Source organism: Netta rufina (assembly GCF_964035555.1).
Source record: "Netta rufina genome assembly, chromosome: 2".
In the NCBI taxonomy this organism is placed as follows: Eukaryota; Metazoa; Chordata; class Aves; order Anseriformes; family Anatidae; genus Netta; species Netta rufina.
The window spans coordinates 37,248,522-37,520,709 of NC_140124.1; the positions used below are offsets into that span (position 1 = coordinate 37,248,522).

Consider the following 272,188-nt stretch of genomic DNA (forward strand, 5'->3'; position numbering starts at 1 on the left):
AAGAATCTGTGTCCATGAGCCTAAAGAGCTGTCACCACAAACATAAGCTGTGTTTCCCATTTGCCACATCACCACAGCTGTAGGCCTCAGATGCTGGGCCTGGCATCCTGCCACTGAACACTCCCCTCCTGTCAACTGAGGTACCAGGTCCAGCCAAGGAAATTTACGGCTGTTTATTTCTTTGTTTCTGACTCATTTTTCTGCCTCAGTCCTCCCTTGGCACTAAGCAATAATTGAGCAATAGTGCATGCATCTCATATTTCCACTATCACAGGTTCAACACAGAGCACAAGCCACAGAGGCAGATGTGCCATGGGTGCACACCCCTCCAGGCATGGGCTGCAATCCCTCAGTCTATGAATAGCTGTCTCTTGGGCTAGCAGGCAGCCCATGAATCAACAACTGCAAAATATCCAGTATTATTTATTGCCAACACTCAAGCTCATCTCCTGGTTTGAAGGCTGGCATCTTCGTCAGGTCAGACACTTTTTCCATGCCAAACATTTAATATTTGGAGACAAAGGCAAGATCCTCACATACCTCAGATCTCATCTCTCTGCATCACGCCAGAAGCATGGAGCAGCTGAGGTAGCCTGGAAATGTGCAGATTTGTTTTGGGTTCAGTGAAAACAGAGGGTGGTGTGGGACTAGCAAACAGATAGAAAAGCCTGTTAGGAGACAGTGGAGATGACAGTCCTGTGGTGGTGGTTGCTGTCTGCAGGAGAGGGGAACAAACTGTGCAGTCCTCTGATTGTTTGCAGGAATAAGACCATTTTGCCAGTAAGTTTTCCACTTATAAGAAAACTGGCTCTCAGAGCTACAGGTGCTTACACCACTCAGTTCCAGCTACATGCAGCTATTGGGGTACTCTTCCAGCTTTGTGAAATATCCTCATTACAGCTAGAAATATATCCGATACTACACTACTGTGTGTTGTGTGACATGATATTCTGATCTGAGCAGAGACCAGCTCCCCCTGAACTTAAGCATTTCCTCAATTTGCTGTCCATACTAACTGCAGGGTTTACATGGCTGCCATTAAAGTTAGGCTGACATTGCAGAAGTGCTGCAGGAATAGTTGATGTAACAGCTTCCACCTGGGGAAGGTGGGAATCTAAACAGACAGACACATAGGAACCAAGGTAAGCAATCTGCCAGCAATGGCAAAACCAGGAGGAATCCATACCTCCTCCTGTCCCACTTCATGCAGTTTCCAGGGCATCATCACCATTAGCTACACCTCTCCAAGGCAACTTTCCAGGTATTTGCTGACTCCCTCTACATCCCTCCATGCATAGACAGTACCACAAGACATATGCTCTGGTGTTGTTTACAGTACGACAATTAACAGCATAGTCTGTACAACTTCCAAAGGAATTCCTGGTTGCTTACTCTGTGGTTATCATAATACCCATATGGTTTCCTGGTTACTTCTTTGCAATGTTTATATGCCAAGAACAGATGATCATTTCATAGAAACCAAAGAGCCTAAGTGCAGAGACAAATTACAGTATAGAGACAAAAATTTGGCACGTTATACTTACAAAGTAGGTTAAATCAAAGCATTTTAAGCATTTAGGAAATATGTGCAAGCTGATATTTATTTTTAGGAATAAATTTTTTCCATGCTGGACAATGGCCACCCATATTTTTGTAAATTATACTCTAAAATGTAATTTGAAAGATAAGGCTGGAATCCACTCTTAACCACACAACTCTGTCATTAAGGTGGAACTGCACAGTATTTGCAGAAAGTCCTACACTGACCAGCTACTTTCATATGGGTAATACTTTTTCCACCAGGAACTCATTTGTGTCACATGAAATGAGACCAATACTTCTTTTAAAGAATCCCATCTGCAGACTATGAAGATAGCTAGCAATGAGACAACCTCACATCTATCTTGAATGGTTCTTGTTCTGCATATTGCATTTAAGCACATAATATAAATTTATTCCTTTCCTTTGCTAGTGTTACTTTAAAAAAGGTGTAACACAGATTAGTCACATCTGAGGAACTCCAGCACATTAGTCTGCCAGTCATTAGCAATCTGAATTGAGTTCTGTGTAAAGCCCCATGAAAAAAAAAAAAAAAAAAAGCAGGACAAAGATTTGCCAAAGCTTGTTCAGATAAAGAGGGGATCCTTGAACTCCTTAGCAGGAGCCAAGCAAAATGCATTAGCTTGCACTCCCACTATGTATGGCCAAGGGGAAAACAAACAGAAAGCTAGACTCACTTATTGGCCCTGTGCCCTTTCTACACCATAAAATGACTAAGGCAGCATGGAAGAAATGTTCTCTGTACCGTGCTGAACTGTACAGGCCAGCTTGCTTGTATCCTTGTGTCCCAAGGCCTCTGCTTTAATAGAACAGGAGTAAACACAATGCTGCTTTTTGGGTGCCTGCATGATGTCCAGTGATTTGCTTTCCATAACTTGAAGGTTTGACAGCTTCCATATTGTCGAGGAATGCACTGAAAGTGATGCTGCACAACAGCGAGGTGCAGCTTTGTACTTAACATGATCTACAGACTTCCACGCTGCGTGCAGTAGGAATAAAAATAGTCATTAGTGAGATGAAGTATAAATTTTACACCCCTGTAGTCAGTTGCTTAACTGATCTTTCCAGAAACTTGGCAAAAGAAGTGTACTGCAGCTATGCATATATTATACTTAATGATGGCCATTAAGCCTGCAGTCACAAGATTCAGTCTGCCTTTTGCTGCTAAATTTGTACCGCAGCCTCACAGATTTTGTAATAGTTACTGACAAGGTACAAAATAATAGTCCTGTGAAACTGTGACCCTGATTAGTAATGGGGTAGCTGCACCCCCCTCTTTAACTTCATGGGTCCCAGTGGGTTTATACCAACAATAAATTTGGTTCGCTCTTTGAAGATGAAAAGTGCTGTAACGTGCACTTTATTAAAGCTGCTATAAAGACTTGTTATTTTTGCTCATGTACCTGCTGAGTGATGGTTTCCAGAAGTCTAACAGCACCCCCTCCCCACCCCCCCACAAACACACTTTACTTTCTGGCTTGGAACACTCCTCTTTAAAATCGTAGGCCACTTTTCCAGCTCTTGACGCACAGCTTCTTGTATACCTCAGGGCTATAGATCAGCCTCCCTATAACCCAGACAGCTGTGCTGAACTGCATCTTTACCATAACTTAGAAGTGATGGAGCATTTTAATAGGTGGAAATGATCCAGGAGCCCAGGTTCAGAGTCAGATGCTGATCTTGACTCTGTCCAGACCATAGGCTGGTGAATTTGGGTTCGGATGCGGCAATGCCTAATTCTTACTATCTATCAAAGAAGTCTCCCAGGATAATTTCACCTATAATACCTACCCCTGCCATGATGACTTCCTTTAAAAAAAAAAAAAAAAAAAAAAGAAGAATTTCTGCAGTGTAAACTTCTTCCTTTGGTATAGAATCTCTCAGTCACTGGGTGAAGTACCAAAACTCACACAAGTTTATTCCTTTGAGGTTTCAAAGGACAGAAACATTAGCAAAGCACAGGTTTTTACTACCTGGTTGCAAGCATACCACAATACAAGTCTGTGATCACCAGGCTCCTCAAAAACATCAGGCAGTCCAGATAAGCGCCTTTAAAAAGGGTATTCCTCTTCTAAAATAGCCTGCTCAGCATTTTTAAGCTCCATTGTATAAATGCCAATTGCATTACTTCTGAGCAGTACTTAAGGACCTCAAAAAAAAGCCTTGTTCAGAAGATAAGTTTGCAGTTAATAATCTGAACTTTTTCTCCCCCCTATTTAACAGCTCTATCATTTGTTTCAGTTTCCGTGAGCATCTCAAACTATGGCTGCTAATCATCTTCACAAAGTGTCCTGTTTGTACCTAGAGTACCTTCCTCCTAAATAGAAAATACACCAAGACTTCACATGAAGAGGAAAAGAGTTGGTGAAAAGCATCAGGATTGTCTTGCACCACATGCAACTATTAAATAAGGGGAAAAGGCTTATACATCAGCCACAAGCACTGGAAGTGAACTGGAATAGTCAGCCACGTATCTCACTTTGAGCATGCCTTGAGCTGCACAACACAGAATCTGATGAGCATGACTTCTCCAAGCATTTGACTGTCAATGACAATTCAACCCGAGTGATATTTGCACATCTTAAAAGATGATTTCATGTCTGCTAACAAAGTGTCTTGCTTGCGATCAAAGCAATAAAAACTGTTCAGGTCTATTCTTTTTGTTTCTTGTCTGGCAGTCAAATGACCACAGCCTGGTCATGCCACTACACCTGCCCCTTTCCTAAACTGCTGAGAAGTCAGAATTGTCACCACAAGTTCTCTCTCTGGAACTTCTATTTCTTACAAAGATTTCCAAAACCCCCACTCCTGCCTAAGAATTTGTTAAAGATAGAAAAAAGTTCATAAAACCACAGAGAAAACTCCTCTGAAGTGTAGGCATGAAAGAGGTTTTTTGTTGGTGGCTTTTTTTTGGTAGCAAGTGTCTCTTGCCATTCCATGCATCACTTCCTTCAAAGGCTATACTTGGAAGAGGATGCTCTTTTCCCTCCACCCAGAAGGGTTCCTTTAGAAAGACAAACTTGCATAAGAAATGTGTTAATTTAACACATAGCCTAGCTGTCATGCTGCTTCCTTCTATCCTGTTATACTTTTTAATGGCTTGCCAATGTGAAGATACTTTCATTACACAGTAAACAAAGGAACAAAGGGATCTGATGTCCCTCAGCAGATTAAAAAAAAAAGTTATTAGATCTTATTTTAAGATAGGAAAAAATAGCTGATCCAAAACAAACCAGGACTCAGTGACTGACACAACATGGAAGTAGATTTGCTTCTGCCAAAGAATTTGCTTTGAATTGCTTCAGTCATTATCAAGCAACTTTCCAAAGCATCAGCATTAACCTCTTACCAAAAATAAATACATAAATGGGGAGTTTTACAAGTATTAAAATCATGTAGTAAATTCAGCTCTACAGAAGTCAATTCTAGGCTGGTAGAGTGATGAAGGTAGGAGATTTTTTAACCTCTTCTGGTTAAAACAAAACAAGCAAACACAAAAAGAAAGGAAGCATCTCCAGTAGTTGCTTTACCTTGTCTTTAGTTCCCTTGTTGAACTGAATAAAACAGGGCAGCAAAATAAGAGCAGGTTGATTCAGGGCTTTATCCAGTTGGTTCTCAAAGACCTCCAAGGACAGAGACAGCAAAACCCCCCGGGCAGCCCTTTCTCGTGCTGAAATGCCCTTATAGCAAAAAGGGTTTTCTTTTTTATATCTACAGATATAATTATTTTAAGTTTATATTATTAAATATACAGACTGGAGCTCTCTACGCATACACACATTTTCCTTCTTTCTCTTTAAATTCAATCCTGCTCCTAAACACAGGCCACACACAGCTCCCACAGATATCAGTGGCAGTGCATGTGCGTATCTTTGGGCTAAACCTAGCTTACCTAGAACATCTGAGGCATACAGCCCAGATTCACTTTTTAATAATACACCACATTTGAAGTCTATCCACTCGACATGAATACTGATGTAAAGAAAAGCACGGGGTTTGTTTTAGATTCTTAAACAAAGATTTCAAGGTCTACATCACTATACAATGCTTCAAGTCTTAGAGACTACCTATCCCATCATGAGCTGCACTTAAATGGAGAAGACAAATAAATAAATAGCACCCAGGCCTTTAATCCTGAAAGTTCACTTTCACATACACAGCTGAATTGCTTTATAACTTCAGTATTAATTCTTACAAGTATAATGTATTTTAAAACTCCATTTCTAAAAAGATAACAAAACAAATACAGGCAACAGGCTAGAAAAAAAAAATTCTCCATGTTCTGCTTTCTAAATATTTAAATAATACAAGTCCTGGCTAGAAGATATGGAGGGAAGTCACAGGCCCAACGTGCACACATCCAATATCAATATAACTTCCATTTTCTCTGTATTTTTCTCACTATTTTTTCCTCCTAATATTTATTAAAGTATGGAAAAATATCTTCTACTGTAGCCTTACCTCATACATCCAGCCTACATTTATTCCAGCTCTTCCCTTGCAGCAGCACTCCAAAAGCTGCCCTCTGTGCTCTCCATTTATGCTCACCTGCTGCCCAAGTGCAGTTCATTAAGCTGTACACCTGCAGTGACTTAACTTGGGCTTTGCTCAGCTTTTAACTCAGCCCAGAATCAGCAAAAGCATTTGCTCTGCACGCTGTCATTAAATATTGTCTTCTCCTCAGGGTTTTCACACCTATGATACTCTCTGCTAATTTCCCTGACTCATCAAACTCCTAATATTCAGTAGGTAGCTGAAAAACAGCTATTTACTCTACCAATACACACAAATAATAATAATAATAATAATAATAAAGGTATTTTCCAGCTTAGGTGTTGTGGATGACAATTGCACTAAAACAGGTGCAATCAGTTGTGTAACTGCAAGTCATTCGATACTTCAGTGTGTCAGAAGGAGGTGGAAGGACTATTTAAAGCTTTTTCTTTTTCACATAGTCTAAACACCATTTTAACTAAAAATACCTGTTATGGGGACAGCCTCTCCATATGAATATTGTGACTTTTAAATTCTGTCTGCATTTAGAGCTTGTGGGAAGCATACGCCGTGTATGATCTTCCATATATACAGAAAAAATATAGAGTAGGTCTGAAATTAGGGCTGTACACCAGGGAAAGAGCATGTAGTGAGGCAAAAGGCTTTTTTCTCTATTCCTGTAATATCTCCCAAATCTCCAGAGATGCTCTGCTCACGAGTGGCTTCGTGGCCTGTTCTGTAGAAACAAAGTACATTTCCTAACCACGGATGAGATGCTTGAGTTTCTCAGGGGGATCTTATGATGGAGATTGCCTTATTGTGACCCTGCACCTTTAGGGCTGGAGTTATCCCTGATGTAACTTGACTGACATTGCTAATGTTATGTGAGGGATCCAATTCCCTTACCTCATTTGTTTTACTTTTAAAACCAAGGATGCTGGGCCAGCCACTCCGAAAGAGTAAACTACCTTATTTCCATTTATACATGTACCTGTACAGATAAAACAATTTAGAGCCAGCTAAAAACGTGCCCCATAGCCACTAACATTGGGTAAGGTTTCACGGTCAACATGGGATGATTTTCAGCTGAAGGAATGTTGACACTAACACAGTCCCAACCAGTTTAGAGCTGGACTTAGGTTATCTTGGGTTAACTGTGGGTTGAAGGTATACAGAACCCTCTCCAGCTTAAGGATATAAACAGCAGTTGAGTACAACAGGCAGGAGGTTGTGATGGCATTGCCTGCAGTACTTGGGATGTATCATTTCTAGGTGGGCTAATGATGATCAGAAGTCTCAGCCCTCCAATGATGACCCCTCACAGATAGCTGGTAACTGTCTGAGGTTGTGTTAGAGGTGAGCTTTCACTCAGGGAGTACCTGCTATTGATCCATAAAGTTCTGTAAGCTATTCACAGTGGCTGTGGTGCAGTAAATCCAGAAGCTGTCACTCTGGTGATAGGTTCCCTTAACTTTCCATCAAGGGCTGCTGACCTTCATGTCCACACAACTGCTTTTGCAAGGCAGTGCAGAGGTCAATGGCTTCCATGCTCAGTTTTGCATCGGTCACATGATTTATGAGCAGAAATCCTGTAAAAATGAAATTTCAGCTGCATTTCCTTCACTGACAGGTTGGCAAACATCCTATAAATCACATCACTAGTGCCAAAATCCCTGCCAGTGATCAAAGAGATTTTATCAAGCTTTGGTAACCTCTAAAACCAAGTTCCATAATACCCTGTTCAAATTCATTATTAACTTGCTATTGGAAAATGTCATTGAACTAACAATATTTGTTACAATGCCAAGTACTCAAAGTACCTGCAATACCTGAGAATACGTTAAGATAATCTAAAAATATGTACTTATTATTGTATCCTGGAAAGAACAGGGAAAGTAATTTGATTATAAAACCCCCACAAATCCTGTGCACCAAGTAATCAGTCACATTTTATACACTGACTTTCTTCACATCTGTACAAATAAAGCTATTGTTAAAATGCATGAAGAGCTGTGGCACATAATACACGCAGACATGAAACCACGAGTGCTGTTACTTGTTGAGTCTTTAAATGGAAGGTGGCACATCTGCTTTTGGCATTGGAGCGTAAATCAATCCAAGATGTTTATTAAAGAGTAAATAACAACCTGTCCACATGCTCTTTCTTCCATCCAGCCTTGGTTTTGTTCTTTGTTATTTTCCTGGCAGTTAAACACAGGCTCTGCACATTGAAGGTACGCGTTGTTTCTTCACGTACGGATAACATAACATGTCCTGTAACATTTAACAAGTATGTGATGGGGAACAGTTTGGACAAAATTGCAAAACAGAAATGAGGTGGGGAGGAAAGGGTAAGTACAAAGAGCTACACCACAGTGACTGAAAGGCTTATTACTCTGGATACTCCTAATATGTTTGAAATGAATACCAAGACCTAGATTTGATTTCATGTCCTAGCTCTCATCAATTAGTGAGCAAAATTTGCAACAGTGAAGGATGGCGAATATTTTCTTACTTACCAGTCAGAGGCACAAGCAAGCATTAGAGAACAGAGGAGTCGATATGACTTGACCTAGTATTTAAGGTTTCTATACCTTCTGCAACAGGGTCTGCCTGAGCAGAACTGCTTAGAAGCCTTTCACCATCTGCATGGGTTGACCAGCAGGACGACCAACATGAGATTGGCACTGGTCGATATTGGCAGTGGTTGATATTGGCACTGGTCAATATTGGTGCTGGAGGCTGGCCCTTTCTTGAGCAGCTGCTGATCTATCTGGCACAGCTTGTAATGCGTTTCTCTCTGGCTGCCCCTAGGTCTGCTGCACCAACAGCTGTCCGAGGACAACAACATCTTTCGTGAGCAGTCCATTTTGTGGGCTACCTGTATGAAACAGCACTTAGAGAGTGAAGGTGAAGAATTTCATTACTGCTAGGCGGGGAGCTGATAAGCAAGTGATGTTGTTCTTCAAGTGCCATTCAGAAACAAGACAAACCCTCCCAAATACTAAAAACCTCATGCATTGGAAAGTCAATCTCCCTTCTGCATGCTGGCAGTGGGAAACCACGGGACTCTCCTGGCTCGTTTTTAAGAGTAAGACACTGCTTGACAGGTGATGGTTTAGGAAGGCTCGTCTTGCAGCATTAGGGCTGGCTGAGGGAAAGCTTCAATGGAGAAGTCCATGCTGGATGGGGAGTAAGGTCTGCTGGAACAGTGCCATGTGATATTTCATACTTTTATACATATATCTTACTGGACTAATCTCCAAACACCTAATTTCTGCAATTGTTTGTAGTTGTTCATTTCTTCTTCATTAAAATTGTAAGGATATATTCAAAGGTAAGATTCCATATGCATATATTTCAATGATAACATTACTGATCAGCTCTGTCCCAAAAGGAGCAAATATTTCCGTAAATTTGTTAATTGTGTTTCATCTATAGCTGAAACCTAGTTGCACAAGAGACCCAGGTGGATTTGTTCAGCAACACAGAACACGCCAGGACAGAATTTATACAGCAGTTACCACTGCAGGCTAGAATTACCTTGATCAGCGTTGCTAAAGCATCCTGTTTTACTATTTTAGTCAAGGCAAAAAAATAATAATAATAATTAAATTAAATCAAAATACTTGGGTAGATCAAAAAAGAAGAAAAAAATACCACTTTCTCCTATTTATTCCACACGCAATCTTCCTTAAGTTTCTCCTTTTCTTCCATTTGCCTGGTATTAGTACTCTGTGAAACCACACGTTTTGCAAGTCACTGGTGCCAGATTTTGCAGAATATCTCGGACAGGTCTCTTCATTTCCATTTCATTTTGTCTTTCTATGTCTGACATGTATTGTTATTTAAATGAATGCTTTTGAACTCAGATTTTTTTTAATGCAAATGTGTGCTGCTTCCCTAATGAATTGAAAACATCAACACTTTTTTTTTTTTTTTTCCTAAGGAAAGAAGGATAAAGAGCAATATTCTCAAGACAGAAGGTGGGTTGGGATGTTACTTTTCTGTGAATTTAAGCTAAAAAGGGAAGGTATGCACAATGGTGAAGTATCAAAATGTTGGCTAAATCTTCCATCTACCCAGGATATAGCAGTGTTATATCATTTTAAGAACAGCTGAGGTAGGCAAGGTGCCAAGGCACGGCAGACTGGTCTCACTTGTTCAAGGCATTCTGCATAAGACAGTCAGGGGAGTACACACAAGTGCCAGATGCTACGTGCCTGCAGCAACCGTGAGGTGCTCTCTCCAGTCCCTCCTTTTGAAACCAATTTAGTTGAAAAGTTGGTGTCCCTTCCTTTTTAGCTGTTTGAAAGCTGTTTACCAGGACCCATAGACTGAACTTATAGGAGTAAGCAAAGAGGCTATAGGGAGGTAATGGGCAAAAAGGAAAGAAAGAATGAATGCCTGGCTTCCTTTAAAGTGTACTGCATTCATGTCTTCAGGTTTTTCTTTTACCTACAACGTCTAGAAATCTACTTTTTAACAAAAGGTGAATATGGAAGTTCTCCAGTAGTCACATGCCTCCTAGAGTTGGAGGTCGGAGCTTTTTGATCATCAAATGCTACAGGATATAGGAGAAAGAAAAAAGAAAAAAAAAATCCCATGTCCCCAGCATCAAAAAGGTCGGTAACACCTGAGTGTCTTCTATAATTTGATCTCTGCCAGACCAAGAGGCATGTGATGCTGAAGCATGTGGACTGTCTCACCCTTTTCCCATTGGACAATCATCTGTCTTGCAGCAAAAAAATGCCACAGTCAGTGCCCACTAGCACCCTTGCCAGCAGCATTAGCAAACAGACCTCAGAGACTGAGCTCCCCTTTTACTCACAGAAGTTGTTTTCTCTCAGTGTCAGTAGTCGTTGTTCCAGCCCAGGCTTTCTGCATGTTATTCCTGGACTATTGAAAACTTGAAGTGCTGCTCCCCGTGCAACACCAAATTTATGGATGAGGAGACAACTTCAGTCTGCCAGGTGATAATTTGGCATCCTTATGTCAGTGTTAAAATCCCTACAGCTGTAAATATTTATTGCAGATGAAATATACTCATATACTCCAGCTAGCACATTACCATATGAATAAATCTAACACTAAATAAATCATGCGCACTCCATCTTTTATTCAGTTTATGAAATTCTTGCTTCTCACTCTGAGCATTCTTAGCTTAATAAGGTTACTCAGAAGTCGGGTGATTCGTGGTACGCCCTGACTTGTTTTATAACACGGCGTTTTGCTTCTTATATTTCTCCTCTGACAGCTTTTGCAAAGTTTTGATTTGATAGGACAAGAACAGTGAGGGCATTAGGACCAAGAGAAAGACGCACACATTGCTCTGTATTATGTCTGGCAAAGTGCTTCCTGACTGAGTGCTGTAGTTATGTGTGAAACAAAGTCAGGGACTGACTAGTTCTCTCATCTGTTGATCACAGCGAACTCGAAGCCTCAGAACGGGGGAAAGCTGTCAGATCTGCTTTCAGAGATAAGGCACATCAGACCAGGCAGCAACGGGAAACTTTGAAGAAGCAGGAAATACTCTGCAAGGAAGCTATTAGAAATGGATTTTCTTTTTACTTAGAATTTAGAAAGGAAAAAAATCAAAACTTTAGCTACTTTTTTCATCAGCTAAACATGCTCTTTCTTAACTAAGCCGAGACTGAATAATAACGGATCTACTTCATCCCACTGGATCCATGCTGCCTTTTACTACAGTAAGTGCAATATTAATAGGCATTTTTTCTGTTTTGTCTGTAAATAGAGAGGAGAGCATGAAACGACATCAGTGAAATGTGAGGGGAACAGAAAATCCTCTTGGCAGATAGTGAAAACCAGTGCTCTGCTGCAACCCGAGGACTGGAATCTGAGCGATATCCAAGTGGTGTTTAACATGACCATCTGTATCATTTTGTCACCAACAGCATGTTCTTGAGGAAGAAATGCAGATATGGATCACGTAAGCTGCAGTTTCTCTTGTTGCTGCTGATGCTGGGCTTTTTGCTGCTGATGGTCACAACGCTGAATCCACCGCCCAGCAACCAGAGCAAGGACGGGACCTTCCAGCCGGTGGAGTTCAACCCCCGGGAAGGCTATCAGATGGGCTTTGCGGAGCCCCAGGAGATGCTGGACACCCAGGAGGAGAGCCAGCAGTACTACCCCTTGGACGGGCTGTCGCCTTTCATCTCCCTGCGGGAGGACGAGCTGATCGCCGCCGTCGTGTCGCCCGCGGGACGAAGGAACCACAGCAAGGCCAGGAAGGGCTATCGCGTGGTGAAGCAGCAGAGCCGGCGGCCGGAGGCGAAGGAGGGGGACCCGGAGTCCCAGCTCGAACCCCTTCCCTTGGAGGACGGGCATGGGGCTGCCGTGGGGCAGCAGCCACTCGGCCTGGAGACCCACGGCTTCAACGAAGCGCTCAGCGAGCGGCTGTCTCTGCGCAGGGAGCTGCCTGAGGTACGACACCCGTTGTAAGTAAAGCAGCCTATTTGATCTCGGGGAGAACACCCGCACCTTCCCCTGGCGCTGCCCCAAAGCCCCGTGAACCCCTCTCTCCTCCTGTGAGCCCCATGTCTCCCTCACCAACCTGCCCCCTCGCTTTGGGTGCAGCGGGAGCCGGGAGAGAGAGGCTGACGGGGGGCAGAAATGGGGGCGCCGGGGGCAGGGGAGGTGTGTGTGGGGGGTTGCGGCTTGATGGGGACGCCAGCTCTGAAAGAGGAGCACGGGCTCCGGGCGATGTTTGCCGTTATAGGGTCCCGTTATCGGGTTCTCGTTATCGGGTTCTCGTTATCGGGTCCCCGTTATCGGGTCCCCGTTATCGGGTCCCGTCGCCCGGTCCCCGTCCCCTCAGGCGGGGCGGGCGGGCGGCAGCGCCGCCTGCTGGGGGCCGCGGGGGCTGCGGCCGCGGCAGGTGCTGAGGGGAGGGCGCGGGGCAGGGCTCGGGCCGGCCCGTGAGGAGAGGGCAAGGGCAGCGCCCTGAGGGGGGCACGGAGCCCAGCAGCCCCCTTCCCGCTTGGGGAAGCCGTCTGGGCACGGGCCTGGGCAAGCTGCTGTAGGTGACCCTGCTTGAGCAGGGGTTTGGGCCGGCCAAGCTGCAACCTCAACCATTTTGTCCTCCTGTGAGAAGAAAGACCATGGAGGGAGGCAGGGAGGTGCAGAGCAGGGCGTCTGACCGGGCTCGCCAAACAGCACCGTAACTAGCAGCAGCCAGGCTGCAAGGCCACATCAAAGAAGCTTGGTGTCTGAAGTCCTACGTGTTGCATTTGGAATGCCCTGTGTTGTGTTTGAAGCTCCACATCCTGCATTTGAAGCTCCGTGTGTTGCATTTGAAGCCTCACGCGTTGCATTTGAAGCCCCACGTGTTGCGTTTGAAGCCCCGCGTGTTGTGTTTGAAGCCCCACGTACTGTGTCTGGAGCCTGGAGGCTTGTGAGCCAGTTATTCCTGCAGCCCAGGAGGAGCAGTTCACCCTACTTTAAAAGGGGCTGAGGCGTATCAGTGCTCCCCTGCCCACGGGAGAAGCAATAAGATGCAGGTGGCTATCTTTCTTTCTTGCCTTCTGTAACAAAAGCTATTGCAGCCTTCCCCTAGGACACAATGGAAAGATGTGCCAGAAAACATTTTAAGGCACAGAATTTATATAGTCATTTTTCTAGCGGTCATTTTCCCATGTCTAAAACCTGATGGTGGTGCTAAATTAAGAGCACAATCTTAAGGAAAGAGAAATGAAAGGCAGGGACTGTTTTCTACATTCACTGACTAGATTCAGTGTTAATTTGGATAATTCCATTGAATAATGATATGCTAATATTATTTCGGTAATTTTTCACCATGCTTCACTGGCAGCTCTTTGAACTATGTAATGTTCAAAGGAGGAATGATGACCCTGTTTTACTGCCTGTGATGTAAGCCAAAAAACAGTTTTACTTTGGCAGCTGAAGGGCCATCCAACAAGAGGCGGTTTTAGCTAATATTAATCTCAACTCAGGTTTAAGCCATGGTCTCAGAGCTCTTGGATGAGTTTTCCTGTCTGACTAGTGACAGCCTAAGGACCTATCAACACCACAGCTTATAGAAGCCCAGATTGAAACCACAGATCTGAACATCTGAGGCTTTGCAGTTGTTCAGATCTAAATCCAGATCATAAACCTGCAGCAGAGGTCTACCTCTAAGCCAGTCCTGTCCTTCATGGCACAGCACGCAAACCACAGTGATATTTGTTGGACATAATTTACTCTGGGGGCCTCACTCACAGCTGTGCCAGTTCTGTTTCGTACTGATGTAAAAGGAGAGTGAAACAGTAAGGAATCAGAATGGCTATCAGCCTATTCTGCTTGAATCGTGTTGCTTGTAATAATGTCTATTATTAGTGATCAGAGAGACACTAACCAGTTGGAGAAATTTCAGCAAGTCAGCTGCACAGACTCAGTTTCTCTCATTTCACTTAAAAAGACAAATCCTTCAGGGCAGACACTGTGCCTACCAATTGTGAAGCACTTCTGGATACTGTAAAATAAGGCTGGCCAGGCTTCACACTTACATACTGCCTTTTTACTGTTAAACCAGAGTGCAAGATGTAACGTAAATGCCGTAAGATATACTTAGCTGCTGTTCCTCAGAAATTCACATAAAAAGGTCTGTTGTGCTTTGCATTGGAGCACTGAGCAGCACAACTACAGTTTCTTTTTATACGAAGAGTGCAGAGCTCTGATGGAAGTAAACCAGAGCCTGCTAGCTGTGCTTTGCCTTGACAGCCCTGGATCCAACCTCCCCAGCTGGAAAGCGATAGCTCAGACCTCTTTCACCAGACCGCAGCTTCTAACAAAGCCCACATCTCTTTGCATGCCTTTCCAGGTGAATGTTTTATGCTACCTTTCAGAAAGTAGATGCATAAAGCTGCATCTCTCCCAGCAGTCTTACTGATCCTGCAGTAAAACATACCTCGGTGGACAAACCAGGTGCCTGGTTTTGTCCTGTTTCCTTCAAGTAACTGTTCTGACACAGCCAGGGTCTCCAGGTGAAAAAGCCTTAGAACTTGTCTTGTTGTGCTACAGAGTTGTTCTCCCACACCAAAATTCATCCTCTAAGGTACTTTCATCCCTCACAGTGCTATCAGTTTGTCCAGCTGCCACTGACACCCTCCTGGGACTGTGGACCTGAAGTAAGCCTGTCAATGTATCTTCTTTGAATTCTGCCTGAAAAAAAAAAAAAAAAAAAAAGGTCCATTTTCCTCCCTTGGCCTTGAGCACCAAACCGTACATATGCAGGACAATGCAAACACACAGGTATCTGAAAAGATTTTAAGTTTTGTTACAAAAGCGCAGCTTCCACTGGAGTGCAGCTGGGAGCTGAATCTCAATGAGCTATTTCCCTGCAGGTGAGTGGGAGTCCTCGCTGGCAGAGCCTGTGCTCTGTCAGAATCGCTCTCCCGTTCCTTGCTGCATGTGACAATTCCTTATTTTTCACAAATTGGATTCAATCCCTACGTCTTATACCAGTCACAGCCCTGACTTTCTGAAATGTCAATTTCTGACAGACAGCCTGTGGACCTGCTCCAAATTACAGGGAAGGCATTTCTGTGCACCAGTACCCTTGCTCGTTTTTCCAAAGATTAGATACCCACATTGCAAGCCTTTGCCAATCTCCATGGCAACTAGGCACTCGCCACCTAGGCTACATATTCAAGTACAGTTATTTTCAATTATTTTCCAATTAAGATTCCACAACAGCCTGATTTTCTCGCTACAGCCACAATACCAGCAACACAGCGTTGCAGCATGATGGTGGAAAGCACAGGTGGTTATAGCTGTGTTGTGTATTCCTGTCTGGAAGCTGCCTGTTAGTGAAAGGACAGCATCAGACCTTCGCTTTTCTTAATTATCTCCAGATTATTCTGCCTGAAAAGACAGATACTGCCAAGTCATGAGAGCATCCTTCTCTCCATCCTGCTGAAAAATAGACAAAGTCTCCCATGTGCAATGATAAAACAACAGTGTTGTTGATTACAGAAGATTAGTAAAATGAGAAAAAAATACATTAGTTATAATGTAAAAATCATCAGGAAAAATGTTTCTCTCCATGAAGAGGATATTAGTGTAAAATATTAAAAGTATTGTGGCCGTTTAAAATTGATATGCCCAGAAGTGTATCTGTAGTATTCATTTATTTGTATTTGTTATTAGATCATTCAGCCCGTGGATGCTATTAAATGATATGCAGCTTTGTGCCTGGGTGGTGTCTACCATGATAGGGCCTCACTCCCTGAACTAAAGCACTAAGTAAAATGGCAATAAACACAGCAATTATTAACATGATATCCCTTACATGAGCTTCTGCTGCAGCTGAGTTAGCTGAGCAGCTAATTGTTTAATGAGCACTGTAAATCTAGACGATGATTTGCTTGGCGATACGAGAACGCTGAAACAACAACGGGCCAGATTCATGCGACGGCTTTTCATGAACTGACACCAGGGACAAAGCTGGATCAGCAAACAACCTTGGAACCAAAATCACGTACCACCAGCTCGTTCACTCTGTGCCACGTTGGTGTTTGTTGTTTTGATGTGATGGGTGCAATCCTGGCACCAGGAGAGGCTGGGGAGCTGTGGGCCCCCGCTGGGGCTCTGCAGCCTCTCCAGCAATGCCACACCGAGCCCCTTGCAGCCAGGTTTCTTGCTGTAGACTGTAGCAGTACCTGGCTTGTAAAGGAAAGAGCAGAAAAAGGCATAGGGATAATCCACCCACCTGGGAGCCTCTTTCACCAGCGACCCATTTTGGTCAGAAAGAGCAAGGTGTACAGGCTCCATAGTCTGCAAATAGGATTTACTTTCTGAAGTGTATCTGTATTTGTTTTCATTACCTACGTAAGGGTACACTTCTTTCGTGTACTGGGATGAGATGCTGGCTTCATTCACTATGCTCCTCGTCAGGCAGGCCACAGAGACACTTATCTGTTGTGCAGATGAGTTATTTTACTTCTTAGCCTCCAAGGTACTGCATTTCAACTTGCTCTTTTCTCTGTTATAGGAGAAATATGGAAGGGGTGTGGGGGGAGACTGACTGATCTGCTTTATCTCCCCTCCCTGCTTTGCTGTAGTTGTCTTCAGTTTCTCTTTCCTTGCCTCAGCCAGAACAGAAGAACCCCAGAATACAGCAAAACATGCCTATATTTGTATTTCAATTATTATAATGTCATTCTCATATTTTTATCTTGTGCTCCAGTCTTGGGACACTTTAGTATTTCCTTTTCTTCCTGAGCTGAGACCTTCAATTTCTTTCCATCCCCGAAGACCAAGGTATAGCTTGTAACTGGTCTGAGGAAGAAGCAGCCAGGTGTACCAGTGTTTCTAGTGTCTCCCTCATTTGATCCCATGCAGGTGCCTGCAGCAAGAATATGACTCCAGCCTGCCTACTGCTAGTGTCATCATCTGTTTCCATGACGAAGCCTGGTCGACCCTGCTGAGAACGGTGCACAGCATTATGGACACAGCCCCCAAGGCCTCCCTCAAGGATATCATCCTAGTAGATGACCTGAGCCAGCAAGGTAGCCCACACTTCTCTGCACGAGAGCTCTGCTTTCCAAAGCTGCAGGGAGGAAACTGTCCTCCTCCAAGAACTGCATGAAGAGAGGAGAAGGCAAATGAGACCCGCAAGAGAGCTAAGTGTAGCCATGAGCTGACTGCCAGGTTTTGCTCTTCCATCCCCTGAATCCAGCTTAGCCTTTCAACTTTGAAATAGTTTGGGTTTTTTTCCTTTTTCTTTTTTTTTTTCCCTATCACTTCCAATCACTCTCAGCTTTCTTACTTTAAAATAAGTTCACAGTATGCAAATCTTCCCACTGGACCAGATCTGCCGTAATAATTTCCAGACGTGGACTTTGGCTGAAGCATGGAGTGGAAAACTCCACATTGCTGAAGTAATCCCAAGTGCTTTGGGAAGCCAAACACCTGTAGTATCTCATTCTGATCTGTGCCTTTTATGAGATGATGAGAGTATCCACCTTTTGGTGCAAACAGGAGAGGAGGATATTAAGTTTCCCAGAGGAATAGCTTCACACCTAGTGAATCTCAATTTCCATTAGTCTTTACTTCTCTTTAACATTACGCTGCTGTGGGAGTATTTGGAACACGGCCTGCTTGGCCATATATAAAAAAAATGCCCCCAAAACATTTTACCAGCAAACATTTGACATCTCCTACTATCTGTTGTTTGCCTGTAAGAGCTTGAATCAAAGCTAAAATGACCTTTCTGTTAATGACAGGGCCCCTGAAGTCAGCCCTGAGTGAATACATCTCCAAGCTGGACGGCGTGAAACTGATCCGGAGCAACAAGAGGCTTGGAGTCATCCGAGGTCGGATGCTGGGAGCTGCACGGGCAACTGGGGACGTGCTCGTCTTCATGGATTCGCACTGCGAGTGTCAGAAGGGCTGGCTGGAGCCCCTCCTGGCCCGGCTGTCCAACAACCGGTAAATACAGAACCTCGGGATCCGTAGGAGCACGCAATGGTCCGGGTTGGAGGGGACCCTTACACATTGTCTTGTCCAACACCATTGTCCTCATGACTTCTCAGCTCTCTGCATTTTCTAATTTCTGCTGAAAGAGATGTACTTGGAAAGACTTAGATTTTTTTTTTTTTTCCATCCTTGCTTGGTTACCTTCTTCCTGCGGGTCACATTGCTTTTATTTTCTACTTTCACACCACGTACGTCACTGTGATATGTGGGAAGCAGGAGAGGTCACGCAGCTATGACCCTCATTTTACACCCAGAGTCACTAAACTGTCAGAGTTTGCACCTAGCCATTGTTAGAGCTATGAGGAGGCTTCCTGGTGGTCTGAATTAAAAGGGCTGCAGTCTCAAGACGTTTGCAAATTGAGAAATGTCCACCAGAGAAACTACTGCAGCACTCCACAGTTATCTTTGCTTTTTAGTTGTCTCAGCCATGAAGCCAAGGATAAAATGGGACAGTTTCCTTAAAGTACTCTGTCCTCCTGAGCCTGCTTGGTTACATACCAGTGTCACCTGCACCATCTCTGTTCCACAGAAAAATAAGACTTCAAGGGCAACCTAGACAGCTCTAGCTGATCTCATATATTTTCAGACACCAAACTCACAGGAAAAGGTACAGATTCATATTTTCTGAGTGTTTCAGGTTTAGGTAGGTACTTGGGCCTCCTCTCTAATGTACAGCTGAGCTCATCTGTGTAGTACCCAAGTCCATCAAAGAAATTAAATCACTGAAAATGGTTCTAGAATTACATGGAAGTAAATCCTTTATTAAAGGGACTTTTCTGAAAGAAACGTTTGTACATTAACTTGTCTATCATTACCCATAAGCCACTTGAGAAAAAATGAATAATTGCTTGAGGGGGTAAAAGAAAAATATATCTTTAAAAGTCTTACCAGACCACTAAATAGTAGTAATAAAGACCTTCAAAGGCTGTTCCCAGGCACTGGAACAAACTGCTTTTATGGCTGATTATGTTTGCTCATAAGAGAATTAATTTGAGCTTTTAGAAACGATTACGTCATTCATACAAAAACATGAAAAATACTACAAGCTAGTGGAATGCAGCCCTAGGATGTCATGACTCTTCTCTTCTAAAAGATTCTCATTGGAAAAGCAGATTCTTTTTTGTCTGCTGACTTAATGGATGGCTTATTAAAAATATGCAGATTCTTCTGCCTTGAGCTCTAGCCAACTGTTGATGTTTGTGCAAAACTCCTGTTTGTATCAGTTGGTCAGTCCTTATTTAAGGTTATATTGCTGAAGCCAAAAAGAGCTGCAAAAAGCCTTAAAGGAGAACTATAAAGTATTACTTCAGGAGAATTGCAATGGTGTGAGAGCAGCTGGGACCTAGAGGTCTCCAAGTGTAGGGATTCACTGTCAAAAATTCTCCCTGCCAAGGGGATGCCAAACCACCGAGCCTACCAGAGCTCTGAGATCTCTGTAACACCTTCACCAGGGGCTGAGGAAGAAGGATTCTTTTTCCCTGCAAGGCCCATACGCTCATTCATCCCTCTACAAGGATAGAATTTAACACTGAATTAGCTAATGGCTAATTGGACTAATGGAGAAAAGGTGGAAGGACTTTTGGATAATAGTATGGGCTAAATCATCCCTTTCTGCTTGCTGTACCAGGCACTGTGTCTGCTGCTGGAAGTTCTGCCACCCTGGTGTGGGGAACCTGTTCCATTCTCCAGTGCACATAGAGGAATGCTCAAAAGCATCTGGCAGTCAGTTTCCCTCATTGTCCCTGCTTCCCTAACTGAAAAATGGTGATAGTAACACTGACTTGATAAGGAAGTTAACTCATTATTTTTCCTAAAGTGCTTGCAATGCTTGCATGGAGATCACTACGGAGATGTAAAGCACTAGCATAGGCAACTTGGCTTCATTTAGCAGCTGAGGAGCTGTTAAATTGAATCATGTCCACTCCCTAAGACTGCCCAAATGAGGAAAGCCCAGTGAAAAAAACCTTATAGTGAGTAGTGAAATACCCCCATTCCTCTTCTTAACGTACCAATCAAGCTGCTACCTGCGCTCTTGTGCTGCAGGGACAGGATGGGAAAACACTTAATCATGTAGAGTGAGTGAATTGTTAGCTGGCAAGGAAAAATGCAACCTTTCCAAATCTCAGTCCTTTGCCAGAGTTTAAGGGAGCCGGGAGAGAGATTTTAGCTTTGAAAGCTGTGAACAAGCCCGATTTTGGGATGCCTTAGCAGGTCTACCACTATTAGTATGATCTTAGTGATGCACAGAGATCCTTGGGCAAACTGAGACCCCGCTGCAGGTTGAACATACTCACCAAAAGGGAGATATCATCAGTTTTGAGCAGCCTGTAGTAGTAACAGACATGAGAAACATGAGAAATATTATCCCAATTTTACAGGTACAGATATATCTGTCAGACATTTGACTGCTCTGGGTGACTGCATTTCATCTCCCTGCATGAGGGTTTTATTCATTAACCCAATCAAAATTGTTTTCCCAAGAAGTATTAAGTCTTTCTAAAATCATTACATGTGCATTTATGGACACCTTGCCTGGGACCTGTTCTCTGAACCAAGCCTAACAAATTGACTGGGATGCTGTGCATCAGCTTAGTGTATCACCTGAGAACGGTTCAGCGGTTTGTAAAGCATCCCCTGACATTTCGATTATCCAAGGATGAATACCACAGTCACCTGGGAGACATCAGAAAACTAGATGAGATGCCCCACAGATCATTTCATTTGACAACTGTTTATGTTCCAGCCTAATTCCAGGTGAGCAGCATGGTGCGGAGGAACGCAGCTGTGCAATTATTACAATCGTCTTTTGAGGCTTTTGCCTTTTCCAGGAGACTGCAGGAGACAACTGCAATTCAGTCCAGGGGCAGTGAAAGGCAGGGGGAGCGTTCAGTGAACTCTGCCTGAAGCCCTGAACAGGTTGTTGCTTTAACCTAAACATAGTGACCATCATGCTGAAGTGTATGGTTCCTTTCTTGCAGCAGGGTGATTTAAATAAATAAAAAAGGTTCAAATTGATATTCCTGAAATTCATATTCCTGAGAATACTGCATGGAAGCAATATAAGGCTTGATTATATTCTTGGAAAGGAATTCCAGCTCTAAAAGAGGCACGGGCACCGTAACAGTGCAGAGAGAGATGGCTTGCAAAGGGGTAGCTTGCCCTCAGGACCCTTCCCCTGCTCCTCATCACCAAGGCTATTGCCCTCTGGTGCACTCCCTATACCACAGCTCAAATATTACGTTAGCAAACTGGAGCCTTCAGTATTATTAAAAGAAGCCTCTTTGGTTTCTAAAATTCAAAGTGCCTCTACTTATCTCCATGATTCTAGGTCACTAGATGTTGTTAAACAGAATAAGAAATGAGCACAGCAATGGAAAGCTATCTCATCAGCTCAGGAGGCGAGCAGAGCCTCTGCAGATACAGGAATAGATACAGAGTTCTGTTCAAAACATTTGAGTGGTGCTGGTTTTATGGCAGTGCACAAGGGAGAAGGGAAATATTTTGCACTGAACACCTCCATCATCTTTTTTTGCCCTACTCTCCACTTATCTGTGGCCCACACTCCAGCTTTTCAAGCTATCACATCCATAAACCATCTGGTTTCTGCCTTCTTATGGGCTTAGGGAAGCATTATGTTCTCCATCCAGAGGACAAGCAACCCTGTCACGCATCTGAGCATGCATTTCCATGCTACTTTCCTTGTTTTGAAAACCTTCCATATACTTCACATACAGCAGCCTGCTTCCTGGGACCTCTCTTTATAGCCTGATCCATTTGTCGATAACACTAATTTCAAATTCAGTACGATAAAGTTCTGCACTTACATGGTATGTTATCTGAAGATATGTTATCTGTTGACAATCTTTCCCAGTTGATCAGTATCAGCAGGTGACCTATTTTAAAGAAGATGAGGTAAAGAAACTTGAAGAGAATCTAAAGCCAAAAGCAATCATTATTGGCAAAAGTAGGAGCAATGAAGATTTAAAGGTTTAGGCGTGATTCGCAGCACGGTGCCCAGACTGCTCAGTGTAAAAAGGTACTGGCAGCTCGTACAGATTTCAGAACCCCACATACAGATTTGAATATTTTAACATACAAAGCAGGTTTAAATATATATGTATATATTTTATAAAGCATTCTCTTAGGACTCTGCCTAGCCGAGATTTGAATTACATGCTTAGTGCTTAGCATGTAGGTAGTGCATCAGTTCAAGGATATTGTCCTTATGCTTTCGGTCAGCCAGAAGTTGGTCTGTGAGGCAATATGTAAGCAATCCTGGATCCCACAGCTTTACCATTCCTGATCACTACATTTTCTCTTTTTATTAATCCCACTAAATTTCAAGTGTTTAGAATTACTTTTTTTCCCTGAAGACTTCAGCAAGCAATGTGATTTCAGGGAAAATGAAGTGTGCCGTGGAACAAGCTTGTGTTCTCAATTACTTGCTGAAGCTTTGACTATGTGCAGAGCCAGACAGTTCAGGCTGCCTGGATTTCTGAGCTATCTTATTTTTGCAGGGAATGATCCACTCTGAAACTGGTTGAGGAAAACACAGCATTTTCATGTTTGCTTTTGTTGATCCCCCTTATTTAAAGGAGGGTTTAAACAGATTAAAATCTGTTCCCTTCCCAGAAAAAAAAAAAAAAAAGATAAATCAATAAAAAACACTTTCAAAATATCATATCTAAGACTTCAAAACAGATGTATTAATTAACTCTTCTTCTCATGTTACTTATTCTAAAAACAGAAAGGAACATAATGTCCATGGCGACTGCAAAGGGTCATGAGAAGGCATTTCATTTAAGTCGTATTTGGTTGAGAAATCCCAAACTAGGAAATTGTTCTTGTTTGGGTTGCTCTTTTTCATGGAATTGTGACCTTTTGTAGATCCTGTGTGTTCCAAGCATTTGAAATATTCACAAATTAGTATCACCACAGTCAAACAGTTCAAAGCCTCGCTGCCAGTTGTATTTGAGTTTCCTGTTTTTTTCTTTTCCTTGGATTCCACAGAGTAAAATTAGCAGTAGTTTGCCAGTGTGTTTCATTTCAAAGTGCCGAGAAGCTGCTGACTGTCTGCCAGTTACTCAGTTAAAAACAAAAAAGAATAGCTAAGAACATCTTCCAAATTTCAATTACCTTCTGCTGCAAATTTGCATTTAGAGCCACCGAAAGACGGAATCATCACTGAATGTGCAGAAAGTAGATCTTTTATTAAAAAAAAACCCTAATGCAAAATGATATAATTGAATCATAGAATGGCTCAGGTTGGAAGGGACCTTAAAGATCACCCAGTTTATCCACCCAGGTTAGAATATGACCTATCTGGTACTGTATTTTCCATGCCATAATTTGTAGACATTTTGGCTAATTGCTTGGTCTCCTAACCATCAGAATCCCTGACATCAGTGCAGGTATTCTTCCTGAATTACATTGAATAACCATGCCCCAAAACAAGCGAAGTAAAAGCATGCATTAAAAAGTAGGTGTTCTTTCAGCTGGAACTGTTCCTGTGGTGCCGACTTGTAAGCGATGGCACCGATGCTAGAAGCATCGTTGGGGTTTGGAGTTTTCAAGTGGCAACTAATTTAAGGTGGATACAAAAAGAAGGATGGGTTTGAAATGGCTGGATATGAAAATGCGGGATCATCTGAAATGCCTGGAATATCTGATCCAGTATATTTCTGAGCATAGCTCCGAGTGTCTGCGTTGTCTCTTCCTGAGCTATAGTGGCTACACACATGTGGCCCAGTCTTCATGGCCAAGGGTTTTGAATGGTTTAGTCTACATTGCCTGTGCTGGCTTCCACTCAAGCATGCCCTCCTGATCTTTCCCACTTGACTCTGAAACTGTAAAATAAACTACCCTGGAGTCATTAGTTCCCCAGTCCTGTCTGGACGGGAATGGACAGACAAGCAGCAATAATATGCATTTCAGCAAGGAGCAATAAAGTGAGGTGGGAAATATCCAGCTCCAAGTACACTCCTACCCAGACAGTTGTCAGTGATGTCTGCACTGGAGAATGCAGCAGGCTGTAGAAATTATAGTGATTTTTCATTTTTTGAAGTTTAGTCTTAGAAAATCCATTTAAATTGTTAGCACTGTTTTTCTCAGCATGTCAAAGAAAAAACCACCTGCTTGTGTGAGTCCAACAGAGCACTACCTTTTAGTAACTTTTAGAAGCAGTTAGATTCCTTTTCATGCTGTTAGTGAGTAAAGGTTAAATACAACTTTCACTAGAAAGACTCCTGTTGGCTTGAGATTTCAGGTTGTTCCTGTCCTGGATACAAAACTATATCACTGGGTTTTCATCAAGAGAGTCAGGGAAGGATATCAGCTTTATTATTTTTAAGATCATTTCTTTGCATTTCTTCTTGAGTCCTGCAGAAGAATGACAGCAAATCACTGCCTTGATGTATAAACCTACAGATGTTGCAGGTGACCATAAAATTGTACTATCTATTTATAAACTCAATGCATGTTCCTAAGAGCACTTATAATAACATATTGCAAGGCCTGGTTTTATACCTGAATGGAGAAATATAATCACTTCTCTATTTTAAATCTTTCTGCCTTTAACTCATCACAGGGCAGTCTGCTCACATTAGGAGACAAAGGAGTAACTGAATCATTTTAATGCTGTCCTCTGCACAGTTCATTTTCATACAATTCACTGAAGATCACTAATCTCTTTTTCTCCATGGGGTTTGAAAATTCTCTATGGGAAAGAGCAACTACGATAAACCAAAATGTTGAGCTCCCCTCACCCTGTTACTGGGGAAAAAAAAAAAAAAAAAAAAGAAAAGAAAAAAGAAAGAAAAAAAAAAGACTAAGGATACTGTAAAGGCAGAGAAGATATGACAGGATTACATGAACATCACAGAGGGCTGCCAGCTTCCTCAGTTGGTTCTGGTCTCTGCCATGGAAGAGAACCTATGGCCCACTGCATGAAAACATTCTGAGATGACCTTCCTCCATCGGCTAGAGTATGTTTCAAACATATTTCTCTCAAGAGTAATCTCTGACCAACATGAATGTCTTTAAACAGGGGAGATAAAACCTTTTACTTTTCGCCCCAAAACTGACCATTTAATTTCTTTCTGTTTCAACAGGAAGCTATTTTCTAAGGAAAGAGCTACTCTGGAATAACTTCCTATATAGATACTCAAGAATAAAAGTATTTTTTCAGTGTACTTTAATTCCTAGTGAATGTTTCTTATTTTTCTTCAGTGCATTTGCAAGAACACGTTAAGGTGTGGTAGAAGGCAATACAAACAGAAACTGTTTTCCAAATGCATTGATAAATGTTTTTGCAAAGCTACCAGCAGAACAAAGTAGGGGTAAGTCCATGCTTCATTGTCCTGAAGTGACAAACTCATGAAGTGTGGAACATCTAGAGGAAAATCAAAGGATGATAAAGTGTGTGAGCCCAGAATCATCTTTCAGTGTAAACTTTGCATCCATACAGATCCTATAACCTCAGAGGTTGAGGCCTCTGGGTGAAAGAGCTTTAGAAGAATTTTGATGGTAAATTCAGAATAAAATCCTGAATAGCTTTAAAATGATAATGTAATGTATAGGTTATCAATAAATTATTGATCTTTAGAATCGTTACTGCAGGCTCAGCATTCACGTGCACTGAGCATCTGAGCTCTGTCAGGAGGGAAAACGAGGGCACTCAATATCTAAAGGAGTGTTTGTGTTGACAATATCAAAAAAAGAACCACTGTTCAGTAACACAGTACTGAATTTATGCTTCAGCTTTGAGAAGAAATTATATTGTCTTTTGCAGAAACAGTGTGGTCTCCCCTGTCATAGATGTCATAGACTGGAAGACTTTTCAGTACTATCACTCTGTGGGCCTGCATCGAGGTGTTTTTGATTGGAAACTAGATTTTCACTGGGAACCAGTGCCAGAGCGTGAAGAGAAGGTACGACAGTCTCCCATCAGCCCTATCAGGTAACAGTTCATTAGCCAATATGCCTCCACTCAGCTCAACAGCAAAACTGTACAATTTGGGAAAGCTTCCAGCTAATGAAAGTGAGACATGGTTATTTGCATTTGCTTGGTTAATGTTTTTTGAAGGGACAGGTTTTTGGTTTACATTGAGTTTATCTGGCCTTTAGCATTCATTCTAAGTAGGCTGCAGTCATACTGCCAACATGACAAATGTTTTCCATGCAACTGGAAGCAACTAGTATACAACCTGACCAGACAAGATATTGAAATTTGTAGGGAAAGCAGAAGATGGATCATACAGAGTTAAAAGAGATGTCTTAATCATTATGTTTGTCTGTTGTTTTGGGTGTACATGGATGGTTTACATTTCTCACTGGTCTGAGCCTTATTCAATACCTAAGTGCTTGGCCCTCTTCCCCAGGCAAATCCTAGGATTCAGTTCCAGTTGTTCTTAATTTTGGTTGGTTAAACACTTAACTTGAGATTACAAGGGGTGGCATTCAATCATTTTTCAATGTTATCTCCATCACAGAAATGATGGGGTTTTCATCCTTCATATTATCTACCCAAAACAGTTGTTCACTTCCAAACTATTTTCTACCCAGGAGCCCTGTGGTAGCTGGTGCAGTAGTTGCCATGGATCGACATCACTTCCAAAACACTGGAGCTTATGATTCTGACATGACCATGTGGGGAGCAGAAAATCTAGAACTATCTATAAGGGTAAGAACCTTAATTAAAACACCAAGGACTGGTAACTAATGGGTTTTGAAAAGGACTTAAATGAAAAGGTAAGAAGTTATTTATAAAAGCAATTAAGTGCAGAACTTCTTGAAGTATGGAGAATTCACTTGCAGAGTTCTACCCCATGCTCCATGATCTGTCAGGACTATACAGGAATCTGCAGCTGCTGTGGGTTAGGAGCATTATGGCAGGACAAGAAGTTTCACTATTACTAGACTCCAAGGTCCTTTCCAACCCAAGCTGTTCTACAATTCTGTGATCCTATGATGAGTATCTGCCCGAGGACAAAGTCACTGGTTTAGGCGCCTTCTGAAATCCACCTCTTCTACTCTGACATGTAACATGCACCAAAGGAAGAGTAGCTTTCATGTCTTTGCCAATATGTACTTTAAATATCAAATCATTTATCTTAATTTGTGTGCATTCGTTTTTGCTCAATACAAAGAGTAACTGATGTTAAAAAAGCAATGGAAATTGCAGACACAAAGGGTACAGAGTCTTTTATGTCCAAGGCAAAAGAAGGTGTGCCCCCAGGTCTCTTCACTATACTGCACTGTTTGTGCACAGGAGAACATAAAAGCATATAAATGGTTCTACTCCAAGGTCTATCTTGCACAGTATCTGTGTGTCTCAGTGTCTGTGGGGAACAGTGTATGAAGAAGCACATAATGATGCTCTATCTGTTTCCAGCAATGCGCAGATTAGAATTTCCTGGAGTCTGTAGTAAAGCAGCTTCCCCTTTTTAGTTGCTTTTGAACTGATAATTAACATTCAGCCACTGCCCAGAGCAGGATTTAACTCAATGAGTGAATCTCATTTTGCTTTGCATTCTTAAAATTGCTGGTCTATTACTCAATGCTGCTAGTTGTGCTTTACCAGCTATGTAGAAGATAGTAAAAGATGATCTCTTTTTGCTCCTTCACCTGTGTTTCAGACCTGGCTCTGCGGTGGCTCTGTAGAAATCATTCCATGCTCCCGTGTTGGACATGTCTATCGAAATCACGTCCCCCGTGCGTTCTCCTATGATGAGGCCATTGTGAGGAACAAAATCCGAATAGCAGAGACCTGGCTGGGCTCTTTCAAAGACAACTTCTACAAGCACGACACAGTGGCTTTCCTAATCAGCAAGGTAAAGACATCAGCAGCAGTCTGTTTACGAGGGTAGGAGTTTGTGTTGAGGTAGGTGAAAGGGGTGGGATGGCAGCGTGGGTGTCTCTGTGCAGTCAAACATTCAATGGGCAAGGTGCCAGGGATAGTTTTTCTTTTTGTAAAACCTGCCAAGTACAAGAGCTCTTAGATCTGGAAAGAAAGAGAGAAACCTGTTTTTGCTGAAGCTGTCAAATCTCATAGAGTATGACTCCTTCACCAAATGACTCCTTCTTTAGATTGCCCAACAAGTAGTGGTTTGCTTTTCCACCACTGATAGTACAGGGGGATCATCTGAAATGGAACCCAGTTGCACTGTGTGCTTGAAGGGACCTTCCAGAGGATTCATTCATGGCTGACAGTCTTCCTCGTGTGATTCAAGTAACCTTCACTGGCACGTGGCAAGCTGTGTTGTCTCTCCTACTGCAGGAACATCAGAAAAGGCAATTTCTTCCTAAATTGACAGAAGTAACCATCTGTAACTGAGGAATTCACTTCTCACCATAGCTACTGTTTACAAGTTACTTTTTCATTAGAAAGGCCCCAAAGACAGCAATCCAACCTCCAGAGATTTGGATTGCCAGCAGCCTGCTCACGGAGACAGGCTTGCAGCCAGGTGTGTGACACAGCCCTGGCATACAGCCACACTTGAAATGTCTGCAGGCTACACACTGCCCAACAACTGCAGAACAGCCATACCTGTTTTTATGCCACTGTGTAATCCACTGTAAACCAGGGTCAGTCAAGGGACTGTCTATCCCACGTGTTACAAACTGCTGGGTGCTGTATTAAAAGCTTTGGCAGCAAAGTTGTTCATTTGCTGCAGTTCTCCAGAATTCTTCAGCTCCCATACCTTTCCTTGTAAAAATAACCTCTTCTACAAAGAAATGGAAAAAACTTGTGAGAAGTTTTGAATGAAAAAGTGTCATTCACCTTCCTATTCATTGACCAACTCCACGCTTTTCAGGAGAAAAGATTCCCTGAAAACAGCTAGGCATGGCATGTGTAGGGGGTGTGCAGTTTCCCATTCAGTTTTGCTCCTGCATTTCAGTCCTGTGTGCCTGCATTGCAGCTCTGGGCACCATCTAGGAAAGGAGATCCAGCAGGAGCTGCATTACCGTGGGGAGACAAAAAGGGCTGTGTGTCAGCGTGGCTTTTCTCCTGTCACCTGGTCTGACCTCCTTAGGCTCCATCAGATCTGCCTCTCCAGTCAGGCTGCTATGCTCATCCTAGAGCCTGAGACACATTCTCTTTCATTATTCTTTTTTAAAAAGCTTCTCCGTTCTTGTCTGTGCAGTATATTTTAACTCCACTGGCCAGGATTTCATCAGTTGACTCGCAAGGCTTACAGCAATGTAACAGGAGAATGAATGCTAGGCCAGGTCTTTTCAGATGGGCAGTTAGTTCCTTAAATCATTTAATTATTTCCTGAAGGCTTTTCTTTTCAACTCAGAAGCAATTTTCTGAACTAAAAACTACAGCCATCAATGATTCAGTTTACCAGCTATAAGTACGATGACCTTTTGCCTGAGAGTTTGTTCAAGCCAGGGTACTTCTAGTACTCCTAAGTATGATGCTCCTTCAAGTGACCTATTTTACAATCTCTCTGTTCAACACACCATAACATAAAAGGCCCTTTTCTCCGTTCCTTTCTTTCACAGCCAATATTTTCAGTATGTCAGTGCAGTGGGATGTTATTCAAAAGACACGAGCAAGCAATGACATTATTGCCGCTCAGCTGCCACAGCTGCAGATCAGCCCAGCGGGGATTTATTGCACTGCAAGGGCGAGCGGAGCCACCTATTGGCCACTACAAAAATCTCTGCGAGCCTACTACTGAAAATAAAAAATGACCCCCGTTTAGATTGCTTTATAAGTCTTCCCCTTTTACGGTCGAAATTACATCCTGCACACGATGCCTGTGGCGTGAGCATTAATATAGATGAATAAGGTTCTTTGCCGGGCTCCACAATTTCAGCCGCCACCTCTTTTTCTCCTTTTTTTTTTGTCTGTGTGTGGTTTGTTTATTTAACCTACAAGCACAGTTTCCTTTCAGCTTGGTTTACAGGGATAATGAGTTTCTTTACAATATTTACATTGTTTATTCAGCATCAAATGCACGCTGAAACTAGTATGACAACATGAGATTTACCACCATTGCCTTCTTCAGCCAAAGCAGAGCCTCTCAAGGAACGCCTCTTTTTAGGGGAAGCATTTTACTCCTCTGTTTTCCTGTTCCAAGGAAATCTCTCGGGGCCAGGCTTGTGTGGTGCTGAATTGCCGAAGTTCATTGTTACTCTTATTGAATCTAGGACTGATATTAGACTATAAGGTTCTCTTTAACATACTGCAACTGTTGATGTTTGCCTGTGAAGCTTACAGGGGCTGGCATGATTGATACCTATCTTTAGAAACTAATACCTCTCCCTTCATCTCCAAGGCTCTTTATTTGTCAGTGATTTTCAGCCATGTGGCAACGGCTTTTTTTTCTTTCTTATGGATGCTGAGAAATGACTGAGCTGAGCAAAGTTACTTACAGGCAATTCTTTGCTTATGTTACCAATTTTAATCTCTGACAGAGGAATCCACACCACTGTCCTGGAATCTAAATCTGCATTTTTTTAAATGTAGAAATGTGAAGGGGGAAATCTATTGCTGGCAAGAAAGAGGAGACTCTTAAAGGTGGTGTGTTTTTGTTGTTGTTGTCGTTGTTTTGTTTTGTTTTGCTTTAGTATTTGAGCAATAAGAGATTTAGAAAAGTGCTTTGCATGGTTTTGAAACCAAAGGATTAGGCACTTACCTGCTTAGGAGGTTTTCAGAATCCTGTTGGCCATCTTCAGGTGCTACATACCTCACATACTGAGACCCTCAGGCCTTTGCAGTGATGATGCCCATAGCTGCAACGAGGTTTGAAGTTACCTGTCTTTTTTCAGAACAAGAGTTGGTACTAAGGAGGGTGAAGAGTTATGATCATGTGTATGTAACTTAAGAAAAGACATAAATCAAAGGAAACGCATTCACCCACTACATTTAGCAACTGCCAGGTAATGATTTGATAGGCTTAGTGTTAGGCCAAATTCTCCTTTCATTTACATTTTCTCATCAGGGAAGACTGACAATGACTGGGTAATTTGGACTTTTAAAGGTCAGGAAATCAAATTTTAATCTTTTTTTTTTTTTGGGGGGGAAGGGGTCAAGCTCTGTACTTAATGACAATCTGATACAGTCCCACTGATTTCAGTACAACAAGTATCAAATCTGACCCAGACTTTTTTTAATTAAAAAGATCTGACTTATCTTGCAGGATAATAATAATTTTAAAGGAAATACTGATTTTCACAGTGTGTGCTATTTCTGAAACATTACCTTCTGTCACAACACCAGAGTAAATGCTGTTTTAACACATTTGGAGAAAGGGTACAGCTGGTCCTCCTCCTGGGCTTGATCTTGAGAGATATGTATCAGTATCTATAACAAGCAGGATAGGAGAGGCAGTGGAAATAATTCCTGTGCAGTCATTTTCATTTCTAGCATTTCTAACACAAATAAACTCTTAACCTTGTTTGCCCTGTGCTTTCTCCATGAAGGCAGAGAAGCCAGACTGCAGTGAGCGTCTTCAGCTACAGAAGAGATTGGGCTGTAGAAATTTCCAGTGGTTTCTGTCAAATGTGTATCCTGAACTCTCCCAGACTGAAGACACGCCAAGATTCTCTGGAAAAGTAAGAGAAAATACACTAAAAAAAAAGGATTATTATTTTTGTATTGATCAAAGATCCCTGTATTGCTTCCATGTCCTAGGTACTCAATGAGTGTACGGTAAGTGGCTGTTACCACTTTGAAAAGCTTATTATACAAACAGGCTACACAACAAGAATGGAACAAGAAGCAAAAGGACTGAGGAGACAAACAGCTGGTCCAAATTCTCACATGAGCCTTGAACTCCAGCCAGGAGATGAACCCAGATTTTCTGTCTCAGTTTGGTGTCATTGATCAGAGGATCCTAACCCTAGATTCTTTAGGTGCTATTAGCACAGAAAAAGAACTGTGTTGCCTCACACAGATGGCAACTGCAACAGCAGGTGAGATATCTCTATGATGATCCATGTGCAAGGAGATAAAGCAGCATTTCTCCAGTCCTGCACTTTCCCCAAGGGCAGAGGTGGTAGAAATAGCACTTACTTGGCAGACTGTGTACAGGAGGTGACATTCTCAATGATTTTTAAAACCATGTAAGAGGATAATTATCATCAATTAAAATACAAATTCATTCCAGGCAGCCTTACTGGAAGGGATTTCCCCCAACCAGGAAACAAGGCCTACTGATTAAGTCACATCCTGGTATCTGTAGCCAGATTTTACTGTGTCCTTTTACTATTTTGTCTGTTCCTATTACCAAAATTTGCTTGAGAAGAGCATAATAACTGATTGTGGATCAAAGGAAACGTTTTTTCCCTCTGGAACAACTTGATTTTTTTCTCATTACATGTACAATTTCATGATGAAGTGCAACTTGCCATTATCATAAAAGTAGCTTTGGCTGATTTCTTTTAACCATTGTAATAGTTAAAACCAGAAGTGGGTAACTCTAACTTAAACAAAACTCATTGGGTGTCACTGACCTTTGGTGAGACTCTCCCTTGTTTATCAGATCACTTTGCAAGATCAAAATGCAAGATCTAGTCTGAAAGAAAATAAATCCATTGTTTGAACTGCAAGCAAAAACACCTATTGTAAGGGGATGTAATCACACCAAAAAAAAAGTTAGCTGAATATTTTCTTTGTATCTGACTGTGCTTTATTTCAGTATAAACATTTATTTACAGCTTTACAATACTGGTGTTGGCTTCTGTGCAGATTACAGACCTGGAAGGGCCACTGCAGACGGCTCCATCAAACTCTCTCCTTGCAGTGACAGCCCCAGCCAGGTACCGTACACCTCAAGTATGTGGGTACTGCACAGTATTTAAGGAACTACTAAGAAAATAGTGATTCCAATGTGTAAATGGGTGGGTTGGCATTAGGGGAAATATTGACATACCATATGTGTGCTAAGCCAACATTGCCCGTCTTTGTACAGATGATTATCATTTGCAAAATGGCAATGTTCCACGTTCCACTGAGGCCTGGTCCCCGCACTTTGCTCCAGCAGACATCGTTAAGTGGTTATTTGCTAGTATATTTGGTAACAGGGGTGGTTTCTCCCATGTTCTAGTGTCTAAACTGCAGTCAAATACAGGAAGAAAATTCATGTAGGTACCCAAGCTGGCATTAGACTAGCAAGTGCTTGCACTGAGAGAAGTCAAGCCAGTACAGACTGACTGCAGATATTTACTCTAAGTCCCAAGCAAGTTCCACTGCTTACACTGGGCTCAGGGTAGCTGCAGGCACATTTTTAACTGCAATCTGTACAGACAACTTCAGAAACTCCCTTCTGTTCAAATATTTATTAAACTAGGACATTTTCTTGTAGGATGGGTTTACTTTATGCATAATTACAGCCCACAAAGCCTTTCCTCAAAAAAATAGTCTCAAGTATGTGGCTATGCCAAAACTAGCTGGGGGGATTGCCTTGCAGGATCAGGCCTGTTGGTTCTCCTTCATTCATATTTGGGTTGCACATTAAGAAAACACGAGTGGGAAATTTTGGAATGAACGTTTAAAAATGCATCGGGATGCCCTTCTGTCATTGTTCAAACAAACCCTCCTTCTTCCAGCACTTTGAATATAACAGCATGAAGGAAATCCGGCTTGGGTCTGCTCCGCTGCTTTGCTTTGATGTCAGCCACGGCAAGGTTGTACCTCACAACTGTACGAAGGAGACAGGCAACAGCCAGCAGCACTGGGACGTCCAGGAGGTCCGTACCGACACTGCCATGAGGGGAGGGCTGCTGAGGGCACCTGTGCCATCACTGGGTGCCTGACAGCATGCATGCGCAGGGAAGGGGTGACATATTTGAAGGGCAACTTTCATTTCTGAACCATTTTCACCCAGGAAATTTAGGATGCAGTTTACACATTTACGCTGCCTGTGCAAAACAATTTTTTTAAAAAAATACAAAGTACAGAAATCCTACCTAAATTCACATGCCCTCGTTTTATCTGTTTAATTTACTGGCCTTATCAGAATAGAATCAGAATTGTAAGAGGTTGTGTAAGTAAGAGCAGGACAAATCCTTGCCCACTTCTTTTGGATAGGGGAAGGCACTGTGAATCTGAACTCTCCCAAATAAGAGCTCTTCAGAAGCAGGGGAATCTTTAAAATTCCTCCTGTATTACTGAAGGACAAACCTCTTGTTAGAAGAGTTCAGTATTACTTAGTGGACTTCACCCAACAGAGTAGGAACTCCTCTGCAAGACTGAAAGATGTCATGCTCTTGGACGGCCTGGGAAAATAGCGGTTACTGTAGTCATAGGCAGGCTGCAATCCTCGGGTACAATGCCTACTGCAATATGCTTTGATTCCTAAGGGAAGCACTGGTCCTTTTGAAATTTGGTGCCCTCCAATACTGCAGTTGGTGCTGCTGACAGCAGTTACCTACAGGAAACAAATAGCGTTGGAAAAGAGAGAAAGTGAGCTCTGCACTTGTGCAGCCTGTCAGCTTCCAAAGGAATTGTGTTCTCGCAATGTCCTGGGCTCAGAGCTAAACTTAGTCATCATGTTCAATACCTTTTTGAACAACAAGTCATTATTGATGACCTATTGTACATTAAAAGTTTCAGAAACATGGCCTAGTTTTCACCTTATTTTTTTATTCGTTCTTTCTTCCCCTTCTCTCATCTTGTAGAATGGATTGATCGTCCATGTCCTTTCTGGCAAATGCATAGAGGCAGTGAAGAGTGAAGACGAAGAGGACTTGTTTTTGTGTGTATGTAACAAGAATGCAAACCAGCTGTGGCAATTTGAACGTTCCCATGGGCTACGTCAGAGATGACTGACAGGTCTGTGGGGAAATCAAGTCACCAACATTTAGCATTACTTCTCTTTTGGGATTCAAGATACATTTCCGACACAGAAAAGAAAGAAGTTTGTGTTTGCTGTAGCATACAGGGAAGTTAGGAAGGTCTCTCCTTCAAAGCCTGGCTCAACTAGTTGCCGACAGTTCCTGGTTTATTCAGCTTGAGCTAAAATTTCCATTTATTCTGTGAAGTAAGGAATAAAGATACTGTGAGCATCAATGGATTCTCAACTCTGCTATTGCAGAAGACAGTCGAGTTTGCCCTTTGAAGGAAACGTGGAATATTGGCTGCCAGAGAACTTGTCTTTAGCATACTCTGTGACTTCTGAGGATACAGGAAAATGAATGTTTGTGAAACTTTTCAAACTCTAAGAGGAAGTCAGCCAAATCAGGATGAGAATTTAACCGTGTTGTACAGTGCACTCAATCCATATAAAACAAAGTAGGTTTTGTATGCATAAAAGTAGTAGATGTTTTAATATGTAATAGCTAAAAAACGAATTTTCCATCCTGAGCCAAATTTCTACCCTCCATGAGATAGCACAGGGCATAAATTAGCACTTAATTAGGCACAAACTGCTCTCACTGATTTGGAATACCAACAGTCTTCAGCATTTGGCACACCCTTCCTTACGTCCTTCGTCCAGAGTCTAATTTGGATGGGAGAAGGAGACTGAATTATTAACAACATTTTTTTTAGTGTTCATGCAACATAAGAACAACTCTTCAGGAACCTTTTGTGGAATATGGAAGAAGACTGAATTAGATGTGAGAGAAAAGTAACAGCTCCCCTGCTTATTCGGAAATGGAAAGAATCGGTGGCATCCATTCGCTCTTGAAAAGCCGTGGGATGAGCTCATTATTATTCCAGTGACAAAAACGTGGCTGGGGAGAGCAAATGGAGGGAAACAACAGGTTTCAACAACGGCTACATAGGAAGAAAATACTGGTGTCTGCTTCCACTTGCTTGCTGCCTACTACACTGAGTAAGTCTTTTACACTGTCAGTTTTAGCCAACAAGATTTGTAGACTCTTGCTGTCATGGGTCTCCGCGCCAATCCTCAGAAGACAGTAACATGCATAATCTTCTAAACAAGCTGCTGTAGAGCCTGCATCCCCTCTGACCTCCTCTCTTTCGCAGAAGTCAACGGGAGCTCATGTTAGGTAATGAGAATGGCCTCAGTGTGCACTAGCAGAGCAAACTTCTATCAGTATTTTGTTCGGGCACTTTCAATTTTGGAGTTAAACAATGAGGACACTTTCCAAGAGCCTTGTAAGACAGAAGAACAAAGATCTGGGAGTTTTCCCAGGTCAGCTCCACACCTGATTTATAATATAAACCAATCACAAACACAAATATTTATTGAAGGGGGAGGGTATCATTAATGAAACCTAATTAGCTATTGATACTTCTTTCACAACAGAAAATAGCTTTTTTTGGACAATGTACAGCATAATGTGTGTGCTTCAGACAACGGAAAGAATACCAGAATGCTCTGCCCAGAGTATTCCAGTCACCGGCTCTTAGTAAATCATAATAAATTTGTTTCAAGCATATAGAATTAGTTTTAATAGAAGACATGAACAGCATTCCATGTTATGTTGTCCAAAAAATTTCTTGGTCAGGTCCCTGTTTGGTTTGAGTTCTGCAGTTTCCACGCCGTGTTCGGGCATCACTCCAATCACCCTAGTCACCACTCACTCCTTTGATAGCATCAGAACCTAACACCATTTACTGCTGTGCCATTCAAATTTTCCTGCGACGTTCTTGAAAACGCTTCAATTTTCAGCTGCAAGGATGGGAACAACTTCTTCCAGAACAACAGTGATCACTGATCATTGCCCAAATCTAGGGTGAGAAAAGAAAATTTCTAAAATTGCAGAAAAGCTGCGATTGAAATGTTTTAACGAAATGTGATTCCTTTCTATTTTTTAAATTATAAGTATGCCAGATTTTTAAGTTATGTATTATTTATTCTATTTTGGACTCTGCACTGGGAATATCATTCCTTCAGCATTTAGCTTCACGTTTAAAAATGTTTATACAAATACTAGAACTGATCACAAGTGGGATTTATCACCGAGAATGAAAATATTTTTGTTTAGAGAGGGAGAGTTTGGAATAAAACTTCAGAGATGTGGACATCCTCATCTTATACTGCTTTTTAGCATAATGATAAAAGCCTAGAAGATAAGGGTTGCTGTGGATATATGTACAATAGAATAATATGTTACACAATACCTTTTCCAACAATAAAATGAAAATATACAGCTCAGTACAATTTAAAGAATAATTGTTATTATACTTGTTGCATTTAGTAACTGTGTAAATGTGTTTTTGGTTTCCGAGGGAACTAAACTCTAAAGCATAGGACAGAAAGGAGCTACAGCATGGTCCAGGGGGCCTCCACATGGGGACAGCAAGGGGACAAGGACTGTGGGCCATACTGTGCAGAGCCCTTCCCTCTGATATAAACATTACCTGTTGTGGTGCACACATGCTAAAATAAAACACTTATCTCCTGTTTTTCCTAGTTTCCTTCCTGCATGCCCTGTATTTGGTTGATTGCTTTCCCACGGAGGTGATGCACACTTTGCCCCTGTTGTCACATCTATGAACGAGACCCTTTTTCTCGTGTAGGTTTCACAGAAAGCTCAATAAAGGGTCTCTACTAAGGGTGCTAGTTTGTTTTTTTTCTACACTCTTGCATATCTTTCACACAACACAAGCAGAAAGAAATGCTTCAAGCATCACAGAACATGGAATTACTTTTAGCTCTGTATTTAGACAGGCACAACATTTCTGGTTCCTCTAATTCCAATCGACAGGAGAGAAATGTAAGAACAAAATGTTTCAGGCAAGAATGGAATAGCCTTGTTAACTCTGAAGACCTCTCTAGTAGAGCCTCAGGCAAAAGCAAAGGAATTCCAGCATAACACGAATAAACACCTTCTATTCCAACTCCACCTGTTTCTTTGAATTTGGCAACCCAGGCATAACGTAGGCTTGGAGCCAAACCCACCCATGAAGACGAATTAAAAGGTCAGAGTAAAGACCAGGTCACCTCACGGTTAACAGCGCTTCCTAAAGAGCCTGGTCTATTCCTCCTCCAGCTAACTGGAAATGGAAGAACATGAAGGCCTCAAGTATTATTCAACTTACTTGTAAACCGAGGCCCAGTGATGAAGTTGGTAGTGGCAGCAGTCTGGGGCTGGTCCTGTTGGGTAAGGACATCATCACTGAGACAGAGAAAGAGAATGAAAGCATTTAATCTGTGCATTAACCCGAAGTTTGAACTTTGGGGATGGTTAGAGCAAGGTTTAAGCTAAATCCTGCAGTACAGAAATGTTCAGGGCATCTCCCAGTCCATGTGCAAGTGCCTGGAGGTGCTCCCTTAGAGACCCTGGCTGAGCTGTCACACTGGCTGCTTACTAAAATGGAATGGGGCTATGCTGAGGCAACCAAGGCAACAGCAGCAGCCTAGATTTCTTCTCATGACATCTGGATGGTGACACGTGAGTGAAAGCTTTCAGTCTCTGCCTTTGCACCTCGTATCTCATTTTATCTCCAGCAGTTTGATTCAGGTTCTAAACATACTGGAGAGCCTTACACAAGAGTCAAAAAGGAGCGTTTTGCAAATATCGGTAACTTCTTGGCTCACATTTTTAAGCTATGCAACCTGCACCACTTTAGCCCTCAATAAAGTATAGCAGTGCACAGTGAATGTTGTGGTTTTATTCTTTACTATGCTACGATATTGGCTAATGCCTCCAGCCCATGGCCGTTTCTCCATCAGGTGGCTTGGAAAGGCACACCACAAAAGCAATCTGGCTCCACCGCTTTGGATAGCAGGCACAGCATTTTTGCTGTCTTTCTGGCTGCAAATGGTGGACTTTGTAAAACAGCTGCCCAGCTGGGGTTACTGTGCATCAGACACAACAGAATTTTGATGACAGAGAACAGATACAGGTGTCAGGATGGTTAGCGAGGTTCTCTTTTTTCAGCTTGACCCCAATTTATGCACAGACCAACCTAAAGGCTGAACCCATCACTCGGTTTCTACATAGCTGCACTATGACCTTTGGTAAAGTCCATGACCTTTGATAATACCATCAGGTTTATTTACATTGAAGGTAGTTTGTGTTACAAATTCGTAAGATGATGAAAACCATCCATTTTTTTAAATATGCATTAGATATAAACACTGTAGCCTACTTTGTATAATTATTCAGAAGATTGATAACAAATCTCCATTCTTTGCCATTTATTTATCACTCTCAGTCTTACAGACAGATAAGAATTAATCTAATAATGTCCTTTATGTTGTTATATGCACAAATGATTTTCAAAGGATTACATCCTTTGGTTTTTCTGATTCTATGGTTTTATGTTTTTCGCAGCATTTTTTCTTAACTTCTTAAGTTAGGATCCTATGAAGTTAAAACCATTGGGTTTTTTTAGAGTCTCTTTTTCATCATTTTAATTTGACATTTGCATGAAAAATTTCAGAGCAGATATGAAAGAAAATCAAATGCTATTTTGATGTATCAGGAGCTCATCTCTAAAGATTCTGAGCATCAGATATTTATATCTGCGTTCAATCCATTGGGAAGCTGCTTCAAACACAATGGATCTTGTCAATCACTCTATATACATATGGTTTGGGATTACTAAACAAACCAAAAGTGGTCAAAAAGCCCTAGGCAAACCGAAATGTTTAATGCAGTACATTGCATTAACATCTCTCTCTGTGTCCTTTTCATTAGCACACGCTGCTTGCTTTGCCCGCTTCGAAACCAAAAGCCAAGCAGCGAACAAAGAGACGGTTTCATAACCAGAATATTTTGAGTGGGCAGATGCATAAAACTCATCAAGTCAATTAAAAACAAGCCTCACATAGAAATTTTCACTGGCCAAGCTGTCTAGCTGAAACACGGGCTTTTTGTCTCCTTACCTAATCTGCATACACGTCACACCCATGGAAAACTTGTCATCGGCGGTGCCAGGAGATGTTTTAACTTACAGATCAGTCAACAAATCCTGCTGACTGCTTATCCGACTGCAGCAGCGATGCTGATGGAGCCCCTGCAGGTCAGTCGATCCCACGCTGCCCCAGCAAGCCCACAGGCCGTGCCTTGATGCCCGTGCCTTGATTCCTTTCCCTGCAGAAGCAAAGGAAACGTTACTTTCCTAGAGGAGCAAGCCGCAGCCAGCCCGCGGTGTCCCTGTAGACAGGCACGCAAACAACCTCAAGAACTGAGAGCGGTGCTGATGCTAAGGAAATAACTTTTAGTTCCAGGCAAACAGTGAGCTGTTTCGGCTCCAGTTCCCGCTGTCAGAACAGCCTCACGCATGCGGCCCTGGTGCCAGGAACAACTCTTAAATCGGCGGTGAGAGGGGAGGCTGAAACAAAATAGGCCTTGACACTGAAAAACAACTCGATAAGCAAAACAAGTACAAGGAGACCATCACTTGCCAATTACTAGAAAATGACAGCCCTTTTTGAAAAATACAGTGTTTTGTACGTTTGCATTCAGCATTAGAAGTTGTAACATGATGCGGAGGCTTGGTGGAGGACGGGAATTCCTTTTTGCAGAACTTCCGAGGTTCCTGGGTTCAGCTTGGTCTCCGTGTGGAACAAGAAGCGATGCTCCCTTTACTCTGAAGCAGGGCTGGGGCTCTCCCCAGAGGCACGGTGAGGGAGGTGGCAGGGCTGGGCTGCCCATGGCAAGGGGCCAGGCTCTGCCTCCTTGTCGTCCTGGCACAAGAAAGAGCATCAGCCTCCGAGATGTCTTGCTTTCAACAAGCTGGCAAATTCTGATAAAAATTGGTTTGCTGGCGCTTTCATAGCCAGCTCTACTGAGAGTGTTTACAGCAACTAAACGCTAGCAAGGACTGCAGACTCAGCAGAAGGAGGAAAATCAATATTCATTTCTTAGGAGGGAGAAAGAAGAGAGAGAAGTTGAAAATGAGAAAAGCTGCATTCAATTCCGGTTTCCAAGTACCTCCATCCATTTCTTTTTACAGCACCGCAGCGCAGCAGAGCAATCCAGCATGGCCACGACAACAGCAGCAGCCCGGAGTTTATGTTGCAAATCCTGGCCCCTACTGCAACGCCTGGCAGGGAAAAGCTTTTCTCTACGTTTTCATGTGTTCGGGCCATTTGCTCTCTCTGTTGCTCTCCCTGGCACCTGGAGTGATTTTTGTCTCTCTGGTTGCAAAAGCAAGCTCTGGAGGGGAGAGGACAAACTAGGAGGCTGGGGATTAAGGACCCAGAACCAAGTCCTCGAAGCTGTTTCAGCTGGTGGCAGCTGCCCAGCTGTTTAACACCTCAGCAGTGGATTCCCTGCTGCGTTTCCTTGCCATTTCCCTCAGCAGCTCGATTTGAGCAGCCTCGGGGCCTGCCTCCGCAGCTCAGCCCTCCCTGCTGCCGTCACGCACACGGCGCCACGGGACGCACATGGGTGGCGTGACAGATTGGCAGAGCACGGCTGCAGCGTAGGAAGAGCCTGCCTCCCGCTCCTCCAGGATGTGGCAGGAACCACGAAATCGCTCTGGGCTGCAGGCTGAGCTCATCCCCCTGCCCCACGGTCAGACGCCCACAGCTCCTCCAGCCTGCCTGCAGCACTCGCCCACGCCAGCAGCCGACACGGGCACGGACCCAGCTCTCAGGCCCACCTTGTGAGAATGCTCCAGTGCCACCTGCACACAGGTTGTGCCTCTATTCCTTATTGGTTTTAGGACCTCTAGTGGCAGAAAAAAAAAAAAATATAAAAGTGTTTGCAGAGAAAATCATCTTGGAAAGCTCTTCACGAGAGGACGAGACATCAAATACCTATGAACTCCAGCCAGTCAGGAAGGGATGTCCAAACGCCATTTCCTTAATTAACACTCTGGGTCTTCTCCAGGAAAAGTTATTTTATCTTCTCCTTTCTCATACAGGATGCTGCAAAAGAATAAAGTCTGCCAGGAAAATACTGCAGGCATAAAATGCACTTACAGCTATCAGTGATCAGCACTGCCTGTCAGTAACCTTTTTAGCGAACAGCTATCCTCAATTATTGATATTTCAGTATGGGTTTTCAAGGTGAGTCTGTGGATGACAGCTTTAAGTTTTCTGTTTCTCAGCAGGACCACTCTTGGCATGGTTAACACTGAAAATGTGGTGCAGACAACGAAATCCTTTCCCTCCAGGTAACCCTCATTTTGACCCGTGACAGCACAAAGTGTCTCGTCTCATCCCTCCAATTGCCAGGCCACTGATTTCCCTCTCAAACCCAAGAAAATATCAAGCTGCACAAGGGGAAAGAGCTATTTACACCTGCTCCTGTACTAGGTCTCATCAGTGCAATTATGTTATTAAAAATGTTTTAAACACACCTGAAAAATAAACAGTGAAAGGAGTAAAACCCTAGCCGAGGACAAAGTCTACCTCCAGCAGGAACCCAGGAGAGCCACATCCTTCTTTTTTTGGCAGCAGAGAGACAAACCTAATGGAGAACACAGGAGAGCAGCAGCAGAAGTGGCAGGATGGAGGAGGTTATTGCTGAGGCTGTGACAATGTGCAGGCGGCCGTTTGTTCCACCGAGACCACGAGCTGTCTGTACCCCAGGAAATGCCTGACTGGACGTTTCAGAAATATGCAAAAATCCACAATCGAGGTTTCCTCCCGGCCCTACGGGAGAGGCTCATCCCTCTCAGCTCTCTGGTTGCTTTCTGCTGAACTCCCTACAAAGAAAAAGTGGAGGAATTTCCACCAGCAAGGTAACTGTGAACTAGAGACACTCCTGGCATTGTCATCTCTTGGCAGTCACAGGCAGTGAATTACAACGTGCTGCACCTGGGGGAAAACACCAGAAAGAGTCTGCGTGGTGAAGACAGGTATCTTATGCCCTGACAGGACTGCAGTAGCTGCTGAATGACACAGAGTAGCACAGAGTTCGGCAGTGATGTACAAAAAAAAGAAGCCAGCCTCATCTCTCATTAACCAAAGTCCCCCAAAAAATGAAGCTTTGGAGGAACCCAAACTCCTCACAGATTGCTGTCCAGTGCCAGCCTGCAGGGTGGGACCGCATGGGGTGAGAGCTACTGGAATATTTTAAATTGACTTCAGAATTATTATTCGCTTCTGAAATGCTGAAACATCTCAGCTGACACTTTTGCACCAACTTAATTTTTGTGACTTTAATGCTCCTTCCCCTCTCTCTTCCCTATTTCTCAGTTCAGCAAGAGATAAATAAAACAGACGCCACGTCTGGTCATGCACAGCCTCAGAAAGTGCCCTGGGGTACTTCAAACAGGGCCCTGGGCAGGACAGAGTCTCCCTCTCTTAGAAATCAGTTTGCTGTGCTTCTGCCTCCCCCCAAGCCCTCAAACACAAGTGACGCCGAAATGCACCTGCCCAGCCTGAGCTGTTGGCTGACCCAGCGAAGCAGAAATGAGCTGCAGCCTGAAATATTTATGAAAGGCAGCCGTGGAGGGCAGAAAACCCAGAAATTTATTATTTACCGTGCATGCCCTTTATTCTCCGTTCAGGGGTAATTCATTCGAATTCTGCTCTGCTGTAGAGTGGAGCAGAGCTGGGGTAACCTCACCAAAGCAGCCTGGGTTACTCCAGCTTTACGCGGCTGTGCTGAGGGGTAGGATCTGCCCCAGAGCATCCTTCAGAAAGCATTTTATATGAGCTGTCTGTGTGCCTACAGCTCAAGCTACCCCCAGCCACTTTCATCTCCACAAGCTGCCCTTGCGAGGCAACCTGCGACTGCGTTCACAGACCTAGCAGGATAATTTCTTACTCCTCGGGGTTGATTAACCTGTCGGAGAGGGATCCGTGCCTTCAGAACTCTATTTTTGCAGGTGTTCCTGGGACAAACGCCTCAGCTGCACAAAAGCGAACTAGACAAAATGTGCAGACGCTTTATTTGGCATGGAAAGAAACCAAGGACACGGCCCCTGCTAGAGTTGCAAAAATAAGAAGAGTGCGGGGAACTTGGCCTGCCTCAGTGGAAACTCGGCGTTTGGGTGGCCTCGCTGCAGCCTGTGTGGGACCAGCAGCTGAATGGAGAGGCCGGCCGGGCCTGGAACGCCAGCAAACCCTCCCAGATCCGTCACTTGGCAGAGGTACTGACAGAAACTCTCTGGCCGAGAAAGCACAATCAAATCCTGCGACGTGTAGTACCTCGAGAAGGGGTCCGTCAGTCTGAAACGCCGTGCAAGCTGACATCCTCTCCGGTTGCTGATTTATCTGACCTCTCCTTCAGTTAGGAAAATCCTAGACTCATAAAAAACCATAGGGAGGGGAAAAATTTGCAAGGATCAGACTGTTTGATAGGGATTAGATTAAATTCTCCCGCTGCACATCTTCCATACATCACCCCCGTTTGTTGCTCTGCTGCTTCCCATGCCCTTTTCACCACCCCGTAAGGAGGACCTGTGTTTGCCTCTAAGTGCCCCCCTGTGCCCTATACACCAGGGTTTGGGAATTTTGCTGGTTGTCTCAACAGCACAGGGACTGAGCTCCCCCTTCCGCAGCTTCTGCTTGCCCAAGGACAGCCTGCAGGCTCTGACCCCAGGCTGTTTGCACAGCCTGTCAAAAACTATCTGTGTACAGAGATTGTAGCAGCACAGTGAGTATCACAGTTCAGGCTAAAAGGCAATCCTGTGCCAAGCTCATTCTAGGTCACCAACTTCCTAAGGGTATTCTTCCAAGAAAGAGCTTTATCTTGAGTAGTTCTGCCAGAGCAGACAGGCTGAGTTACGATTAACCCCTTCTTCAAAAGGAAGAGCAAGAATTATTCACTCCATGGCATCCGTCGTCTGTTATTTATTCATGGTAAGATTGTTTTTTTCCAGGCCAGCATTAAAAAATAAAGTCACGAGGTCAGAGTGCTTTTGAATGGAAAAATTATTCACCCTTTCAAAAAGGACACTACTTTAAATGTGCATCTTGGGCTGCATCCACATTCCTTTGATTAAAGTAAATGCAGTGTGTTCAACTTTAAAAGATATCTCACCCTGAAACACACCATCACTCCAGTCAAGGGCTTTATTGCCTGGAAAGTTCAGATACCCATCAGGGAAGTCACTGCAGCAAAGACTGGGAAATACAAGAGGCACACAGATGTGGCTTTGAAGAAAGAAAGAAGCCATATAAGAAAGGCAATATGGCTAATTAAAAAGCACACGGAAAGGAAGCAAACAAATTACAAAATTAAACAAAGTCAGCTAAATGCTGGGAGGAGAGGAGCATTAACCAGCCTGAAAGTCCCACCAGAACGCGTGGAGCTTCCACCCCTTCATCAGCTGCTGCGAGGGGAGTGCAGCAGAAAGACACCCCAGCTGGAGCAGGAAGGCCACCTGAGCTGATGGAACCAGCAAGGTTCATTTGTGGGGTTCACCACAAACAGAGCGAGGCAGCTCTCCTAACAGAGTGTACTGACACCATGTAACTCCTTTTCACGGTTTATAATTTGTCACACAACTTCAACAAGTGATTAGCTAAGCTTACAGAAAGATATACTTATTTCTGAGACCGTGCCACTAGAGCATCAGGCTCAAGAAGCTCGTAACTTACCAACTGTGTGGTAGTGTTGTGGGGAAGCACCCCCAAATGCCGGCCCTGCTCCTTGTTAGACTCCTCCTTAGCTGAGGGCAGTGCTGCGGCTGGACAGCAGGCCAGGCAGCACCATGCCTTGACCTGGGACAGCCACTGCTGCTGGCACCACACGTCACCTCACCCCCTGGGACAGAAGTGTTGTCACTGGCTCTGAAACAGCACTCCGATGGGTGGTTTCTCTCTGCCTCCAGCCTGATTTTGCATTTAAATTCGAAGTCTGATCCTCTTTACCAGGCTCCGGGGTGTACACCAGAATCCACCAGTGCGTTAACGCCAGTGCAATGCACTGGGGGTTACAGAAGCCTCTGCATGATAAAAAAGCAAAGCCAAGGGTATTCCACCATTATGAGAGGGAAAAAAAAAAGGATAACGTAGGGTTCATATTTTATCTACTTTTTTTCTCCACTATATATAATTAAATCAAACTTTAATCTTAATATCTGCCACAAGCCACAGTATCAGTTCTAATCTGTATGGAGTGACACAAAATGATAATTTTTTTGCCGCAGTGTACGGAGATCTGTACAGCACTATCTGAGAGATACAATAAATGCCATAAGATGAATGCATCGGCTTTGCACAGGTGCAGAATTTCCCCAGACAGACCCAGCAACGGGTCAGAGATCTGCAGAAATGAGAACAGCTAGGCAGTAACTATGTCAATGTACTTAAAAAAAAAAAATCCTCCCTGATAAATGTATTTTATTTTCCTAGAAATAACAACTATTTCATGCTCTCTAAGATTATATCAGCAAACTTGTGTGTAAATACTGTTAAGACTACACACAAGTCCTACAAACGTAGGACTAAACACAGTAGGACTGCATCAAGCTCCGAAACGCTGCAGCTATTTAGACAGCTACTGGGCTGGAGTAACTTTTACTCGAAACACGGAACATGTCAATAGGTGGTTACTAACCTGTCCAGCATTTGTGAGGCCAAAGCAAAATCATTCGCCAAAGGAACAGAAAGAGCCTGAAGAGGGCACCACAGGAATGACTTAGAGGACAGCTCCTGTTGATTTTACCCTGAGACCAGCGATAGCTGGAGCCTTCCCCAGAGGAACAGCTGCTGCACTCAAGCAGCCAGGCAAGAACCTGAACTTTGACCTCAAATTAAAAAATCATCACCACACAACAACAACAAAAAGAGGAAATCACGGTAGCAAAATGAAAACACGACCCCTAAGTTTCAATAGTTGAGAATTACTTTAAAATACATTTTTAAAACTAAGATTTTAAGCCTCACTTAGAATTTACAGGGCCCTAACTCACAGATTTCAAAAGCTTGGTTTCAGCAATGACCTAACTGCAAGCACAACTGAAAACACAGAGAAGAGCAAAAAGAAAAGATGCTTAGTTAACAACATATGTAGGGCAAATACTCATGAATAAATTAGTGCTCTGTGAATCCACCTTAGATTACTTTTCCACTAGAAGGAAGAAAGCAGACAGGTTATCACACTCAGAAATCAGTCTAGCTGCCGTTCAGACATGTTTCACAACAATAACCCCTGACAAGTCTTTGAGACTTTGAGGGTCCCAACATTTTCCTTCTCAATCGCACCGCTGCCGACACCACTATCACGTACATTTTGAATCGTTCCCTCACATCACCTTACGCTAGCAGAGCTTCTTCCCTCTCTATAGCAAGGGAAGGAAAAGAAAGCCAAGAATGAGGGTGGAAAACAAGAAACAAGGAGTGTTCAGGGGGCTGGGCCTCCCTCGGTGTGCTGGTGGACAGCACAATCAAGCTTGTGGCTCAGGAAAAAACCCAGAGGTATAGCTCAGAAGAACTCCACTCTCTGCTTTACCTGGAGTAAGGGCTAGATTTGCATGGCACGGCACATACCCTCAAGCAGATGATACCACTTTGCTGTTCAGGGTTTTTCTTTGGATTTGGGGTTTTTCCAGAGCTATGGTCACTGCCTGCTGGCTGCATAAAGGCACCGGTGGATGGGGCAGCTGGCCTCTTGCCCCCAGAGCCACCCACTCTCTGCTGTGACTGCTCGGTGGCAGGGTTCGTGGCAGAGCAATGATTTTCCAGGACACGGTGAGAAGCCTGCACCAGGCGGGCGAGCTGCCAAGATTTGTGCAGAGTTTACCTGAGATGCAAACAGATTGAAACGGGGCTGTAAAGGGGCAGGAAGGAGTGATGACAGGTCTTAAGCATTTACCCTCCTGGTTAGCATTTACCCTCTTCCCTAGTCCCTTTTGCCCCATTTCCTCCCTGACAGCATGTGACACCGAAAAATGCTTCCCAGCTTGGCACAGCTTCTTTCAGCTGCTGCCACCGTCACTCAAACGGTCTGATCACTTGCAGCATCCTCAGGGTTACACAGGATCCCCCAGATCCTCCCTGTCTCCTCTATGCCATGGCCACCACAGAGAGACACAAAGAAATTAGTGTTTTAAATTACCATGAAGCAGAATCAAAGCTATATCCTAGCTAACTGTAAAGAGAAAGGAATCTACGAGAAACTCACGGCCAACGTTTGTCACTACTTCAAGTATTCTGATAAAAACACTTCACTAAGCTTTCAGCGTAACAAATACCTGTCCCTGCAGTCAAGGTTGATCTGAATGTTACACCCAAATGCAGGAGGGATGGAAATGGGATATGAGGAAACTACTTTTCCTAGTGACAATGCACAGCTGTCAGCTCACTTTAATTTACACCTTGAAGGTTTATCTGAAACTAACCAGAATCTGCTGCTTGGTGCACAGACCAGCTGGTCCACACAATCCCCTTTATTCACATGATGCTCTGCAAAGGAGATGAGTTTTTTTTTGGCGGTGCTGAGAATCAAAATTAAAAATTTTGATGGCAGGAAGGAATGACAAGGTATTTGCCTGACAGCCCTTCAGGTCACCACGACTTCCCTGCCACACAGGCACAGGGAGGGAGTGCAAGAGCTGTAATTGGTGACCCACAGACCTCAGCTCTTAGAGGTCCAGGGTCTTTGCCCCAGACTGCCAGAGCAGCTATTCAGAACTACTCGAGAACTAATCGTGTCTGCCTGGTACACAGGCACAGTGAGTTAGCAGTACATGACCCTCTCAGCTCGTTTCTTTGAAATGCAAACAAGATCCTGACTGTTGGAGGAGCAGAGCCTCTTCAGCTTAACAAAGAGCAAATTATTTCCCGTTTCTTCCTTTAACATTGTGGCAACAGGGTATTGCTTGTTTTCAATACGACATGGGAGCCTAGCGGTGTGTAACAGCGCTGATGGCATTAGCCATTTCAGAGCTTGGCCGTCTGAAACTGATCACAAGTTTTTCCACCCTCTGTAACCCCCAGTGAGCATGACTTACTCCAGCGGCGTCTGCAGTCTGCATTAACGTCCGCACAATGCTGTTCTTTATCAAACACATCAGACCCCTCTGTGCAGAGTCAAGGACCTCATCAATTACACAACCCATCTCCTTGTCCGAGACAAGCAAGCAGCCAAAGCTTTCTTTGTGCCCCACATAGCTGTCTTTGCAGCAGACAAGTGAGCCCTTGGTTTCCAAGAGCACGCAGCACACAAGGGATGGATAAGGGGCCTACACACTGGGCAGGAGCCCACGGCGGTATGAGGAAATCTCGTGACTGAATTCCAAGGCAGGAACATAGCTGATGGGTTACTCAGATTGCCCTGCCTGCAGCTTTGGAATTACACAGCACAGAGGAATTAAAAAAAAAAGTCATCTGCTATCGCTGGAGTCAAAAGCTTCTTACCGGTTAGGAAAACACAAAAATGGGCACGTTACCATCACTGAGCTTTTATTAAGGCTCCACTCCACTGCTACAGAACTCCACCCCTCTCTGCAGAACAGAAGGGAAAGCAATGAAATGGCTCAACACTTTTTAAACGTCTTTCTCAGACTCCCAAAAGGCAACAAAAGGGGGAGAGAGATCATCCATCCTTGTTGCTTTGTCTGTCTCCTCCCTCCTCCACCTAGGACAGCAACCGTTCCCTCAAGATCTCTAAGACACTGCAATGAAACCAAGTTGAAAGCAATTTCTGCAGGCAAATGTGGACACATCCTGTTCTAACTAAGTCAGACATGATATTGTGCTGTTGTTATCCTATGAAAAAGCTCTGGAAAAGGAAAAAGGGAGACAAAATAGTTGACTGAAGCACTGATATGTACTACCTAACATAACCATAACATCCATTAATGGCATTATTAAATAAACACAATCCAAATAAGATGCAGCTGATAAACACTTCCTTACAACCTTGTCGGAATTCGACCACGTGGAATATAAGCAATTCTCTACTTAAGTTTCAAAAAACATATCTTCATGGCAATGCCTTACCTTCATTAAAAAAAAGAACCCCCCCTTGAAATCTGGCCAAATTAATTCTGTAAAATGCATGCACGTTCAGATATCCTACGTGAATCACTTTGGGCGGAAAAAAACAAACAACTGATATTTATGCAGTCTGAATATGAGCTTAAATGGGGTTCCTGTAAATTTCCTTTGTAGCACCTACTGCTGGACTGACAACCTGACCACTTTTTTTTAGCTAACCTGAAGAGATTTCAGAACCACAAGCACTGCAGCAGCAACTCAACACCTTCAGAAACTATTCTGGCCGGTGCACAAACAGAATAACAGAATAAGCAACAGCTCATTATAACCACTGGTGCAATTTCAAGAATCTTTATTTAAATAAACAGTCGAAATAAATATTTGCTAAGAAATAGCTAACCAGTTACCACAGCATCTTCTGAAGCACAGGTATTTAAGTGACACGAGTGCCACCTGCTGGTTTCGGCATCAAAACACTTCGGGTTGTGCACGGTGCCTTCAAAACTTCTAGCTAGAGGGTGTAGGGTTTGTTTGTTTCTAAATAACTCGAATGTTCCTTTCCAACATTCACAGAACGTTGTAAGAACAAAAATAATTAAAAGAAGGACATCAGTAAGACTTGTTTATCTCTAGTGCCTGGAGTGAAGTAATTATATAAACGCTGCACAAATATTTCCCCCCAAATTTACCTTCACAGATGTCAAATCCTACAAAACATATGAATGATCATTCTTTTCAATAAATACTTATACACAGTGGCCTGTAATACAAGAAGTAGTCTTAGAATCAAGGTACTTTCAGAGTATGCTCTTCCAACTCTATCTTAAAATTCTTTTTTATTCATAAATCAAGCGAACTGTGGGCATCTTTTCTCTGGGAAGTGACAGAACAAAGTGAGACCGAAAAATTCAGGAAGTGCACTGCTAAAAATGGGACAGAGAACTGCAGCCTGCTTTATATTTGCTGTAACAGTCAAATCACTGAGACAATATGGGCATATTAAAATCCAGTTGTGAGTTCAAGTCCATTTGCACATTACTAGCTTCGAAGGGTAGAAGAGTTGGATTCCTTTTGTTTCATTTCACACACCAGAAGTGTATCATTATTTCAGATATCCCGCTAATACAGCTACCAAAGCTGTTTCTAAGCAACTGCAATTTATCAAACACATCTGCTTCAATCCACGTGCTGCGCCTTCTTTGCGCTTGCAGTAGTGAAAACAGTTTACCAGCAGCAGTGGTTCTGGGCCTCCCGTTCTTCCTAAACTCAGCACAGGCTGGAAGCATGAGGGTCCACTTCCTAGGTGACACCGAGACACACCAACACAGCAACTCTGTATGGCACCACGCCCCACAGGCCTTTACATCTTGTCTCCCAAAATTTCATCTCTCTGTGCCACTCTGCACTCACATATGCTCACTGCTCTCTACCATATCCAACTGTACTGTCACTCTGCACGCTTCTGAATACTGATTTGAAGTCAATCCGGATCATATTCCAAGTCTTCCAGAATATGTAACCCAGCTATTATTTTCTTAAAATGTGCAACATTTTAGAACAAAACCCGTCCATGTTCATGTCCAAGAAAATTCTTATTCGTGTCATTATGACAGCCACTTATTGCACTCATTTCTCACAGCAGCAAGAACTTCCAGGCGGAGTACCATGTCTCTTCCCGAAGTTGTCATTCCCACAATTTCTCATCCTAAAGCAGCAACAGTTCATGATGCGTTCGTCAGCACTTAACCAGTTCCTTGTTTGCCAAAGGTTCTGCAATGACTTCATCACGCATGAACTGTTCCTAGAGACAGCAAGCAGAGTTTTAGTTGGATTTCGTTATTTTTGCACCTCCTCTCCCTCAGAAGACATCAGATCACCATTTTGCTTTCTGGTGTGGATGTAAATGGCATCAAATTGTCTCCCAGAAGATGAGAGCCGTAGCATGCCTACTACTTGTAAAAATTAAATTAGATGACTGTGCTGCTGGAGTCACAGACATCTTAACATCTCTGAGGCTGTTTTGCCCACGTTTCACCCCATGCTCACCCAGAGCAGGCATGATATAAAGCTCAGACACAGCAGCTGGCGGACTCCAGAAAAGAAAACAACGCAGGAGAGGGAGCCACAACAGAAGGGATGCTTCAGCCAGCTCCCTGCCAGCCTCACCCCAGGCTTCCCAAGGCCTTTAAAAAATCCACAACAAACCCCAACCCCCTCTTGGCTGAGGCAGCACGAAGCGTGGAGGCGCAGATTGCCCTCCCGCACCCACCTGGTCGTAGATGACGCGCAGGATGAGCGAGCAGCTGGGGCAGGTGGCCACCTCCTCGCCGTTCTCCAGGTCCTCCTGAAACGGGGGCAGGAAACGCTCAGACAGCGGCCGCCCCTCACCCAGGGACCCCTCACCCAGGGACCCCTCACCCAGGGACCCCTCCCTCCCCCCCACCTCCCAGGGGCCCTCCCTCACCTCACAGCCCCCCCAATCACCTCACGGGTGAGCCCCCAGCCCCCCCGCCGTTACCCGCGTGATGAGGAAGCGGTCCCCGCAGGGGCAGGGGTAGCTGTAGGTGCCGCTCTCGGCGTCGTACTCGAAGTCCTCGATCTCCACCTCGTCGTGGAACACCGCCATCATGGCGCCCGGCCGGAACGGGCGGGGAGGGACGGGGCGGAAAGGGAGCGGCTGCGCATGCGCAGAACCCGCCTGCGCCCCTCTCCTTCCCGCCCCTCCCGTCACGTGACGCGGCGCCGGGTAGGGCACGGCGGGGCGGCCGTTGGGGAGGGGGGCGTGCGCGCGGCGGGCGGCCGTTGGGCCGCTTAACGGTCGGTAACGGTCGTTAAGGGGGCTGAGGGGAGGCTCCCCGCGGGGCTGCGGGTTCGTCCTCGCCCTCAGGCCGCTCGCCGGGCACCGCGGGGGTCACAGCCGGGGGACCCGGTCCGTGAGGGCACGGCCGGGGCTCGTTGTGAGGGGTTCCGGGGTTGGTCAGCCGCGGGGTGACCGCCGCCAGCGGGTTTAGTGGGGTTTGTAGGGCTGGGAAGGGATCGGCGGTGGGATCAGCCAAATCTGAGGGAGAGCTGCTGCTCAAGAGTCAAGGGTTTAGGGCACTCCCCCTCTTTTTTTTTTTTTTTAACTTATTTCTTAATATATACATTTTTTAACGCATAGAACTACACGTATTTGTATCCTAAATGAACAGCTGTCAAAACAGAGCTAGCTGTAATGGCCTGCCAACCCTAGCAGCACAACGATTAAGTCAAACCAAGGATGTAAATCAAGCAGCTGAGAATCTTCCTGTTGGATTTTAAATTTAGGCCGCGTGTTGGACCAGCAGGTGTCGCCGTGCTTGGCAGCAGTGAATCCCAGAAGAGGTTTTGAAGGGCGCGAGATGCTTTACAAAAGAAAAAAAAATGATTTAATCTTCGTTCTCAGTTCTGGGCCTCCAAAGCAAAATATTGGAGTTTTTTCTGTGATGATTTATTTAAAGTCCCAGCTATTGGAATAAACTGCTTACATAAAAACGTCCTCTTTCAAACTTCACTTTTAATTAGTGTGATAGAGTGAAAAGCTCAAAAAAAGGAATCAGAAAGCACGTGGAAGCCTGAAAAAGGAGATACAGATGAATGTAAGCAAGCTGCAGTACCTAAACAACTCTAGGTCATGAGCTGATCTCGTGGATTTGGGTAACTTAGTGCTTTCTGAGCAGGGTTTATAAACTGAACATACTGAAATCACTCAGTTGAGGGATTTGATTTCTTCATGAGATGTGTACTTTGTCCCGATAGACTACTTGAAGAATGGTAGTACATGTTACCAATACCTTTTCTACATTTGCATGTAGATGCTACAGAAATACTTTATTCAACAAAGTCCTCAGTATGTGCTGTGGCAAAAACTTTTTCCAGCAGTTTTGCCTGCTGGTGGTGGAAGAGTTTTTAATAATTCCGCTTTGAGAAGTCGCAAGCTGCTGTGTAATTAAATGCTAAGAAGCTATTACGAATTACGGACAGGAAGTATTTCTTACGCTTGAAGTGGGCATTTTAAGCAGTTACAGTAAATGTATTCTGTTTCTGAGCAGCCTCATTTACCAAAGCTCTGCCTCCCATTTGTACGCGATTACAAACAGGACAAATTGCCCAGTGACCAGCCATGCAGCTGCCTGTGAAAGCCTGGCGTATAGGCCTGATTAGTTAAACAAGCTGGATCATTGCCATTTAAAGGGATTCAAAAGGAGAAACAGACAGTTTGAAAATAAATTACATGCTTTAAAAGAATGCGGGAAAAGGGGATTTAAATGGAAGTAACGGATCAAGAATGTTTTAAAGAAACAAGGGACGGCTTCATAGAGCCAGTATGATAACTTGCTAGGTGAGGGTAACATGATGGAGAATTATGTTAATCCATTTTAGGAAAAACGAGGGCAGATTTACAAGCAATGGGAAATGTCTTTGGGCTCAGTGTGAACCTTTTCCTACACTTGATGAGTGAAGGATATTTCCGACTTGTTTTGGAAATCATACGTCAGCTCATATTTCTCTGTCAACGCTCCGTTTTGGTACGCAGCTCTGAAATGCACGCTGTGTCTCCACAGGAGTGCGCGCTAAGTCTCCTCGAGCCGCTTAACTGTTTAGAGGTGTAAGTATTTTGTAGGGTGTATGATTTGCTGCGTTGACGTGTATTTCTACATCAGCCCCTTAACCAGGAAATAGCAGGCATGTATGTGTTTTTAACCCATAAGCGGTTTTATTTAATGTTTATAAATGTCTGTTAGAAAATAAATTCTGGCTGGGAAAAGGTAATACGTTTCCAGTGTTTGTTCAACCTTTTTTTTTCAAACACAAATACTGTGCGAGCACTTAGAGTGACAGACACGCTGGCCGGGGGGACTGCTGGGTGTCACCTGGTCAGAGTCCTGCTGGGAGCAGGACGGGTGCCAGCGCGGGATTAGGCCAGCCCCAGGTGCAGACCTTCACGCTTCAGTTCACAAGGTTTCTGTCGCCCAGTTTCTCAGTGTCCCTGGGAAGGGACGCCGTCCCTGTAACTTGGTATCACCCCCAGGCTTGCTGGCGGTCCATTCTGTCACCATCAGCCAAGCTCTTGATGCAGGTAACAACATCAAGTGGCCACCGAGCCTCAGGTTCCTAACGGCTGTGGTGTGGGAGGTGGTGTCAGAAACCCCAGGGAAGTCGAAGCGCGTTGTGTCCACTGCCGTCCCCTGGCTGCCCCAGCACACATCATCACAAGGAGACAGCCTGCTTTGTCAAACTGGATTTGCCCTTGGTACATCCCTGTTCAATTGCCCTGATTTCTTTCCCGGCTTTCACACAGGTTCCCAAAGGGCGAGCTCTGAGCAGTTTTCGGGTGACACAGGCGGTACTGACTGGACACGGACGCTGCTGCTTGCCTCTTAAAGATGGCCACGCACCTGTCCTAGTCAGGTGAGGACTTTCCCTGTTAACTGTGGCCTTTCACAGATGACAGGCGGGGTCTCGCAAGCATGTCTTCTGTGTCTCACGGTGCCCTTGACTCTATCCTGCTGGGCTTTGCGCATTTGGATACATCCAGCTCCCCTAAACAGTCCCTAAATGTGCTGCCCCACTCTTACCTGTCCTCTGTCCCAAACACTCCTGGTACAAGCAGAGGTCTGGCTGCAGGCTCTGCCTGTGAGGACAGAGGTGAAAACAGGGGGGTCTTCATCATTTTATGCATCATTTGTGACTGGGTTGCCTTCCTGTTCTATTCACAGATGCAGTTTCACTTCTTTATTATACTTTCGTATTTCTAAAATTCCTTCTTGCTGCCTTGTACATCTGTTGCTAATTTTAGCTCCAGCTGAGCTTTGGCCTTCATGATTTCCTGGAAGTAAAGGGTGAGGGCAAGCAGTGTCAAACCGTGGGTATTTCACTTAACAAATATTTATATGGATTTTTCAGGAGCTGGAGATTCTGAAGACAGCTCGGCCATCATGGCTCATGCCACTGTTCACATGGGTGTGACTATTCCTCAGCTCCTGAGAGGTGCCAGCAGAATTTGTCCTGCGCATTCCACACTGACGGTGTTGAGGCACTCTGCTTTCTGTTACTGCACAGCGAATGGGTAGGTTATCCATCTATTTTATTTTATTTATTTTTTTTTTTTGAGGAGAACGTCACAATAACACTGCAAAATGAAGCCGACAAGTTATTACAGACCTGTAAATACTTAGCTAGCTCCTGATTATATTTTTCTATTTAATTCCTGCTTAGACTTACGTCTTCTGAAACGTAGGCTGGATTACACAGGCAAATCATTGTGTTAACAGAAATTCCTGTCAGTGAGGGACAGTAGCAGTTGTCAAAATGACAATTTGTTTGCTTTGTGTTGCAGCACACTAAAATCAAAAAGGAAAATGGATCATCTAGAGAGAACAGCAAGCAATTTTCGCCAGGAGGTTAGTGTTCTGTTCTTTGGATGTTAGAAACTTCTTTTGTCTTGTGTGAAGAAATTGGATAATTGGTTTTGATTCTTAGGATTCTCTTTCTCTTCTACTATATTTCACTTTTTTCCCCTCATTTTTCATATTTGATACTGTTGTAAAACAGGTGGATTCTGTGGTCAATGGATGAAATATAACAAGGAATAAAAAATTGTCAATACGCATAATGGTTTACCTCATGTTAGACAAGAAATTTAATTTAATTCTAATCAAATTCGGACTATGATAGGTAGTGAAAGCACACCCCTGTCCACCATTTATACATATGCTTCTTAGATTTTTATGGATTTCCACAAATGTGATCCAAATTCGAGATTAACAAAAAATGTGGAAGGTGTAATTTTATACCATGAGAAGAAGGATAGAGGTGTAGCTGTATTGGAGGGGGAGTTGATTGTTGTAAAAAGGACCTTGGTTTGTATGTGCCTAAATTCAAAGGTACAAGGAAGATTGAACATTGTTCTCCATCCTCCGCTAGGTTTTTCCCAAACTATAAGTATAGTTGTGAATAAGTCAGGCCAAGTGAATTTGAAAACCGTGTGTCTCAGAGCTGAGCTTTAGCTGCTCACATCTGATGTCAGCACTTCCTTGGGTACAGGTTAGCATCGCTTGTGGACGTACAGCTTCTCAAGTGCGTCCAATTTACGCTGAATTAATTCAGCACGTGGATGGAGTGGCTGCATAGAGACAGGTGCAGATGGATGCATGTTCTTGTTTACTTCAGACATGGCAAGAAGGATTGCAGTTTTACAACCATGTTTTCATCTTGTATGTTTCTGATTGCTTGCCTTGCTTTTTCTGCTGAAAACAGAAACTGGGTAACTGGAAAATAAGTGGAATAAGCGGATACTTAGGAGTTGGGAGCTCTGAGGTGGTGCAGAGAACTGTGTAAGGTCTGAGGGCAAGAAGGAAGCTGTATGGCTTAGGTGGAAGAGCAGAGCTCAGTTCTGCTAACACATTCTCAGCATGTTAGAGGATTATGTTGTTTCTTTTTTTAAAAATGCTTGATTTATATTTTGTTACTTTTCTTCTGACCACTTTAAAATCAGTTTATTTTAAATCCTTCACTTGGTTTGAAATTCCGTGTAATCAGCAGTTTGCTGCTCTCGGCCTGTATTGCCTTATTTGGCCAGCGCAATCCTTTAGAAAGATTAAAGAATTATAGGTCTGTGTTGTATTAACGTACATGCCACACTGTGTCACCTGCTGAAGTGTGGTAATGCGAAGGGCAAGGGCAAGAAAAAGTGCCTGACACTTTCTTGAAATACAATGGCAAAGTCCAGGGGCTTCCTCTCTTATTGCTGCCTTGCTCAGGGCTGATCGGATATGCTTGTGATGATCCGAAATACTGGCTGAACATCCTTGGTCACCCTGGAAAATTTCATTTTTGTAATAACTTTATCCTGATTCTGAGTTGTTTCCAGTGCCCTGTCAGATGCATTGACCAAAGAACAAATTAGGGAGTGCTCAAAAGAGTAAAGAAGGGAAGAAAGAAGATCCAAACTTAAAGACCATTTCCTGCACTTAGAGTTTCCCCGTTAAAACAGCCATTTAAGTCATGTATTTGACATTTTGTCTTGTTAATGTAGAATGATCACTTTTCCCATTTAATGCTATCTGTTAACATGGAAAGGAAACGTATGCTACTTTATTTTAAATTGGCAAATGTCCTGCTGTTTTGTGGGACAGCGGATGTGTTCAGATGTTGCTTTATGAAGAAATTAATTTCCTGCCGTGTGTTTCAAATTAACACAGTTTCTTTTCCTCCTTTTCTCTTTCCTCCTCTTCCCTTTCCTCTGCTATTTAGTCTTACACAAATAAGAAATGATAAAGTCGTGGTGGCATTACTGGTATTTACTTATTATTTTATTATTTTATTTGTCATTAGCTTTTTCTAATAAGGTTATGGTATTGGCCTGTTTGGACAATATGTGGGGTACTACTTCTGTTGTAGAGATAAAAAAATTGATAATTATAAGTCAGAAATACCCAAAGAAGAAGGGCAGGGAGGGGATGATAATCTATGTTGCGCTTACAGGCATCAAAGAGTTTAAAGTTATGTGGTGCAGTCCTCCCCAAGTGATTCTGTCGCTAGATCTGTTTTTCATTTAGAAATGCACTATTTTTCATTATTTGTATTTGGTCTTTTGTTGTTGCATTTGGTTGGTTGGTTTTTAACTCTTTAGAAGTGGTATCAGATAAACAACTATGACTTGTGCATCCCCTTCCATCTGGTTGCAAAATAAAAACTCTTACATTAGCCAGTAATGAACGCTTGTGTCTCAGTTTCCCTGTGTTCACAGGTGACACACATGGTCAAATGGGTACGTGTGTAAATGCAGTAATGTAAGGCATTCAATTACTTCAGTAAAACTAGATGCAGCTCCCAAAATCTGACAGTGACTTCAGTAGCAGCTGATATTTTGCAAGTTTCCTTTGTCAGTCTTCACATCAGAGATCTTTTATTTCATTGCTGGGAAGATACAGGAGTGTTTGCTTTGTGCAGGTGTCAAGAGAATCTGAAAAGTGGTGGTTGGCAGCTGCTTCTCTGTAGCTGAAGTAAAACAAGCTGCTACGCAATCTTAGATGAACCCTGACAAAAGTGACAGACGTGGTGGTCTATAAGTAGAAAACCATTTCTCTGTTCACTCTGTAGGCCAATGGCTTCTTGTTTCTCTATCACAGTGCAAAAATGTTGGTGCTTTAGGTAATTAACTATTGCAGGTAATGGGAAGTGATAGATATCTCCTATACAGATCCTGAACTACTTTCCCTGCAGATACTGTTGACATAACTTATTTACAGTGACTTATCTTCCTTTTGGTAGGTAATTTCACAAGCCAAAGTGTGTGGAATCACCAATGAATCGGAGACAGTCAAAAGACTCCGTTTGGCTATTGCAAATAAAGATTTTACTTTCAAAGCAGGACAGTGGTAAGATTTTTCGATATTTAAGGGGGAAATTACTAGCAGAAGCCCACTATAACAAATGGTAAATGGCCTCTGATAATTGTGCCTTGGAAAAATGCAGTAGTTTATATAAGAGGATGTTTTATTATCCAGGGCTGAGAAAGTGCTGGTATTTTTTTTAAAAAAACATTATTAAATATGTTAATTTTAAATGTTCAGTGTGGTTGTTTCATTATTTGTCTCTGGTTTATATGTGCTACAAGATTTCTTCAAGAGAACTTTAGAATCAAATTGTTTAGTTGGAAGGGACTTGCAAAGATCTTTGATTTCAACTGCCTTTGAAGTACCCTGCACTTTATTCTGCAAGTTGTCTTTACAGCTTTTATTTACTAGTCATTCTTACAGTGGAGCAGGGACTGCTGCTGCTTTGCAAGTTATTTATTTTTTGTTTTTAACTGTATAATTAAATCAGAATTGCCTGGTATCTTTTATTCTCCCTCCCCCCAAAGCTTCCTCTTTGAAAGGAAGAGCCTGTTAAGTCAGTTTCATACAGAACTACGTATCTGAAAACTTGAAATAATGTGGAATTATTAAGTCTTTAAAATTAGCTGCCTGTTTAAGCAACCTTGCAGTGCTTTTGTTGTTCTCCACCTCCCCCCCTCCCCTCCCAGAACATACTGGATTTTCATGTTTGTCTTCCATTCTTATTAAAAATGCTTTCGCTTCATCAATGTTTTTCTCTCTTAATTTAAAACTATGAGTAGTTGCTTTTGGCACCGGTCATTTAAATGGTTCTTAAACTTTTTATTGGCTTAGGCCATCTGAAAGTGGTTTTGCTGGAATCAAAGTATAGCTGTGAGGGTATTAACAGCATATGTTACTCTTGTAGTGTTAATATGCTGGCTTTTAAATTTAGAACCAGAACACAAGATGTTGATTGCAATAATTTGTATTTGTGGAGTAATTTGCTGCAGTTTTTGCACATGTGCAGTGACTCATATTAAATTCTTGCTTGCCAGTACTCAGAAAGTGCATTTACCCTCCAAAAATGCTGTAGCAATTATCCTGCTGAAAACTGAAAGCTTTAATTATAATTACTCTTTTTCATTTTCTTCTTCCTTTAAAGTGTTCTAATGCTATTGTAAGGGATACAACAAGTTTTCTATACTTGTAGCTATAAACCGTGGTAACATTTTTTGATGAGCCATACAAAATACCAGACCACAATTTCCTGAGTAGAAAAGGCTAACTTGTTAGAATTCGCTGTAGATGTTACAGCCAACGATTATCACTAAAAAATATAGGTATTTTTGAAAGTGTTTTAATCACCCAGTTTTTCAGAAGCAAAGCTTAATTTGTTTTTCAAGCATGCTGGTAGACGTTGGTCTCCATCTGACTTCAAGTAATAACGAAAAGACTTCTTGTTATCTGTTTTGATTTCCTAAAACATGTGGTGAGGTATGTGCGTGTTATAAATAACCTACAAGAAGTAGCTTTATGGTTTTGTTTCTAATCTCCAGCAACCATTAGCGACTGCTATTGGTTGTTCTTTTCTTAAACGTTTGGCTTAGTAAACGTTTAGCCTGTAAAATGAAGGAAATGAAAAACAGCCCTAAGGTCTTCTCTGAGTTGCATCTTTTTGAGCCTCTCCTTTTTGTGAGGCTGCAACGCTGTGGTTTTCTTCTCTTTTCTCTACAGTTCCTTTCACCGAAGCTGTCACAGATAGTATTTCTTCTGTCCTCTTACACTCCCTACGCACAGCTGAGACGTGTCATCAGAAATACAAGCTAGTCCACAAATTATAGTATCCTAGGCACTGAAATCTTTCATCATGATGTAATTGGGAAAGAAATACATAGAAGGAAAAGCACACGTGCATTAGTACTATAGAAGGGAAGAACTACCTTCAGTTTAGGCTTTACAGCAATGTTTGGTTTTGTATCTAAGTTTCTCCACCAGGCATGACGAATTTCTCCCTTTATAGGTCAAGGAGAACATTATAACTTGAATGTAAATTGTTACTTTACAGCATAAATGTCATTTCTTATTCATCCCGTTAATCTAAATAGTGAGATTATTTTCCACCAGAGGGTGGTAAAGAGCTTTGGTAGCTTACTGAGGTGTTCTTTGATATGATACGCGCTGCAACACGAGAATCGTCCTTCCTTGTCTCTAGATCCTTACTGCCAGGGATGCTGAGCCCCAGTCAGTGGGCCTGCAGAAGCTGAGGACAGCGAAATTAGTGAAGTGACTGATTTTGCAGATCAGCCAGCCTTCTCAAGTTTTGTTGTTTGTTTGCCTTTCATGTGCAGTCAGATACTTCTGTAAATCAACAAGTTTATTGGCATAAAGTAGGAAATTGTTTCACTATATTATTGTGCACTGTGCACTTTGTGCATACTGCAGGAGAAACAGAATATTTTTCTTTGAAGGCTGAAGCTTTGTAGGGAGCAACCAGGCAAGATTTTCTATTCAGTAGTAAATCATTCAAAGTGCTTCTCTCCCCCCTCAAGATTCTGAAGTCTCCATGAAGAATACAGCCTTTCTGTTTAAAGACAACATGCAGTGGAAACTGGTCTACATTTCATGTTGCATTCCCACTTCACTAATACTGAGCCAGCTCAATTGAGGCTTGAATTGCGTAATCACGATGAAGTACTTGGCACTGCTTACCAGCGTGGCTGTTCCCTAAGCGGAGCAGCACAATTGGCTTTGAACATTAGTTTTATTTTGAAATACAAGGATATTGTTATGTGCTGTAGAAAATTGAAGGATTTAAAGATTTGGCAACCCGGAGGAGTTTAAATGTTAGTTCACACACTGACGTAAAACTTTTTCAGATGCTATTTGAGCATGGAAGCCTTACGTTTATGAAAATGAATTACAGCTTAATGACTTGCCTTCCGTATTCTCTAATTGCTGGTGTTGCAAACGGTTGGCCATATGTTACCTGCTCGTGTGTAGAAACAACTGATGCATGGCTTACTTTTGCTTGAAAGAAATTGTTACTTCTTTCAGTCCTAATTTCTACCAACCAGAAAAAGATATCTGCCACCAGAGGGCACTGCAGCTCAATAGGTAAAGCAATGCTGTTTATTCTAGTAGCTGACTGTGTACATAAAGAATTATTTTTTTTTTAATTCAAATATTTCATCTTCCAAAGAAAATAAAAATGTTTATTCAAAACCCTCAAATTTCTCCCAAATGAGTTTCCCACCCTTCCTTTGTTTCAAAATCGAAGAGAGCAACAAAGGCACTGAAAAGAGCGGAATTTAAGCTATTCCGTCAGGCCATATTGTGTTTTGGCTTTGTTTTAATATGCAATTAATTTATTTAAACAGTTATCATTCTAGTCTGTTGTAAGACATTGCATCTAACGCTCAAGGCAGAACAGTTAAAGACCTGCTGGTATAATAATGATGATGACGTGTTTCTAGATGACAATAAATCTAAGAAAATGGTGTTACTCAAGATTAGGTCTACTTATTGGAAAAGTTATGTTGTGGAAGTGAAGATGTCTTTGTAAAGGTTGGGTAGTAGAAATAAAGCCAGCACTTCTGTTTTGCCTACCGTTTTCCATGTTTTGGTTTTGTTTATTTGTTTGCTTGTTTTAATTTTTGGTTCTCATCAATTTTTAGGGTTGATTTCTTTATTCCTGGAGTATCTGTAGTTGGGGGATTCTCAATGTGTTCAAGCCCCGGTCTGTTGGAACGAGAAGGAATATTAGAGCTGGCAGTTAAGTACACTGCTCATCCTCCTGCTCACTGGATTCACACTGAGGTAAATGAGATTAGCTGTTGATTGTGACATTTAGCATTAGTTTTTCATTTTCTTTTTCTCAGTTGGGGAGGGTGGGGGTGTTAGACTACTTCTTATATTTACTGCAAAACTCCTGTTGACTTGTTTGAGCATTTTTAATACAATATAAATGTTAAAACCTTTATTCGGTGAGAAACTGAGATAGGATACTGATGTGGTAATTTAGTTATTGTGATCATTTTAGGCAACTTGTGCGTGGTGGGCTTACTGATACTGCAATCTTCATCTCAGGGTTCTTGCTCCTTTGTAATTTATGCACTGAGATCCAGCATTTCTATAGCATTCTTTTAAATATGCAGTATTTTTGTAGTATTGACATAATCTAAAACTTGATTTGTTTCCTATATTAAACGTGAGGTCTGACACTGGCCTCCTGCAATGTTTTGTCCATCTGTTTACCCTGTTGAGTAAGAAGTGTACTATCACTACTGCTGGTCTTGTTTCATTGATGATCCGTCTTAGCAACTTCTGTGCTTTTCAGTGCTCTGTTCTATTTGCTATTTCCTGTCTGGTATTGAAATTGCTTAAATGCGGCCGCAGGATTTAAATTGACAGATTCTTTCAGGTTTACAAATACCACAGTACTGTTCCTCGTACAACAGATACAGTAAAGATTAATGCAACTTCACTAGAGTTGAAAACATCCAAAGTGATGCTCACCTAGTACTTAATCCAGTACTAGGCCATCCACAATATTTCAGCTGGTGCCGTATCAACTCATCTCCACCAGAACTTACCCAAAATAACCTTTCTGAGGTGTTCTGTAGAAAGTGTAGTGGGCATACCAGCAAGACCATGTAGTACTTAAAAGAGAATTGCCTGTTGTTTTGGTAATGCTCTTTAGAGAGAACGAGAGCCTAAATTCACAATATCCAGTCTCTGAAGACTGTCTTTTAGGATTTTTGATGTCATAATTCAGTTTGCTGCTGATGAATGTTCTGGTTGAATTTATAGGAAAAGCTTTAGTGAAAAGGTAAGCTAGTTCACCCGTGGTACTGAAGAAAAACCTGTAGGGCATGTATTGACTCTTCTACCTAAACAAAAGTGCATGCTTTTTCCTTAAGAAAGAAAAATAAAAAATCAACCTAGAGTTTGAAAAAGTTGCATATCGGGAGAAAAAAATCTGGTACTTAATTGTTTAAAAGTTACTTATAAAGGAAGTTAATATCTCAGGGTAAAAGATGTCATGGGACCAGTACGGGTTCAGAGGCATTTAATTTTTAATATTTCTGAATATAAAATCAATAATTTCAATACAGTGTACCCTATAGCTTTTGGAAAATATAGCCTTTTATTTTAGAAGAATGCGTGTGTAATGCATTGCTTTGCTTCTCTGAGGCAGTTTAGATCAGACAGGAATGAGATTGTTGCACTCTAAAAATGCTTATTTCCACAAAGAATATCATACCCAATTTCTTTGGAGGAAGTGCTTTTTTCTGTAAATGATTCACTTCTAATGTTTCAACTTTTCTTTTTCTCTCTTTTTTCCTGCCTCATTTTGTTTACTTCTCCTTTTTATTTTTAAAACCCTGTATATTGTCTGAAATGAGTGCTGTTTTCTGCTGCTGTTCGTTCTGTTAACTTACAGGGAGACGTGGGAGAACTCACCTGGCTCCTCTGTACTGCATTCTCACTCTTCATATAGAGAAGCAGTACCAGTTTACCACGAAGATACTTACCCACGTTTTATTTATTGTACTTTTGTTTTCTATGTTTGGCAAATTTCTGTAAGAAATTATTTTTTTCCATACAGAGATTTTCCCCCTTTTCTTCTGCAACACTGAAGCTGCAAATGCAGAAGTGGTCCTGCAGGAGATGGTGTGGCTACTGACATCACTTCTGGGTCGTTTCTTGTTTTTTGGGGTGGGATAGAAAAACCTTGAGTCTGTGCAGCTCATTCTGACTTGCTATGAGGCCTCACAGCAAGGCCTTTTTTGACATGAGACTGGGATTGCGTATAATTGTGATCCTTGCATGTTAACCTCGGGTTTTCACAGCCAAATACTGCTGTTGAAAAACTGTCAGGTGAATCATTCCTCTTACGTGGGTGGGAAGGGGGAGTCACCATCCTGCCTCAGCAGAAGACTGAAACTTCTGAAAGTAGAACTTGATCTCTAGAGACACTGTGTAACAGATTACTTCAGATAACTGGAAACTGCATTTATTTTAAAATACTTTAGTTTTCCCTCATTGGTCATTAAGAATAAAAAGCCGAAGTTCAGCAAGTCTTGTGATGGTGAGGTACAAGAAGAATAATTTCAGCTTTTGCTTTTGGTTTTGAAATTAAATATCTTCTTTTCCATCCTAGTGTACTGTTGACTCAGAAGTGGCTCTGCGAGTGGGAGGTGATTTCTTCTTTGATCCTCAGCCTGGTGACTCCCCTGTAAAACTAGTGCTGATAGCAGGGGGTGTTGGAATTAACCCATTGTTTTCTATACTGCTGCATGTAGCAGATCTTCATGGATACCAAGAGGGTAAAGGAAACGAATACAAAATGGGAACGGTGAAGCTGTACTACAGTGCAAAAAATACAAAGGAACTCTTATTTAAGGTAAATAACAACTAAAAAAAATAGAACTCAGCTATTCAGCTATTAGTGTGCGTATCATTCCGTTGCCAAATTACAGAGAACTCCTCTGTGCAGGACACCATACAAACAGAGGCCAAATCACTTCCTGCCTCAAATCCCACGTGCGTTTTAATTACTTACACCGGTGTACAAATTTTGGATGCTGTAACATATACCTGCTTTCATCGACTTCCCTGATCAATCGATTAGCCCTGCATGTCTACGGTGTGCTGTAATCTTGTAAGAGCATCACAGCATAGCAGAGATTCCACGTACGGTAACATATCTGTGTATAGCCACACTGATAGTATGCATACTGCTATATATCGTGATAGCACAACCACGTAATTGCAGAACAGTTTGTATTGAACGTAAAGACTAGCAAGAGCAATTATATCAAAAGGAAACACTTTCCAAACTCATAGGGAACCTTTGTTGATACGACATTAGTAGTTAGTGGGTGTATGAATGAAGGATTTTATAAGCAGGTCTCATAAAACTGCTTCTAGCGGTACTTCATCAGCATTTCCTTAGCAGTTTAAGATCAGTTATCACGCACTTGGCCATTAAGGGTTACTGACAGTGTTTTATGGTCATGTCAGCACAGCTTCTGTAATGAAGCATCCCTAATGATTTAGGTTTCTTTGAAGAACTGAAAGCTTTTGATTGCAAGATCAAGGTGAAAATTTATGATGACTCCTGAAATTGTATATAGGATCCATCATGAGTTTTTCCTCTGTACTCCTACCTTATTTCGAGACCCGAAGATGTTTGCTTTCTTGAAGAGGCATTTGTTTGTTGTTAGAAGCAGCATAACAAACTGGAACCTATCTATTCTTCCATCTGGCCCTTCTAATCTCCCATCCTGTTCTGAGCCTGCCCGCTATTTTTCAGCGCAGGAGCCAGCATTTCTTGGGTTCCGGTTCAGTAGTGTTATGACAGCAGAGCTGTATTAGAGCTTCTGGAACAGAAGAGAACACAATGATATGTTGCAATGCTTAAAATAGATCTTTCCCTTCATTTTTCACATCCCTCCAGAGCACTTATAAGAAAATTCTTTATGTCTGTGCGGAGGATTGAGGGAATAGGATCACTAGAGTCTTTATGTTGTTGTGAGATACATCTATATAAATCGCCACGAGGAATTCCTCGGGTTTTGCTGGTGCCTTGGAGGATCTGTTTCCTGCAGCAGTGTACATTCTGTGTGGTCCTTCATCCCTTTAGCCTAGTGTGACTGGTTTGTACTGGTTAGAACTGGTTTGGGATGTGCTTTGGTTTCACAGCTATACGCGCTGCTTTTGAAAATCTCATTCTTTAAAATGGTGGAAGCAGTCAATCTTAGGATAGAACTGCGAAGGACAGCATATTAACTTTGCTACTTCAGGATGCCATTCAGCTGGGGTTTCCTCATTTCATTAGGGCTGAATGTGATCCTTATTTCTTTATTGTGGCTGGGACGCTGGGATAGGTGTTTTCCCTTAGGTCTGTATGGCTCAGCTGTCTGCTTCACTGACTTACCAGGCTGCAAAGATCCTGCTGAGCTGTTCAAATCCTCCTTCACTCAGTTAAAGCGAGCCTGTCCTCGCCCCAGGATAGCACAGGAAAGTATTTTGGTGTTGTATGCCACACGTGTGTGATACCTGCCACTACCCATGTGTCTGAATTTACAGAGTGGTAGATTTACAAGTAGGTGCTGTGAATGACTGCAGGATTATTTCAGCAGGTTAAGTCCTGCCTTAAAACGGGTTTGGCATGCCGTCTGGGTAGGTCTTAGGACTCTGACTCCCCAGGACAGGATTTGTTCCAGAAGTGCTATGAAATTGTGCATGGTTCCATATGAAGGGGACAGAAGTTTAGAGTTGGACTCAGAACAGTGCAGGCAGGCCAGTATTAGAGGTACTTGTGCAGCAGTGTACAGCAGTGCCTTACGTGCTGCTCTGTATTCCATGTCTTTGTAGGGAATCAGAAACAGGTTTGCTGGGGAATAAAATGTCTGCCTTTTTTTTTTTTTTTTTTTTTTTTTTTTTGCTAAGCAGTCCACGGCAGTCTGTTCTTAGTAAGGAAACACGTAGCAAAATGAGCTAATTTACCTATTCACAGAAAATAAACTATTTCCAGTGTCAATTCCAGCAATGAAAATCCCAGTCGGTATAGAATCTAGACCGTAAACTAGTCTTAGTTTCAGAACTAAGTATAGCATCTGACTGACAGGGGTTTTTTGTTTGTACGTTTCTGTTGGTTTGGTTTGGTTATTGAACCAAAGCCGCTAGGTTTGTGGTGCTAACTACCACAGCTGTGAATTACTGAACTCAAAATCAGAGATTCTACTCTGGTAAAAATAGTGTTAGCATTACACTGTAGTTGGTTTTACGTGGGGGAGAAGAAATAGTAAAGGACCTAGTAATTTTACCAGATAAAGCATCTGAGACTTGAAAAAAAAAATCTAAGGGATGATAAACACTTGCTGCATGGTGGTTTTCTTTTGTTTGTTTTAAATGGAAAACCCACATGGGAAATGTAGTAAACCTGGAAAGCACATACCTGGTTGTTAGATTCAAATCTTAGAAATTACAACCTGTTGTAAAAAAGGAGAAAAGCTCTAATAACATAGCTGGCAGTATATCCAGATTCCAGGTACAGAAACTCTGTGTACTTGTGCAGATCAGTTCTTTGAAGTGGAGCCCACTGAGTCCTCAGTGCTGAAAAGCAAGAGTCTTGGTCCTGGCTAATAATCACTGGGACGGTATGCGTACATCTGCTTTGATTTAATGGCCTGTGGTATAAGCAAGTGTGTTTAACATTACAGAAAAATATTCTTGGTTTGATGAATGCATTTCCTGGAAAGATCATGTGTCGTTTCCACGTTACCCAGCAGAGCTCGCAGATCTGCGAAGAGCTTCAGCCGCACGTCACAGGTAAGCACCGCGGCACCGCACAGCGCCCCTTCCTCCGCACCTGAGTCTGATTGCCTCCTTGGAGATGAAGTTTAACATAACTAGTAGCAGCGTATGTTTACATACGTAATTTAGTATTTTTAAAGTTAAAGCTTTAAAATGAGATGCGAGCTAAACCCAAGTAATTTCAGTGTACATATTATGCTTCGGAGAAAAATTATACTTTTGCAGTTTTTGTTTGCTTTTCTACTGAACCACCTCTGTTGAATCTAAACTTCATACTGGTATTTCCCACTGAAAATTTATTCCAGAAACTAGTATTTATTTTGCTTAAGGCAGGACTGATGAAGGATAAGATGACTGTTTGCAAGAGGTACTTCATCATGTTTCCATTTCTGTTGTATTTGTCTTAGAGATACTTATCTGTTGTTTTTTTCATCTTAATATGGGGTTTTTAGTTGCATGTAAGCCATGTTTCTGTTCAGTGACTAATATCCCATGCATTCCAAGCTGGAAGTACTGATCTAGATTCCCAGAAGCACAAATGGGTTTGGAGGCCTCAAAACTTGATACCTATTACCCTTAACTGGGCCTGACATTTTTAAGAAATGAGCGGTTAAAATGCCCCCAACCATCATTCTTTTTGATATTACTACATAAGTAAATATCTCTGTTCTCATTTCCTACTTTTTTTTTTTTCATCAGAGGGAAGAATATCTGAAAAGGATCTAGAAAAACATGTATCTAAGGATACTTTATGGTACATCTGTGGTCCACCTCCAATGATAGAATCTATATCCAAACTACTGTCCAACATTGGTGTTCCTACAAACTGTGTTTTCTTTGAGAAATGGTGGTAGTGAAGAGAAAATAATTTGTTTTCAGTGTTTTTTGATGTAGTAAAATGTACAGAAAACGGACTTTGAATTACTTGGGAGATTTCACTTCATAAATGAAGCTGTCTTCAATCATGATGGTGTCCTTTTAATTTAACAATAATACAACTGTAATACAGTGCTGCTGCTTTTGGGAAAAAAAAGTGATTTTATATTAAAGACATTAACTGTTCTGGTTTGTGGATGATTTGTTTATTTCTTATGGTAGCAGCATATTTTGACTCTATACACTTGTTTTACTAGTGACATTTTAAAAGACTCTGTGTCCAATTCCGTAGTTGTAGAGAACTGATTGTGCAGCAGTGCCCAATCAGTTTATAATAAATAATAATTCAGGCCATGACTTCCGAAGCACTGCTGACCTGTTGTGCTGCTGAGTGAACACACTCCCTTCCACAGTTCCAGATATTAAAGTAATAGCTTTATAGAAGCAGAGGTACTGCACTGTGACTTCCTACACCTGGCCATTCTTGTTTAAAAATAAACAAACCCTTTCATGTGGTTTACTTAGGTCACTGTCAACTGTGTTGACAGTAGGAGACATTTTCTTCATAATTGTATTCAGACCTGCATTAAAAATACTGGTGTGTGAAAAATCTGTGAGCCCCGACAGATCTGTACAGAGCTCTTCCTGTGAACCTGCATCCCTTTGCTGGTGCTGAGGCCACCCAGCTGGTGCTTGCAGGCACCATATCCTCAAAAGCAGCAAAGATCAGCAACAGCTGAGGAAGGAAATCTGCTTAATCCTGCTTCAGTGTAGAGTTTTAGAAGGTCCCAGGACATTCCCAGTTTGGTTGGGGAAAAAAGTCTCTAGAAACCTTGCTCTTTTAAGGTGTGACTGTGCCACTAGGAGCTGAGAGCTATGCCCTTCTTGAACAAAGTTTCCCCCCTCCCCCAACTTGTAGAAAATCTCATCATAAAAATGTGGAAAATAATCATTTAAAAAGCTATAATGAGAGAGAATTAATTATCTGTGTAGACAGTTCAGGTCCTTAAGTGGTAGATTCCCAGTCTATACCGGAAGACCTCAAAATGGAACATATAAATTACTACAAATACTAAGTGATATTGGATTATTTTAAAATCTGAAACAGATGAGGCCTCCTCTTTGTTAGTGGTTCTTTTTCTTGAGCTAAATGTTTCAGGCAGTGGTCAATAGATAACGCAGCAAGTTTCCTGCCATCAACAGCCCTGTACTTTGCCTTAAAGGGAGGTTGCAAATATGCTGATCCCATCAGCTGCTTTTCAGCCTGTCACAGCACTGTTGGTGTCAAAGAACTTTTCAAGGATCCCCTCCCAGTGCTTGGGAAAAAAGGCCTGTCACCAGCCCAGCTGTAGTTTTCCTCCCAAAAAATTGTTTCAGCTGAGTCTCGGCACTGTTAACCTCTTTCATCAGTCTTGGATACGTTTTACAGGTTGTAGGATGCCTCCTGCCCCATCTGCATTCATCTCATCCTCAACAAATACACAGCTGAACGAGGAACCTCCTAGCCCTTGCTGCAGTTGCTTCTCCCCTCAGCAGTCCCTGCAGCCCAGGGGGAATGTCTCATCAGATTCCCTCCTGCTGAAATGAGGGGAAGGATTCTTCCCGAGTAGCCCTATTTCAAGGAACAGTTCCCTGTTCAGTCACTGCAGAATGTAAATAGGACAGTGTGCTTGTCACGAAGAATAAAACCAAGGGGTTTTGTGTTCATGAAGATCACAACTGACAGCTCAGAGCTTGATGCTTGAAGGAAGCAGGGTTTTTCCCTAGAAAAGTGCAATAAACGGGGCTCTTGGGAAGTGCGGTGCCCTAAAATAAAAACCTGACGAGGTTCCTCTGTGTTTTACCAGTGTAATGATAAAAAGACTCTGAGAAACCTTTAAATGTCATTTTCTTTATGACTTTGAAGTTATTAAGTGTATTATAAACTGCTTTACCCTTTATTTCCCTTAATGCACATGCTTTCTTCAGCCCAAATGACATCTCTCATAAACCACTCCTCACTCGCACCAAAATGGCCACTTTACAAAAGGCATTTCAAAACCCTTTGCTGCTGTAATCATCCTCCTTCCCTCTAACCTCTTTCTGTCATCCCCTGTTACACTCAGACAGAGAGCTGTGGGGCAAAGACACGGCTCCCTAATCATACGCTTGTGCAGGGGTATTAAAAACTCACCCACGCGCCCCTCTACAGCAAAAGGTGACACACACAGACACACCCCGCCGTACCAGTCACCTCCGTTACTGTGAACAAGAAGTCCTTTTCTTACCTTTAAGTTATCCTGCCAAAAGGCCCTGAACATCTTAACTCCATAGTGCATACATCGGTAATAAACGTCAGCACCCCCTGCCTCCATACATCTTTCCTGTTGGCACCCAAGAATATTTTGGAAGTCTCTTCTTTAATGGTCTTGCAGTGAAACATCAGTTTCACCTTAACAGCCTTTTATTGGATCCTACTCCATTGTAATTGATGCGGGAAGAAAAAAAAGAAAAAGGAAAATTAATTAACCTATATAAACATACGCTGTACAAATAATTAAATAAATGTGATGCTACTCTAGGCTGAAGGAAACAGAAAGCAACCCCTGCTGTTCCGCAGCTACTGAGTTGGAGAAACATTCTCTTCACACTGTCAAATCGCAATATATCATTTGAGAAAATGTTTATTCTGCTCATATTTGTGCTATCAGCTAAGGGAAGACTTCAGAAGAAAAAGTAGACTAACGATTACTTCTTTCCTGAGAAGAAGTGGTAGCATGAGCTACGTGTTCATCTCCACACTTGGATTTAAACTTCGTGAGCTGGTTTGTGAGTTACCTGGTGTTACAGCTTTATTGGGCTGAATCGTTTTCGTCCTCCTGTGACATTTACTTTAGCAGTGTGCTGTGTGCTCGTCTGCTACAACGAATATGAAGCATTCCGATTGGATTTGCATTAATTAACTGGAAAATAGTGACTATTCAGTTATTACATCATTTTAGTTAGTAGGGTGCTTTTAGAGGGAATAAAAGAAAGCACTTATATTGAAAGCCTTTTCTTCCAGCCCTTCAGTGTATAGGTAAGGTACTGATTAGAGTCAGCTGCCACATTGAGCACCACAGGCACCTTTCTGCTGATGAAGGCTTTTGCGAGGATAGCCTTTTAAATCCTGAAGCACGTTTCCACTGACAGCCTTGGATACAACTCTTAATTCATAGGTGCGTTGGCATTGTTAGCCAGCACTCTTCATGCCTTTGAGGAGCGTTTATCGGCAAGAAATTAGTATCTGCTCTTCTTATGCTTTTCAGTTACAGGATGATGAAAATCCTGCATGAAAATCGGGAAGGGCTTTAGTTCTGCCCTATAATTGGCTCCCTGAGGCAAACGCACCGAGTCACAGAAACTACAGTGAAAAAGCAGGGCATCCAAATGCTCACCTCAGAAACTGAGGGTGATCTAGGAGGCAAATTAAGAAAAAAATAAAACCAACAATGTACATTGTGTATTGTTTTCTGCTTCATTTCTAGCATTTTCCATGCGTATGTGAAAGCAACTGTGTACTATTATTTCAATGAAACTGTTTGCACGTACACAGACCAATTAGAGAAATTACGCAAGATGAAGCGCCAGATACAACTTCTGTGCATTTGGCCTGTCTTAAACTTCACCTAAAACTATTTTGACGCCTGAACATTTTGGACTTTCAACCCACCTTCAACCCCTCTCTCCTGACCCCCTGGTGCTGCTTTCAATATCCAACTGTATCAATTTCAATATCCGTGATTTCAAAATCAAGGGATAGTTTCAGCAATCCCTTTTCCATCCGTCGTTGAATTTAGCCAGTCCCCTGTTCCATCTTCATTCAGCCTTTACATTTCCTTAGGTGTCTGTTCCCTTTGAACTCACCCTCTCTGCCACTTGTCTCGCTCTGAGCTCCTCCTGCCAGCGTAACCCTCCTTCGAGAGGCAGCTCCTGCGACTGCTCCACACCTGTGGGTTCTGTGGGCTCAAGGAAGCGTTAAAACCCATGTTAAAACACCAGAGGGCCACCTGCCTGTGCTGCAGCGCCTCACGGGCACTCACCAGCCCACACGGCTGGGTGCTCGGAGGAGCTGGGGCTTTGCTGGGAGAGGCTGGTACAAGTCCTGCGCCTTCCCTGCAAGCTTGAGATCGAGGTGGTGGCTCCACAGCCAAATTTCCCTGTCAGCCTCTCCCACGCCCAGCCCCTCCACCGCTGGCCAGGTTTGCAGGTAGAGGAGTTAAGCTCTGGCCTGGCCATTCCCCTTCTCCGTTCAGGCCTTAAATAAGGTGCCGACTGCTTGCTTTCATTTCCTTGGCCCCTGTGGTGGTCTTGCTTCTTCAAGCCTGGAGTGGCAAAGAAGGCTGAGATACACAACACGGGTTAGCAGATCACTGCTCTACCCCCAGGTCGCCTCTGCAGTCCTCCTCATGTCGGTGTCGTGGCCACACGGTGAGCCAAGCTCCCACGTCTACTCAAGACAGGGGCACACACACAGCTCCAGACAGCCAAACTACCTCAGACTCCTTCAGAGTGACAAGTTTTTTAACTGAAAACCAGCAATTTTCTTGTCAAACCTGCCCAACCCTAACCCACTACGTCAGGTACAGGAACAGGGTTTGGTGTCAGCCAAGGAAACCTCCCCACAGCGCCTACGTGCCCTGTCAGGCCGGAGGCAGACAACCAAGAAAGCAAGAAGTCGTAGCACTGGGTGACTACAGCTAACCCAGAAGTTAGGAACTTCACCACCACGCCGAGACCCCGAGTTCCTCCTTCTGGGGACAAACAACTGGCAGTTGAGCAATTACCACAAATAGAAAACCTCCTCATGAACTTTATTTTTCTTTAGTTTTGTAAGCAGTTGGGATCCAAAAAGGCTCGAATTGCAATCCAATAAATGCTTTCGCTATTCAGAAGTATTTGCAAAGTTCATTCTGTAGCAACGCTTTTTACGAGTAAAATATTCATTAAATACAGGATTTTTTTAAACAAGGTTAATAATAATAAAGCTAGTCCTTAAAACAGAAACCATCAGGAGAAGTATCCTATGATAGTAAAATTTGCAGACAGCTACTTTAAACTGTCCAGAGCAGAGACCTTGGCTTTAATGGGAACAACTGAAATAACAAAGTTTTGACGTTACTGGAACTTCAGCCTAATATCAAGAAACGGAATGAAATAATTGAAAAATACCGCCAGAAACTGAATTTACTTACAGTCCTGTGGTTCAGCCACAGAATTCAAAATAAATACTCTTCAGTCAATCGATGAAAAAAAAATATTACAGTACTTTGTAGGTATGAAATGGAATGGCTTCAACTTGAGTGCCAACCTTCCAAATTAAACGAATATTCAAATGGCATGATTTTTCCCTTCTCTGCAGTGTTCTGCCAACTGTGCAGTTTTGAGGCATGGAAGAGGCTTTTGAACCATGCTAGGTGTGCATCTGATGCAGAACACGGTTCTTCTGTTGTACAGCATTTTGGTTAGAAGAGTAAGGAAAATTATCAGGCAGAAATCAGTCAAGGGAAAAAGAAACAAATCACTTCCAAAGCTTTTACTTCAAAAAAAAAATATGAACAGGGAAATTCAGAATATATTTCTCACCTTTTTTAGCAGATCGCGTGACCACTTCTAAATAGGGATCAAGGTGGTAAAGAAGAGAGAAACAACTATTTTCTACATTTTTAAGAACGCTGAAGTGCTTGGAGAATATTGGTACAGAAATTATGTTACACATGTACATTCACTTGTAAATATTTTAACATAGCTCCAAACATAAAAATGTTGGTAATGTTACAGAATTCTGTTAGGTCCCAAAATTTGGTTACTTGTATTAAAACAAAACAAAACAAAGCTCTATTAAGGTTTTTGTATTCTGCACGGTCATTTAGTGGCACGTGTAGGCCACTGACCCCTCCTATTTGTGTATCATTTTGGTTCTTTCCCACAACATACTTCATAGCAATGAGGAAGTTGGGGAAAATCACATGGAAGGGGCAGATGGTGACATCTAATTCCTATTTTAGTGGAGAGCCACTGCAAGTGCTCTTAACCAGCTTTGCCATTTCATCTGCTTTTCTGTCTTCCAAAACCCCCACAACTATTGCTGAACTTGATTGGCAAAGAGAACGTAAGCAACAGGAATGTGAAATGTCATTTTATACTGGAGTCATCTGCCTCACACAAGTGTGTCGTGAGGCTTGTTTACCCAGTGTGCCTAAAATAGGTATATGATTTGCTTATTGCTTGAAGATCTGCAAGAGTTAATAAAATTCAGAAGAGAGTATCATCGTAAATATGCTGTTTGAGATAAATACAGATATGGCCTTCGTATCTAAGCCTTCCGATTTCAGCCTGTTTAAGCCCAAATTCCGTTTTCATGACACTACAAGCTTAATGACAAAATAACATATGGCACAGTAACTTCTCCAGCAAAGATACGTGGACAAGAAAATATTACAGAGTAAAATCTGAGCAAGTGGGACTTTCGCCTTGAGCTAGATACAAACCTATTTTGCTACGGTCAGTCACAGAAAAACCCGGGTATGTTTCTGTCCCTACTTTTCAATTTCAAGTGTACCTTCAGAAGATGGAGTAGGGCCTTTCCCACTCCGTAATGTGGATGGAATTTTGGCATTAATTTCTGTGGGTTAAAAAGCCTCCTGGAGTTAAAACATTAAGATAGCAGTGTGCTAAGGAGCAAAATAAGTACAATGCCAAAGAAATGCTGAATTGAGCAATGGAGTTAGTGATGGCGATTAGCGAAATCTGTTCTTTTGCCTTGGCAAAGTATCAACAACTCACAGGATTCCTGAAAAGTCGGTCTTTTACTCACAGCAACAGTCCGCATCCAGTCCTGCCCCCTCGCTCCCGGGAGCGCAGTCCTGCCCCGACACTCCCTGCCCCTCGCAGACCCCGGCGCTGTCTTCATGGGTGTCACAGCCGGCGGGACACGTTTTCTCCGACGATGCCCCATCGTGATGGGTACCTCTGTCGTTGCTGCCACCTACCTCATCCCCCAAGTCTATCACATCACACGGCTGCTGCTCTGGCTCAGGCCTTGCTGCTGCTGAGATTTGTGCTTCCAAGTTTCTTGTGTTCTCCGTGACTTCGAATTCCTGCTTCTCCGACGTCTGCTTCTCCCCGCTGCTCAGCTTGGCCTTCACGGATTTCTTCGTTTGTTTGTTGTGCATGTCCTCTTTGGAGAACCTCCAGTGAAACTACAAGTAAGAGGTGCAAATGTTAAGGGCCACTTGAAACAATCTCAAGCTGACATTTGCTTTCCTGAGTAGAAATGTTTTTGTTATTTAGTTTTAATTCAGTTACTCTGCCCAAGAAGACCTAAGGTGAAAAAACTTCGTACTAAACCAGACGGCCTTAAGATCATTTGTGCCTACATGTATGCATCTATTGCGCAGAGAAGAGACTGTTACACGTTCTGCTTCTGTTGTTTTACCAGTAGGTTCCTTTCTAAAAGATATTTCATCACTGGGGCCCAGGGCATCCTGGCAGACAACGTGCACAGGCAACTGTGTGGAAAGCAGGACTGGAAAGCTGCACCAGTGCTGACAGAGGAAGCAATTGTGTGGTATTATTCCATCTTTTTCCACCAGGCTAACAGGGGAACTAGTACTGTACCCAAAACTATACCCAAACAGTAAAATACTCTGCTTTTTGAAGAGACAATACAATACCGGGTCTTGCAGCATTTGCCACAAGACTTGCCACAGCTGCCATTTCAGAACTGTTTTACCTACCGTTGAAAGCAAACAGCAGCAGTACCTTGAAACCTTGAAATACTGACTCGACTGGTCTAACATACGCAGAGTCTGACAAATATGTCATTAATATATATGCTTCATTCATCAAAAAATAAAAAAGACTTCTCAAGGAAAGGCAGACCAGGTTCCAAGCCACAGCTGAGCCATCCTACAGCATGCCAAGCCCATGTGAGCACACAGCCATTTCACCAGGGATGTCCATGCTGAGGCAGATTCGGGGATGGGTTAGGAGGAGGTGCTCAGTACTTTCCACACATCACAAATAAAAAAGCCATTTTTCCCCTGCGACCGTTGCTGTGTCAAAGTTGGTCAAGAGAACAATTTACATTCATAAATGTTTGATTCAGCTATTTATTCCTTAAGCACAAAGCAATTCAAAGCCCATTAAGTTTATTAGATTGCAAAGATGGAGCAGCGCTCCTTCCTGCTGCTTGTCAGAAGGTAGTATTAAATAAAATAAGAAGAAAAGGAAAGAAACTGGCTTGCACAAGATTCTTGGTTTAACTTAGAGGAAGCTTTCTTTCCTTTTTCTATAAATTGTAATGGTATTTAAGTGAAAGATAACTTCTCAGTTCTGGAGCTCAATTGTTTAAAATTCACAGACACCTGAGTGTCTTCCTCTTTGATTTGCAGAAGTGCTGGACACCCACAGCTCCTTTGTAACTCAAAGCTCTCTCTGACAGAAGACAAGATCAGAGCCCTGAACATGATAAAGATCAAACTGTAGGAGATTCTGCATATGTATGTGTAGTTATTCAGGTATATACACTGTATTTCACCAAAAAAAAAAATGTATACAGCTTGTTGCTGCTGAAATGAGTACCACTTTTTAATTAAGTAAATGAACACGATTACCTCATCATCGGTTGAACATTGCACTAGGAAGAGTACTTGTGTCTTACCAGAGAGAAAAAGAAGTTCTACCAATCCTTGCACGTTTTCTTTTCTGTTCACGTGGCTAAACTGAATGGCAGCGGGTTGGTAAGCACAGATAGGATGGATCCGTTTCCAACACTGCAACAGCCTTTTAATCTTATCAGTGCATTTCCCTCCACGAAGTGGTTATCTACAGACATTTTAGACATGCCCTACCTAAGCTGAAAAAAACCCTGAGAGCTTGTGATGTTACATGTGCAGAATATTCAGCAACTTAATCAAATGCTAAGCTTGGTGTCTTTGAAGTGACTCATAACAGCCATTTGCAGACGTTGGCCAAGTCTCAGAAATATCTATGTAATTATAACCAACGTGCCCTATTTTCCTTGACCTTTAGGCTGAAAACGCATGCTAGCAATTTTTGCCCTCAAGTATGTCTGTATATTTAATACTGCCAACAAGCGAATCCTTTGTTTTGTCAACCAAACATTGTTCAATAAGTTTTTACATCCCCGAATGAAAAAATGTAAGCAAATTATTGAGTCATCTGGACGGTATGCGTTTGTTAGTACAATACAAGAAAGTCGTATCATACTGTTTTCTCTGTTTGAAGGCTTACAATTGATTACAGCTTCCCGCCCCTTCAATTCAAACCACACAAAGTGGCAATAAAAGAACGACCGAGTATGGGCACCCCAACCCTTGTCCCAACATCCCTTTAATCACTTGAAAACGAAGAGAAGAAACAAGAAAGATGGGCTTCGTAGCAAGTTCACAGCGTTATTTGGTTCCAGCTTCACTAACAAGAGAGGGTAAATCCTAAATCACAGCCATACTCCCAGCAGTTCCCTCCCACTTCGGTCAGTTCAAATAGTTTCCTATTCTCCACTGTATCTAGAAGGTGACTTTCACAGAACCAGGCTCCCATTCATGGCTTTATAGATTAAAACTATCTGGAGTTACCTAAACCATTGGGTAAAATGCTCTCAGTGCTCAGCTCTGCTTAGCTTCCAAAAAGGGAAACGTGAATATGTATGTGTATCCACGTATGTGCATTGTTAGCTGTCAGCTGCCTTCTCTGATCATTTAGGTGGATTCGGGGGACTTTTTTTTGCTTACATTCTAGCAGAATTTGTTAACCTTCTAGTTTTTTAACCTTTTATCACGAGGTAGAAACATGAGCCACGATCAGGCCTGCACTGTGCTAGGCTCTATCAAAAGGTGTAGCAAGAAAGAGAACAAGTTAAATAGAAAAGCCAGGCAATGGGGGAGAGACAGTTGTACCAGTTCCACCTTGCAAGACAGTGAATATTGGCAGAGAATTGTTAAGTCACGTATGCAGGTTTATGACAGAGCTGTAAAGAGAAATCTACGTCTCTTCTGCTGCCGTGAGTTCAACAGAGAATGAAATACAAGAGCTTTCACATCATCTGAGCATCTTCTTTCATTTGAACAGTTCAAGTCCTAGTGTCTTGCTACTGTTTACCAGGCCTCTTTATCACAGAAATGTTGAATAGGCCATTTTTACTTCTATGGGAAATCAATTACAGTATTAAAATTCTGCCAACAAAACACAAAGAAACCAGGAACATAAGGTTATTTACCTTAGATTCTTTCTTCTTTGCTTTCTGGGGCAAAGAAGGTCTCTGAAGAAATACAATTTGCTTTGTAGATAAATTCCCTTCCCTGAAAAGAAACAAATGCACACTCCTGAGAATGAATTAAATCCACATGCAGCACCGTTCAAAGTGAAAATCCATCTCAGTCATTTATTTCTGCAGGTCAAAGAAGAACAAAATGAAGGATGACCTAAACAGCGCCTGTCCCCAGTGTCTTTGAGCAGCCTGGTATTTTGGGGGAAAAAAGATTGACTGGTTAGCCTGATAGTCTGTGACATAACTTTGCTGAATGTTTTAGCATTAGAGTGTAACCAGAATAAATCGTCGTGAAGAAAAAGCAAGAAACCTGAGTGCCAGGGTGCATGTGCTTAGCAGAGTCTCAGTGACACGGGAGGGCTCCCTCCCTCATGGGGCACACATCCTGGATGGGGTTTTCCACCCCATACAGGTGTGCAGCAAGGCAGGAGGCACAAGCAAATGCCACCTGCAGCTGGATTTGGGTGCCTTCTGTGCTGTCAACCTGACCTGTGTCACTCAAGTTATAAATGGGACACAAAAAGCAAGAAGAAAAAAATACATATGTTTTTATATACATACATATATATACATGCCTTTAAGGGAGGCTTAAAAATCGTAATTATGATTTTTCATTCATTCCTATATTTAAACACACATGAAAGACTTAAATCCTATTTTTCCACCAGCACAAATGGCCTCTACTTTTAAGGCTTTTATGTGTTGAAGCAGTCTTCATCTATATCTCATAAAGAACAGGGCGTATTTTTAATTTTTTAAGATAAAAAATAATGAGCGATCGTATTGGTTTATATATAAATATATTCCTGAGTAGTTTAGATCCAGAATGTTTCATCTTTGCGATTAGCAAGCAGGATGACTGTTTTTCACCACCATTATGAAGAGTATTCTTAAGTGACTTGCATTTACGTCTGAAAGCTCCAAATATTAGTAACAGCAAAGTAGACCCCCACAGTGATTATATATGCAAACAAAGCTCCTAGAGTAATGATGTACTCATCTCACATGGTTCTGCTCAGCTAGACTGTGTACATCAGCAGCATTAGACAGATACTGGTTAAGAATAAAATAAATTTCCTTCAAATTGGCAACATCTCACTACAAACCGAACCCCAGGTTTTGGTTCTGCTCTAAGTGGGGCTTTTAGGAGATCCAGTGCAGGGGTATTTTTTCTTTTTATACAGAAGCAAAGCCAATAAACAGAAAATAAATGCAGAAACCACAGGGCCATGCTGCATTATTTTGCCCACCAGACATGTACTTCCTGCCCTCTGTGGCTTGTGATGCTCAGGAAACCCAGCCAGCAGCTGCAGGAGGGTTTGCGAGGGTAGCTATTGTGTGCAGGCAAGGAAATCTCTGCAGAGAGAACTGCTTGTGGTGCACAGACAGTGCCTTCACGGCCAGAAAGCAGCGCTCGCCCCCTCCCTACCTGTTTGTCTTCACAATTGGGGTAGGAAGCACACACGTGAGCTGCCAGCCGTACATGGCAAGGGAATTCAGCAGCGGAACGTAGTCTGTCTGCACCTCGGCTCCCTAGGAGAGAAAAATCAAAACAGTTAACATCATGGCTAGGAGTGTGACAGTCACTGTGGCAAAAATAATAATAATAATAATAATAATAATAATAATAATAATAATAATAATAATAATAATAATAATAAAAATGCACATAGGTTTTCTGGGAGGGGCAGAGGGTTTTTGTGTTGAAGTGAATCATTCTGTGTGTTCAGCTATGCAGGAAGGAAAACGTGAGACACGGGACCAAGCACCAGGTCATCCTAAGTGTTAAATGGATTTCCTTAAAATGGTAAACATCTGTGAATTTATTTATTTTTTAATAGCGCCTAAATCATCCATAAAGCTTTCTGTGTTTCCGGATCTGAACAAGACAACCTCGTTGTATTTTATCAATTATCTCCTCCCAGGCAAAAAGATATTCAAGAAGATAAAGACAGTACCACTTTGCCCAGATTCTGCGCTTGTCTAGGCTAAAGAAAATCCTGCAGATCTGTCCTGGATCTGTTAGATGACGCCGTAATGGTGCACCAAGAGCACGGCCAGAATGGCCAACAACAACAACAGAAACAAAACCTAAGTGCAGGTCTATTCCTTTTATCACCCAGGAGCACGCATTGCCTCCTTGTTATTTCCAATCAGGAAATCCGTGGGCGAGACCCAAAACATTGCCTTTCTGTGTGGAAGTCTGGCTTTAGTCACAGAGCCCCACAACAGAGCCTTGCCAATGCTCCTCCTAACAAATGGCAAAGCCTGCAATTCACACATGGAGAACCACTGGTGATTTCAACAAAGATTGCTCCAGCGAGGTGTCTAATTGCCATGACGTCCACTAATTCAGCGAATAGATGCTGCAGCACATTTACTAGGTTTTAATAAACGCAAAGCAGACAAGTGGCTACCACTGGCCTCTGCAAATCCAGCTGTATTCCGTCAGGATAACAATTGGATTTGCCAGAAAGCTCAAGCCCTTGCACTGGTTTCACGTGCACGCAAGGAGTTTTAATTGCCAATTCTCAACACTGGGTAAAGCACAATACCGTCCTCAGTGTTAATCAGAGCTCTTCCAAAAAATCCATTTATTCTGCAGAAACAGTCATTTGGTCAGAATTAATCCAAATCCTGCTGTGGGATTTCAAAGTATTCAGGTGATTTCCAACCTCAGCTATTCCTTTTTTCTAATGCATGCCCTACAGGTCACTTGATGTCTTCATAACTGAGGAACTGCCTGACTATGCCTATTAAAAACCTGATCTTGATTGCAAATAGCTGAAGAAGCTCTACCACTCCTGCTTAAAAAGGAGAGCGTGCTCAACTAATGTCACCTCTAATTTCTGCACAGAGGCTTTCAGGGACTTTTACAGGTACTTTACCATATCAGCAGGTACAGACCAGCACGGCTAACTCCAGGTGAGGAGAGAGAGGTCCTGAGAAAGGGAGCAATACCACGTGGCCTCTGGCTCCTTTCCTCTGCAGTGATCAGGACGGATCACACAGCTGTGATTGTGGTGGGTCCAGAGCCTGCCCAGACTCCCATTCTCCTCCTTGCCCTCCCTCTCTCCACAACTGTTTTTTAAAATCGAGATTTCAAGGGTAGTGCAAAAAATGATGACACATCTGGATGCCTTTAATTAGCTAACGCCTCGAAAACAGATTAATCACACTCTGAGATTTATCAGGTTAGTCAACAACGCCTTCCAGAAACGCAGATGAAAACGGGAACGTTAAGAACAAGGTCAGAGCACCCACCACCGCCAGCCCCCCATGAGGCACCTGGAAGGCCACGTAATAGGATCTGACCTAGTCCTGTCAAACAGCGTTTGTAAATGAAAAACCAGCAGGAGCTCACTCATTTAGAGAGCGCAAGAACAGCAGGTCAGGAAAGACTGGCAGGGCAGACCTCGCTTGTGCCCCGAGCAAGTTCCTGTGTTGCAAAGAGGATTCGTATTTTGCATTCATTGCCTCAGGTCGGTGCTTACCAAGGAGACCCTTCTCCTTCCATCAGGATGCCCAACAAACATGTCAAAAACCAGACAAGGATTACGGCAACGAGGGAGGACGCGGGCACCACGCAGAGCTGGTTGGGCTGCTGCAGAAGCCGGCTTGTCTCGGGGATGTGCTGTCGCTCCTGCCACAGCCTGTGGCCCCTGCGGGCTCCGAGACAGGGACCTGTCTGCGCGGGGACCTGTCTGACCTGCCGGGATTAGGCACCAGCTGCAGCTGATGGGGTTGCACTGCACAGCCCCAGTGCTGCAGAAGGGAAAGGAGAAGGTAAATCACATCCAGAAGGGTGAAGTTAGTGGAAATTAAGTCGATTGAGCTAAAAGGAAATACAAAGAAAATACGGAAAAGGGAAAAAAAAAATCTGTTGAAAGAGTGCTGTGCGACTGCCACAAGAAGGTGGTGTATGGCTTTGTGCACAGGCTGCTGGCTGACAGCACGATTTGCACATGGACTGTTGGGAGGAAGGACGTGTGTACATTATGCAGAGGCACACACCGCCTCCCAGCTCCACAGGCCCTTTACCAAGCCCTCACCCACTCTGCTTTGGAGGACTCCGGCCCTGCAGCTCTTCCCAGGTCCCCGGGGGAACAAACTCCTCCTAATAATCGCCTTCGTTTGAAGGTGACAGACGAGAGGAGGAGCCTCTCCTGAATAAACAGGTGTAATTCATGCGGGCTCCTAGCTCCTTCCTTGCCAAAGCAGGTAATTGCAGCCTGAAAGCCGCAAGAAATGAATTCCCCATCCCTCCTGAATCAGCAGCCGTGACCCCATCCCACAGCCAGAATTCACCTACCAGCAGGAGTCACGGTTACACACACCTCCGGACAGCTAGACAGAGTAACACAGTATTAAAATGGTTTTATCTACTATTACTTCAGGTGGAGGAAATTTAATTTCAAGCACAGAGTTTCATCAGAGGAAATTTCCGTGCTTTTTCTGCCTAACAGATTCGGGTTAGAAAACCACCAGGAGCAGAAAGTAGGTGCCAGAGCTCTCCCTGCTGAAAAAGAAGTGTTCAAATAATGTGCCTCAAACCAGGAGACGTTTCATTCAGGGAGAGGGTGGAAAATTTTAATTAACTTGCTTCCCACTCTCCTGTAGATGATAAGTAATCTCTGATCACACCTTGAGTGTCAAGAAGCCAGAGCATATTGAGCTAGGCTTTTCCCTTGACTTCCATCACATGAAAAGAATTCATTTTATTTATAGTTGTATTGTTTGTTTGCAGGATTGTTTTTTTTTCCTTTCACAGAAGCTTTTGCTCATTAGAAAAGAATAAAAAATATGATTAAAAAATGATAAAGATAATATCTAGGGCAAGCCACACAAACAACGGCATTAACCATTTTTCTTTTCTTTTCTCCCCCCTACTGCGGCAATTTTAACCACAGCAAGCTAATAAACACGACAACTACTAAGCTCTTCTGAGACTGGAAAAAGTTCATTAGAAACCATTCGTTTCTGGGCTAAGTGAATGTGATTTAGTTACCAGGCAGCTATGGATTGTCACTATTTAATATTTTTTTGCCAACGTGGATTAAAGAGTGGAAGATTGAAAATCCCATTAAGTAAATCCTAATAAAAACCTTTATGAGGAAATCCCGACAGACTGCACGCTAAGGTCTATGGACAGATGGCAAAGAGGATGGGAAGTGAGAAACGCGGCTGCTTTGCGAGCTCAGCCTACTCTTTGTGGGGGCAAACACAGTTGCGTGGCATCCCAGCTCCTTACAAAACACGACAGAGATCCCACTGAGGGGGCAGCGGGCACTCCTGGCCGCTGGGCTGCAAGGCTCCAGAGCTGGGCCTTTTGCTATTTCACTGCAGGAAGGAAGAGGCATTGGTGAAGGTAAGGAAGGGGACAAGGAGACCAAGTCCAAGCTCCAAATTGGCAAATGATTTCTCCGTTCCTTTCTCAAACTTGTTCCATAAAAGAACTTCGCTTAATAATGTAGCACTATCGATCCATTAAACCCATTTATTGCAAACAAATGAAAAGTTTCACAAGTGTTTCAGCAATAAAAGTTGGACTACGCTCTTCTAATATCGTGCTCCTCCTAAATTTCAGCGTATAATGTATCACAGAACCTTGTTAGCAGACCTGCAGTGCTGTAGGAAAATGCCCCCACCCCAAGACCAAGCCAAAATAAACCAAAGACACAATGAAAAACCACAACAACAAACCAAACAAAACAAAACCCAGTAATAAATAAATCTACGGGCAGCCTTTTGCTCATTATCCTGGGTATATGTAGTTTAGGCTTCTTGTTAATGATTACTTGTTATATGTGAATTCATGCACAGTGAACTATTTTTGAGTATGATGAGGCTTCAACACTGCACTGGGCAGCATCCTGTTGAGACAGCTTTTCTGAGATTCAAACGTGCCCAATCCCAATCTTAGCACACACATGCACTGCTGAGCAGCATTTACATCTGTCTCCATGTCTAGAGCAAAATAAGAATAAGAGAAATAAAACAAAAAACCTCCTGTGCCAGCAAAGTCCACGTCTCGCAGTCACTTCTCTGGAGGCACACCCTACTTTCTAGCACATGTATAAACTGGTAAAAATAAATGTTTGAGTACTCCTGGTATTGCCTGCACCCGTAACACAGAAGCACGTCTGTGTATCAGCACTGCTTTGCATTTATCAAAGCAGAGGACAGGTAGCAAAAGCTCCTCGAGCTGAACACAGTGTGCTCTCCTTAAAGGAAGCGTGGAAACATCTTATGAAATGTGTTAAACTTAATATCGCACAGGAGCATCCACATGACAGGACAATTCCACATAATTGGCCACAGAGCACAAGAAATAAATATGACCTAGCAGTCCATTAATACGTTTTCTTAAATAGCTCTGGTATATCTAGTTTCCCAATTCCTGCAACATTTGTGTGCTATGTCTTTACATGAGTGCTAGGTTTTCCATTTATCCTTCAACTGGCTTTGGACTAAAAAACAAGCCAAAATAAGAAAAAACAAACAAACAAACAAACAGAAAAACTATCTGAGAAGCTGTGTAACCCAGCTTGCCTTACCACACAGAGCTTAATCTCCTCCAGACAGCTTCCCCGGTGTAATTTCCCTCGGTTATACCTTATTCTCAGACAGACTTTGGCTTCTGCAAAAAGGCCTCGTGCACCACTTCACCCTTATGAAACTAATAATCTGTTTCCAAGCAAGAAACGCAGCCAAAGAACAAACTCTCCCCAGCCCCAGGTCCAGTCAACGGGGGAGGAGACCTTGAAAAATGCCCTCTTCTAACTTGCAGGGTTGCGTGCATCCCAGCAGCTGCTTCCTGAGCTCCTCAAAATGCCGAGGCCCATCTTCTACCTGCCCAGCAGCAGCACGGGGTCAAGGAGGTGCATGAGCCAGTGCCCTACTGCCTGGGTGAAGATGACCTGCTGTGAAAAAGGAAAAGACTTGTGCCTTTTGTGAGACTTTATGAAGAATAAAATTCGAGGTCTGAAATGCTTCTTCACAGCTCCTTTCTTAAGTGGAAGGATCAGATCTGGTATGCTCACTTTTTCCTGAAAGATTTATGGCTCAGTGGAAACTAATTCTTACCTATGATCATGTCGCAAACCTAGGCAAAACATTACAAATAGAAGTGATTTTTTATTCAGACTGTCTTAAATCCTGTGCTTTTCTGCCCTTTTATCTCGCGTGCCTGTTACTCAGGTGGAAGAAGTGTTCACGTTGTCAGATTCCAGTACCTCGAGCACCACAAGGAAGTATTGGAAAGTTCCAAATTTATGTCGCTAAATTTATCAAAAAAAAAAAACAAGATTCACCTGTGCATTTTAATCCTATATAGAGCATATGTCTACAGAGTTCAGTAGGCAAATATGTAGACTTTTGTGCTACTTTTGGATCTTACCTAAAAGAAAGAAACCATTATAAAAACCTGTTAAAGATAACAGGCTCCTGAAAGTTTTGTTCAGCTTTACTTAAACAACAGCAAGGGACAAAATACTGAAATACTATGCCCAGACAACACAGACGTCCTTTGGATGGCAAAAAGGGTCACTCATTTCTGAGTGAACTGCATTTCATGCCCATTGCCATCAGCTCCTTTGCTGCCCTCGTCCATGGCTAAACCAGAACTGGCTTAATTGACGTATGACCTAAATCAAATCTGCAGTCAAATCAAATCTTCATTTCCAGAGAATTTTTCTAAAGGCTTACATTAAGGCAACTTGCAACCTAGGCTCAGCAGAGATCAGTCTTAAATCTTCTGATATGTCACACGGTAAAAGATTTACCATGTCTACAGAAGGCACTGACCCCAATCAGTTTTGAAAGGGAAGTGGCAACACCGTGATATATTTGAGACTGTATTCATGCTGGTGTACCAGAGATATGGTACAGCAGAAAATAAAAAAGTGATGAATTGCAAGCTGAAGATTTTCAGTGAGAAAATATCTGTAAATTAAGGAGAGTATTTTCAGAATGAACAGGCCTTCAGAAGAAGAACAATGAAGAAATCAAAAATAAATATTATAGCACAACTTTAAAGACAGTACTAGCTATTTTGTCATGGCTAACGGGGGAGAGAAGGTGACAGATTAGAGTTGGGGAGAGGGAAATCATGCAGGCTTTGATTAATCAGAGCTGTCTCCACACATTTGCCCACACAAGCAGAATTAAAACCATCATGCAAGTTTTAGGGCTAGATCTCAGAGACTGCAGTGGAAATAACATGCCCTGACATTTCTACAGTTAAAATGACAGGGATGCGAGCAGCATTTTGTCATTAGAAGTCCTCTGGTCAGTCACAGAGGATGTCACAGCTCTACTTAGCTTGAGAAGAAAGAGTTAAATTACTCAGAGCTATTACATCCTGTCTGCTGCTTGGCGGGACCACATACTGTGACAGCTGCAAGCTTTACATCCTCTGCAAACTGACATTTTACACACAGGCCCAGTGCATCACACTGTTCAGCTTGTTTTTTCTATTAGCCTTAGCAATTAAAAAGGCAGCACTTTCCCTGCTAAGAGGTGTGCCAGCCCCTCTCTTTTGCCTTTCTGATTAAACAGCAAAACTTTACCTTTTCAGTGAGAAAGGTTCTCTCCAGATATATATATATATGTATTATTACTGAGGGCATCGTGCTTGCTATATGTCTTCCTGTCTTAAACAGCTTTCTTTTGTTGTGGCTGGGTTTCTATTCATTTGTTTCTTCTTAATTGGGCTACAGCACAATGAATTCGCACAGTTCAGACCACATCTGAACAAGTTCACAGCTCATCCAGACAATCATATCTGATGCAAATTTAAAACTAGGATCCATTACACACATTCATGTCATGCTGTCCATCACTGCCTCTACTGCTGCCTTGGTATATACAAAAATAACAAACGGAAAGGTTAATCTAAATCACGGCTAAACTTATATCAAAAAATAAGAAATTCCACAATAATGAGGCATTTCACTGCTCCAATACTCTCTCTGATAATATTTTGAACCACCCATAATAGAAATAAAGCATTTACTGGCTACCAAACTCTGTCTCCTTCCTCCCATGTTACAGTCCCTCCCTCTGCCCCTTCATTATTCCATGCTTACAGCAAATAAGGGTGAATCCCAACAGGATTTAACAGAGGCAGCTGGGTCTTCTGGTCAGGACACTGGGCAAGTGCCTACAGATTCTTCTGGTGTCCAGTATTTCTTCACTCATTTGATAACTTTACTTATCTGTGCCTGCTATCTCAGAAAGCACGAGGAATGACATACCCAGGAAGTTACTTAAATCTCAGGGGAAGAAAACAGAGGTGGTCAGCTCTGCTCTGTCTCTGTCTGGGGGCAACCTTTCCAAGAGTTCCTCCACGCCTCGGCCTCCTTCAGCAGGCTTTTTCCCCTCCATTTTCAGATCGGTGTGTAATACACTCGTGATGTCCCCAAAAGAGGGGCACCGTATCTCAGAAGAGCAGAATTGCCAGGAAACTGCCAGCATCCAGATTTCAACTTACAGCAGAGAACGATCTGATCACACCAGCAAGTTGTGCACATGCTGCCAGCCAGCTTCTGAAACTGCACACGGACCTCCCAAATCTTGCGTCTGGAACACGAGATCCTCCACATCAACCCTCACACAGACACGGTGTGCAGCCCTACAGCATCTCTGGACACACCAGATGGGTTTCGTTGGCTGGTTCCTTAATCTGTTGACCAGCTGTGCCTCCAGCCCGGGACAGCTAACCAGGAGAAAGGCACTGCTGCTACAATTACAGCAAATGATGCTCTGCCTTCCAGGGCTGTAACACTTCAAGTGGCCCTGCCAGAAGATGCTCCTCAACCGTACCCTAGTTTCAGTCCCTGCCATCACAAGGTTCCCTTTATCAGATGCTGTCCTTGTCACGTAGCATGAGGGAAACTTTCTTATGTTCACCAAGAGCAAACTACGAGGTGTGTAGGGAGCATTGTGTGTAACTCCCTTGCAATATCCTTCTGAGTCTCACAGAGCCTCTTGGTGGTTGTCTGAGAAAAGCCAAACTGATTCAGACCAAGAACCCATTTAACTCCGAAAGCTGCCTCCAATGTGGCTCTACAGGACACCTACGGGAGAGTAATACCAGGGGAAGCACGTAGCATACCTGCCCCAAGTATTTAACATATTCCCTCAGCACATCACATGGTTTAGTTTCTACTGAAACCAGCTGGTGAGGTGAGATGCAGTAAGCAGGGAGGACCAGGGGGGTTCCCTTCCAAAATGCACACCTAATCTGAACTAAAATGCTTGTACATATGCATAGATAGCGATAGAGAAGACAGAAACTGTGGAAGAGATGACTTTCTCTATCCAAACCCATCTAAATTTTTGAAGCCACAGCATTCTCCAGAAATGTGATCCACAGATCTACCTTCTGCTGCATGAAGAATGACCTAAATTAATTTCTTTTTGCTTGTTTTCACCTGGCCCTTCACTAGTGCCATATGAGGGCTCTCATTTTTTTAGATGCACGTTAGCACAAGAAAAGCTGCTGTTAACACGTTACACTGTTCTTCAAAAAGTTTCTAGCCATTATTATACAGCCATTCCTTGCTACACTACAAAGTCATCATCTAATAACCAAACTCTTAACCCTAGACTCTTGGAATTTCACACATTTCGTCTAGCATCTGTCCCAATTTTCGTTACTTTTAGTAATCCATACTTTTGGCATGTATTTGCCTTGCTTAAGTCTCTTTTAGGATTTCACACCATTTATGATATATTCTAAGCTGGAAGATCAAGCATCGCCTTTATAGATACCTAAAATATATTTCTGGCAGACCAGAGTAATTTAACAATAAATCAAAAAAAAAATCTGAAAGCTAGCCGACAATTTCTTCTTTACCCGTGATCTTTTTGCTTCTTTTTGTGAAATATTTTAAGCCCAGTTTTTTAAATACCTACCTGCGTACCAAACTTGCTGTGGAAGATCTGTATTGACTGATCTGAACGGTGGTTTTACTGATCTGAGTGTGCATTTAGATCAATAAAAAGTCAACCTATGATACGCACAGTTCGTTTTCAGGCATCTACCCAGAACATACATTTTTTTCAGCATATGACGGAGGTCAGACAGAAGCAAATGTGATAATTTCTGCACTCCTACTCCATGTAAGTCTATGTAAAGGGACAGAGTCTTTTCAACTGTGATACTACACTGACCCGCATGGTCATATTGCCCTTGCAACCAATGGAGGTACTCTACAATTCATCTAACAAACACCTGTATTTTTGGGACAGACAGCCCTGAGTTTCATTGCTTGCCACCACCCGTGTTGCCCCCTCTTCCCACTCACCCAATAAAGTATGGAAAGGATCAAAATAGTATCAAATGTCAAAAAAAAAAAAATAGGACAAGAGGGAATGGCCTCAAGTTGTGCCAGGGGAGGTTCAGGTTGGAAATGAGGAGACATTTCTGCTCAGAAAGAGCAGCCAGGCACTGGGACAGGTTGCCCAGGGAGGTGATAGAGTCACCGTCCCCGGGGGTGTTTAGGGAAAGGTTGGACGTGGTGCTTGGGGACATGGGTTAGTGGGTGACAGTTGTGGTAGGACCAGATGATCTTGGAGGGCTTTTCCAACCTTAATGATTCTATGAAAATCAAAAGAGCACTGTTCAAAACCAGAGCGTGGTTAGCTGACATCACTAATGCTGATCCCTGTACCTCAGTCACCTGTATGCTACTGCTGAAGGACAGGTAAATATGTAAGTCCACCCCCATCCAGTGATTTGATTTACAAAAAATAAATAAATCAAAGAAAAACTGCACACGTACCTTCAGTACAGTCCACTGTTCTACAACAATAGCATCATAGCCCTGCATGGTTTTACCGTCTTCCACAGCAACATCTTCAAAGAGAAACACTCCATCCGTTGTTCCATGAAAGGAATCTGTGAAAACACAGGGTTACGAGTAAGCTCTACAGAAGACAACCCACGTGTAACAAGGCATTTGAATTCATTAACAGCATGTTGCTCCAGGCATGTTAATAAGAGAAGTGCGTAGACCTTCATCTGAAAGCCCAGCTATATTAAATGAATGAAACGGAGATCTCTAGCAGTTTTTAAGAGCAGCCACCACCGTCCACTCTGTTACTCCAGAGTCTGTAATCAAAAACCACAGCTCTTGCATTCTGAGCAGCCACAATGAGTCCAGCCCTCAGTTCTGCAGTACCGACACCTAAATGAAGTTATACAAACATCTGCAGGCTGAAGACCATGCATTACGTTGCATCAACTTCTCAAAGGCTTTTGTAGGTACTCTGATAATGTTAACATCATGCATGCAACCTCCCAAGTCCAAACCCTATGCATGGATCAAGCACTGCAGTTACAATGATCTGCACGGACAAAGGATGATCTGGCATATCTGAATGCTGTGAAAGAAAAGATACATTCATAACTATTTCATCAATTTGTAAAGGCATTTGGACCATCTGGCTTAGTGGCTCTCTACTCTCATTTGTATTCCCAGCATGTTCAGCCCTTTTTCAGACTCCACATACTATCCAAGTTACTTCAGCACCGCTTTCTCCTTGAACTTAGCTGTGTACTTGATTATCAGCAGCCATGCCCATAGGCAAGCCCTCATTTTTTATCAGCTTCGTGACACAATAGACTCCAACTAATTGAAAAAACTGGCTTACCTTTCCTTGCTAAAGTAAGATAAATGATGAAATAATAGCCTTTTCTAACAAACAGTACATAAACAGTATTGTGCTCTTTATCAACAGAGAGAACTCCTGTCACATTGTCACAAGCATGTTCCTCAGCCTGCCTTCCTGGTTTAAATAACACATTTACCCTCTACAACTGATTATAAAGACCTTGCTCATCCCCGGCCTGAGTGTTGTATTTTACACAATAGTTTCTTTGCATTTTTAGGAAAACAGTGTTCCTTGCAGCACACATGCCAAACTGACAGACCCTCAAACTGACTTGTAGGTAAGACAACACGTATCAAACTCACCATCAATTTTCACAAAGGAGGAGTGACAGGATTAAAAGGCTTCTTACCCTTGTCAACACGACTCCTAGCCAACACTTCATATAACCTATACTCAGTTTATTATCCAGAAATGCAAAGCCCATGAAAAACCAGACTCCTGTGCTTGAAGGCTCCTGTCTAGAAATATATGTGGCAAAGCTGTTGTTGCAGGTGTGAAGCATCTGCACGGCCCCTTGCTTCGACGTGCATGGTCCACTGCTCTTTTTTTTTGCTGAAGTTTCAATCCAGTCATTCAGTTAAAAATGAGCAGATGCAAATACTCATAGATAACACAAAACCAGATTAATTATTTATTTCTGTTGAGGAGGAGGAAAGTTGTAAACCATTTCATAATTCCCACTCTCTTTGGGATTATGTAGATTAGGTAGATTTCTCATCTCAGTGAGGTGAACATTCATTTTTGCTGTGAAATACCAGGTAAGGTCTCTAAAAAAGCTGGGTTACAGGTTGGAAAACATGGGGAGAACAAGCTTGTCACATCCAAACAGGCACAAGCCTCGATTACCATATTTTATACAGAAATGGCATTTTGTTAGGTCCTACATTTCAAAGCGGGAACCAACCCAACTTCTGTGCCACACGTCACATTCCAACACCCCAGCCCACGCCCAGATCTATTTTAGGATGCACAGCATACAAATAACCCTTTGCTTTTCTAAAGCGGGGTTCGCAGGACAGCACCCAGGGCTGGAAGCAGAATCCCATGCATCCACTGCACACAGACATCGGAGTCTTGAAAGGGAAGCTTGGTACACTAGCAGTGCTCTTGCCTCACCACAGCGAGTCCTGTTCATGAAATTCAATGTCACACTGTTGGCACAACTGCAGCCTGAGCTCTGCCCACACATTTGCTTAGCCAATTAGTAAGTGATCACAACACAATCAGCATGTGTGTGTTTAGGCTCTCATAAATCATCCGCCGTGCTCCGCTCCGCTGCGCGTCCCACTTGCACAGCTCACAGCTCCCACACACGTGAGCATTACGGCACATAGGCAATGCTTTAGAAACTCATAGCCGAGCTCGTGAGACCCTACAGGGAGCAGACAAAGTTGACTGCACTTCCTTGTGGGGTGTACAGGGATTACGGTCGCAGGCTACACCCCGTCAATCCTAAAATCCATTAATCTGCAAAGAGACAGAGGCACTGAGTCTCCCTGCAATACCTTTATCCCACAGATCCTACAAAGTCTGCAGCAACTTAGGTACAAACTATGTTCTATAGGTGAGATTCGCATCACCCGACATTACATATTTATGGCATAGATGCCTACAGTTGAATTAGCCACCCAAGGCTCTCTTTTACAACTGATGCAGAGAAATAACCATTACTTCATTCAGTACCCACCTTCATAGGTTCACAGAGTAACTGAGCTGGATGGGGACCTCAGGATGTCTCCAGTTCAATCTCCTGTTCAAAGCAGGAGCAAATCCCGTTGCTCAGGGCTTTACCCAGTTGTATCTTGAAAACCTTCAAGGATGGAGACTGTATAACCTCCCAGGCAGCCTCTTCCAAAGTCTGACTGTTCTTACGATGAAAAAGTTTTTCCTTACATCCAGCTAGGACATGGCTCGTTTCAATTTACACACATTCTTTCTCATCCTCCAACCATGCACCTCAGCCAAGGGTGCATCTATTTGGGTTATCTGTCTTCTTAATCTTCTCCTCATGCACTAGCAGGCACTGTTAGGACCCCCAAATTTGACCCTTTTCCAGAGTGAACAAAGCCATCTCCTTCAGCCTTCCCTTATAGGACACGTGCTCCAGCCACTCATGCTCAGCTTGCCACCTACTAACACCGCCCAGGGCCCTTTCACCACAGCTGCTGCCTCGCCAGGCAGTCTCCAGCCTGCGTGTGTGCAAGGAGCTCTCCCTGCCCAGAGGCAGGAGATTTGTCCTCATTGAATTTCCAGCAGCTCCTGCTGGGCTGTTCTTCCAGCCTGCCCAGGTCCCTCCGAAGAGCAGCCCAACCCTGACGCACATCAACCACACCCTGAGCACGGGATCGTCTGCAAACCTGGCAGAAGCACACACCCTCACCTCTTCTGCAGCTCTGCTAGCGCTGCTGGACACAGCAGATCCCCGGACAGATCTCTGTGGTACTCAAAGCACGACCTGTAATTATTACCCTCCGAGCCCCGCCGTGCAACCAGCTGTTTGTAACTGTCTAGTTGGCTTCCCATACAGGCTGCTGGGTCCTAACTCGGTACAAAAATATTGTGGGAGCCACTGTAAAGCTTCCTTCCGCACCCAAAATGACATCCACTGCTTTCCTTTCATCTACAAATCCAGTCGTTTTATCACAGAAGGCAATCGCTTTGGTGAGGTAGGATTTACCCTTGTTAAATCCATGCTGACAGTTCACAATGACTTTCCTCTCCTTCATGTGTCCAGAAATGTGTTTCAAGGCAACTCAGTGATTTTTCCAGTGAAGAGAAGTGAAGCTGGACTGTATTTTCGGGCACAACCCTTGCCTTTTCCAGGTGTTGGGGACCTACCCTGATCTCCAGGACCTTTCAGAGATGACTAGAGTGACCTCAAAACACCACCAGCTCTCCCAGCTGGTCTCATCCCAAATGGTCTCATCCCTTGGATGCAGACCATTTGGTCTCAGAACTCAAGCAACCCGTCTCGATCTTCATCCACTGCTGCTAGTCCTGCACTCCTTGAACCTTGCCCCTAAGCTCTGAGACCTAGCAAAGGAGGCACTACATATCTCAGCCTTTTCTAGGTCTTCTGTCACTACATCACGTACCTCAGAGTACCCAACCATCTCTTCTATATGTCTGATGTGGGACAAGGTGAATCACAACACAGACTGTGTTGGTCTAGGCCTATTTTACACCAATTAGAACGACAGTTTTGGGTGATAACTCATGCAGACACCTGCATGGCACGTTCCAACATTTATTTGGCTGAATCTTACCTAACCAACCTACAACGATCAGCCATCCGAAGCTTTAGATGGTGAGTTGGTCCTTCCAGTTTCCACTGTTTCTCACAAATAAGTATTCATTGATTCTGGTGTGGTTGTACACTCTTTTGGTAAAGCCTTGCTTAACAATATTATTTCCTGGAACTTAGCCTACATTAAAAAGGTCTTTAATGATACCAAATATTAATTCACTTGCAATAGGGCAATAAGTAATGCCAATAAGACAAGCTACTGACATTGCTGTTTATGCCATTATTTCCCAGTCTTTACTCTTGAACTGACATAACTTCACACTTCCTTAAAGAAAAGGCTCAGAACACAGAGGTTACAATCACTGTCCCTCCTCTGAAAATGTTCCATTCCCACTGCATTTTCATTAAGGTATCCCACTGTGCACAAAAAGCTATTTTCACTGGTTGTATAAATATTTGATGTAGCTCTGTTGACAAAAAGCTATTTTGATGTTCTGGCTTCTGATTTACAAGAGGTATATGGTAAAAAATTCTTTCTTTGCTATGACAGCTTTTCTAGCATGCAACAATTTTCACTGTGTTGTCTTTGAACTACAAATCTCCCTCATCTAGGAAACTAACCTTTAGGCTGCTGGTGCTCTCAGAGATGAAAACCAGTTATCTGGTTCTATGCTTCTATGTGCAATGTGATCTGAATGTTGGCCTTTGCTTCAAATTTATATTCCTCCCCTCCCTTGAACCTTTTCACCTTCACTATGAGCAGAAAAAATAATTCCATATGGATGATAAAAATTCCAGCCACTTCAGTGGATAAGGTGAAAATAATTGGCCAAATGCATCACTGGTTCATCTCTGTCAGCAGCAGTGCAAATATAACAGAGACAATCAACTTGCTCCTCTAAAAACCTGACTACTTTCCTCCTCCAACCGACTCATATCTTGTTTAAGTCCTGTCAATGTTTTATGGCCGGTTGGCTGGCTTTTTCTAAGCTTGAAAGCCAGGAAATTTACAGACAATGGTAAAACAAATACAAGAATGCCCAGTATTTAAAGAACTGTAGTTCAAAACAACTAAAAATGATCAAGCTAGTAATTACTCTGTTAATGCACGAAAACATAGCTTTGATTCTTCCTCTCTTCTCATCCTCACCTACTCTTACACTGCTGACTGAAAACTTACTGTTAAAGGAAAGAAACAGATCCTTCCTGTTACCTCGTTTCCATTTTCAGTGGTATTCATTTGTACCTGGCTGCTATGGTCTTTACTTCTCACTAGAAGAGGGAATGGGTGAAGTCCTACGATCACTTCGGATCACTTCAGATCACTGCGATCACTTCACATTTGCCAGCATCAGTTACACCTGGGATTACAGGCAGCATTAGCAATGACATGAGTTGGATGAAGTAACAGTAAGTAGTAACAACTCCAAATTTGAATAATTTATGCTGCTGTTTCTAACTTACTAGTGAAGTCTGAAAACATTTAATGTATGGTGTAACACTCCATGGTTTACATTTTGTAATTTGCAAGTGTGTTGTATCTCTGTTTATTATTATATGGCATGATAAGCAAAAATAAACAGTTGCTATCAGTGAACTTTAAAATTCTTTTAAATACAAATTATTAAACTGTTGGCAGAAGGAAGAAACAAATTATGTCTGCTGATAATCTGGAAATCTTTACTTCAGTGGGCATTCCAAGGACAAGGGGGAAGAAGATAATAACTCTGCTTTTAAGTCTAATAAGCAAAATAATGAATTCATACTTTAAGGCAAAGAGAAAACCAGTTCCCAGAACAAAGAAATGTATATAAGCAATTAGATAAAGTATGCTAATATTACCTTGATTTGCAAAGGGATTAATCAGTGAATACAGAGATCAGCTGTGAGGAGATGGATAGGCTGCCTTAAAAGACTAGAAAAAAGACAAGAAGCCCTCAGCCTCCTCTTCTGCCTTCCTACCCTGGTTGGTGTAAGCCTGAAAAATCTGTTCCACTGCTCTGCAGCATAGGAAAATGTTAGGATTTAAACCACAAACACTTAACTGCAACTGAGAGTGTCTTACAGATGTTCCTAGCAAATATCCTTCTAATAGCACGGGCATAGTCACAGCGTGTTAACGTAAGAGTTTTAACTGATACCCTTTTAAAAGCCTTAACTCTGAGCTTTCTGGCTACTAAAACTGTTCTTCCTGAAACTGGAAGACGCTAAAGGAAAAAATGTTTATTAATAGCTCATCTTCAGTCTCTAATCTAAATTAACCATGAATCTGTCCACTTTCATATAATTCATTGTCCTGTTTGCATAGAAACTTTCATGTCATCGTTCAAGCTTACTTTATCTATGTCTGTAGGCAGTTATCCAGCACTCCTCACTGGGGTGTCCGAGTACATGAACTTCCCTCAGAGCTGTTATATAAATGAACTTTAGAAGTTTAAATAACAGAAAAATGCTGTGTTTAAAGCATTTTAGAGTACATTGATAAGCAGATTTTATTAAAGAAAACACTGAGCCTGATACAGCCAATTAGTTTTGCCTCGATGAGTTGCAATTTATAGACATAAAATAAATGACCATGGCTTTAAATAAGTTAACTAACAATTAGGCTTTCCAGGAAGCTGTATGAAAGCATTCCATCGACTGAACTTTAGCCCTTCTTTTTTTTTTTTTTGCTACTTGCCACAAAACAAAACAAAACAAAAAAATAGGATTGCTTATTAATTTCCCAATTGACTTTTACCAGAACCAACTAATATCACTGTGTTTTATCATGGGACCTGGAATTCTGACTGGCAGCAAAATGGGAAGAAGATGCTCTCGAAGCAGTTCTCCTATAATTTTGTGGCACAAACCCATGGAACTTAGTAGCAGGGCCCAATCTACGGGTTACCACATCCCTTTTGAAGAATGTAAAACAAACCAAAATTAGGTGAAAGATTCATAGCATTCACAGGATTCAGCTATAAGCATTTTAACTGTGCAGTATACCAGTTACATAATTTTCCAGTAAAACTAATTTGGCTGCAAGTTCAACATTTCGATGTTCAAGTACTTCCCTTGGTTTGTCCCCATGGTCATGTCTCCAAGATCCCTATTATGCACCAAAACCTTTCTTTGTGCAACAGGCTTGTCTGCAGGGACACCCTGGTGGCCAGGAATGTACAGATTGGCTGCATACAGCATGAAGTTGAATTCACTGCTATATCTTCACAGCATGCAAAAATCTGGTTTTTAGTCTTTTCATCTTAATAATACCATCATTGACTCATCACACACATGAAACTCGTATCACTAGGACGAAACGAGAAGCACAGACATTTTTTATAAAAATATTGTGCCATAAATGTGAAAATATCCTCTGCAAGAACTGGGAGTAACAGGCCAGATACTGGCCAGATAAGACTAGAGGGTCCTTATAGGTCCTTTTACCGCCCTAGCATCAGACCCAGGCACAGCGTGTGGCCAGAGAGCTAAGAGGAAAGACACTCTTCCATTTATGTCATCTGCTTTACAATCTTAGTAATTTAATTCATTTTACTTGGTACTGTTGATTAAGTCTGTGTATTTCTGCAGTTACAGAATCTCTATTATGTTTATAAAATACATGATCTCAGCTTTCCTTATTCAGATGCCAAAATATTTCCTGTGCTTTCATTCCACTTCACTGAAATAGGATGATTTAAAACAAATATGCCCCAAGCCTATATTAAAAGCACCTCCCAAATGTCTTCTCTTCAAAGATAATGACCTCTATTAGAGGGGAAAGGAAAACAATCACAACATAATGCTTTCTGTAATTTCCATACCATTTACCATTCCCAGGCTGAAGATGGCGTTTACCAAGGAGCCTCCTTTCCTGAAGTGATCTGTCATGTGCTCCAGCCAATTTGCTTCTAAGCTGTTGACAGTCTGCCCGTTCCTGGAGATCCTCATAGGGATGGTCACCGTGTAATACTGGCTGCATTTTTGGGGGGTTTTAGGCTTGTTGAAGAGCGCGAAGATCTCTGTCTCTAACAGAAAGTAAAAAATGGAGTAAGACAACGACCACATCATGGTATGTCAGCTAAAACAATGCAGAACCCACTGTTTGCCCTCGTCTGACTATACGGTGCAACTGCAAATACTTTGGAACATGTTTTAATCCTTATCACATTTCTGCAGTGTCCAGCACAGGAGAAACCCCAAATCCAACACAGTACTTTGATTATTCTTACAATATTTGTTACTAACAATGGATTCACTGTTGATAATAAAACATTTTCAGGTAACCATACTTGTGTACTAATGGACAGTCCCCCCACTACAGTTACCAGTACAAACCAAGATACAAAACCTAAGAAGCTCCACAAACTGCATTAAGTACCATACAAGTCACAATGTCACTAAAACTTAAGGCGCATTTTTTGTCTTCTTTTTGCCTACTGAATGCACTCTTAAAAGAAGTTGGTTCAAATATGAAATCTTGCAGATTTAGGAGCAACTGCATTACACAGATCATGGCCATTAAAATGAAGCATTAAATAACTTGTTTTTGATAATGCTATGGCACGGAACCAGCAAGCAGTAGGCTCATCTAAAGAAAACACAATGAATCATAAATAGAGAGACAATGCTAGCTGGTTAGTTGATTTACTCTGGGTCTGAGCCAAGGCGAGACATTGACACAACAGCAAATGAATCTTGAAAGTAGAATTGTGAACGGGCTCAAAAATGAGAACATTTTCTAGACTCTGTTCCATATCTCCTCTTACAACTGAAAAAAGTCACCGTTGACAGAAAAGTTGAGCTTTCACAGCTCTGAGGTTGGAAGTAAATTTAAGTGCAAATTGACTATTGACTTGCAAGAGCCAAAAAATCCCTCTAAATAAATAAAAAGGGCAAAAACATCAAGTGAAATCCATTCATTCAACAAGCTCCTCTTTTTTTTCCAAGTTATTATATTCTAATCTCAAATATTAAAATAAAGAAAGAAGTGTCAAGAGAAATGCTAAGATTGCTCTCTAACAGAAACGTCTCTGAGCATGAAGTGTGTAAATGAAAATAATATCAGAAAGGAGATGCTGGCAGCACTTGGAAGCAGGAAGCTCACTATATAACCAAACACGAGAAGGAGACCTAAAGATCTCAGACATGAACCGTGATTAAAATAGAATTAAAAGGAATAATTAACACGGATCCTCTTGCTGTTTGCCAACTGCTTAGAAAGAATAAAACGATGAAAATCCTAGCTCAAAAGAGCATGCACACAGAAGTTCTGCAATCAGTTGGATTCTGACCCCTAAAACAAACTCATGTTGGAAATTGAGATCTTTTGGTGTATACGAAGACATTTTACTAACAACAGTAAATCATGGAACTGGAAACCCATAGGGAGATGATAATTTGGATTTGACACTGGGCTGTTGACAACAGGCGTTTAAAACGTGTGGGAGTCGTTCAGTGGTTGACTTGGTTTTGCAACCATTGCTACACCAGTCCTTCCCACTGGTCCGGTCACTACTGACAAAAGTTTCCCCCAGGCAGTCTGGCTGCTCAAGCATGGACAAATACACCTCCAGTTTGGTTGTAAATAACACGGCACTTTGGGACACAGCATTGGAATATTTGTGCCTTGTTCAAAAATAATTATCAGCGGTGTTTTCAGAGCCCTTTAACCAAAAGGAAATTAAATGAGCATTACAAAATATTCAGGAAAAAAAAATATGAAGCAGCATAAAAATAACTCTTAAAGAGTACAAAACTTAAATGAAAGGACAAAATTAAGATCCCACAAATTGTAAATATCACTCCCCCCCACAAAGTTTAATGTAGGGAAGAAGGAGTTCAAGAGTGATCACTTCCTATGGAATAAGTAGGGTAACCGGGAAAAAAAACACCTGGTACTTTCTACCTTCATGTTCCCAAGGAAGGATGGAGAACTGGTGCCAAAGACTGAAATACATTTTCCATGGGAGGAAGAGGGAGTGCTGTAATAACAAAAAGCCATACCGGAGCAATAAAGAAGTCAGCAATGTTGTATAGGCAATAGATTCGGGAAAATCCTACTGGAGGGGAGCTATTTCATTTTCTGTCATATAAAAGTGCCTTCTCAGACTTTTACTCTTGGAAAGTATTTGCATAACTCACCAGTAAAAATACATGAAAAATAAATAAGGCCAAAAAGCACTCAGAGAAAGAAAGATAAATAAGGAAACTAACCACATCTTTTTAAATAAAACCTCTTATCTGGCAAATCAGAAGCTGTAATAAACTCAGCTAGAGTGTCTCAGACAGAAGGTTGGGAAGATTTGAGGTGGTCAGCTTCCCACTATGCAGAAATATTAAGAACGTGGTTGCTTGCAGCAAACAATTTCCACAGTTCAGTGCGGAGAGTAGCATCAAAAAGATAATTGCTAGGTTAACTCTCTCAAGGACAGGATATATAAAAAGAGAAAGAAGAACTACAGAACTCAAAGGGGTTCTATAATGAGTAAGTTTCTAGCATAAAACAGCAGAAATTATTCAAATAATAGCAGTGCTTTAACCAAACCTGGCTGCTGCCTTGCCCCCAAAATTTGAGGATCGTATAGCGAGAGGTTACTGAAGAATGATCCAAATCTGGTGACAAAAACCTAATTACATGACAATGCAACGGAAACCAAGACAATAGTCCAAGTCCAAATAGTCCAAGAATGCATATTCATTCTCAGTCCTACATTATAAAATCCCCAAAGGGCCAGGATTGTTTGACTGAATCTATGTAAAACATGAAGAACAGCGATAAATTGAAGTCAAGGACAGTACCAGCTCAAAGGAATGTAGATGGAATTTCCTTATGTAGATTTATAACTTGTAAGGAAAGTAAGTAAAGAAGTAATAGAAATAAGTGCACACAATCTCTTCTAGGATGTAGACAAATATAGGAAAGAGATTTAAAGTGAAAAAGGGACAAGAATCTTTTTCTGATGATTTTTGATTTTCTAAATTACTCTGGTCTACATCCTATTTTAAACTACAACTTCTGCCACTGAATTAACCTCTGAGAAACAAACACCTTAAGGAGGGAACTTTGAGCTCTCAGCTGAGATTATTTTTTTTAGATGATATAAAATGACATCTAAAATTGGAAAGCATATCAGAAGAGATATCAAGAAATCAAAGCAGAGGAGAGAAAGAACAGGAGAAAGGGAGAGAGAAAGGGGGAAAGAGCGAGAAGAGGAAGGGATGGGACAAGATGAGAATAAAGAACAGAAAAAAAAAAAAAGAAATTTGAAAAAGAATAAAAAAGAAAAGAAAAAAAGAAAAGAAGTGAAAAAAGAAAAGTGGTCTGTGAAAAATAACCTTCAAAAATATGAAAATCATAAGGTAAATTATTAGGAACACCATTTCCACAAGGACCATTATTATGAATTAGCGAACATGAACCATTACCAGAAATAACTACTGATTTCCAGATACCAAATAACCAGAGTTCTCAGATTATCACAACAAATCCAGAAATCAACCAGTTCAGCTGAACAGCGGACTAAAATAAATCTTTCCACTGAGGCACAGGAACAGGACATAACACAGTTGCACCTGGCTATATCAGCTCTTCATTTGCCATCCGACTTACCCTCAGTGATTGCGAACCGCGTAACAATGCTGAAATGGGGTTAAGTGGTTCAGTTGGTGCACCCGTTCTTGGCTTTTACAGCGCTCAGTTCCCAGCCCCGAAGGAGCTGGGTACATAATTGAGGCAATTTTAAACTTGGCTTTTAAGTATTAGAGGTCACTGCCGTACTTACTGCCGGTAAGTGGTTTTGAGCCTCGTGCTGGCACTTCGTTCTCTGCAACTCCATTCTGCGTGTCTGCCGCTTCTCTGACGCTCGGGCTCTCAGGTTGTTCTTCGTTGCCCTTCACAGACTTGAAATTTGGCTCCTCAGTAGCCTGTCCTTCACCCCTCCAGCCTTCCCTGGATGTGGCACATTGGTCAGCACTCTCCTCACTTGGCGCTTGAGTACTGCATCCATTAATGCCATCTATTTTCTCGCCATCCAGCGAAGCCTGATCCTCAGGGCAATTTGAAACATTTTTATTATCTCTTGATTGCACAGAGTTGTTACTGGCGGGTGTCAGAGAGGAGCTGACAAGACAGTTCTTTTGGGAACGGTACTGAGGTATAATTCCAACAAATTTCAAGCCTTGACTTGCTGCATCTTGAATCTACAAGTCAAAGAAGATTAGATTTTAACTGTCAAGCTGTCTTAGCTAAATAGAAATACAGAAAATAACACCTTTCAAGGGAGCTAGCGTGTCATTTTGCTACATTTGTCCACTACCACAGGAAATTGTCGTTACATTTCCATAAAAAGCTAAATTCCACAGAAGTAGGATGAGAAATTCCCTACACTGCCTAAACTGCAATAATACAGAAGTGCACACACGCATGCACACACACAAAGGGAAGCAAATGCCTAAATACGTCTTCACAAAGCATAAAGGACTCTTCGAAAAGTTTATTCTGAATTTCCAGAGGTTGCATTACTCACACGAAGTATCAGCATCAACCTTATGAAGTCACAGGCTGACTGTTACACCTTCTGCTGTATGAGGCACGTGACTGAGGCTTCCACGCAAGAAAAAGGTTATTAACTCTCTCCGTTACATGCATCAGCAGAACAACAGTTGTTGTTTTTCCTATTTTGGATTCAGACACAAATGGCAAACTTGCACATAATGAGTACATAAAAGCAAAGTTATTTTAGTACATCACGTTTGGGAAGACAGAGAACTCCACACAATAGCTGGGAGATGAGCGAAGGAGAAGAATGAAAACTAAGGGGCTGTATTACTAATCCTTTACATTTTAGGTAAAGAAAGAACATGAAGGAATCGAATCACAAAAGGTCCTAAGAAAAGAGCACTGGGCTAGTAGTGACAATCAGATAAAGCAGGAATTAGCCAAGGAAGGTTTGAGATGTAGCAGAAATAGAAATCTATTGCAGAGACTCAGCACTACGGACACACCATCCAACAGAGACCTCAGCCTCACACCCCTGAAATCCAGCGAGCCAGACTCTTGTGAAAAGGCCTGAGTTCATTTATCAAAATCACCAACAGAAAAGGAAAGCTTTCCATGTAACACATACACTTTGTATAACATACAGTCTAAACACACATAAATATTTCAAAAAGAAATGGCTTAAGAATGGAGAAACAGTTTCATTTTCTGTGCGTACCATGCAATTCTGGAGAACTGAAGTGTCTTAATTATTCTCTGAGGTTCAATTTTGTATGAACTTGTGTGAAACAGTTCAGGCTTCTTTTCAGGAGCAAGTGAAATACAGTATTTTACATGAATCTTTGCGTTGTGAAACCACAAGGGATGGAACAGAATAGGGAAGAATTTTGTATAGATGTATATTTAAATATAAATACCCACATATTTTAAGAGGAAGCTTGTTTCTGCATTTTCCCTACCCAGAATTATTTTTTTCTAAATGAATCATCTACTTCCTGCTAACGTGGTCCTGTTCTGAACATACAAACCTACAGATGATACCTGATCTACAAGAACTTCCTCTTTCAAACCACCGCTTTATTTTTCCTGTTAAATTAACTCTTAAGGCTGTGATGGCAGGAACTTAAACAGAGCTCTCCAGGAAACAAACACAACAGTTTTTACAGGGGTTTAGCCTGACGAACGTGAGATGCTGACTTAACTAAAGCTCACTGCTAAACGGGGAGGATAACCTCCAGATAAAAATACTACCTGCAGTATCTTGATCAAATGGATGTGTGTCTGCAAGGAACATCAGCATGCCACTGGTTTGCTCAGAAAGGTTGATGTTGCACTCGTAACACACTCAAAGTTCCTGAATCCCTGTTGCAATTTTACAAATACATTTTTAAGAAGTCATCGAAAGAATTACAAATTCAGCTCATCTGTTATCACTAATCTATACACACATCACCACATTTGTTTAGCAGGTTGCAGGGCAGCTAATTATAGAAATTTAACTTGTATGCAACTCCTAAGGGTGTGAGGATAGTACATATGTAGTTTTGTTACTGGTCCTGGAAGCCTGCTTGTCAGCCCATAGCAGGCTCTCCCACACTGTGATTTGGATGAGAACAGCTTTCACAGCTATTGTAGCAATGTTTTACAGTCTTGGCACACTCAAAGAAAATATGTTCGTTCTGAGGAATACCTGAACCTGATGTTTTCCTTCTGAGGCTCTTGTTCTCAGAAGAGCAAGAGGAGGGAATAAAGGCTGGGATGATACTCTAAGCTCTATTAGCCTAATGGTTTAGCACAAATATTACAAAAAGAGAACACGTCTGCACTTTCCAAACAAGTTAATCAGCAGTATATAGAATACAACATTTTATTTAAACCTATGTTTCAAATTTTCCCACTTGCATAAGGGAGAACCAAGCACCTCATTATTTTCAATAAAGCCAATGTAACAGGAAACGTTACATCGACTGGGCAATGGAGGCTGCAGAAAAGCAAAGTGATGCATCAGCAGATGCAAACGGGCTCTTTCCAACTTCCCACAAAACGACGAGGAAGCTAGCTCACGTCATAAATAAAGTATGAAGCCCTAGCATTTTCGACCTATGAACGAAAGTAATTTGATTTCAAACAACAAACAAAAATAATTTGATTTTTTGGCACCCTATTTAGAGTCTAAGTAGTGCAGAATTATAGTTGCCTTTACAGCCAGAATGAATTATGCCATCCGGTATCCATCTCTAGTTCTTGTTTTCTGTATTTGAAATACTCAAATTCCAAAAAACACAAACCTGGGCTCAGGCAAGAAACCAAACCTCGGTACCCTGACAATCAGTAACAGGGCAAGAGAAACGTGCAGGAGAAAGCAGGGGTAGAGGTGAACTGAATGGAAAGAACATGCTGCTGCTTTGTCAGGCTCACCCACAGCATAGCCCAGATCAGATAAATCACAGAATCACAGAATCACAGAATTTCTAGGTTGGAAGAGACCTCAAGATCATCGAGTCCAACCTCTGACCTAACGCTAGCAGTCCCCACTAAACCATTTCCCTAAGCTCTACATCTAAACGTCTTTTGAAGACTTCCAGGGATGGTGACTCCACCACTTCCCTGGGCAGCCCGTTCCAATGCTACACTTCATTGATTTTATGTGCCAGCCTAGAGAACAAATGGGGAAAAGCCCGCGCCATGCTACAATAAGAGGAAAAAGCAGAGGAAATGTATCTCTACCGTGTGCCACATCAAGAAAAAAGATAATAGAAGTGCTTACACCAGTTGATCCACAGTAATTTCAGTGATTTCCCTGACCTTTTTTATATTTTAAACATGCCACATAGTTGCTCTTTACACATTGGGAAATTTTTGAAAGGGAAACTCCAACAAAGAAAAAAAAAAAAGTTATATATATATATATAAATATAAAACCACAATTCTTTGGTTCTTTCCCCAGATAGGAACAGAAACATTTTTAGTGCCTCAAATTGCAGCTTGGATGATATTAACCACAAATTCAAACACAGATCTCCATCACAAAAGATGCCGTTTAACAACAGAAGCAGAACTTAACTCATTTATTTTAATTTGGGTAAAAGAAAACAACAACAAGTGGGTCCATCTAAATCAGTTTATAACTGGTTTGTATTAACCTGGAGACATGCCAGTTTAAAAACAGAACCTGTTTAAAGAAGAGGTGAAATTTCATGTGTACAGAGGGCTAATGCCATTACAGAATTTAATGCCAACCCTATAATTTGCTTGATTAGAAACCTGGCATTTTCCCTAGAGGGGAAAAAAGGACCAAAGGACCATTTAGCCTTTGCTATCTGTGAAATAAATATCAAATCTCCCACTGACTGCAGCAGGGACAGGGACAAGCACTGTGTCAAACCCCAACATCACTACCTTAACCGAATTTCTGCTGGGGCACTTGTGTTAACACTGCTTAACATTTGTAAAGCATTATTGATTATTTTGTGACCACTGTTTGAATACTGCCTTTGGAAAAAAGGCACCATCAGTAGCACAAAGCAGTGGCACTGAACATTTATGTTGATGTAGCAAATTTATGTCCCACCTTCTGATCCTCTTAAAGGCTTCCTACCTAGTTAGGAAATTGCTGGTGGTCAAATGTAAAGGTCTGTAACAACATGCCTTGCGATGGTATAAATGAAAGATGAAATCCTCTTTTCTGAAAACTACTTATTTTTAAACTATAGGCATCACGACCATGAAGGAAACCCACAGACTCCAGGCTGGAAGCCCATTTTGAACGGTTACGTACAGGTTTTCTTTTTCATATGTTTAGAATAGAGACACCTTGAAATTCATTGCACATTTCACGTATTGTCTGTGAGTCTGTGTTTCTTGTTGCATTATCAGCTCCAAAATAATCTCCTATTCACGGAGAGCAAGATGGTATTACCTATAAATACAGGAGCTCACGGATACCGTTCCCCTGCTGAAGAGAACCGTGATTTGTCAGCTTCTGTAATTGCTCACAGTGAGATTCTGCACGCCTGTCCCACGGGATGGCACACAGCAAACCAGACACTGCCAGCAAGCTGAGGGGAGTATCCCACCTGCATCAATAAGCACGGGAAGTAACACCAAGCCACTTAATAATGAGAATCTCTCTCTTGGATAAGGATTTCCAAACGGTAGACTTAATAAGACAAGTGTTAGGGATTTCTCCTAGCTCTTGTATGCCAGAAGCTGGAAGCTCTCAGCATGCATGCAGAGCAGAAGTAGTTTTATTACTGTCATCAGGACACTCCAATTGGTAACAGTCCCAAAGGGGCTCAAGACTTACACTTCCTGACGATCTGGATGAAAGCAATCTTCGAAACTTGGACTCACTTGGACTGAACATTTCATGAACAGGTTTGCTATACGTTTCACGATATAACAAGGTAAAACGCCAGGTTAAAGGGGACTGCTGCTAATACAAAAACAAACAAGAGAAAAAACCTACAAAGAGCATGCATAGCAAAAGCACACTTGGAGAACAGACAACATTCTCCAGTGGCAATGGACTGATTTCCCAACAGCCAGATGCATGCAGTTGGCTCTGCAGTGAACGAAGAGGAAGACAGCCACTTAGTCCTGCTGATGGGAAAACATATGGCCTTTGAAACAGTAACTTTGAAACAATTTTGCTCAGAGCTATCTACATTTTTTTTAAACCAAACATAAGCTGTCTTAGCTAATAAAAGAAATGCTCATCTGTCTGTTTGCTTGTTGTTTTTAAAAGAATAATGTTCGAGGCATCAGATCTCCTAATGCACACCAGAAATAAGGTCGCTGTATTCTTCCACCTCATCTTAGGATTCAGACAAACCTCCTTTGCCAACAGAGATAGCACCAGGGATCTTTGGGCAAAGAACAGTATCTTGTGGTTTGAGGAGGGTACTACGTACTGCGTGCCAGGAGCTGGAATTGGAAAAGGATGTTCAAGACTACGGTTCTCCAACTGCGTCCTCCTTCATTAACATTTAGCAGTACGTTTCATCACAAATGCCAAATGTCCCCCTCCTAGCTTGTTCATTTCTGGAAGCAGATGTTTAAAATTAAGGCAGGCTTTTAGTTTGCCTCTGACATTTACTATAGATCTTGCTTGCTCCTTCCTGAGAAGGCAGCAACACTCACCAAGAGTTTACTGCTTATTTTAAAACCAACTAAGCTTAGCTAATGTTCTGAAGGAGGGTTTAGTTATTTCTAAACAACTCAAAACTTCCATGACTTCGGCACTTTGCATCGCTAAGCTTACAAATAGGGATAATTCTACTAATCAAATAGCAAAGCAGCAACTGCTAATCATTTCTCTGTCCTTTTACTCTGAAACTCTGTTTCAGTACTTGAAGGCTTCCAAACCATGCAACCTTTCTGATGGGATACACTGTCATTGAAGCATCTCCTTCCCATACTTTTCTATCCTTTTTCAGTTCACGTTCACCTATTAAATTATGAATTTGATATAGACAGTTTGTGCTCTCATAAATAGCAGTAAATATAAATGTAGCTTACAGAAAGTCAAATCCCTGTCTACATTCAGACTTTCCAATTACCAGTCATTTTCAATGCCAATTACATTATAATTGGTCATCATGGATAAAACACTGGAGGGATGCCTTGAAAAGAATACCTGTAATCCCAGACCACTGGGTCTTGCTTTAAACAGCATTGCTGGCAATGTTTATATTGATGCTTGCAATTAAAACCGTGACCATAATTTTACCACTTAGGACCTTTGGATAAGACTGTTGCAAGTAAGTTCGTAGATACAAGAGAAGACAGAGTCCAAAAACAAAATGCAAAGACAAAAAACATCTTCACAGTACACAGCTCCTTCAACAGAGCCATCGATGGGACACTTCGAGCTCTCACTGTATTTGTGGCAGAGCAAAATAAGGCAGCAAACAGCGAAAAGAAAGCAAGCTTCGCAGTTTTGCAACATGCTCATTGGTAGTAGACTCTGCAGATTGGAACTGAAAGCTACAAACAGAACAGGGAAAAACATAATTATGCAAGAATTTACTGCAACCTACTGTTCTGTTGAATAAAACAGAAGATATGCTCTTCAGACAGCACTGCCAAGAGAGATTAAGTTACAGCAAGCTATGTCTCCTGCTACCAGAGCCAAGAAAGGGTCTAGGGTAACAAGTCAAAATTCCCCTTCAGCTTCTGTCAGCGATGTATTCCTTCTCGAGAACAACTCAGCTGGGCTATGTACAGTGCAGGGCAGTGCAAGCAGACGCGTTCCTTTTGGTGGGTATCCCATCTCAGTAGATGGCAGCTCCTGAAACCACACTACCTCATCCTCTGTAGTGTTGTGTGCAGTGATTCTTCTCAAATTATTGTCTTATTTCAGCATCTGTTCCTTTCAGAAAGCTGGCAAAGGAAGAACATCACTGGACACAGACTACAAAGGTTCAGAGACTGGAGCACCCGCCCAAAAGCTGCTGTAACATACCAGAGTCCTTCCAGCTTTGCCCTAAGCTCTGAGAAGAAATCATGGATTCATCCACAGCATTTAAGATATATTCCCTGAAAACTGCTTTAGGCCTGGGATAAACTAATACAGAGCAGCCTTCTATGCTTATTCCACCCAAATACCTGATAACACTACCAAAAAAAAGTCTGTACAAAGTATGTCTCAAAAGCTTGATCCAGAGAACCAACATTTTTCAAATGCAAAGTGCAGGCCATGCCTTACATCTGAAACTTTTGAGAGACACTCATAAGCTAATGGGTAAACAAAGCAAGGGGAGAATAAAGATTTATAGAGACGGTTGGTTGAGCTTTTTATCTATCAATCATTTTAGCTGGACAAACACAGTTCAGTGTTTGTAGAACATGAGCAAACATATTCATTTAATTGTAATCAATTTGAAGCCGTGCTATTCAAAACAGATACGCTGGTTTAGTGCATCCCTTTCCTAAGCAATAAAAAAGGGTTCGTGATAACTTTAAATATGAAGAATTCGGTCTCAAACTTATGGACTTGACATTTAATTTGCAGGGAATGCTTTCTTTTATCTCTATGTAAACCAAAGAGTGTTTCTGTATAACCGCATTGTTACATCAAACCATCTGTTACTTGTAGCCAAAATTACAGTTTCAACAATTTGACCATATTTTATTTTAGCACAGAATAAAATATTATCATGTTTATTATTGAAAAAAAAGTATTTTTTTTTTCCCACCAGACAGAAGCGGGATCATTAAAAACATCAGCTACATACTTTACAACATCTATTTTTATCTTGGTCAAGAGGACGACTCTAAAAGCTGCTGGGGGCAAGGGATTAGAAAAGCACAACCAGGCTCCTGGGAGAGTCCTGAAAATAGTTGTGCAATGTTCATGGGAGATATATATCAACACCACTCTTACATGGCTTAGTCAAAAGAACACAAGTTGAAAGAAGCTTAACCAGGAACAGATGTTTCCCTTCACACCAGGCTGTTTAAAATACATTATATGCTATTTTGTACCATTTCTTGTTATATATACACTTATAAAATGTTAACAAAATGCACTTTAATAAATATTATCACAGCGGATCACAAACAGCTGAACCACTGATGTTGAGTTTTAACTTCTGCTTCATGACCGTATCCATTGCTAAGATCCAAATACTCAAAAACAAAACAGGGGCTCTGATTGCTCTGAAAAAAATGCAGAAAACAAAGCAGTCGGCTAAGTGCTCGGAGATGGTTTTCATTACAAAGTGCTAAAGAATTAACTGGTGAATTGTTCTTTTGCAAGTACTCTGGAGAGTGAAGGTTTCAGAGTAGGATTTATTCTGTTTGTTTGAAGGATGGAAATGATTTTAGAAGAGGTTGAGATCACATCTAGATACGTAATCCTAGGTAATAAACAGTACTGCAGAAGGGTAATTGTCTAGACACAGAAGTAAACTGGAACTGCTCAGTCATTTGAAGAACTAGCCTGTGAGCAGTATTAAAGATTTTTTTTTCCCCCCTCTCTGTCTTCTACTACCACCTGCTCTGACCATGTCTCCTGTAAGAAATTTCCGAACAGGTCAGCTAAAACATATTTAAAGTAAAGAATAATGTTCAGGATTACCATATCCATGGTAACAAGCCCTGGAATTAACAGAGCAATTGGAGACTTCACAGAAGAGATCCTTGTAAGACTGCAGCAACACATTCAAGAAATCCACCAGCAGCCTAGAGCTCTTCCGAACATAAAAGCTTTGCTCCTATCACAATGGAAAAACGAGAAGCATCAGAAATGAGAAACAGAAAGAGACAAGAACGTGAGAAATACTGAAATCAGTATTTTTCTTTGCGATTGTAAGTCCAAAAAATTGAAAGATTAGTAATATTTACATTAAATTTTCATAGGAAATTGTATACTCCTGTCTTCTCATTTGCTTATCACGTTATTACAAACATAAAAATACTTTTCTCTATATAAATAATACATAAATACAATATAAATATATGCCATTATGGACAAATTTGTTCCGGGACACTTCTCATTTTCCATGCCTTCATCTAGTTAAGATGCTGACGAGAGTTTCAAAACTTAGAAGTTGAGAGGTCAAAATCATTTACTATCCTCGCACACACTACATGGACATGTGAAAGTGCCCTGTTTGATCCATAAATGATGATTACTCATTCTGATGTGAGTAAACACACAGGAAATGAGCAGAGAGCCATATCTGGGCTGAATCACTCCCTTGATTGAGAACATCTATGGAAAAGATTTTAAAAGATAATTCACATTGACATTAGGGTTTTATTTTATGGGAGAAACAAAAGTCCTTCTAAATACCCCAACCGTGCTTCCACCTAGCAACTAAAAGAAGCTGGAGAACTAACCTCTCTTTGAGCAGCAACACAAAAATCCTTCGCCCATCAGAACCACAACACGGGTGACTCTCCAGAAAATCATGCACATGAACTAAGATAGCAGTCATCTTAATAACACCGTAACAGATACAAAAAAAGAGAGCAGGAAAAGTAGTGTGTTGGTAGTCTGATAAAAGCATCAGACCTGCAGTGAGATTGACCTCTGGTAAATGTTCAGCTTTCTGGAGAAACATCTCACCTTCAAAGAATACACTGACTGAGTTCAACTACAGTTTAAGCTTGTTAGTAATAAAGTACATTAATTTGCAGTGCATGAACTAACACTCAAAATATACCAATTCTTCATGCCAATTCTATTCCTGACAAAGCTTTTCTGCTTTTTTTTTAAGACATTTATAGAAGTTCTAGTAAATACTCGTTGATGCTATATTCCATACAACTGGTGACAGGACTTACATACAGGAGATCCCTTCAGCAATGTAGGATGCGAGTTCTTCCTACAGGCATTAGCATGCTGAAGACACTCTGCACAGCACTCTGGGTTGGTTAAGCAGTCTGGAAGAAGCCCAATGATTAGAAACAGGTAAATCTAGTTCTAAAACAGGGTAAACCTCTACCACAGCAGTGCAGGAGATAAAACTCCTTAAAAGCTGGCTTTGCAAAGTAGTCCAACTTCCTCCTCACCCCTTAATTAGAGGCAACTTGCTTTTGTACCAGGAGGACTGGTGATTACTGTATCACATGCCATCTCCTAAAAGAAGTAAACGGGTGACAGCATCCTTGCAGTGTGTTTTGGTGGCATATTCCTTCCTGGCATCCTACTCTGTTAAGTCTGAGAGGCACCATCGCTTCCTTGGCCCAGCAGTCCTATTACTAGAAAACAAATGTCAACAAACTTGTAGACAAAGTCACTACACCTGCAGGATTCACAACTATTTCTAGGGTAATCTGGACTATGTCACCAAAGTTCACTGAGACTGTGAACACGGAACAGCAATGAGCAGATTTGACAAACGTTGTCTCATACAACAGATTTAGTCAGATTACATGTTCCAACATGGCAATCATATCCCATGCTAGATTGGTCTGCTTCTAAAAACATAAAACCTATTAATCATCTGTACAGCCCTGGCTTTGTCAGAAGAAGCTGGCTTCGTTTCTGAATCGTGTCAAGTAAGGACAGGCCAGCAGGAAAAGGTCTTTCTCTAGGCAGAAACACAAAAGGAAGGTGCCTGCACTTGGATTTCAGTTGAGATGCAGCATTTTTAAATGATGCTTCTCCACGCTTATTGTACTTCCCTAGGGAAGTGCAATGGGTCCACAGGGACAATCGATTTGACCAATGAGATCAAATTGGAAAAAAAAATTAACAAATAAAAATTTCCTTCTGACGGAACACTGTTAACCAGGCAGCCAAAAATATAAAGATGTGCTTCCTAAATTTTAAAATGTCAGAACTGGGTAGAAGTGGTACAGAAACTTCTCCATTTCCTAACCTTTCACCAACACCACAAAGATGTGAACGTAGAAGTAAAAGCCTTCTGTCTGCTACAGTTCTTCTAGAGAATTTAACTCGGATTGATGTGAAAAGCAAAGGTCATGAGAAACATACTTGGCATTCATATATGACTGTGTATCTAAAATAATTCTTTGCTTGGGATGTCAGCCCAGCTTCTCTCCTTGCTGCAGCAGACTCAGGAGAACATCCTCAGATGAAAAATATGGTAACAGAATACACAGAACTAAAGAGCAACTAAGGAAGTAATTAAAGGCCACCCTATTTTACATGAGACAGAAGCCAAAGTACTACAAAATAGGGGAACTTAGCAGTAGCATTTCTGACTTGTAACAACTTCAGAATGATCTGAGCCACAGAGATCTGAAGTTTAGCTCTGCTCATTAAAGAGCAGATGAGCAAATCTTTAATCTCTCTTTTTCCTGAGAGCAAAAGACAGGAGCGCTGATAGCAGTGCAGCAGTAACGTACTTATACAGCAGTTCAGGTGCTTCTTCCATTGCCCAGGAATTACATGACCAATACACCATGGGACTGGTTGAGCTCTTCAGGACATGTCAAGCTGCATGTCATTTCCTAAACTAGATCCACATGGATACGAAGGAACAAACAGAACACGGTGTTGGAAGTCTGTTTTTAAGACACGGGAACAGTGTATCCCACGCAGCTTTATGTCCCCACTACCTAAGAGCCTCCTGTCTTCCAAGGCTCTTGTCATGGTCAGAAACCACAGGGCTGGCAAAAACATATAGAAAAAAATAGGAAATTCGTAGAGAGTGCTGAAGTGCAGAATATTCTCAGTACTGACACACAGATTTGACTGGAGAGTTCTCTGGCATTTCTGCAATGTTTTATGATCAGCCCCGTACCCAGGCACTCTGTTTCAAGGAGCTAGAAGCATTCACCAGGTGAAAGAACTTCTCTGTTCCTACTTCATTCCTCTTATACATTTATATGGCATTACAGAAAAAGGAAAAAGTTATTACCTATGCTGTATTCCATTGCAGAATGTGTTTTGTGTTTGCCAGGAGCAAGCAGTTACTAGTCAATACGACACACGGCATTTTCAGTGCAACAAAAGGTCAGCTGAGAAAAGAAGCTATTAAAATCGCACCCTTGTCCAAACTCCATGTAAATAATACTTGCTCAGCAGTGCATAATAAAATCAATAAAATTCGTTTTCCCAGGGTAATTTTTCCTAGCAAATTCCCAGTTGGAGAAAAAATTGACTTGTTACTTTATTTTGAAAATATGGGTATTCTACTTGATATCTTTTTTTAAAATATATAGTAATTTGCAATGCAATAAGATGGCAAACCTGTGCTAAAAGGCTTTCTGACAAAAAGCTCTGTGATCAAGGATTGACTACTCAATTACAACACACTATTAACTTGGATTGGATTCCACAGTTTGAGAATTACAGGGCTGTTCTTTTTTGAAAGCAAGCAATTGCCCTCCCTAACAGCTTTTTGTTCCACTTTCTTTGAAGAACTTCCTTTATTTTTCATTTATTTTGTTTATAAACATCTGTTTTATTTGACCTTAAAAGCAATGGACGTTTTTGTTGCTCAGACAAATTAGTTAATGTGACAATTAATTCCTAGTCCCAAACAAGTCCTGTTTCCTGAATTATATTTACAAAAATGCGTTGAGACTTTCATAATGTGTTTAATCAGATACAGACAGGGACACAGCACACACCTGACAGCAACAACTTCAAAGAACTTCAAATTCCTCCACATCAAATAACATCTGAGGATGAGCGACATACTCAGCCTACAGAGAAACTGTAAATATAGATTTCAGCTATTAAAATTTAAACGATTATATTTCAAAAAGGCATCTTCATAACCCCATAGTCAAATGACTTCTACCAACAGAAACATTTCCAAGTCTAGAAAAGCATTTTGAAGACTCTCAGAAATGAATATTTATGGTAATAAGATGACTCCTGGGTTGTCATTTTGTTTTCATGTCAGCCATGCTCTTTCTGAAGATTCAACTGCAAATACGTTTTCCATTGGAATGATGCAAAATTTTGCTGCCAGTTGTGACATATTTCTACTCTGATTTAAAGAACTGAAGAGCAAAATCAAACATGTTGAAACTAATAGACAAGAATTACACCACTTTTACCTAAGTGTGAATATGCTGAAATAATCCCAAATAGTGCAACAACACAATAAATAGTGCAATAACACAATAAACCCTGAAAAAAATTAGACTCGGATTCAAACTTCTGAAAAGTAGTACTTGTTCAGAAAACTTCAGCTTGTTATCAAAATCTGTTTGTCTGTTAAGTATGAGGATGATCAGATCTGCATTATTTTTAAACCAGTTTTTACTATTCATAGCAAAAAGCAAAGATTGAACATGAGTGTAGTCTGTCGAGCTCAGTCCCTATCAGGCTCACGCAGCCTGTGCTGAAGTCTATTCTGCAAAATTGTCTCCACGACCATCACTGCAAGATGGATTAAAGCTAGGGGAGTCCGCCTACCCACACTATTATTACACCAGGTGGCTATGTCAACATAGTATTTATTGCTAGCTTTTATAACATGCGATGGGACACAACAGATGCTGCAAAATCTGAAGCACGCACAGCAAATCTGTCTCCATCAAAATGGACATAACCTGCTAAATTTCAGTCTAGCAAAATATTACATCACCACAAATAGTTGAAAAAAGAAGGCAACAAATGAAGAATTGCAAGGTTATTTTCAATTTCGCCAATATATAGAAAAGTTAATCGAAAGCAACACTATTCTGGATGGCAAAGTGCTTTAGTTTCTGAGTACAGTCTCTAGCTGCTAACATCATCATACAGAATAAAACTTTAGGGAATCTGGGGAATTCCAGGAGTTAATAGGCCTTTTATCTATTGTACTATACAACAGTGTATTTGCACACTAAAATGAAAACGATGATATTGTTTCAATTTAAAATATTTACACCACTACAGGACCGTCTTCTACCTTGGTAACTTAGTTGGTATCATCTGTGACAGATCACTCTTCTGTGATACTACAAGTCATTTTCTCATAATAATATGATTAATAATTTGTTTCTCTTTTAAGTAAAATTGCCCTTCAGGTACTTAAAATTACAAAATACCAACAAATTGTAGTGAAGTGCTTCAACTACACAACATTCATGCATATTCCTATTGTCAGACTGACAGAACCAGTAGCAGCAACTAATGGTGCAGATAAGAGCATGCTGTGTTTTTTTTTTCTTCATTTGATTTTTTACTCACTCTCTTAACAAAATCAGGTATCTCCTTTTTGTCTGAAGGTTGGTTCAAATAGGAGCAGCACTCTACCTCCAAGATATATCCTTCACTATGGATGTCACCTTTTGGAGACCTGAAGAGACAGCAGAAAAACAGAATTAGTTTCTGTTGTTAACAATGCAAACCCAGGAATCCCCACTGTAAGTATTTCTCAGTGAGAGCTAACATTCAGACAAAACTTCAGTTCCAACACATTCTGTCCACTGAGTTCAACACAGTTTTGACAGCCTGCAGCTACAGCACATCACTACTTGCTAGGGAAGAAAATCACGGCAGTGATTGGGGAATGCCTCAGGGACTTCCAGATTTCTTAATCTGTCCAAGAAACATTTTTATCAGTCTGGCATCTAAGGCCAACACCAAGGGGGATTCACAGGCAGTGCAACTCTCAGGACACGCAGAAAGCCAGCTCCAACAGCACAGACTGACAGTGGCACTGGGCCCATTCGGGCAGCCTAAAAGATCAATGTTGCTGGTATGGAAAGTGAGTCTCCTATTCCACCTTAAGTGAAAAAAATGGCAAATAAATCAAACAGGTGTAGAACATGTTTTATAGCTGGTAATCAAAGGAATCTCCACTCTTACTTACCATTATGCTAAGTCAGCATTTAAAAACTAGAAGTAATCAAAGTAGTCTACCCTTCAGTCTTACCTCATGCTTTGTTGCTGAGAAATGCAATTATATATATGTTCCTTCTCTTTCAGAAGATACTAACTCCTAAAATAATTCAAACCATGTGACATTTGCCACACATATTGTTGAAAAATGTGGAAACATGATATTGGTCAAAATACCCAATGGGAAAGTTTGGAAGTTTGCCTGAATGACCTTGAGAAACAGCCCACAGGCCTGCACAGCAAAGCAGTGCCACCAAAGGCAGTTTTCATCTCTGGACTGCCATGGAAGGAAACTGATATGCTTGATCAATACAGGAAATGTAGAGAATCAGTTGTTGTATCAGCTCTTTAGGAAAACACATAGAGGAATGTACGAAAATAAAAGCCAGCCTGTAATTCTTGGGATTAGTAACAAAGCAGTTATCTTAACATCTCACACAGAGCATCAAAAGATCCAGTTTGAAGTACAGAAGTAATTCTGGCCAGTGGCTGCTTTATGGAGCGGGTACAGACAGGACAGAAAGAAAGGTGAAGAAGTTTGAACTAGGACTGCTGAGAAAGCAGCAAAACACCCAAACAAGGGCTTTGCAGGCTTGCCGTGCTTGTGAAAGCATTTCTGTGTTAGAGCTCTGTTCTGAGGACTGAGGCTGTGTGACACGTAAAGCACACACACCAGCTACAGATGGTCCCAGGGGCTTTCCCGAGATGCTCGCAGTTACTCAGAGCCATGAGATGCGTGGGCTGCTGACTGCAAACTGGAAGTGCGTGTTTCCTAGGCAATACTGCAGAAAGTTTCTGAAGCATCACGTGACGTTATATTTTGTACTTGTTCCTCCCATCTTTGGCCATATACACTTGCTTCATTTCTCTCATCTCACCTATACATGAGCCACACAGTGTTATTTCGCAGATCATGAGTTGTTTGGGAATGCTGAAGCCCTTTCCCTACTTGTTTTTCTTCTGCTTTCTAGGTTCTCCTCATAACTCGTGGTCCTGCTCTTTTCTTGACTCTGGATAAAAATTGCTATCCATGGAAACTCTCCAAACACCTTTATAGGATTTACAGAAATCATTATTGGGGAACTAAAAGGGTCCTGCTACTACTCGTCTGTAACAGGCATACAGAAATTCATTTAAGCAGCAAAGAACAATTTGTTACAAAGAAAAAGTCATTTTTTGAGGGACAACACATGAGCTACAGACAACCATGTTTAATCTTCTAGATAACGTCCTAGATAAAATAATCTAGTCTGTGCAGATTTTCCATGGCAGATTAACGGCTTTTCAGTAACATAAAAATATATTTAAGAAAGTCTCCCTGCTACCGTACATAGTGGTACACTTAAGAGTTTTTTCTAAAATCTCTATATGACTAACTGGAAATGTAGCCCTGATGTTATCTAATCATCATTTCCAGATAGAAATCATGTTTCCAGATAAAAATACGTATGAGCTAAGGCTCTCTAATACCCTAGCAATCAATAAATCATCAAAACTGCCACTTGATAACACAATGCAAAGTCCACGCCACATCAAATGGCACAAACACAATTCTCCAGTGCTTCAGCCATGTATTATTCCAAACCACAAGCGGTTACAAGGAGCAGGTAGCAAGGCACCAAGCCTTTTTTACACACCAATCCTATTGTTTTGAGGCACCACCAGACCTTTGCCTTCGTGAGGATGAAATGTTTCAGGCGGCTCCCTCGCTGGGGAAGCCCACCTCACCCACCACAGCCCTGCTCCGTCCTGCCTGAGGAAGTGATACTCCTACCTCGGAGACTTTGAAATAATACAGCTCAAGTTCAAAACTAACATAGCAAACCCTGAAAATCAAGTATGCGCCACACTATCCATGCTTATTTAAAGTGAGGCCCAGGGACAGAACCAAACGGAACAGGCCCAGAGGCCCAGTCCCTCCTGTGCCCGCTCTTCACCAAAGTCTTCTTCACACGGCGGTCAGCTCTCAGTGGTGCTACAAATACTCGAGACAAACAACAACTCACTACTCTAAAAGTACCAGAAACACTGTACTTTCATGTTTAAACTCACTGGCTCTCTGTAAAAATAAACCCTTTTCAACCTATAATGCTGAGGTTTGTACACATGTATAAGGAGGGGGAAGTTGGCCCTTGAACCACTCTGTCCTAATTCCTCTCCTGCACCTCAGCAGCTTCCTCGACTCTGAGTTTGTGTAGTTTTCAGAGGACGTACTTGCAACCCGTTTACAAGGAGTAAGTGTTACTTGAGATACAGATGATATCCATAAAAGCATGGTAATTCTTACCGTAACTGCTTAAAATGACCTGTTTGTTTATTCCCCCTTTAACAAGCACTTACTCCAAAACGCACTTGCTGCTGGTAAATATTTAAGAGAACACAAGATAATGAATTCCTCTTCTGAAGAATCTGAGGGCTACCTCTGCCCTAGAGTTCACAAAAATAATTGCATCAAATACCAGTCTGCTAGGAACATTATTTTACAGCATACACGTAACAGATCCTGTTAAAGGCTGTAAAATCTCTACTTAGCCTCAAACAGACGCACCATATATTACCAAAAACTATTTTTCCATGCCTTCAAGTAAAATATGTCCATATATGTTAAAGGCAGGTCTTTGTCTATACTGGTAGCTTTTACCTTTTTAGGAAAAATTCAAGTCTTTTATTCTGTCAAAAACAAACTAAGAAAACAAAAGCTATAGCTTTTAATGTAAAGATAATAAATGGCACTGGATTCCACAGACTGCAAAAACAATTTTCTGAGCAAACCCAGGTGGACAAGAAATTATTTCCCCTCTCTATACAATAAACAGCGCATTTCACATATGAATCACAAAATAATTCATCAACATCATAAAAGTCTCTCGTTATACTATTTAAATATAATTAGTATAGCCAGACAGACATAGCTAAATACAGGTATAAGCAAATTCTATACGGAGCAGAAATAATTATATTTTCCATTTTATTAATTTAAGAGGACTACTTTTAGGACCAATTCAATTAGAGACTATGAAGTAGATGCCCAAAATAGAAATAAAAATTCCCAAAATAGAAACATCTATCAAGATCCTTGCTCAATCAGACAATGACAGGACATGGGGGAATGGCTTTAAACTACAAGAAGGGAGTTTTAGATTAGAGATCCGGAGGAAATTCTTCACTCAGGGGGTGGTGAGGCACTGGAACAGGTTGCCCAGAGAGGTTTTAGATGCCCCATCCCTGGCGGTGTTCAAGGCCAGGTTAGATGAGGTCCTGGGCAACGTGATCTAGCGGGTGGCATCCCTGCCTATGGCAGGGGGTTGGAACTGAGTGATCTTTAAGGTCCCTTCCAACTCGAGCCATTCTATGATGTTATGAAGACCACAGAGGTCAGAGGAAATGTCCAAATCTCCTGACTTCAGTCTCATCCCTGCACTCATATCCCCTTTTCTTATGAAGGAGGACTGATGTCAGTCATTTGAGAAATAAACCAATAATCTGTACCCTGGAGTCTGCTGTCAATTTTATAGCACAAGAAGTTACTAGAAAGCAAACATAATAATTTTTCAAAAAAATAAAGCAATGGTTTTATGTAAAGTTTATTTCCACCATCCCATCATAAAATACTTCTCAACAGAAAGCAAAAGAGAAATGTTGAGATCAGTTTATCTTTAAATAAAATGTATAAGCTCGAACAATTTGAAAGATCTCCTTTTTCTTCTTGATGTATACTTAGCAATTTCTTCCACCTCGTTGGATGAAAAACTGAATCTTCCTCCCTTCACTGTCTTTGGACATTCAAGGTTGTTTTTTAATTACCTGTACTCCTTTAATTAAAAAACAAACAAACAAACAAACAAACTTTGGGCCAATTAAAAGTGTCTTAGCCCTGAAAGAAGTACACCGGGATACAGTCATGTTGTACCTTTCCTGGAAGCTAGGACTAACAGGAGAAGCTGGTACACCATGACCAGGGCTCGTACTCATTGAAACGTATGTAATGATGCCTGCAAGGGAAGAGAAGCAACAGTGCAAAGTATGTAGTCCCTTTGTATGCAGCGGGGAAGGGAACTCTCCTATCCATGACACCAGGAGAGAGTAAGCAAGCACAGGTTAATCATGGAGACTAACAGGAATTTTCCTGTCAGACTGTACCTTACACACTCTAGGCTTTTACTTGTTTTTCTTCCTTTGTTACGTATCTCATGGTTTGTCTTCATCGATTTTCCAGAAAAAGGATTTACTATCAACTGTGGGCATCCTCAGTGACTACCAAAAACCTTAACCAGAGGGTGGCAAACAGCTTGGAGGGAATCTGAGTCTACCTGGCACTGTTCAGAGGGATGGAGTTTGCAGGCACATCGGAGCTGGGGGTAGAGGGGCACCCTTAAGTGTCACTGATAAGGAGCAGGCTGAGGACCACAGATATAAAAGAGTGGGGTCTTGAATCCTAAACTGGTCCTCTAGCGCCACTAAAGAAGAGGAAAATACATAAAATAAATAAGATTTCCACTTACAGTTGGAAGCTCACTGGCCAAAAATATTTTATGATGGTTGTTTCAGTAGGCTGTCATTTCCTGTACAGCTGTTTGCAGTTAGGCACCATTTCATGGCAGATAAACCACTACCAGCTGCAGAGTACCAGTAACTTACACATTAACTATTAAAGCTGACACATCAGTGTCCGGTACAAACTGGATTTCCAATCCTTTTCAGACATAAGAAGAAAATCAGGGAGCCAATATTTGGTCCTAATCGTCCTAAATTTCTCCATACCCATGAATTTGAAACCTTGAAAGCACGCTTGTAAGCTGCAGAGATACTCCAAAATGATTGTTTATTTAACATGATGCGGGGAAGGTATGTGCAGTCTTGAGATTTTCCACTGCACAGAAATAATTCCACAGCAGAACAGCTTATGTTTCCAAATATATCTGCGTATTTGTAACAAATTGATCTTCATTATGAAAAACTAGAAACACATTAAGAGGATTAACATTCATGGTTGATACCGGTATTAGTTCCAGGTTAAAAAACTGCCAAAATTCAATTATCTGAATGCCAAGAACTCAGCACTTAAAGATTCACAGGTTTTATGACGCCCACCTAAAAAAAAAATACATTTAACAAAAAAAATAAAATAAAAGCTGGTATACTGTATCATAACCAACTCAACTCTGACACGCGGTGAACTGTTTTAACTTTATTATCTAGGTATTTTCTTTACTAGGAATTTTCTTAAATAGCAAACCTTATCACTGGAATATGTACTTTTTGATAGTACATATAGATAAATACTTTTTAAATAGCAGCATATAGAGTTTCTTGAGAGAAGGTCAGGCACGTATGGACACATAGGCTTCTTTTACGTGCAGTGTTTATAACGCTGAGAACATTGATGAAAGAACATTTATTTTGGGTCAATGTTGGAAGTTGTTGTTAGGAAATATGTATTTCTTTGAACTTAAAACAAATAAAAAAGCTTTAAAAACCCTAGGCATTGTCTTTTGAGCTAAAGGAAGATATCTGTTGACTCTTGGGCATGGAATAAATATTATTCTTTCAGCAAGCTGAAATCAGCCTGCTGAGAGCAACAACACTTGCTGCATTTGCACACAAAATGTGTTTGATCCTAACTCTCATGAAGGCAGGGTCAGAAATTTGCTGTCTTCAGGCCTAAATCCTACATGAAAATCAAATAAATACACATATATACACACGCATTTACATTTAAATTAAGAATATATTGTGCCAGTGCGAAGTATGTATTTTTGGCAACTCCAGCAAGCACGGGGCCCTGGAGAAGATCAGTGATATTTTTCATCAAACTGTATTATTTTGAAACACAGACTGGAGATTCTGTATGTCTGCAGAGACCTTTTGTAGAGCATCTCAGGGCCCATGAAGGAGAAGTTGGAAACACTCAGCATGGATTTAGCAAGGGTAAATCATACTTAACCAACCTGACTGCCTTTGACAATAAAATGACTGGTCATTTATGGCAATTTAAGCAAGAGATTTGACACTGGCTCCCACAATATTCATCCACTCATGTTATAGTTTGAGTTAGAAGGAACCTTGAAGATCATCCAGTTCCAACCCCTTGCCATGGGCAGGGACACCTCCCACCAGACCAGGTTGCCCAAAGCCCCATTCAGCCTGGCCTTGAGCACCTCCAGGGACGGGGCATCTACCACCTCTCTGGGCAACCTGTGCCAGTGCCTCACCACTCTCAGACTAAAGACCAAACATGGCATGAAAATTTTCCACATGGAAAATGAGGAAATACCCAAGGAAATCAAACATGGGCTTTCCAAGAAGAGGTATCAGTCATGGCTCAAGGCTCAATCAACTAAATTCGATATCAAGTCAGAGCAAGAACTCCCTGTTTCAATTAACTATCAAAAAATCTTGAAAAAAAAAAACATTTTGAGGCTAGAAAGAGTCTCTGAGAAGGAGTCTCTGAGTCTCTGAATGTCTTCAGAAACATTTTCATTGCCTCTGGAAGGCGAATGTGCAAACCCAAATGCTAGAGGACCAACCCAAGACTTCATAAAGCACCATGCTTCAACAGGCTGCTACTCCTTCCTAATGTAATTGTTTTTTCATACTTCATCAGTTCTTCAGAATAACAGTTTCCCCCCCTTTCATGGAAAGAGAAGCTGTTTCATTGATTTGCATGTTTAAGTCATTTCAATATTTTGCATTTACACTTAAATAATACAACCTTAATTTTTCTAGTCTGTTGTAGAATCCAGATTTTAAGTGATGCAGAGGAGACAAAAATTTAGCTATTTCTCAGACGTCACTAACAGAAATAATTTGGAATTAAAATCACATTAAAAAAAAGGTAAAAATCCCATTTTACGATTAAACTTTTGAACTCAAGTCTGTCAAACTTCTTTGCAGATAAATAAAATTATTTTTGGCTAAGTGATGAAAGTTTGCATTTCATCAGGATTAATGGAAATGGGAAAATTGTAAAAATAGAAACAGAATCATCTCATCAAGTGTATTAGTGGAGCACCTGACACCTCATTATTTTACAGTAAGGAAGAACAGCTGCAAAGTTGCTTGAGGTAAACATAGAAGTCTATTCTAAAAAAATATTCTTAAATTATATTATTTAGTCTAATTCTGTATGGCCATATTGCCTTGTTGACTACTTTACTGATTGGAGGGAAAACCTGTAGAAGAGTATATGTTAAGAGACACATGAACCAAAGAGAGAAAAACCTTTTTGGACTTCAGATTATTTTCCTTGTTTCATTCAACTATTATAAAATAAACCATCTGCAAACATGTAAGAATTATTCTAAGTAGACAGTTGGTGAGTCTGGACCGTATATATTTCCTAGTGGAAAAAAATGTAGCACAAAGTATTTAAAAAGAGAAATGCAAACATTTTAATTAACATTGAATTTAACTTCAAGACATCAGACGGGTGTCACACTACAGGGAGCTGGGGATAAATTAAAGCAGCTTTGCCTTATGGTATTGTTACAATTTTGTTCAGAAGCAGACTTTGGGATTTCTTTGCAGGGAACAGGCATAGGCTGTCAGTGGTAGTGCTTTGCACAGGACACCTAAACACAGATTCTGATATTCAAAATTAGAACATATGGAAAGAAAATGGAAAAAAGAGACACACGAAGAACTAATGACCTTTCCGTTCCTCAGGGGAACATAAATGACATGCATGTTACTCTCCTTATATTTGTTAGCCAGGGCCTTACAAATGAGCTGACCTTCCTCGTTCCCTTTGCCAGGAGCAATACACTACCACAAATTCTCACTTTCCAGGATACTACCATCTATCCTTTTTCCTGAGATGATTCTCTTCAAGTGTAAATCAGTGTGAATCAACTTTTCTCAAGTGTGAATCAATGTGAACCAGCAGGCCATGGGCTATTCTTCACACCTAGAGCCTTCCCTGAATCTCCCCCTCCCACCCCCCCCCAAAAAAAAAAAAGCTGTAAGAACCTGGGCTCAAAGATTCTTCTTTGCATACGTTTTAATGAAACAACTTCTCTGAGAAAAGTGCCTCAGACGTTAGCACAGTCAGTAAAAGTCAATTAATTTTTATTTTAAAAGTCCGTTGAAACTGAGAGAGAGGGAGAAAGGGAAAAAGTAATCACAGAAACATTAAAATTATTATTCCATTATTCTATTCTATTCAACTTCCAAACCACTTCCAATCAATTGGTCACTGCGCATAATGCAATTAGGTGCTACATAAATAAATACAGTCAAATCTAGTATATATTAAATTTATCAAGAGCTATGGCAGAGTCATTCATCTACTTGGTAGACTATGCCCAGTACCTTTAAAGAATTAAATGCTTCTACATTTATTTCATTTCCTTTAATTGAACATGACACTTCGCAGCGTAGATAATTTTATTGTTGATTTATATATATGCATATATATATATATATATATATATACGTGCCCTTTACTTTTAAATTTTTCTTAACATTTCCAAGAAACAAACCTTGCTTTTCAACATTTATGGCTTCCATATATATTAGGAATGTGTTTCCTTAAATGTCCTAGAGCAGCAACGAGTCTTACTTCCTGATTTACCATTACTGAACATACAGCTAGAACAACGTAGTCACAGAGAAAGCAGCACAGATTAAAAACAGAACTATCTAGTGACTTTCAAAGAAAGAAGCAAAGTTACAATGACATTGCATATTCACACAGAGTGTTTTAAAACTCCAGAACACTGGCAAAACAGGAGGACCAACACTATTAGGTACTTTTTCCAAGAGCTTTAATGTCTGCCATGTCTAAGCACTCCTCTCTCCATTTTATTCTTGAACAAACTAAAGGCACCACAAATTTTACAGGTAGCAGCAGCTTGCAGATCCCGATGCGCATCATCTGTTGCAGCTAGCACTGCCTCTTTCTACCTTTGGAGAGGCAATGCTACCTCAGACAAAGAACTCAAAATGTGAGGCAGCTTTATACACAGAATTGCTATTACTGCACCAAAAGGCACTCACACAACAACTCAGTTTCTGTTCCATTCGCGCAACAAAACCAGCACGGTGAACACACCGCACCTGCTATCTGCTGGACAACTGACAAGTTACGCATGTGGTGCTGGAGCCATCTGTGGTGAAACACCTGCAGTAAAAGAGGAGCTGCAGCCCCAAGGGTTCTGCAGAGATGGCTGGGGAATCCTGAGGGTGGCCCCACACCGCAGTAGAGAGCTTTTTATGACTCCCTGGCTCCCCGTGCACGCCTGGCACCACCATCAGTGCGACAGCAGGAGACCACGTCTTGCTTCGCAGTATGAACGATGTTAGCAGTGAACCTACGACTACACTTGAAAATCTTACAACAGAAATAAAGACTGATCTCATCAACAAATATCCTCAGCAGACCTTAACACCTGCCCAAGAGTTTAGCTGTTTTATATAGACACAGCCTACCGATGCCTGAGACCTGACAGTCCTCAGTGACAAAGGTGTCATTTGTCCTTTATCAGCAGCATAATGAGAAAGGTGAATTCTCATCATAGATTTTTCCCCCACAGTTCTGACTTGAAGAGGATAAACTCATGGTTCCAGTACAAGAGGCCTCTCTACAAGCCATGGTCATGTGAAATCCATGCAATGCCCATCTCTCTCCCCTTGTGCTGGACGATTCAGAGAGCCACTGCATTCACACGCTGCGAAAGCAGTTTCTTCCACACTCTTGGCCAAACTAAGGAATATCTACACTACAATAAACACCAAAGTGATGTAATTTCCCCTCCTGATACTTCTCTGTTTTGTTTTGTTTTGTTTTTTTCCCACTGCACCAGCTCTCTTCCACTTCCCCAAGCACCAGAAATGACAGATAAGAGCAGGCAAAGAAACGGAGTGTGAATGCAAAAGGAGATCTAATTGGTTCAAGACTCTCTCCTGTCTTTAATTTTGCACAGTCATTTACAGCTGTCTGAAGCGTGTGAAACACTGGCACCCAAGCGAGTGAGTAGGCAATTAGGATTTTGTACTCTTTCACATTCATTCTGCACAGATGTAAACTACTGGATATGGCACAAGGCAGCAGTGACTGAGCTTTCTGGCTTGACGATGATGTCCCTTACATTCTTACTGCCAAGGAGGAGGATGCTTTCCCCTGACACGTCTTTACAGCTTGGTCCTGAAAGACACTGAGCCCTCTGACCCCACTGCAAACTCAGGCATGCAAATGCTTTCATTATCTGCAGCAGGGCACTCTGTAGGCAGGGAACACAAGGCCTAACAAATAGGCAAGCCCATCACAGTACTACTCCACAAGTCCACTCTGCAGCCAAACACTTCGACCTTAAAACTGGAAACCCTTTAACCAACAACATCAGGATGCCAGCATGAAGTTTTTCATTAATAAGACTAAAAGCAAGTCAAGGTAAGTTGAGAGTTATTTTAGAAGCTAGCGTTGGCTGCGATACCTAATGCCTACGTACAGTTGGTAAGAAAACAGAAAACCTTCCTTAGGTCACAGACTGAAGTTTGACTCTGTCCATACTTGCTCCCAGTTGACCACCAGGCTATAGCAAATTGAATGGTGGTTTTCAGTTTTAAAGAGGTGTTTAAAACAATTCCAGCTTTTCGTTCAAGCATCAGAAGAGAGACTGCAATCAGCAAACAGGAGGCTGAGTTATCCCCCAGCTTTCCGTAAAGGTCGCTCTAAAAAGGGACAGAGTGGGAAAGGCAATTTATGTGGGAAAATTGCACAACATGGCTGCAACAACATGGGGAGCTGCAGAGCTGTGAGCATTCAAATAACATTAAATTGTATTTGAAATAGTTAAGTAAAAATCCTAAATCTATGTTTAAAATATTCACATTTTAATTTGCTTTTAACTAGTTAACAGCACGTTCTATTGATGTTATTAAAATCAGATTAAAACATAAAAGAACAGTATTCCTGTTTGTTTATTCATCTTCAGACTTTGATTATGTAAAATATTCTTAATACATTTTAAGACTCCGAACAAAGCAAGAAAATCATCTTTTAATTTAAGGAGCTTGCGCTGAATCAAAAATTAAAAGAGCTTGTATTGTTTAGAGGAAAGAGGAACCTAAAGTCTACAGATAAAAGCATGCATTAACGCTGTGGTTCTCAAATTAATTGCATTAACTGTAACCCGCTAAACACAAAATATGTCTTTACTAAGCAAATAGTTCTTCTGCCTTAATTAAATCTAATAAATTATTAAAGGGTACCAATCCTAGACCATCCTCACAAACTGTCACGCATACGGTTTGTTTGTTTGCCTTTCATGACAACATATCCCAAAATATAGAGCATATTTCAACTTGTTATTCTCTGAGTCGTCTGCCAAACTGCGGATGAATTGTAAACACGAAGAACATGTTAAGCCTATTCAAGCCCACAAAAAAAAAAAAAATTAAAAAATCAAGTCTTGCACAGTAAACTCTGCTATAATTTCCTGATGTAGGTCAAAACTCAGCAGGAAATCACATTGTCTATTTTTATCCCAGTTCACTGGAAATGCTTTACCTTTCTGTTTTCTTGATAAGCACAGCCCTGAAGATTTGTTCCTGGGGAGTTTTCTCTTTTTCATCAGTTGGCTGCACGAAGGGGTGGACAGCAGCCAAGACGAAGCCCTGCTGGTACAATTCTTGCAGCTGAGCTGGAAGATCACACAAGGAGGAGAGCTTGATTGCAGATGATCCTGGTAGCTCAGCTGGAAACAAAAGGTAATTGGTCAATAATCTTACACTGGACTATCAAGTTGTTTTAAAAAAAAAAAAAATCCAGGCTCTTCAGTGTTAAACAAGCTTCACACTGGTCTACAATATTAACACAGAATGATCGTTCTTAAGGCCCATTTGTATGTCAGATTGTAAGCAGGTTGTCTTGGTGAAGGGCTTCTATCACATAAGAGACTGGTGCGATTAAACAAGAAATCAGACATTAAAAAAAAAAAAAATCCCTACATAATCTAGGAGGGAAAGGGGATAGTCAGCAAAGGGAGAACATGTCAAATTCAAATGTAATGAACAGAAGTAGACATCTGCACAAAAGCTGTATTATTAGACTTGGAGATCACTGGCAAAGTGCTGTTGAGACCAAATATCTACCAATACGTCTAAAGTGTATGGTGGTAACAATGTTGGTAACGATACTAAGAGCAACGAATACCTGGACTGATGACAAACCCTTCCGAACAGACACTGAACCCATGAAAATAATCCACATCCAATCTGTTTTCTGTGGGGTGTTAGGCCTCCCTATGAAGTATCTGATGCTGCTGACTGCTGTCAGACCCTCAACATATAAACAGATATTGCAGCCAGTATATGCAATTCCCTGCATCTTCTTGGCATCTTGTGGGCTTCAAAAGAAAATCCCATAAATCACCTAACACAACCTTCTGCTCTGCCTCTCTACATCAGTATTTCTTCATATGTTTTTCACATCTTCTCTGAAAAGAGAGCTTCCTTCCCTGCCTTTGCCTCTTCGTTTCTCTCTCTGTTGGGAGCTATTTATTATTTCATCCCTAACTATGCCAGAGCACATTGTACGGAGAGGTGCTGGATAGCTTCCCCTCCTGAAACCAGGAGGGAGGGGATGTTGCAGGAAACACGGCAGAGGTTCCCAGCACCTTGCAAGCGTGGGCCCTTCCTTAAAAAAAGCACCGGAGAACAGTTTGTGTGAAAGACACCAGCTATGCAAAATAAGGTTTCATTGTACTGCTTTTTTCATCAAATTATGTGGCTACCCTTTATGAATAATGAAAGAGGTTATCAAAAACTAATAAATATTCAAAACTAATAATACATGGAATAATTTACATAATAATAGATTAGCTGTGCTTGGTATGCTTTTTCTTCATGTAAGACCATACTCCAGAAGAGGGTAATGGAACTTTTTGACCAAGGACTGGAGGATGCAGTGTTTTTATTATTTTTGCAAATAAAATGAGAAATCCAAGCCATGCGTATGTTGACAATAGGTCTCTACCTTCTGGAACAGCTTACAAATCACACGAGAGTCATAAAAAGGGATACCCCCAATGAATACTGTATAATAAATAACACGGCTGACTTACTTACTGGACCCTACTGGGGATCGACATAGGGAAAGAAACCCAGATGTTAGAAACACCTTTTTCCTCTTGTGACACAGAGATTCCAACAATCTCCAAATATGCTTCAAATAATTTAATTAATTAAAAGAACATGAAAGCCAGTGTAGTCTTCTAAATGAGGGTTTTACTTGGATACAATTAAATGACTAAATCAACAAAGTTACTGCTGGTGATGGTGCACCAATTTTTAACAATCGTCTACGAAAACTCATGCTTGCTTTGCATATGAACCTTGTCTCTGCATTCTCCTGAGTATGCCTTCGTAAAACTCATAGAAAGACTATTCATTACCATTGGAGTATGATTGCTTACCCCTAAAAGCTAAACATGAGGGGAAGGGATGAAAATGCATGCAATTGGAGCCTTGGGATGCACACCTGAGGATTGAAAAAGAAAGGTAATAGAAAACAGAGCTGGAACGGATCATCCACCTAGTCCATCGTAATTATTACCTAGAGGCAAGAGCAGTTTTAGTTTTCTCCTCAACTAACAGTGGCCAAATGTCCTCAATGAATTTCATATTCTTTTTTCTTTCAGTTCTCAACAGCCATTCTCCATTGTTACCTCTACAGTACCTACTGCACATTTCAGATTAGCAAACTTCAATAAATACACCCACTAGTAGTCTACTGCTAAAAATGTTAATGAAAACAGTGAAAATTAATAGACTATGGACAGAAATATTTGAAGTCTTGCAGTCAGTACATCTTTTTGCTTTGATGGCGAGCTACTGCTATTTTCTCCTTTGACCAGAGATTCTCCAAAAAGAAAAAGTTCCTGTTACACAACTGATATACCCAAGGTCAGAATGAGTTTCCTGGGCCAACAGACCTGGGCATTCTTGCTATGCTGCCATGTGATGTGGATTCCTTCAGAGAAATTCCTGCTACCCATCATCCTCCAGAGTATAAATATACGTTCCAGTATCTTTCTGGAAACAAAGTTAGGTTAAGAATCATGAAGTTCTGTCTAGAAATCGGTTGAAAAAGGACATCAGACCTTCCTGGAGACTCACATTCATCCTCCAACTATCTTCAAACTGGAATGAAAAGATTTCCTTGATTTCTTATGCTAATTCTTCTAAGGTGTCTACACGTCGGTTCAACCTACTCGCAGACACCTGATTCATGAAAGCAGTCATTGATCCAGTCTTCCCTTATGTTAGTTTAAATATCGAAGAATACTAATATTTTCATAAAGCCTTATACAACTTCAAATAAAATCTGTCAAGCCTTTGTTTCAGTTGTTAAAGAGAATCCTAATCATGTCTTTCTTTCAAAAGAAAAAGGAAAAACAAAGTTATGTAGAACAGGGAATTGAGTGAGGTAACAGAGCAAATAAATGACTAATTAAAATCTTTAATGACTCCAGTAGCTATTATAGTTGTGATAAGCCTCTGCTTCGCCAAAAGATAGAGCTCAATTCTTTTAGCAGCATCCCTGTAGGTCTTAAAATGAAGACAGGTCTAAGTTTTACATTCTGCTCCATGTTTCCTTATTGATTGTTGCACTTCACAACCTGACCTCAAAGTCTCTTTTGTTTATTCTGTCTGCATCTGAAAGAGTGCATAAGAAACTTGTAAATGACAGATGCTGTGGTGTTTTTTTTTTATTATTTTGTTAAAGCTAGAAGTGGAAACAGAAGTGCTGGTTGCTTTTGGAACTGATTATCAGACAGAGTAATTCGTTGCCCGACTGGTAACTGAAGCTGAAAATACTTCCAGCAATGCCTGGATACATACACAAGACTACAGCTAAGAGAAAAGACAAAAAGAAAAAAAAAAAGTTTGTGTTACACAACTGGTATTTTTGAGGTCCAAATGACTTTCCTGGGTCTACTGACTTGTGCATTCCTTGCTGCTAATAGGGAAAACCTGCCCAAACACTCACTGACCCCATCTTCCCACAGAAAATAAATAAATAAATAAATAAATAAATAAATAAATAAATAAATAAATAAATAAAAAGGTAGAGTTAAGATAAAAATCTACAGATTGAACCATGTACATTTATAGACAGTCGTTTCTGCAGCTCCAGAATGTGATTTCTGGGAAACAGAGGAAGGTGGTGCAGTCCGCCACAGGGATCCTAAGGGATGAGAGTAGGCTGAGAAATACGGTTGGGGAGACGTGTAGGAGAACTGGTTCCTCCTCCTTGTTTTAATGTGCTCCTCTTTCCCTGCAGGTCTTCTTGAGCTGCATTACTGTGGCCGTCATGAGAGATTCTCCCAGGACTGGGTGAGCAGCAGGAAGCATCAGCATCACCTCCAAGAAGAGCCTCCATGAACCATCAAGGGCAGCTGCCAAAGAGATCAAACAGCCTCCTACAACAATGTCCAATGAACCCTGCAGCCAAAGAGGCCTTCGCAGTCAGATGATGCCCCACAGTTCCTCAGCTGTCTTGTCTTGATATATGCTCACGCCCATCTTATGGTATTATAATGGCAGACTCATGTTCTTTTGTGTTTGCTATCTCTGGAAGTTACCACAGGCTATTCTGGAGGTGGTAACGTCTCACTTTACAGAAAGTTGAGATGCTATAAACCAACATTTTCAAATAAGAAATACATATATAAATATAACAGACAAAATACAGCATGGTTTCATCTATTAGCTTATGCTTAATAAAGACAATCATCAGCTACTGTACCTCTTTTTATAATATATATTCTCAACATAACCAGGTATTTTAAATTCTATTGTACTTGATAATCAGCAATTTTCCCTCCCTGCTACATACCTTTATGACAAAGCTAAGACAACCTTTACTGTTTTGGTTTGTTTTAATTTCTTTATACTTGCTCAGCAAATAATTGAATCAATGCTACGATCCAGGAAAAGTAAAATGTTAAATGCCAAAACTGCATTTATTTAATTTCGCTTTGCTGAAAAGGTCAAATTCCGGTCTGAGTTTCTCAGTACTTATCCTTAATACTTTATTTAAAAGGACAAACATTCAGTTCTACTCTAACTTCACTTACCCTGCGTTAGGTGCTTACTTGGCTTGTTTACTCCAACAAAACAAATGTCAGAGTTTTCTGGTCTTCATTTTTTAACATGTTTTCCCAATTAGGCTTTTATGCTCTCATTCCAGCTACAGCTGTTAAAGACTGATGTAGCCCATAAAGACAGTTCACATTACAGATGAAAAAGTCCCACAAACATTTTTGGACTCCTTTTATAAGTAGTTTCTATTTCTCGTTCAAGTTTTCTCGTTCATTTGCATTTTCAGATGAAACCATTAAGGAATCTTTTCCCTTGCCATTAAAGCAACCAAACATCAGCTGCAGGCACTCTGCCTGTGCAGGTTATGCAGGACATCACCTTGCCCCAAAGCATGCCCAGAAGGGTGGTCTGAAGCAGAAAAGGAAGACAAACCAACACACTGGGCCAGGTAATGAAGCGATGCAGCCCCAGCAGCCACGAGCACAACGCCCCTATTTGATCAGGCCTCGAACACCTCAGCAGGCTCAGCCCCTACAAGAAATCCAGTCCTCACTTTTCTTTCCCAAAACGTAGGATGAGGCAGCTCCCAAGCACCAGGAGCTCCTCCTGGAGCTACGTGCTCGGGCTCCTTCTCCCACCTCCTCCTCCCAGCACCCCGACCCCTCTGGCCTTGCAGGCCCTCCGGCCTTGCCATCCCTCCTGCAGAGCTCCAGCTGCTTCTGGGGGCCTCACAGGACACACGGTGTCTGCTCACCTCCTCCCCAGGACACCCTGGGGCTTGTGGAGCTCTCCTACCAGCTTGATTTATTTTCTGCTGCCCTTCTAAAGCACCCAAATCTCTCTCCTGCACGCTGCAAAGCACGCAGGAGACCACCACAAAGAACCCAGCTGGGGCCAGGCACCAGCGTCTCTGGTCCTGAGCAGCTCCAGCAGTGAGCACATAAGATGGAAAGAAGCTACAAGCGAAATTGCGCTCATATGGTAATACAGTCATTACCCAACAACATCCACGGATTTCCTGCAGGGTTTTATAATAGATTTGACTATTTACCTTCTGCCTTTAGTGACCGCCGCATAGAAAATGGCATTAGCTTGCTCTGCTGTGCCTCATGAATCCCACCAAGCTGGCTGTAATTGCTTGTCTGCTGGCAGGAAACTAAATAGCAACAACGAATGGAGACAATAATACGGGAACAGAGCGTATCACTGACCATGTGTATGAGCAAACGCATAAATCTGGCCCAAGTCCACACCATTTCCTACATTTTCACACAGAGCAATTCCTAGCACGTTTATGGTTGTTTGTAACAACCTTGATCATTTCGTAGAATAACAATGTAAGCACACTTCCTTTACTCAGTATGAGGATTCCTTTCCTTTTTCTTTTTTTTTAATATTAATTCCTTTCCAACAAGTTTAATTTAATTTAAAGAGATCAAACCTACAGCAGACCAAGGTCTAGCAGAACAAAACACCGCCTTTGCATTAGAGCTGGCCAGAAATTAAACTCGCAAGTTTACTTGCTAGAAGATGCAGTTTCACCTACCTTAAAACATTTCATAGGAAGATGTCAAATGCAACAGCAGCTGCTGGGCACAGAGCTGATCATTTGGCTCTGTCAGAAAAGGAAACCCAGCTCATTGCTCCCACACTGCTGCCTGGCAGCTCTGGTTTTCTGGATAGCCCTCTGACCATAAATAATTTTTGCAAGCTGAACAGTGATTGCTAAGTGAAGGACCATCCCACAAGGTGTCTCTTTGGTTTGCCAAACTCCTCACATTTATCAGTACAGGCCTTGAGGGCTGAATGGCACAAGCTCCATAGGGAGAGGTGGGCAAATGTCCGAATTCACCTGGAGGAGGGTGCACAGTAAAATCCACTGGGGAGTGCTGGCTTTTGTCTAACACCGAAGCACAGACTTGTAAAGATCCTCTCTGTTCTATAAATAAGAAAAATTTCAAGGTCCTTTTCTCTGACATTTAGCAGTTGGTTTGGAACAGCTGAAGGAATCCAAACCATCATCCTTTCCAACTATTAAGTCTTGGTAAAGCCAATATATTACTCTGGGGAGCAGAAAGCAAACCATTAATTGAATATTATCAAAACACTTAGTGCCTGATTCTGGGAGAACACGTCTATTTCCATCCAGAGTCAACCTCAAACAAAAAGCTACAGAGGCATCTAACTGCAAGTTTTCATTCCTTGTTACAAGCACTAAAGAGCTTGTTTTGACACTGCACAAATTGTTTGCATGGCAAAGCAATGCAGTCATGTTGCTCTCGTTTAACCATTCTTTCCCCATGGAATCCACCAGTAGTTTCTTGTCGTCAACAACAACAAAAATGTATTAAAGAATCAGAGTACCCCCAGTGAAAATGAAAGCAAAAATACCTGTAGTATAACTTAGAAAAAAGTAAAAGAGGTAAACAGATTTCTGGTGAATTTCCCAAGGAGATCCAAATCTTTATTTCTGAACTCACACTTAGCAGACTTAAATGCTCACGCAGTATGACTAATATAGAAGGGAATGGAAGATGTTTCTGACAATATCACAGAGTTTTAATTAGCTGAAACGCACTAACGCTAGAATACAATGAGTTAAAAGCTCCACCTTTTGGAGTGAAATCTGTACAAGCGGCACTATCGTCTCTTTTCCTTTCTAATAGAGCTCCCACGAGGCATAGAGAGGTTCCTAAACTTTGAAGAAGCTGGAGACAGCCTCAGCGCATTATCGCTCCGGCTGTCATCTGAGGCAAGACACCGGTTGTTAATAATTCACATTGCTTTTTTGGTTATGCTAAATGACTTTCTTTCCATTTTCAAGGCAAATACAATAAATGTCACCATCAAAGAAAGCAACAATGAATACGCGAGAGAAATCGGGAACTGAAATGAAAGGTGGCTGTTCAGTAAGCTCCTGGTGTTTACTTTTAGTGAGGGTAATAATGGAACTTTGAAGTATTCACAACCACAAGCACTGTGTCTCAAGAAAGGAGGTGAGAGCAGAAAGGCTGAAAGTGGATAAGTGCCCTTTGAAAGTACGTATATAGACATCTCTATGTAGATCTGTAAATATATGTGTGCATACATATGTATGTGAGTACATGTGTAAGTACACACACACACACACAGCCATCCTCTCCTTTCCTTTAGGAAATGGTAGGTATGTGCACTAGTCAAATCAAGAAAGTACTAAGCTAGCTCAAAGATGCAAGGAGATGAGACAACTTCCTCTCACCAATTCTGTTGTCTAGTCTCACAGCATCTTTGAGTTACATTCTTTGTCCAACCAAGGCTTCATTTGGCATCTTGCAAGCATAAGGTAAGTATCTTAAGAACTGGGTACATTCCCTGCAATATGGTGGGTTTATGCATGGAATAGTTTTATTCTTGGTGTTTCAGAAAAAAAAAAAATGCATACCCAGGCTATCATATCCACCAGAGTGAAAAACCAGCCATGAAACAGACTCCAGTTGCCTACATAAATCGACAGGCACTTCTTAAATGACTCAGCGCTCACACACATTAGCTTGTGGGCAGAATTATGCAAAACAGCAAAAGAAAGACCACTTGCGAGGTGCAAGGGTAACAATCGTGCAAAATACCAGATGAAAGAAGATGAAAAAGGGGCAGGACTTCTCATTTAGACTGTGCACAGAAAAAAAAAAAAAAAAAAGAACCAAATCCCATCCCTTCTGTATTTGAACAGCTCTTTGACATGGTATTTTGTTTGTCCCTCCTTCCTGCTCTGCAAAAGGAGAGGAATTGGTTCTGCTTCCTAAACTGATGCAGACCAAACACAGAGACAACAAAGGGAGGCAATTTACATTTCACAAATCCAAGAAAACTCCAGTTACGTCTTACCAAATGGAGGAAGCGTTCAAAGTTGTAATATTTTATTCATACAGACATTGTTATCTGTGTACGCTTCCAAAGGCAAATATTACACTGAAATACAGACGGGTAATTCTGAACGACGGGACGCGCTGGAACATTAATTCACATCTCCATTTCCACTCCCCAAAAAGGACTGCTTCCCTGTGCTAAAGCCTTCCAACACCAAGTTAATCTACAGACAGTAATACTTTAGATGCCCAAGTCAAACACTGAATGCCGTTCATTTTAACAGCCTCAGACGATGTGAACTAGGACTCCCCACCACTCACACAGCGGAGCAGCAAGTTCCATGCTCTCACAGCACGTAGCCGGGCATCAAACACTTCAAAAGGCAGGGAAGGAGCAGCCACCCAACAACACAGAAGCAGCCAGAACTTACTGAAGAGATCTTCTGACATCTAGCAGCCAGTGGCATCATACGATTTGAGGGCTGATGCGTCTTTTTTCTTTTGTTTTGGTCCCTCTCTAGCCAACACGTTTGCTATTTTCCTCAGCAGCAACAGCAGTTAACACCAGGGAGCTTCACAGCTAACCTCCAGAATCTTCCAGTGTTCTCCTTCCCATACTTCTCAATATATCTTTTTTCCTGGCATAACCCCCTCTTTTTCCTTTTCCTCTCCTCTGTTTTACGCTTCACTTCGATGTTCTTTCCATATTTCTGGCAAATTTTCATTTGGGATTTTCGATCCTGCAGAATATAGCAAGTAAGCAACGCTGAACTCTTACAAACTTTACAGTAAGCAAACCTGGACTGCAGCAAAAGAGCACGAGTAATATCCTCAGAGGCATATAAAAAAGGCACATTTCAGGAACTTCCAAATTATACAGAATTTAAGCGTTTTATGGTATATTCTCATAGATAAAAAAAATCTCTGAATGAAGTTTGTAGCATCTCTAAACTTTCCAATTTGCTGTATCCTGCTGACGATAATACCCTGTATGTGCTGACTCTTCAAGGAGTTAAAAAGCAGAGAAGTTCATCAATCTACATATTTCCATCCAAACCAACTGAGAGCAGTCTTGAAATTATTGGGGTTTTTCTTAATCAAGCACAGATGAACAAAGTAGGCTGCATGCATTAAATTAGGAATTTTTTCCATATTCACGAGATAATTAGTAAATATAAATCTGATTGAAGTCTAGTTCCCAAACTGAAAAATGACAAGAGGATTTCTAAATATTTAGGGAAAAGGGGGGAGAAAGAAGTCAAGGGCAGTAACTGTCATTGAATACAAGCACTATCATTTGACGTATGTTTTTCGTGACACACTGAAAATTGTGATGAAAATCAAAGATTTGGCGCAACACAGACGATAAAAATGCCATCGAAGTACTACAACAAAGGAGGTCTTTCCCCACTTCACACGATAATTACTGCATATTCTAAGCACACGCCAGGTGAAATAACTGGACATTAGAGAGGACATTTAGAAGTTTATATTTTAAAAATTCGACCTTTAGCACAAAGATCTAAATTCACTGACATATCCAGTAACCCCAGGGAGGATGGTTTGGATTCATCAAGATAGCTCTAACTCACCAAGCCAACCTGTGCAACAGAGAGCTGATAGTCTCCAGGGAAACCAAAATCCTCTTGGCAGGTCATGCCTGTATATATTTTAGACACAGCACTTTGCTGTATATATATGGGAAAAGGACAGATAGCTTTATAAATGCTTGAAGGCTTTATTCAAATGTTACCTGCTGGTTTCTGCTTCTTTTCACATTAAATCTCCAGTGTCTCACACGCATTTTCCCCTTCTGTTGTAATAGCTGTTTTCAGTCTTTCCTGTAAAATCTTATTTAGGATGATACCATGTGCCAAGTTTGTTTGATTTTTTTAAAAGCCTGAAATGGATTTTTTCCAATCCTGTGACTAAAGTCCATATATTACCCTATTTCAGATGCTCTCATTTCTTGCCTGCATTGACTAATAACATTCCTTTTCTTCAAAAGCAGCAGTACATACTAGGCATTTAATACTTTAAATTAGAATACATAAAGTTTAGAAGTGACTTTCATCTTTTTATCTTTTTCTTGGCTTGAAGTATTTTGGTTTTTTAGATAAAGAGATGACATTTCCAATTTATGCATGCTTTTCCTTTGGAAGAGAACATAAAGTGCAACTTTTCAGTGTTCCTTGGGTGCTCCTTTAAATCACATTCCTTTATTTGGGAAATCCTGTGATTTTTCATAGAAGTCTGTTAAATTGTTTTCAGCTTTCCTGGCAAAACTAAACAAATGTTAGAGCAGCCAAAACTTGCAGTGTGCGCTGTATAACTAAGAAAGCAATGTTACTTGAAGGTATATTCTCTGTTTGATTTTGGCCCTGGGTCTGGTTATGTTTCAAAAGGAAAGCTGGGTAAAAGAACACGACATGATGAAATCCAATATAAACTGGAGATATTTGGGGAAGATAAATTAAATTCAGAGAAAACGGAGGTGTAATGTGCTTAAAGAAAATCCAAACACATTATCCTGTAATGACGGTGAGACAAACACTTCCATGGGCATCTCTACCCACAACAGGTGTTAGTCTATACTCAGAAATAAAACTGACCCATCTAACCCTACAAAATTCTCCAGGAAATGCCCCCTTGATTTTAAAAAGGAATAAAAAGTAAATTAAGTCTGTCTTCTTTTCCAATTATTAAGCATGCCTGGGAACTGCAATGAAAATCCAAACGCAAAACATCCTCCAGAAAATATTTACCATTTTCCCAGCTCTCCATCCCAACGCTTCTACGTTTTTGTTCAGCTGTGTTGCTTATGGGAACATACACAGATCACCACAAGTTTTAATACCTCTCTTAGGGACAAAACGCAAATTTCACGTTAGGTCGGCGTCCATAGATGAGCAAGATTTAAATTTTCCTGTGGCAGCAGATCTTGGAAGACAGCCGCAAGACCTCGGCCACCCAGCAGCGCCAACGGGAGTGATCCCGAGCTGTTCTGCTTCTCGCAGGAAAACGGGCCTCGAGAGGAAGATCCCATGATCCGAAAGCTCACTCTTTGCAGATGTCACAGGAAACGCTCCCTGCTACGGCATGCTCCACGTGTGAAGCTCTGGGTGGGAATGCACGGCAACGGGGGGTGGCAGCAATCCCTGCGAAGCAATTTCCCCACCAGCTCCTGGTTAAGTTGGCATGTGGAAGAGGCATGTGTTACCCCATTTATGGTTCTTCGAATGACCACATAAACTAAAATTACTTCCAGAAGATGGGAAGCTAGGAGGACCAAACGGATGGCTTATTTTGCAATGAATTCGGCAATCACGCCCTTTAGAAGTGAGGTAAGGGCGAGTTACATCTACACCAAAGGCAGCCCGCTTTACAGTCCATACGTAATGGGATTTACCACTTCTACCAGGACACACAGCTGGTTAAAGACCTGATGAAAATCAGTACGAGAAAAGAAAAAAAACAATACTTTTTGCTGAAATACGGTTTTGCTACCTGTATCACTGCTCATACAATGCTACGATACAAATTCCTACTCAAGCTATTTTCCACGAGCAGCACAGCTAATGACGAGTGATTCCCACTGATGAGTCTTTTGTTCTCCAGCCTCTTACTGCCACAGCCTCAAATTTCCCTTTCTTTTCTTCTCTCCCCACCCCATGGATTCTTCAGACCGATGAGAAACAGCAATTGGGTGGCTATGCTGGAGCGAAGCAATCGCTTCCCGGCCAGTGAGGTGCCAACAAGGAGAAGGTAGGTGGTTCCTCACCTTCCCCTGGTTAACGCAGGTCTCTGTCCTCGACCCAGCTGGCAGCTTTCGCAGAGTTAGGAGCAATTTAAAATTTCTAGCAAATTGGTTTAAAATTGACCGGTATTAATTATTTGGGGGAATGAGACAGACAGACTGGGAGCCTTTTTTTTAAACTCTCGTCTCCCTAGGAAACCAGTGAAACAAAGCAGAAAAACCCATCGCACTACCACCTCCAAACCCTCTGGGAAAAAAAAAAAAAAAAACAACCCACACCTTTAAAAATAAGGACCTGAAAGCAAAACTCTGCAAAAAGCACTAGGGGATACGGCCTCCTCTAGCTCCTTTCACGGCGGATTTAGCAGTGATAAGGCTTTCACAGAGCACTGAAAACGACTAGCAAGCAATAGCTCACCACTGGCACCTAGAAGAAGTATGTCACTGCCAAACACACCACATCACTTCGACTTGGCAAGAAGGCTTGAGAGAAAGCCAAAGAGTAGTGGAAAAGGCTGTTAAAAGTTAACAAAGCACTTCCCAAAAGTACTGTTTTGTTTTTTTAAGCAAGTCTGCTAGAGCATGGGTGATGGATTTACTACAGAAAAAAAAAAGAGTTTTTCTTGGCCCAAAAGCCCTGCTTTTTTGCTTAGAGCAAATTTTCCTGTCACTCTCCAGAATCTGAACTCCTACTCCCTCGTTTCAGAAAAATGCGGCCAGTTGCTGGTTTTAAGTGCAGAATTCCCACACAGCGACACTGATGGCACGCAAATCTATTGTCTAATGGGGGTCATGGGAAACAGGCCACAAACTCGCCTGTCACTGCGATGGAACAACCAAAGCAGAATGATGATTATTTTTTATTTTGCAATAAAACGGTTGTTGTTGCAAGTTTTTGGAAGACTAGCCGAGCATTTCCCCCAAATGCTTGGTAGAAGGCATCATTATAACTTTGTTTCTGTGTCAGAGAGTCGGTGCAATTGTCAGGAAAAGCACATTCACTAGAAACGAGAAGGCGAGACACAGACACCTCGCCTTCACGGCTGCCGAAGAATGAGTTAACCAAGTTATTACAATCTAATCCCATAGTAGAAAGTGCATGCAATAAGGCTGTAACAGACGTCCTGTCCAACAGGGACAGGATTCTTTGATGGTATGAAGGTGGTAATTATGAAGCATTATGCAGGCAGTCTTAAGATCTAAACCTCTCCTTACCCCCTGGATAGGATCCCTTCGGGGAGGTTAGCCACAGCAAAATAACTAGTTTCGTAAATGCACATTCCTGCTGATAAAATAATAAATACACAAGCAAATAAACAGGTCAAACCCTCCGTTCCCTTTAAAAAGTGTATAAAATGGACTTCAAAGGTGGCTCAGTAGTGTATGAAAATGCACATCCAGAGCCAGCGTGCAACAACAGCACAGTCTGCTATTGTTCTCGTTAGCCACTGCTGGCATGGACACTGCCTCGGGACCAAACCTGTGACAGCGAGCACAGCTCTGTGCCTCTGTGCCTCGGCCAGTGCTGTCTGCCCCCTGTCCCTACCAATGCAACCAAGGAGAAGTCACAGGCGGCCTCAAGGGGCTCTAACTCCTAATCCTGTGACAGCCCACATTCAGGATGCTTTTGCTTTTCTCCATTCCTAAATGTATTCTGCAAAACCAAGAATCATTTCTAAGACCTTCTAGGTCAAGGAGAGCCAGACCTGTTACTCTTTGATAATGAAATGTCACTGATAAAATAGTCTTCCTACACGGTTAGGACCTTGAAATAATGACTTAAGAGTGATTTAAAAAAATGCAGAGACGGACTGAGTTTCCATCACTAGTTCTGGAAGGGTTCCCTGGAAGTATCTGTTGATGAGCAGCCCAATCTTTCCCCAAATTTACTATAACTGAAAAAAAAACAAACAACAAAGCCGACAAGTAGTGCAAGAGTGCAGCTTGACAACAAAGTCTTAGAATTATAAAGTATTTTATTCAGTGCGCATGTGGTGAAGAACAATGGAAATAATCCCCCAGAATATGTCCAATTTTATCTATTTGATCATTTGAAAGGCTTCATCAAGGCATTCAACCCAGCTGGAAAAATCGGGTGGAAGATGGACTGCAGAGAAAGACAGATGCTGCATCTGAGCTGAGCATCCCCAAGTAAACAAACAACAAAACCAAACCAAAACAAAAAAGCGATTCTGACACGGTTCCAAACTTTACGAGACAATAACTTAACAAAAGACCATTTTTTCTGTCACTCTTTTTGTTCTTTTGTTTTGTGATTTGAGATAAAAGTAGATGCTAATTTTTTTTGCTTACTAATAATCTGTGCAATAATTGCCAGTGAATTAACCCATGCAATTTAGCACTATTTGTCAATTCTTGTATCGGTTGTTATTAAGAAATTCAGGAGACAATTGTTCAAATAAAAGAACACCAATAAAGGGCTTAGCAACTGAGGAACTACAGCAGTAGACTGGTATTTATTTACATTTCACCAGTAACTGTATCTTGGCTCATCTCTAACTTTCTCAAAATCCCATCTATTTACTCGTAAACCTCATACCTCATTCTCTTTCAGATTTAAGGCCTTTTATCAAATCACTCGGAAACATACGGCACCTTTAGGACTTCTCACATCCTTGATGTCTTTAATTTTTTATGTGCCACGTAGTATGCGGAAGCCTCTGTATTCTCGGAATGAAATGAACTCTTTCAACTGATGACTGTTTAACTGAGACAGGTAATATTTTTGCAGTTCTTAACTCATCTGCCGACTGTCAAGCTTGTCTTTAGTGCGCTGATCAAGAGCTGCAGCTCACACCAAAGGCTTAATGAGATTCTCCTCTCCTTGAAAAGGACTGTTTCTTTCAGAAAAGTAGCTAATCAGTGCAAGTCTCAAGTTGAGAGGATGATTATTTGGGGAGGGGGGGGAGAAGGAAAGGAAGGAAGCTGAGAGGTCCTTACAATTTTAACTAAACAGAGCTCCATTTATATGAATAAGCAAGCTTTGGAGAAAAAAAAAAAATTAAAAATGGCTGGAAAGCCTTAAACTTGCAGGTCCTGTACAAGACCTTACCACAATGCCAGGATTAATATTTACCAGTAAGAGCCACAGCAGCTACCTCCAGTGGCTGAGTAAGCATTGGACTCAGATGAGAACCCTTGTGTGTCACCTTGCATTTGGGAAACCCCATCACACTGCTGCTAATCTTAAATTTATCACATAGTACAGTGTGTGACAAGTATAAAGTCACTTGCAAAAGCATGACTGCACACAAACCAAGAGTTTGCTGGGTGTGCAAGCTTTATCATAGGAAGAAAGCAGCAATTTCATGTAGTAAGTGTGTCACCTGGACTCCTCCCAAGTCCAGTATATCCCAAATTTGTTTGGCTGCAGAAAGACAAAACCAAGTCCCTGGGACTTGTGTTTAAGCTACAGAACATAAACATGCAACACACTCCAGTGTTTTGCCAGGACACCTGAACTAGTGGCAAAGAAGCTTGTTGGGAACTGGAAGCAAGCCTGGCACAGTGCTGAGCAAATGCTAGTAAGTTCTTGTCCTCCACACAATTCTTCCAAATTGTGTTCCTCTCCTTAAGTGATGAGGCAATCTGAAGGCCTGCATCAATGTTTATCAGCTTTGTAACATGTCACAGGTGTAAGAGTAATTTTTTTAAACAGGATTTCACCGAGAAATTACATCGCAGAGTTCTGAAATTGCTGCAGACTGGCCATGACTGGTAGGCAGGTGTCAGATCTACCTGGAACTCCCTCAACGTTAAGCTGAAGCCTAATGGAGAAAGGCACATCACACCAGGCCCAATATGAGGTGTTTACTTGGCAGTATCCTTATACATTTTACAGACAGAATACGTATTAAACTTCCTAATGCACACACACAGGCTTTGAAAAGCAAACCAGAAACAATAGTATTGTGTAGATAATACCTACCACAGACATTGTCTCCACAAGGAGTCAAGGTAAAGAAAGCACAGGTCAGGCGTTCGCACACAAAACCCACGCAGATGCCGTAAGAGACTAACCTCAAATACAATTAACACTTGAAACACAATGATTAAAGTTTGCAAGCTGCATTATTTTGCTGAGTACAATATTCATAACCTTAATTTAAATTGTAGTCACAATTATGCTTGTTGCTAAAGCAACAGTTCTACCTATTTACAGAACCGGGCAATGGAAATGCAAATTCTGCAGTTTCCGTGCACAATAGATGCGATAGATTCAAACTATCTGAATGTTTTCACGTTATTCTACACACAAAATTGAAATCGAATGCTGAACTTCCCTAGAAATGATAGCATTTTAAGGTTTAAAGTAACCTTTCACTGTTCAGTAATAAAACAAGTCTAGCACACTCAGGGGCTGCTTTTCATGCCACTTTGTGATTTAAAAACAAAACAAAACACAACAAGATATCATGAAAGATCCAAAAGGGATCTGAACCCAGAAATATAGGTTGTCTTCTTCAGTCCAAGACCACGTGCCTGCCTGCACACAGCACTACGGGTCTTGTTCAGGCAGAGCTCGATAACAAGCCTTGTCGGGATGCCAGCCACAGCCCCTCGCCGGGTGTCACTTGTATTAACCCAACACGAAGGCATTCCTCCAGCAACAAAAGTCTCAAAACACTGACAACCCATGCAATGCCGTGTCGTCTCCTGTCACTTAGAAAGTCAAATGATATCCGTCCTTCTGGATTTACTGTCACCCATCACCCTGGAGGGTTTGCAGTTCGTGTGTTCAGCTTTGCCTGTCTCTTAATATTCTTTCCCTATTTTAACTGCTCTGCTTCCTCTATATGATCCCTCCTTTCTGAAGACCTTGTCTCCTCTTTCACCCCCTTCTATTTTACAGCATTTTCTTTCCTCCTGCTGTCCTTTCCCCACAGTGACATCTGCCACTCTGAAGATCCAGCGTGGTGCCACCCAGGGCCTTAAGGAAACAACACTGCCTGTCAGCCTCTACCAAGGGAAAAATAAAATTTTCTCAGGCACAAGATAACTCAGTGACATTATCTGGAGTCGCCAATGTGATGACTGCCTTTGGGTGCAAGAGAACCAGCGGTCATGTAAAGCTTAAGATGATTAAAGCAGTTTCCTTGTAAACAAAAGGCAAAAACCATGTGTGGACAGGTGGCCCAGCTTCTGTTACAGAACAGATCTTCAGGTGAAAGCACTTCACCAAATCTGCTGCCTAGTTGGACCTTTATCCTCTGAAACCCAGCTTCCTCATTTGGGAGAGCCAGGGGAGACTGAAACCTCAGGCACCACTTCTGGGAGCCTGCAGGTGAGATCTGAAAGGACACACTGGGGAAACCATCTTGTGCCAGCTCCATGCCATGGCCAGCATCAGCTCTCTTTGCCACAGCCCATGACTTCAACCTGGAGAATTGCTCCTCTAAATATTGTGTTAAGATGGAGGGGAAGAATAACATTCACGGTGGATCACAGGCATGAAGCCTCGGGTTTGCAGAAAAGCAATGCATACCATCAGTCTCACCACAAAAACTATTTTACAAGACATTTCTTGTGGCCATCAGCTGCGATGCCCCTTCCATGCCCAAACTCAGGGGAACTACTGGCTGACATCACACCACTGGCTCCACACGCAGTGTTTGGGGTCTCCTGGCCCATGACCTACAACAGCATGGGTCCAGGCCGGGGTGGTTCCAGCTCTCTGAACACAGACCTCCCAAGCTCCTCTGTTTTTTGGGGTGCAGCAGCAAGAAAGCTATGGCAGGGAGAATGGGCTAGGGATATTATAGCTCACAATAGGGCCAACACAGGTCTTGGCTGCTGCATTCTTGTGTGGAAGAGCGTGGAGGCACTTCCTAGGATTGTTCCTAGGATTGAGGGATTCTGGTTATGAAGACCCTCTGGAGCAGGTACAGCCAGAAGCCTAGGAACAGAACTAGCAGTCCACTGCCTCTGCAAAGGACAGCAGAGAAGGAATAGATGCTTCCCAAAGAGCAATGAATGCTACTTTGCTAAGAATAAGGAAGATTTACTCTCCATACTGCAGGACTTAGATCTGCCTGAATTGCCTTCCTCACCCTTAAAACTGTCTCCTCTCCGAGCCATGGAAGCAGGACTGACTTTACCACTCTTTCCTTTGTCAGTTCTCCCTCCTTTGTCGTTTCTCAGAAAAGCAGGGTATGAGCAAATTCACCCTTCCCCCGTCGTTATCCTGCGTGGTGCACTGCTGGTAGTTTTTGACTACGCTTTTCCCTAACTCAATCCCAATCCCCAGTCCGTGAGGTTTCCTCAGGGTCATTGAGACAGCTGCCAAAGCCATCTGTGAACAGGAAGAAAAGGTCAAAAAGGGCATTGAGAGAAAAGAGACACAGTGACTATGCCTATCTAGAAGGAATAAGTGGTCAAATGGCAGTAGGAAATGAGTAAATCTAATTTTTAGACACTCAGCTCTGCTGCGCATCTATGGGAAGGCAGGATTTGGAAGATGGCACTGGAGACCTTGGTCCTGACTTAACCCACTATAGACGTACTCTCCCTCCCAAAACTGGTTAGCCACAGACCAGTAGGTACTGCGATCATGAGACTCCACAGGACGATAACAGTATCTTCAAGAGCAGGTTTAGACTCCCAAAATTCACTCAGTCATGGCAGTAGCTTGGAACAACTGCAAGTTGTGACCCACCAAACCAACCTCAGTGCAGAGAACCAACCACCAGCCTTACCAGTCCAATCTTGTGTCCCACCCTTCAGTGGGACACAGGCAAAGCACACACACAACAGGGAAAACTCAAGAAAGTAACACACGGTCCATGTCTTCCTCCTCAGACACAAGGAAGTCAACTCGTCTGGTGTGTGCTCACATAGGAGCTGCCACAGCTGCAGAAGGAAGCCATTTTATGGCCTCAACTCCATTGTTGGCCAGCGGGGAAAAAAAGTCACATAGCATGTATGAAAAAGCAGGAACAGAAACAAACCAGGAACAGAAGTAAGAACAGAAATTAGATTGCTTTCTGCACGTGAAATCTCTTGACAAGCATCGCTGGCTGAGACAATGACAAGCTACCGCTAACTACACAAAATGGACACGGGGACAAAATGGCACCTGCTAGACTGGCCCCCAGAAGACGGGCTTGCGAGCCAAAAAGCAGACATTTGTCACAAGATACCTTTCCTTCAGATGGCTTTGAAGCATGTGTAGAGGGATGTTCTGCTGACAGGAGAGCACACCACCTCCTGTCCAAAGTAAAACCCTCACAATGCAACTAATGAGGCCCATACTCCTCAGAAGCACCTGCCACAGTGACCTCCTCCTGCACCACGCTACTTGCTTGGGACATGCATAGTCTGACACTGGCCAGTGCTGAGCTATGGACCCTGGGGTCTGACCCACCAAGAAACTGCTACAGGTTCTGTGAAATAGCTGAAGGTCCACAGTTTCCATGACAATAGAGATTCTTCATCCTTCCTATAGAAATATCAGAAAAATTAATAATAACAAGAAAATCCCACAGAATCAAGGTGTATCTACTTAGCATTTTCTTTTCAGTACAATTGAAGAAAAGTGACTTCTCACAGTAAAGAACAGCTGATAGCAACTATTCCTCTTTTCTCTCAAACGAGGTGTCCTCCACTCACAATAAACCAATTCCAAACTTATAATTTGCATGAGCTTTTAGCCAAATAGCAACGATTATTTCCAAAGTCAATGACTGTGAACTGCATTAAAATTAAAAGATTGCACAGATTTTGTGTATGATCTTTTATCTTGCTGGCGTCAAGAAATTTGTAGTAACAAGTCATACAAAGACTAAACAAGTTACTGCAGAGATCATGCCTCATCACTTCTGTCCCATAATAAAGCCATAAGACATTTATTATTTAAAGTTACAAGCCACTGTGTGTCCCAGTTAAACACAGGGCAAGTTTTGTTTATTAGAAAACAGGATTAGGCTCCTCTGGCTTGAAGAATCTCATCGTTCCACCAGAAACGCCTGTCTACCAGCCACGCAGACTGCCAAATCTGGTTCCTTGGCTCTTGAACAGCATCAGGAGATGAAAACCACATGAAGATTGGAAAAATGTGCAAAGCCAGAGGCAAAAGAAAAGACAAGGCCACTCAGAAAGATCATGTGCAATGCCTTAGTTACTGATAGGATGGAAAAGTTTCTTGGATGTTCAGAGCTCTTTTTAGACAGATCTGTAAGTATTTTTCCACGATTTGAGTGAATTACAATTAGCATTCATTTATGTATGACGTATGGTATGTATCTATTGTAAGAATTCAGTAATTGCATTAAGAAGAAGCTTCAGCTAACGGAGTAGATACAATTGACAACTACATGGTAAGAATGGAGTATTGTAGCTACCCATTCTTCAGTCTAAGAATGGATACAGACTAGGAAAGTTAACACAAGCATGACTATTGCAGCACCCATATTTTTTCCAGAGTGGAATCCATGAATAGAAAACATCTTGCAGATGTTCCTTCCCTCCCTTGTCCATTTTGCATTTGCACGCACCCGCTGCCGAACCACAGAGGCAGAATCCCCGTAGAAAAAGTGGCTGTTGCACTGCTCAGTGTATTTGGGGTGAGATTCCATCACGGTATCTAAAAGAAATCTTTTTTTTTTTTTTCCAATCACAAGCTGAAAACACCAGTCCAAAACACATCATATGCACATTCTTTGACATATTTGATACTTCTAATACACTTACCATATTGTATCTAGGCTTCCATCTAGCCTATTTTAACACAAAATAGCAGTGCCACAGTTCAGCTGGGTCTTCAGGAGACAGGCAATACCTGCAACTTTTTTCTATTTGAAATTTGAAAGGTACACATAAAGACTATGTAACTATTAAGATATGAGCTTGGAAACTTAATTCATAATATTGACCAACTTCTTGCTTTAGTTTCTGTGAGAAGGGTGTTTTTAAGGCCACGATCTACCAGCTAGAGCAGTGGATTGAACAGGATCTACTCCCAGTTCTGTCGCAGTCATCGTATGACTTTAAATAAAGCTCTTCATCCTTGCTGTTGTGGCACAATTAAGTGCAACCATAAAGCAAAACCTGACAGGCTAAATGTTCATGTCCTTATGTATTACCCATCTCAAGAATATAAATGTCATACAATACATACATGGGCACATCTATTACATACACATTCTCTCTTCTGTATGTATAAGCGTATCTAGATCTGTACATCAGTAACATGTGCATATGGTCTCCCATAACAAAAACCTATATAAGATAATTATGGAAAGCAAAGCCCATATTTAGAAACTAGAATATCTCTTACAGATTGTACTCAAGTTATGGATCCTTAGTTAAAAGCCAACAATAGTAAAGAAGTTCAAGTTATTTCTAACAATTCCATAAAGCAAATACATTTATGATGTAATTTATTACATTTATTAAACTACTAACATATGGAATGCTCCTTTTATGTCAAATTGCAAGTTTCCCAAGACACGCAAGTAAGTTTTATAAACTGCTACAGCACAAACATTTCATTTTGCTGTGACTTACAGTGGCAAGCCCTGAAGGGTTACACATTACTGGACTGCAATTCACTTGAAACAAAATACCTGCATGTGTTAGAGAAGCCAAAAATAATCATTTCTTTACATTTGCATTAATGGAAAGGACTGAAGCCCAGACCCAGCAAAGCCCTTATGCTGATTCTTTTTATCATGTGCACATTTTCATGTGTAAAAAATCTAAGTTGAATGGGATCTGCATATGGACAAAGCTGAAATGAAGGGGAATCGTTAACAGAATCTGAGATACACAGAAATAACCCACTGGCCTCTTCTGCTCATTGTCTTACTGCTCTTAATATGTTATATATTAATATCCTCTCAAGCAATGTTTTAGTCTGTCGTACATGATCGATATACAGTCTGGTTCAAGCTATCACATCCCATTAATAACCTAACAATATTTTGCCTTGCTAATTTTATTTCATCACTCCTGAGGACAAAATGATGGTAACTAACCCAGGCAACTGGAAATACAAAACTGGAATGCTAATTTCATCTATGTTCCTTTGCTTACAAAAATGAAAACAGGAAATTAAATAACTTCACCAATGGAGAAACAATTGCTTTTACTAGTCTTAAATCAAATAAGAACACCTGCAAATGCAGGGTCTTTTTTCAGATATACAGCCACTTGCTCAGAGGTTTTTGTTGTTGTTGTTCTGCTTTTTTTCCCCTCTCTCAAATGAATGGTGAAGAGAAACAGAAAGCAGAAATGAGGCACAAATAACTACTTAACGTAATATAAAAATTACCGATAGGAAGAGATGGTAAGCACTGAAGTCAACAATGCATATTACATTTTGTAGCAAACAATTTCCTGATAAAAATGCATATAAATTCTGTGGAGAAAATGCCTTCTCTATCCCCAGCTTGCACACTTCCCACTGTGTGACACTTCCAAGTTCCAATCAGATTTTTTTTCCCCTCTCTGAGGGAATAACTGAGGTTTTTTCAATTAAATTAACTATGTAGACTACACACAACTGAAATTTAATCCTATATTAAGAATATGTCCATATTGAAATGCTTTTTAAAATTTTGATTCTAATATAATTATATGTTTTATAAAGGTTCATTAACCCATATGTGCCTTTATTAGAAAAAAAGCAATAAAAGCCCAGCCATATCAATTGTAATAAAGCTGCAACTACCTTTTTTTTTTTTTGAGCAGCAAAACTGGCCCAAAGCATTAGTGTATAGTAGTCAGAAGCTTGCAAGAACTTGAAAGACAGATCCACTTACAAATTTATATTGTTTTATACACACATATATATATGCATACATATAAAAATGCCTCAAATCAGAAAGCTTAGTAAGCGTGTAGTAAGTTTGTTATTCAAGGAGTATTGGCCTGGTAATACAGTCCTTAGGCAACAACAGTTAAAACACTTCAGCAAAACAAAGTAGGGTGGAATTGTTGAAATATAACTAATAACCTTACTTTTAATTTTTTTTTTTTTCACTAAAGAGAAGAATTATTGACAATAAGGATAAAAACCATATGCCCTTGTGTTCACATTATGACTTCAGAACTTCTCTGGGACATGTGAAATGTTGTTGTTTTTCATTCCATCAGTCAAAACATCTGGATTTTAGTGGGTTTATAGCACAAACGGCTTGTTCAGACTATAGCCTTTCCCCATTTAAAAAAATTTATATCCCCATTTCATTCTCATCACATGGCTAGCATATGTTTCATGCCAACTTTATTCAAGGCCAAAACCTGTCATAACTCATCAGGCCAAAGCATTACTACAGGAATCTAAAGCAAAGCAAAAAGAGATCCAATCAAGTCAGTAAAACCAAACCAAAAAACTCAAACTCTACCCTAATCTGAGGAGAAGCCCTGAACCCTTGCTCTCTCAGAGCGTCATCAGAACTGAAGAGGCAGAAGAAAGGAAATAAAGGATGAAGAAGAGGCAGAGTTCAGTTTCTATACAATCTGTCATTCTGAGTGAAGTTTTCCAAAATAAGTAGACTAGATCCTAACGGGGCAGGAACACAGATAGTTTAAATATTTCTCTTTCAAATCAAATAACAAACCAAACAAACCAGCTTGCCCCACAGAGTCACTGCTGAAAACGTGTGTGCTTTATATTAAGGCTCGTCCGTTTGTGAGCGTAGGCCCTCCTCAGGTGCACATGACATTTACCTCCTGTCTCCAATGAAACAGAAATACATGGCACCTTGGAGATAAGAGGTACAAGATGATCAATATTCACTTCCTTTTATTATACTGAGATGGATGCAAAATAAACTTTTGTTTTTTTTAAACTTATGGGGGTCATACAATCTTTTTTTTTTTTTTTTTTTTTTTTTTCCAGTGAAGTATACACACACAGACACTAACTTGTCTCTCCTGGCTTTGCAGCAAAAGGATTTACTGCAACGTGAATCTGATGCAACTGTCTTTTACTTTCCTCAAATTCTTTCTTGTTAGGAAATCCAATTATTGTCACTTAGCATTTGTCTCCCCTCAACATCAGCGAGGAGGCGTCCAGTTGAGCCGCAAGACTTCTTGCTGAATAATGCCTCGTTATTCTGCAGCAAGGACAAGCCAGCAGAGAGCTGGAAGAAGACTGGGCCTGCAGATAACGCTACCGAGAGCAGGTTTTGGAAGAAGTGGGTGCCCTCCATGCCACCGTGGCATGTCCCCACCAGGAGGGGCAGGTCTCTCACACGGTGTGGCCCAGGGGCATGGTAGGAAAGCAGGCAGAAAAATGACTGCAGGTGAAACCTGTCAGAAGAAAACTGGAGAGAGACCTGGCACGGGGCACAGTGACAAGCAAGACTGAGTCAGTAATGGGATGAACTTTGTAAGGGGATGGTGAGGTGGGTTCATTTCGGGAGCTGGATGAAGCTCCACGTTGCAGCCGGGACCGCCTCACAGCTCACCACTGCCACCAGGGAGAAGGCCCCACTCTTCCTCTGCACCTCCTATGGCATGTTGCTACCCAGCAACGAGCCATCCAAGTTAGAAATCTGTTAATGGCTTCTTTAACAAAATCTGTGCTGATTTTACCGATTTAACTCAGGTGAAATCTGCTGTGATCTCACCAGAGGGAGAGCAGCAGCCCATGTAAGCTTTGGGCAGTACAGACAACTGAAGGGTAGCACACAGGATGATACTGTCAAAGGACAATGCTGAAGATGGACTGAGACTTCTTGCAAGAAGCTACCTTAATGGAAAGGGAAGGCTCGTGAGCAGACACTGTACAGCCAAGAAGATAAAAACCCAGCAAACAACAAGAGAAAACCCCTGGAGGGGGCTTCCCTCAAGGTTCTGAAATGTGCAAAGTGCTCCTTGTTCCTCAAGTGCTAACCTACTTTCAATGAAAACCCCACATTGCTATCTATTATCACACTTGCTCAAACAGTCTGACAAATCTAAGGGTTTTAATTCTGAAGAACCATGAAGATTGTCAGTGTTGTGGCACATAATGGGAACTGATGGGTTCTTCATACTCTGCTGTTCTTAAAAGCATGGCAGTCTTTCTCTAGACACTTTACTTTCTAGTGTGTCAATCCCTTAACACTGGGAAATGTCAGAATGAAGGTTACACTTGCAACCTTAATTCAGTCTTTTGCATGCATACGTTATTAATGCAGTACTTAAATAAGCCATCTAACACGATTTGCCATTGGACATCTGTCTTGGTGTACAGCATGGCTCGAGTTTGGAAGTGAATAAAAATACATAATAAAGGAGCATATTGCCTTACCTTCCTTCAGCTGTGTATGTCAGAAGGTAAACTAAGCAAAGACAGCAAGAAAAGCTAAGTTTGTGGCTAATACAGCAAATGACCAGCAGGATAGCATTTTATTCCCACTTCCAACTATGTTAGTGTCCTGTATCTTCCTGGCTGCATGCTCTCACCACTTACACCAACACCAGCATTTTCAGACCCTCCACAAGACACTGACCACTGCAAAGCCTTCTGCCAGGCTGACAAGTTACATGAGTTCACAGAGATGACACAGGTGAAACAGAGCATTCTTTCCCATCTTACAGGCACAGAAAACTTAGGTCCTCTTAGCTGCCTATGAAACTGCAACTAAAACACAGACGGCATTCTGGAAAGCGGTGTCTGGTTTTCAGGATTTTAGATTTGAGAATAAATGCAGTTCCAAACTGTAAATGTGATCAGCATCCACACTGATGACTATAAGTCCATGAAAGCTGCTTTAGGAACACATGAAAAAACACTGAAGACTTGGAAAACTTCTGGCTGTGTATTAGCTCCCATTTGAAAGTGGAGCTAATCATATCCCTCTCACTATTAAGATTAAAGGCTCGCAAGAGATACAGGTGGCAGAGCAGTAAATATTACAGAGAAGCCTCAGAGAAAAATGAATAACCATCTTCAGAGCCAGATCCACTGATGTTCTAAATAAGGCCTAAAGTAAAGATACAGTAAAACACCAAGCAGCCACTCGTAATTTAGCATGGCTTATTCTAAAAAGCATACGAAGCAGAAAACCTGTGGAAAAGATGATGTCAGGATATATACGCACTGAAAGGGCTAAAGTAGATTCACAGAAAACAGACTTCACACTCCAAATGTTCTTTTTACACAGCTGTGAGCAATTCATTTTTAGAAACATCTGAATCCATGCAGGCATAGGTGAAGCATTCATCATTAACTCTGGTTATCTGCAGAGGTTATTTCTGAGCAAAAAATAGAAAGGAACCAGCAACTCTCTTGCTATTGAGAAAAACCTGGAACATCCTAACACTATGTAGGAGGCCAGGAGCCTTCATACAGCTGGTGACATGAACAGGGGGGAGCTGCAGAACCCTGAGAGCTCACAGTCATGGGTGATAGTTAGGAAAAAAAGCAAGAAACACAGCTTCATGCCCTCCTCACCTGCCCACCTGCTGGTAGCTTCAGAGACCAGAGCGATGGGGATGCAACATGCCAAATCAGAACTCAGTAGGAGCTGAACAGCTTATACTCACTGGAAGACCAAAGAATTTGATAAAAGTACTTCTATTCACAGTCTCTCTAAAACCACGTGTCCTAAAATCCTAATAAAACAATCAAGGTCGAGTGAGGAAAGCGTACAAAATATGCTTTACAGCAAACCTACCCACTTAACTGGACTTACAAAGTCTGGGTTTAATTTTTCGCTCTGTGCCAGACATCCTCTGTGCCTCAGGCAAGTCACATGGCTGTCGGGTGTACTGGTTTCACCCACACGGTGACAGAGATGCATCCTTCATGAGGGATCAGGAGAACACACACATGAAACCTTGTGAGGCATTCAGCCAGGGCAGCAACGGGCGTCACAGAGGAGCCCATACAAGCGAGCCCTCAATACTAATTCATTGCCACTAATTCCATCTCTCTGAAAGCTGTCAAACTGTCAAGCAATAGAGACTCAGACTATTCACTCTGAAATAAAAATAAATAAACGTGGAAGCAGCTATAATACATAAACATGGAAAAACAATTTCTCTCCAATTTGTTTGGTGCTCTCGGTCACTGCAGTGCATCCCAATTAGTTTAACAGCAAATGGAAGAGTATGAGAGACACAAAGTCTGCACAGACAAATTTCTCAGCTCCTGCACTGCCTACAAAATCACACTCCTGTCCAACCACCTACTCCAAACCTCCACCTTTTTCAAAATACAAGCTCGCTTGCAACAAGTTGTAGAAAACAACAAATTCACGTTAACCTGGGGTTGAACACACTGAACTGCACCGAGAGAGGTGTCACGTAAAACAATGTGCTAGCAAGTCTTTGTCTCACACAGAGAGAGACCTACAGCTTTGGCTTTTCCTTTGACCTGACTTGCAAAACACGAAGTAGCAGCACACTGCAGGGCAACAGCAGAGAGGCTCTAGCTGGCACCCAGCCAGCTAGCTGTAACACATTTTGGTGCTGTGTTGTTTTATATATAGCAAGAAGCAGGTCCCAGCCTTCTGCTCGAGCCTCGGATTTCCAAATGGTGTGAGGAGTAATTGCTTGTAGAACAGGCTAATTTTGAAGTGAATGAGGGCACAGGCGATGGTGTGAGCAATACTGGCAGAGATGCTCGATGTCAATCAGCAAGAGAAAAAATGGAATAGCTACGGATCGTCATGAGAATTAAAGCAGACTACCTCAGATATCAAAAGAGGTAAAAATCACATGAGGCTGGACCCTCACTTCTTTGATGTTTTAGATCTTCAGGGTCTCCCATTGCTCTGTTTCCACCCAGGAGTACACCTATAGGTATTTGTAACCATGTAAGAGTTATTTAAGGTAAGGTTGCAAAACTGAGAACACTAACTTTAACCTCTTGAATTACTCCTGAGGGAGCACAGAGCGCAGAGAAGGAGGAAGAAAAAACGAGTAGTAAAGTATATAACCTGCCAGACTTGAATCACTTTACCATATGAAACCTGGACAAAATGCAAATTAAGGAAATGAACTTACAGCCTTAGAGTGACAAAAAAAATGTGGGTAAACAGAATCTAAAACCTGAGAACATACAAATACTTATGGTTGAAAATTCACAGAAAATTCTCACTAAGATCTCTGCATGTAAACACTATGAATGAAGAGAAAGCATTTACTTAAACTAAAAGACATTTTAAAAACTATTACACACACTATTCTAAAACCATTATAGAGCAATTAACTTGCCAATTTGTGCAGAAGAAAATCTGAAGTAAAACTGTGTACTTACCATCATTTAGTGTTGTGAAGTCCAAGAATCGATATTCATAGCTGACATCTATCTTGGTTTCTACCTGGGGCCTCTTCAACGTTGAATAGATGTTACCAGGTCGTTTTTCATCATGCTTCTCTAGTTTGTTCAACCCACAACCCATTTCAGCAGCTCCTGATGCAAACAGGCAAGGAAAAGGAAAAAGGAAAATGACTAAACGTGTTTTGTTTTTTTTTCCTTCAAGTTTCATTCACCACAGTATAACATAATGAAGATTTTTAGTTTTAAAATGCAAACTACCTACAAACTATATGAAATAGTGTAATTGAATAAATGCTCAGATAGTAAATGAAGTATATACCATTCATATCAAGCCCCGGGCACGCTTTTATTTTATTGGAAAACTGACAGTTTAATGCATGTATTTTGCATCTTTCAAATGTATGCAATAATATACTCTGGGAGACACATAGTGCATTATAGAAAGTGGCTGAAAAGGCAAAATAACTTGCTAATATATGGGCTGACAACTTAATAACAATTTTTATACGAGCAGTTACTATGCAAGCACATAGTATTGTCTTTTAAACAGACCTTGGTAACATTCAAATTAACAAGATTTATAATTCAATAGACAAAGCAGGTTTGCAGAGAACCACCAGCATCTAGGAAACCACCTCATTTCCTTCCACCTCATTTTTTTGGGCTAGCCACCGGAAATAATGGCACGTTGTAGAAGACTTCGTCAAAACAGAAGAGGTACACAACCCCAGAACTGGACTAGATCAGTCTGGCTGCTTTAATAAGCTGCCCGTCCCCAGCATTTTAAAGGATTACTCCTGACAATCATTTCGGCTACACGTTAAAGGTTTCTGGATATCCTGCACGTTGTGGCTCATCTGAGTATAGCAAAACTCAGTGAAAATACCCGTGCTGCAAGGAGAAGGCAAGTCCTCTCATTCCTCTTCTGGTGTGGCTGAGGCAAATTGTTTCAGGCAGCAGTCACTACGAGAAGATGAAGACGTACCAGCCAGGCACCTGAGGTTTTCATTACAACCCACTGAACATCCTGTCTCTGCCTACAAAGAAGAACCAACACTTCTGGGAAGGGAACAGCCACCACCTCAGCAGCTTCTGTCACGAACTACCACTGCCTGTTCCTTGACACACAAGACATGGGCCTGAAGTGGAGAATGAAAAGGTAGCTCGGGTTTCCTGTGTCTCCTATGGTGTGCTTCCACAGCTTTGTTCTCCAAAGCTTTGAAACCGTCAGCAAATTTCCAGCACAAACATATCCAGAATCTACCTGCATACTTACTTACGCTCATATTGCACTTTAACGGGTTTGGTCCCTCCATCATTATTTCCCTGCAAAGCCATCTTCAAGAAGAAACACCATATTGCTTCCTGTCTTGCTAGAAGAAACGTGCTCGAGCCTTTTCTGCCACTCCTGAGACAGCAGCTCTCTGTTCCCTCCATCCCCCCACCAGCCCTCGTTTGCATCGCTCCTGTTTTCATTTCTCCATTTGCGCCCAGGTGACCGTGTGCTCAGAGAGAGACCCTACCAGTGCCTACCGAAAGCGCGGTAACACTTCCCCATCCCTCCTGCAAATAAATTGGGGTAGCATTTTTCAGAGCCGAGCCACACGCACGGTTTACTGTCATCTTCCTATTAGCCAGAGAGCCCATTTATCCTCATTTGTATCCAGCACGGCTAATTGCAGAGTGCCCTATCTGCAGCAGAGATCTCTTTAACTTTGCTCTATTGCTTTACATTCCCAACCCTTACTCACACCTTAATACAAAGCCACGAGCAAATATATCGAAATTAGGACTGACCAACACATCACACCTCCAAAAAAAAACTCCAGTAGAAAGTGGAAGCAGGAAGAACATTTGCTAAAACAGCCTGCAGCAGCAAGAAAAGTGGGCACGCTGCTTGTGTGCCTGAACTTTGAGTGTTTGGGGATTCATCCAACAGCAAACAGCCTCACCTGGTTGTTTAAGCAGGAAAGTAAGAACTACGCTGTTTTAAACACTTCTCTGTTGGAAAGCAAGGTCTGGGGAGTTTTTTGATTCTGTAAATTTAAGGCTAAAAAACCTCAGGATCCGCTTCTGTTCCTCCATTCATACTTTCTGCTAGTATTTTTGAACGCTATGATTTCTTTTTTTGTACCAACAACTACTATACTGTGTTAAAAATAACTATTTTTCATATATTTAGCAGCTTCTTCCTCTTGCCCGTGTCATGGGACTAGCACAAGCCTAAGCCATTATTTTCATGGATAGATGTACGCTGTACATTAACGTGCCCAACGAGATACTACGAGGATCTTCAGAGGCTGTCACGGGCCACGTCTATGCAACGCTTCACAAATATGACTTTACACGGAAATATGAGGGAAGGATAAAAGTTATAAGAGATAAAGCACGAGATGAGTATAAATAAATAAAAAATGAGTATATTGTAGACTCGGGGACTGAGGTAGCCGTGTCAGCAGCCGCATCGAACTCCTTCAGGTGCCAGCGATGCCCTGTAACTCACACACTGAGCGCCTGGGATGGCGTTTCCTCGGACAGCAGCGGGGGCCGCGGGAGGGGACCCTGTGGACTCGGCGTTTCGCATCTCAGGGAGTTCTGCATCCTTCCCTGAATTGGGGTTAGAGTGCTGGCACATCAGACGCTGCTTTTCCAGCGCTAGCTGTGGATGCTCTCCCTCGCTCCTCCGTCAAACCTCACTGAGAAACGTGGCCTGCCTTCTCGGCACATCCCAGTGGTGACCTGCATGCCATGCCAACACGCAAGCCATCCCCTATGGAGATACCGTGCCTCCTCCCCTGGGACTTCCAAAAAGACTTGAAAGAAAGTAGAATTTCCGTAGAAAAAGTGGGTTTCACAACGCCACTATCTTTTCCACGGTAATTACGATTCAAGTGCTTCAGCACTAAGAAATAAATCTTTAGAAATAAAGTTCAGCCTTTGATAAAGGAGTCAATTAAAAAATCCAGAGATATATGAATACTTCAGGATTTCTAAAAGACGTGTGATTTCTAAAGGATTTCTAAAGGATGTGTGACAGATAAGTACTGAATCGCCACATTCTTCTCCATGCTGTCCCCACAAACTTCCTACTGGGACACTTTGTTTTATCATCTCTCAAAATCTTTTACCAGTAGTTATTCTCCTCCCATTCCTTTGCAGCAAAGTCACTCCCGTTCAGAGTCCTTCCACCCTCAAGCCTGAAAACATCTTTGCTTTTTAGTCAGAGAAATCAGGTTGTCAACAGGACACAATTCACCTTCCTTAATTTTCTACATTCAAGGTATTGAAGAGTGCTGTGAGAAACGTTTCATCATTGATGCTTTCACAGTAAATCTCCACCCACTTTAGTCCCCTTTTTCAGCAGCTGCATTGTTTTCCTATCACAGATGTTTAAAGCTACTGTACTACCTGTATTTATCCTGGCTTTCTATAGCTGCTGTGGTTCTACAGCTTTTATTCAGTATTAAAGCAAAATATGATCACTGAATAACATTAACTTTTCAGTAAAATAATTAGAAAATCTTCAAAATCATCACAAAACTGATGAATATTTTGGTTCTTCAGTAGGTTCTAAGGCAAATTATATCATTTTTGTTAATTTAAAAATTAATTTACCAATCCACTAGTTCCATACTTAAACCAAATACCTTGAGCGATAGAAAAAGCAGCACCTAGTGAAGAATATTAACCACTGAAATGAAGATTTAGGTACAGGCTCTTGCAGCTACACGTGCTGGAAAAACTTATCCCATCTGCAGACTCACTTTTTATTGTGAATTAACCTTACGCGTACGCAATTATCTTGACAATTTCTAAAACTATTCTTGCGTTCAGGCACACGGTAAAACTAGAACTGAAACCCCGATCGAACAACAGATTTTTTAATCTGTATCTCATTTTCATTTTGCAAAGCATCAAAAAGGGAAGCGGCGATGAGTCGCAGAACAGCAGCAAAGACTACGGCCAACTAATTCCCAAGTTTGTCTTCTGGAGGACAACAAAGACCCCGCTGGCAATAGGGAAAGAACAGCTTGCTTCTGCAAACTGAGGCCAAAATATTGCCCACGTTTTGTACATCCCAAGTGAATTCCCACCTTGGGAGGCACAGGATAAGCCTCTTGCTGCCACCTCCTGCTCTCCACCACTGAGCAGCGAAGAGCGCCACTCCCATGGCACATGACCGACCCCTGAGCGCTGCTTCCCCATCCAAGCTTTTTACTGAAATCGGCACCACCTCCTGCCGTGAGAAGCAGTCATCAAAAAAATTACAACAATTTGTAGTCAGCAGAAGAAAAAAAAAAACAGTATTTCCATTTTTAAGCACCTCCGTGATCCATGAAAATGAGTGTGTTTTGAATAAAACATCGAAATTTTTATAGCTCTTCTAGAGACCTGCCAAGTTTTCAACTCATCATCTCTGAACCTAAGCTTTGTTAAAATACTTTCAGCAGCTTGGGTTTGCTTTCTCACTTCCCTAGCTTGTGTTCAAAATAGATGAAGTACGGCAAGTTCAGAACCACCAGAGAGCAACAACAAGCGCAGGAGAACACCATGTGGCTAACCATTTATTTTCTTGTTAATAATGGCTCGGGATGCCTCTTCAGGAGAAAAAGGGCACAAAGAAGGGAAGAAAAAAACAGCTTAACTTCTGTCTGATCTGGGGGGGGGTGACACGAACAGAGCTCATTTTCTTGCATGATGTATCGTCCCCTCCTTCCATGCAACTCCTGACAATTTATCTCCACGGAATAATAACGAAAATTACGCTGAAACGTAACAGAGCCACATGGCTAATGGAAGCTTGACTAGATTACCAGACCAATTTAAGGGATGCTTATCAGCTAAGTATATATTGGCCAAACAGTTTATTTCAGCTCTATCAACATTACAGAATGACTACTTACAGGGATGATTTGCAAAGGCTTCCTAAACTCGTCTTTTAAAGACATTTAGGAGGGGATTCAGCTGCTTAGCATGTTGCATGAGTGCGTAGGCAAATATTGCCCAACAGAAGGAGAAGCACAAATACCTGAAATTTAAACAAGGTGAGTTTAATATTTACACTCCAATGGCATCCATAGGAGACACGCTGTGCAGGCAGATGACGTTCCTGACAGCTTGCTTGTAACCACAATTAGTGAGAAGAAGCTTGCTTGCGTTAACGCATTTTAAATGTTTATCGTCCAGAGCTAGCGACCTCGTTTTGTAAGCTTCACCATAAATGATGATTTTTTAAATGCAGATCCTAAGTCACTGCTGAAGTTCCTTCCACAAACTACGCAACACGGCGTTCTTGTGGCGAGTTTAGCAGCTGGGAAACCAGATAACTGCCATGTATTAATAGGCTTTCTCTCCTGATTTTGGTCAAGCCCTTTCATCCTGACTCTCCCTTCCATGGGTAATACTTAGCTACCTCGCAGGGATGCTAGAAGGCTTTTACAAATAATTACAGGACTTCACATTTGTTGTGCGGTAATGAGACACACTGATTTCCTTAAATCCTCGCTCCTGCAAGCCTGACCTTTCCATTTTCAAAATAATAAGCACTTCATGCTCAGCTCAGTTCACTTGCTGGCATGTGGTCACTTAATTCTTGCATCCTCCGCAGTCTGCAAAACACTGGAGTGTTTCGTCCCCCCTACAGCCCCAAACAAACCCTGAGAGAGCTTGCAAATGATGGCTGAGTACCTTTTCTAGCATAGCTAAAGCAACGAAGCAGAAGATGAATAAGAGGGCAACAATAATCAGGCAGAGAAGCATAAATGAAGCAGAGGATTGGGAACACCAGACCTGACAAACAGGCTGTGCAGATAAACAAAGGAAGGAGCACGGTACGCTAAGATGGCCCTTGAGAGGTTCCCAGGATAAAGCCCCGCTCCTGTGTTTTTCCCCTCTCTGGTTCAGCTTTGTGTGTTACCTCACCAGGGAGGAAATTCCTTACCAAGGACCTCGCTGGTCCATTTTCCACAGTATTATCATTCAGGCAACGCTGCAAGCATATATTCAATACATATCACGGTAATTTTTATTTGTGGGGCAGGAAAAGCTGTTTAAGTAGCTAACATTTACAAAGTAATTTGAAAAAGAACCTGTACTTATTTTGAAAACACAAGGAACCAGTACCATAAAGCAGGCCTACCTATTTCTGGATGTCAGAGCTGGGTGATCTTTTCACCATATAGTCACCAATTTGACTGGCGATATCAGGACTTTACACGTGCAGTTGATAAGTAAATCTGCTCTTATAGAAAGGTTGGTGAAAGTATAATCCCAGAGTTATTCTTTATGATTGATTTCATTTAAATTAAATGGCAGAGCAACCCAAGTAAAGCTGCAATTAAGGTTTTCAATTTCAAAAGGCAAATCTCAAAAACTAAGGGAACTCATTAGTGAGATGAACGGGACTGAAAAGTTGGAGGACTTGAACACAGGGGAGGTCTGGAACATGTTTAAACTACAATATGAATATCTGCTGAATTTGTAACCCAAGGAAGTGACAAGAGAATTCCTAAGAAGGTTTCCAGACCTAGCGAGATGAATTACCTAATAAAGAAGGAAAGGTAGAATAAGCAAAAGGCTTTCAAGGGACGGGAAAAAAAGCTCAGCAGAGGAAACTACAGTCTCAGATCAAGAAACACCAGCATAAAGTGAAATGTGCCAGAAGTCAAGCTCAGTTAGACAGGCTAAAGATACCGCAACTAAACAGAAGCAGAACTCAAATCAGGAGGAGTAATTTGTCTCAAACCAAGAGCTCTGAAAGAACTGTCGTAATGAAACGCAGATTCAATTGCTAGAATTAAAAACAAACAATTGCACCAGCTATGGTACCGTCTCCCCCAGAGACGAGAGAACGTAGTGCCTGCATGAAAGCAGAAGGAAAACATCATTTGGTCACTTTGGCCCGTTGCTAGCCTAGCCTCAGGAGCTTGCTATGCTTTGGGAAACTTCAAGAAGGAAACAATCTATGGGTAAATACCGTATGGGTTTAACAAAGTTAGAACTGAGAAGTGTCATTCTCAAGTCAGGAAGAAAGCACAGTCCCAGCAGGCAGCATATCAAATACTACGCCACAGTGATAATGGGACTTTAACAAAATATTATGAGGCACTATTGGTTTTTCCACAGTGTTCGCAAGGCTGACCTCGGGTACAACTCTGCTGCCCCGAAGAACGCCCACCACTTTCCTTCTTCTCATTTCCCCTGGGCCTGCAGGTACCCGGGCCACCTCCGCAGGCTCCCTGCCCACCGCCCGCCAGCTCTGTCTCGAGAATCAACACTGCTCTGTGTGTGGGAGGGAGAGGAGCAAAGAGGTAACTGGTGGAAGTGTAAGACAAGCGCTGTGCTGGCCTCGAGGAGCAATCTGGGAACGGTGGGTTCGCAGGGGAACCTTGCTCCTAACCCTACCCACACCACCCGATGACGTTACCCAAAAGATTTAATATTCGGTCGTATCACGACGCAGTGATATCGCGATGCTTTCTTTCAGTACAGCAAAAGATCCAGATGGTTCCTCTCACTTCTACAAAATACTTGTAGGTGGGGTGTTTCTGGTAAAGATAAAGAAGCGTTAACATCACTGGACGAAGCACTGGGAACGTTTCTTCTGCAATGCCGCGGCTGCAAACGTTCGAGCTGCCTTCAGGTGAAGACGGAAGGCTGCTGGGATGCTAAGAAGGACTAGGAAACTACTCTGGAAAACTTATGAGGAAACCGAAGCAGCTAGCATCTATTGCCTAGAAAATTAAAGACTGAATGGGCCTGACAGGAGCACGCACAGGAATGTTAGGTACGAATCCAGCCCTCCTTTGAAGTGAATCCCACAGCACCCTGAACCCACGGAAATCAGGCAGTTAAAACAGATGCGTCCTGTGACATATGCACAGCAGCTCCAAGGACAGCGAGTGAAACCATGGCAAGACACAGACCTGACAGTCCCACGCTTACTGCCTCGGGCTAGTGTGCCACAGAGTACGACCCCAACAAACTGATTTGGGGTAAAGGCAAAGCAGAGCGTGGAGCCAGCTGGGAAGTTGTGGGATCCCAGATGAAGCTGGGGGAAGAAATAAGGGAAGTATAATTTCTTTTTTTTATATGTATAAATACATACATCACCGATTTTGGTTTTTACGCTCCAGCAGGCCGTGGCTCCTGCTTTGGGGCTTTTCCACCCGCGGTCACTCGGCCACCACGACCTGGCGGCGACGCGGTGCCCGCGGGGATTTAACCCCGGCCGCTCGCAGGCTGGGGGAATGCCAGCGCTCGAGCGGTGGAAAGCCCCTTGCCTCGTGTAACTGGCTTGAGGTTAAGTTAAATTCCTAAAATAAGCACTCAATCTGCGATTATTTTTTTTTTTCCTTAGGAAAAAAAAAAAAAAAAAAAAAAAAAAAACAGAAATTAAACACACAAATGTGACCGCTGCTATTGCGAAAAAGAGCAGCGCTGCCAGTAACTTTTCCCTTCCACACCAGAAGCTGAAAGGAACGGGTTCCTTAAAAATAAACCCTAAAAGCACAGGGACAAAAAGGATCCCCCGTGGATTTGGGGACGGGTCGCGTCCCGGCAGCGCCCCGTGCCGCCGCTAACTCCAGGAGCACAACTCGCTCCCCCACAGCCCGGCCAGGTGAGCCCAGCCCCGTACAGCAGGCACCCCCCACCTGCCCCCGCACCCCTCCGGGGCAGCCCCACAGCCCCCACAAGCCGCCCCTACCCCTGCTTTGGGGGCAGCACACGGCCGAGCCCGATCCCCCCCCGGGGCGCTGAGGAGGCGGGCAGGGAGCGCCCCCCCGGCCAAGTTTCCCCTTCCCCTGCGCTCCCCGGTACCTGGGACGGGCGGCGGGCGAGGCGCAGCCCGGCGGTGCTGAAGGATGCCCGGCGGGCGGGGACGGCCGGCCCCGCTGACAGCGCTTCCTCCTCCTCCTCCTCCTCCTCCTCCTGCCCGTGCCCGCCCGCCCTGCTCCGCTCCGCTCCGCTCCGGGGCCGCTCCCCCCTCGGCGCCGCCACAGGGAGGTGCCGGGGCAGCGCCGCTCCGCCCGCCGGCCCCGCTGCCCGCCGCCAAGTTTGGCCGGCCCGGGCAGGCGGCTCCGTCCCGCTCCCAAAGCCGGGGTCCGGCCCGGGGCCGCGGCCACTTCCTCTTCCTCCGAGCCCCGCCGGGGCTGGGGCAGGGGCAGCGGCGCCTCCCGGCCCGGCTCGGCCCGGCGGTAGCGGGGCTCCGCCGTGCGGCCGGGGCTGCGGGCAGGAGGCAGCGCCCGCCTGAGGCAGCGCCCGCCTGAGGCAGAGCTCCCCCTCTCAACCCCCCCCAAGGCCCTCCCTTCCCCACTGTGGCTCTGTCTGTCCGTCTGTCTATCCCGTTTCAACACGTTCCTGGTCCCCGAGCCCGGCCAGGTGCCACAGGGCAGCAGCCCAGCCCTAAGGCTTGCCAGCTGCTGCCCGCTCCTCAGGGAGCAGGAGGTCCTCACACCACATGGCAACTGCCACCAGCTTTTTACACATCTGGGTGGCCACCCACCCAAACTACAGCCACCTAAGCAGCACTGTCACCTTCCCAAAATTGCCATGGCACCCACAACCCTGGCCCTGATTTGCAGTCCAGCCACTCTGTCACAGAAAGCACACAGCTGGCACGCTGTAAGATGCTTCCAGACACATGGAAGCAAAGGTTGTTCCAAGAGACTCGATTTTTCCAGGGATTTAAGTTCTTCCTGGTTCCCTAAAGTGTCTTTCTTGCCTCTTTTTTTGGAAATGGGTGTTTTGCAGATCCTCTTCAGAACAACAAAGAGCAGCTGCTCTCAGCCATCAGCCTGATCTTCCCAGCACACTCAGACACTGCCCAGCTGGTCTCAAGTCTGTATAGGTCAAAGGCTCTGCTGAAATCTGTCTTGACCTTCATCCAGCAAGGGTAGTTCTCATCCTTGAAACTCATGTCTAAGCACACAGGTCAGCAAAGCTGAGGCAAAGGCAGCTTCAAGCTCATCAGCCTTACTTGTGCTCACATCCTGCAACAGGTCTGTATGTACAGCCTTTTACAGCTAACAGCTGTTGAGAGCAACAGGAGATGCCATAAGCCCTCGTATGTCAACACTATTCCTATATCCCATGGCACCATTTCTAATAATCCTTCTTTGTAGCCTGTTCTTATTTCTACCATGATAGTTTTTGTGATGCAGGCCAGTCACATAATGCTGGTTCAGCCAAGCTTGTCTTCCAGTTCAGCTCCTTGTTTTCCTGACAATGTGGATGTGCCACGCTTGCATATGGAAAAGGTTCTCTTAAAAACCTGCCAGCTTTCCAATGCTCCTTCATCTTTCAGGATGCCATGTGAGGCAGCTCCACCAGTTCCACAAATAACCCAAAGATTGCTCTCCAAAGTCCAGGGACTTGCTTGTCCTACTCCCTTCAGGATCCTGAGCTTCACTAGATGACCATGACTGCAGCCAGAGTTGCCATTACCACATTCTTAAATGCTTCTCCCTTGTTACTGGAGATGCAGTTGTACATTACCCATTCGGTATCTCTTTCAAGACAGCTTCTAGAAATTTGCTGGATTGTTTGCATCTCACCGTGTTACCCTTCCAGCTATTAAGGAGATCAAGTCCTCTGCATAAATCAGGGATCTGTGACCCATATGCTTGCTAATAATTTCATTGACCTTCCTCATAACTGGCTGGGTTGTAATCCCACTGACATGTCACCCCCAGTGGTCTGTCCTTTGATCCTTCCCACTCTCACCCAGCCTGCCATCCATCTAAGAGCGCCGTACCAGAGAGGAAAAATATCTGCCTTCATCTTCCTTGTCCTTCCAGAAAAACTTGTATCCATCCCAAATGTCACCCTTGTGGGCCAAGTCTGGAACTTTGCTTGCCACCTTGATCATACTTCCCCCTGAGGCCAGAAACCCGTCCAGTGACTCCTGAGACACCCTTCATTAACTCTGATACTGCTTGGAGCCTTTCTGCCCTGCAGACAACACAAAATGCATCTGCTGTACTTCATCCACTTATGACTCTCCCTGCTGTGTAGGTGTGTAAAACAAATCCAATCAGAATGTAAAAATAAACAGGCAAACAGTACATTAGCACCTCGACTACAGACTATTTCTGTATTTAAGGCTGCTATTGTGATGGATGAAGTATGTTTGGAAGTATTCTCTTCATTTTTCCCTCAGCTGCTACGAGGGAACATGAGAATTGCCCAGCGTGGCCTTTGTCCACATTCGTGTTCTCCTAACACACAACTACCAGCGCTGGCTAAACAAGCCAGCAGCTGAAAGCATAACATCATTTTCCCACCTCTGCTGTTTTGAAGTGACTTCTTTACCAGCACTGAACTATAAAGCAAACACCAATAATGCATTGTGTGTGTGTTAACTTCACCTACCTCCTTTTTCTATTTCCTTTTGTGTGTTCCTCCCTCACCCCCCAATTCCTTTTAATTATTTGCACAGTTTTTCCTCTTCCCTTGTCCCTCATCATTTTTCCTCCACTCATTAGTTTCTCTGGGTTTCCAACTGTGTGAGAAAGCAGCATGCACTCACATCGGGGTGCCGTGTAATTGAGCTGTTTTTCTGATACTACTGTTAAAGCATATGGGGGAAGGATTACCAAGTGTGTGGGGAAGAAGCGAAAGAGCAGCTTTCCCTGCATTGTAAGCACATCAGGTCACAGATGGCTCCAGAACGAGCATCCTGAGCACCAGACCTTGCCGACACCATAGAATTTTCAGATCAACACCTCGGGGGTTGAATTGAATGGATGTCTGACAACATTAGAGACTTCTGCTTGTGCAAAGTCTTTCAGATACAGAAAGGGCCATCAGAACTAACAACATCGCTGGATGACCATAGACTGCTGCGAAGTAGCAGCCCTGCACGGATGAAAAATATTTCAAATTAATGTTTGCAGTGGGTCACGGTGTGCAGACCCAGACACTACAGGCTGTCTTTCTGCTACCCACTTCCCAGACTATTACAGGTGTCTGCAAACGCAGAGCTACTAGATACAAGGTATTTTGACAGCTTTCAGACTGGAATTCCTCCACCACAGGGTTAAACACACAAACCATTGAGCCACTTCTATACCTTTTGAATGGGGCCAATTCCAATTAAAATTATTTCACTGGAAATTTAACGTGAACACTTATTTTGTGACTACAAAAATCATAAAGCCAGCAGATTAGTTAGCAGAAGAGTATATAACTAGTCACCTACTTAAGTGTGTCTACACTGACAGGAAAATAATCCAAGTACTTGATATCAAGGCACATAAATGGGAGCTTAGCATCCAGTCTAATCTGATGGCACACATCTAAGCTACAGCTTCTAGACTATCGCTGTGAGAAACTCCAGAATTCTGTTGTTCATGTATTAAATACATGGCTCTGTTCCCATATTTGGGGATTACTTGCCTCTTTCAGAGCCATTTTAGAATAGGTTTGATATGACATGAGAAGATCTAAAATTTATTCAGAGCACCACACGTAATACTTCTTATAGTCCAAGAGGCAACATTCTCCAAGAGAAATCCGATTAACTTGAAGACTCCGAGCATCTCCGACACTCAGAAGTGTGTGTTTTTTTAATGCATGTATACACACACTTCAGAACAATAAGCTACTGCTAGACACAAGATGATTTGGTAATTAAATAGCGAAATACTGCTCTAACAGCCACCTAACCATAAACAACTGAAGGACCCCATTGCTTTGATCAACGCTAAGATGTTGCTCCTAGACACTCTACTATTAGGGAATATTAGTTTTTATTAGTTTTACCTTAGAGTGAGTTAAGAAGTGCTTTGATGCATCTTATTTCTGTTTCTATCCAGTGTAATCTCTCCCGTAAATACACACTTAGAAGTGCAGAGCTCTACAACCTCTTGTATCAAGCAGGAGAGTTCACATTTTCCATTTGCACTTTGTAGTGCTGGGTGCAGCTGGGTAAAGCAAGTTCAAAGCAGGTGTAAATTGCTATTGCTAGGGCAAGTGAAGCTCTGCCAAATATCTGTACTTATGTTGGCACTGGCAGAGATGATTACACATTGTGAAAAAGTAGCAAGAAATCATATGCAGTTTTTCATGTAACATGTTTTCAGTTGTGCCCTCAGATAACCTCTTGATTGGTTATTCCAAGCCTTATTTGAACCACTGCTTGGAAAGAGCCACATAAGCATAAGAAATTCGTTTTTATTATGAAACTCAATATGATGCCAGTTACCCATATTTTCAGTACCAATTCAAACTCCAGCACTCAAGTTAATCCTATCCCCTTTTCCTAGCTTTCACATCCTAGTATGAAATGTTTGTATCTAATTTAGAACATATTTCTATGTCAAAAAGCAACACTTACCTGCAACTTCATGTTGAACAAGATTCAGTAAAACTTATATTAAGTCAATCAGAACTTGATAGCAAGTCTTCAGACAACTTTTCTGTTTTATTTATCTACCACTCTGCAAGAATGTATTTAGCATCTACTGAGGTTTCTATTAATAGAACTATTAGAAAAGCCAAACCTTCAGAAACAGAAGAGATGCCATGACCCGAAGTGGTTGCATATAAATTAGCATTGTCCAAGGAGCAGAGTCCAAGACTCATTGCTGCAACAAGTTGGCACTAAGGAAGCTCTTGCTCTAGGTGGTCAAAGCAGGGGTCAAATTCTCCCTGTCAGAAGGATTGTGCAAGCCATTTCTCTTGCATTTCTGTTCTCAAAAGTAGGAAAAAATAGATAGACAAACTGATTTATGATGTGCTTCAAAAACCTGAAAGTGAAAAGCATATATGACTTTTCTGGAATTTAAGAGACACTTAAGGCTTCTTAAAACAGATTGGATCTGCAGCAGTTCAGTGGATGTGCTGGACCAGGAACCAACCTTAGTTAACAGGATCAAGTATTAGTAGAGAATGAAAAACAGCAAGCCACAAAACATGTCACTCTAAACAGTCTGCTTTACACTAGGATTAGTATCTCAAATGCAGTATTGTTGATACACTTGAGCAAGCTTTGATGAAGTCTTAAACAGAGGAAAGAGGTTGTAGAGCTGCACAAACACCCATACATTCAGTGCAAGGTATGTAACAAAGCACTAAGTGACAGTAACTGGGACAGACGACTTAACTTGGATCTAAGTGGCCTGTAAATACATCCTAATACTTCAGCACACTTGGAGATACCTGCTGAGAAGTCTCAAGCAACTACTTGTAGTTAGTGGCAAAGGAAATCTAAAGAGAAGTCCAGAAACCAAAATTTGCTTTTAAAACCAAGATTTTAATCAGTAAGTATGAGGAAAAATTTTGTATGTGCTGTAAGACTGTTAAAAATGCACAGCCAAACCCCCAATCATCACAAATTCACATACTCAGCAGAAAGAAATATGTACAGGTCCCCAATTTGCATGTGAATAGGAAGTTACCTGTATGACACCTACGGAAATACGTGCTGAGTATGGTAAGCTAACCTGATACATACACAGTCAGTCCATCTCCAAGCTGGTCTAACTAAAAAAAAATGTTTGAGTGACACAATGGTTATCAAATGAGCAAGTTCTATGGATTAACTCTTCCCCCCCAAACTTAAGATCTCACACAAGCTGCATATGGAGTGTGTACTCTGAGTACATCAAGAGGTTTTACACACCAGAATTATCATCTTGGCCTGACTTACCTTCCTCTTGACTTTTAGGTCTGGATAGTTAAAAGAAAACTCTTTAAACACTGCTTTACCCACCACAGTAAAGCATGCAAGACACTTTTCAGGTACCTTTGTTGCATCACTGTATCGGGTATAGATAGAAAGTTGGCAAGAGATAACAGGACTACTGATGACTGAGCATACCTGTACAGGACCTGCCCCAGACTCCTAGGAAGCAGTAAAATGACAAGGATCAAAAAGCACTTTCTATGCCAGATCTAATTAGAAGCAAGAGTTCAGGACAGGACTGGCCTTCAAGAGATTGCTTAGCTACAAGGAGAAAAGCACAAGTGGGTTCAGTGTTTCAGATTTTGAAAACTAAAACTACACTGATCCAAGCAGTTCTATTATGAAAGTAATTTGATTTTGTATTGAACAGCTTTAAACTATTATCTGTGACACTAGAGACAGAAAGCAAACAGCATTAACAAGAAACTGCCTGAACACAGGACAAACTAGCAAAGCAAGTGACTAGCATTAGAACAGGATGCATGTGGACTCTACCTTCATCAGCATTTCCATATAGGCACAATAAAACACGAGCTTGTCTGATGTTATGTCTGTGTCTTACATCAGTAAATGAAAACTTCCATTAATTGTTATTGTAAAAGCAAAACTTGCACTTTTCTACACCCTACTTTAGCTTCCCAAGATGAAAAAAAGGTATGAAATCTGCCACAAATCTCTAGAAATCTTACTGAGCTATGCGATGCATCCAGGGAACTGTATTTGCTCTCTGAAGAAAAAATAGTTTCATCCTTGACCTTACAGCTAAGTGTATTTGAAGTGTATCCGTGTTGTCATAGTTAACAAGAGCAGTAGGAAAACAGCAGTGGTGCCATTTGTGGCTAGCTACAGCAGCTGTATTTTCCCAGCTGAGCTTCACCTTCTCTGTCACCAGGTAGGAAGGGCAGCACACCAGATGAAAGAGTGGAGCCTAAGATTCGTAAAACTGAGTATCACAGAAATCAAACTTGCAAACTTCAGTCCCTGACCTGTTAAGAATCTCAAGTTTAACTCTCCGTGTGATTTAATTCAGATGAAAGCAGCAGCAGCTTTGCTCCTGACTAAGGCAGGACAACGATAATGTTCATTTCCCACTCCAGCCCTGCACCCTCACAAAGGGGCACCTGAAGGGGACACTTGAGCCAAACATCCTCTTAACAGCTCAGATACTTAAAGCCACAACAGAGTCCTGTCTTCAATTAGATTTGAAATTTCTGCTTTCCAAGTTGGAATGCATTCTTTCCAAAACAATTAACAGTACAATAACACAATTCAGTTCCATCCTTAGCTCGTACATATGTGAACGAACAGACAAACATGAATTTTATAGTTTCTGAAGCTGAATGCTAGAAGCCAAACCGGCTGGCTTGAGATAGCATAATACATCATACGCTGCCAAAACACAGACCCCTGCCACTTGGGTTGAGACCACTCTAGTGCGACGAGATATGCTGCAAGAACTCAAACACAGCGAGGGTCACTTTTAGCTGCATGTGTCCTGTACATTTGTTACATGAATCTTATTCATACAATCCTTTATCACATACATCAGTTTCCTTGTCTGGACACTTAGTGACCTCAGAAGCAGCTTCCAATTCTGTATACAGGAGATTTTAGGATACTTAGCATGTGTTCAACACTTGAAAGCTACCCTACCATGCACACAACAAATATAGAGTACTTCTGGAAAGTTACAGGCATAAATACATATCATCTACTACTGCCTTCTTTAAGGTGTTTTTACCACAGGGGTGTTTCATTTTTGTTTGCTTGTTTTTTAAATACAGGATTTAATTTATTTCCAGAATACCGAGTATGGCAGGAATCTGTTAAAGAATCCTATTGCTTCATGGTTTGGTTTTGTAACATCGTTGTTGCAAGTTAATGGATTGTCATTTAAGTTAAAACATTACCAAGTCTGTAGAGGAAAGGATGAAAACATACTGAACTCATATGGCAAATAGAATTCCTTTTTTTATTATTATTATTATTATTTATTTATTCCTGCCCTTTCTGATGTTGTGGTAAAGTCCTCTAGTATAGCTGCCTTACCAATTCGTTCAGTACATACCAAAAGGACGGCTACAGGACAACCTCTCTAGCTCTGAAATCCTGAGCCACAAGCTGCTAGAAACTGAGTATGCTTTTGGGAATACTTTCTCTTGCCTTTTCTTTCACTTTTCTATTTACAGATAGGATTGCGTTAATGGTCTACAAAACTGAACTAAATGAACATTGATCGGGCCAGGTCTAATGGTTCTTAATGAAGACTGGGCAGTGTTTATGCAGCATAGAAAGTCGGGAAAATACTTCATTTTTTGCTTCTTCAGTGGTGCTTTTATAATAGAAAAATAAGAAAACATGCAAGTGAACCCTAGTTCTTTTAGAGTCTGTAAACCGTTAGCTTTGCAATATGTCAATGTGGAATTTATATTGGAAAATGTCACCCAAGAAAGCAAACATTTCATGAGAGCTCAGTTCCCTAGGGAAAGCAGACACTGCAACTGAAAGTGAAGTAATCCAGAATTTCTGCTATGTGTCCCCTCCCTCCTCTTCCCCTCTTACCAACCTAGAGGGATCCGGCCCTAGGAAACACTGAAAATAGCAGCGAACACCAAGCACTGAAGTTCACAAGCACTGTAGTTCACAAAGGTGAACTACACAGCCAAATTCTCATCCACTGCTAATTACCAGCTTCCATTTATGAATGAAACTAGATCCAAAGTAAGCCTCAAGTTTGAAGTGTGCCATGTTCTTATTCATTTCAATCCTGCCTGAAAGTAAAAGGGAACAAAGTCTGATGAGAATGCTCAGACTATAGGAAGATTTGTCAAGTTTCACTACAGCTTGTTTTTTTCTTTGAAAACAATTTGTATTTCACAGAATGGCCAAGGTTGGCAGGGACCTCGGAAGATCACCCAGTCCAACCCCCCTGCCGAGCAGGATCACCTAGAGCACGTTGTGCAGGATGGCATCCAGGCAGATTTTGAGTATCTCTGGAGACTGAGACTCCACAGCCTCTCTGGGCAACCCGTGCCAGTGCTCTGTCACCTCACAGTACAGAAATGCCCTCTCATATTCAGCTGAAACCTCCTGGACTTCAGTTTGTGCCCGTTGCCTCTCATCCGGTTGCTCGGCACAACTGAAAAGAGACCAGCTCCATCCTTTTGACACCCTCCCTTCAGATATTCACAGACATTGATAAGGTCTCCCCTCAGTCTTCTCTTGTCCAGGCTAAACAGGCCCAGCTCTCTCAGCCTGTCCTCATCCAGCAGGTGCTCAGGTCCTCTGGACATCTTCATTGCCCTCCTCCAGACTCACTCCAGTAGCTCCACGTCCCTCTTGTACTGGGGAATCCAGCACTGGACACAATGTTCCAGGTGCGGCCTCACCAGGGCTGAGCAGAGGGGGAGGATCACCTCATGTTGTATACTGTAGAAAAAAGCTAGATGTACCTGAAAACAGAAGGGAGAATTAAAGCCTTTTCTTCTAACCCTTTAAAACACTGGTGAGCTCACTTAAGGATTGAGGACTGATTTGGGTGAATTTTACAGAAGAACTGAGAAGAGTTGCAAGTGAACAGATAGGAGTTTTCCAGCTATAGCATGCATCAGTGGTTTAAGCTTCCCTGTCCTGCTTCCCCACAGAAGGCCAGCCCTGGCCTGACAACACACAGAACCAGCAGCAAATCTGTTAAATCCAGCCTTGCCAGCAAATGTACCATGTTGTAATTCGACCAAGTGTTCTGAGTGCACTTCTCGCAGCTCTATTTTTAAATGCAAAAATCAATTCACCTCCAGCAAGAGCTGCTCCTTTCCTGTGGACAAAAAAAAAAAAGTGGACAGCTTTTATAATAAAAGGGCTGGCTTTAGTGTTCCACCAGAAACATTTTCGAAATTACAGCATTTGGTAGGGTTTTGTTAGCTTAATGCCCCACCTGCTGGCTGACGACTAAATTACACGGTGACATTAATCAAGCGACGTGCCCATTATTGGCTCCAGTAGGTAGGCATCCGCTGTCATGGCAACTTGTGCACCATTTCGGCAGAAGATGGACTGCACAGCTGGCTCCAGGAGCACAAAGATTAAAACGTACAGCAATAAAACCTAGATGGTTATCCAACGGTCTGAAGTTCACAGTCTCTATCCCGAGTATTACAGAGGACAATGTGAGCAAGAAATACTACAGAGGCAGTGAACTCCCTGAGCATCTTTATAGGAATTGGTTCGCCTCCAGCTGCACCCAGCTCAATCATTCCAGGCTCTTCAGTACTCACATGAACAGTTTCTCAAAAGCAGTCTCCATGAGAAGAAAAAGTCAAATTTTGACACGCAGAAATATTTCAGCCCCGTTAGTTTTGAGAAAGCTGTTCAAGAGAACAGCTTTAAAGCTTGCATTATTAATTCACTGACTTCCCAGCTTAAAAGCCAGAACTTCTTGCAGAGGTTCCTGAATGGAGCTAACCGCCTAACATGAGATAAAAGCTGAACCAATATGATCCAGTTATGCATAGCAAGATACAAATATTCACATTCAGGCTTCTGTTACCATGGTAGAAGCGTCTGGTACTATTCTCAGCACTAGAAGGCATGCCTTGGATGTGTGCTGTTGAGCAGAACAGCATCTCCATCGTCTAGTAGCCTGAGGTTCCCGAGCATTCTGTACCTTACCAAGTCCCCCAAATGCACACAAAGCTCATCAGCCCAGAATTCACAACCTACTAGCAAGGAACACTAATAAAATATTTCTGAACCTCCAGCACTATTGAAGCTTTTTAACTTATTTCAAAAAAGAAATCTTAAAAACTTCTTACAAGAAGTTGTCCATGTGCCTTAGCATAGCTTCCAGGAGGATCTGCTCCACAATCTTGCCAGCTTCCTTTTCCCCCCCTTTTAAAGATGGGGGTTATGCTTCCCCTCTTAAAACCAGTGGAAACTTCTGACTGCCACAGCTTCTCCAATACGATGGCTGATGCCTTTGCAACTACATCTGCCAACTCCCTCAGGACCCATGGACGCATCTCATCAGGTCCTACGGACTTGTGCACCTTTAGGTTCCTTAGCTGGTCTCAAACCTGATCTTCTCCTAGAGTGAGCATTTCATTATTCATCCAGCTCCTGCCTTTGCTTTCTGGGAGCTGGGCTATGTGGCTAGAGCTCAGTGAAGACTGAGGAAAAAAAAATCCTTGAGTACCTCAGCCTTCTCCATATCCCAGGTGACCAGGTCTCCTGTTTCCTTCTGGAGATAGTCTTCCAGAGAGATCCTTCCAGAGAGATCCATTGTTGAAATGTTTTTCTTTAGAGAAGATTCAGTAAATAAGTTGCTTAACTTTGTACACGAAGATCTCTACTCTAGTGAAAGAGAAATCAGCAACACTAACCTAGCACCCTGTTAACATTCGTAGGATTTACTACTCTATTAGTACATTTATTTCTCTTGTTCATCAAGTTAACATGCAGATATTTACCAACAAGGAAAAGACCTTTTGCTTTGAAAGATTTTTACTCCGCTGTTGTAAGCAAATTCTGTATGTTTGCTTAACAAAGACAAACAGACTTAAGTCAACAACAGGGAGAGTAAGATCTTATTGTCATGTGCGCATATACATACAGCATTTACACACAATCTACCTCATCTAAAAAAATATTTGCAGCTGAACTGACGTCTCACATCTTACCTAAAAAAAATTTTTTTTTTTTTTTTGGTATTTGGTAGTATAAAACGTGAGCCCTCTAATGGCTATGCTGAAGATATCACCTGAGGCAGACTTGAGACCTACCTAAGCCACAGTACAGCTGCAGTTCCATGGAGTGTTGTGCGTCCACAAATCCTAACAGGTCTGAAGAGGACATTCTCCCAGTAATCACAGATACTACAGCAGATTCCCAAGTCAGCAGGTGTGCAAAAGAAAGGAAGATACCTCTATAGTCAAATGAATTACTCAGAGGCCCTACACTAAAGCTCTGTGGCATACCCTATTACCTGTCTTAATATCCTCCTGAAAGCCACAGGTGGAAGCATGTGCCCATCCCACTCAGCTGGGAACATGCTCCCAAGAGATTACTCTAGCATGTGCATGTAGGATCCCATTGTTATAGAATCATTTCTTACCTGTTCCAACACACAACTCATTAATACCATTTTAACTGCTTTGCGTGTTCCATTTAAATGTATCTTATGGCAAGAACTGGATGGCAGCACTACCCAGCTATGTACGATCCTATTAACTGCTACAGACCAAAACAATTCATACTTTCAAGCTCCATTTTTTTTCCTAGGGAAACAAGTGAACAACCTCTTAATTGTGGTTCTAGTCTTGTGTCATTCTAGGAAGGCTTTGCATGAGGTTTAAGAGTTCCATAAATACATTCCTAGTGTGCCAAGGGTACCAACACAGAGTAAAGGAGAAAAGGAACATTTGCTTAGGTTCATCCTTAAGTTTCTCCTAGCCAAAACCAGGCATTACTAAGTATTATTCCTCGAAATTTAATACAGACAGCATATCAATTATAAAGCTAGACCTGGGCATCTTGAATAGGGAGAAGAAAGCAATCTCCTTGATGGATCAAACAGTATTTTCAAATTTGAACAACTGACTTATAGAAGTACCAACTGGAACAGGTAGAGCTAGAAGCTTACAAAGCATGAGGAGTGCAGCACTGTTGCAGACCCATAGGGAAAGTACTGTCTTTAGTCTTTTTTTTTTTTTTTTGGTAAAAAATCTCTAGCTAACACTTCACTGTATCAGAAATCTATCAGAAATCCATGTTTCATTGCTACTGACTCACTACCTGATGTGGGGTAGTTTGAGACAAATGGTAACTCTCAGGAACACCACAGCTATGTGCTGATACGGACTATAACCCAAGTGAAGCAGGACAAGGTATTATTCTCAACCCCTGTGCAGACAAAAGCCACAACCTGCTGCAGTATGCACCCTTACCGTACCATGTAGTTGAAGGTTCTGAGCATATTTGTCACTTCATGCTGCTAATTCTAGAACTGTTACCTATATGGATAGGTATTTCCTCATTTTTAGCTCTGACATTTTACAGTAAGGTATTTTTAAAGTGTAAAAAATCTGTCTTCCTACTTACTACACTTACCACAGCCCCCCCTACCCTAAGCTAAAACAATAATCCTTTCCCATCAGCGTTGTCTTAAGCAATGTTTTGAGTACCGAGTACCAAGTATAGAAACGTTCACACTAGAAGAAAAACCTCTAAATTTATGCACAGTAAAGCTAGTCACTGGGTTAGGGTTAATACAGACACCTGCGGTAATTCAGCTGGTGCCTTCTTAAAATATTGCCAGTGAAACTATTTAGTCATGTTCTCCCCACCCTCCCTTTTTACGAACTTTAAAGTTACCCTGAACTTGAGAGTAGGAATGAAGTAACATGAAATAAATACAATATAAGAATTTCTGTTGTAAAGCTACTTAACTTTTTCTGGTAGTGATGCGTGCTTCATCTGAAGAGGCCCTGGTACTTATTCTTTTAGTCTGGATCCTCTTAATTTATTACTTTTTCAGCTAGATCTAAAGTGGCAGACATTAAAGCTTTAGATTACATGTATACTACACCTATCCTGAAATACTGGTCCACCAGGACCTCCCTGCAAAGAACTACAGACTGCATACCTGTTGGTGAGTGGACTTAAGGGAAAAATATCTGTTCCATTACAGCACACAAAAAAACTGTAAAACAGAATTAAGGGAAAAGCTTTGTTTCTTTGTACCTTTCAAGTATCAGATCATTCTCACGTAAGGCAGAATTTAGCATCTTTGTTTAGCTCACAAATACCTAGAAGGAAAAATAATATTTCCATTTTGACAGGAAATTCATGTCTGTGCCAGACAGACTATCATTCTAATGGAGATCCAAGGGTGCCATCTGGCTGGCTGGCTCATTCCAAGAATAATTCTGTCAGGTGGCAATGCTTGTGAAAAAAAAAAAAAGTATGAAAAGGCTACAGTATCAAACAACTCACTGGGACGCTTCACTTGTAGAACCATAAAAATAAATGCATCTTGATTATATAATACCAAGTAAAAGCAGGCATTGTTCTATCATCTCATCTAAAGAATTTTACTGGAGACTCAGAACATACACTGAGAACACAGCTCATTGTGGGAAGTAACCTGGTTTCAGCTGGAAATTATCTTCAAAAGCTATCTATGAAGCTGAACTGCAGCTGATATTGTGCCATGCTCTGGATTTTGAATGAAAATAATGTCAAAAGCTACAGACCTTTCAGCTTTTGATGCTGCCCTGCACCTGGGGGTGCACAGGAAGCGGGGAGGGGACACAGCCAGGAGAGCTGACCCCAGCTAAGCACAGGGATATTGCATTCCCTGCGACAGCTTGCTGAACAGCAGAACTGGAGGGATTTGGCAGGGAGCTGCTGTTGCTCAGAGCCTGGATGGACACAGTGGTCAGCTGGTGGTGAGCAACTGCCTTGCACATCACTTGTTCTGTGTATTTGTTTCTTCCCATTTCTTCCCTTTTCAACTGTCCTCATCTCAACCTGTGAGTGTCCCCACCCTACCCCCATCCCACTCAGGGGAGGATTAACAAACAGTTGTGTGATGCTAAGCTGTCTGCCAGGTTAAAAGACAAGAAATCAGGAAAAAGTTAGTGCAAGCAAAAAAAAATCCACACAAGGAAAAAAGGCAGATCTGTAAGAACTCACTACCTACCAGTTACCAATTAACACAGTCCACTCAATTCACTAATATACACAGTACAAATCTGCAAGAAGCTCAAGTTGTGCACCTATTTTGGAAATGCCTTTAGCTACAGCCATATTAAACAGATGTTTTGACTTTCTGGATGCAATACAAGAGATTTACCTACCCTTTTTGTGTTATGCTTATAGGGTACTTCAAAAGAACATTAAAGATGCATGTTCTTAGTTATAACTTGTTACTTTTACTGGCATATGCCACAAAATGTACAATTCCCAGATGGGGATAAAAAATTAAAGTTTCCTACGGGTGAGAAATTGCTAACACAAACAGCTCAACATGATCTAATGGAAGAGAAAATAAATGGCGCTCGTAAGGCCTGGGCTATGCATTTCACTATGATAAGCCTTCTCAGCATGCTGGTAAGAACAATTCATATCTAGCACCACCATTTCAAACATACCAAACAATCAGCTCGCTCACCAGATGGTCTTATTGGTAACACTTGGTCAAATAAACATAAAATATGCACTCTACATAGATATCTTCTGTTTTTATCTCTTCTGTTGGTGTTGAGACTCTTCAATGAGAGCTACACATAGGCACTTCTGTTTCTCTTATAGCTACAGCATAAAGCCAAAAATACATCCCAGGGCAATCAAGCCAACTAGAACATTAAGCCAAAATGAAATCTACACTTGCAAAGAAACAATTACCTTTATCAATAAACTGGCATCATAGCTGTAACAGCCTGAGTAGGCTGCTTAGGTACTTCAGGTCACAAAGGAGAGGGTCCTGATACTTAAAAAAAAAAAAAAAAAAAAAAAAAACTCTAGCTTCATGTGTACACAGAGTTCAACTCTGTACGATTAAAAACCACTTACACAGAAGATAATTATATCAAACTAACAATGCCATTAAAACAGTAGTTTGAGAAAAAAACATGGTGAATGGATGGTATGGAAACACTTAAGGAAACATCTTTAGTAAGACAGAAGACTGAGTACGGAAAAAGGTTAACAGCTTTTTTTTTTTTTTTAAGTCAATTTATGCTATCAGAACATTGGTACAGTTCTGCATAAAGTTGCTCCAAAACCTGCAATTAATTCTATTCCCCAAGCCCACCACACATTTTCTTTGTTAATAAGACTCCATTCTGAACACTCCTGAAAAGCTGTTCTCTGGACATTTTTACACTGCATTTTATAGCCTTATTCCCTTCAGCATCCAGATCTGTAGCAACTCAGTCCTCTCGTCATTGCACATTTCACTGACCTTACTTCTCCTGCATGTGTCTTTCTAAACCCTCCGAAAATGTGAAACAGGACATGCCATTCTGTTCAGGCTCTTACACACACTGCCCACTGAAGAGGTGTAATTTCCTTTTTGTTTCAAGAGATGGAGGTGTTAGGATAGTAGAAAAGCAGACTGGGACCCAACATACAAGACTAAATACAGCTCCCAGTTCTACCCTCTCAAAATCACAGCTAGGAACTATTACCGAAAATGAAAGTTTGTTACTACAGACTTGTAGTAGGTAGCTTGTATTCTTATACAGGATAATGAATCTTCAATACTTTCAATAAATATTATGCTGTATGTCTTTCTCAATGCAACTTAAAATTACTTTGGGAAGCAAAATCAGAATAAAAAATTTATTTTTAATTGTTTCAAAATACATGACTAAAATCTACATAATTATTATTAAAATATGCTTACAAGTATTCTTTGATTAACAGTTTGCATCACAAAGTTAGGCATATTTTAAATGCAGTATTTCCTCACAATTTTAAGATACAGGCATTGCTAAAATTTTTCCAGTAAAAAAAGCATACTCCTCTGAGCAGCCAATATAGCTAACTACATTTTTGCATCTTAAGTTACACACAGGAATTTTAGGATTCTCTTAATTACTTTCCCAAAACTAATAGTGATGCTTCAAGACTGAAGGTACATAAACTGTCATTAGTGAACATAACGACATTGATTAGGTAGTCTGAAGAGAACCAGGACTTAAAGGGCTTCATTTGAGTTACATCTTGATGTCTTCTGTTCCACTGATTAAGAGCTCAGTTTTAAAATACTACCTCTTGGACAAGGAACTGCTTCAACTTTTAAAATAAGAGGCAACTGGTCGATGTTAGTAACTTAAATTGTGGTTTAAGAAAAACTAAGTCTAACATGCAACAAACTGTACCTTAAAGCTCAGAAGAAAATCCACATGTACCAAACAAACCAGGAGTGTTTTTGCCATATAAACTCTTTTAAATTAGCATTCCAGTTAGTTAGCAGGGGAAGCATGCAAACTAGTAATAAAACCTGGAAATGTTTCAACTCTTACAACTTTCAACTTCAAACTTCAAGCAAAACTAACTATTGGAACAGGTAAAATGGGAACACAAACATCAACTTGAAGCAACTTTCTGTAAGAGGTTACACTACTTTACTGAACATCTTACTAAACTGAACTGTAGGAACATCAAGGTAACAAGTTTAAGCTCTTCAAAGTCTTTGTTGATCAAACGCTTTTGAGTACTGCTCTTCCTTTTCTGAAGTGATGCGCCCGTCTCTCCTGGAATGGAAGAGAGAAAAAAACATGTTTCTAGATAACAGTTAAAATGAAGCAATTCAAGTTTCACAAGTATCTCAAGACATTCTGTACACTATTTACTGCCCTCTGAAAGTGTCCAATACAGCTTCTGTATTTCTGCTTCAGAGTACAGGTGCCTAGTTCACACGTCAGTCCTTTTAAAAGAAAGCAGCAGCAAAATCTTAAATGAAACATTAAGACCCTAATACATAATAAGTTGAAGACCACTGAATATAATCAGAAATTCTACCAAGACTGAATATATGTAGCAAAGCTTCACTCATACATGATGACCAGGTAATGTCCTGGACTACAACTTATTGGTTAAAATGTAGACAATTCACATGAAGTATAAAAAACCATCTACAGTGGGTATTGAACTGGGGGAAGATAACCAACATTTGAACTCAATATCCTCTAAACAAGGGAGTATAACTTGCTCTCCTTTCAGCAGTTTCTTTGAGGAATTATTTGCCAGTCTTAAGCTCTGAACATCCAAGAGTTCACTGTTGGGCAGATTTAATGCAGTCTTGTATCAATTCACTTAAATCCACTGAATCCCATCTCAGCACTTATTTCTAGTATTAACCAATTGAGAGCCAGCTATTCAAAAACATCTGAGCATGCACAAAAAAATCAAATGGAAGTACGGAAATATATCCCTTTGCCTTTATTGTACCCTGTATGTTGAAAACTTTAAGCTGGTTTTAGGGGTAAGTTTGCTTTCACCACATACCTTAAAGTAGTCTTCTTGTGATACAAAGGTGTTCCTCAGACGATTCTCAGGATTAAACAGACAGGACACTACTGTCTGTATGCTCCTGTCCACAGACTTCTGAAATACAGTTATAGATGCATCTACAACACTGATTTTATCAGTTGCCCACTTGTGCAGGTCTCACAAGGTTTATTCTGCATTCAGGATTCCTCTCAGTTCTCTTTTCCTGAGCTCTTCCTTTGAATGCTGTTAACTAGTATTATTGCCCTGAGTTATTCATAATGGAAGTTTTTAACAGTGGCATGCCAGTTGCTGTGGAAGAGGCTGACACACCAGAAAAATTAAGTCTCTTTTAGAAAATGGAATTCAGAGCCACTGTTGGCCAAATAGAGGTAGCTTTCCACACAAGAAAGCGGAGATGGGAGTAAAAGACTTCACCTATTCAAATACTCTGAGACTCAAATCTGTGTAAGAAAGGAAGAACTGCAACCCAACACTCCTCCTTAGGTACCTGCAATTTTCCCATAATTCCCAGCAGATTAAGTCAAACCTGGTCACTTTGATGTATTCTATACATCCCTCCATTCTACAGACTAGTACTAATAGTTTCAGTAAAGCAGGAGAGGCTTCTAAAGTTGTATGCAGGAATCAGTGGATTAAACAGGTTGAAGTGGTGACTATAACCTTCATTTCTAAGAAATGCTCCAGAGGACCTCTGCACCAAGCCATGTAACCCCTTACCTGCAAATACCTGGGAACATGACTTAAGTCAACAAGTTCTAAGAACGTAAAGAACTTACCTTTTGGGGACTGTTACTAGACGACTGTGTGGGCTCTGGAACAACACATTCTGTCTGTACAAATTCTGGATCCTCACTGTAGTGATAATTGACTGAAGTATAAACCTGCATATTTTTAAAGGCAGTATTTCAGCAACACTGGAAGAACATGCATAGCTGTGTTGTCATTGGTTCTCACCTATCCACAAGCTATGTCAACTTCACCCTTTCTATACTTTACAAGTGAGGGGAAACAGTATATGCTGACCTATTTTATGAAGACATTTTTAATCTCTTGCACAAAAGGGTCTATTCTAATAAATGTCTTTCCTCCCCACTGTAATCACTTGAGAGTTGCTCCCCAAGCTGCTTCTTCCGTGTATGGGTTTTGTTGTCAGGTGTATTGAGCAATGAACGCATTTACTGAAGATACTGAAAATTCAAGAAAACCAGCAGGTAACTTTAAGATATTCATCAGTAATCAAACAGAAAAGGAAAAAGGAAAATATCTACTACTATTGCCCTTCCAAGAAGCTGTTTTCCTCTATACTTTAACTCAGCTCCTTGCTTGTATGGAGGTTCCTTGTAAAAAAAAAGTCTAGAAACCCACAAGCACTTTTACAACTTCAAAACTCTCCCCTCTTCCCCCTGTTTATAATGTGATGTTGCAAGCAGCAACCTAGTATAGTCTTACTACAAGAACCAAGAGAATGGCGAAGCAGTTACCATTCATGGAATCATCCTTCCAGAAAGACTAAGTAGCTTTTAAAGCTATTTTTAACAGGATCTTAACAGCAACAGGGTTAACCATTCTTACTTTTTAGGGACTCTCTCCCTGGAAGACAGATTTACCCAGCCTTGGCAATTGTTTTCAGTTTCTTGCAGCATCATTCTTAAGGATGTTACTTGTAATTATACTCAGGAGGCACCACAAGGCATACTAGTTGACATTCCCCAAATTCATTCAACACTTAATTGTAATTTCAAGCTGATACCATGATATAAGGAAGCCTGTATCAGTAGCAGACTACTTCTGAGCAACATCCCTAACGATGAAAATGAGCATCTATCTGACCTCACCACAACTACCGCATTCCACATATGATCAGAAATGGTCATTATCCACTGAACAGATAGGTGTAACCATTGGACTGAAGGCTGAAGTTTCCTACCACTTCATGTGGGTGTTCTCTTTTGAGTCCGTAAAAATATTTACAGATGCTTAACCAAGTTCTAGACTAGCTGTTCGCTCACATAATCAAGCAGAAAAGTCTACAGGAAATGATTATGCACACCTGCTATAAAAACTCTTTGGATTGCTATCATATTGTTAACTCTTGGGTTTGGGGTAGCCCTGTGTGGAGCCAGGGATTGGACTCAGACTCTTGCCCCTTCCAACTTGGGATATTCTGTGATTCTGCAGCACAGATGTTTCATATTCCTCAGATTCAACAAACGTTATTTCAGACCAACAGGGTAAAACCAGTATTTCAGCTACTTCTAAATTCTTTCTGGTCTGTTTCTGACCCCATTAAAGCAAAGATACACCCTCACTAATAGGAATATGGACTTCCCACAAAAAAAGGCTGCTTCGCTGCTGAGAAGCTGAAAACAAAGCTTAGTATGCATGATTTGAAGTGGGCAGGAATAAAATCTAAGAGACAATTGTCTAACAAGCGCAGGCAGCAATATCTGTACAAAGTTCCATTTTCTACATTGCTCCTCACCACCCCCACTTACCTTGTATACAGTCTATACAGATCTACTGGGAATTACCTTGGAAGTTACTAGCTCTTAATAAGACAATACTAAAAATAAAATACAGTATTATACCTGAGGAACACAATAATGCATAAATGCTTAAGTTCCAATGACAATCCTGTTAAAGAAATACTGTGTAATTTTCCTCTTCTAAATGCTACTTACTTGAAGTCACAAAAAACAAATAATTTCTTTAGAAGCCATCTGCACAATCTACAGCCTGTAGCATCCTGGCCAACAGTTTGGAAGCTCTTGAGCCAAAAAACAATATTGTGAAAATGAATATTTTTAAGTCTTACAAATTTTCAAAAAATTCAGAATAAGCAGCAATATTTCATAGATCTTAAAAATAGATTGCATATCAGTGTTATTTCTCCTTGTTTTTTTTTCCCCACAGAGAAAAAATTATGTCCCATACTAAAATTCCAGGTTTCTGTGACCAGAATGTATGTAGTAAACCATAAAACCAGTAGTTCTGTTCTGCCATACATCTCCTAAGCAGATACTGTGTCAGCAGAAGGTTCTGAACAACTATCTAATGTCAGCCACTACAGATCTGCATAGACCAGATTCCACGAAGATCTGGAAAACAACATGACATTTTAAGTATGAAGCTGGCAAAATACTGTGTTAATTGTAGACTTACCGGAGGCATAATATAATTTCTTTGCTCCCCAGGAACCCATTGTGGTTGAACCTTAAACAAGAATTAAGGAACAGTCAACTTTTACCTATTAGTTTCCTAGTAGGTAATATAGTAGAGTTACTGCTCAATAACAGCATACACACACATTTCACATCTTGATTTTTAATCCAATGTTAACTAACAGTCTGTAAGGCATCAAGAATATGAACATCATTCTTTCATAAACTTATTGCCACTGCAGACTTTGGCACAACCATGGAAAGAACCATAAACCACAATGTGCTTCAACAACAGATCATGGATAGTAAAAAAAAAAAATCAGGTAATACACATGGCACCTGTACATTGAGTACAGGGTAAATGCCCATTCCTGGACAATCGCTCTCTGCTGTTAGTGTATTTGGCATTAAGATTGAAGTCTTACCATCTGAATTAATCATTCTTTAGAATCGAATCTTGCCACTGTTCAATACTATCAGCACTCATTTAATGACAAGAAAAAGATCTAATTCCTGTAAAAGTTTTTTTTTTTTTTCCAAATCATCTATAGCATTTAAGATTCCCAACAATCCTTCTGCTCCAACTTTAAGAATTACATACCTGATAGTTGTAAGCTGGCTGATATCCTACAGGAACTTGCTGCTGTATCAATAAAGCTGGGGAACTGTATGGATATGTCTGCAAATAGATTTTTTTCAAAAAATCAAATTTAAAGCAAGATAAAAGTGGGATATTTATAACCATGTTTATGAAACTGGTGAAAAATATGTAGTCACTTAAATTCCTGTTTCAGATTAGCTTCTTTTTTAATGCACTCCATGCATTACAAGAATCCTATACGAGTCAGACTCTGAAGTGTATTATATAGCTAAAACTCCTAGATCTGTGTGTACCTGATCTTAAGTCACTTGAGAAATAACTATTCCCATAAATTTTCTAAAGCAGACCTGAAACAGACCATTATTTCATGGCAGTTGAACTACATCCTAAAGATCAGTTTCTTAGAGCCAAAGGCAAGTATTAGAACTCAGACAACTTCCCAGCATTTCTTTGCTGCAAATATTTTGACAAAATGTTAACCTGAAACCTTATCAGCTTCTTCAGGGAATAGTTAAAGGTACATTCCAGCACTTAAGAGAATTAATTCCTCCTACACTGTTTCACTTCACCAAGCCTAGAGAATAGGCAGAAGCGCTAATATCAAGTTCTGACTTGAAGTGTATTTGCAAGTCATTACAGCTTGTGCATTCTTAATCGTTTCACAGAAAACATACGGAACAGAATCCATCAGCTTGTAATTAATATTGCCCCATTACATTGCCACACAATACAGGGTTAATAAGTGGTGAGACCATAACCTGGAACACCTCCTACTTATATTTTCAGTACAGTACTCAGTCTGCCTACACCTCAGTAGGAATGCTTATCCCTTATCCCAAAGGGCCAATGAAGTGATGTCCTGTAGACATTGTGTTATGGCATCTGCTGTGACCAGCGCAAGCGCCCCTAATAAAGACAGAAGTTCTAAAACAAGAATTTATTTGTCAAGGAGGAAGATTACCACAGCCATTTTCTGGTTCCGTAAGTGAAAAAATGCACTTTAAGGCTTGCAGTTTATTTTGAGGGAAGGAAGCAATACAGTAAGTATCTGGAAGCATTTGGTTTGTGAAGTTGATCCGTGACAAGTAACAAGACTACTGAAGAACTGTTAATTCACTCCTGTACCTTCACCAGTTATTTTCAAAATAAAGTGTGTAAACTCCCTGTATTTTGTTTCATGACAAGATTGCTTCACTGAGTAAATTATTTTCAGGGCTGTTAGCATTCTCTTAAAGCAATCTTAAGTTAGGAGCTACTTCACTAGGAAAGGCAATACAAAAATGAGCAGGTAGGAGAAGATTGGTAACTCAATACATATTCCAGAAGTCAGTATGTTTACATTTTCAAAAACACTTCACTTAAACACGATTCCAAATCAATGGCATGAACGGTCTTACCTGTACATACTGAGTTAGGGGGCTCACCACAGCTGGAGGCTGCATATAGGTCTCTGTACTTTGGTTACCCCATACACTATGGAACTGCGGTGCAGGAGGATTGAAAACTAATGGTCTCGGTTGCACATAAGAACCTTGTTTTAAGGCAAAGAAAAACAAAGCATTAAGACATCTTATTGAGTGTTTCATTGGTTAATTTGAATTCAAGTTTAACCGTTTTGACTCAGATTCAGCTCTATTAATTGTATTGCAACTTCAGATAACATTACAGATCATGCTGTCAACCTGAGTTCATTTTTATCATCTAAACTGTACATAAAGTGATGCCATGAAATTCAGAACTGAATTTTAATTGTAATGTATACATTTGCATCAGATAAAGGGTTTGCAAGAATTGTATTTTTCGTAATTATATAATTAAAAAACTAAACTTGTAATCTAACTTCATATATACTTACACAAATTTTGTTGTTTTCTAATTGCTGGTCCCAGTTTCAGCTTTTTGCCATGGAAGTTGATTTGTGACTGAAAAATAAGTTATTCCATAAGCTGGGGAATCAGTGAGGTGGTTGGTTGGATTTTAACGACTGTACTCTATTTCACCACCACAGTATCAGCAACTGACACACAGGCCCAAAAGCCTTCTATTCTCCTCTTCCCCTTCAACAGCTTACACCTTTTACCTTTAATTCCCTGAAGTCCTCTCACCACACCCATATGTCTACTCACAGACTTCCCAAGCCCATTATTCTGCTACCTATTACTTTGAAGATACACATCAGTAAATTCCAGCCTTCATTTGGTTTTACACACAGTAAATACATTGAGGCAAAATGAAATGGAGCCTAGGTTCTCTGGAAACCTATTTACATGGCCACTTACCTTCCTTCCCACAAACCTTCTAAAAGGCTTCACTTTCACATTAAGAGGTGTTCTCCTAATATTAAAGGAAATAGGCTAAGCACTGCTGTTTACCTGCACTTGACCATAGGAAGCTTTCACATGTTCCCGCAGAACATCCTTCAAACATACTGCTTCAAGACTATTTTGCCAAGAGCATCTATGCAGCACACAGACTAATCACTAGTGGAAATGAAGTATGGTTTACACGCTCCTTAAGTACCTGAGCCCAGAAATACCAGCTTCTGAAAGGCTTTTAGAAAACATAGCTGGAAGCACTCCTCAGTAGTCAGCCAACACTTGGAGACATGCAACTTCTCATTCTGCAGGTTCTGTCCAAATGCTAGTTCACACTGAAGGCAGGATTTCAGACATTCAATGATTAGTACTGTTTTGCCAGCACATCATCTTGGATTACAATGACAGTTGCAGGCAGCTTCCCTTCCCCCTGAAGTCTGTATTCTTCAATGAAACTGCTTGGCTTGAAGCCAAACATTCCCTGGTGGGTGCAGACTGAAATGGCCTTACATCATCCCTACACTTCAAATTTGGACTGACTGTGGAAGAGGACCTGTACAATCTTTTTCCCCCCTATGAGATTGTGGCTTATGGTTTAAGTCTGGCATACAGAAAGCTGCTTTAGTACATGGATTTATGCAGATTCTTTATTCAAGCACTCATGAACTTCTCCACATAATACTTTCAAAGAATCCACCTCAGATGGTTCTCCTTCTCTTTGCAAGAGCAGCGACATGCAGCATTTACCTGTGAAGGTGTGAGCAGCCCACACTACTTATAGTTCAGAGGCTACACTGATATTGTCTAAAAGAATTGTTTGCCTCCAATTAACAGTCTAATTACCAAACACCGAAGTCAGTATTAGGTGCAGATACAGAGAATTTAGACAAACTATCTCATGCAACACTAAGGATTTGCCTGCTTCAGAGGAAAACAGTTTGCAATTTACCTAACATCCCACTAAGCTTTTTCTCCAATTTCTGTCTTTATTTCATTGTTGATTGTAAAAATAATCAAAACAGGCAGAATAAGTGAGATAGGAAGAATCCTATCTGATCATCTTCTCATAATGAGATCTAGAATAACATAAGTCATTGGTAGGAAAAAGAGAGGAAGTGTTCTGAATCAGTAGTGTTACCAAACTTGTTTGACAGTTGTTTTTTTGTTTGTTTGTTTTTAAACTCCTTCAGTCCTAGTCCAGTTGTGCCCAGAACCCTGCAACCCCCCTTTCAACCTAAGCTAAGCAAGCTCTTGGAACACAGATCTCCCTCTCAAAGCAGGAGGTTCCACACTGCACACAGGTACAGGTTCACCATGGACCACAGCAGTTATAGATGGAATTGGCTCTGAATCAGAACAGTTCAGATACTGCCAGGTCACACAAAAGTAGGGAGCAGGGCATAAATACAGGTATCCAGAGCATTTCTAATCACATGGAAGCTCTGCTGCGTTCATTCACATAAAGCAAGGAGAGCAGTCTGTACAGATAAGGCCCACAAAGGTTTATCAAGGTGATCTGTGCACATGCCTTCAAGCTCCTAAAGTGTTCACTCTTCCCCTTTCATCATTCACTCCAGGAGTCAACATCTATAAATCGCTATCTGTACATGCTTCCTAGTGACAGGGCAGTAACAGTTATTTGTACAGCTTGTACACCTGAAATTTGCACCAAATAAAACCAACCACCAGCCTCTGGGTTTTCTTAGACCTTGGTTATAAAAAGTCTCATCAGTGAGTACTGTGAATAGAGTTGCACTGAAGGCTTTGAGACTTAGTGAAGTGCACACAGAACATCAGCAACATAAATGACCCAAATGATAATACTATTCAAGAGGCCTCTGCAGAGGTTCCTGCCTCAAGAGCAAGCATTCTACACCAATCTAAAATAAATGTAACCCATGTTAAAAGCTAGAGAGTATTCTCAGAAAGTCAGCTGTTTGATACAGCAGTATTTTTGTCATCACACCATGGAAGTTAAAGAACTGTAAGCTTCAGAAGTCTGTTAGTGAGAATTAAGAATGTCCTGTTGGAGTTTCACTGACTTTCCCTTTGGACAAAGGTGTTCTCTCTTCACCCTGAGGAGCTGGATAGCCAGCAAACACAGCTGAACTTGTCACTGAAAACTCCATCTGTGCCTGGCATACTTATCAAGGGTTGTCCCTACAATCTACTTCCCTGTCTGATAGCTTCAGAAACAAATAAGAAGTTGCTCAGCCTTCATGGACAAGGGAATTTTATGAAGTAAAAATTCCAGCGAAACAAAACACTGAAATGTCACTTTCAGTTATTGCACTCAGGTTGGAAAGGGAGATGGGAACAAAGCTTTGCCAGTTGTTTAGGACCTACTAAAATCTACCAGAACCACATGAAAGTTTTACCTTAGAAGTGCTGACTAGCTTAACTATTGTAAGCTTTTAAATATTTCTCCAATACTAAGATCTAAGCACAGACGGGCTGTAACAGTTCTATCCCTTTATCTCCTGCACAAACTACAGGGAAGCCATGACGTGTTAGCAGTTGAATCTCGTAGCCTAGCAGGCTTAGAAAATATTTGCACACCAGGTAAAGCCCAAATGCATGAATACTGTAAAAGAAAATCATTCTTCAACTGCTGAGACTGCAATAAGAAACTAATGCTGTGTTTCCTGTATTACTGTTATTCCCAATGAAGCTCACAGATCTGTGTGTTTGTCAGAAGTAGAGTTTTATGATAATCATCCAATAAAGAAAGCAAGCAGCTGAAAAACATGAGGCTTTCAACGCATATAAGCAAGTAAGAATGACTAGGAAGAAAATGATATGAGACTTCAAATCACACCAAGGCTAGAGAACTACATTCATTTTCTTTCTGACTTATATATTTAAGACCATACTGCATCAGCAACAGATGTTTTAACAAGTTTACTTTTGGGGCAGCTCAATCTTCCCTTGCCCTAATTTACTCTATGGGGTAGATGAGGTAGATGACCGTTTCCCCTTCATACAGAAGCTTCTTCATACAATTTAGATATAAGGAGCTTACTTCTACTATTTTCTGAACATCCACATTGTCCAGGAATGATACGAATCCATATCTGAAAGCAAAAACAGGTAATTCAATAACCAGCAGCTAAAACATATCTGAGTCTAACTTACTTGAACAAAACCAGTTAAAAGCATTAACTATATGCCAGGTTCATTAAGTATCTTCCAAAATATCAGGTAGGACATTAATGTTCAATAACTCAACATGAAAAGTGCATTTACTGCTGACTAACAGCATACGCTACTGGGCCAAGTGAAAGGAATTAAATGATAGTTTCTGTAACACTATGAAGTCAATTTAAAGGTTATTCTCCCATTTCAGTTACTCAAATGAATGCTGTTGTTGACAACAACAAGTGTTAATTTTCTGCTAACGTCAGAAAGTGAAAAGCTTCTTTAATTATTGATGTATCAAATTTTGTATTTAATGCAGAGGTTTGGATGAAAGGAGGCACTACAGGGACAGTGACACCAGTGGGGGACATGATTCCAAGGAGAGGCTTTTGGTTTATTCCACTAATTTATTCCTCTCTAGTTTATATCTAAGCCTGTAATGTGGAAATACTCAGTTTCAGAGAACTATAGTAAGAGTGGTGTCAGTCAATGGAGTACGCCGATTCACTATCAATAATCCAGACATAACTGTGCTAACTACACTTTGGAATACTCAAAGTCCCTTACTAATTGTCATTGACAACAGTATTTTCAGCTCATTCATTACTACATATATGTAGTAGTATATATACTATATATAATATGTAGTAGGAAGACAGGCAACTTTTTGGAATCTGCTCATAGAATCAGAAGATAATTGAGTGGTAAGGACCCTCCAGAAGAAGTTTCCCTCTCAAAGCAGGAGTAACTTCAAAGCTGTGAGAGCTTCCCAAGAACTCAACCGGGTAGGGTCCTAAGCATCCTCACTTTTAAGTTATTTAAGACACACCACTAAGTTTTTCCGTACATCTGGTCAGAATCCCCCTTGCTCTAAGCTTCTACCATCTCTTTGTTTCACCCTTCACCTGAAGGAGTTTGGTTCTCTGACTTATGCCTGAGCACCCAAAGAGTGCAGCAAGATTGCCCTGAAGAAGTCTACCCCTTCTCTCAGTCAGTGCAGCATCACCACAGCCAACTCTCTCCAGATTGTTAACTACTACAGTCAGACGAAGCAGAACTTCATCCTGTGAAAGAACAGCCTGCACAAGCATTCTGCGAGCTTCATGATTTCCTTCCATTTGTTAAATGACAGTAAGACTATTTTCCCTGTACTGATAGGCTGGAGACAAATCTGACTATCCTTAAGTATAAGACAATACAGATTTAGGGTCAATCTAGATTTACATTTTACTGCTTTATAATTCACTGCAACAGAAAACTACAGCTAGTGTTAAAAAGGCTTAAGCATTTCATGTGTATTGCTAAGTATCTGCTCACGTTATCCGTTAGAATTACACCCACATATGCAGCAACTATCCACATTCTACTCACCCTTTAGAAACACCAGTCCTGTCAGTGATTATTTTCACCTCTTTCACAGTACCGTATCGTTCAAAGTAACTCCGAATTTCTGCTTCATTCATCTAAAAGAAACAAAGTCTTGAACTCCTACAGACATATTCAATTGTTTAGATTTAAAGCAGGAAGTACCGTTTTTAAAATCCATCTGTTCTCAAAAAATAAGCTTATTTGCCTGTTTCAGAATTATGATACTGAAGTTCTGTAAGATTATTAGAAGACATGCGTAAAAAAAAAAAATCTTTAGTTCAACTCCAAGAGTTAAATTCCTATTCCCTTCTCACTAAAGTGAATTATACACATTTAAAAATTAAAAGTATATAAATACCCTTATATCGATTCCACCAACAAAGACTGTATTTGGCATGATTTTTCCTTCTGGTAAAACATATCCTTGACAGGTTGTTGACAAATTGGTATTGTCCTCTGAGACACTTGCACACTGCGCTTCTGCATTTGCAGACTGAAAAAAAAAAGAAGTATTTCAGTCAGGTTATAGTACACTTCTAGATTGGGCTGCCACTTCCTATAGATACAGTTTGAGATCACCAATATGAATAGCACCTTTCCAATTACTTAAATGAAGCAGAGTTGTATCCACTGCAAATAGAATATTCATCTTGACAAAAGTTCAAAGCATCTCCAAAGTTTTAAACCTCAACTGTAGACCCAAACCAGGCTACATTAAGTAGTCTTGCCCAACTAGAAGCTTCATGACCAGTGTTGCCACTACCAGATACATACAGTGAAAACTCCGAAATCATTCATTTCAGAACTTCATCCAAGTCCTTTCAGAAGTAAACAAAACAACGTTAAATTCTTTAGAGACACAATCCACTGTGGATTGATTACGCAACAGAGCAAATCCATCATATTCCTGGTCACAGGTTTCAAATGCTCAAGCTTACAAACTTATGCAAGGCTGTTTCTACAGCCTTGCAGCACAGACACAGGGTTATAACACAACTTGTCATGAGGAAGGTAACCAGATCTAATGGAATATTCACCATCTCATAAAAAAGATGTAGTGAATTTGACTAAAGAGGAACATGAACAACTACAGATTTGTTACCAAGTACTCTACACCAGAGCAGGATGCAAAGCATTCATTACGCATAGGAAAGAACCGCAAAGAATGTAAAGACTGTTTAACTACAGTTATGATGTGCTTGGCATACCCAGACTTTACATGTACCCTTTCAGCCTGAAAAGGTGTCACAGCCTTAAAGTTAAGGATTCGTTCAGTGCAGAGGAAAGAATGTACTGAATTACTGTTTATTGAAGGAACTGTTTGTTCAGACAGACAAGCAATTAATTCCGTTTCTTGTAATGATGCTACCAAGATGTTTTCCAGTGTCTGCCTAAGGCTTGAAGTGCATTTCACAGAAGTATTTACAAGGACTGAAATACAACATGGGCACCTGAAACTTCAGCCCCTTATCTTCTCTCCTGAATGGTTCTAGCCATGCTCTCCCTAGCTACTAGAACAAACTACTCTGACCACCTCAGTGTTACTCATCCCTCTATATTAATTCATTTTAAAGCTTTAGTAAGCCTTTCCTAACAGCTCCACTGGTGTGGCATTATTCCCATTACAGATATTCAGATCTGTTGATTATGTAGCCATAGTTATTGATGCTTTGAAGCCCAATAACTTGCAATAGCTAGCACCCAATTTTTCAATGGAATAATTTACATGTTCAATGGAATTGTTTAAACTGCAGCCGCGAGCGATGAGTATACACTTTAATTGGACACCCAGTAAGGGAATGAGAAAACTACAAGAACCAAAACATGTGGCACATGATTCAACCAGCAATTAAGCAAAGCCAAAACCAGAATTTGGCCCTTCAGAAGTATGATTTCAGTGACTGAACCAAATTAGCACCACACTATCCCTGGAAGGCAGAGGTGAATCAAACTATCTCTTCTCACTCCTCCATAGCATAAGTTCAAGAGTTCCCAGTTCAAATTAAGCTGGCATAATGTTAACCTTTTTGCAAAATTGAGTTAAGTGAACACTTTTTGATCATATTAGCATTCGGCTATTTTAGACAACCAAATCAGCCTGTGCTATCAGGCAAGCACCAAACCCACCTCAGAACCAGTGAACGCAGAAGGTGGAATGGAAGAGACCCAGCCTCTTGTGAGAAGCAATAAGCCATTAATTCAGTTCAATACCATCTCAAAGCTAGACCTTAGAGAGCACTGAGTTCTATCACACCCAAGATACTGTCCTCATTATACTCCTACATCACTATGCTTCATTCTGCTGAATTCTCAAGAGTTCTGTCTTCCAAGACCTCTGTCTACCCTCCAGCAAATTTGGAGACCACTTCTTCCATTGTTACACAGCAGGACAGGTTGTGTAAGATTATTTCTACTGTTAACAGGAAAAGGGCAGTTCTTCCCCGTTCCTTCTTTTTGTACCAGGACAGCTCTTTCTACCATCGCACAGGGAACTGGATCTGACATTTCATGGGAGAAAAACAGTAGTTTTCAGACACATCCACTTCTAATCCATGCTAGTTCTGTAGTTATGAAAACACTTGTTCTGGCATGAAAGCAGCACATGGGCAAGAACAAAGCAAGAGGATAGCAGCAGACCACTTCCTTGACTATGCCCACAGCTATAGAGCATTTGAACTGAAGTCTTGAGACCACAACTCCACAGCAACCTTAAGCTGACCTAACCATTGCCTTCTACTGTTCTTTCTTCCTGAATCTGTTTCAGCGACCAGGGCCAAAAGAAAGTATTCACTTTACTGTGTAAATTCTCTAGCAATCTCAAACAGGGAACAGCTCACAGGCACCCAGGAGAGCCGGGATCACCACAAGAGCATGGGGTCAGCATTCAGGTACTACTGATAGGCAGTTCAGAGACTGCCTGGGCTGACATGGAAGCACATCATTGTTTTACTATCTTATGTAGCCTTATGTACACAGTTGTACTTTTACACATACTACAGGCAAGGAGTGCTGCTGCTGAATCAGTGTCTGAAGATGAACCCACTTCCAATTCTCAGAACTGGGAGAAGGTTGGAATAAGGCTGAAATTGAGTTAGGCACCCTGAAGTTACAGCAGTAGCTGAAGTGACCCAACCACTCAAAAACACCTCAAGTGGGTGTGATCTACCTCTTTCATGAGGTACCTTGGAAAGCTAATTTCGCCATGTGGTGAGACTCAGCTGATCCAGTTTTCAGCCTGTTGGAACTCACTTTTTCCCCCTTTCCCTCACACCAAGGTGAGGTTAACCGATTTACCCTCCACCCTGTGCTAACAGGTAACAGCTGAGGTGGGCTACGAGCATCACTCCCACGTTTAGGGGAGGGAAAACCTTTCCCTGTCGGGCACAGCAGGGCAGCTCCCTGCCCTCAGCCACCCCGATCCCAGCGGAGCTGGGCCGCCTGTTGCCATGGCAGCGCCGGGCACAACATGGCGGCGGGGCCGGCGGGCAGCAGGGGGAGCCCTCGGTCAAGCACTGCGAGCGGAGACAAAAAAAAAAAAAAAAAAAAAAACAAGCCTCGAAAGGCGCCAAGTCGCGCTTTTAGGGTGTCGTCGAAGCGCCTGGGTTACAGTAGCGAGCGCCGTTCTTCGGGTAAAAGCCCGAAAAAAAGGAAAAAAAAAAATCGCTTGGGAAGTACCAGCTGAGGGTTTCAGCCGCCCGCCCCTCGCGTCTTCCAGCAGTGCTAATTAAATTCTTCATTAACATACCCCCATGAAGGACACTCAGAACCATTCACTCAGGGCAGGGTTCTCAGCTCCCAGCCGCAGCACTCGCCCGGCTGCCCCTCGGCCACCCCGGGGCTCCGCTGCGGGCAGCCCGTCAGCAGCTCCCCCTTCACCGCCTGGCTCCACCACCTTCACCGCCTCCTCCGCCCACACGGCGGGCTGGGTCGCACAGAAGTTTCTCGAAGACGCGAGGGCAGGCAGTAACCCGGCAGGGAAGGAGCCGGTCCCCAGCCGAGGGCGTCGAGCCGAGCCCTAGCGGCAGGACGGCCGCCACAAAATGGTGGCCCCCCGCCGAGCCCTCGCCTGATGGAGGACGCTGCCCTCGCCCCCCAGCACAGCCCCATCTCCTTTCTTCCTTCTAGAATTAACCCCCCGCTTCCTCAGGCTTCAGAACCTTGAGGCTCTGAAAAATGCCGGCCACCTCCTGGGGCTGCGCTACCGCGGCTGAGGGCATCCCCGCGGCTCGGCCCAGCAGGGACAGGACCGGGCGCTCCACCGCCGCCGCCATGCCCCGCCGCGCCTCCCGCACCCCGACAACGGCCGCAGCCCCCCGCTCCTCCCCGGCCGCCCCCCGCCACTCACCATCCTGCACCGGAGCCGAGGCAGCGCCCACACACTTAAAAATAAAAATAAATAGAAGAAACACCAACGAGGCCGAGGCCTATAACAGAACAAAAATAATAACACCAACTCCTGAGAACGCAAACACTGGATCAACCCTTTTTTTTTTTCTTTTTTTTTTTTTTTCTTTTTTTCTTTTCTTTTTAACAGGGGGGAGAAAGGCGCAACTCCCTCAGCGACCCGCTCTTCCCCTTAAATACCCCCGGGGGGAAGGGGCGGGGAGGGGCCGCCCCCGGCCCGAAGCGGCGCCGGGCTCGTGGGGCAGCCGCGCTGGCGGTGTGAGGGCAGCGCCCGGCCCCGGGTGGGGATGGGGGTGGTGAGGGAAAGCTGAGGCGTTTTAGCCACATTTTCACCAGCCGGTGTTGTCTGGATGCTCCAAGGTGTTGCCATTACACCCCAGTGCGTGTACTGAAAACCAGCCCGCTCTCTTTTCATTAGTCGCTTAGGGCCTCTAGAAGGAAACCTCTCTGGAATATCGACTGTTTCTGTGGCAATAACTGGCTTCAAAAGTCGGTTTTAAGTGTTAGTCTATACCTACCATTCCTTCCTTCTGTTGAGATCTAGATTTTGGGAAGCTTCAGGAACAGAATCAGGATTTCGTGACAAAATAAACTCTTGACTATCCTAGCCTACTAACTCTTTCCAAACGTCAAGACATGACACTTGAATGAATAAGGAGAAAAAAATCCAAAGCTAAACTGATCAACTGGAGTGCATGTAACAAGCAGGCCATTTTTTCACGTGACTTTTATTTGTTCCAATAACCTGTATCACTTTTAAAATGTGCCAAATGTGCACCTTTTTCAAATGCTGATACTGATGATTAAAAGTAGACTGCCACACTAGATACACCTGGACCTGGAGTTGGTTTAGGTAATAGCAATAATAAAGCCCATATCAAAAAAAGAATGTATTTATGATCATTGTATGAGGGATTTTGATAAAGCTAGTGGAGTTACTGTATTATCTGAAGGTAAACACATGACATAAGCTTTCATACAACTAATGTCCCCTTACTTCAGTGTAGAATCTCAGAATAGTCTGGGTCAGAAGGGACCCTTACACATCACCTAGTCCAAGCACCCTGCCTTGGGCAGGGACATCTTTCACGAGAGCATATTGCTCAAAGCTCTGTCCAGCCTGACAATAATCACAAACTTCCAGTGATGGGGCACCTACTGGTTCTCTGGGCAACGTGTTCCAGTCTCTCACCATCCTCACTGTGGAAAAAAAGAGGTGCTCGACAATACAGTATGCTCTACAGTACTGTATCAGATCTTTTCCATTTTTGCTTGAAGTGGCTGAAAGCCTTGAACAACAGCGAGGGGAAAATATTATATAACTCACAGATTCATATTTGATCTCAAGAGGGGCAACAGGTTTAGTACGCAATTTCTTAAGCACAAAAAGAGTAATTCTGTTTTTAATAACTCCTGAAAGTAAAACTAATCTGAATACTTCAAAATAGAGCAGAAACCGGGTTGTTTCTTGGGTTTTGTTTCTTTTTCAGCGGGGGGAGGGAAGCGGCTACCTTCTTTACACGTCTTTTATGGCCCCAACTAGAAGCATTCTGAAGGAGCAATTACCTCCTGTTTGCTGTTAAGTGGAAGATTACTGTTCTGGAAATGGTGCTACAAATACTATTAAAAAAAAAATCCTTTACCTTTTAGACAGCAAGATAGTTTTAAGAACTCTTATTGAGAATTGAGAGCTTTTCTTGAGTGTTTTTGTAAACAGAAGCACAGAATGGTTGAGATGGGAAGGAACCTCGGGGTGCTCAGATCCAACCCCCCCTGCTCACGCCAGGATGCCCAGAGCAGGTTGCCCTGGACCATGTCCAGGTGGCCTTTAAATATCTCAAGGAGGGAGGCTCCACAACCTCTCTGGGCAACCTGTGCCAGCACTCGGTTGCCTGCACAGTGAAAAAGTGTTCCCTGATTTTCAGATACTGCCTCCCATGTTCCACTTTGTGCCCACCGCCCCTCGTTCTGTTGCTGGGCACCACTGAAAAGAGCCTGTTTTTGTACCCTCCCTGCATTTACAGCCATTGATAAGATCACCCTGAGCTTTCTCTTTAAGCTAAAATAGTCCCAGGTCTGTCTGCCTTTCTTCAAAGGAGGGATGCCCCAGTCCCTTCATCATCTTGGTGGCCTGCATTGGGCTCTCTCCAGCATGTCCACATCTCTTGTGAGCCCAGAACTGGAGCCAGCTCTCCAGGCATGACTTAGCCAGTGGTGAGCAGAGGGGAAGGATCACCTCCCTCGACCTGCTGGTGATGCTTTGCCAAATGCAATCCAGGATGCTGTTAAATTGTCTTTGTAGCAAGGGCAAATTCTGACTTATTGCTGACTTATGTTCAATTTGCTGTCCACCAGGACCCCAGAGACCTTTCCTACAAAGCTGCTTTCCAGCCAGGTGTACACCGGCACATCCTGGTGCCTGGCATTGTTCGTTCCCAGGTGCAGTTGTTCACACTTTTTCACTTCTTTTTGTACTTTTTAAGGTTCCTTTCACAACCCTTCATTCTGTTCCCTCTGGATCTTCCCTCTGGATGTTCCCTCTGCATGGCAGCATGACCCTCTGGTCTATCTACCACTCCTCCCAGTTTCATTTTGTCAAACCTAAAATACCCAAATGCTTTTAGGAAATTAAAACATGAACATAAAAACAAGGACATAAGAGATATGCAAGCTACTAGTTTAAGAACAGTAGTGGGGGTTTCCAACTTTTAAGCAGCTAGGGAAGCTGGCTTAAGAAAAGGGTGCTGTTTTACCAAATAGGTTTTGAATGTCTGTTCGATGAGTTTCTGATTTTACACCAAAGAGAAAATGTCCCATGCGTTTCACAGTCAGCTTTAAAGGAGCTGCTGTATGTAGTTCCTTCACTGCCGTTTGCATCCCAGTAGCTATTTAAAGGGATATACAGTAATGTTGTTTTGATGAACATGAATATTAGGTGGAAAAAAACAAAAAAGTCCTGCTGTTTTAATTCACACTGGAATCATTAGTAGAATTTCCACTGATTTCGGTGGGAATTTGTGTTTTTACCAGCATAGTAAAATTCTTTGAAATGTAATGGATCATTGGCTGAGAGGTTTTTTCTAACTCTGCAGGAAGCAATGGAACACAAATACAGATTTTTTAAAAGATGCAGTACATGTCTGCATGTATAAAATCCCTGTAAAATTACCTTTTCTCCTTGACTTGGATGAAAATGACAATATTATTTTGAACATTAATTCATTGACTTGGTAGGGGAATTCCTTTGGGGGTTGTTTTTCTTGAAACTGCATTATTTTAGAAGACTTTAATTAGCCTGATAATGAATTTAACTCGATACAATAGGCACACAATAATGCAGGGGTTAGCCTCTAACCCAATAAAGGGCTGGCATCTAACCCTTGCATACTTGAGATACCAATAATCTCAGCTGGGGCAATGCTGAAATCATAGTATGAGCCTGTTCTGTGGCTGAGGTTATATTTAAGGCTAACAATTCATTGTGGTTAGCTTTCAGGCATTGAACTTCTGACTATTTAATGAAATTTTAACCTGAATAAATTTGCTGCTGAAGGGAAGCACACTGATACATGCTTCAGTTTGTACTGTGGCATGCAGCGTGACGGTGACAAAACTTGATGTGTTGTGCAGGCGCGTAGTGTTCTTCATCCAAACATTTTTTGAGAATGAATTGTACAAGTACAGGGGAACATGTAAAAATGGCTCCATGTGGTCGGATCAGATGTCCCTGCAAGGAAGTGTCTCTGTGCCCAAGAGCCCACAGGAGTGCTTAGGGGGAGGATGTAAAGACAGGGCCAGCACAGAGTGGTTCTTCTTGCTTGTGCTTTCTCCTCATGTTTGGCCACCGCAAAACCATTTCTTGAAGCCCTTTCATTATTGTATTTGATAATACTTGATGAGTTTTCCTGTAAATTTCTCTGGCTGCTTTTTGAACCCAGCTTAGGCGTAGGCCTGCACAGTACTTTGGCACTGAGTTCCCCTAGGTAAACAGGCGTTGGTTGGAGAAAAGTACTGTTTGTTTAAGCTTTTTTTCCCAATAATTTAATTAGTTCCATCTCATTTGTGACTTAAAAGCCTAGCTTTGCCTTCTTTTCACCTTTCTGCTGCCACTCGTGGCCTTACAGACCTTTGTCATAGCTACCTCCAGTTGTCTGGCTCCCAGACTGTTGTGCCCTGACTATCCTCAGGCCAGCAGCATTTCGGGGCAGGCGTCAGCAGCCAGCCCTTGGCTTGCCCAGCCTCTCTCAGGGCAGCGGCTCCTACTTCTGTGTGAACTGCTCGGCCTCCCTGTGTGCCAGCTCACGTGCTTTTGCAAGGCCTCAGCTGCAGCATGCAGCCAGCAGCACTGAGCTGCCCAGCCATTTCAGGCCCAAGGGTTCGTGCTGCACTCCAGAACAGAAATTGGGAATTGCCTAAGTGTAGCAAGACCACGGAGAAGTAGGCACATGCAGGTCTCTTCCTTCAAATGAGTTCCCCAAGGGTTAAAAAGGTCTTGAAGCCCAAAAGACTGCCTTTATTTGAAGTGGTAATCAAACAGGAAAAAGGATTTTATTTTTATTAAAGAATAAAAGGAAAAAAAAAAAGACTAAATAAGACAGAATATACATATATAAATATATATTTAAGCAGTCTCGCCTGTCCAAGTCCTTGTTTCCATGCTCCATCAGCTTTTAGACCTCAGAAACCCCTGAACAGAGTGGAGCTGAACAAACGGACAAGGGCTGCCCTGAATTGTAACAAATTGGATGCATTTCCTTCCCCTCATTTTTAGGAAGACTTTTTTTTTTTCATTGCATTGCATTGCATTGCATTGCAAGAGGAGTCTGAGTCTCTGTCATATTTTCTCATTAGTTTCTTAGGTGTGCTGTAGGCTCTTCTGCCTCTTGTGTAACCCTGCAAACTCTAAAAACTTCTCTTCCCTGAGCTTGTTGAAGTGAGTGAAGTGGTTACTGTGACCCTTTCTTCAGGGTTTTTCACCCTAGATGGTGCCTCTTGTGTCAAAAGAGCAGGATGTAGAAGCTAGAACAGGGAAATAAGTAATGTTCAACACACAGAGGTTTCACCAAGTCTGATGACATTACTAATGTCATCTTGGCACTTCCTTGCAGAGCGTCACCTTTCCATCTGCTATAGAAGAAAAAGGGAGGTAAAGCAGCATCCTTTAGTGGTTTTCTAAATATTCTGAAGTGGGGGGCCAGCCTTGATGGAAACACACCCAGGGCTGAGAGACTGGCTCAGCCGTCTGCCTTGGCCCTGATTTAACACATCTTTTGCCCAGCTGTTGGCTCCTGAAAGATTTCAGTCGGCTTCTAAGCCTAATGGGTGCTCACGTCATACACTACGTACTGCGGATGGTTCTTTTTGGAGAAACACTAAAAATACCCCCACGGAGCAGTAATATTGAGGACTAGAATATTTCTTCTCTTAATGCCTCTCAGTCCAAAGATACCATTTTGCTTATGACTCTTTGTTGCTTAAATTGCAACCAAGACCTCAGCAAAGCAAGGAATTCCTCAGACTTAGCATTTTATGTTTGATGAAATAAAACTCACAGTATGGTGTTAATCATTTTTCATTGTTACAAGCATTCATTATCTGCTGAGAAGGACAGAACCGAGAGAGACGTAGTGGTATTTTCAAAGCTCTCATACGAAATTTTAATTCAAAGTGTTATTTATAGTACATGTATGTGTTGTAAATGCTCTGCACTTCTTATATTATTTCTTACCATAAATGAAAAATCACATAGGTGGGTGACATGACTGAAATAGTGGGCTGCAATCTTATATGCATATCTGGGGTATAGAGTTGGGAAACCCTAAAAAGATAACTTTGTACATACAATCTTCAGGACCACTCATCTTTTGAACCTTGGACAAATCTTTCTCATTTTAGGCTGTTTTCAGCTATGGCTTAAAGTCCACAGGCTTCTGTATCTTTTGGTCTCAGACCTCTTGATCCTGATTTATAGGTGAAGGTTATGAGACGCCTACTTCACTGAACTCTGCCTGCTGGGTCTTGTATTCTCACATATTCCTGCAAATTTACATTAATTATATACCTTCCCCCAAAGTTTCTAAGACACTGCGAAGAAGAAATCGGAAGAACCAGGGGTGCATCTTCGCCACTTTTGCTCCTAGAAGGGAAACTGCTTATTGATATAAATACTTGGCCCTGATTTCCTCACATCAGTGCTGACAGCCCTATTTGCAGATAGCAGGTAAGAACCCACATTCTGTTCCTGGAAGCAAAAGAGCGTATTCATACATAGAGTAAAAGAGCTCCCAACACAAATTTGAACCTTTTCTGCTGCCCCATCAGCTCACTGCAGGACTCTTCCTGCCTGCTGGAGCAGGGATGAAAGCTTCTGTCGCACTTAGGAAGATGTCACACATGTTCTGAGTCACCCAAAACCTTTCCCTTGTCACAAAAGAGCAGCTTTTGGTGTGGTGTGGGGCCGCATGAATGCATTTGTCGATGCTATTAGGTTCACTTATTCCTGACTGAAACGAGAAAGAAGAGGACAATAAATGATATTTAGCACCTACTGAGCTCAGTGGCAGAATGACATATTTACAGTAAACACAGCATTTCTGGTTTGTGTTCGCCTTTCTTACACAAAGGATCAAACAGTTAACTGCAGGATATTGGAAGTCTCATTGGTTATTTCAGAGTTAGTAGCACATCCAGAGAGCTCTTTTACAGCTTTGAAACCCATAACTACAGACTTTTTACAGAGCTGTGCTGAATAGTCGGGGATTATTTGCATATGAGTGTCTACAATTTGAAAGGCTTGCTGGTAAAGCCACCCTTGTGCTGCAGACACAACTGCTGTCTACATGACAAAAGGGTTGAAAGAGCTGTTTGCCTAAATAAGCAGTGTTCCACTGGAGGAGAAACAAGGTGTGCTAACGAAGAAACTTGTTTCTTATAACTGCATTTGCACGAGAAGTTGCAGCTGCAATGCATATGCTGCCCAGGAAGAGTTGCATTCAGTCTGCAGAGCAAGTATACCTGTACCAAAAATGTGTGTTGTGTAAGTAAAGCCTACAAAATATTTTGCAAACTTAATAACTAAGCTTGTTTTCTAAAGCAGCTAGAATTTGGAGAGACAATAGCTTCTTAAACATACTTGTGCCCAAGGAAGCCAGCAAATATGTTCAGATTGTTTTGGTTAGGTCACTTTTATAAATATAAAAAGGTTATTCTACATTTTGTCTGTTATTAACAGCCTGCAAAATGTACTTCCCCACTCAGAATTTGATTTTAGAGAGACAATATTTCAAATCCTTCACTTTTTTTTTTTTTTTTTTAATATTTAGTAGGTGAACATCATAAATTTAAATCATGAATAAAAAATACATGTATATAAAATATTGACTACAAAAGAGATTATCATTGCGGTGTATCTCTTACAGAGGTGATGTGGATAGGGCTATAAGTATCAAAGTGTACTTAAAATTCCTTTTTTTTCTCCACAGTATCACAGTACCATTGGTGACAAGTCATCCGAACAGACAGCCTAAATTGTTACTTCTCAACTGTTCAAACATGTTCGAGTCAACGAAAAAAAAGAACAGAAATGGCAAGTACTGATAACAGGCTATATACCAGTCTTAGAAAAGTATTGTCAGTCTAGACGTACTTTATGACAAAAATATTAGGTGGTTGTATTGTCCTGTTACCGGCAATGCTGGTCTTGTGGCCTAATTGCTCTGAAACCCTTCCTGGAAAGCTTCTGTATGGGCATTTTCTTGTTGTTGTCCCCTTCCATTTCAACACCAACGAGCTGAGGCATCTCGCTCCAACCTTTGTGCGAGGACAAAGCCAAGATGATAGGCATGATGACAACTGCTGGGGCAAGAGCTCTGCTCTGACAGGTATACAAGCTCCTCTGTTGTCCAAGACAGGGGAAAACAGAGAGGCTTCAGTCCTGCGTGCCGTCTTCTCATGGAGTTTTTATCATGCCTGGACTATGAAACAGTCCTGACCCTGAAATAAGACCAGATTGTGTGTAGGTGTCTCTGTGCTCTCACACCACAGCCCCTGACACTTAGAAGCCCTCTGCACAAACACGTGGCTTTTCTCTATGGTGTATTTCCTTTGATACATGTATTTTGAACTATACCTTTTGAAAAAGGTTGAAATATCACTCACTACTAATGAATATTTTTTGATCAGGTACTTTATTTAAGATAGCACTCTTACAAATTGATCCTTCCAGATAACCATTAGGCCAGCACAAAACTTCACGTGAATTTAAGTCTGCATTATACAAATGCACTCTGTTTTTTTTATTCCTGTTTGGTCACAAGTAATTAAATAGTCTACAAATGATTCTGATTAATTCCATGTATGGGCACCCTCATTCCAGAACAAACCAGCTCGTTTTTAACTAAAATGGCATGAGGCACTTCTGTAATCAGAATGGCCCCATATGGAATTAATCAGGAACAGTTCCGTGTGTAGAGAAGCCTTAATTAACTTTTGAATGGGTTTCATTTGCAGTATCTTTGCTGGAATGTATATTTGGATCTAAATATATAAATTAGGATATTAAACTACTTGCAAATCGGGTAGTAAATCTTTGTTTTAGAGTTTTTGCCAGAACTCAATGATTTTTTTTTTTCCTTTCAAAAATCTTATTATATATTGGTGGGAAAACAAAACCAGATCAAGAATCTTTTCCAGTTTTTAGTCATTATGTTATGCCATCTATTTCTGTGTTACATTAGTGGCACTTTCTCAAGTTTGATTTTAATCAAAAAATAAATAGCATAATTTATCTGCTTTAATTATGGAAATTAAGTAATATTGAATGTACTGGAGGAAACTTTCACACTGTCAACTTTCATTGCCAGAATGATCAGTAATTTCTTTGTTGAGGTGAATTTTTAGACTGGCATCTCTCCTGTGCTGTTTGAGTTAGGACAAAAAGATAGCATCATCAAACATTTTTGGTTTGGTTTGGTTTATACTAGTAATTAAAGTTTCTTCAGCTGCAATATGGTATGGTCCATACGTTTTGAATTAATGGTATAGTAAACTACATTGTGTCTGTTGTATCTATGATCATTATTTCAACCTGTGAAATTATTTCACTTATAGATTAAGGAGGGATGTCTAAGACTAAATAAGAGGGGATGGAGTGTTGGAGACTAAAGCAGATTGCTTACACTTCTGACTGTCGTATACAAAATGTGTCCACAATTTCACAAGTTATATATCTTAAAAAACAAACAAACAAACAAACAAACAAAAACCTCTCCATTTTATTTTCTGATCCTGAAATACTTCCTTTAGTGAAGAGAAGGGATATTTGTGTCAAGCCAAGTGAGTGGTGTCCCCTGTTGGTGTGGCAGTTGACTTAAGAAAAGTTAAGCAATGCCTTTTGTCAGGTTTGAAAACAAAAAAACAGAAGAAAAACAACAAGCAAACAAACTAAAAAAAAAAAAGATTGCAACTGTTTTGCTCCAGTACTCTGGGTGCTGCTTCATGATCAATTTAAACTGATCTAACACAATACTGCTGCCAAAAAGGGCAATTCCCTTACTCCCTTTCACCTCTTAACTATGTGTTCTTGCACTTGTGATTATACACTTGCAGGACCAGCTTGCTGAAAACTTATCCTTTGTTGGGAGTAAGGGAAAGGTTAATTTTCAGTAGGACAAGCAGGCTTATCAAACTCATTGCACAACTGTTTGACCACTACTGGAGTCCCAAGGAAGATGGGATGTGTGCCTGGGGTGGTGGGCAGGAAGGATGTCACGCAGTCTTTGAGACTGTGAGGGCTTCAAGGTCTTGTTATCTTAAACTTTGCATGTTCAGTTTAGCTTATCGTTTCAGGCTTTTAATCTGGCAGTACGAAAAGATCAGCCACCAACTAATTCATGTTGATTAACAAAGCTGTAATATCATTTAATGACTTGAACCTTTCTAAAATTTGGCCTTCATCTTTGTTTACTTAGTGGAAACATCGTTTGCTTGCTCAGAAAATCTTTGGTTAACTCAGTTGGCTTGATGAATGTTTACACAGCCTCTTTCGTGTCCTTCATTCCACAGGCTTGTTGATCAGAGCTATTTGAGGTATCTGCTTGAAGTGAGAAACTTTCTCTGAAAATCTGAGTGTTCATAACTGTTGTGCTAGCAGTTTTCCAAAACATAGATAGCTGCACAGTTGCCACAGCAGACTGGAAATGAATCACAAGGAACAAAATAATTGGAGGTGACAATAGCCAGAAAGGGCTGAGCTCAGAAATAACAGGGCATTAGAAACTGGTCAGGAGTACTGTAATGGGGGTAACAGGCTAAGCTAACTCAAATGTTTAGGCCTTGCATGAGTCATTCAGCATCATTAAGCGTCATTCAGCATCAATACCTACTGTATTCTGAGACCTTTTTGTAAATAGTTTCTTGTAGCATCAGAGCTGCACATAAACTAAGGATTGAGCATTGGAAACCCTGTCCAGGGCTGTGAGAATAACTCACATTCCAGCCCAAAAGTTGTTGGAAAGCCACCTCTTAAGGGATTTTACATTATATCAAGTAGGAATGCTGGAATTTTACTCAGGGCTATCTACGGAAGATCATGTAGGCCTGAGATGTCTTAGAAAGTTTTATGAGCAATGATTTCTTCAAGAAAATATTCTATGTTAAAACTCGGCCATGACTTTTTTTCTTTTTTTAAAGGTGGAAGGAATCTGAAGAACTGGCTACAGGTGGACTTGTCTGCTGTGTGTTCACAGATGTATTCACTGACTAGGTAGGTACAGAGTTGAAATGAAGCTACTGATATATGTTTATTATATATATGCATAAATATAAAAATAAAAAGATTTTTCATGTGCTTGCTAGTCAGAAATACAGAGTTGATACATATTTCGGAATAAGTGTGCAAGGTCCTTGAGCTAAGGCATAGTGTTTTGGGTCATACACATGTTAAGCAATGATGCTCTGAGTACATTGGTATTAAATGCAGATCCCAACACAGAGTTGGGATAAAGAGGGGAAATTTAGATCTAGATATTTGGAAGGAATTCTTTACTAGGAAAGTAGTGAGGCACTGGAATGGGTTGCCCACAGCAGCTGTGGATGCTCCATCCCTGGAGGTGTCCAACTGCTAGGACACACTTTGGGTTCTTCTGAATTGTCAGATTTGTTTCTGTTTATAATAGATCTAGGTACGGAAGGACAAATCTTGAACAGTATTGGTAATACCAGCTGAGATAGATAACAGCATAGTTGGATGAGAAGACCAGTACAAGATGTAGCACTGAAAAGTTTGTCAAGTTTACCCCAGAAAATTGACAAACATTGGTTCAAATGATATCATATCCTGTTTGCTTTGTTTGTTTACTTGTTTATTTTCATCCAGATACCCTTGAATCTCTTTACTGATTACCTACAAGCTCTGGACATAGCTGCTTACATTATTTACAAAACCGCATCCAGTGTTCATCTCTGTTAGGGGGTAGACTATTTTAACAATAACTGTTCTGTGCAAGCACTTTAATTTGATAACTTGTGTGAAACATTTTAGAATGACATGGATTGTGTCCGTGGAGAGGGGACCATACAAGGTTTGCAGCTGTTCTGACTCCTAGGCAAGTTCTGCCAAGAATAACAAGTGCTGGATACTGACTTCTTGCTGCATGTTCTGTCACTCTGATCCGTGCGGGTGACCGGGCCTTGGAAACAAATGTAGAAAACTTACTAGTGATCCTGTCTCATTTTCTATAATACCAACACCTAAATCATCAGAAATCATAGTTTAGGTCAAAAGTAAACATTGTAGAGCTTAAAAATTAGAAACTTGAGAAAGAAGCCTTGTTTCTTTTTGTCTGCTTTCTTGTCTTCCAGTGTTTTGGATTTTGTATTTTCAAACATCTTCTTAACAACCAAAAATTGGAAAAGTTTTCTGCCAAAACCACATGTTCAAAATAATATATTAGGCCTCCAAAAATAATTGTAGAACTATGGCATTTTATAAAAATATGTTGGCATAGATTTCTGGATTTCTGGGTGACTTTCAAGCTTTTGCTGTGCATGTCCTTTATGTGTGGGGGGCCTACATGCCTGATAATCAGGCTGGGAAGTTGTATTTTTTGAGAAATTTCATTTTCACATTCTTCTGATAGGGATTCTGATAGGGTTGTTACCAGTTATGATAAAAATTACATCTGTTACTTTCTTTATGCATTATCTTGATGCATCTACTTAATACCTGTCTCATCCATGGTTTGCAGTAGAACAAGGGGATCTGAACAAGCCCATATGAAGCCCGAGTGAGGTTAAATCAATTAGGTTCAGAAAATAAAAGTAAAGTTTGCAAACTGAATATCGTCCTATATATATAATTAAAATGCAACTTACGTTGCAGAAAGTAGGATCTACATCTAGTTATTTTTACTATGATGATCAATGTTCTAGAGGTGCCAGAAATAAAGATGTGAACAGCTAACATTTGAATTTAATGTTCATGTCCAGAAAGCGAACAGTTAGTTAGTAGATGGTCAGTACTAAATGTTCTTGACCTAGGTGACATTTTATTTTGACCTCGTGTAGTTTCCAGAAAAGCATTGGAAAGGTAGCTCTTTCAGCTGAACAGCTAATTATGTAAGTCAGAGATAGAAAAGACTTTCTAGGTCGGGGTGCTTTTAGTTGAAGAAAGGAAAGAGAAAAGCAAAAAATATCTAAAGAATTGTATAATAAAAGTCTTGGGACATGATTTCAAAAACAGCCCGTCTTGAGTATTTTCAGCCTTAAGTTTATATGAGCCCTTCACTGAGAGAGCTAACATTTCCATAGTAATTTCATTAGACTGTGACCTTAGATAGCTTGCCACACATGCAATCCAAGCATTAAAATGAACCGAGCTTCTTGACTTTAATGTTGAAATAACACTTATGAAAGTGATGCTAGTCAGCCAATTACTTACGAACTTTCGCCTAAAAAAATAATTACTCTTGTGGTTCAGTTAACATGGCTATTGTTCTGCATTTCCCATTTCTTATGAGCATGTATTTTCTTAATTTTAAAAATTCCACAATTTGCATGGGAGTGTTTAGCTGTGGATCCCAGTGGGCCTTCAGTCCACATGCCTAGCATTGACGAGATTGAGGTGCCTCTACAAAAACAGAACTTCATGTGTCTTCAAAATATGTTTTTATGAAAAATATTTTCATCAATCCTTTTTTCTTTTTTTTTTTTTTGGGGGGGGGGGGGGGGGTAAGATTTGAAGTACATATGGAATTGCGTGGCTGTTGGGCAAATTGAACTTCTAGACTCAGTTGTCTGAACTCTTCCAGGCCTCTTGCCAAATCTCTCTGTAGTTCAAAGCGGATATTCAAGTAAACATGAATTTTGCTGAAGATATTGTAGGGTGGCTCAAGCATCACAGAAGCATAGGATCATTCAGGTCGGAAAAGACCTCTAAGATCATCTAGTCCAACTTTTAATGCTGGACTGGCAAGTCTTGCTGCTGAAGGCTGAGGCAAAGGCATCAGGTACCTCTGTGTTTCACTATGTTTCCCCCCACATCCAATAAAGGATGGGGGTTCTCCTTAGCCCTCCTTTTCTTGTTTATGCGTTTTTATTGTCTCTAACAGCAATAGCCAGATTGAACTCAAGCTGGGCTTTGGCCCTTCCAGTTTTGTAACTAGAGTCCCCAGTGGACTTACATGACACACTTCGAAGTATGTTCTCTTGCAGGGCTCTTGGTATCTGAAGTTGTGAGTTCTTAGGTAGCACAGATCTGTTTGCATATTTTACAAGACATTTGCACCTGTCATTGTAGAACTGGGGAGCCCTTAAGCAAGTCCTTATGCAAGCAAAAGCAAGCAATTAAGTTAGCTTGTTACCTAATGTATTCTTTACTACAATTAAAAAAAAAAAAAGTAACATGCATTTGTCTGAAAAAGCTTGAAGTGGAAATCTCTGACAGTATCTCAGTCTTATTTCATTTATATAGCCATAGATGGGAAATAATGTGTAGGTCAGCTGTATGATAACACAGCAATGATTAAACTGTTGGTACTGTGGTAGTTTTACGATATGACACTGATAATAAAGGATTGCCCTTATCTGCGCAGCCTGCTTAGCCAGTTGTGGCTCAGTTTTGCTATCTTTCTCACAAGTCTGTCTGCTAAAGATGAGGACAGGTACCTGCTGGACATTTTGCTCTGCAAACTGAGACATATGTTAGGCTATACTATCCCTCTCTTCTCAACTGATAGGGCTTTCCTTTTGTACAGTAGATGGAACATCTCTGTAAGATGTAAGAATTTGGGAGAACTGTGGTCCCAATAGGAAAGTAGGTAAATGGAGAGGTGATTTTGAAACAGATCTTATGTGCCAAGGAAGGGATAGGTGGGATTCTAACGCTAGTGCACAGCAATCTTTATCACAGGATGGTATCTTCCCAAAGCGTGTTCTGACTCCTGACAAGATCACACTGTTGAGGAAGCAATGAGAGAGAGAAAGAGACCCTTATATCTAGCCCTTATTAAAAGGCTGAAATATCGTGATAGTGGTCAATATGATTTTATCTTTTTATACTGATATTATGAAGGATTTGAACAACATTGCCTTCAGCAGCTGTGGAGATTGTTTAAAAACTCATTCAAAGAGTAAATAAGAAAAAATGTTCTGCATCAGTTTTGAAGAGGGGAAAACCAGAAAAAAAAACGCAAGAAAATAGGAAAGCAAGTAAGTGTTGGAGTGAACTGTTAATTCAAAGTGAATTGATGCAATTTTTGGCTAACAAATCAATATTCTAATCAGTATTTTAATTGGTAAATAAGATACTGTTATATACTTTAATTTTGGTTGCTCTGACTTTCTGGTTCTACTTAAAATTCTTCACATGCCCATAATGAAGCTGCTAAAGCCCTTCTAGTGCCAATATTTACAGTAATCATTTTCTTTTTCTTTTTCTTTTTCTTTTTCTTTTTTTTTTTTTTTTTTTTTTTCTTTTAGCAATGACTGTTTTATACCTAGAAACATACTCCCTATAAACTGTGGACCAGTTTTCAACTGAAGACAAAAAGTATTTTCTTGAACTAGAACTCTGTAATAATAACAACAAGAAAAAGGCACAGTTCTGTACTGGGCATTTTTTATGATAGTCCTCTTGAAAACCCAGACTTAATCACATACCTAATCAAAGGCTGGGCTTTAATGAATATCTGATTTAAAATGTTGCTGCTGATAACTTGGGCCACTTCACAAAAAATATCCTGTCTCCCATGACATTAGACACTGTTAGTTGAGTTGCTAGGATGGCTACAAAGAGCACAGAGGCAATCACTGCCAAGGAGCCACTTGCAGAAGACAGAGGGCTATGGGTACAAGTTGCAGCAGGAGAGGTTTTGTTTTGCTCTAAGAAAGAAGTTTTTTACACTGAGAGCAATCAGTCACTGGAACAACATTCCCAGGGATGTGGCAGAATCCACTGCAGGTTTTCAAGATGCTTTTGGACAAGGTGCTAGGCAATCTCATCTACACTCCTTTTTCCCACAAAAGGTTTGACATAATGATCTTTCAAGGTTACTTCCACTCTGAGCTGCTCTATGATTCTATGAAATTATTTGAAGGCATGAAAAAAAGCATTGTAACTTACATATTTAACCTCAATCGCTGTCATATTAAAAAGTAGCTATAAGGCATGCAGCAATTGGAAAGCGTGTGTAGGGAGCATTGATTTGCCTGTTTTTAATGACATATTGCACAATAGTCACTTTGATTTGGGTGGCAAAGGTATGGGTTTGAGTTCAAAACTGGATGGAGGCCAATGTTTGATTGAAAGGCAGCCCATACACTGTTGGATTGAACAATAAAGTGAAAATAATATTGGAGACTCTGACATAGCAAGAACATTCTGAGTTAATGAGACTTAATCCCTCCAGAGCAGTTAAGCAAAGTTAATCATTCCTCTCTACAATAAATATTGCAGTGCATATTCTGTACAAGTCCTGGAATATATCTGCAAAAGATGAACAGAAGACACAAGAAAACATTTTAACTGTGTTACTGAATTTGGCTGTTTAGAGAACTAGAGGTCTGCTACGTTTGTCTTCCTTATTTTTAATCTCGTCCATATCTCATCCATAAGTGACCTGTGAGTTCAGTAGTTCAAATAGGTGCTTAATTTTTAAATTTTTATTTTTTAAAGTTTGTTTCTAAAAACACTTGTATCTTGTAAGAAATTAGCAAATGATCTGTGTTAGTATCAGGACTGTCATGCTAATAATATGTTGTTTCATAAATTACAAGTATTTATACCCACTATGGAGTGTGTGTTTATAACCCATATTAAGTAGTCCATGGAAAAATTAAGTGTGAAGAAAGTCGTGGAATGTTAGTATGTACTAGAAATTATCTTAAAACAAGAAGACCTATCTTGAAATGCCAAGCAAGAAAAGATTTCAATGAAACACTGAGTTTTCTTCAGCCTCAGTGAAAGCAGAACTACCAGAATTTCACTTAAGGTATTTGGGCACTTCTCACTATTTGTCACTTAAGTAACAGTATGATTTTTTATTCCCACTTATTATAATGTAGACATATTGAACTGACTTTAAACAATGAGATGTATTTTGCTAATGTTTTAAAACTTACTTTGAAATGATGAAAATGAAGCAGCTTATTTTTATAAGAGGCATTTACTCTCTAGGTTTCGGTTATAACTTCTGTGTTATAGCATCTCATTGAGACAAAGTTGTGGTTTTATTATTACATTAATTTCAGGAATGGTAGTTTTACTGGTACAAACTGATGCTCTAATACTGATGGACTGTAGGAAGATTAGTTATTCAGCCTTGAATTAGTTTTATGTCTAGAATAGCTCATATTTAAACCTTAAACAACCGAGTAAATTTGTTCATCTTCATTAAATTAAAAGCATGCTTTTAATCTGCATGATCTGACTAGAGGAAGAATTATTTTTCAGAACTCTGGTCTATGTGGCTACCAGGTTGAACACTTTTGGGGAGTTTAGTCTCTTCTTTACTGTTTCATGCAAGAAAAGTGAATTTTGTGTCTTCCTTAGAACTTGAACTCATCTTAATTGTGAGCTCTGTAGTGCTAAGGGTTACTGGCACGATGTTTTGGCAACCCCTCACTATACAGTTATGCCAACACAAAACCTAGCACTGTTAGTTTGTCAGTGTTGTATATGGGAGTGATCTGTCTGTGTCCAGAAAGAAGTGACGTGTATTGTCACAACGAGTGCTGCTATACCAACTTGGTGTGGCAGTGGAGGTTCGTCACAGGCTAGCTCTCAGCTACATGAATTTAAGAATGTGAGGAGAAGACATATGCTGTGGGAGCCTTCCAGTTGCAGCTAAATCCACATTTTTCCAGTTTATTGAAACAATATGAAATAGTTTTGGGTGTTGGCAAGTGGTTTTTCTGTTCTGTGATCACGGGACCCTGTTTACGGATCATTGTCTGCTTAGGAGAGATGGGATCCACCTCACTAAGCAGGGCAAAGCTATTTTCGCCAGCAGGGTGGCTGACCTTATAAGCAGGGCTTTAAGCTAAGAGTGATGGGGGAGGGAGAGTGACCGACAAGCCTGTGAGGGAGTGATACGCAGGGTCGGTGAGAAAAAGGGTGTAGGGTGATGTGACGGGAAGGGATCACAAAATCAATAAAATGGACCCAAAGCAGGGCCACCTGCAGCACTTGAGTGTAAGCAAGAAAGTGCCCACAAGGCACCTTTGTGGACAAATCCTCCAAACCCTTAGTAGGAACTCAACATGTTGGGGTGCCTACCTTAAATGCCTGGCCTTTACTAGTAACACTAACGAACAGTATGGCCATTAAACATTTTAGTTATCTGTGTGCAGCTGCAGGGCTGTGATTTTATGGGGGTTACAGAGATAAAGTGGGATGGGTCCCAGGACTGCAGTGCTGCCATGAAGGGATGCAGGCTCTTTAGGAAGGATGGGCTGGGAAGATGAAGGAGGGAGTTGCCCCTTTACATGAGAGAGCAGCCAGAATGCCTGGGAATTGCTGATGAGCCAGATGAAAGTTTGAGAGTTAGGATTAAAGGGAGGACAGGTAAAGGTGACTTTATAGTGGGTGTCTGCTATAGGCCATCAGAGCAGGAAGAATAAGGGGACGAGGCCCTCTGCAGACAGATCAGTGCAGCCTCACGTTTGCAGGCCCTGAACTACTTGGGGGACTTCAACCACATTGGTATCTGTTGAAGGGACAACACAGCAAGACGTGAGCACTCCTGGAGATGCCTAGAGTGCTCTGATGATGACTTCCCCCTCCAAGTGACAGAGGAGGTAATGAGAGATGTCCTGCTGGACCTCATGCTCATCAACAAGTTGAAAATGTGAAGGTCAAAGGCAGACTCGGCTGTGGTGACCATGAGGTGGTCGAATTCAGAATCCCGAGGGTGAGGAGGGCAAAAAGCAAGCTCACAACACTGAACTTTGGGAGAGCAGGCTTTGACCTCTGCAAAGGTCTGCTTGGAAGAGTCCCGTGAGATAAGGCCCTGGAGGGAAGAAGGGCCCAAGAAGGCTGGTTTTAGAATTCAAGGATCACCTCCTCCAAGCTCAAAAGCAGTTCATCATAATGAATAGGAAATAAGGCAAAAATGCCAGGGGCCTGCATGGATCAACAAGGTGCTCCTGGTCAAAAGCAAGCACAAAAAAGAAGCATGCAGAGGGTAGAAGCAATACAGGGTAACCTGGGAGGAATACAGAGGGCAACTGATGAATGAAATTGGAGGCCTGCTTATACACCACAGTGAAAAGCTGAGGTACTGAACGCCTTCTTTACCTCAGTCCTTAACAGCAAGAATACCTCCTACCTGCATACCTCCAGAGCAGTCTTCCAACCTCAGCCATGCTGTGATTCTGTGAATTAAAATCAGCAACATAAATGGTTTATCTAAATCACCAGCTATTGAAACAGAAAAATTGTGCTAATTAAAAAATCTAATTCTGACTTTAGCATTTATGTTTTTTACTTTGAATTGAGCCATGGTAAAAATCTATGTGCAATACTAATGGTTCTGGTCCTAGTGTTGTGGTTATTGAATACTAACATCCTGATTCAAATAACAGAAAATGGATTTTTGCCTCAGTTGTATATTCAACTTTGCCGGGTATTTTCCCTGGTGGGTTTTCTGGTACTGGAACACCACATACAGAATCCGAGTCTGACTGTGACAATCCTCAGTTGTACAGATATCATGACTGGTTTTTATCATCCATAGTTAAGGAGGAAAAAAAATATTAAGTGACAGTGGTTTTATCTTAATGCTTTCAGATGTGGCTTATTTATTCAATAGTAATTTTTATTATTTTTTCCAAAACTATTGTAACTGTCTTTCCACAAATTTCCATCTGACTTAATCCTTTCAATGCTATAACTCTGTGTATAAGCTACTTTCATAACTATGTGGAATAAACTCTTCTGTAAATCAAATCAGTGACAAATGAGTGCTACTTAAATCGGGAGGCAAAGAATCATATTTTCTGAAGGCATTCAAGAAGAAGAAAATTGTTGGTCAAAGTGTAATTTTAAGGTAGCTCCATTTTGCATATTGAAGACTTAGGACTTGCTCACTTATTATGTAGTGTCTACAAAGAACACAAATTAGAGTAAGTGAAATTATGAACAACTCTGTACAGATAAATTAATTTACAGAATAGATTGCTCAAAAAAAAGTGCATTACATTGGCCAAGTACTAATTCAGCTGAGAAAAGCATTGGTATCTGTATGCTTTCTTCTATTTGTACTACAACAGTCAAAACAATAGAACATTGAATCAAAAATCCACAATTTTGTGTTCCTTCAGTTCTTTAACATACTATGTAAACATGAAAGAGTGGGAAGAGAAGTACAATCTTTGAAGCATTTGCATTGATATGCAGTTTCCTAGCTCATAGGTATACCTCGCAGGAGAGATGAAGACTTTTAATCTGTTGTACCACTTTCTAGATTTTTCTTTCAACTGATCCAGTGTTGTGTTTTCATTTGGAACCATGTTGTGCTTTAGCTAACTTATTTTTCTTGTTTTGTCTCATAAAATTCAAGTGACTAGAAGTCTCTGGATAGTTTTTTATGGGAGCCTGCCTACACAGGAAAGTTTGATTCATATTGATATAAATGGCTTTACATTGGAATGACCTTGTTCCCTCAAAATTTATGAAAAGATTCAGAAAGTTCAGTTGTTTAAATATTTCAATGACAGTATTTTCAGGTTTTTGCTAGAGATCATCAAGGGAGTTCTGAATAATATGCAGTGGTCTTAGCCAAGACCTCATGACAGGTCAAAGGGAAGTGTATGAAATTCTTTGAAAAGAAAAAGTAGAATCTAATCACGATTCTTTGCTTATTGAAGAACTGTCCACAGCTTTGTCATAAGACATTACTTCTGTTACCCCATGACTTGAAAACCAGTAAGGCTTTCACTGTGAAAGATTGTTAAAAGCGTAGAGCTTTTCTTAGGAAAAACAAACAAATAGCAGCAACAAAACACAATACTATTAAAATGCCAAAGTATTATTGAATCATGGACTTCAATACTTAACCTTACAATCTTATTTTTTGTTGACTTCCTAGTACTGCAAATGCTCCACCTATAAACCTTGCAGAAGACACCACAATTGGTAAGTATTCGTTTTTGAATTGCATTTGTTTAAATTACAATTAATCACTTTCCATGCTTACGGATATAGTTGTGTTACCTTCATGAGGTGCAACTCAACATGGTTATGTTAAGTAAACGTGAATCAATAATCTTTCTGAGTGTGATTCCTGCATGGTAAAAATAGGAACTGTTAGGGGCCCAGTTGAAAACTCACAATAGGAAGAATTTTCATAGTTCACCTGACTAAACCCAACCCTTGTAACAATCAGTCTGGTTCCTTTTCCTGTTTCCTCAGTGTAACATTTGGCATACCTTATTTTAAAAAGTCACCACAGAATAATACCTACAAAATGCCTTGCAAATCAAGGGCTAACTAGTATGTTTAGTAGATATCAAAGTAGTATCACGGAAAATATTAAAATGTGAATCAAATGCAGTACCTTTAGAAATTTTCCAATTTTGAAATATCATGTTTTCAATACTACAAAATTTAAGGCAGTGGCTGCTTTGCAAATGTGAGGCCTGTGAAAATGGATAGACATAAATTTGTAATCCTGAACACAATGAAAAATTATTCTAAGATTTCATTTTATTTTACTGTATTTCACTTCCCCTCACCTTTCCAGGAGATTAAAATGTAACATTATGTGCACAAATTCCTTAAAGCATCTCTCAGACTGTTTTAATAATCCAAGTCAGAGCTGCCTTATAATTTATATTCAGTAGAAATAGCTATGACATTTTCAGTCACTTAGAGTATCAAGCAGGCAACATCAAAGCATATTTTCCTGGACTTCTCTCAGTCATCTTAAAAGAAGAACCTTCTCAATTTTCATTCACGTGGATCAGCATCACATTTTCCAGTGTAAAAAAAAGTATATGTGTATTTGCAAATGCTACTACTATCCTCCAAATTAATGACTTCATGGCTTAAAAGCTCTGTAATCATCTTATTGCAAGACCTCTTGCAAAAATGCAATTGCAGTTGTCCCTTTTATCTCTGAAGAAGTAATTTCAGCTCTGACAAACATTTTTTTACCATGCTGCACAGTAGTTTACAAATCATAATGACTAAACTACTTGTGGGCTTCCAGAGTTAGACAAGTATTGAAGAAATGGAGCAAGCAACAGGTACAGAAATCAATATAAGAAGCCATCCATCTGTTTCGATTGCTGAAAGATCTTGCAGAAAGTGAACAATTAATTTCTTATCTCTGTGACTGTGCCGATGATGTCACAGCAACTAATGCCAAAATTTAGTGTTGTTTGCCCATAACAAAGTACTTGAAGGCAGTCCACCCACTCAAACTACACTGACACAGAATGTTTCTGAGCAGTCCTATGGTTTAATTGCTGGCAGCAAATGTTCTAAAAAATACAATCTTTAGCAAATCCGGAGTCACGTGAATGAAAACTGGCAGTCTATTTGGATGATTGTGCCTGAGGTAGCAAATAATTTCTGATTATGTTATGATAGTGGGATGAAAAATAAGTAAAGAAGATATTTCAAAAGTCTACTCTATAATTCAGATTTACTGTGGGACTGAGAGGTTGTCCATGAGATAGTGAATGCAACTGTACAGCCGTCAAGAATACAAAAGAAGTATCAAAAAATGTAATAAAGATATAAATGGCATCTTTTTATTTTATAATTGTGTCTTGAACTGTAACCATTCTTGAAATTTTCAAGTTGGCTTAAAGACTAGGTATATGCACATCTTAGTAGCAGGGCATAAAGAGAAACAACATGACACAGAAGACGATATGTAGAGGAATAATCTTTAAATTTATTCCTAGTGGTTTTTATGTTTTGTTTTGTCTTGCTTTTCACTTATAAAGGACATATTAATACATGAGTTTTAAAGAAAGGCCCTACCCTGGAAATACCATATCTTCAAAATCATACAGCATTTACAGTAAGTGACTGCATATCTCTAGTCATAGGTCTTAACAGCAAGCCAACTTCATAAATGTTACATCCACACACATATCATATATTGATGCTGCTGAGAGAAGAAAAAAGAGCAATGCGTTAGTGAAGAATAAAAAAGATCAAGCTGTGAAAAATGACAGGATGCCTACCAAGGTAATGGATACCAAGAGACTGTGCTGAGGAGGTAAACACCGGGCCACATCTGGAATTGCTACTTTCAAATTAGAGAATTTGAATGGAGTTACAGTAGTTAATGTGTCCAAGTGTCTTCAGCAGAAAAGGCCGCAGAAAAAAGGACATGTTACCAGAAAGCAAAAAGTAATGTAAAGCAACAGAGCAATCAGGAGAGAGATCTTCTCTTCGTCTCTGTTAAGAGTTGACAGAATGTCTGTTTTGAAAGATCGTTCAAAGAGGTTCATTTACTAAAAAAAAGCACCTAGAAATGGAAATTTCAAAGTCGGTAGTCAGTCCATCAAATTTGGACTTACGTGGTCAGATCTCTGACTGAAACTGTAGAGGTTTATGAATATGTGCAGACCTCTTAATCTATGCTTATCAAAGCTAGATAGGTCCTACCCTATTTTTTAAACTAGGCACTAAATATTGTACCTTCGCACCTACTATAGCACAGCTCATTTGAGTTTGAACAAAGTTAAATGATCTGATGGCTGCCAAAAAGAAAGAAAATATGACCTTATACTGGAACAACTTCAGTGCTTTTATCCAGACAGCACTGTAAAGGCAAACAAATTGAATATTTGTTATGTTTAAATGTGTATTTTAAAAAAGAAAATTTATCATAAGCTCACACTGTATGTGTCCATGCATGTAAGGTAAACTTCATCTCATTCACTTGATTGAATTTGCAGGGTATTTTAACCCATATAACATGTTCATAACAACACATAGAACAGCATTAGTGGATTTCAGTGATTTGAACATTTGAAGGTGCACAGAAGGAATATATGGGTGAGATTCATCTTCATTGTCTTGTATCTCTGAGAAATTCTTGGGACCCTACAAATTGTGCAAAACACTTTATTTTGTAGGAGGTAGCAGTATGCAGAATGCTTTTCCTCTGACCCCGAGTAAAAGAATGTGTAAGAAATTCCTGAAGGAAAAGACTATAGACTTCTCTGTGTTCTTTTTTTTAATTATTATTATCATTATTATTTTTATGTGGTAAAGATGGTTTTAAAAGTAGACATTCCATTTACCTAAAAGATGTATTTTATGGTTCTGCAGTGTGAGGTTTGATTTTTTTTTTGAAATTCTACTATTGTGTTGTTTGCATGTCACCTTCAGCATAGCGATCCAGACTTCAGAATCTTTGTTTAAAGGGGATTGTTTGCATTAATGGGCCCAAAGTGTTTTTAACCCTTAGAAAGCTGAGAGCACTAGCTGATCTCAGCATCGATATGAGCAGTTATTATGCAGATCTATACCTTTCAGCTCTACCAGTTTATCACAAAGCACAGCTTCTTACCTTCTCCAGTCTTGAAAAAATAAAGCTTTTTTTTTTTTTTTTTTTTTTCTGGAATGCTTTTAAATAGCTAACTTTTGTATATGCTCAAAATCAACCATGTAATTTAGCAGCAAGGAGGAAAGAAGGAGAGTTAAAACAGGATTTCTAATATCTTGAAAAACAAGTGACTTACTCAAATCTTGATACTATATGTTATTGCTTTTCCTTGTCTCTGCTACTTGTTCTTTTCTTTGTTTTTATTCAAAAGGAAGAAAAATAGATGATGTTTTATTTTTCTCTTGTTATTGAGATTAATAGTAAACTACTTACATCTCCCTGAGATGAATTATTTATTTGTAAACATATTTGATATTTCATTGTTGGGACTAAATTATTAAATTTCATAGGAACTTTAGGATTTTCTCAAACAAATATTAAAAACTGATCTAGCTGCTTTTATCCCCTTACTTTTATAAAGTTAGCCTGAATGGAGGCAGAGCAGGTTAAAGAATATTTGGAGTGATGGAGATGTCCAAACTGAGAGCATATGATGAGATTTACCTCAGAGCAACAGTTCCCAAACTTTATAGGCAGTCTTTGCAACTTACCCTATTCTACTTTCTGCATCTGCAACACCTTCTCTCTTCTAAACACAACTGCTGCAGGTCTGGGCCAGGTGGAATGAGGGAGAGGCAGAAGTTGTGTATGGGCTATATCAGGTTTGGTATGGGCTATATGTCAGGTTTCGCCTCGTTGCTCACTGGGCATGCTTTATTACCATCCACAGGAGCAAAGTAGTGCTGAGGGCTTTAATGATGGGTGAAGAGGAGTCAGAGGCAGCACTGCCTTCCTGTTCTTATCCTGTGAACCTAGAGAATGCTCTCTTATTAAGAGATGAGAATAAAAGAGGCATCAACAGCTACACTCTAAGGAAGTAATTGGCTTCATGACCAGAGGGGTTGTAGGAGATAAGATATATCTTGCTGTTAGAAATGGATTTGACATTGTTCCATATTGCAAGCAAACAATAGAATAGAGTCTAGAGGCAAAGTGAAAAATGACTCCCATAGATGAGTTACCAATGTTCTGCTTCAAACTGAGAGGAATTCTAAGTTAGGTTCCAGCAGAGTCTGTCCTGAGGTCATTTCCATTCAATATTATAATTAAGCACTTGGATAGCAGAAAGGAGAATGTGCTTACAAAATTTATGAGTAAGAACACGCTGGAAGAGAGGGCAAGTACTGTGAAGGGCAGAACTATCGGAACAAATTGGAATCATGGTCGACAATCAGCAAGATAAATTCAGTTTAATAGAGCTGGAGAACCAACGCTTATGAAGCAGGAATGAGATACACAAAAACAAAATGAGGAATGACCATCAGCCAGCTACACAGCAGAAGGAATCCAGAGTTTTCCTGGATAGCAAGATAAATATAAACCAATAATACAACAGTGTCACAAAAGACACTATGAAATAATGTGTTTTGGGGAGATATTTGCAGGAAGGTCATGACTGAGACAGAAAAGCTAATTATTCTGGTGTACTCGAGTCCCCAGCTGTATTACTCTGTGTGGTTTGTGCACCACTGCTCTTTGTGGTTTTTGCACCACACTCTACAAAGATGTAGACAGACTAGAAATGGTACGGAGGAAATGAACAGAAATGAGAGGTTCAATCTGCAGGATTTCCCAAGGCTTCATCTAGCCCTACATTTCTATGAAATAATCTTTGAAGCCATTACCTGCTCTATGCTAAATGTTCTTTGCATATTGTGCTTCTGTAACTTCCCTGTTTTCCCCAAGATTACATGATTGTCAGAGCCAGTTTGTCCATTGAAATGTCTGAAACATGAACTCCTGATTTAGCTGAAGTCTGTGTTTTAATACTGACTTCACTGAGATGTGGGTTTGGCTTGAAATATTTATCAAAATGCAACATTAATTTCTCAGTTTTGTTTTATACTTTTTTTTTTTTTTAACAGAAGTTTACATTAAATGTTAGTTGTGTGTAAAAGTAATTGGTTTTATCAGCATGAAGGAATATTTGGGCGTAGATGAATTGATGTAGGGCTGGAATTTAGCAGATTCTATGTTTGACTCTCTGTATGGTTGCCTTTTTGCCCTGGCCAAGCCTCTGTGCTCTGGTTTCCACCTCCCATGAAACAATGATTCATGGGTACTTTTTGAGGATTAATTCTTGTTTGAATGGATTTGAATAAAAATTATGCTAAAGCATTTTTCTACAGTGATGTCATTTGTTACCTTTTCTATAACCGTTCTGTATTCTTTCAAACCCATTTGTTCCTATTAGAAGGTGAAGTGAACTCATTAAGGTCTTGTGTGCAATCAGCTGTTCAACAGCACTTGGTGGGTTACAACCATTGCAGTTCCAGGAATTATCCTTTGGGGATTTAAATGGCTGCAGGAGTGGGCTAACAGGAGCCTCCTGAAGTTTAACAAGGGGAACTGCAAAGTCCTGCACCTGGGGAGGAGCAGCCCCAGGCCCCAGGAGGTGCAGGGGGCTGTCTGGCTGGAGAGCAGCTTGGCAGAAAAGGACCTGGGTGTCCTGGTGGCCACCACGCTGAACAGGAGCCAGCAGCGTGCCCTAGCCACAAAGAAGAGTAGCGATACCCTGGGCTGCATTACGCAAAGCGTTGCCAGCAGGCCATAGGAGGCTTTTCTACACCCTTCTAAGGTTTCCTACGTAGAAATTCAAAGACAGACAATTCTTCAGGGTTCAAAACTGTTTTACCTTATGTTTTATTCTGAATAGAAGTCCCAATCCATAACTATATTTGCCACTGAGGCTTTAATTTCCCCTCTTCCCCACCTGAAGTTACCATTGTACACCAGGCTACACATTATATATATTTAGATCAGACAAAAATGCCTCCAATCCTGCTTTCTTCAGCATTCCTTGCACATGTTTCTATTCAAAGGTATCCTTAAAGGGATCATTTAGTAAAGCTTCAATGTTATAAACTTTGTTCCAAATGGATTTCACACACCTGAAAACCAAACTGTTAAATGTAAAACGTCTGTTCAGCCTGCTGAATGCCTTAAGAAGCTAGAAGGAGTGGAGCATTTGGAACAAGAACTAAAATTAGCCTTTTATCATTCTCGCTAATGTCACTCAAAAGTCCTTCTCAGTCCACTCAGATACCTTCCTCAGAGAACCTTTGGTTTTTTAGACACATCCAAACACTGTAGAAACATGTGATTGCAGCAGATGGCAGCATACCTAGTTCAGATGAGTTACCCATTGCAATGCAGGTGGCCAGTGTGACAAGTGGCCTGAGTAAATGTCCTCAGCTCTGCTCTGTGAGGGTGAGATCTTTGCTGCTGCAACCTCTCTGCACTTGGTTTTCAACACTTTAAATTACCTGTAAGCATGTAAATGCTTGGCTGCTGTGCAGACCTATCTCTTGTGCCTATTTAGTTAACTGCACTATAAATAAAATCTTTCCATTGAGAAACAAAGAGGGGTTTTTAATGTTTAAATATTTTGCATATGAATCTATTTGTTAGTGTGTCATTTACGGAGCAACTACCTACAACGAGGCAGGTCCGTGAGCTGAAGGATTTGTCTGCTAACTGGGGTGTCATAAAGTGAGAAAGCACTGGAGTGAAGCTGGTTTGTATGTGATGTAAGAAGAACATTAAAGTATGCGTTTTAATATCTAACTTGATAAATGTTGCTTTTTCCATAGCTGATGGAGATATATTAGTGAAATAAACAGAATTTTAATGTTGAATTTGCACTTCACTTCTTCAGATAAGTGTAAAACCTTCTTACCGCAATGTTTCTTTGCTTATCCTTTATGTATGCAATTTGCTGCATTTTGAAACTCATATTTATCACAGATTTGAATGCATACTTAAATAAAATGGGAAGTATCTACATTCATCCATCACCATGATATTATCTCATGCAGCTCCCCACTTCCCTTTCTGCCTCCAATGCTGTAAGACCTTGCTTTACTATTTATTCACCCTTAGTATCTGGTGTTTCTTCTCATGAATCATGTTGACAATTTGCTAAATTCAAAATATGTTTTATCTGAACATGAGATTATTTTTTGCCTTCTGGGCACAGCTAGAAAGTAGATAAGAAAACACAGATTTTAATTCGATAATTTTTCTTATTTTTGTTTGTTTTTTGTTGTTGTTGTGTGTTGGTGGTAGTGGCGGTGGTTTTTTTTTGGTTTAATCACTCATGAATATTTAAAAGACTCCTATGAGTCTTTCCCACTGCGATTCCATATTTCCCTAAATGGCAAATGACTTAATCAAATATCACTTGATTCCCAGTTTTGCTTCTTTAGTTTTGATCCACTCAGCTCTTCTAATCTGTTTCGATGTCTATGCTAATTTGCTCATGCTCCTTGGTTCTGTTGGCCTTTCAGTGCCTTTTCTGCCTATTTATTATTGACACTGGTGTTTTGCCTCCCCTAAATTTGTGGGTGTTGGCAACTCACTTGATTTGTAAGAACGATACACATTTTTTCATCAGCTCACATGTTCTAAAACAAACTGCTTCCCTTGTCTGTTGGCACCAACTCACATATGGTGCGCTTAAAAAAATTGGTTCCAAGGCAAAACAAAAGAGAATTAACAAAACAAAGTTTAAGCATAATGAATGTATAATTACCACCTGAACTATTATTAATGCAATGTTATTCAATCCGTAGGGATGAAGCCTGTCTCGAGCAATTGAGCTGACATACATTAAAATGGAAATTTAATTCTTATTACAGTAATGATTTACTAAAAAACTCGAGATTCAAAATGCTTATGATGTTCTGAGTGAATATAGATAATATGCTCCTAAATAGAGCAGCAGAATGTTCATATATATATTCATGTTTATATTTTGCATATTATTTGCAGCAGCTGAGCTTCTGTACTTCATGATTGTAGCATTTGTTCAATTGCCAGGGCAATTTGCTTGCTGCTTCTTCCTCCACTTGTAAAATGTGGGTATCATTTACATGTGTAATACTATAAGAACTAATGTTAGTAAAACAAGGATGAGTTTTTATCCATCGGCCTGATTACAACCTAATTTATATAAATATAATTCCACCGAAAATGATTGGTCTCAATATTTGTCAATTTCTCTTAATTTCCTTGAAAAAATACTTCTGCAGTCCTTGGAAAATTTCCCCGATATTAGTTCTTTAAGCTTTAGGAAGTGATTTAATGTAAAAGTGATTTACTGTATTTCTGGTGGTATCTGTTAGCTTACTTGTACTTTTAGAATATTCAGCAAGTAGCAGTGTTTTATGGTACAAATACATCGCAGAAGTATGGTCCTTTCCAAAAAATGATGGAATTCTAGGCATTGGTTCCTAGTTCTAGATACGGCTGACAAAGTATATACATTTTAAAGTACCCTATTAGAAGTTCCATCTGTACTACTGATGAATACCTCACAAAATACAAGTTCAGTAACCTCTTAAGACAAGCATGACTCCAGTTTCATCACTGCCATGTCAACGAGCACTTCTGGTGAAAACATCTACCTTTTGCATAGCTATATTTAGTAGGATGCTTCCTGGCAAATGTCAACAGTCTGTTTGAATGACATCCAAGCATTCCTCTAGTAAAACAGAATAAATCTGTAGGCTGTTGCTGAACGTATGCAATAATACCAGAGAATATAACCAAACCACAGCACATCTGAAAATGTAAATACTTGTTAATCTCCTATAGAAAGTCTTGGAGATGGCTAAGGTTAGTCATAGCCTGAACAGCCAGCCATTCACCTTGTTCCAACCAACTGATGCTGTCTTCTGCTCTGGCAGTCAAAGACTGATCTCTGCTTTGTTCAAGGAAATGTGACTTGTGTATTCTTGGTATAACCAGATAACCCTAAACTTTGTCATTGGTTTCTGATCCAGATAGATATGTCCTGAATTAAACAAATTCAATTTTTTTAATCTATCCTTCAGCGTTATATTATAACATCATTTTGTAATTCCTTAGTACTTTTGATATGCTTATTAAGCATACTTGCCAGTGCTGTTTGAGGAATATTATAAACATTGCAAAGTTAAGCATAAAAAATTATACAACATATTGCTCACATTATAAGAGAGCAATCTCCTTTAGCCATTCTATGTGGGGGCATTATGATACAATCTGTAACTGCACAGTAATGGCATTTCTTCACAGGAGTCTTGCTGGTGTCAGGAGAAATATGGGTGGTGCTTTTTTTGTGAGAAAATGATATTTCATTTCCTCCTAAGGGTTTGAGATATGGCCCTCTAGGTTATTGCTGAGTGTACATCAGCCTGTTAGCCTGCTTTTGAGTTGATTACCTAATTATGGGTACATCTCTCACCTTCCAAAAACCTAAGCTCTGCTACCCCATGTTTGCAACTCGAACCCTTCCAGATGCCAGGTGTCAGAGAACAACCAATATTCCTAAATGAGCCAGGGCTCCCAGCCACGTGCAGGGTAGATGGCACGATGGTGACTGACACAGATTAACAGTGAAAAGGCAACTGGGGACAGCTTTTGAAGCAGCTCTCATCGGGGCAGCAGTATGCAGTTTTAAGTCACGAGACTCCTTTCTCTTCTTGTAGACCTTCAGACATCTCCTGCGCAGCTTTCTGTCTGTGCAGGAAGTGAGCAAAGACTCTGAAGAGAACAGGCTCAATTGCCACACTCATCCTGTGCACTAAGCATTGTGTGGGCTATATCATCGTTTGGTTAGAGACTGTGGCTGTATAAATACGCACAAGTAGAACTTAAAGCAGCACAGGCAGTCTTAGTCCTGGCGTTTCAAAACTTGAAAAAAAATGCTTCATTTTTTGGTATTAAAAACATCTTACTTGTTTGTTTGTTTTGTGTCATTGGCTGTGGTTTTATCAGTGCATGTTGGATAAAAAGAAATGGCATCACAGATGTCGACAGAGGTCATCAGCAAAGCAGTAAGTGCTATGTTAACTGCAGAAACTGCTGCCAACTCGGGCTGACAAGCCAGCTCATATCAGCAGAGCAGTTGTCATCCTTTACATGGGCCATTTCTAGCCGTGCTTCAAAGACAATTGATAACAGCAGAGTAACAGTGAGACCTTAGCAGTTAATCCTGCTGATTTTCTGACTGAAGCTGCCTTCCTCAGCCTCCGTCCTCACTGCCTGTGCTCCTGCGAGGGGGTGCATTTCTCTTCTCTTCTCTTCTCTTCTTCGACTGTTGTGCATACTCAGCATCCCAGCTGCTCGTCTGAAATCCAGTGAGTCATCTTCAGCATCGCCGTCTACTCCCTTTGCTCCTTCCAAATCTGCAGACAGATTTATGCTGCACACCGCAGTGCAGCGTATGCATAAATCACCTACTTCTACGGGTGTACGCACAGGTACTGCAAGTATCTTGGTGGCAGCAGCAGGAGCTCAGATAGGTTAATTTTTCTTGCCAAGAATTCTTCTTTTACAAACTGGCCTGCTCCTGCTGCCTGGTTATATCCTTGGCTGCACCTGTTCAAAGTATCCTGAAAGACAGGCACATCCAATGCTGCGATGACAACTAGCGCCAGTGATTTTGTACCTCAGCGAGATGCTTTGATCTAGAAAACAGTGTATTTGTAGTTGGCAGCCAATACGTAGGGTAAACGTGTTTTAAAATCAAATGCTTGTTTAATGAAGGGGAACACTGTGTGTGTCTTTTGATATTCTGTATCTGGATTCATCACTGCTTAGAGTACATGACAGGTTTTGAAAAACAAAGCTGCTGTGGCTTTCCTTTCTCTGCTTATGCCTACAGGGACTGCAGTTATTATAAAGTTATTCTTGGAGGAGTTAGAGCAGTGCTGGTAAAGACAATGGCTTTGAATCTTTGCTTTAAAATTCTTCATGAATCTAGTTAGAGTCAATAGTTTAATGTAGAAGAGAATATATGGTTCCACTAAGCCACACTGACAGGGATAAATCTGAAAAGGCACAAACAATTTATCTGAACATTTTTGAAGTCAGAAAAATTATAAAGAGAAAATAAGAGAATCGTGCCTTTAACTGGTAAACTTTTAACTGAAGGTGGCATGTCCAGAAAAAAAAAAAAAGAAAAAAGTAAATGAAAATAAAAAATGCAAAGCAAGAGAAATGTTAAGAAAACAGAAATTTTGATGGTTCAGAGACAACTCAATCTTCCAGTTTAGAAGAAAATATATCACTGTGACATAAGCCTGACATCAAAGAGATTTCCCCTAAATTTAGCATCAGTAAAGTAATTAATAATGACGGTGTCTGAGCTTCCAAAGTTATGTTTCAGAACTTTTTATAGCAGAAATGTAGCAGTCAGAGCTGTTTTTCTGAGGCTGCTGATATGAATGCAGGTCTGTCAAGGACTTCTTGAGATAATTTTGCTACTCTTTTCCTAATGTGGGTAGCCACACATATTATCCTTTCATTTATAATTTTATTAATTTTCATCTTGAAATGATTTAGATGGTTTGTTTGGTTTGGTTTTGGGCTTGTTTTGTTTTGTTACCATTACTTCCATTGAAAAGTTCTTCAGCAGCCTCAAAACTCTCTGAGGGTTAAAAATATTTTCCTAGTTTTTAGGCTAAATGTATTTGCAATCCATTTATATCATTTTGCAATTCTTACTAAAAAATATGTCTTTTAGGTTGTATCTCTTTCTCCAAAACATCATTTACCACCTGATTTTTGTGTGGTCATTTTCTCTAGCAACTTTCATTTTCGTAGACTCAATACACTGAACTCTTTCAGTCACACGTCAAAGACAGGCTGTGTGCTCTCTTTATCATCCGAGTAGCCATGTTTCCATTTGAATTAATCTTTCCTGAATAGTACACACTGCACATACAGTATTTGAGATGAAAATTCAGCATTTTTAAAAACAGCAGTACTCAGGTACCTTTGCTGGAAATATCTCCTCCTTACATTCTTACATGATACTTGCCTTTTCCACAGCTACACACATTTTGCCATAGTTTCAGTGGCTGACAATTTTCTGACAGTTTTCTGTGGCTGTCTTAAGTGCTTCTTTTCTTGTGATATTTCCAGCTCTCAGCTTACCATGAAGCTTCTTCTTGTTACTCCTCAGCAGCATTACATAGCATTCACACTGCCACATTTAATTCCATGTTATTAATCAATTTGTTAAGGACATCCAAATTTTCCTAGAACTTACTCATTCTCTGGTTTGATGACCAGAAAATGCTGTTACTGCAAGAAAGTAGAACTAGAACCATGAATCTGAACCAACCAACCAACAAACTAACAAAAAAAAAACCAGTTTGAACCTGTTTTTTTTTTTTTTCTTTTCTTTCTTTTTTTTTTTTTTTTTTATTTCCAATCAGGGCAGAACAAAAAACTCCTTCAGAAGGTCTTTCTGAAATTACTTTCCATGTTTATCCAAGATGAGCTCTAATTAAAATGTGTAGATAAAGGCTGGTCATTGCTATGAATTTTCTCCTCTCACTACTGCTAGCAATGCTCTGCAGAAGGCTTCAGGCTGAGTTCCATCAGCCTGAAGATCCATAGAAGTCCCACTGGGTTATTTCATTTCAGTAGTGTGGCGGTTTCTCTACCTCTTTGTATATGTACGCTTCAGATCTGTGCACATAGATATTCGTTCAGTCCCCCATGAATGCAGGAGCAAATTCATGAGGGCAGGAACATCCATCTCCTGCTCCAGCTCCCCCAGCATCCAACAGATGTCACTCGTGCATGTACTCACATGCAGCATCACGAGTTCATTCTGGCTCCTCGATTTTATTTACCAGTGCTAGCAGGGGAGGCTGGGGTGCCAAAGCTCTAACAGCAAGGACACTTCTTTGGTAGTTCTTTAAATACAGTATACAATTCTTATCAATTCCCAACTACGGTATTTAAAATTGACATTTTCACATCTTATTTATTTTATAAGCATAAAGGTAGAATTACAATTCCACTTTCATTTTTAAATATTCATTTTTTAATGTTGAAGATGGATTAAGCATTTATTTAATGGATTTTTTTTTTTTTTTTCATTTGTATAACTGTGGAAGACACAGGGACCTTTTCTTTATCCTCCTGAGACATCTGACTCTAGTTGCATAATTAGGTGGCTGTAACAGAAAGTAAAATTGCAGGATCAAAAGCAATATACATGGTTTTATATACTTCATCCAAGTAAATTCTCCGCTGGTCTGAAACTACATAGGATATAGATGTGAAGCATGGTAGAAATTACATGAGCATTTGGATTAGCCATTTGTATGTCAGTGCCCTTAAGAATCTTTTATTACCTACAGATCCATTATGAAATCATAAATTTATAAAGCCTGTAAAAATACTTTGCATGGCCTTTTTGGTGCATTTTATGTGACAGGAAGGTGAAAGTCAACTCCAGCTTTCAGTGAAAAATAATCACGGGAACCTGACATGACCTGAAAAATAAAAATATTTAACTAATGTTCTCTAAGTTATTTCTGTTCTAAAAGTTGAAAAATGCTAAGGTTGATAAACCATTGACCAGATATGCATGCTCCAACCAGCTGTTATACAGCACTCAAGCAAACAATAGAATACCTAAATTTAAAAGAACCATCTCTTAATTCAATAAACATTATCAAGCATATCATTTTAGCTTTATTTTCCCTCTTCACAGGGGGAAAGATCTGTATGCTCTGATATTTATTGTCATGTTTATTGACAAAAAAAAATAATCTCAAAATAACATCCAAACATGATATAAACAACACATAGGGAAAGAAATTATAGTAATCGACACAACAGATGGGTAGACAGCATTTCGATCTAGTTACCTGCTGCCAAAGTCAATCCAAATAACATGGCTCTAAAGCACTAGGAGCTACAAGGGAAGGATGAAATAAGTTGAGCTGTTAGTTGTCCCAGTGAAACTTCTTTTCCTGGTGATTTGAACGTCCTCGTGGTCCTTCAGCTTCCTCCTCCACCTCCTCCGTGGTCCTCTGCTCCTCCTTGCCCCTCCATTCCCTCACTGCAGGACATGGGGGGGTTTGTGGTGTGGCTAGTCGCAACCTAAACAAAAAATGGACTGTGGGGGCACTAATTAAGGTGCCCTTTCTATTAGGCTCTTCTATCCAGCTGCCAGTTATTAGAAAATTTCTATTAGTTTACTATGTTTGAGATCTCTGTCCATCTGCCAGATTTGTCTGAAATGGGTTTCCATCATTGTAAGGGGTCAGCTGAGATACAGGGTAGCTGCAGAAGCCTCGTTCCCTTAGGATATCCGCTTAGAAATGACCTGAAAATACAGTAGTTTAATTCTTAATAAAGGTTTTGCTTGTTTGTTTCAGCTAAATAAATATATATGTGGGTGGGGGTGGATGTGAACGGAGACGCCCGAAGCTTTCTGTGGCTGACAAAACCAAGCAAAACAACCTCCTCCTGGGACAGGTGGCAGCAGTTCGGGGGCCTGGGCTGCTCTAATGAGAGCCCTGACAGCCCACCCAGAGAAAAGGGCAACCCCCTTGCGTTTCCTCAGCAAGGACAGCTCTTCAGAGACTGATGCAGTGAATAAAACTCATCATAGGCCTAATAAGTCAGCTGCCTGTGTTTTCACTGGAAAAATGTTCTCTTCTACCATAAATTGTCCTGCTTTTTCTATGTAATATTTTATTTTTTCTTTTACACCCGTTGTCTTCACTAACACATGTGGAACAGCCCTGTAATCAACCTCAGAGTGGGATGGATCACGGCATGGTTAACCTCAAAGCAAAACGGGAGCATGCAATCTTAATTTTCAGCAGCAGGAAAACGAGTGGGGCGATGCAATTCGGGCTGAGGACAGAAGAGGGGGCCCTGCGTAGAGCAGGAGGGGAAAGCTGTCGGCTATGGACACGGAGAGCAGCCAGAGGTCGGCAAAGCCCAGGTAGAAAGGAGATATTCCCCCCTGAAGGGAGACTGGGGGCCCGGGCAGGCTCCCCTGCCACAGGCGGCTGGGGCAGGTCGGTAAATGGCTGCCCCAGGCCGCCCTCAGGCCTCCCTGCCGGCCACAGGCCCGTGAAGTCGCTGTTCCCCAGACCATCGCCTTGGTGTAGATGGAGATCCCATCTACAGTGTGTTGGGAGCGAGATTTGTGGTTTATATTTCTGCTACACTCAGAAGGCGGCTGCGAGCATATAGATTTAGTGCTGGGTGCTCGCCCCCAAATTTCCATGTTGTTTAAATCGATGCTTCAGAAGGTTGTCACTTCCTCAGTCAAGGTTGTATCTCATAAACCACCTGAGGAAACAAGCTCTGTGAGCGGTTGCCTGCATGCAAATGTGATTTTTGGCACATACCGCTGGATTCCCTGACATTTATACTCCTACAGTGGGTAAATTTGTATTGGCTGCACTGAACAAGCAGAAATGCTTCCACATTGTAAAACACTCCCACAACATTGATTCAGGTTTGATCAATTACATGAGGTGGTTCAGAGAGTAGTTATAGCCATGCAAAACGTTTTATTCAGAGTTAGAATTTGACCTAGTGTGATAACCAGGCAATAAAATCGGAGCTGGCTGTCAATTTCAGCAGAAATGAGGCATCACCAGAGCTTAAAGATCTGCTTCATAACGTTTCTATCAAATAAATCATATCTCCTGAGTGGGCATTTCCACCATTTTTGACAAGGAAGAAAGAAAATATTGTCTTTGGGTAGATCGAGGGAAGAGAAATAAAGCTGCAATGATTGCTAGCCAACCACATCTACACCCAGAATTAGTGCAAGTATGCAGGGTGCAAAGATTTTTTGAAATCTCAATTTACAGTCTGTGTTTTGCAAATTAACAGAGCCCTCACATGATCCTCATCAGATAGTTTTTGTGTTTAAAACGTAAGCCATATGTTTAAAACTGAATCTAATGCTTTTAAAGGAGCAAATGATTGGTGTTTTCAGTAAGCAGCCTGGAATCCAGTGTTAGCTGATGAGTCATGAAACAAGGAGAAGAACATTTACAGGACATAGTACAATACAACAGTTTAGCAGGACTGAAATTTAACTTTTTTTCAAATGCCACTTCGGATAAACAGAACATACTTTCTCTCCATTGGAACTGAACCAGGTGCAGAATAAGCTGCTCTAATTATGCCTGACCCACCACTAAGACCATTTCAAGTACTTTAATCTTTCTTAATTCTTACGTTACAGTATAAAAACTTCATTCCAAAATGTGTTTCAGCTGTAGAATTGTTTAAAGTATGAAATCTAAAGTGTGTCCTGAACAAATGTTGCACATTTTCATTCTGAATTGGCGAAAGCCATAGTTAGGAGAAACTACAGTTTATACTGTTGTGCTACTTTATTATTAGTGAATGAGGTAGAAACACCACAGGATAGGGTCTTGTAGCCACATTTACCAAATAAATGAAGTCAACCCTGAGAAGACCATTATGGGCTCTTGAAGAACAATTGCAAAAGCTGAGGAAAAAGTATTCCATGCTTGAAAAAGAAACACTGGCTTACATAGGAGTAATAGGAAAAGGGACACCTTTGTCTTTTGGCCATAAATTCAGCTTCATAAGGATCATTTTCCTTTGTCAATTCTTGTATGGTTAACAATGAAAAGACTCAAAGACCTGTGAAGTAACATTATCCTTTTATATGTGACATAGAAAACAAATCAGGACATGAAAATGGGATGCTTGGCTGCTTGTTTTTCTCATCTTTATTTTCACCAAATACTCTGAATACTCAGAAGTACTGTTTTCTTCTATGGAAGTAGTTGAAGAAATCACATATATATTTGCTGCAGTTTCAGAAGAATAATATAAATCTACTTGTTTAGTCTGTCTTGTTCAACAGAAATTACATGGCATCTTGACAGCAAAATAGACTAATAATCATAACAAATCTAATTGATCTCTGCTCTACTTTGAACTAGAATGAACTTTCTCTGCAAGACGGGAACAACTCACAGATTTATTGTTCTGGAGGAATTATAGGCAAAACCAATACACATTGTTCATGGTACACATCAGTGGGTTGTCATAACAGTGATTAAAACTTCTTCATCAGTAGCCAGGGCTGAACGCTCAGGCTACTCTGAAAGTTTCTATCACTTGACAAAACAAGAGTGAGTTTTTACAGGCCTGCTCTACCCTAACATTTTATTTGAGTGCGTGTAGGAAAAGCTTGCAATCAACGTTATAGACCTTGTTTTTCTTTTGCCATTTACTAATGTAGTGGTGTCACATTAATAGATTTCTTCAGTAAATGATCAAAAGTAAAAGTAGCCTCTATCACAGGTCCATCTGCTTCAGTCATGACTTCCCATGTACCATTTTCAGCAGAGAAAGAAGATCTGAGCGGTAATGTCCAGTAACATATGACAGTTCATATCTTTACAACTTCAATATTTTTTCCTGAGGAAAAGAGGAGTCATTGTACGTATCCAACAATCAGCGTAATATTCTCTAGCTAATGAAGAACTGAATACTACATTAAAGCTTTGAAGGAAAGATAAGAGGCTGCTAAACTGAAAGGAAAATCTGGGAAAGCTTTCACTTAAGATTGAAAAAAAAAAAAAAAAAAAAAGAATGGCCAGTCACAATGCAGCAAAGCTAAGGGAGATTTTAAAAGCAGGACGTAAAAATTGCTCTGTTTTAGGTACTTAGGATACCAGTCTAATAGGATTCAAGACAAACCATCTGATAGAAATGGCAAAAATGAGAAATGTTACTAGATTCGTTTTGGGCTACCAAAGACCTGCAATTTGCAAGGAATCTGTGAGAATATTAAAAAAACATTTTGTGGGGGAATCAAAGTTTACATTGCCTCTCTGTACTGTTTGAGGGGGAAAAGGGCCCTACATTTACAGCGTATCTGATGGATAAATTGGAAATTTTTTTTCACTGTGCATGCAACATCCACATTTCACCTGCAGCAACATGGAAGCATTTTGGCATGTCCACCTGTAAGCCTGTACTTTGTGTTGTTCCTTCCAGCGTAAGATGCACAAAAGGAGTTAGGGATCAGCATCCTGCCAAACCTATTGAATCACCTGCACAAGCTAGAAACAGAGCTGTGCAAATCCTGATGGAGTCATTAAGGGGAATTACTTAGTTCTATGCCAGTTTGTCGATTTGTTTCTAAGTGAGGCTTCTTATTTCCCAGCTGTATAATTAGTGAAGTCTAAGATACCAGTTACTTCATTATTGTTATTCTTCTACACGGTGGGGACTGCACTTTCCTTTCTGGAAAGGGGAATAAGTGGTACTGCAGTGCTGGCGCTGCACACGAAGGATGTAGAGCACTGAGATTAAGCAGAAAAGCCTTGTTTGGTATGAGGCATAGAGTTTTCTTTAACATCTATTTGGGGTTGAAGAGTCAGTTTTTTTGTTTTTTTTTTTTTCTGAAATGGGTTAGCAACCCAATTGCCTGTCAGAAACACAGTTCTTCAAAGCATTTAAACATCTAACAGATGTCTGTAGTGATGAAGAATTCAAGCTGGGAAGTCAAATCAAGACAAGGACGGGATCAGCAACGTATACGGCCAGGCACAGGCCTATCTGTGAGGCAACACGGGCAAGGACTGATAGCAAGGGCCTGAGCTCAAAAGCAGCGTCTGAGCCAAGGGGAAGAGGCCCCAGATAACACGCCTTGCGGCTCTTTCTCACACAGCACTCTTCAAAGCCATCTGATCCAAAGTTACACAGCCCCCTGCTTTCAAAGCTGGCCTTGAGCGGCAGCCAAAGTGCTGGGTGGGGGGTGAGGGGGCAGGAGGCTGCAGGGCCTACTCCTGCTCTCAGGGCCTGGTACTACGCGGTGAAGTACCTTTCAGGGTATAGGGTGCTTTTTTGTTCTTTGTTTATAAATTTGGACTTGAGCTCCTAAATCTATTGCTTCTGGGAAAAAAAAAAAAAAAAAAAAAAAAAAAAAGCACTGGGTTTGGCTGAATTCTCATTTATGTATAAAAACAATGATCCAGCTGTGGCTTCTCATATGTAGATTCATTTGGTTCCTATCCTAGTAAGACTTTTACTGAGACGAGTATGTAAGACTTTGAGTCTTACTAGTCTGTTTAGTAAGACATCTAGTAATAACCTTCCATACCTGGCTTTGGCTCTGCAGCTTCTCCTGTATTTACCTGTTGTTTATCAGCCAAAAACCACCTGGTTATCAGAAAAACTAGTGAGATCTGCAGGAAAAATAAACAACAAGACACACACAGACACACACACACAAAACATAGAATTATAAGGTGGTTGGGCTGCTTCTGACCATCCTCAGTCACAGACAGCAAACTTTTGGGGGGTCCCTTGAAGGAGTTGTTCGAAGTAAGTGTCCTGGCTGAGTTGTGAGGTGCTTGGTGCAGATTCTCAGGCAGGACCACAGGTAACAAAGAGCCCTTATATAGATGAGTTCTGAGTCATATATTCATAGAAGTGTTCATAATTGAACATTAGTGGAAAGAGAGGTCATTTTGTGGAAAATTGGGTTGTAACACGTGTAGGCTCCAGGCATTTTAATTACACAGAGAAGTGTTTTGCTACCTAAATATTTCTTTCCTGAGCGTTACACTTTGATCCTGCAGTAAGTACTCCGTGGAAGGCAACAGGGGAGAGCTCATTGCATTCAGCCCCCGATAAGGGACTGCTGCTGCTCAAGAGAGCACTGGAAGACATGCAGGAAGGTCTCACAGGATTTGAATTGCTCTGGAAAAGGATTTGATACTTGAAGATATTAATAAATCATTGTCTTTTCTCACCTCTGCTATCCCACATTAATTGAAAGCTTTTTTGAATTGTTATTTTTATGAAAAAATAAAAAATCTGCAACTTTACTTGATTTCAGCTTGTATTCAAGCTTCTGGAAAAGAATAAAAATACAGAACAGTTATATTGAAGTCAATAGGACTCTTCAGTTTCAGAGCTGTTGTAACTGAAATTGTTTGTCAGTAAAACTGAACAGTTATATTGAATATGAAGTGAGGTTTATGAGAATGCATGTCTGTGTCTTATGTTATCCTCACAGGTTCTTATTTCTTTTCTTTTCCCCCAGTGGGTAAGCAGTAATATGATTAGCATATAGGCAGAGGAAATTTTCAGAGTAAACAAGTATGTCCTTTTTTGAACAGTGCTAGATCAGAATTTCTCTCAAATTGTGGAGGTATTGTTAACTTATTTAGTGTCACATATAGCAAATATTATTTTATAAAAGGCTGATACAAACCGATGTAGCTAAATAATTGGTTTTCAGGACTGCTTCTGTGATGGGTGTTTATCTTTGTTCTGTCACAAACTGTTATATTGTGCCCATTACTTTACTGCTTTACTATTAGGAGGAGCTCAGCAATGTTGAACCAGATGCAGTTACCAGGAATATATCATTTCCCAAGAGTAATTAATTCTGCCGTTCCAGTGTTTATCTCTCTTTGGTTAGATTTTTTCCAGCTTCAGTTTCCATTAGTTTGCTGTCTTCTTTTGCTAGATGACAGACAGGATAGGACAACACCATTTTCTTCTGTGGATTTGGAGGGGGAGACACCGTAGGCTGCATCTGCCTTTGCTTTCCAGCTCATTCTTGCATCTGTGCCTGACCGTGCATGCTGCATGCACAGTGCTTCGTCCTGGTTTCTCTTTTACATCAAAGCAACTTCTTCCCGATAGGACAAACCTGTCTGTGTTGTGAGGATTTACCTCAGTTACTGTTCCAGAGAAGAATAGAGATAAGGCTGCAGTAAATTTGGCTCCCTCCACTCCCCCAAGTCCTTCACCAGTATCCCAGCATCATCTGCACTCCTGCATGCCCTGGTGGTGTACAGCACACACCCGCAGCATCGGGTTACCCTAACCCCGTCCTCACAGGTTTTTGGCACACAGAATGGAAAAAAAAAAAAAAAAAAAAAAAGTGATGTTTTAGGATTGCAAGGGCAACAGAGGAGACTGGAAATCAGTGCTGTGCGTCTGAGCACAGCCACCACCGGTGTTTGGTGCGTGAGTCACTCGCACCCCTGGGCTGGGAGCCTGCCTGGGGAGGACACATTTACGAGAGTGGATGCTGCCATTGAATCAAATTCTCTTCTGTGGCAACCAAGCATTTGCACTGATGGAAATGTTTCTTTGTCAAATGCATTTAGAGGTTGATGAAGTCACAACATAAATAGTGGAGGAGAGAGATTTTCACAGTTACACTGCCACTGTGAGCTGGAACATGCACACATGTGACTGGCAGCAATTAGGGCTGCACAGATAAGGACAGATTTTGCCCCCATCCTTCTCTGTGGCTTTCTGCACTTGATACTGTTCAGATTGGCAAAAATGAAGTGTGTTGCATGCTCTGTTTCATTTAGTTGTGGTTAGAGTTCAAAAAATAATTTAAAAAATTTAAGAAAATATTTTTCTGTCTCTCATTTTGTCTTGCTTTTAATGCGAGGTATCCTTGGATGACCAAAAGAATGACAGGGACATATCTTGAGTGACAAATGTTGAGCTCTCGAGACAGTACAAAGAGTTCTGTGCTTCTAAATAATGACATTTTTCTTTTTGCAAATTAAAAAAAAATATGTCTTTAATAAGCCGATTTTTACAATTGCATTCAAAACTGATGAACAACATCTCCACTACTGAAAAATTATACTTAAGCCTATCATCTGTAAGGCAGTTTACTCAAAAAGCATCCTACATCAGGTAGAGATGAATGCCATGATTACTTTCATAAGATAATGGAGCCCTGACTTTTTCCAGCTCTGTTTGCACATTAGCCTGAAATGAACTTTCTTGCTCAGTGGTTTCATTTGCATCATCATTTTCAGTCACTAACCCATAAAAAATACACACTCAAATTCCCTGATCACTTCTGAGCACTTCCTGTATTAGAAAAGGATTTCATGGCTGCTTCTGAACTGAGTATTTTCTGCCTGCATTTGAAGCATTGGCTCACTTTAGGTATTTGTTATTAAGACACTTGTAATGTTTTTCACTATATTTTCATGACGTGTCTTTTCCTCCTTGACTGTTGTGCCTTTTTCTGTTATCTGCAGGGACAGCCTCAGCCCTGGTGGATCAAGCCACATCATCAGGCTTCATCAACATGGAGTTGTACCAGCACGCCTGGAATGTGAGATAGGGTTACGGTTTCTTTTCCAGTGTAGCCACATTGCACAATTCCTACTGTGCACCATTTATAGAAGGACTAACAACTCTAGCTTGTTCTGCAGAGAGATCAAACTGTTACAAGGTAAGCACCTTTTTATTGATGTACCACGGATGACACAAGGTAATCTTACTCTTCTAAATTCTGTGGAATAAAATGGTGCAATTTTGGTGTGTAAGCAAGTTCTTCTAAGCCAAAAGCTTAAAACCTGATCCCTCGGGTCACTGTATTCCTCCCTTGCTTTCCTTCACCCCTATTTCAGGCCATGTATACGAAGTATGTAGATAGCGGCACGCTGCGGATCGGGTGTCTCGGACAGCTGGCAACACGCTTGGAGTACATGCATAGCACCAATATTTCCAAATGCAAGAGCAAACCCAAAGACTTTAAAAGGTTTCATAAGGTTTGCTTACAAATAATGTTTTTTCCAGGTGCTGTTTCCATGTGTTTCAAAGTTTGAAAAAAATGGTCTTGTTTTCAAATTGAATAGGTGTTAAACATTGAAAAGCAGGCATGGTCCTAATCACATACCAGCACTTTTTTTCAGCCTTTTGAAGTCCTGAAGGGCACTCTGGGAAGTATTACTTTTTTTTTTGCCAACAGTTCTATAATATAGTTTCTATTTATTTGCACATACAATTTGTTATGCCATCTATGCAGAGGCTTTTTTTGGGTTGGTGGGGCGGAGTGGGGAAGGAAAATATTTGTGAGAAGAGATAACTGGAGCCAAAGCAAGTAAACGTGACATGATAAAATCTGGAAACTATATAGCAAAGATACTTCCCATTTCTTCTATTGAAAAACAATGCCCATGACTTCTCCTATTTACTATTGTTTTGTAAAGCATTTCTTCATATTACAAGTTATTTTTCAGTATTTTCAGTTATGGTTTTGTGTACCTTTTTAAGGCAAGGCTGTGCATATGATGATGTCTCTGATGGTAGTAGATGGAAATACCAGCAGAGTTTCTGTCACGATATGGTAATTACTAAACAAATAAAGCAAAATCGCATGGCTGAATCTTGTAACTGTCTGTTTTAACTGTTTAACTATGCTCCCTCTAAATGTGTTTATGACCTAGAAAACAAACTGTAGGTTGGTCTTAAGGGTCTTTTGTTGCAATATATAAAAAAAATATGTTGTTTTTTCCTACTTAAAAGTGGTGATGTAATTTCAATAGTCAGTTGCCTTAAGTGTAGCTATCTGAAGTTCAGACTATTGAAAATAAAATTTAAATCAGATTACATAGGAGGTTTGGGACAGAATTGAGATAATTTAGTTTCATTATTTAATCACAGCATGACAGGCGTATGCATTTATTGATGTAATACTGCTGACAAGAAGAGTCAATGCATACAAAAAGACCACTGGAAGCAGCAGCTGCCTCTGTCAACAGATTAAAAATCAAGGGAGATTTTAAAGTATGTTTCTATTAATTGAATATGTAATCATTTTACGTAGAAGGGTTTTAATTATACTTAGGCTCAATGTCCTCATTATGCACTTACATGGACTAAATTTCCATGATCCTTGAATAACATGTGGTTTGACAAAAAAGAAAATATGAGAATAGCAGAAAAGAGATTTTAAAGGAGTGGTAAATAATGTAGAAAGAAGACATCGTGTCTGTGCAATTTTCACAGCACAATTGTGAATGTCAGATAACAGCAACTAGATTTTCATTGGGGGCTTTTCATTCTTAAAGATAATAACACATTAGCTAGCAGACGTATAAAATTGTTCAGATTCTCCAAACCTCTGAGCTGGGTCTGTCTTGTGAAAATACCCTACTGGTTTTCTGTTACGTATACCTCAAATGGCAATGCAGTGGGACTGGGAACACACAGCTCTCGTATTTCCAATTTATAATTCTGGATTATTTCTTGTTCTGAAAAGTTCATTGCAGAATATAACACCTTTTGCCTTCCATTTTCCCTTTTGATATCAAACTGTTAATAGAAAAACAAAACAAAACAAAACAAAACTGATTGTTTGGGTCTTACTTCTGTACAAAATAATATGCTATAAACCAATATATACACTGAGATTATTTAGATTCTCATCAAATGTGCCACATCCAGAAGACCAAGCAGAGGATGCCTGTCCAAACACAGTTCTGTTGCTCGATAGTCTGTCTTCTGCTCTGGGCAAGAAAACGTGTGGTTATGTGTAAATTACACAGTCAATTATCAGGCTGTCATGTCTTAATTTTGAGCATTTGATCTTGCTGTTCTTTCATTGAAGGCTGGAGTATTTCTGTGGATCATGGAGTTGTTTTTATTAATTTGTTTCAGAGGAAAGTTAATTGCCAATTCAAAATCACATGCTGAGTGAAACAGATTTCTGTTGTGTTCCGTGGCTTTGATTGAACTCTGGGACAGGAGAAGAATATTTTAAGAAATTGCACTGTGTGGAAACAAAGAACACAAAGACAATGGGAGAGAAACAAATGTTTGTGACCGATCTGAGGCAGAAGAGCCAGATTTGCAACTAGAGATGGGGGGCCGAGATCTGATTAAAAAAGCACAGATTGTGACTGGGACAGCGCAGCGAGAGTCTCCTTCCAGACACAGAAATAAATCTTGTAGGCAGCTTCAAGCCATGCACAGTCTGGACGGTGAGGCAGACGGCAGCTCTCCCAGAAGTGCTGGAGAGCGTTTCTGGAGAAGCTGAGCGGGCTGTCATTTTCGGAGTCGGTAGGGAGAGCTTTGTTAATCTGAAGTAGGAGTCAAGTGCACGAGTCCCCGCTGCAGCTGCAAGAGACACGTTAGCTTTGGAAGAAAAGCCACAATCGGCAGAAGGTGAATGAGTGAAACTCGAGTCTCAGTCGCAACGGTGAGAATATGTGAGCACGAAGTGGGGAAATGTTTGCCTCGTCTCGCTGCCTCTGTGGAGGGAAGCTGTCTTGCTGCAGAAGTGTGAAATCTGGAGAGCAGCACTTACGCATCACAGCCGATAATAAAAAGTGAAAGCCTGTGGATGCAGCCGAGTCACAGGCTCTGGCAGTCATCAGGAGGCAGGAGAAAGCTTTTCTCTTTGCATATGAGAGGTTAACGTTAGGCAGAGTTGGTCACAAACTGTGTCAGAGACGGTTTGGCAAAAACTTCCCTATGTTTTCATCTACAAATCCTTGTTTACAAGCAGACTGCAGCTTCATAATAAACTGCATTGGTGGCAGACTCGCTGGCTTCAGCCTTCAATAGAAGTTCGGTAGGACAAAGTCTACAGAGCTCGTTTATACATACATTGATCTGATTTAAAGCAAACAAACAAGTAAACCCGATTAGTCTCAGATGGAGCATGGAGTCTGATTAACTAAATTATTTGTGAAGTTAGTATCCTAGAGAAAGTCCTGAAGATATTACCACAGAATTACCAGAACATCATTTCCCAGCTCCTACAATTAAAGGGACAGTATTCCAATTTATCTGGGTTTACTTTTGAAGGAACAGGGACAGAAATTCTTAAGTTGTTACATTAAAATACATTACAATGGATCCCTGAAGCAGAGATGACTGAAAGAGTCCAAGCTGGTAGCAGGGGAATTGCTGGCCTCCTGAAGCAAAACAGGCACAGATTTGTTGAGATGGGCTGAAAAAGTAATTTAGCTCCATGTGTTGCACAGCAGCCGAGGACGGCTGCCATTTGGCAATCTCGCCAGACAATTAAAGGAAGAATTTCAGCCCACTCGCCAGTTGTTTTTTAAAAGGAAGAGGGCAAGGGAATCCTTTGTGATGTTTGGTATCGATATTCATCAGTAAGGATGAAGAGCAGCTCCTGCTTGCCACACCACTGCAAAGGAGGAGGCCAGGTGGAGAGAGGTGCTGTGTCACCTGAGGTGTGACTTGTCTACCAGCAGCTAAAGGGCTCATCAAATCAACTCTCTGCCTACTCCAGATTAGAAAAACTTGGGGTAAGTGATACCAGATCAGATCGTACGCACCTCACGGCTTGGGATTTATCCTGGATGATGCTGGGCCCAGGACCTGCTTTCCCACATCCTACAGATCAGCAGGTCCATGGCCGAGTGCAGGCACGGCTGCCACACAGCTGCAGCACATCGTGGGCAGGGACCAAGGGCAAGACCCCCAGCATAAAAGCGGGTCCCTGGGAAGCAGGGCAGCCCTTGCTGAGGTCTCTTCCAGCTCCTTCTCTCAAGGCCACCAGCTGCACTATCTCTAAGCTGGCCCTAAGCCCAGGAGACTGACCCCCCTGGAGCTCCTGGGTGCTCTCCAGAATTCGTTTCATCTACCCAGCCAGTGACCTCCTCCTGTCTGCCATGGACAGCTGACACCAGCTTCCCTTCCCTCCCACTTGCTGTGATCTTCAGCACTGCCTCCATCTAGCTCATGCTATTGCTGATTTAGGTGCAAGGCAAATAACACATTCCTTGCTACAAGGTCAGCCTTTCTCCCGTCCGTCGCTTTCCACCTTCGCAAGCAGGTGGTTCTTTGAGCCTACGATGCTATCTGAACAGTGGTGCTTTCTGCTGGGTCTAGAAAGTGCATTTACAACTTGGATTGATGTTAAATCTCTCAGGAATTTCTATCTACAAATTAAGCACGTTCTGTCTTTCCGCAGGTTATTGTTTATTGGGCATGAATTTAAGTAGTTTGCAGAGGAATGCAGCTGAGGCAGCGAAGTACTGGTTGCCATAACTGTCAGTCTTACAGATTGGTGGCAATATCAAAATAAGAAACAAGCTATTAAAAATACGTGAAAATTTCCAAATTGCATTTGGGATTTCTGAGACAGAGAACAGAACACGTGAGACACAGATTTTCAGCGTTTCCAGTTCATTCAGGCTTGGGGTTCGTTAACCCAATGGGACCGTATCATTGGGAACTGTCATCAGAGATGCTGGGGACTTAGGGACAAGTAGACAGAGCAAACCTCCGGTGTGGTTAGGATCCTGTAGCATACCATTTCCTTGTGAAAATGACACCATGCACATATCTCCTGTGGAAAATAATGTTTGAAAAAGCAAATAGCCAATGGTCACATGATTGTTTTTTTTTTTACATCAGAAGGATGCAGATTATGGAGAAAAGGCACCTCATTTGAATGCCAGGAAGGGGGGAGATAAGCACATTGATTCAGGTATTTTGTCTGAGAGTGTCTCAGGCAGCCAGTACAGTACGGAGCAGCCCTAGCAGCCAGAGATAATGCTCCTGAATACAGCCGCAGTGGATTTATCACCACCTGACAGAGCTGGTGTTGATGCTTCGAGGCAGCACCTGCAGGCTCAGGCAGCATTTCAGAGCAGTTCAAATACCATCAGCTAATAGATCGAACAGTGTGCAAAGGCCTAAATTACGGCAATGTCATCTGTTGGCAGTGCTGTGTTTGGGAAAGGAAGTTGTGAGTAACTGTATCCCAAAGAGGCTTTGCTATAAACTCTCGGGAACATATTTTATTCAGAATTTCATATGGAGGACTAAAACTGTGGAAGAAATATGGAAGGAATGGACCTCTGTCATTTTCTTTTTCTTTAAAGCATTACAAATAGGCAGAGCCTGTACGAGGAAAAGCCTAGGCAAGGTGGGATTTAGAGCCCCTACATAATTTAAACACTTTTGAAACTCCTATTTGTTGTAGGATCTGTTTGATAATGAAATGTTTTAATGTTTTAGCAGAAAGCTTGCTAAAATGAACCGAACTGGACCTGACCACTGCTGTGCATAGCCTGGTGACTTCTGTTTTGCAGAGAAGGAGGTGATGTTTGTTCAGTCAGTGAGAAAAGCACTGTGAGGCTACAGCCTGTGGTGGGTGGGAGCTCTCGCTCGAGTGTCTGCCCTCTTCCACCACTGATGTACAGGTGTCTTCACAGAAAGGCGATGTCTCAGTCTCTTGCCTGAGAATAGGTACCTATTTCCAGCTTCTTTCAATAGTTTCTTTTTTAAATAGGCTTTACTCCAGATAACCAGGCTGCTATATTTACTATGCCACGTACAGATTTTAACCCACACTGTTCACGAACGCAATCTGCAATGCTGGCTGACCTGGAATTTCAGTGCTGTGCATTGCCAGGGGTTAGACGTATGGGTGGTAGATGGCACAGTTCTTTATACGTATAAAGATGACTTCCCTGTCACATATTTTGCACTTCAAAAATGCTAATAGAGGCAGATAAAAATAGCAACCACAAATGATATTTTCAAAATCAAATAAAATCCTTATCTGTTAAATCAATAAATAGTGATATGATTCATCTGATTCTGTGGATTAATCCTGAGAGCCGACTTACTGTTCAGATCTGTAGAGAAAAAAGAAACTTGAATCTATAACTAAGATAAGCTCCACTCAGAACAGTAAATGTGTTTTAAAACTTGAGTATGGCACAAAATCAAGTTTGTCCTTAGGTTATTAATGTTTTTCATCTATTAGATTATACCCAAGGCAAAAAAAAAAAATGTATTTAGGAGGCAAATTGTACAGATTCTGATAATTCTTCAATTGAAAAAGTTACAAGTGAGTGCAAAGTACAGGCTTATTTGACCAGCAGGAAAAGTAACCAAAACTCTCTCTGGCATATGGAGCAACCAACCTTATTTAGTAAAGATCCTTCCTTTAAATTGTGGAATAATATTTGAAATTATTTTAAGAGTTTTGGCCCAACATTTGTTTTTAAAAGGGTTATTTATCCTTCTTATACTGAGATGTGAGGGCATTTCTGCTGTTAGAAAATATTCAGTGGATTAATGAGGTGAGTCATTCCAGCAGACAGAAAGCAGAGGTGCTGCGGATGAAATTATCCCACTGCAGAAAAAATAGGGAATGTTATGTGGTATGAAATGCGTTGTACTGGGACCTGTACAGTGCGAGTGGGCTCTTGTATTACTCATTCCTATAATGTCTAAGAATCTGCCTTTGGGTGTGGGCACCGATGCATAGTTTCCCACTAGGAAGAGAGCCCTTTCATAGGCAAAAATGACTGAACATTACCTTCGGATGGGCATTTAGAGTACTAAGATCAGATATGTAAATATGCTTACACAGATGCTAAAATCCATTGTATATGGGCTTGGTTTTAGTATCTAGAGGTGAAAATACAGTGCAGATTCTGTATTCACTTCAAACGCCGAGTGAGTCCTTGAGAATATAATGAAGCATTATATTGCACAGTGACCTCTGCCCAGTGCAAGCTGTTTCCTAGTGCCTTTCTGCCACTGTGATGGCTCTTTATATGCTGCCAAAACATCGTGTTCAGTCAAGATATCTGAGTCTTGAAAATCATCCTGGTATTTTTCTCTTCAAAACAAACAAACAAAAAAAAACAAAACTGTAAGTAAGTCAAAGTAGGTTGATTACATTTTTCTAGAGATTTACCATTTTGATGTCTATTTATCATTTTCTTCTAGTTACTGCACTATAAATAAAAGGACAAAAACAATATGCTTAATTCGGTGATTCTCACTTAAGCAGCAAACAAAAAAGGAGGTTGTGTTTCCTCTCCATCTTAAATCAGGCAGTACTAGAAGGATGTTAAAATTTTAGAAATACCCCTTGTACCCATCCTGAAGTCTTTCATGTTCATTTGGCCTGCAGAAGCAGACCTTCAGGGAGGCTTGCCTGTGGGAAGTGTGGGGAGGAGGGTGGAAGAGCCCCACACTGCTGAACTGCAGCCTTTAGTGTCCCTGTTCCCCCCCTCCAATATCATTGCTGGATATTGCTGGGCTTGTATATTCCTTTCCCTTTTTTTTCCCCGTAGCCCGATGGACTTCAGACAAGCTACTTTTCCACCGAAAAGGTTGTTTTCCAATCTGCTTATATGAAGTCCCCTTCTAAGCTCATCTAGGTTCACTTCACAGAGGGAACATTGGTGTGCCATAAATGCTATCAAATGCTTCTTAGACAAGTGTCAGCAGTCAGCATCTTATTTCTCCATCCTCTGTAATTTTTTAACTTCTTTTTCTCTCTTCATGCTGTGTAAAATGCGTCTGTAGCTTTCTCCCTAGCACCCAGAAATCCCAGAATTTATTTTGTTTTTCTTCTGACTGATGGAGCTTTCCGCCTGCTGTAGGACTTCTGGCTGAAGTGGACACACTCCGGGTTTGTTCCAGCATAACCAGCATTAAAGTCAGACCATGCCGTGGTCACTTGCTGTATAATTGTTATACTTCTATTCCTCTTTTTCTCTTCTTCCCCTTTGTTTTTATTCTTTATAAACAACAATAGATTGAAGTTATTTGGGGCAAAAAGCATTTCCTCATGTGTATTTTTACAATCTCTAACATGAAGTTACCCTGCCCTAGAGTCTCTGTGTAATGTATACAGTGCTACGTGTGTAAGCTGGGCATGGCACCAGCCAGAGACAGCAGTCCTTGTAAGCAGGCAGGCAACATAGCTGTGATCTACCTGCCCACCTCAGCCCACTGACCATTTTTTGAGCATTTTTTGATGGATGACAGTGTCATCCATCCTCTACCACTGCTCAGCCCTGGAAACATTCCTCATCTATTGTTTTCCTTCTTCTCTTAGCACATCTCAAAAAGCTTGGCAGAATCTAGCACAAATTACATGAAGTCATGCAAAGCAAACATTTGGAAGCTGCAGAAATGGATGGTTATATATATTTTTTTCAGCTGTGTATTGGAAGAGACTCTCCTGACCAAGCTGTTTTTCAGCCATGTAAAGCTGTTGATGACACAGGGTTTTCCCTCCGGAAAGGGATATGATCCCATGTAGGACATGACCCCAGCAGCCTGTGGGACCATGTTTGTACCCCTTGGCATCCACCGTCTTTTTGAGGGCTGAAGCCCTGGTCAGCTGAGAAGGGAACAGAAGAGGAAATTAAGGAAATTAAGGTCTTTAGAAATGATTCTGTTGGTACAGCTGTTTTCTCAGAAAGTTCTACCTGTGATAAATCAGATTTTCATTGGAATCAGAACATTAACTTGCTTATATTTTTTCACAGACCTTACAGTCCTAGGGACAAGGCATCATGTCACCTGTGTCCTTCAACTAGAAAAGATGAGATCTTTACTTCTTTTGTCTGTGTCTGTGGCCCACAGTAAGTGTAACAGTCTGTGCACAGATCCACTCTGTAAATAATGGTCTTCAGGATATGCTGCCCATATGCACTTTCATCAAATGTTCTGCTTCCCCTCTTTCAAGGTCACTTTAGTTTCTTGGGATTCTGCACGTGAGCAGGCATAATGTGCACCACATACCTGTGTGTAGTGCAGAAGGAAAGATGGGTATCTGTATGTGCATGAGGATGGCACGTCTGGAAGAATACCAACTACCTTTTTCCTTTCTCATTGCACAACACAAATGTTACTTGTCAGAATCCGCACTGACCATATATTCTGAACTGTCCAGTTTCAGCCATATTTTCACTTTTTTAGCTAAGTCCCAGATGTCACACAATGGAACAAGCAGAACTTCAGGAACTCCGATCAACCACAAAACCATATTCTTCCCAGTTACTCAGAGATTTCTCAGGCATGGAGAATAATTATATACAAGTATTAACCAAGGCCCATTTAACCCTGGAACATGCTTCATCTCAGTCTGCTCTAAGAAGCAGTGGTATTCTCTCCCTTATAGTTTTTAGATCACCATATTCCTCAAAATAGAACTATAAAACCAAACTGTAACCAGAGTATCATCCAAGCTAGTAAAAATGGGTTTTAATTGAAAGGACACTTTGAAATCCCCGTGCTGAAAAGGCCGAAACCATTTATGGGTATCTTGGAAGGGAGAGAGGGAAGAAGTGTTTCCAAGAAGAGCAGGCTGTTCTTCCAACAATAAAATATGATCAAAACTACTGTTTAACATTTAGCATTACAAGCTGGCAGCAGCACGCTACATACCATATAGACAGTAATGAAAATACTCGGTCACGCTCTTTAATGTGGTGCAACCACTTTGTGCTGTAAAGTGGTGGCAGAGGCTGGCCCCCTGACAGTCCCTGGCACAGGGAGGGTTGCTTCATCTGAAAAACGTGCGTGCCATGGAGGCAATCAAGCAACATTGCTGCTTCCCTCTCCTCACAGTTGCTGCACCAAAGAGAAGGAGGAGGGATGAAGGACAGGAATTCTCCAAGCAGATTGATTTGGAGACCTTTCTGGTTTTTGTGAGCTAGAAGAGGTTTGCCTGAACATGAAGGAGGGGATTCTGAGCAATGAGGAGCAGCGGTTATCATGGGCAGGAATGATGGGCAGGTTTAATCTTAGGATTTCCGTTCTAACTAAAGAATTGGCAGTGCTGAAATACATGTATAATGGAGGGTTCATCCGTGGTTACTGTGAGGGGCCTATTTCTAAGAAGTTGAGATTAACATCTGTCCATAATGAAGGCAGCTTGGATAAAATCTCTTCAGCAATGGTTAGGGGAAAAATGCAGTATTTGCCTTCACTGAGAAGTCACATCCTGGCCCCAAATACATTAGATAGGATGTGACTGGACTTTGTAATCACTGATTTTCTTTTTGAAATTTTTTAGTTTGTTTTAGGCGGCTTGCTGATCATGAATCATAACTTTGTTCCGAGAGGAAGGGAAGATTTTGAACTTTTTGCCTTTCAGTTATTTTTGCAGTGACTTTCAGACTGTGAGCCCTCAGGACTGGTGCTCACTGAATCTCATAAATACAGTCTCACTTTGAAGTCTAGACGAGAGGAGTTAACAGGAAGCCCAAGTGAAATGCTCTTTTTTCCCTTGAATATGAAAGGTTATACTATATCTAGGAATACAGCTACTTTATTAGAGAGTTGAAGCAAACACCACTGTAATTGTCTATTCCAAAGAAGCAGCAGATATCTAGGCCAGATATGACTTCTGACATCTCAAGGAAAAAAAAATCCAGTGGAGAATTAACTCCCTGAACCTAAGTTTAAGTAAGTAACCTGTAAAGTGGGCATTCCTGTGAGGAGAGAAAACAAGCTTGATTTGGGTTTTAGAGACTTAGGACACCAGAAGGGAATGATGATCAGAATTATGTACAAAGCTCTAAGAAGAAGTGACTAAAAGTGCAGTTATAACCTAAAATATCTTTGGTATTTACAAAGAACAAGGATTGATAGATGAGTGATGAAATGAAGAAAGCCAAGATATTCCGAGAAGACAGCTAGTAGTTCTTGCAGGAATTTTGGCTGGCCAACATATTAATGAAAATCTTTATCATTGGTTTAAATGCGAAAGACCAAAGAACGCCAGATTCTATTAAATGGGATTTTCAGACATACCCTCAAGTCTCAGTGATTTCCATAGAGGTGAAAATGTCATTCCTTATTCCACAATGAAACTTGACCTGTACGTAATTTCTGTAGAAAGAAGTGTCTCCTAGCAGGTTCATCCTCTGGCAAGAGTTAGGGCTGAGCTGCCTGAGGCATTGTGATTATCTATATCTGAGGTCGGATTAGTCATACATAAAAGAGGCAGATAGATAAATGATAGATAAATGATGCTGTGATACCTGCACCTCTAAAAGGCAGAAAGCAAGGCAGGAATTTAAGATCTGCCAGCAATGGGGAGAAAGGACGGAGATATTTCATGGTGAAATGGTATCCAGGAAGTGAGATAGGAAATGGAGATTTTTTCCTTGCCCAGAAATATGAGAACTAGACCGTTTTCTGGCAGCAAAAGGAGCCAGAGTATAGCGCAGAAACTGGATGGGCTTCAAGAGCTTGAATGAATAGCAGGAGGCATAATAGGAGAAGATTGCAGGGTACGCAGCATGTACAGAAAGCTTTCTGAGGAACGGCGGACAGACAGGGAGAAATTCTGAGAAGGGTTACGGGTGGGTGGGAAAGATGCAGGCAGACATTTATGGCATTTCTGCGACTGAACGGAGGTAAGGAAGGTGGGGAGCTACAGAAGGAAAGATTTCATATGCTGTGGCAGTAGAGGTGAAGATCCTGGGTGGCAAAAAAAAAAATAAAATCAAGAAAACAAAAATAGTAGGGAAATAAAGGTGGAAAAGATTGAGGCTGGAGGGCGGGAGAGCATGGGGCCAGGACGTGTGGGAGGCATTTAAAAATAAGCAAAGGAGCAGGAAAGGCAGATAAGAGCAGTAGGAGTAAAATGCACTACTTCTCTTCGTGGCCTGTGGTAAATTTTAAAGTTATGCTAGAATTTATTACTGTATTTTAAAATTATGTCATCAAAATATCAAAGAAAGTCTCTCAACTGATGAGGAAATGAGTCACATGGCTCCAGTGCTACACGTTATTTTGGCTCACTGGAGAAGAAGAAAAGAATAGGGAAAGAGCACTAAGACTTAAAAGTGAAGAACAGGCATCTTTGTTGGGCCTAACCCAAACAGAGAGCATGATGCACAGATCATTGTGCTGATTCTCTGTCCTGTCATGCCTGCGGTCAGGCTGGCCAGACCTACTTCAGTGCTCCACCACCTTACGTGCTCCACCGATATATTGCATGGAAGATGACATGGGAGAAAAGAGGAAGGCAATGAAGAGAAATACTATGCAAGACAGTAGAAAGGATGAAAAACTAATTGAGGATAGCACTTATCTATTAAAAAGTGCTGTTCATTAATAGATTTGAAACAACTTTTCAAGCGCACTTTTGAAATCTTTCAATATTCCCATTACAAATGGGGAAACGATGCTGAATATTTCATCCTGTAATAAATTACTGGGTTATACTGTATCAGGTGATATCAGGGATTGGGATATGAAGTGATGTTGCCACCTCACAATTGTTCTGCAAGTGTTAATATATTTAAGGCTTTTGTAAAGCTCAAGACTCACCCTGACTGCCAGTGTTGCAGAGCCATTTCCCGCTGTAGGAGTGTTTTCTATCTCAACCAAAATAAAAGGAATAGCGTGGTTTCTCTCTGTCTTCTTATTCAAATCCAAACTTGCTGGTGACACAATTTTCTTGAAACATAGACAAACAAAATAGCTTTACCACATTACAGAAGCACAAGACATTACTTGCAGGGTGGATTTTGATAGTTCAATTATTTCTGGTGTGTTACGCTGACATCTCCAGCCATATATTTGTTGGCTTGCTCATGTATTGATTACACCTATTGAGGATTAAGGCCTTATTAACATGCTTTCTTTAACTGAGTATGTTTGTTCTTGGCGTCTGTCTGAATACTGGCTGGGACTGTTTCCTGGTTGGCTTTAGAGCACAAATTGCTGGGGAGATGGCCGAGATTTCTCATGACTGTTTTGTCCTCAGAATGCCCCACAAAGCAAGAATTTCCAGACTCTCAGTGTCTACCCTCTCATAACTTTGTCTCTCTGCCTTCACCAACAATGTTAATACGTTTTGAAATAACAGAGGTTCAGAAGTTCACTAGCAAAATACTGGTTTTCATTGCTCAATGAAAAAGCTTTTATACATACATAACTGTAATTTAATGCCATGTTAACATCATCAGGATACATAGCACAGTAAATGTTTGCGTGTTTTAACTAAAGCTCCAGCTAATCCTAATCTAATTAATAAAATATGTTGATGGCTTTTGCAGCATTCTGCATCACGATCTTGCTGGTTTGATGAGGTTTCTCCAAACCATCCTTCTTTGTATCACATTGCTAGTATTTTTTCTTGAAATACAGCTGTCTGGAGTGCTGGTATCAGCTCACCGTGATAGCTAAGATTCTCAGCTTCTTGACACCATGATTCCAAAAAACAGCATTTTGAAATTTCTGTGGTCTTGTAATAATGTAAAAAAGATCCTAGGTAGGCTCTTGTTTAAATGGCTTGGGACATACTGCTGGAATTTAGGTTTCTGCTTGTGAAGCTGATCATAAGAGTAATTACTCTCTGGGGTAAGAGAAAGAGCTGCTATGGGCACTTATAAAGGGCATATTAGATTTCTCTAATATGAAAATGCAAATTCTGAGCAGGTTCCCCTCCTGCATGTGCACTGTCCCTTCGTGGTGCCTTCTGCTAAGCCGTGATCGTATTCCTCTGATAGGAAATAATCCTTCCCTTGAACTTTGGGGTTCTCCCCAAGCCTGGATCCTTTGTGTCCATTCTGCTGTTCACTCTCTCTGCCTCTTGCCCTGCCACAGAGAAGAGGCCAGCAGTTGAGACGCCGAGGGAAATGCAGCTCTTCATGTCGAGTATATTCCTGCTGCTCACTGTGCAGGGGCAGTGCACGGTGCCAGGCTCCCTAGCAGATGTGAGACGCGAAATAAGCCAGCCTCAACCTCTGCCTGCAGCTGTGGGGAAATGAGGCGTCCCCTGAGTCAGCAGGCTTGGCCCTGCTGTCCTTGGGGTGGTCTGGCTGTGGCCAGGACAGCCTTGTCGTGGCCATGCCCCAAATGCAGAGCCAGAGCTCCAGAAGCCCTGTGGGCCCATCCTGATGAGGGCGATGGGCTCTGCTTTTTCAGGAGCACTGACGGAGAGCTGTCATGCTCTGATGGGAGCTACTTATCCTAAAAATTTGAACGGGGGGCAGGAGGAAGAACACAGCACTTAACTAGAAAGACAGAGGATCTCTTTTTGCCTGTGTCTCATCGTTCTCCTTTTCTCAGTGCGATGCTCTGCAGTGCTGCTGCTGCTGCAGCCTTCCCGGGGCCTCTTGCTGTCTCCCTGCTGTTTCTCTCTGAGGCTGTGCCTTCTGCAGCAGCACCAGCAGCCCGCAGCTGGGAGGAAGCCTCAGGGGAAGCCAGCGAGGTCCCCAGGGCATTTGCCAGCAGTGATCATCTCCGAGGGCTGCACCAGCCTCCTGCTGGCAGCGTCCCCAGCCTGGTGCAGATGCTGCAGAGCCACAGGACAAGGAAATTCACCCAGGAGCTGGCAGCGCGGTTGCTCTTTTGCCCAGCTAGGCAACCCTGCCCAGTGTGTCAAAGTAAGTCACTGCTGGGATCTTCTCGTTTTCCCCAGTGCAGTTGAAACCTAGATTACCACCAGTAGTTGTAAAATTACCCTTCTGTAGGTGTGACTGCAGCGCTCAAACCACGTCCTCCATTAACCTCTAGGCAAAGACATTAATCTACCAGGAAAGCTCTGAACGTTTGTAAGAAGGAGATAGGATGATAAGGGATGACGGAGCGGATGGTTGCATTACAGGGTACAGAGTTAAAGCCAGGAGAAGCTGGAGTGAACCATAGGAGAAGGACTGGTACGTGTGATCGCAGCAATCACCGCCAGAGAAAGTTTGAGTCCAAGACAAAGTGGGTCAGTGTGAACTGTGCAGCACTGTAATTAACGTCAGGCCAAAAGGGCCAGAGTAATTTATGGGACTGAGAATATACGGGGTTGAGAAGCATACAATTAATTAACGCTGAGCTGGTAGGCATGCAGGAACCTCCGATCCGGAGGGGGAAAGATCCGGATTTAGCCCTTTGGATTTTAGAAAAAAAAATGAGCCTTTTGTGTGCCCAAACAGAAGTCTCTACAAGGATATGTAATTTATGAGGGTTATGGGATATTTGCCATTATTGCAAAATGTTGCCTGTTTTGAAATGCTAATGACATCTTGCATCACTGGGCCAAATTCGGCTTCAGTTACAGTTGTTACACTCAGAAATTCATCAGGGCTGCTAAGATGAGCAAAATGTAAGTAAGCGACGTTTTAATTTTTGAAGTCACGTTAAATTGCAGTCATTGACAGCATGTTAAAAGCATCTACACTGCAGTCATTAAATCGGTGTTTTTTTTTCCAAGCTACGGAAGACTTGTGAAAAACCCTAATATCTGGCTGCGAAATTGCTTATACCCATTTCGCACCGAGGTAGAACTGAGGATGCCAGGGAAAGGACTGCAGAATTACACCGATAAAGGGGAGCCATTCTCTACAGAACCGCCTTGTGCAAAAGCAAATGCAAAGGGAACTCGGACCCCATTTAACAACCTGCAGGGGCATCAGCAGGGTAAGTGAATCCCTACCACGTGTGCGTAGATGGAAAAAGGAGACACGTGCAGTTGGAAAGAGGAGCACCCACGCCTTCTCCTGCCCACGCTAGCTCTGCCCACCGTGGCTAGGACCTGGTGCAGCACATCTCTCAAGCCCTCCTGCAGAAAGAGGAAGCGTGGCGGTGCTGAATGGGGAAATGGCAGCGGCGCTCCGAGGCCTGCTCGCTGCTTCTCTCTCCAACGCTCTCGGGGAGGAGCTGGCTGGGACCTGTCTTCTAGGGCAGCATATGGTCTGCTAAACTTTTCTGCAACTGTAGGATGGCGCGCATCCAGGCAGCTTTCCTTCCCTGCCAGAATTTTAAAGAAATGTTAGCAATGTTTACACTTTTCAGTTTTGACAGTCTCTAAAAATTGCCTGTTTAAACCTCCTCTCCCTCGCCGACAACACAAGCTCCAGCTACTCCTTCGGTGCCACAGCACTCACCCATCGTCACTGCAGGGCTCGGAGGAGAGAAATCCCACCAGCAGGGTCTCTCCCCCTCTGCCACACCGGTGCAGCCTCAGTCCGTGCTGCAGCTCCTTGAGCTCAGGGTGCTCAAGTAAGTGCCTGTGCCACCCACAACTGCGAAATGGGAACACTTCCACGCGCGACAAATTCAGTGCCTGGCATCTTTTTGGGGGAGTGGCAGCTTGCGCAACAGAGGGACTGGGGTTTGAGAGCCGAGGAGCTTTTGTATTGTTCAGCCCTTCGGCTTTTAAAAAGGGGGAGATTGCGTTCAGGAGATCCATCAACCGTATCTGTAAGCAGGAGCAGCATGCTTGCTTGACAAAGGGTTGAGCCTTGATAGTCAAATCTACAGATAAGAAACCTCCCCTCCCGAACAGATTGGCTGCTTTCTTCTCATCCCCTTTTTACCTGAATAAACACATCTCTGCCGTCAGAACGAAGAAGCCTGGTTTGGACGGTGTGGGGCAGACTAATGAGAGCCACGTAAAGTTCCTCCCTCGCTAGGCTTAGAAAAGGAAGATAATGAGACTTCTGGGAGATGCTGTTAGTGGAATCCGACAGCACACCAGGGGGTGTTTAAGCGAAATGTAAAGACCGATACTTCTTGCAAGGTTAAGGACAGAGACCACAGCCAGAATGCTTTGCTTCCAAATGGACATCTGGCAAATATTGATCTACAGTTGTATTTAGTGTGGAATGGAAAGTACGGGTTGTGACATGAGCAGTCAATAGTTTTTTAGACCATTGATCCTTACAGTGGCTATTGATTGTTTTTTAGGCTATAGCACAATCTATTTTTTCATTTAGCTTAGCTTAAACTAATTGGATTGCAACTTGTGTGCCTGTATATGTGAAAAGGGGCTCGATATGCATTAGCAATAGATAAAAAAAATGCTCATTTTTAAGTGTTTGTTTGTTTGTTTATTTATTTATTTTATTCCCCTATCATTTAATAGGACCACTCAGTTATAACTTTGATAAGACAAAAAGTGAAAGCTTGCTTCAGGGGAGTCCAGATGTCACTATTTCCCTTCTGCTGCATGATCTGAACATCCCTCCCCCCCCCCAAATTCTATTTCTATGAAAAAATCCAACTGTTAGAATGAGCACACGAGGGATCGAGCTGATTTCTGTAGGCACTTACTCTTTTCACTCACTCTCATCCCATCTGATTTAATTGTTTGCTTTCTTCTGCAGAGAAAATCTGCTGTTGCCTGCTGCTTGGGGATTTTACATAAGGTTCAGTAAGTCCTCCTGACTGTACTGGATTTTACGAATTGTAAAATAAGCTGAAGATATTTTTTGTTCAGTTAGAAGAAGCTGTATGTGGGAAAGGACTGGCGTACAAGAAATGGTCGCTAACTACAAGCCAGGTCACGCCTTGAGGTGTTATTTCTTGTGATTGCTATTTATATTTCAGTGCAGACTGGAGTCTTTCTTTTGACGAAGGCATAGCATTTCCACTACAGGCAATAGCCAGCTCATGCTCCAGCCATTCTGCAAATAAGTTAATCCAGTGTTTGGATTTGGTTCCTCCTCCTAGAGCTAGAAACAGAACGGAGGTGTTTATTATACAGACTCAATACTCATCCACAATAACTGTTGGAGTAAATAAAGTGTCAAATGTATGCACTGAGCAATGCTATTTATGTTATCTAGACAAGCTGAGAATGCATCGTTATGCTGTACTGCTCTTTCCCAGATCCAAGAAAGTGAACCACAAATCTTTCTGCTGTTATCTAGCAAGTATTTGCGTAGCGCTTTTGCATCAATAGCATTGGGAATGGAACAATTTTTTTTTCTGTTGTCATATATATCCTGACACACTGCGTGTCCTGAAGGTCAGGATTCAAAACGTTCTGGGAAATTGTATCTAGGTTGCAAACATTAACCATTTTTTGCAGCTAAAATAAAGAAAAAAAAAAAAGTGTAAGAAAAATGTAACAAAAAAAAAAAAAAGTTCCTGTTATAATTTAAAATTAAAATTTCTTATACAATGATGCAATTTAACCACTCAAATAATGCAATTTGACCAATCAAACCAGACTACTGAGTATTCTGACATTTCAAAGCTCACCTTTGATTTTGTTTTAACACAAATATAACACACCTGTGAGGACTGTTCACTGACACTGTCTTTCGTTGGAGATTGAGCAGCTTACCCGTATAGTAGTTAAGTATTAGGAGTTAAGAATTCATTACACTGCATGTTTTGGTGGGAATACGTGGAATACTTGTTTATGATTAAAGACTTCTCTTGTTTTGTAAGTTAAAAAACTGCAAAGCCTTCAAATTCTTATCTTCGTGGCACATCGAGGTGAACTTGACCTACAACATGAAATTTGAAACTGAACCACAACTACGCAAAAGGACCCGGAGTTGCTTGGGTCAAGGTCCAGAATCAGATTTTTCTTGAATGAAACCTGACTCCAGAAGAAGGGCTGCACACCCTGGGGGTTTGGACTGGGCGATGCTCTGTGGTTAGACTGGATCCCAGCCCACCTTTATGGCTGCTCCCAAAAGCAGTGATTCCTGGGCAAAGTGCTGAACTTTCCTGGCGGTTTTATTGACATCAGACCAGCAAACAAAAGAGGAATAAAAGACAGCTTCATCACAAAGGCAGCATTTTAGTTTCCAAAACAGTAAAATGCACTTTAACTTGATGTATGTAGCTGCTGTTTTAGTTTTGCCTTGATTTTCAGATAAAGGCTTATGAGAGTGTCTGTAACACCTAAAAGGCTGCTAATTGTTTGAAATAACAACTGAAGCAGCTTCCTTCTGCAGTGTGGTCTATTTTAGCATTGTAAATTTGCTTTGGATGGGAGTTCCTTTATTAGGGATGGGTTATTTTCATTCTCTGAATTTCTATGAAGAAAGAAATCAGCATTTTAAGCATTTAAATGTCTTCCGGGCAGTAGCTATTTATCACATGAGATAGTATTTCAGGACATCTTTATTTTCTCTGAGAACCTGCAAAAATACAGTGCAATGCCAGTTATTGCTGGATGCGCATGCAGAGCAATATTGTTCTGTTGCCTGGTAACTGGTGAGAGGGAGGCACTTTGGAAACATGAGAGAAAAAGAGAAAGAGAAAGCTCAACTGCACACACTTGAGCAGAAGACTTACGAAACTGCTGTTTGTTCCAGGTAGGTTTCAAGAGGAGCCTGGATCAAGGTTCTCCTAGCTTTTTTTGTTTCTTGGTTTGCTTGTTTTCATTCAGAAAACCCAGCAGGTTGATTTCTGGTGCTAGAATTTCATGACTAAGCTCGTCTTTTTTTTTTTTTTTTTCAAGCCATGTTTAAAATCTGCATCCTTTGGCCATAGGAACGCTCCTTCTTTGTGCTGTATGTCCCTGAATCCTGAAGGTGTGTTCCCCTCAGAGCAGTGTGCCGGCAGGGCTGTAGCAAAGCAAACAGCAGCGTTTTGAACTGATCCTCTCAGCAGCTCTTGGTGATGTTTGTCTCAAAGGTATTTTCAAAGCCCAAATGCTCCAGCAGTTCCTGGATTACCAAAATGCTATGCACTGCAGCGGAAACAATAGGAGCAGTTAACAAACAATAGGTTTGCCGAGCCAAACAAACAAACATGAAAGGAAAAGACAGATACTGTGGCTGGACTGCACGGCGGCCATAGCTTCCTGTTTCATGTCCAGCACAAAATCTGCTCCAAAAATTACGGTGGAGCAGATTAGGAGCCACTCTGACCTTTGACCGAGCTCGGCCCAGCAGCTCGTGAGGGTTTTACCCGGCCTGGTGAACGTGCTGTTGGCGGAGGCCGCCGTGACTTCCTGCTGCTGCCGTGTGGGACGCGGCGGCCTCCTTGCACGCTGCTCTCGCTGCACGGCGAGCAGGAAGCCCTGACCTCCTGCTGGGAGCTTTACGGCTCTGCTCGGAGAAGTTCAAAGGTTCCCAGAGCCCAGGCGAGGTTGCCGTCCCATTTCAGGGTGTTAGTTTGAGTGGCGCTGAGTGCAGCTTCTGGTTTTTCTGTCGGCCAGTTGAAGGCAGACGCTTTGCTGGTTTTACCTGTGGGGTAATTTTTTACTTCCTGCCAACAGTGACGTGCTATAAGGAAGGAGTGACACATCTCTAGGTATTGATTAGCTCCCTGATTGTTGTGTACTGGACTAATTAAGGTCAGAGATTAACCCCTTTGTAACAACCTCTGGTGGCATTCAGCTGGTGGCAGGGAGTTCAGGTGTGACATGAGGAACCCATGAAGAAGATGATACCCCCCAAGTCAGTGCATTTGCTTTTCCAGAACAACTTGAATATCATAAAAAAATATATGTAAACAAGCGCTGGAAAATCTTAATTAGGATCTCACTGATCAATATTTCCTGTTGTGTATAGGAATGTATATACTAGGTAATGCAGCAGTATCAGGAAAGCCTTGGAGTTTTTTTTGTTTGTTTGTTTGTTTTTTTACTAAAATCATGCATAAACGTTATTTGATGAATGTCTGGAGGAAGCTGAATTTAGAGCACAGGCTGAAATGGTTCTGCCTCCACGAGCGTGTCCCTTGTTAGCCGATTAATTCCTCCCAGCAGAGTGGTTCACTGAGCTCTCGGGGCCTTGCACCCAGCAAGTCACAGGGTCTGGAAGGGCCAGACATGGCTAGACTTTCCTATCAGGCCTCATAAAAGCTGTATCTTCTTTCCCTTCTGTGCTTGGTGCCTCAGAAAAAGAACTTGTAAGTGACCACAAAACCTCTTTCTTGTGAATTTCTGTTTATGATGTTACACAGGAAAAATAAATCAGTAATGAGGGCAGACAGCCGTTCAGATTCTTTAGAGGAAGAATAAAAATTAACTCTGAACTGTCTCCCATTGAATAATTGACTTCCTGGATTGTAGGGCAAAGAATCAGCATTCAGCTGCCACACTGCTCATGATGAGCCAGCAACGTAGTGTGGAGGTATCTTGGTGTTCTTTTTTCAGTCAAAAATGCTTGCAAGTTTGGGCTCTGGCCATTTGCCTTGGTTTAAAAATGCTCCCCAGGAAGATACAGGAGCTAGCGCCTGCAAGGATGTGTCCGTCCCTAGTACAAACTAGGGATTTAATGTTCATGTGTTGCATAGTGTTGAGGGAGACAGCTGTGCTCACTGGGGCAGGTTTGAGGTCACCCTCAGACTGAAGCATGTCCTAATCCTTTCTATTTGAACACCCCTTGGCACTACAGAAATTCACAGTGGCAATTAGAAATACCCCATATGTATTGGAAATAATCTCATACCTTTTCCATGGGGTTGGACTGAAATTAGATACAGTAATTGTTAAGTATGTGTGCACATTTCTAATCACTTGGAGAGCAATTATTATTGCATAAAGCATTTGTGCAATAATTACAATAATTGTGTACGATCTCACAAAGGGTTCAGTCATTCAAAGTGCTGAACAGTCTGAGTCCATTGAACAAAATATTTCAGGACAGGTTTAGCTTTACACAAATAAGTAGCCCAATTGACCTCACTAAGGCCACTCATCTACTTAAATGTCAACATGTATCTAAGTGCTTTCCTGGATCGAGGCCAGAACATTTTGTGTTTTGGAAGATAAGGCCCTAAAGTGCAAAGAAGATCTGTTGCAAATGTCTGTAGTCCGCAAGAGTCCTGGAAAGGTGAAACAAAATTAAAAAGGACAGTATCGAATTATAAGATATTCATTTATTTAAGGAGTGTAGTTGATCATTAATGATTGGCAGTGCTGCAGAACATGTTATTACTGAAGACAGCAATACCAGAGAATGGAAAGGAAATGTCATTAGGTATTTGAAACATGGAATAGGCCTGAAAAGTGAGGGGGTTTGGCTGATGTCATGGTTACCTTGTTAGCATCTCCGAGTTATGGGGTTCTTGGGCACTCATTCTGCAGTGGGGGACTATTTTCTGCATTACCACACAAGGAGTGGGGTCATACAAAAATGAGTATGGTTTTGAAACCAGTTTGCCTGAAGGATGCAGTACCCTTTTTCCCTCCTGATCCTTAGCACCTCTCCCCTCTGGAGGGTTCCGAGTCCATGCACTGCAGTCCCTGAAGGTTCTGTGTCGCTGCTTGCTCTTGGCCCCATACAAAAAGGAACAAATTTGAACACAAGCGAACCTCTGTATCTACTGACCAACATGAATATAATGTGAGCCCAGGCATGTCAACATGAATCAAGCAGAGTTCCCTTCAAGGGTGGCTCATGTAGTTGGTGTACCCAACCTAACTTCATCCTCATTTACATAAATAGAGAGTCTTCGTGTTGAATTTCTCAACTTCTGTCTTCTTGCAATAAAAATAAAATAAAATCTGCAATTCTTTTTAGTTGCCAACACAATAAAGAATACCCTGAGAGCCCTAGGTAACAGCACAAAATGCAGATGTTCAGATAATTTCTGTAAGCTTTAATTAAGCTATAGCTCGCAAGATGCACAGGATCTGCCCAGTACTTCTTGTTCTCTGGGAATAACTGTCCTCCTCTTCGTGTTACACTGACTTTCTGCCAGCCTGACAACCAAGGAACCCATACCTCAACTTATCTAGCACAGCTCCTCTAGGCTGAGGTAAGGCACAAGGGGGGCTATAGCTAATTACAGTCTGCATGTGAACAGCAGCTCTGTATGTAGAATAGCATGTTTTAATTGCCTTGGTGGGTTTCTAATGTTCAAACTGTTGTATTAAAGTGTAAAATCGAGATGGAATCTTTGTTTTGCCTGGCAGGCATTTCAGAGAAATTTCTGTTAGTGAACTGAAAGGTCAGTCCTTTGTCTACAAGGAGAAGAGAGAATTACTACGCAGTTTATATATTTCAGGTTACTTCTGATTAAATTTAAAAATTTACTAGACAACCTCATGAAAATTAGTTCACATATGATGAAACAACCTTAACGCCTTAGGGTAAAGATTTCTTTGCTGAATTCATTTTGGGTTCCCACTGGATTTGTAAGTCATCCACATATTAAAATTTCAAATTTACTCCAATAAACCAGAAATCCAAATAAAGTCTCCATTTATGGAACCTACTGTTTTTCTGGCCAATTTTTCTCTTTTTCTTGGGCAACTCGTGTTTGCATTTAGAACCAGTATTTGGAAGGTGTTCCCTATGGCTGGTTACTGGGGAACAATGCTGTGTATTGTTCTTCAGCTTTCCTTGGTCTTCTCACATACTTTGTCTTGCTGGAAACATCAATTTCATCTGCTTCATGTAAACTTCATCTATTTTTTCCAGAACACAGCTTTGAATTTGACTGAGAAAAACAAACAAACAAGCAAGCAAACAAAAAAACACAACACAAAGGATAGTCACCACAGAATCTGGAAACAAAGAAAATAGTCATGAACATGTGTGTGTGTGCATAATCATCATCCAGAGACCATGCTGATAAACATTGTGAAGCAAAGCATTATTAATAATTCAACAAGCTATACAGGAGGAAAAAAAAAAAAAAAAGGCCAAAGAAACTGTTATTCACATTGAACAATATTTAAACTTTTTATGTAGTACCTCCTCAGTCTGAAGTAACAAATGAAATCAGCAAAATTGAAGTTCTGGGATAATTGGTCAGAAAAAAAAAAAGAGCTGTACTTCATTGTAAGGAGTTGGGATAAACACACCTGCATTTCCAAATACCCAGGGAGCTTTTGTGAGGCTTTAAAAGATATGAAGTTAAGCAAATCAGTCAGTGAATTTCATTGCCTGTCTTATGTTAAAATGCTGCACTTAATGAAGATTAATCAAGATAATTTTCCTTTTATTGACACCGCCACCGTTTGCAGCTGTACAGCATCATTTACGTGAAATGGCTGGTGTTATCACAGTGCGTTTTACTGGAGAGTTCAAATAAGCTTAGAGTGTATGAGGTACCATAAAATAATTAAAACAAATGGAAATACAAGGATGCAGACTGGCAGAAATCAGTGAGGCCCGTTGCTGTACACTGGCAGGTCCTTTGGGCACACACACAGCACTTCAGTTCTTCGTTGCTCGTTGTCCTAAATTTCTTCAGGTTACGCACCCATGCGCCAGAAGGTATTTTTCCACAGAAGAAAGATGATCGAGTGTTTAGAAAGGGGGTTAGGAATTTTGGAGGTCCCGGATCCATTTCCATCTCTGGGACATTTCCTAAATTACCTGGAGAATGTCTCTGTGGTCTTTTGCAGGCAGATGGGAGATCACGCTGCTTGCACTCCAGGCTGGATGGCTAGGGGCCAGCTCGGGACTGCGAGGTGGCACGTACATGTAGATGGCAACAGCACTGAGCCCTCATCTTGACTGGAGCCTTCAATCTTCTCTGTAGTGCAGGTACAATTAACATTAATTTAGAAACAACTCAATTAGTAATCTGATTTTGCTCTTTGTAGATACAGAAACCTGTGTTCTGTTTCTTGGTTGGGAAGATCTCAGGAATTTAGGGGAAAAAGAAGAAAAGTGGTGGTGGTGGTGGAAATTTTTAAATGCAGCACAAACCAGACATCTTCTTTCTCCACAAAGTGACCTTATTAAATACAGAAATGACCAGTACCAAGCAGCCAAGAAGTGCACATTTAGACCCCTCAGCTTCAGGCAAAATGCATACAGAAACGTATCAGTTGTTTGAGAGAGAAAATCTCTTCTTCAGCCTGTGTCTGTGACTGCCTCATTGTATCTGGAGACACGTAGCTCTGGCACTAGTCTTCTTTGTATGGTCTGTCTAGTTTTCTTCTTCCCCTGTACAGTCAAAACCCTTGACAGCTAAGCAATTTCTTTGAATTTCATTGTAATAGTCTCAAGACATTCTTTACAATAATATATCTTCTTCCATCTGATAAACCCTTTTTATTTCCTTCTGACCACTTCTATCTTTTCTTCAGCTTTCCAATTTCAGTGGCTAACAGTTCTTACTCCCTTTCTCCTACTGTGGCTTTCCATTTACCAGTTCATTGGTGTCTCTACTTTCACAGTTTCAACTTGCCCCTTACCTCAGTTTATTCTTTTTATTTTTCACTGTCCCTCAGCCACATAGTGCTATAAAATATGATAACAGCAATCCAGCAATCCTGAATCTTGTTATAAATAAATGTTAATAGCTTTTACCATTCTGTTACCATTCTGTCCTTTTTTTTTTTTTTTTTTTTTTTTTTCTCTCTTTGCTATTTTCACTTTTTAAAAATACTTTTTTCTTCATCAATCCATGTTATATGCTAATTTCTTAAGTTTTCTGGGGTTCTTCCTTCCATCTTTGGGCAGTGGCCAAGTCATTTATGTCCTCCTTTCATTCCCTAACAGAGAGGAGGAGCTGACTGGGAGAATGAAGAATGGAAGGATTTTTTTTTTTTTTTTTAATATGAAAATGAGTAAGAGGACTGCCAGCTGGAACAGCTTTGCTTTCCCAACCTGCTGATACCTTTACTTGCAGGCAAAAAGGTGAGAGAACTAGAAATTCTCCAGGTACTGCTTAGTCACACATTGTCCCCCTTCAGGTTACACCTCCTGGGGACTCTTCTTCCAGGAGTACTTTGCCATAACAAACAACAGATGTGGGGAAATTCCCTTCTGTTTTTTTGGCAGAAGGAAAGTGGTAATTTCCCCTTAACTTCAGCTGCTGTTTACTCAGAAAACAAAGATGTCATTTAGGAACAGTGAGATTTTCTGCATATATGCTGATCTGAAAAATCCAGAGAATATAGTAAGTTATGTTAACGCACAGGACTCTGATTTTCATTGATGCTTTATCCATCTACTATAAATGCTTCAGAGAAATTAAGGAGAGCTTTTTCTGCCTACCGTGCCTCTATCAGTTTGTGGTAAGAGCACAATGGATGATGCTTAGTTGAGGTCTTCCGACCAGATGTTTCAACCATAAAGCTATTTCCAGTAAAGACGTTTTGAATATGCATATGAAAGCATCTATAAATACTGTGACTTGTTAGCATTTTTATGGCTAAAAATAAAGAAAACTAATATGACTGTTGACTTCTCATATGAATATGAGAAGTTGAAAGATTAGGTAACATTAAATGGAGGAATTAACTTCTCTTGAGACTTGCGCTGGTTAGTGCAACCTACTCAAGGCTGCCATCTCTATCAGACAAGATCTGATGATAATTTTATGAATGTGAGCAATCCAAAAGAAATTAATGGGGTTAAGGAACTGCATTACATGTTTTAGTACGGGAGACAAATCCCACTGTCCCTAGTGATGCAATCAGTCTGCCAGCCTCAAATGGCAAGAGAAACTATGTTCCACCATGTGTTCGTAACCTTTTCAAAAACTGTTTCAAAGGATTTGTGCTGTGTGGTTTCCTCAGATTATTTAAATAAAATCCATTTCTGTCTTGGTGCAGGATGCATTGAATCAACTGCTGTTCTTCTTCCACCTCTTTGTAGGTATATACTGAGAGCACTATATGATTTCTTGTAATTCAGAAAAACGACTGGGCTGAATTGGATAATGAGGATTTTGACTGCCATTCATCGCAAGAACTTCATTCCTCTTTTATACATATTCTTCTCTTTCTGTGGTATTGTGTGTCATAAGCTTTCTAACCAGATCCATCAACGTGACCCTAGTTAACTGCTTATTAGCAGAGGTATGTATGTGTCTTCAAAGAAAAGGTGTAACACACTGCCATTCCTTCTAAGGCTGCGTAGACCCAGAGTTTTTTTAATGGACAAATTTCAGAAAGAACTCAGCTGACAAAAATCAGCTTATTTTACTTAACGTACTCTGCTGTAAGGGGAGAGATGCAGTTTTCCTCAAAGCAGTGGAAGTGTTTAATCTGTTATTGTGAAGAGAATTGGCAGAGCATATCAACCTGAAGGTACAAACTACAAGCTTTATCCTTTTTTTCTATGTGAGAATTTAATGAAATACGTTGATTAGAGTTAACACAGGTTAGTTTGCCAGAGCAAAGTTGAGGTTTTAAAAAGTTATAAAGTTCACTGGGGTCAGTTTTATTTGCATGCTCCTGTAATAATAAAGTCAGATTCTTCACATTACAAGAATAGATGACTTATGAAATGCCTTGTGTTCCAGAAGTCAAATGTCTCGGTATATATCCAGTAGTTACTAACAAACGCAAGGAGGGACAAAATGAAATCCAATGCTTTGCAGAATTCTGGCATTCCGCCCGCTCTGTAACTCTGTAACTTCTCCTTGGAGGACACACCACGCCGGGAGGAGACGGCAGACACAGTTTGTGTGCTGTTCTTAATGGTGCATCAGAAACACTTCAAGGGCAGGTTTGTCGTTGCTGTCTCTTTTGCAAAACATGCGTGCCTCAGTTTAAATGTGCATGAAGCAGGCTTTACCCACTCTGTCTGTCTTTCTTTGTTGAAGAAGATATAATTTTTGCTCCTTAGAAGCTTTACCCAATGTAACCTCTGATATTATTGTTACAAAATAAGTTTTTCCAAACTGTGGTATTAAAACCAACCAAGCAAACAAACAAACAAAAAGATTTGTTTTTCAGCCCTTTCAACAGTAGGAACCAGACAACATGCTATGAGAATATAATAAACTCTCATTTCCACTTGAGATAATTCAAGATCCCAAACACAGTTACTCAAAATTAGTGCCTAGGTCAAGGCTTTCAAAAGAGGCTTAATTTTTAGTTTGCAAACTGAGGCCTTAAGGGAGCCTGATTTCCAGAAAGACCTTTATGTCTGCTCTTTAGCTTTCCATTAAAGCGTCTTGTTCAATATTTTAAAAGGCAAGGAACATTGTCATTCAGTTTTGAAAAAACTTGACCTTTTTTAAGCATATAAACAAAGAGTCTAATTTTCAGAACAATGTGACTTAAGGCTCCGTTGCAACCAACTAACCCCACAGTTAAGATAGTGTTAATAACAGGCAGTTTAGAGAAGAGCTTCTGAATGATCCTGATTTGGAAAAACACCCCTTCTGGATTCAATAGTCTGTAGGGGAAAAGTTGCTTTACTGTTAAGCTCTTGTTAATCCTCAGCTGTCAAATTTAGTAGGCTGTTAGCCAAACTAATTGGCATGATAGGTAGGACAGAGAGTAAATATTCCTTAGGCTGCAATTAATAAGGCTGAAATGGTTGATCTGCTCGATAAAAAAAATCACCATACTTACTGCTAGTATAATGAATTTTCCAAAATTATAAACATAATTAATTTCAAGTACGCAATGTTAACAAATGTTTTCCAGTAAACAAATCTGGCAATTTAGCCTATGTTTGCCTACCTACATTTTTTTTGCTGTCTTCAGTACACATCCGTTCGTATTCCCCTCGCTTGCACAGTCTGCTCTTCCTATGTGCATACGACACACCTGCACTTTACAGATGTTGTAGACAATAATGCATTATTTATATCTAAACTTTGCTTTGGATTAATTATGAATTAGATTCCGACTTTAATGGGACTACTTAAACATGTATACTTAATTACAAGCAAGTATAATAAACAAGAATGTGCAAGACCGTGACCTGAACAATCAAGTCAGG

At 41.3% G+C, this 272,188-nt stretch overlaps 5 protein-coding genes and 1 long non-coding RNA gene across 9 annotated transcripts; 2 read left to right on the forward strand and 4 right to left on the reverse strand.

Annotated features, from left to right (window-relative positions):
- The first annotated feature begins 11,522 nt into the window (after positions 1–11,522).
- On the forward strand, positions 11,523–36,554 carry GALNT15 (polypeptide N-acetylgalactosaminyltransferase 15). 2 transcript variants are annotated; one of them, XM_084306709.1, is made up of 11 exons: positions 11,523–11,762; positions 11,970–12,512; positions 17,416–17,582; positions 18,300–18,504; positions 26,342–26,509; positions 27,115–27,232; positions 28,188–28,382; positions 31,987–32,118; positions 33,223–33,324; positions 34,114–34,254; positions 35,185–36,554. In XM_084306709.1, the coding sequence occupies exons 2-11, from the start codon at positions 11,971–11,973 to the stop codon at positions 35,329–35,331; spliced, it is 1,917 nt and encodes a 638-aa protein (XP_084162835.1). In that variant the 5' UTR covers positions 11,523–11,762; position 11,970; the 3' UTR covers positions 35,332–36,554. The 2 variants fall into 2 exon arrangements, with proteins under 2 accessions (XP_084162835.1, XP_084162834.1); XM_084306708.1 differs by having other exon boundaries at positions 11,523–12,512.
- A 145-nt stretch (positions 36,555–36,699) lies between these two features.
- Positions 36,700–40,781, reverse strand: LOC311222431. Of its 2 annotated transcripts, XR_014619351.1 has the most exons (3): positions 40,311–40,781; positions 38,519–38,595; positions 36,700–37,204 (listed from the first exon to the last, which is right to left on the reverse strand). It is a non-coding gene; the product is annotated as an uncharacterized lncRNA (long non-coding RNA). The 2 variants fall into 2 exon arrangements; XR_014619352.1 differs by lacking the exon at positions 40,311–40,781 and having other exon boundaries at positions 38,519–38,989.
- Positions 40,782–50,608: 9,827 nt separating this feature from the next.
- DPH3 (diphthamide biosynthesis 3) lies at positions 50,609–52,922 on the reverse strand. The gene is made up of 3 exons (XM_084281361.1): positions 52,792–52,922; positions 52,543–52,617; positions 50,609–52,074 (listed from the first exon to the last, which is right to left on the reverse strand). The coding sequence occupies exons 1-3, from the start codon at positions 52,900–52,902 to the stop codon at positions 52,009–52,011; spliced, it is 252 nt and encodes an 83-aa protein (XP_084137487.1). The 5' UTR covers positions 52,903–52,922; the 3' UTR covers positions 50,609–52,008.
- Positions 52,923–52,983: 61 nt separating this feature from the next.
- Positions 52,984–70,012, forward strand: OXNAD1 (oxidoreductase NAD binding domain containing 1). Of its 2 annotated transcripts, none has more exons than XM_084281412.1 (9): positions 52,984–53,019; positions 55,594–55,703; positions 56,199–56,361; positions 56,632–56,695; positions 59,568–59,674; positions 63,289–63,430; positions 65,778–66,020; positions 68,845–68,953; positions 69,638–70,012. In XM_084281412.1, the coding sequence occupies exons 3-9, from the start codon at positions 56,231–56,233 to the stop codon at positions 69,790–69,792; spliced, it is 951 nt and encodes a 316-aa protein (XP_084137538.1). In that variant the 5' UTR covers positions 52,984–53,019; positions 55,594–55,703; positions 56,199–56,230; the 3' UTR covers positions 69,793–70,012. The 2 variants fall into 2 exon arrangements, with proteins under 2 accessions (XP_084137538.1, XP_084137539.1); XM_084281413.1 differs by lacking the exon at positions 52,984–53,019 and adding an exon at positions 53,474–53,890.
- A 6,629-nt stretch (positions 70,013–76,641) lies between these two features.
- Positions 76,642–158,809, reverse strand: RFTN1 (raftlin, lipid raft linker 1; the record flags this gene model as incomplete). The annotated part of the gene is made up of 9 exons (XM_084281602.1): positions 76,642–77,034; positions 80,076–80,157; positions 81,556–81,659; positions 91,916–92,031; positions 99,861–100,064; positions 103,821–104,238; positions 118,146–118,254; positions 130,309–130,495; positions 158,665–158,809. The coding sequence occupies 9 exons, from the start codon at positions 158,807–158,809 to the stop codon at positions 76,642–76,644; spliced, it is 1,758 nt and encodes a 585-aa protein (XP_084137728.1).
- A 25,772-nt stretch (positions 158,810–184,581) lies between these two features.
- DAZL (deleted in azoospermia like) lies at positions 184,582–199,729 on the reverse strand (the record flags this gene model as incomplete). The annotated part of the gene is made up of 11 exons (XM_084281603.1): positions 184,582–184,635; positions 185,390–185,488; positions 186,172–186,276; positions 188,558–188,608; positions 189,158–189,235; positions 190,555–190,688; positions 191,013–191,079; positions 194,495–194,546; positions 195,982–196,073; positions 196,337–196,471; positions 199,724–199,729. The coding sequence occupies 11 exons, from the start codon at positions 199,727–199,729 to the stop codon at positions 184,582–184,584; spliced, it is 873 nt and encodes a 290-aa protein (XP_084137729.1).
- Between the last annotated feature and the right edge of the window lie 72,459 nt (positions 199,730–272,188).

Bases quoted from the DNA above. Each gene is read 5' to 3' on its own strand.
- GALNT15 (XM_084306708.1), top strand. From the start codon at position 11,971: ATGTTCTTGAGGAAGAAATGCAGATATGGATCACGTAAGCTGCAGTTT. The intron at 26,510-27,114 runs GTAACAGTTCAT...TTTTCTACCCAG, and splicing joins TCTCCCATCAGCCCTATCAG to GAGCCCTGTGGTAGCTGGTG. The intron at 32,119-33,222 runs GTAAGAGAAAAT...ATTTATTTACAG, and splicing joins CGCCAAGATTCTCTGGAAAA to CTTTACAATACTGGTGTTGG.
- DPH3 (XM_084281361.1), bottom strand. From the start codon at position 52,902: ATGATGGCGGTGTTCCACGACGAGGTGGAGATCGAGGACTTCGAGTAC. The intron at 52,618-52,791 runs GTAACGGCGGGG...CCCCCGTTTCAG, and splicing joins ACCGCTTCCTCATCACGCGG to GAGGACCTGGAGAACGGCGA. The intron at 52,075-52,542 runs GTGGGTGCGGGA...TGCTGTCTCTAG, and splicing joins TGCGCGTCATCTACGACCAG to GAACAGTTCATGCGTGATGA.
- OXNAD1 (XM_084281412.1), top strand. From the start codon at position 56,231: ATGGCTCATGCCACTGTTCACATGGGTGTGACTATTCCTCAGCTCCTG. The intron at 56,362-56,631 runs GTAGGTTATCCA...TTTGTGTTGCAG, and splicing joins TGTTACTGCACAGCGAATGG to CACACTAAAATCAAAAAGGA. The intron at 68,954-69,637 runs GTAAGCACCGCG...TTTTTTCATCAG, and splicing joins GCTTCAGCCGCACGTCACAG to AGGGAAGAATATCTGAAAAG.